The 249744-nt window shown below is 42.1% G+C and overlaps 6 protein-coding genes and 1 long non-coding RNA gene across 21 annotated transcripts in view; 4 read left to right on the top strand and 3 right to left on the bottom strand.

The window, feature by feature from the left end:
• Window positions 1–12918: 12918 nt before the first annotated feature.
• Window positions 12919–13470, bottom strand: LOC143443350 (uncharacterized). Of its 2 annotated transcripts, XR_013112260.1 has the most exons (3): window positions 13335–13463; window positions 13148–13254; window positions 12919–13055 (listed from the first exon to the last, which is right to left on the bottom strand). It is a non-coding gene; the product is annotated as an uncharacterized LOC143443350 (long non-coding RNA). The 2 variants fall into 2 exon arrangements; XR_013112259.1 differs by lacking the exon at window positions 13148–13254 and having other exon boundaries at window positions 12919–13070; window positions 13335–13470.
• On the top strand, window positions 12966–44259 carry Il15ra (interleukin 15 receptor subunit alpha). Of its 7 annotated transcripts, XM_034510379.2 has the most exons (7): window positions 13342–13475; window positions 26342–26536; window positions 29518–29610; window positions 33018–33215; window positions 33735–33767; window positions 41267–41342; window positions 43443–44259. In XM_034510379.2, exons 1-7 carry the CDS (start codon window positions 13373–13375, stop codon window positions 43540–43542), a joined length of 798 nt encoding a protein of 265 aa, XP_034366270.1. In that variant the 5' UTR covers window positions 13342–13372; the 3' UTR covers window positions 43543–44259. The 7 variants fall into 7 exon arrangements, with proteins under 7 accessions (XP_076795527.1, XP_034366270.1, XP_076795526.1 ...); XM_076939412.1 differs by lacking the exons at window positions 13342–13475; window positions 29518–29610 and adding an exon at window positions 12966–13108; XM_076939411.1 differs by lacking the exon at window positions 29518–29610.
• A 13266-nt stretch (window positions 44260–57525) lies between these two features.
• On the bottom strand, window positions 57526–90941 carry Fbh1 (F-box DNA helicase 1). Of its 2 annotated transcripts, none has more exons than XM_034509870.2 (21): window positions 90783–90941; window positions 84009–84164; window positions 80990–81579; window positions 77903–78033; window positions 77662–77797; window positions 76612–76802; window positions 74266–74358; window positions 73718–73812; window positions 72021–72189; window positions 71103–71325; window positions 70135–70222; window positions 69954–70040; window positions 69163–69299; window positions 67075–67174; window positions 66857–66978; window positions 66459–66534; window positions 65866–66063; window positions 65253–65378; window positions 63952–64058; window positions 58596–58727; window positions 57526–57968 (listed from the first exon to the last, which is right to left on the bottom strand). In XM_034509870.2, coding segments are annotated over exons 1-21 (3129 nt in total). In that variant the 5' UTR covers window positions 90784–90941; the 3' UTR covers window positions 57526–57797. The 2 variants fall into 2 exon arrangements, with proteins under 2 accessions (XP_034365761.1, XP_034365762.1); XM_034509871.2 differs by having other exon boundaries at window positions 90755–90924.
• Window positions 90942–91178: 237 nt separating this feature from the next.
• Ankrd16 (ankyrin repeat domain 16) lies at window positions 91179–149576 on the top strand. 4 transcript variants are annotated; one of them, XR_013112258.1, is made up of 8 exons: window positions 91179–92321; window positions 93270–93490; window positions 95188–95230; window positions 97737–97845; window positions 98626–98787; window positions 101018–101096; window positions 140603–140802; window positions 146972–149576. XR_013112258.1 is itself a non-coding variant. In XM_076939410.1 (8 exons), the coding sequence occupies exons 2-8, from the start codon at window positions 91981–91983 to the stop codon at window positions 103098–103100; spliced, it is 1113 nt and encodes a 370-aa protein (XP_076795525.1). In that variant the 5' UTR covers window positions 91180–91495; window positions 91582–91980; the 3' UTR covers window positions 103101–103468. The 4 variants fall into 4 exon arrangements, 3 of the variants coding, with proteins under 3 accessions (XP_076795525.1, XP_034366941.1, XP_034366943.1); XM_076939410.1 differs by lacking the exons at window positions 140603–140802; window positions 146972–149576 and adding an exon at window positions 102943–103468 and having other exon boundaries at window positions 91180–91495; window positions 91582–92321; XM_034511050.3 differs by lacking the exons at window positions 140603–140802; window positions 146972–149576 and adding an exon at window positions 102943–103468 and having other exon boundaries at window positions 91180–92321.
• A 6493-nt stretch (window positions 149577–156069) lies between these two features.
• On the top strand, window positions 156070–178008 carry Gdi2 (GDP dissociation inhibitor 2). The gene is made up of 11 exons (XM_034509579.1): window positions 156070–156330; window positions 164417–164524; window positions 166197–166296; window positions 168457–168591; window positions 169730–169928; window positions 170339–170470; window positions 172982–173081; window positions 175068–175239; window positions 176646–176790; window positions 176962–177016; window positions 177108–178008. The coding sequence occupies exons 1-11, from the start codon at window positions 156286–156288 to the stop codon at window positions 177252–177254; spliced, it is 1338 nt and encodes a 445-aa protein (XP_034365470.1). The 5' UTR covers window positions 156070–156285; the 3' UTR covers window positions 177255–178008.
• Window positions 178009–178517: 509 nt separating this feature from the next.
• Window positions 178518–222213, bottom strand: Tasor2 (transcription activation suppressor family member 2). Of its 3 annotated transcripts, XM_034509578.2 has the most exons (20): window positions 221800–222213; window positions 210151–210293; window positions 209898–210021; window positions 209797–209816; window positions 209605–209704; window positions 206606–206706; window positions 204873–204976; window positions 203653–203725; window positions 203458–203520; window positions 199320–200030; window positions 198105–198347; window positions 194354–195224; window positions 192423–192864; window positions 186595–190206; window positions 183662–183787; window positions 182799–182952; window positions 182037–182142; window positions 180504–180685; window positions 179507–179621; window positions 178518–179184 (listed from the first exon to the last, which is right to left on the bottom strand). In XM_034509578.2, the coding sequence occupies exons 3-20, from the start codon at window positions 209921–209923 to the stop codon at window positions 179181–179183; spliced, it is 7053 nt and encodes a 2350-aa protein (XP_034365469.1). In that variant the 5' UTR covers window positions 209924–210021; window positions 210151–210293; window positions 221800–222213; the 3' UTR covers window positions 178518–179180. The 3 variants fall into 3 exon arrangements, with proteins under 3 accessions (XP_034365469.1, XP_076795524.1, XP_076795523.1); XM_076939409.1 differs by lacking the exon at window positions 179507–179621 and having other exon boundaries at window positions 178938–179184; XM_076939408.1 differs by lacking the exon at window positions 178518–179184 and having other exon boundaries at window positions 179361–179621.
• Window positions 222214–236408: 14195 nt separating this feature from the next.
• The window catches only part of Asb13 (ankyrin repeat and SOCS box containing 13), a 16198-nt gene continuing 2862 nt past the window's right edge, over window positions 236409–249744 (top strand). Inside the window, exons 1-4 of one of the 2 annotated variants that reach the window (XM_034510916.2) lie at window positions 236409–236618; window positions 244700–244887; window positions 246111–246261; window positions 247199–247333. In XM_034510916.2, coding sequence (XP_034366807.1) covers window positions 236576–236618; window positions 244700–244887; window positions 246111–246261; window positions 247199–247333 — 517 coding nt within the window. In that variant the 5' untranslated portion in view covers window positions 236409–236575. The remainder of the gene's footprint in view (window positions 236619–244699; window positions 244888–246110; window positions 246262–247198; window positions 247334–249744) is intronic. The other variant, XM_034510917.2, reaches the window with a different exon arrangement.

The raw sequence follows: 249744 nt of genomic DNA, 5'->3' as shown, positions 1-249744 counted from the left end.
CTGACGACTGGAACCCACGTGTTTAGAAGTAGAGACCTGGCTCCATTAACTTATCCTATGAACTCCACGCACACACCATAGTACAGGTTTTTTTTTCCTAACACACACACACACACACACACACACACACGTCAGTTAATTTTTGACATGCTGTGACTTGCTCAAAATCTGGGCATTCCTAAACCTTCCCCTGCTACCTGAGCCCCAATGGGGAAGTGGCCAGAGGCTACTTACCTGAATTCTTACATGTCTGGTTGGTTTTCTCTCCTACAGTTTTACATCCCATCCTTCTCCCCCAAGGCATGGCAATTCTCTATCTTCCTTTCTCTGAATTCCTAGCCCACAAATCTAAAGGTCCCGCCTCAGTCTACCTGCCCAGCCATTGACCATTGGCTCTTTATTGATCAATCAAAACCCAACTGAGGACAAGGACTTTCAGCATTTGTACATGAAGATTTCTGATTTGGGGGCTGCATTAACTCAAAGCATTGGGACCAACCCCCAACACTTATATATTAGAGGCAGAACTTGGGGATACAGGCTTTGTGAATTGGTCTTTGGATAAACCTAACACTACTGGTGACATAGAAGAGGAAAAAAACCTACAAATATGGTTTTTGTTATCAAGACAGTGTCTCACTATGCAGCCCAAGCTAGCCTTGAACTCAAAACCCTCCTGTTTCAGCTTCCTGCCATTTCAGGTATGCATCATTTTACCCACCTATAAACTTGTTTTTGTTGGTCCTTGAACTTCCTGTGTATTGACAAATACCCTTGAACTTCTGGTCCTCCTGTCTCTACCTCCTGAGTGCTGGGATTATAGGCACATACCACCATGTTCCATTTACACAATGCTGGAAATAAATCACAGGGCCTAGTGCAGGTTAGGCAAGCACTCTGACAAACAAGACTTTAAAAAAGTCTGAGACAGATATCAGTATATTAGGATACTCTCGAATTCTCCTTTTTCTTCTCCTCCAAAATTGTAACTAGAATTGTTAAGTTCTGCCTCCTAAGCTTGTAGGAAGCCTCGGTTAGCGGTGATATATCCACCATTCCAAGATGGCGCGGACATCGTGTCCTCCCCACTAGTAAACAATTAACTGTGCAGGTGCAAAGGCAAAAAGGCGCGCCAAAAGTCACTGGCCAATCCTGAGGCGTAATATTGGGTGATGAGTGAACAGCCAATCAGAAGTGAACACACACCTCTCTAGGGCATAAATAGCAGTGCCATTCCCGAGGTTCGGCCCTTCCTTGGTCTTCACTTCTGCTGATACAAGATTAAAGCCTCGCTGTGGTAACCACCCGAATTCTGCCTCTCGCATCTCTCTTCCATGGGCGAAAGGGGACACGGGAGGTGCGCGGAACATAAGCAGAGCAAACAGCCCAGCTAAACCTGAACTCTAGTGGTAAATGTAGATGAGGGGAAACTCTGGTTCATGTACATCAAGATGGAGGTTTGGAAACACTACATGCAGAAACTCCCTAGCTGGAGTGCCAGGATGATGGGTGACAATCTGTATTCCAGCTAACAAGCTACAGAACTGGACTGTGTGCACATCCCTTGTAACCACCTACGCATGAACTGGGGAACTTAAAATCTCTAGATGTTAATCTGCTGGGCTGAAAAACATTCCATCTCCTGTGTGACCAGAAAAGTGGGGGAGCAAGAGACAACAGAACTGGTTTCCTTCCTACCCACCCATGGCCTCAGAGTGACGGGAAGGAAAACGATGCAGAATGTTTCAGGCCAAAGTTCCAGACTTCTTCACAAAGATGCTTTGTGAGTTATGGAGGAGAAGCAGTTCTAATCCCTAAGTCCCTATTAAACTGAAGTACCTGAGGACTTACAACTGTCTAGCTGTGTTTTGAGACCAACTGCTATGAATAAAAGCCCTGCAGACTGGTCTCGGGAAAACAAGGGAGAATTAGAGACATCCCTCTGAATTTTCCTTCAGTAAATGTGGTCTAAACAAGATCCAAGTGTTCCTACCTGCCCAGCTTGTGAGGAATGGTTAGCTGAGGATATGAGCAGGCATACCTCTCAGGAGAAAGTGCTCGGGGACCCTGCCACAGGTTCACAGCAAAGTGAGTCTCCAGGTGGGCACTGTCCCAGGAATCGAATGGACACCCACACACATGCAGGCTGCTGCCTGCTACACTCCCTCTCCATCATCCGACATCTTTGACCCAGAGGTCAAATTTTAAACCAAATTCTAATTGAGTTAATAATTAATCTAGGAAATTACTGCAGTGGATGAAGGAAATAAACTTTGGGTGAATAAAAAATGTTCAAAGGAGGACACCGAAGGCTTAGACTCGGATATTAACTACTCTGACTGTAAGCTATAGTTCTTACCCTAGGTTCTGAGGCCAATCTGTTCCCTCCTCTTAGGAAAAAACACATGGTATTTTTGCTCCACAAAGAACATATTTGGGAGTCGTGACCATTTCCTCTCCTCTCCAACAATTCCCATCTCTAAAGATGTCTTGGAGTTGACAAAAACATCTGCTACAATTCTGTATTCATTACTATGATCAAACACTCAACAGGAAGCAACTTAAGGGGGAAAGGGTTTTTTGCTGTTCTAGGGAATTCAGCCCATCCTGGCAGGAAAGGTATAACAAGAGATGTGGAAGGTGCAGGTCACGTCTAAAATCTAGAAGCAAAAATGATAGTGGTGGTCAATTTGCCCATGAAATGGTATCACCCACATTTGGTCAGGGTGGATCTTCCCTGCTAAGAAGCATCTTTATAGACCCACACAGAGGTGCGTTTCCACGGTGATCCTAAATCCATTCAAGTTGGCAATTGTGGTCAACAATTACAAATTCAAAGAAATTCTAAAAGACACATTATGAGATACACTGGCTACAAGGAGACCCCATTATGCTATCTCAAAGCAGGTGCAAATGTTTGTACATATTTGGTGGTCCACACAGGGGAAATACTCGTCATCACACTCTTAAGCTCAAGCCAGGCTATATGATTTGATTTAGCTAAAAAATATGATAGCATCATGCGTACCCATGCCCCAAGCTGAAGCTTAAAGAGACAGCAACTGCCTCACCAGCTACTCTTTTTCTTGCCTGATAAGTTTAAAGAAAGACAAAGGTTGGTTTTTTTTTTCTATCAGTGTATCATGATGTGAAGACCAATTAGAACATACTCTTAGTCAATTTTTGATACAATGTAGCTTAAATACAAAACACATTCGTGTGGTTACAAACCATAAATAAGTGAGAGGTCTTTGTTACTGAAGCCCACCTGGCTGGTTGTGATTGATGACAGACTTCTCTACCCACATGCAAATTGCAGCTGCACTAGCTGTCATAGTGTTAGAAGATACTATGTAGACTGTGAGGGAGAATTCTCAACAACAGTCTTACTCAGTTATGAATCTGTATGTTATACTACTGATCTGGCAGGCAAGATATGTCAACTGGTTCAACAGCTACATGATTACTATAGGATGACCAACTACTTTATGATTAGATTTGAGGCCTGTTCCATTCAACTCATGCCTGGTACAGTAAACTTGATCAAAAGTCAAAGGCCAGGAAAGTCATAGCCTCTACTGGAGAAACATCTGCTGTTGTTTTTGCTAAATGGACAAGATGTCGTGTCAAATTGTCTCCTGAATATTTATGTTTCTACTTACAGAATACTATTTGGTCAACTTTGGTCATAGAAGCTTCATTTTTGCAGTGACAAGTAGTTACTGTAGAGACTTATAATTAGTCAAGGCTCTGATAATAAGAGACTGTTGAGCTGGGTGGTGGTGGTGCATGTTTTTACTCCCAGCACTTGGGAGGCAGAGGTAGGAAAACCTCTGTGGGTTCAAGGCCAGCCTGGTCTATAGAACAAATTCCATGTCAGGGCTACACAGTGAAACCCAAAGAGAGAGACAGAGACAGAGACAGATAAACACAGAGAGAGACACAGAGAGAAACAGAGAGAGAGAGAGATCAGACAGAGAGATGAGATAGACAGAGACAGAGAGAGTCAGAGAGATGAGACAGAAAGAAACAGAGAGAGATGACATAAAGACAGACAGAGAAACAGAGAGACTGTTGAATGCTCAGCCATAAATGGGACATTTCTCCCACCTCTTCCAAGGCTCATTCATGTAAGATCAAAGAACAGAAAGATGAAGAAAGAATGTAAAGGCCAGAGGATGTAGTTGAGTGGAGTGTTGAGAAACATTTTCTTCTTACCAGTTACAACGCTGAAGAAAATGTCTCTCCCTCCCTCAGCAATCAATAGCTGTCTGTAAATGCTCAGGGAGCCTCTTACTTCTATGATGGAGTATTGATGGGCCCTATGCAGGTTGTGAACATGTAAGCACAGCTTCTGAGTGCAACACACACACATACACATGCATACACACACATACACACACATACACACATTCACACATACACACACACAGTGTGGAAATAGAAGGGGAACTATCTGTAATGAGAAAAGAAGTAGAGGACAAGAGGGCAATGGGCATGAGTATGACCCAGGTTCACCCTATGTACATTTATCTGTGATGAGAAAGCCACCATCAGCAGGAGGGAGGGGGACAAGAGGATAATGGGGGTGCATATGACCCAAGTGCATTATATATACATATATTACAATATATTACAATGCCATAATGAAACTCATCATTATGTACAATGAATATATATATATATATACATTAAATATTATATATATATATAAAAGGTTTAAGCTGATATATATATATCAACTTAAACCTTTTCAAAACAAGAAATTACAGCTTCCTCGTTGACTTTAGTAAATCTGGCCTCATCGACTAGTTGTTAGGAAAACAAAAAAGTCTTTTCTAGTTTAAACAATTCTAATAGACATTGCTGGCCTTCTAGTTGACAGAAATGCTTCTTCCAGATCAGCAAGGAAGGCACTTGCACCAAACTTGACAACTAGAATTTGATCCCTGGGATCCATGTGGCAGAGAGAGAGAAACAATTCCCACACATTGCTCTTTGACCTGCTTCTTCCAAGCAATATGGAGACAAGTGGGGAGGAAATTGGCTCCTTCCAACTTCACAGTGCTGTAAAGAATCAGGGTCCACAGAGGTGACAGTCCACAAAGGCAATGCTTCCCACCCCTTTGTCCAGATGCAGACACTGATTCACCAGCTGGAGAAGAAAGGGTTTATTCAGCCTTACAGCTTACAGTTCATTATGAAGAAGTCAGGGAAAGAGGCAAGAGATCAAGGCAGAAACTGGTGGAGAGGCCATGAAGAAGTACTGCGTCTTGGCTTCTCACCATGAATCCAGCAGCCTATCGCCTCTCTCTCTCTCTCTCTCTCTCTCTCTCTCTCTCTCTCTCTCTCTCTCTCTCTCTCTCTCTCTCTCTCTCTCTCAAAGCTTTATTGACTTATGTTATGTATATGAGTACACTGTAGCTGTCTTCAGACACACCAGAAAGAAGAGGGCATTGAATCCCATTACAGATGGTTGTGAGCCACCATGTAGTTGCTGGGAATCGCACTCAGGAACTCTGAAGAGCAGTCAAGTGCTCTTAACCACTAAGCCATCTCTGCAGTCCCCAGCCTACTCTCTTGCAGCACCCAGGCCTGCCTGTGTAGGAATGATATTGCCCACAGTGAGCTTAGCCCTCCCACACCAATCATCAACCAAGAAATGCTAAAGAGACTTGCACTTCCTCAGCTGAGGTTCTCTTCCCAGTGATTCCGGCTTTCCTCAAACTGACACAGAAAAGAATGAGCACAAATGCCATTCAGATGATTTAATCCTAAAACTGAGGAGAGAGTTGCTTCAGATAAAGGAAGTTGTGGCGGTTTGAATAAAAATGAACCTCATAGGCTTACATATTTGAAGGCTTAGTCATGGGAGTGGCACTATCTGATAGGAATGAAAGGATTAGAAGGTGTGGCTTTGTTGAAGTGGGTGTGGCCTTCTTAGAAGTGTGTCATTGGGGGCTGGGTTTTGAGATTTCAAAGCCCAAACCAGGCCCAGTGTCACTCTCTCTTGGCCTATGGATCAGTCTCAGCATCTCCTCCAGCCCTACACATACCATCATGCTCTCTGCCGTGATGATAGTGGACTAAGCCTCTGAAACTATAAGCAAGGCCCCAATTCAATGCTTTCCTTCTTGAGAGTTGCCTTGATCACGGTGCCTCTTCACAGCAATAGAACAGTGACGAAGACAAAAGCACGAGAAGATGAAGAGTAAAATCTGATGTGTCAGAGGAAGAAATGGCAAGAAGATATGAGACCTTGGTGGGAACCACAGAAAAATAGCTTGTTAGGCAGGTGACAGTGACAGTTATGAAGAATAAGAAAATGGAAACAAAACTAATTCAAGCAAGAACTTGAAAAACTTAAAGGCTCATGATTAAAAGAAATGCCTTAAAAGGTGATTCAAAGACACCTTCAAATACAGCAAAACTTTGAACTCATCCTGATAGTATCTCAATAGTAGTTTATACTCTTTATTTGTAAAGAAATGTATAATTAAAAAAAAAAAAAAACACTGGCTCATGGTTAGCCTCTCATGGTTTATAGCGCCTCAAACAAACAAACAAGAAGACAGTCTCTCTCTGTGTGTCTCTCTCTGTCTTTCTCTGTCTCTCTGTGTCTCTCTGTCTCTTTCTCTCCCCAAAACCCATAGGTGACCAATTGCTTCTCAGACAGCGGCGGAACTTCCTAAAATCCCCCTCCATCCATGCTGGTATTTTGGCTACCTTGATTTTGTGCAGAACTTGTGCACGCAATCCCTGCTATTGTGACTTCATGTGTGTAAGTGCACTGTCATGTTCATATCTGCAGATGTCTATTTCCTCTGGCTCTTAAAAAAATCCACCCCCCTCTTCTGTGATGATCCCTAAACCTTGGGGGAGAGGTATGATATAGATATCCCATTTAGAAGTTAATACTGCAGTTTTATTCTCTGCACATTGACCAGTTGTGAACTCTGTATTAATCTAATGCAAAAAAAAAAAAAAAAAAAAAAAAAAAAAAAAAAAACTTCTCTGATGAGGGTTGAAAATGCACTAATCTATGTGTAGAAAGATAAGTACTTAGAAGGTAGTTTCTTACCGTGTACATTTATCAGAATGAGAGTACCAAGCTTTCCCCTAGGACCTATGATCTAGTTAGCCCATGGAATTTTGGCCCATTTAATGGTACCAGGCATTAATTTCAACTTGTGGAGTACAGTTTAAATACAACCAGAAAGTAGTTGGTTGTTCCTATAACATTCATGCCATTGTTATACCAGTGAGCTTTGGGGCTATTATACCCAGCAAAACTATTGTTAAAATTAAAGGAGAAATAAAAACTTCCTATAATAAAAACACATTAAATAAATTTATGGCCACAAAGCCATCTCTACATAAAACACAGGAAGGAATACTTTTGGTCTGAAGATAATGAAAAACATAATCAAGAGATCACAGGAAATAAACAATTCCAGACAGTTAATCAAAAGCAGTTCAAGAAAACACCACAAAAATAACAAGATGAAGCTGGAGAGATGGTTAAGAGCAATGACTGCTCTTCCAGAGGTTCTGAGTTCAATTCCCAGGTCCAAAAACCATCTGTAATGAGATCTGATGCCCTCTTCTGGTGTGTCTGAAGACAGCTACAGTGTACTTACATACATCAAATAAATAAATCTTAAAAAAAAAAAACCAAGATGACACAAATTAGTGCACATCATTTGATCACTTAAAATTATTTAATTCACAGTCTATCCCTACCAATGGCCAACTATAGGACAAAAAGGGAAAGTTTTCAACTTTATTTTCTGACCCTCCCTTCTGTCCTATGACTATCCCATCTTGTTAGTGAACTATGAGCTTTGATTCTTACAAAGGCCACCTCTGTAGCTTTTCTCCCAAGTAAACCCCTGCCCAGCCTTAAGTCACTCATTTCTTTTTCTGATTTTCCTTCTCACTGACCTTTTACAAATATAAAATATCGTTATATATACATGTATTTAAAAGATCAGAAAATGAAGCTGGTTCCCATGAGGAATTTACACAAGCCAAGTTCAGGAGTCTTATAAACTGTTAATCCTGGAGCGCCATAACCTAACACCACACAACTGAAGCCCTAACCCTATTGACACATACCCCTCCACAGGGACTATCCTTACTATCCTGACTCACATCTGCATGTCAGAGAGTGTACAACTGAAAAGTATAGAGGTTCATGCCAACCTTCCAGAAGTGCACACCAGCCAACTAGGACTGTTCTCTACAGGTGTACTCTAACAAATGACTGTTGCCTGCCATTTCCTTACAATGTATTTAATAAACATTTTTTCCACTATGTTCTAAAGGGCAGACTCATATATTGCCTACCTACCACTCTCATAGACTTTTAAAAAATAATATATAGTTCTCCAGTTGATGACCTTGAATTGGAGCCTATAAATTAATTCTATTGCTTAATTGTTCTTATGTTTATATTATGTATATTCAAGTTATAAATCACATCAAGTCATGTTTGCTAAAATAACTTATGATATGATCTTAGCTAGAGTTTTAATTGCCGTGTAGAGACTCTGAGACCATAGCAACTCTTACAAAAGAAAACATTTAATTGGGACTGGCTTACAGTTCAATGGTTTGGTTCATTATTGTCATGGCAGGAAGCATGGTGGCACACAAACAGACACCATGCTGGGGAAGAAGCCAAGGGTTCTACATTCAGACCCCAGGCAACAGGAAGAGAGAGACTCTGAGCCTGGCTTGAGCACTTGAAACCTCAAGTGACATACTTTTTCCAACAAGACCACACCTACTCCAACAAGGCTACACCTCCTAATAGTGCCACTCCCTACAAGCCTATGGGAGCCAGTTTCATTGAAACCACCACAACGTGTAAATGAATAAGAAACAAACATGTCTTTGCAACCTGAGGTATTTACATGCCAGTTTACACTAACACAGAGTTTTTGTTTGTTTGTTTGTTTAAGGTGGCCAATTAATGTTTTCTTTTTAATGCTCTATAATAAACATTTGTTTTCACATAAAAAAAGAAGAATGATTGTAAATACACAAGTCCAAACACTGGTGCATCCAATCTTATAAAACCAACACTACCTGACATAAAGGGACAGACAGCTCCAGATGCTACAGCAGTAGTAGTAGATTTCAATACCCAACTCTTATTGACAGATTGCCATAGATCAAATGGACTCAACTGACATCTTCAGAACATTCTATCCAGAAGCTGTGGATACACACTCATCTTAGTGGCCTCTGGAACTTTCTCCAAGATAGATCACATTTTGGGCCATACAACAACTCAATAAATACACAAGGAAAACATAATGAACTAGTAACTTGCATCTCATCAGATCATAATGAACTAAAGTAAAAAACCAACAGCCAAAGATTATACAGGCATATTGAGCCAGCACAACATACTTTTGCGTGATTAGCAAGTACTTGAGGAAATCGGTGATGAAGTTATATGTTTGTTTGTTCTGGAAGTATTGTCGATAGAACAATCTTTCGGATGCCAGTCAAATGCTCTACCACTGGGCTATAGTCTCCAGCCCAAAGATGAAGTTCAAATAATATAAAAGCTGTCGCCTTGCTCACAAAAACATTCTGCCCACTGAGATCTACAGAAAAAAAAAAAAAAAAAACAAAAAACAAAACTAAGTCTAAAGAATCTTAAATTCACAAAGTGTGGTTTGTAAAAAGATACTTTTTAAGTGTGTGTGTGTGTGTGTGTGTGTGTGTGTGTGTGTGTGTATGTACATGTGTCTCCACTTTATTTGAGACAGGGCTCCTCATCGAACCAGAGCATACCTGCTCAGCTACACTAGCTGGTTAGCCAGCCCCAAGGATCCACCGACCTCTGTCTCCCAGAGGGGCAGTTATAAACTATGTTGGTTCAGTCACACTGACACTTTGATTTTGGACCACTAGCCTCTTGAACTGAGAAGATATTTCTCTTATTTTATGCCATACAATATCTCAAACTTGGGAACCCAATATATAGAGCATGGAGTTTACAAAGCATGTGTTACAATACTAAGTAAGGACTTAGGTCACACACTAGCAGGCTTCTAGCCATTGAGGGTGGACTTCTCTTTCACAATCATCATCTTGAAAACTAGGAAATGAAATTTCAGCCTCTTAACTACAGGTGGGGAGAACGGGATCTCAATCCCCTTTTTGGCCATGATTGGGAACATGATGTTTTAAACTGCCCAAGACGCCATAATATTATTACTTGTAAAGGACAAAAATATACCCTCATCCTCTCTTTTAAGAGTTAAGCCAAACGGGCTTAACTCTTAAATGACCCAGGCAGGAAACCACCCCTTTGTAAGTTATGTCTTCTAGGAAGTTTAAGAAGTGATATAAAGCCTACACATCATCAGCTTTGTCTCTGACCATTGCTTATAGTCACCCCATGAAGTCATTATATTTTTCTTATGCGTTCAATAATTTTATTAGTTTTATTGAAGATGCTTGGTGTTACTAAGACATATTGTTTCTTTTTTTCATTTTAATGTATCACCCCTACATACACGTTTGAGTATTTAGGGAAGACATAAAATGGCATCCAGGTTGGAGGGATTGTTTTGTTCCTGCTTGGATAAAATAGTAGACTTCTGTGGTCACTATCTGGATGGATGATGAGTAGGTGGGTTTAACTGTCTTGTTTCGTTTGTCTTCTTTTATTTTTGAGACAAGGTATCATGCAGATCAGGCTAGCCTCCAATTCTCTGTAGCTGAAGCTAACCTTGACCTCCTAATCCTCCCATCTCTAGCTCCCAGTGCTAAGATCATGGGCATGTGCCACCATGCCAGGTTTATGCAGTATGGAGGATAAGAATTCAGGGACCCATACAGGCTGGGCAAACATTCTGTCAACTAAGCTACAACCACAGCCCTTTTGGCTTTGCTTTAGATTTTTTGAGGCATGCTAGAAAAACAAGAAAAATTAAGGGAACACGAGAAGGAGAAGGAGCCTCTCACTCTGGAATCTTGATTAAAGCTTTATTGTCTAGGAAGCAAGAATTCCAACACAAATGACATTTCCTGTAAATGTCGCCATCATTGAAATGTCATTCCTCTCACAGATAGATACATTATATTAAAGTAACCATGGCCCTGGCTTAAGGCTTGAGTGTGTATGTGACCTGGAATGGGGCCTCATTTTTCCTCTGGACGTTGTAAGAGAATCTCAAAAGACTGTTAGCTTTGTGTAGTAAAGGTGTCTTCTTGCCTTCCTATGATCTAAACCGTAATTATCAATAGGGTCCTCAACCTCTCTTGGAAGAAAACAGCTTCAACACCCAACAAAGCTCTCTATGTGACTATTGTAAAGGCAGTGAAATGTGACTTCCTCTTAGAGAATCCCACACCTGCCCCTGTTCTAGGGTGTGCTTTAACTTTCTGAGCTCCTCCTTCTCTGAACCCCGAATTTTAAATACCTTTATTACACCCAACTTTGTACCACATTGTCCAGTCCTGGCACTTTTTCCACATTGAAGGCACGAATCCCAGTTTGGCTCCAAAAGATTAAGGACACTTACTGAGTTGCTGAGGGTGACGTTAGGGAACATTGTTATTGTCCCCAAACAGCACACACAGAACCTCATGTGACCCAAGCTGGTAATGAAGTTGCTGTGTAGTAAGTCTGGCTTCTGGTCCTCCCGTGTGCTGGGACTCCAGGTGGGTGTACCACCATGCCTGGCTACTTCTGGATTTTTGATATCTGAAAATGTCTATCATAAAAAGGAGTGTTTCTAAGTTTGAAGCATATAAAATGCTGGCATTCGTTATACTTTTTCTTAATGTGTGTGAATGCTGACTATAGATTTGTCTGTTCACCGTGTGTGTGCAATGCCCAAAGAAGAGGGAGCTGGATCCCCTAAAACCAGAATTACTGATAGTGATGAGCACCGTGTGAGTGTTGGAACCCAGCTCCTTCGGAAAAGCATCCAGTACTCTTAACCGCTGAGCCGTCTCTCCGGGTTTTCGCTGACTATAAGAGATTGGAATATGTGGGTTCTGATCCTCCCTCTGAATTTTTGTTGTGCGCATTTCATATTCATTGTGCCAATCTTAAAACTTTTTAGGGAAGAGGGGGCAAGTACAGTGCTCATCTTTTCCCACCGTGCCTAGGGGATGGGTGACCTCAGTCACATGTCACTATATTCTTTCCAACCAGAATCAGCAGGCCTTCTCTCTGTAAGCTTCATCGTGGTGCCAGACTGTATTTAAGGAGCTAGAGCCTGAAAGGCAGGTGTGTCTGTTTTCCTAATGCCACAGCTACATATTTACCGGCATTTCTGACTGAACACTCAATGTTTTCCGGAGCCAGATCGGGTCCTCCACAGCATGGGACTTAACTTTAAATTCCAATAAAGTTTCTTTTTCTTTCTTTTTTTTTTCTTTTCTTTCTTTTTTGGGGGGTTTGTTTGTTTGTTTGTTTTGTTTACCTTCCTTCCTGATTCTCTCCCTTCCCCTTCCCTCTTCCCCTCCCCCTCTCCTCCCTCCTCTTCCTCCTTTCCTCCTTTTCCTTCTCTATACCTTTTTTCTCCTCCCTCTTCCTCTTCCCCCGTCTTTCCTCCTCCTTTTTCTATCCTTTCTCCCCCCTCTCTCCCTTCACCCCTCTTCCATCTCAAACACTTAGCTTTTTTTTTTTTTTTTCTTGAGTTGGAAAAGTACAGCTGGAAAAAGACAAAGTGTCCTGGGCCTGGGCCACTACCAGCGCCACAGCAGGCAGGCAGCCAGGAGCAGCTGTGTAGAAGCCAGAAGCCAGGAGCAGCTACTTGGAGCCTGAGTGCACCAGGAAAGTGACCTGGGTGTAGAATCTACCATCCGCCCAGAACTGCCGGTTGGCTGCACTTGGCGACACCTACGCAGTAGCCCAGGGACGCAGAGCGCGGACAGTCAAGATCAGGGCTACCTAGAGGAAACTCTGAACGTTGCAATCCGAACTTCTGAAGGTCAGCAGCCAGGACAGGTGAAAAGTGAACGAGGCTGAAGTCAGGTGTGGGCGCGAAGCGGCAGAGTGGACCCAAAGGAGTTTGCCTCTGCAGTGAAGACAGCTTTAAGGAATGAAAAGGGAGATTGCCGGCTTGTACGGGTGAGGGCTCCGCGCTTCGGGGGGACAGGAACAGCTTACTGGGGAGGGGGCATCACTGCAGGCTGCTGGGGCTTCTTCCAAAGCAGGGGTGGGGATGCTGAGTCACGGATCTGTCACCACTTCGCACCTCTCTGCAATCCCGGGGGCTAAAGCAAAAGCGAAAGCGAATACTCCTGGAAGCCGGCTAGTCCCAGAGCTGAGCTCGCCACCTCCCAGGGACCCTAACCTTGCATCCCGGTGGGTCACTTTGAGGGACGGTCGGCCATGGTCTCGCCGCAGCTCCGGGGCTATGGAGTCCACGCCTTCCCGGTGTTGCTGCTGCTGCTGCTGCTGCTACTGCTGTTACTCCCGCTGCGGGTGACGCCGGGTAGGGAGCGTCATGCGCCGGAACAGGGGAGCAGAGGGGGACTCCAACGCCCAGCTGAATTTGATCCCTATTGGGAGGTCTCATCTTCCCAGAGCCGAGCCAGGAGTCCAGCTGGAAAGGATCGCGGCGGGTCTTGGGGGCAGAGGGGACTGATGGGGGGAGACACGTGGAGGGAGCCTGGGAGAGCGCAGATAAGAGAGTGGTCCCTTGCCCTGCTCTAGGCTGGCTCCCTAGTCACGCGTGCAAGGGGTCGAGCGACCCCACTGATGTTTCGGTGACTTAGGGAGAGCAGGTCTGACAAGCTCCGCAAGAGTTAGGGAACTTACAAAAATGAGTGTGTGTGCCTCTGCCAGCCCACCCGCACAGCTGTGTGGTGCTTGGGGTTCCCCTCATGACTTTCAGGTCAAAGTAAATTAGATGGAAGGCACTGGGCAAAGTACTGGGCTCCGCGGGAGGAAGAAAACGTGTGGGGCAGGCAGGTTGCGCATCTGAACTCTGGGAAACAAGTCCCAGGTTCTCAAGTGCGCTGGCAACTCGGAGCTGGGATGGTTGAAGAGGGGGTGTTGCATGTTCCAGATGTGTCGCCTAGATCTAATCCCGGGAAGAATGAGTGAGACTCCTAGTTTTGTTCTGATAGGTTTAGAAGGAAAGAGAAAGAACAGATAGGTCTAGCAACGTCCCAAACTCGGGACGTTGCATTTTTTTTTATAATCATGAAATTCTTCAGAGTCTGATAAAAATCTATGTACTCCCTGTACAGAAATGTGCGTGAAAGCACATGCTTGCAAATATGAACATGATTTGGGGATGAGGACAATGAAGTCATCCATGGACTTTCCTGTGACTTAACAATTCCTTAGTCCCGAGTGTGTTCTAAAACAAGATTTCCGGGTGATGGGCATCTGACCCAGTCTCCTTGGGACTTGGTCATAGTTATCCTACTCAGACTTGCGCCTGGGGTTGGCTCTGTAGGGATGTTATGGAGTTTCATTTTTCCAAGGCTGTGATTCTTGGGTCCCCACCCTCCATCTGTAAAGCTGGGTTTTGTTGGTAAATTCCTCTTAATTGGATAGCAGAGAATGGTCCTGGGATGCCAGAAATAGCCTGCAGATATTTCAAACAGTCTGAAAGTGAATGTAGTTTCAGTCCAGCTCAGCTTAGAGGAAGCACCTCCCTGTTGCCTGAAGAAGGTCTCTCTGCAGCTCTGTTTCATCTGGTGCCATCAGCTAGCACCCGAATCTTGGTTTTTAAGAACAGCCTTATTGGTTCATAACTGACTTCAGTAAAACTGCATATATTTAAGTTGTACAGTTCTTTGTGTCTCAGGATGAAAGTTACACTCTTGAAACTATTGCTATAACCAAGACAGGGATACACCCATCACTATGAAGTTCCCTGTGTCCTCCAAAACCCTTATCTCCTGCCTAACTCTGCAACAGTTTATCTTTTTCTCTTTGGATTTATTGCACTTTCTAGTATTTTATATAAATGGAGTTATTCAGCATGTTGCTCTTTCTTGTACGGCTTATTTAGCTCGGTCATTATTCTTTGTTCATGTTGTAACTGTGTCAACAGTAAACTAGCACCAAATGTAACAGAGTATTTTTATAATCCCAGCACTCTGAAGGCTGAAGCAGGAGGATCTCTAGTTCAAAGATAGTCTGGGCTACTTACTAAGACCTAAAAACATAAACAAACAAACAAATAGGTGGCTACTAAGAAGATGGCTCAGTGGGTAAAAATACTTGCCACCCAGATTTGAGGACCTGAACCCATGGGAGTGGATGCACAGCACAGAAGAATTCCAGGTGTGTGTGTGTGTGTGTGTGTGTGTGTGTGTGTGTGTATGAGAGAGAGAGAGACAGACAGACAGACAGACAGACAGACTCAAACAATATGGCAGGCAAAGAATGACTCTACTCCCTTACCTCAGCTTCCTCAGTGCTAGGATTGTGTGAATGTGTGTGCTATCATACCCAGCTAAACTATTATTTATTTTTAGAACTGTGAGTCAGCATTAGTTGCCTCCTGACTGTTGGGTATTTAAGTTGTCTCAGCGTAGTAGTATTTAAGAGGCAACATGTTAGGAAACTGTATTCATTCTCCTCCTCCTCTTCCTCCTCCCTCTCCTCTCCTTGAGACAGGGTCTTACTGTGTAGCACTGGCTGACCTAGAACTCTCTTTGTAGATCAGGCTGTCCATGATAGAGATCTGCTTCCCAAGTGTGCACCACTATGCCTGGCCCTGGTAATTCTCTTTCTTAGAGAATCCCTTCACATGTGTTCAAGAAATGACATTAGTGTCATTTGTCACATATGGTAGTAGATGTTACTAGAAGGCTTTCTCCTTGGGAGCCTTGATACTCTTTTAGGGGACTTTAGGGGTGGTGGAGGAAGTACATTGCTAGGCTGCACAGTGGACATATGATCCGGGCATGTAGGAAACAAACGAGTCAGGAGAGCCTGAGGGCTGCAAGTGAGATTGCAGCTTCTGCAATAGTTCAGTGAGTGACAAAGAAATCCTGAAGCGGAGCTGGTGTCTCTGGGAAACGGGAGCAAGTAAAATCCTCCTGAGTCCACACAGTACAGAACAGATTTTATTCTACAACATGTAGCCACCCAGCCTTCTGACCCTTGAAGCTTCTGACCCAGTTAAGGAACTTGAGGGCAAAGGAATGGATGAGTTCTTGGGGCAACAAGCTGAGTGAGTACAGCCTGTACTTATTGCACCATGAGGAAGTGTGATGGGTTGGCTGGAGCTTCAGCCAGGAAGAAAAATAGGTTACTGGAAACCTAGATGCCCTGACTGTTTGGGCATGTTGGGTTCAGAGTGAGATTCTGGTAGGCAAGGGCCACATTTTCTCTTCTCTGTGTCTTAGTACCTATCAGTTTTCAAATGGGAGACTCCAGGAAAGAAAATGCTGAGATGAATCCTGACTCCATGTAAAGAATGGGAGGGGCATGCTAACCTGACCACTCTGGAACTCCAGATATAAGAGTAGGCCAGGGATTCTTGCCCATCTTAGACTCTAAACCAACTTGATAAAGAAGCCTGATCCACAGGTTCTGGGAAACAGAAAGAGGTGTCACCTCATGCTTCATGCTAATGATTTCTAGGACCGGCTACATAAGAACTTTGAAAGTAGCAGAACTCTAAGTCCCAGCTTCCATAACTTTATCCGATATATGTCTTCATAAGCTCCCAACTTAGAAATACCTGTGGTATACGTATAAGGGGCTTAGAACTGGGTAAGGAGTTCTAGGGAACTGTGAAATACTCGTACCATCTTCATGGTACTTGAAATCTACCAGACAAGATGAGACTTGTTTACATTAGATATCTCCCATCCAAGTATCAACCAGACTCGACCTTGCTTAGCTTCCAAGACCAGACAAGCCCTATCGAGTTCAGCATGGTATGGCTGTAGACTTACATCAGATATCTAAGGATATATATATCCTTAGATTATAGTATTAAAAGGTATAATTAAGGCTGAAGGGAATGAAAAGTTATTATTGCAACAAAATATATTGCTTCTAATGTAACTGTGAAACCATCTAGCTTTGTAAATTAAATAACTCACCACCACTTGGCTGTTTGGGTTGGCTGCAGTATTTTGATAACCTCACGCATTCAAATATCAATGATTCCTATGTTTATCTTTGAGGACCATTCACTATTGAAAGACTTAATATAGGGTTTTTTTTTTTTTTTTTTTTAGCAGAAACTCAAAGTAGCTAATGCAAAGCCCTCTTAGTACAAAACACTCAGAAAATGATCAGAATAACATAAATATCTCTTTAAATTGAGGGCTGGTAAAAGATAATTTTACTGTTCAAAACAAACATAATAACAATACATTGGTGTATTATAGTGTATGTAAAAGGAAAATGGCTGATAGCAATAACAACACAAAGGCTGGGAAAGGATATATAGAGAATAGTCACTAAGGGTGTGTGTGTGTGTGTGTGTGTGTGTGTGTGTGTGTGTGTGTGTGTGTGTGTACTGCCCAAAGGAGAACGATTGATGTCCTGCTCAGTAACTCCCTGCCTCATTCCTTTGTCATATGGTCTCTTGCTGAACCTGGAGCTAGGCAGCCAGAGATCCTCTTGTCTCCCCACCCCCAGTTCTGGGGTTACACATGCACACAACCACACACAACCACACCTAACATTCTTACGTGAGTGCTGGGGATTTGAACTCAGATATTCACACTTGGGCAGCAAGAGCTCCTACTGGCTGAGCCATCTCTCCAGCCTTGTTTAGGTTCTTATGCTGTAGGTGTGAGGTAATATAATATCACTTGGTGGTAAACGGGGGTCCCTTAAAGCAACCTCTAAAATAATACAATAACAAAGCTGGGTATGGTGACTCATGCTTGTAATCATGCCGCTGGTGGCTGCAGAGTCACTTTTCTTTATTGGTGCAGCCACTGGTAAGTTGCCCATTCTCATGTAAATAACTCCACACCCATCCTCAAGTAAGCAACTGTACTAAAACTCTGTGTGTCAGCAGATAAAAGTACAGGTTACTCTTCCACAAGACTTAGGTTCACAACCATCTGTAACTCCAATTCCAAGGTGTCCAGCACCCTCTTCTGGCTCTACAGACACACTGGGCATGTATACAGTGAATAGACATCCATGTAGGCAAAAATACCATATACATTAAATATCTTGTCTTCGGTCACATATGTCTTAGTTGGGGGTTTTGATTGCTGTGATGAAATGCCACAAGCAAAAAGCAAGTCAAAGATGAACAAGTTTATTCAGCTTTCATTTCAACACCACAATTTATTATCAAACTAAGTCACGACAGGAACTCAAATGGGGCAGAAACCCAAAGGCAGGAACTGAGCAGAGGCCATGAAGGAGTGCAACCCTCTCTCCCAGCAACAGGTCAACCCCTGTGACACACAGTAACCCTCTTTCCCCTAGTTCCTGCTCAGATCTCTTAGCCAAGAGTTGGCTGTGCTTGCTGAAGAGGTCACCAAGGTCTGTTGTCCGATAGTTTCTGAACCACCACGTTTTCCACCTTGACCTTTTGTACTGCCCAGGAACTGACCTTGTGCACTACCGTGTGACCACTCCCTAACTGAGCTGTGCCTCCATGTGGGACAGACAGGCTGCAGCTTTTAGCACGGAGAGGGGACAGATGTGTGGGACTGTACAAGCTGTGGATCACCAGTGTGTGGGTCACAAGGGTGGGTTCAGATGCCCTCTACTCAGTAAAAGCAGTATATGGTTACACTCGTCAGGGTGTGCCTGGGCATCCTAATACCAGCTTCTGGGTGTGCCTGGACAGACCAGCTGCTGTCCCATTGGCAGAAAGATCTACACTGAGCTCACTGTGTGGGAATTGATTTGTTTTCCTCTAGCCTTGTTCATTTTTTACTCTGTTTTTTTTTTTTTTTTTTTTTAAGACTCCAAATCACGCAGGACTCATTAAATTGAGGGTAATAATTAGGTCTGTAAGGAGGGGAGGAAGAACCAAGGAGTTTGTGGACAGGGACTCTCTCATGTAGGGGCTTTTCTTACTGGGCACAGTAGGTACCTGGATGTTCACAATCTGCCTCATCGTGCACTTATAATTAACTTTTAAGACTGGCAGAGAGAAAGAGAGAGAGAGAGAGAGAGAGAGAGAGAGAGAGAGGAGGGGGGAAAGAAAGAAGGAAGGATAAGAGGAGAGGAGAGGAAAGGAGAGGAAAGGAAAAAGAAAATGCCTTACTGGTCTGCCTACTACCAATCTTATGGAGCCATTTTCTTAGTTGAGAGGTTCCCACTTCTCATCTAACTTTTGCATGTGTCGAGTTGACATAAAACACGTAGCACAGTATATATTTTAAAAAGACATGAAGTGAATGAAGGCCTTTTTTTAAAGGAAGAAGAGGATTGGAGTAAGTCTCCAGGTGAGAAGAGGAAGTCCTTGGAGAGTGAATAGTATCAAAACACGTTATATACATGCCTGAAACTATCCAAGAATAAATCAGAGTATTTTTAAAAATTAAACCCTTAGCACATCTGACAAAAGCTATACAAGACTAGTATGCTGGAAGCTCAAGGTGAGATGTCTCAGCTGGTAAAGTTGCTTGTTGGTAAGATGGAAGAATCCCGAAACAAGAGAACTCACTCCTGAAACTGTCCTCTGACTTACATACACACACACACACACACACACACACACACACTATATACAATACAAAAATTAAATAGTATAAAGTGCTTTTAATAGAAAACATGAAAGACTTAAATCAAAACAGATACTGTGTTCAGGTTTTGAGAAGACTTAATATTACTAAGGTATCAGTTTTTCCCCGAGCTGACCCTCAATGATAACATTGTTGCTGTGGGATTCAGCATGAAGTTGATGTTCTGCGTCTACAATTCAGTAAAAGGCACAGAATCAAAGAGTCAACTTTGAAAGCAATTAACAGAGGTTTACATGCAGGCACACACAAAACAAATAAATAAGTGTCAAAAAACTTTTAACAGAAGGGTTGGAAATGTCAATTTAGACTTAGGGAGAAATATGCTGAGAAATTAATATAGCACCTTCTTAGGAAACTACAGTAGTGAGTTTTGGGGGGTGGGGGGATTGAGATGGTCTCATGTAGCCCAGGCTAGACTCCAATTGTCTATGTAGCTCAAAATAGCCTTGGATTTCTAGTCCTCTTGTTTCTACCTCCTGAGTGCTGGGGTCACAGGCATGCATCACTGTACCTTTAATCTCCCAGCAGAGGTAGGCAGATCTCTGTGAGTTAGAGGCCAGCCTGGTCTACATAGTGAGTTCCAGGGTAGACAAAGCTACACAGAGAAACCTTGTCTCAAAAACAAAACAAAACGTACCTGGTTTTAATACAGCGTTGAAATCAAACCTAGGAGTTCATACACACTTGCCGAGCACTCTACCCACGAGGCAGAGAAAGAATGTGTGCTTAAAACCAATTACAGGAGGAGACTGGAGAGATGGATGCTTGGACGAAGTCTGGGGTAGCAAAGGGAAGAAGGACTGCAGAGAGGTGTTGGGCCGTGCTGAGGACAGAGGAGAGGATGGAGGAGGATCGACAGACCGCAGATGAGCAGACTCTAGGTCACGTTCACTTCTCTTTTTGTTAGCTCTTCTGTTTCCGTCATTCGCTCACTTCATTACTTTTTAAGATTTATTTATTTTATATTTTATTTGTGTGTAGGTATATGTCTGTGTGAGTGTCTGCTATGTGCTGTGTACATATCCAAGAGGGCCAGAAGATGGTATTAGGTCCTCTGGAGCTGGAGTTACAGGTAGTCATGAGCCCCCTGACGTGGATGCTGGAGACTATATTCAGGTCCTCTGGAAGAACAGCATTTGCTCTGAACCACTGAGCCATCTTTTCAGCTCCAACTTAAAAAAAAAAAAAAAAATCCCATCCTATCAGGCCGACTTCACAAGGTTCTGATGAGAGGAGCTCCCCTGCTTGCCAGCAATGAGCATGTCCTGCAGAGCCACAGTGACTGAGTCCTCTCACAGGAACATTCTGGAAATGTATCGACTCCTGTTGACCAGACTGGACTGCTTGTCCTGCTTTTCCTCGTATCCGTCTGGCTAATTCTTGCTCACCCTTGAGCTTTTTCACAACGGCACTTTTTCAGGCATTGCGGTTAGACCACAATATCTTATCGCTCCCAGCTGTGTCCGTCTGCTTCATTTTTACACCCTGTACAGCATGTTCCAGGGGCAGGAGATGTGTGGTCCAGATGTGTGGAAGGACCAAGCAGAATTTACAGCAGTGTCAGCCATCAGGAAAAGGATGTTCTGTGCAGAGCGTGTTACCTCTGCAGTTCCAAAGGCAGGAAATGCCCTGTTCGAGAAAGGGGTTCTTAGGTTCCTCTACCTCCAAGGTTTCAAAATGACCCATGGCAGGGCCTACCAGTTCTCAGGGAGAGGGGAAGCAAAACAAACTGTGATCTCATAGGATCCCTGCTGGCCCAAGAAAAGACAATAGCATTAAGAAACAGGCTTAGAGCAAAGAAGAAAAAGAGTAGATGTCTTCCTCTAGCCTTTTCCCTGGGGAGTTCACAAGTCTCTGGAGATAGTGATCTATAGCTGGAAAATGTCCAGCCACAAATAATGTAATAGCTCTCCCACAAGTCCAAAGGTCCAGGCATTCATAGTTCAGGGAACATTTTATAAAAGATCAGGCCTAGAATGTTTCATTGGATTCTCCATTCTGGTCTGCTGCCAAATGTTCTTAAGGTTATTTGAACTGGCCTTTATGATGGTTCCTTCCCACCCCACACCATTACCCCACCCCTAAGTATTTCCCAAGCAATGTAACATTCAGCTATGTACCCCAAATGCAGATTTAAAAGTTTGGAAACACGGAGCTAAACACATGGAACCGACAAGCTGCACACACATGCACGCACACCCTCTCCCCTCCCTATACACACACACTGTGGGGTGTAGATTTTAGAGAATTAGGTAGGAGAATAAGATCTACTTATTCTCAGCACAGCCACTGAGATGGGACAGTGGGTACAGGTACTTGCTGCCAAGCCTGATGACCTGAGTTCGACCACCTTAGCACCTGCATGATGGAAAGAGACAACTGACTCTCACAGCTTGCCCCCCCCCCACTTCCATATGTGTGCTGTGGTATGACTCCAACACATGAACACACACACACACACACACACACACACACACACACACACGTAAATAAATAAATGTATTTTTTAAGTTAAAGCCCTAGAATAGAAGTTTAGGAGATCATAAAGACAAATGTGTAGAAGAAATCTCCAATTATGGACTCAGTGCCATGGCCTGGAAGATAGTGTGACAGGCTGCTGCTGGTCACATTTTTGTGTCATAAACAACGCACCATTTGCTCCCCTGCACTTGTGGACAGCAGCAGTTCCCAAAGCACAGTTCCTGGACCTGCAGGGCCTACATCGTCTGGAACTTGGAAATACAGATTCTTGGGCTCTGCCTCAGAGGCCCCAGCTCAGTAGCTTTGGGTTAGAGCCAACTAGTTTTATCAAGCTCTACAGATGGATCCATACATAACTCCTGAGCATCATTGAAAAAGTGGACCTGAGGTGACAGGCAGAAGGCAGCAGAGCAAAGATTCCACGAGGCAGTGATGAGCTCGCCCTAGGAAACAAAGCTACGGCTAAGGCTCCGAATACAGACCAAGCAGAATTAACAGCACAGGGCCCTGGTCGAGGAAGAAGGAACTCTAAACACTGTGAATAGGTGGTTAATAAGAAGAGGGGGTGGCAAGTCAGCACTCGGAAACCACAACTAGAGGAGTAACTAAAGGAAAATGTCCTCACCAACTCACAGTCTTGGCTGAACTGTCGAGAAGGATCCTGGTAGAACACTTGAATAGCAAGTGCAAGGCCCTGAGTTTGATCCATAGCACTAAAGAAGAGAATGAGGAGGAGGAGGAGGAGGAGGAGGAAGAGGAGGAAGAAGAAGAGAAAAAGGAGGAGGAGAAAGAGAAGAAGGATGAAGAGGAGGAAAAAGAGGAGGAAGGAGGAGAATGAAGAGAAGGAGGAGAAAAAAGGAAGAAGAGGAGGAAAATGAAGAGAAGGAGGAAGAGGAAAAGGAAGATGAGTATGAAACGGAAGAGAAAAAAGAGGAAGAGGAAAAGGAGGAGGAAGAGGAAGAAGAGGAGGAGGAGTTCTTAGAACAGTTAATTTTCTGTTGCAATAATAGAATACCTGAGATTGTGGTTCATAGAGAGTCAAAATGTATTTAGCTTGTGCTGCTATAAACCGGGAAATCCTGGCATGGGACAGTCTCCACGCATTCTAAATTATATAATGCATTCTCGGCCACGGGTGGGTTAGTTATACAATGTTAAGTGGAATTATGACCTGGTTATTGTTTCCATTTAGAAAATAAGCATGACATAAGGGAATGTGAACTGTGTGTCAAGTTGACAAGATGTTAACTTGTGATAAGATATTCTAGATTGTCAACTTGATGTCATCTGAGATCAACTAAAACCCAAGCCACTGGGCACACCTGTGAGGGAGTTTCTTGGTTGGCTCTTCTGAGCCACACCTCTGGTGGCAACCCACATGAAAGAACATGAAAGGAAGAAGCATCTGCCTTTTGTCTGGTTGCCCGCACTCTGGCTGGCAAGTTCATCTGTTCAGTTTCTCAGACATTCCTTCGCTGGTATCTTCAGGGATCTATTGTAGACTGAGGACCAGCACCTCTCCAGCACTTCCCGGGGACTCTAGTACCAGATGGGTATGCTGATACGTTCAGTCTCGTGAACTGAACAACTACCTTTCTCTCAGGAGGCAGCCATTGGTGACTGTGTTATAATTATTGCTAACACGTTCTCCAGTTTAAAGCCTCTCCAGTGATAAGTCCTGGATCTTTTTTTTAAATCTTGATGTATGTAATGCTCAGAGTTGAAAGAATCCTGGAGGAGAATACTTCAAGACTTAGAAGATAAGACATGATAACTTAAATAAAAATGCTCTAAAAGGAAGTCAGGCAACCACTGTGTAACTGGAGACGAAGAGGAACGAAAGTCCAAGATGGGGCTGGAGAGATAGCTCAGCAGGTGACAGCCCTTGCTGCTCTTGCAGAAGACCCAGGCTCAGTTCCCAGCACCCACATGGTGGCTCACAACCATCTCTAATGTTAGATTCCAAGTGCCAGGGGATCTAACACCCTCTCTGACCTTCTCTGAGAATAATGCACACGCCACACACACACATGTTCAGGTAAAACACTTAAATACATCAAGTAAAATTTAAAAATCCAAAGCCGGGCAGTGGTGGCACACGCCTTTAATCCCAGCACTTGGGAGGCAGAGGTGGGTGGGTTTCTGAGTTCAAGGCCAGCCTGGTCTACAGAGTGAGTTCCAGGACAGCCAAAGCTATACAGAGAAACCCTGTCTTAAAAAAAAAAAAATTTAAAAATCCAAAAGGGGTTAAAAAGAAGTCAAACCAGCACCTGAGCTGAGAAATGGCTCGGTGGTTAAGAACACTGGCTGCTTGTCCGTAGGACCTGGGTTTGATTCCCAGCACCCACAAAGCAGTTAAAAATCATATGTAGCTCCAGCTCTAGGAGATCTGACAAACTCTTCCCTGGGCACATGTGGTTCACATATATTCAGGCAAAATACCCATACACAAAGGTTTGTTTTTTGTTTGTCTTGTGTTGCTGTTGTTGTTGTTGTTTTGAGACAGAATCTATGTAGTCCTGGCTGTCCTGGAACTTGCCGTGTAGACCAGGCTAGCTTCTTCTTTTTTTTTTGGTTTTTCGAGACAGGGTTTCTCTGTGTAGTCCTGGCTGTCCTGGAACTCACTTTGTAGACCAGGCTGGCCTCAAACTCAGAAATCCACCTGCCTCTGCCTCCCAAGTGCTGAGATTAAAGGCATGTGCCACCACCGCCCGGCTCAGGCTAGCTTCTAAATAAAAAAAAAAAAATCCTCCTGCCTCTGGCTCCTGAGTGCTGGGGTTAAAAAGAAGTCAAACCAGCTATGATGTAGAAGTAGCCAACTTTTTGGACCCCTCATCTATTTCTAGAGCCCTCGAACATCGAACATCGAACATCATGTTCTAAAACTCCTCACTTCTGAGCCACAGAGCTCTCCCGCCGCAGCTGGTCTTAGCTGGAGTTTTGCAGTGTGGGTCTGATTCTGGCTATCATGAGAGCTGACCTATCTGGGGCAGTTCGTCTTTGGGACAGTTCATCTTGTTCCTAGTTTCTTCTTGAAAACGTGAAATAATCAGAGAAACTGACTACATATAAGAAATAAAACAAACCAGACTAAATCACATGGCGGGGGTGGGTTCACACTCCAGCTTGTTACTGAGGAAAAGTGTTTATCATTCTTTCCATTGCTTGTTTTAAACAAGGCCTTAATTGTAGCCCTAGATGGCCTGGAACTCACTAAGTAGACCAGGCTGGCCTCAAACTTACAGAGCTCTGCCTGCCTCTGCCTGCCTCTTCCTGCCTCTGCCTGCCTCTGCCTGCCTCTGCCTGCCTCTGCCTGCCTCTGCCTCCTGAGTACTGAGATTAAAAGATTGAGCCTCCACACCAAGCCTAACTATAATTCTTCCCATATGTATCTGAACATTTAGTATTTCCAGATACTGTTCTACCATCAAGAATACAACGTTGATCAAAGTAGACTCAGCCAAATACAGAGAGGAAAGATCACAGAACTTTAGGACCCAGGTTACCAGCTAAGCAAATACAGGTTGTCCTAGAAGGTAAACATAGCAGTTTGCAAAGAAGGGTGGCGGGAGGTAGTCAGCTGAAAATGTGGTGGGTTCTGAGATCCCAATAACAGGGCCGGATCCTTTAATTATGGGGAACCAAAAGGGAAAGCATTTAGAAGAGCAGATTCTGACAAAAAACCTTGTAGCCTTCTTAATAAATTTGTTTTTTTTTTCCCCCTGTGAGAGTAGCAGTCTGCAAGGAAGTGTCAAGTCAAGTATACCTGGCTAACAATTATGGGGGTTTCTGGTGGTGGCACACAAGGACACCGATCTGGAGACTCTTGCCATTGATCAAAGTCAACAATGTGACATCCCTCAAACAAGCTTGATCCAAGTGGGGAAAGATAATAGCTTCAAGAGATATCATGAGCTTGGAAGGAACAGAGAGGGTTTGCTGATGGCTCTTGGGTATCCAGCTGGACTGAATGGATGGAATTTAAAGGAAACTCCTAGGAGACTTTCAGATAGTGGGTGTCCTTTCTCACCATATCCATGTGTTTGTGCCTGGCTTCTACACTATGGAGCCTGTGGGATACGCTCAACCCTAGCTACAGAGCTATTTCTTGGGCTCCCAGGAGGACACCCATGAGTAAACCCAGTCTTCTCTCTTTCCCCTCTCCTGTACTTTGTAGGCACCACATGTCCAACCCCCATATCTATTGAGCATGCAGACATCCGGGTCAAGAATTACAGTGTGAACTCCAGAGAGAGGTATGTCTGTAACTCTGGTTTCAAGCGGAAAGCTGGCACATCCACCCTGACTGAGTGTGTGATCAACAAGAACACAAACGTTGCCCACTGGACAACTCCCAACCTCAAGTGCATCAGTAAGTAGCCAGTCTCCACACTGTCCCCTGCTTCCAACCGAGGCTGGACAGAGAGCAGAGCCAACCTGTGGGAGCCAGAGAGATCTGTTCTAAGATCTGGAGCTAACTAAGCCAGTAGGGCATGAAGCAGCACCCCCACCCCCATGGGAATATGTCGCGGCCCGAGCTGCCTCACATTTGGGAGCCAAAATGTCTCGGACCGTTCTGTCAGTGTTCGAACCCGCACTGCCAAAAGCCTTGGGGACTAACTTGTTAGCCCACACTGCCCCAAGCTGCTCCAGTCGGCAGGTTGGGGTTCAACAAGAGAGAGAGTGAGGACGTACATGAAGAATGGAGACCAGACAGAGTGTGATTCAATCCCATTTATTCTTCAGTCTCTTTTTCTCCAAGTCCCAAGTCTTGAGTTCCTAGTCCCTAGTTCCTAGTCCCTACTTCCTCCAAGTTCCAAGTTCTTTTTCCAAGTGCCTAGTTCCTAATGTCTAATTCCAAGTTCTTCTGAGTTCTCTAGTCCAAGTGTCTTCTTCCTCAATGCCTAATTCCTACTCCAAGTTGTACTCCAAGTTGTACTCTAAATTGTTCTCTCTAGAGCCAAGTGTCTTCTACCTAATGTCAAATAATCTGTTCTTTTCTCTGTCTGCCTCTAGCCTTTTATATGTCTTACTTCTAAGCCACGCCTTCAGGTCACGCCTTTAATCACGCCCTTAGGTCTTGTCTCTAAATCTGATCTCTAAGTCACACCCTTACGTCACACACCTTTAAGTCTCACACACCCAAGGGAAGATCCTGGGTATCTAAAGCAAGATGTTATCAGAATGTGCTCAGCTGTTGTAGGCTGTTGTAAACAAGTCTCTTGTCATATGGCTCAAGATGGCTGCAAGGATGATAGCTGACTTCTGTCGGCTCCCCACAGGAATACATGGGCAATGGGTCCTGTTACCCAATCCTGGTTCATCTCCTATCTCTGCCATTTAGCCATTTTGTGTCCTTGGGAAAACCCTTGGAACTCTGACTGGTCACCCAGAAAATGAACCTGATGTCAACAGTGGCTTGTAGGATTAAGTGGAACCTGGTAAACACCATCAGTGTGTGTTTTGCCCTGACAGTAGCAGGAGGTTTGTCTATGGATGAGGCTGTGTGCTCAAACTCACCACCCTGAGAGTTTTATGGATCTCTAACAAGGCAGAAGTCTGTGGGAGAACACACACTGATCTTGTTTACTGGAACCTGGGAAATTGGGTAAACCTAACAAACAGAATAGCCCTTGATTACCCACCTCTAGTGTCCAATTAATGCTCAAAAACAATAATAAAAACAATCTAGGAGGTGATGGTGCATGCCTGTAATCCCAGCACGCTGGAGGCAGATGCATCTCTAAGGTCCAGTCCCAGCCTGAACAATAAAGAACAACAAAACAAGGAAGGCTGTGAGAATTGACTTAAAAAAAAAAAAAAAGTCACCCACAGTCGGATGAAGGCCAACATTCTTGGGATGGAAGCTACTTGGTGGTATGCTTACAGGAACACCAACCCCCATTCTGCTCCCTAGATAAAATAAAAAAAAGTGGCCCATAGTCTTCCAGGAGAGTACTGTTCAAGCAAGAATCCACTGTGCATTGCCTGGGAGAAGAAGCCTTTTTAGGCTCATGATTTGGTTCATGGTCCATCACCAAAAAGCCAAGAGGCTAAGTCTACAGTGGATGGGGTTGTGAGAAGCTGGGCCTAGCTACGACTTTCAAAGGCCCAGCCCTGATGACCTCCTTCCTCCAGCCGGACTCCACCTCCTGAAGGTTGCATAGCCTTTGAAGGAATGCTTCAGGCTAGGGACCCAGCCTTTAGAACCGGGGAATCATAGTCCAGATCCAAACGGTAACACTCAGGTTTCTTTAAACCCTTACATCTTTTGGTGATGAAATCCAGGATAGAAAGGTGCTGTAAATAAAGGCAAGAGGGAAAGGAGGAAAGAAAGGAGATGCAATCAGAATATTTTAAAATTACGTTTGTTTAGTTAATCTATCTGGGTAGGAGGCAGCACAGTTTGTAAGGGGGAGATCAAATCTGCAGGAGTTGTTTCTTTCCTGCCATGCTGGGCCCAGGAATTTGTATGCCTGTCTTCAGGCTTGATGGCAAGCATGCTGCCCACTGAGTCCTCTTGTTTTTTTCCTTTGTGTGTGTGTGTCCTTGTTTATATGTATGTGTTGTATCTGTATACACATATATATGTGGGGGGACAGTGTGCATGTATGTACATGCCCATGTATGTGAGGACCGGGGGTCTACCTTAGGATGTCCTTTGCTGTTCCTCTTTATCCTTTTTTTTTTTTTTTTTTTTGACACACCATATCTCACTGAACCCAGCACTTACTGACTGGCTGAGCAGCGAGCTGTGCAGAGCTGCCTGCCTCCACTCCCTGCCAACAGCAATAAGGATGCAGACCTGGGCCATCACGCTCAGAGTTTTACAAGTGTATTGGGGATCGGAACCCAGATCCGTATGCTTGTACCACAGCATCGATCCGGCCCTGTTATTGGGATCTCAGAACCCAAAGGCTGGTGAGATCTTTAAGTCAGCCTCATCTGATCCAAAGGTTTTGCTCCATGGTCATTTTACCACCACTGGCTCCCTTCACTGTTTTCCCCTAGCTCTTGTGGGCTGAATAGTTTCCCTAAATAAGTGAACTCTGCTGAGTGATACTTTGTTTTCCCCATGAAAGCTACTATTGATAAAATTGATGCCATGTGTTTCATTTCATACTAAAATATTTTCCGACTGACTTGTGGAAGATACTAGAAAAGCAGTTTAAAGACTCAAAAGTTTACATTTGAGTTGAAAAACCCATATCCACTTCCTGTGAATTGTCCCTGGAAGCCAGAAATGAATGTGCATTGATTCATTGATTTTTTTTTTTTTTGTAGCTAGTTCTGAAACTGCCCCAGATTCTGCCCTAAGCAATCATAAATGCCATGTGACTGTTCTTTCTCTAGGAGACCCCTCCCTGGCTCACTACAGCCCAGTGCCAACAGTAGTGACGCCAAAGGTGACCTCACAGTCAGAAAGCTCCTCCCCTCCTGAAAAAGGTAGGAACCCTGGGAAAATGTGAAGCACTAACACCTACCCTGCGCCCTTGACATAGATGCCATAGCCCACTGCTGATCGCTGCAAACCCAGGCAACAGAACTTTATAAGAGTCAGAACTTACAGCTGGTTACACCTGGATGGTAGTGGTGCACACCTTTAATTCCAGCACTTGGGAGGCAGAGGCAGGTGGATCTCTGAGTTTGAGGTCAGTCTGGTCTACAAAGCAAGTTCCAGAACAGCCAGAGCTACACAGAGAAACCCTGCCTCCAAAGCCCAAAACCAAATCAAAACAAAAAGATTCAGAACTTATAGTGGCTTAGGTTTTTTTTTTTAAGTCAGTTATTTGATATCCAGCATTCACATGTGCGTAATTCATAATGGCTTAGGATCAGCCATTACTACATCAGACCATAGTTATCTGTAGATACTCACCTTTATGGAGAACTGAGAAACATCTGAGGTTTGATCTCATGGTTGTTTCCCCAAGGTGGGGCTTTCCCACATGGCACAGGAAAGCCAAAGCAGGAGCATGTGTGTGTCAATTCACATCTCTCTGGCTCACCAGGCAGCAGGATGAGCCAGAATACAAGCCCTGTATGTGTAGCAAGCTAAACTGTACCAGAGAAGCCTGGGGCCATAGAACCTGCATGTCTTATAATTGGTGGCAAACACACAAATAAAGACAGTGTGAGGGACTCGCTGGAGAGCTTTTACTTTTTTAAGTGGCAGGGTTGGGAGTAGGTTGAGGCATGGTCTCTCTGTGTAGCTCTGGGTGTCCTAGAACTCACTCTGTAGATCAGGCTGGCCTCAAAAATTACAGAGATTCATATGCCTCTGCCTCTTGAGTACTGGGATTAAAGGTGTGTGCCACCAAGTCCAACTTCCCAATCTTCACCATTAACAAATTAATTTGGATGCTGGTCCTAGTGTCTTTTCTGTTGCTGGGTTAAAATATCCTGAGAGAATGCAACCTAAGGGAGAAAGGTTTTGTTTTACCTTACCTTTCCAGGTCAGAAGCTTGATGGGAAAGTCACAACAGGAGGAGCTTGAAGTAGTCAGTCACATCACCCCCACAGTCAAGAGCAGAAAGAAAGGAAAGCCTGCATGTTCATAAGCATAATTTTGCTCTGCTCAGTTTTTCTGCCCCCCCCTTTTTAAAAAATGTTTATTTATTTGTTTATTTTATGTATGTGAATACATTGTAGCTGTCTTCAGACACACCAGAAGAGAGCATCAGATTCCATTACAGATGGCTGTGAGCCGCCATGTGGTTGCTAGGAATTGAACTCAGGACCTCTGGAAAAGCAGTCAGTGCTCTTAACCCTGAGCCATCTCTCCAGCCCCAGTTTATCCACTCTTAAGAGAGCACAGGAGATCCTGCCTATGGAATGGAGCCACCAACGGTGGGATGGGTCTTCCCACATCAATTAACTTAGTCAAGACAATCCCCCACAGACATGCTCACACGCCAAACCAGTGTAGACAATTTAAGTGTCAAGTTAAAGCTAACCATCACATGGCTGTAATAAAGAAATATTGCATGAACGTCACCCCCTCTCAGTCCTGCCTTTCTTCTCTGCTTCCTTTCTGACAGGGTCTCACTATGGATCCCTGGCTAGCTACAAACTCATCCTCCAGAACGCTCAGACTATATGTGCCACTGAATCCAGCTCAATGTACTTCACTTGAGTGTTGTGTAGGCTAACTCAATGCCTTCAGCACTTGTCTCAATATTAACATTTGAAACCTGTGCCCTCCACCTTGTGATACTCTTATTTCCCACTAAGTGCTTTGTTCTTTTTGTTACATTATCCCGTTTGTGGCTTCTCGTTTCTTCCTTCTACTCCCAAATATGGAAACCTGTGTTCAATCATCCTAACTCACTCAACTGGTCAGACCTTCCCACACGCTGTGGCTCAGTCTTCAATACACAAGCAACTTACTGAAAAACTCTGGGCTAAGATTGGAGAATCAACAACACTGGAAGCTTCCCCTATTCTAAGGCATCCCAGGGTGAGGACTTTTGTTCTAAGGAGGATGGAGAGGTTTCTCAATTCCATGCCACTGAGCAGCATAGAAGGCTCCAGCTCAAAAATGAATAGTAATAAAATAGGACTGGCACTATAGGTCACTGGTAGTTTCCCCATGTTTCCCTAGCATGCATATGGCTCTAGGTTCAACTTCCAGTACTATTAGGAAAAATAATAATATAAAAATAAAACAGGATCTCTTCTGGTGAATATGTTACATGTAAACAGAAGTGGTAGAAACTTGACTTACTTAAGATGGAAGAGATCCCCAAGTTCCTTTGGTATGAATCACACCATGTTTATTCAAGAGACAAAAATGATCAACTTGTCTCCCTCGGCCTTTCCTCTGTGTCCCAAATATTTGGTCAGATGTTCTTCATTGAGACAAAAATGTACAATCCTAATCTTGGACACTAATGGGTACGGTCACGGGTACTTGGGTGTGAGCGCTCTGCAGGGTTGGTCGTTTAGGGAGGGAGAGATGCACAGGAGCAGCGCCAATGGACTGAAGGGTCTGAGCATTTCTGACATGGTGAATGGCTAAGAGAGGATGGGAGGGGAGCAGGACACACCATGCCTCTGGAGCACCAGAGTGCCTTCCACACTTTACTCAGACTGAATTTCCCAAGCTAGATTTTGCCACAGTGTAAGACCCATTTTCAATGGGAAGGGAATAGAGATCAGGGAAGTGGTAGGCCACTTTACAGTTTAGGGGCATCCATCTGCCAGTGATGAACAAGGAAGACAGGAACCTAAACCCAGGCACCCTCGGTGCCAACAGGAAATAAATCAGAATAGTCTTCTCAGATACTGCCTAGGGCATTCGGGGAAGCTGGACTAAAGCTTCTTATTTCAAAATGTCATGCCAATATGTAAATAGTCAGGTGCAATGGCATACACCTTTGATCTCAGCACTCAGGAGACAGAGAGGCATGTAGATCCCTATGAGTTTGAAGACATCCTGGTCTACACAACATGTTCCGAGTCATCCAGGGATACGTGATAGAACAACAGAAACAATGACAGAACTGGAAGGGGAAACCAGCATTCCAGCTGTCTTGTGTAAATACAGTTCCACTTGTGTCTTGACATCGAGTCTTTGAGAATACAACATACCATCTCCAAAGAACAAGCAAATCTGTTTCCCTCTCTCTCTCTCTCTCTCTCTCTCTCTCTTTCTCTCTCTCTCCACAAATAAATTACTATATTATTTAGAGTTATCACCAGTACTATTGTCCAGTGGATAGCTATGCCATCTACTTAGGAGACAGTTTTCTGAAAGGGTGCTGGTGGCCAGGACAAGCTCATTAAAGTGAGGCCTTGGGTCCCAGGCACTAGTCTAAATTTTTATGTCTCTGTCTTGGAATTTCCTGCAGAGCCAGAAGCTTTATCTCCCAAATCAGATACCACAGTGGCCACAGAGACAGCTATTATGCCTGGATCCAGGCTGACACCATTCCAACCAACTTCTGCAGGAACTACAGAGACAGGCAGTCACAAGTCCTCCCGAGCCCCATCTCTTGCAGCAACAATGACCTTGGAGCCTACAGCCTCCACCTCCCTCAGGATAACAGGTTAGCCTGAACTTTGTACAAGGACAGGCCAGTTTCCCACATACTGCTTCTGAGACCTGGGTTGGGATCTTGTAGAAAGATGTCTGCACTAGCTTTGGACTACTTACGCTTAATTTAGGACTGACTGACTGGTCCAGTAGCCTGTTGCCCGCCATCATAGTTAACTGGTTTTTGAAATCCCCACTGTAAGGATAGGCAGAAAGGAAACCCCTCCTCTCAGATATGACATGGCTTTATTGATGCGAATCCTAGACAGTGGCAAATGTATCTGCCAGTGTGGAGCTGTGGTCTGTGGAGTAGAAAAGCCACCATCAGTCGCTCCTTTCTAAGGCATGCCCAATGCTTAGATGTGACCAAACACCTCAGCAAATTAACCTATTTGTTTTGCTAAGACCAATTTGGTTATGTCAGCTCCATGTCTTTTTTGCTTCTATAATAGTAGCTAATATCTTCAGCTTCATGAGACCCTAATGATGTTGGGAGTCCAGCCCTGACTCATCTCTCCTCTCTCTTCTGCAGAGATTTCTCCACACAGTTCCAAAATGACAAAAGGTGAGTATTTTCTTTTGTTTGATGTGCTTCTGTCATACTAGTGGCATACAAAGCAGGGAGTTAGTACACCTCAAAGAGCTTGATGGTTCAGCTACTCACAGTTAAGCCCCACTAGGCTCCACTCACATCCAGGCATATAAGGAAACCACAGGAGCCTGCTGCTGCTAAGATAACACCATTCAGCCAGAAGCTGCATGGACCTCACCCAGGCTGAAGCACTGTGCACTGTACAGAGAGATAGCCCAGATGGCTCCATCTAAATGATTTCTGTTGAAAAGAAGACATGGAGCCTTACAGAAAGAGAGAGAGAGAGAGAGAGAGAGAGAGAGAGAGAGAGAGAGAGAGAGAGAGAGCGCCACATGGCCATGCAGGAAGAAAACAAACAGTGCTTGTGAAAAAGTGTATGAAGATCTTGGAGAAGAAAGAGAAGAGCAGGAGAGAAGGAAGGGCCGGGGTGCAGCTCATAGACAGCGAGCTTGCTCAACAAGTCCAAGGTTCAAGCTCTGTCTCCAGTGCCGTAAGAAAGGGTCTGGGGTGCAAAGAGTATGACGCTAATACTTTAGTCTGACAAGCTTAAAAAAGGAACAAAAGGCACTGCAGAGATGGTTCAGTGGTAAAGAGTAACTACTGCTCTGGCAGAGGACCAGAGTTCAGTTCCCACTGCTCTAGAGAGATCACTTACAACCACCTGTAACTCCAGCTCCAGGGGATACAATAGCCTTTTCTGGCCTCCGGGGGCACCTGCATACTCATGCGCGTGCGCAGACACACATACACACACACACCACAAGTAAATATTTTTTAAAGAGATAAAATAGCATGATTATAATTTAACATGGACAAACTTCTTTTTAGTTTTTTTTTTTTTTTTTTTTTTTTTTTTTTTGGTTTTTCGAGACTTCTTTTTACTTTCTGTTCATAAGTTTTCCTGCCTAAGAATGGCTCACTGGCTTTTGTGGTCCTGTTTTCACCTGCACTGAGTAACATCTGAAAATCAAATGTAGCTTTAGATATATTCGCAGTTTTGTTGGTTTTGTAAATGGTCAAATGCAAAGCCAGGTCTGGTGGTGAAGGTCTGTACTCTCAGCTACTCAGAAGGCTGAGGCAGGAGGATTGCAAGCCCAAGACCAGCCTGGACAACTTAGTGAAACCCTATATCAAAATTAAAATTATAAAGAGGACTGGAAGATGTAGCTCAGCTGTGGGGTAGTTGGTCAGTCCTCAGCACTGGGGGAAACAGTAACTAGACAGATAGGCAGGTGGATCACTAGATGTTAGATAGATAGATGGATAGATAGATAGATAGATAGATAGATAGATAGATAGATGGATGCATGGATGGACAGACAGACAGATGGGCAGATAGATGGATGGATAGATAGATAGATAGATAGATAGATAGAGATAGAGAGATAGGCAGGCAGATGGATAGTTGGATGGATGGATAGATAGATAGATAGATAGATAGATAGATAGATAGATAGATAGATAGATAGATGGATGGATGGACAGACAGACAGACAGACAGACAGAGGGCAGATGGATGGATAGATAGATAGATAGATAAGATGTATGGATAATGGATAAAAGCAAGACAATTTAGAAAGGCTCTTTGAAGAGTATTTTCATGGAAAAATTCACTTAATGACAAGGACATGTAAATAAAAACACATTCGTGATTTAAGAACACATACAAGAATTAACCAAACTAATTTCCCCCTATGACACATAGCTCATTACTCTTTCCATGTGGTTTTGAATTTTTAATTTGTTTTTCAAATTCTTAATAATTTGCACATGGTCTGAAAAAAATTAAGCTAAGTGTGGAAGCATATGTCTGTAACCCCAGCATGCAGAAGGACACAGCAGGAGAATTACTATGTATTTAAGATCCACCTGGTTACATAGTGAGTACCAGGACTATTGTGGCTACATAATACCATACCTCAAAAAATTTAAAATAAAAACAGTCAAAAATTGGCCCAGAATGAACAGTAAAAGCTCTTGCCTCTAACTCAAAGCATCCCGGGAGACAGGAGCAGGCTTCTGTGCCTCCTCCTAAACAGGCTGTGCAAAACCAAGCACATACAGCAAGAATGTCAGGACAGAGCGTTTGCCATTTCATGTCTCTTCACTTACTGACCGTCCTGATTTCCTTTTTGTTGTGGTGGTAAAACACTCTAACCAAAATTGGCTTGCATAGGAGAGGGCTTATCTGGCTTATGCTTCCAGGTCACCAAGTGTCACTGAGGCAGGTCAGAGCAGAAGCTCGGGCAGGAGCTTTAAGCAGAAGCCATAGAGGGCTGCTGCTTGCTCATTTACCTTCTGGCTCGTGCTTAGCTAACTTTCTTAAATTTTTTTTAATTAAAGATTAATTTTTATTATTTAAATATTATATTATTTTTATTACTTTATTGTTTGTTATTTCATTATTGTTTATTATTTTATTATTGTGCACACATGGAGCAAGTGCTCTGAAAGTCCAGAGGCATCAAAACCTCCTAGACCTAGAGTTGCAGGTGATAGTGAGCTGCCAATGTGGATGCTGGGAACCAAACTCAGATCCTCCACCAGAGCAGTATGTGCTCTTAATGATGAACTATCTCTCCTGTCCCATTAGCTAGCTTTCTTATATAGCCAGGACCACGGCCAGGAAGCAGTGCTTAATACAGTGGGCTGGACCTTCTACATCAATTAATGATCAAAGAAATCCTTCATAGACATGCACACATACCAACCTGACCTAGGCAGTTACTTAATTAAGGCTTCTCCTCTTGGATGACTCCAGGCTGTAACAAGTTGGCAATGAAGGTTCACCAGGATACTGGCATATCTTAGAAATCCTCTATATCCAAATGTAAAAAACATCTTACTCTCTTTAATGGCTACAGAACAGTGTGTAGCACAATTTGTCCAGTCACTCTCCTTTTTGGACATTTACTTATTTACTGTCTTGAGTTATATTACCAACAGTAATTCGAGACCTAGGTGGAGGTATATTTAGATGGAAGTACATTTGGATAAAAAAAAACTCTACATGTACAATTTTTTATAGTTTCAAGCAATTTATGAGCTAACACTTATTTTCCCAGTTCATGAAAAGATCAAAAATTATTCTCCTTTCCTCTGAAATGCAAATCGACAAACATTATCTAAAACCCCTACAAAGGACAAAGATAATATTCTGTGCAAGGAACTGTGGGCAATTGAAATATTTTCAAACTTTAAACATGGCTTTATTTATAAATAAGGTTTTCTTCCTTAAATATCATCATGAGATGCCTAACTATAAGAGGAGCCAAATTTTTAGCAAAGACATGAAAATGCGATATTGAGTTTTTAATTGTTCGCTAATAAAGCATATGTTGTAATTAAAGTCAGTCTAGTTTTGTAAAAGCATTTGCAATGGTGGTGCATTTAAAGTTTGCCATTTACACGCCATCCATCCCAGACAACCAAGATCTGCAAGTACCCCACCCTCGGCTACACACTGCAAATGCTCCTTAGGAACAGGGTGAGGAGCATTTTCTCCATGTTTAAACAACCAGCTGAGTATATCTCTATAAGGTAATAGCAACACGGATTGACTGTAGTCATTGCTTAATCAATTAACTGATTATCAGTATCCTGGTGTTTTGTTTTATTGTTTTTGTTGTTTTATGATAAAGATGGACCCAAAGGCATGCTAGACAAGTGCTCCACACTGAGGTATGTCCCCAGCCTTATAGTATTTAAAATGGGTTATACAGACAGTTCTCTCTGCTCTTCTAAAACTTTTATTTTTATGTTATGTGTATGTATCTGCATGAATGCATGAAAGTGAACCTTGTGCATACAGGGACCTGCAGAGTTCAGAAGAGGGCATCACATAGATGCCCTGGAACTGGAGTTACAGGCAGTTGTGAACTACTGTGGGTGCTAAGAACTGAACCTGGGTCCTCAGCAGGAGCAGTGTGTGCTCCTACCCACCCAACCACCTCTGCAGCCCCAGTTATTACTATTTTAAAAAGTTGTTCCTTTTAATCCAACAGAAAACAGCCAATAGCTGACACTAATTAAGTACTGGATGAATTAGCTAATGAATACCAGACCTTAAAAGACTTTAACATTTTAATAAATAGTAAGAAACCATGGTTTACATTTTTATTGTCTTAACTATCCACTGGTTCACCTGACAGCCTTTCTTGTCAAAAACTGTATTCAGTTATCCCAGTATCTCTGAGCTTCACCTATGTTGTTATTGAAGTGCCAGGGGCCAGCCCCGGCTTGGGGGAGAAGGGGAGAAAAAGATGCAGCTGCTTCTTCTTTCTTCTCCTCCTCCGTCTGTCCGGTTCTTCTTGATGCAGCCCCTATGCTACTGTAGCTGACCTGCAGTCAGCATCCTGGCCCTAAGACCAGCAAGGAGTTAAGTAAATAGCCTTGTGCTATCCTAAAAACAGGTTCACAGAAAGTTTGAAACTATAAATTAGTGAAGTTTTGTATAGATAAACCCAGGCAATATTTTCTCTTCTGTCCTGGTACCTATAATAAATTGTGGATTCCCTTGGTTAATTGTTTTACAACCTCTTGGAATGTGCTCTGAGCAGAAGAAGGTCCAGTTACTATCTCACTTGGGGCAATTAACTGATAACACTCGGGAGGCTGGCAGAGTTCTCTTTGCAGTTTTGACTATGCCTGAGGGACTTAATAGCAGTCCTGTTATAAAAGAGCTTAGTAATCATTGATATAATTTTAGGAATTCTTATGGGATCATCATTAAGACTTAAGAAGTCATCTATTTGCCTATATAGTATCACTACAGACAGTACATCTTCATGGATCTGCAGAGATCTGCTACAAAGGGGTGTGCTATTGCTTAGTGATAGTTGCATATGTGTAATAATAATAATGGGAAAAGCATATTAATAGCAAGAATCTTTCCTAAAATCACGTCCACCACAGCCTTGCTAATGGGGCACACTCATCACAGATTATATAATAATCCGAGGCAAGCATTTCAGGATGATCATCTGCCAGTTATTAGCTTGTCCCATTGTGGCTCCTGACATTGAAGACTCCTTATTTTATTTTAAAATTTTTATAATTACATAATTACATTTATGTATACACACACACACACACTCATACTCGCAGAGAGAGAGAGAGCAACACACACACACACAGAGAGAGAGAGAGAGAGAGCGCTCTCAGAAGACAGTTTTAAGAGAGTTGGTTCTCACCTTCCACCATGTAGTTCCAAGTTTTGAACTCAGAATGTCAGGATTGTTGACAGGTGTCTTTACCCACTGAGCTAGCTCACTAGCTTAAGACTCATGATTACAGAATGCAAGCCCAGCATGCCAAGTAAAATGGCTCTTCTGCTGCTCTCTTCAGCTCACTAGAAGTGAGAAGGTAATTCTTCAGAATGGTGCTGTATCTTGATATGAGTTTGCTGTAGTCAGCTTGCTCTGGATTTGATGGCAACTGCACCCGCCGTTCAGCTACTCATCCAGTGAATATTGAAGTCTTTACCAGGGATGGTCCTAAGTTGCTATGAAATACTGATTTTAAAACATATTGGGGTTGGGAGGACAGCTCAGTTGGTAAAAGCAGTCACCAATGCAAGTGTGAGGAGCTGAGTTCAACTCTCAGAAGCCAAGCAAAGCTGAGCAGGTAGCTCATGTGTGGAATTCCAGTGTTCCTAAGGAGAGCTAGAAAGCAGAGATGGGAGACCCCCTATAAGCTCTTGGGCCAGTCAGGCTGACATTCACAGTAGAGAATGGCAAAGAGTTCCTGTCTCACTGGTGGATAGTGAAGACTGACACCTGGGATTGCCCTCTAACCTCTTCATATCTGGCCTATATACATATAATCACTGTGGCGCAGGCATGCTCATACTCATAGAAAAGCACACACACACACCATCTTAAATTTACAAAAATTTAAAGGCTGATTTAAAGCAATCAATTTTGAGTGTCCAATTTGAATCTAACATCTCTAATTTATTTGTTTTTCAGTTCTAATGATAGAACCTAGTATCTCATTGCATGGTAGACAAGTATTCTAACTACATCCTCAAGTCCTGAGCTTACCTCTTCTTATGAATCTAGGACAGTAAGGGAGGAAAAAAAAAAAACAAAAAACAAAAACCCTCAGCCCATGATTAATGAGCAGTTGCTTTCCCTCCAGCACCTTCCTCGGATGCAGACTCACAGTCCCGTGTTCCTGCAAGACTGGCCTGGTTTGCCTGGGTCTGCTGAGAAATCTGTTCCCTCTGATTCACACACAGTGATTTCATTATCGTCCTGGAACACTGGCCCTGCTGTCTCTGCTGCCTTCTCCATCTTAATCCCAACCTATATAGTGGACTGCCGTGGAGGTGGGACAGTGGCTCTCAAGGTCCCCTGCACCTTAATCATCTGCTGTCCACCATCTCCTTCCTTCTCCTCTCTTATATCAAACTTCTATTTCTTCCTTTTCCCTCCAGAAACACAAAAGGGTGGAGAACTTGACATACGATCTGTTAATTCATTGTCTCCGGAAGTCTGCTTTCAATTTTTTGTCCAACACCGTGTGGATTAATTGAAAAGAGACTGGGGTTAAGTCTCGGAATTCAAACAGTTTTGTGACACCATTGGCCCAGGAGACGTCTTTCCTGATGATGACTCTGTAGCTGTTGATTCTTATTCGATAAACCACAGGGAAAAACCATTGTGAAAGTACAACTACTACTTACTGCCAGTAATTCCTCTTTTCCAATAAGTCACTCCCCAGCAGTAAAGGGGCGCTAAGCCTGACGGCCAGTGTGGAGACACTTTACATGCAACAAAGCTGAAAGAAAAAAAATCAATCTGAGACCTCAAAACATCTTTCATTAATGTATTGTTTCCTAATATTCTTGTAAGGACATTGTCATGGCCAGTTTATTGACTTTCTGAAACAATGTCTTCTTCCTGGGATTTTTTTTTTTTTTTTACTGGTTCTGATACAGTGTCATTACAAAACTCTGAGAGCAAATCCTCTTAGTGAAAGTAAAGAGTCTCTACAGTCTCATCATGACTTAATACTTTGTACCCAACACCCATTAGACTCAAGAATTTTCTGTGCATGTGGTTGTGACGTGTTGGAAATTTTTTAAGTGTGTTTTCAACCAGCTTTCATTTTGGGTTTATGACTTTTAGATTTATTTTTATTGTTTTAAATTACATGGGGGGGGGGGGAGGGGGATGCAGGGGTGGATGTGCTTGTGAGTGCAGGTACCCACAGAAGCCAGAAGAGGGTATCTGATTCCTGGGAGCTGGGATGACAGATGGTTGTAATCTGTGTGTGTGGTGGGAAACAGCACATGCTCTTAATTGATGAGTCTTTCTCCAGTCCCAAGAAATGTTAATAATGACAAGCTGGCTAGAAGAACATCTGTCCTGAGCAAGAATGGAAATTAACCAATAATTTACCAATTCTTGGCCATGAATGCCGTCATGGGAGTCAGGTGGTGCTAGCTTAGTTCTGTTCTTTTTCAGTGGCTGTGTCTACATCGGTCCTCTTGGTTGGCGCAGGGGTTGTGGTGGTTTTCCTGGCCTGGTACATCAAATCAAGGTGAGCTGCAAAGAAGAACTGCCGGACCTAATTCTTCCTTTCTACCAAACCAGCTTGATCATACAGATCCCAAGATGCTCTCTCGAATGAGGAGTCCCTCTCCTGACTATAAACTCTCGCACTCGGTCTCTTCTGTAGCAGCGAGGAAGAGCCCCATGAGACCGAGCTGATGGCCATTCACTTTCCACACAGGTTTCAGATCACGTGTTCAAAATGGGGTCAGCAGGAACTGAGCCCTGTGATACAGGGGGTCATACCAAAGGCAGTGTGCATCAGCTTCTTTTGTGACACACTCATGAATATACTCTTCGTGTCCTCATCACACATGGTACACCTGCTTACAGACATGTTCACGTCAGCCTTAATTCTGTATTTCTAATAGTGAAAATTACACCCGCAGTTCCGTCACGAGTTCCCTCCACTTCCTGACATTTCAGTTTATGCCTTTCATTTTTTCTGTAAGTATGCTTATCATTCCTTCCTTATAAAAATATTCCTTGCACAGCATATTGGCTTCAACCTTGCACTTTTATCATTTAGTAACGATCTGACATAGTTGTTAATTCCATACAGTATACATCCCTAGATCCTGCTTCTGGATTCTTGCATGAGTGACTATCACCATTCTTGAAACTGAGCATTCGGTCACTAGGAGTAAGGTGTTAACTAACATATCAATATAAAATTATAGGACTTCATTTGGAGATGTTATCAGTTGGCAAAACACTTGCCTAGCATGTACAAGGTCCTGGGTTTGTCCACCAGAACTTTAAAAAGAAAATTATATGACCATTTAGTCCGGTTTTGATAAAATGAAGATTCTCTGAAACACAGTGATGAATCCTGAAAGAAAGCTATTAAAACTCCCCATGAGAATTGACAACTATTAATGCAAGATCAATTGATACAAATACTGTAAGCCCCAGAAGTAATTAATGAATCACTAAACTAAGGTTAGTATATAGTCAAGAATTTTCTTAAAAATCAAAAAATGCTACATGCTGACAAACATACAGAGTGATTTTAAAGGATTTTCAAAATATTTTTGTAACAGTGGTTTTTAATCTAATATCCTGAATTTAGAGTTATAGTCTAAATTCAGATAATTACTTAATATATCCAGAAATATATATTCTATCTTCTTAATGAATAATATATTACATTCTTAAATTAATTGGTAAATTGGGCACATACAGCCAATAAACATCATAATAAAATATAAATGATTAATAATTAATAAATTATTATATAATTATCAACAATAATTAAAATATTGAAAATATTATAAAGTGTATCTCAGTGCGTTTTTAAACCAGTAATTGTAATGTCTTGATCATCAGTTGAATCAATTCTTTCCATTAACTGATTGATTTTTTTTTAAACAAGTTGGTTGACAGGTAGATTTGTCGTTTCACAGACTGGCTTTTGGTGCACTCACCTAGATTCCTGATTTCTGATTTCTGGTTTCTGTCTCACACAAAACTCTTTATTTAATCATGGCTTGAAAAATTATTTATCCTTAAGAAGACATATGAGCCATGGATAGATATCACTGACCAAGATACTTAGGGTCTAAAACCTGAGGGAACCCCAAGTCAGCTAGACACACAGACACAGCCAGAATACAGAGCCTCCCCTGCTCCTGCTACCCAGGAGCTTTTCACTGTATTAACACTAAATGCTGAGAACTGTTTGTAAGCCTTGTGAATACCCAGCAACCTTCATCCACATCATCAAGCCTGGTCTAGCCACGGTCCCCGGCTCCTCTCTCCATCCCTCGCTACCCATGCTGGTTTTTAGCAGAGGATTGGTAGAGTTGGGAAGGGAGGGGTGGCATGGTCTGTTCCAGCAACCTTGGTAAAGCCCTAGTGGATGGATAGCAAGGTTGAAGATACCTAAATAGGATTAAAACTCTTGCTCTCTGCACATTTGGGTAGTCTGGCTTTTCCTGATCTCTAAACAGCACAGATCTCTGAGAACAGGGTTGATGTTTGCTAATGTGACCCACTCAGTACTGGGCATACACATTAAGTAAGAGATACGTTGACTGAAGGGTAGTCCTGTCCTCCTTTCAAAACCTGTGAATGAACTGTTTTGTAGGCAAACTTCTCAGCCATCTCCTGTTCAGGTGGAAACCATGGAAACGGTACCGATGACTGTGAGGACCAGCACCAAGGAGAATGAAGACACTGGAGCCTAAACACACAACTTCAGAAACTCAGAGAGACCTGCCTGGCTGAGTCCAAAGGGAAGACTCAAGGGCAGTTAGTCCAGCTGCACCTTGACACAAGAAAAAGCCTAATGTAATAATAGAAGTCTCTGGTATGACCTGTTTTACTGAGCCTGGGTGCTTCCCATATGCAGGCCTGGATCCCAGTACCAGGAAGGACACCACCTTTCTTCCTTGTTCATGAACTCCCCGGAGTACAAGCAGCCTGAGCTCTCCTGGGAATCTCCATAAAAGCCTCTAACTCCACTCAGAGCAGCTTCTCAGCTAGACTCACTTTTCTATTCCTACTCTGATTTACAGTTTACAGAGATTGGCAAGGCTGCCATTGTCCTCCAAGGCTCCTCTGGCATAGGAGATGTCTATAAAGAAGACGGCAGCATTTGAGCTCTGAAGATTTGGCTGTTTGCTGCCTTGCACGTATTGGAAGAGAGCAGAAAAAGGCAGAAGAGATATTGAGCCAATGAACCTTTCTGTATAGGATTCATGACAAAAACTGAACTCAGTGACCGTGTGTGTATATGTGTGTGTGTGTGTGTGTGTGTGTGTGTGGTGTGTATGTAAAAGTGTATATTTACATATACATTTATATTTATACTTTCTTTTCTATTGTATCAACCTATTGTATACGATTTATATTTGAAAGTGTCATGTGTAGACAAAATAAAATATCTATTTTCAGTACAAAAAGCATTAATATTATCAACAAAGAAAACTGTTCCTCACAGGAAAAGAGGAGAAAGAGGAGTGATCAGGTGTCCACTGTGACTGAACTCAGCTAGCTTCTCTTTCAAACACAGAGGCGTGGGAAAGGCCCTTGCTTAGACATGGCACGAACCACAGTTTTGGCGGGATTTTTAACCAAATTTCCCAGTGAATAGAAGCAACATAAGGTAAACAATGGCAACTTTGGGCCTAGCTACCATGAGATACGTCTCTCTCTCTCTCTTTCTCTCTCTCTCTCTCTCTCTCTCTCTCTCTCTCTCTCTCTCTCTCTCCATTCTTTATCTCTCTCCTTCCTCCCCCTCTCCTGTTTATCACAACAATTTATAAAATCATAGGACAAATTCCACTTTTTTGTTCTATTTATTATAATTATATATCTGTTGGAGAGTCGTGGATAAAGAGAGGGCCTCGCCCCCCGTGGGCAAGCATTCCACCACTAAATCATATCCCCAGTCTCCTACTTCCTAAATTTACAGATAAAAAATTGGCAGTGGTGGCGCACACCTTTAATCCCAGCACTTGGGAGGCAGAGGCAGGCGGATTTCTGAGTTCGAGGCCAGCCTGGTCTACAGAGTGAGTTCCAGGACAGCCAGGCTTACACAGAGAAACCCTGTCTCGAAAAAAACAAAAACAACAAAAAAAATTGTGGCCTGGAGAAGCTGACCTGCCCAGTCACATAGCTCAACTAATGCTACCACTTGGACCAAACTGGGGTGGGAAGTTGGGTAGGAGAGGAGTCCTGGTTGTGAGTCAGCTGCCAACAGGCCTCCGGCATCCCTGGGTAAAGGGGTCACCATAAGAATTTGAGAGATGAGTTAAACCCCTGGTTCACAAGCTACCATTCCTCACTGACTTCTGCCAGTCATCAGTATACGTGGTTTCTTTCACCAAAACTAAAGAAAGCCTTTCCACATAGGTCATGATCTTCCTCACAACATGGTGGTCTCCATCTAGTTAAGTTGTTTACATGATGACCAAAGCAATACGGAGACTTTCAGTCCCCTTCAAGTAGCTGGGCCAGAAATGGGCCCATGTAACCTTTGCTATTTATTGATTGGTCAAAGCAGGCGTTGGGAGCAACCTTGCTTAAACATTAACTGCCCTGTCAGTCATATGTGCTCACTAGCTATACTAGCTCACGCTTGGCCTCTGTGGGAAAGTACTAACCAAGTTGAGAACAAATAACTATAGATTTTATGGAGAGGTAGCCCAGCTGAGAACAAGCAGCTATAGATCTTATGGACAGGCACCTACCAACCTGTTCTGCTCTGTTCTCTCTGCTGAACTTTTCACCTGGCCAATATCCTGTTCTTGAGAACACCTGCGCTCCCCAGAGACAAAGCGACCCTATGTCACCCCCCTACCCCATATCCTGCTTCTATGAGTATATAGCCAGAGTGGGAAAAATAAAAATTCAACAGCTTGAACAGACCTCTTGACTTGCTGTCCGTTCTTCGCATCTCTTGTCCCCCCATTCTCTTCCAGGTGGTCCTCCCTGTCCCCTGTTCATCGCTCTGCAGGCCCAGGCAGGTCACAAGGCAGACCAGATTCAAGGACAAGAGCATAACAAAAGGGAGAGAATGAATCCACAGAAGCTATCTTTGGTAATAAGCTGCTATATTTTTTAAGACAGCCATGGAAGTATAATATTTTTTTTTAATTCTCAGCTCTTAGTCAATGCCAATAGATATAAAATGAATGGATGAATATTATGATCTGGAAGTCAGAACCTGCTAGGTCTTAAGAGGTCCATTTTCAACATTTAGTTTGAAATGGAAAGGTACACAGAATTCTGAAGGACTCCAAAATTCTAAGGCTATTAAGCCTTCATCCAAGATGACCTTCAAGGACTACAGATCTAATTACAGTTCCCTTTTCCCACATTACTTTTCTCCCACCATATTAGCCATAGGGTTGGGGGACACATTGATGGCTCATTTTTTCTATTTTACCCTAATGTAGGAAACAAACTCTTTTGTGTCTTTTTTAGCTTTTTAGATGCTAAAGAGTACTGAGAATAGGAAACAAAAGATACAGTTTTAGATGTTTTTACTTCATGTGAATGAATATTTTTGTCTGCATGTATATCTGTGCACTACATGTGTAGCTGGTGACAGAGGCCAGAAGAGAGCATCAGATCCCTGAATTGGAGTTACTGACAGTTGCAAGCTGCCATATGTGTGCCAGGAACTTAATCCATATTTTCTGCAAGAGCATCTGGTGCTTTTACTGCTGAGCCACGTCACCAGTGCCACTGGGGGTGGGAGGAAGAACAATAAATAAATAAATAAATAAATAAATAAATAAAAACATATATCCCCAAGGTTTTAATTTCCCACTCTGCTTTTCCATTAAGGATCTTTTGCTTTTCCTCTTACCTAAGACTGCCCCATTCCTGAGGAATGCTGGTTTTTATCAAATAGCCAGAAACCTGCCTATAGTCCAGGTTGAACTCATTTCTCAATATCTGTACTGCCTTCTGGAGTTTGGAGAATTGGACTTTCCTTTGAACCTGACACTGGAACCTCCTTGTTGTTGGAGCACCTCACTGTTCACTAATGTGAAGGCCAGCTGCTCCCTGGCCTGCAGCCCCTGGAATAGACCTAACAGAGCATCTCTCCTAGTACTCTGGGTTACTCAATATGCAATGAATGAAATACAGCAGGCTGTGCCCAGCAATTGCCCTGCTACCAGTGAACTGGCTGGGGTTGTTTTTCTGTGCCAGATGTGGTGGTCTGAATGGCAGTGACCCCCATAAGGTTCTACATTTGAAGATAGTACCAAGAGTGGGGCATTGCTGTGACACAGCTGACCATGTTTCGTTTGTTGTTGTTTTTTTGTTTGTTTTGTTGAGGAATGTGAAAGACTTTAGGACTTTGGACTAAAAAAGTAGTTGAAAGGTATATGTGGGCTTAATGGGTCGTTCTAGTAGGATCTTGGAAGACAGCCGTGCTAGAAAGTGTTACCTGTGCAAGTTCAGGTCAAGAGGTTTCAGAGGGTAACAATATTAGCAACTGGGCTAGAAGCCATTCTTGTGGCATTGTGACAAAGAATGTAGCTGCTTTCTGCCCTTGTCCTATTCATCTGTTTGAGGCTGAATTGAAGTTTTGAATAATTTCATTGCCAGAGGAGATTTCAAGACAACCAAATACTGAGTTGTCGCTTGGTTCTTAGCAATCACTCTTAGGTCAATCTACAAGCAAAAGGAGAAAGCAGGGAGGAAAAACAAAATGTACAGTACAGCTTGAGGAGAAGAAAAAGGTGCCAGGGAATGTAACGTTGGAGTCATGACTTGTGCATAAAGAGATAAGGAAAAAACATGAGATAAAGGGAGGGGTGTCCTCAGGGTGAAAGTCCACTCAGCTAATCTTGCAATTTATGAAACGAAGAGGCCTAAGCGATTACTTGCTCTTAAAAGAGCAAAACCAAAGTTTATGTAAGTGTAATCAAGGGTAGGGCCATGCTCCATACCACACAGGCAGCAGAACTTGGCAATTTGGGCAGTGTTCTAGCTTTAGAGTCATGAAGGATACAGGAGGAAAGGGGTTGTGAAATTTTCTTCTGAGGTTAAGGAAAGCTACTGAGACAGGCATGGAAGCCCAGAGAGGCCTTTTCAGGAAACCGTGAAAGTGAAGTCTGAATTGTGTGAGAGACACTCAAGCTGTTGGAAGTGACAGGGCTGTGGAATGCCTGCGAAGGAGAACAGCAGACAGGAGTGGAACCAGCCCAGGAGAGAGAAGTGTGTTGTTGGTATCCAAGGTGGAAAGGTGGAGCCTTCTAAGCCCTTTAATATGAGAGAAGGCAGGACATGGAGTTTGCCCTGCTAGGTTTGGTCCTGCTTTTGTCCAGTATTTCATTACCATTCCCTTATTCCTCCCTTTTGGAATGGTAATGTATACCTGTGACATTGTATATTAGAAGAAAACAATTTGCTTTTTGATTTTACCAGGGATTACAATTGAGAGATTGGCCGGAGTCTCAGAAGGGACTCTGGACTTCGAAACTATGCTGAGTCCAAAAGGCTATGGGAACTTTTCAAGTTGGGCTCGGCACATTTTGCGTTATGACATGGTTACAAGCTAGCAGAGACTAAGAAGTGGAATTTGGTGGCTTGAATGAGAATGGCCTCCAAACGCTCCTGTATTTGAATGCTTGGTCCCCGGTGGTGGACCTACTTCAGGAGGATTAGGAGGTGTGGCTGTCTTAGGGTTTCTATTCCTGCACAAACATCATGACCAAAAAGCAAGTTGAGGAGAAAAGTGTTTATTCATAACTTTGAATGAACTTACACTTCCTCATTGCTGCTGATCACCAAAGGAAGTCAGGACTGAAAGTCAAACAGGTCAGGAAAGCAGAAGCAGGATGTAGAGGCCATGGAGGCATGTTACTTACTGGCTTGTTCCCCTTGGCTTGCTCAGCTTGCTTTCTTATAGAACCCAGGACTACCAACTGAGGGATGGTACCACCCACAATGAACCCTCCCACCTTAATGCGGAGGCATTTCCTCAAATGAGGCTCTTTTCTCTGTGATAACTGCAGCTTGTGTCAAGTTGGCACACAAAAACAGCCAGTACAATGGCCTTGTTGGAGGAGGTGTGTGTGTCACTAGGAGTGAGCTTTGAGATTTCAGATGCTCAAGCCAAGGTCAATGTCTCACATTCTTCCCACCATCTTCCCAATGGGGGTATAGAACTCTCAGCTACCTCTCCTGCACCATATCTACCTGTGTGCCATTATGTTTCCCACATGGTGATAATGGACTAAACCTCTGGGCTATACGTACACTCTAATTAAATGCTTTTCTAATTGCCATGGCTATGGTGTCTCCTCGTGGCACTGGAACGCTAAGACACCACTCTATTCCCAGTTAGTTCTCTGTCTCGTGTCTGTGGATCAGATGTGAGCTGTCAGCTACTGCTCCAGCACCATGCCAGCCTGCCTGCCGCCATGCTCCCCACCATGATAGTCGTGGACTCACTCTCTGAAACTGTAAGCTCCAATAAGCTCTTTATTCTACAAATTGCCTCAGTCAAGATAAGAGATTATGGGTAGATGAGGAGTAACTTCCAGAACTGGGAATCCTGAGCTCTTGAGTGTCCAAAGCCTAGGGAATGGTCCATGCATACAAGCTTACTGCTTGGAGCTCTCCAGAAGTCTCACGGTTTTAGTTCTCAAGATGGAAGCTTATTGCTCTGTGAGTTAACCACCAATGTCCTGCATGTGGCAGCTATTTAATCTTTGCCTTTCAACAGCAGTGGGTGGTGGCAGCAGACAGCAGGTGGTACCTTCTAGAGTTATAGCTTGTCCAGATCTCTGATGCTGTGACCCTCAGCCCTTCAGCAACAAATGTTAGAATTCTCAGGTCTATGGTGCCAGCATCCCAGCCTTTTGCAACATCTAGTCTTATAGCTCTCAGGATTAAAGTGTCTAAGGCCCTTAGCCCTTAAGGCCTCTGGACAGTGATAAAGTAAAAGCTAGTGTGAGATTAAGAAAGGCAGACGTCATGTTGGTAATTATGAGTATGATCTAATGAGTCGAAATCATTGATTTTAGTTAAACTAATTACCAATTACTCTGTTCATTCTAGTCCTTTTTGTATTCACTCATAGGCTAGTCCGAGGGATAGAATTATGACTAAAATGAAGGCTGTAGATATTATTGTTATGGTGCTGGTTGTTTAAATTGCTCACAGTAGGGGTAATAATAGAGCTATCTCTAAGTCAAACAATAAAAATGTAATGGCTACTAAGAAGAATTTTATTGAAAATGGTAATCGTGCAGAACTTGTTGGATCAAAGCCACGTTCATATGGGTTTGCTTTTCCTGAGTACATGTTTATGTGGGGTAATCAAAATGCTACTAAAATTAAGATTAGCGATAGTAAGGCGTTTGTTAAGATAATAATAAATAAGTTTATTATTCTCTTCTGAAGCTTTATCAGAGTCTACTAATTGGAAGTCAGTTATATTTATTATACTAAGAGAGCAGGCTCCGCATCAGCAGATAGAAACATATAGGAAAAGTCAGACATCTACAAAGTGTCAGTGTCATGCTGCTGCTTCAAATCCAAAATGATGTTTGGATGTAAAGTGAAATTTTAGTTGTCTTAGAAGACACACAATTAGGAATGTAGATCTGATAATTACATGGAGACCATGTAATCCTGTTGCTATAAAGAATGTAGATCTGTAGATACCATCTGAGATGGAGAATGAGGCTTTGAAGTATTCTGAGGCTTGTAGAACAGTAGAGGCCTAATATAATAGCGATGAATAGGGCTTGATTTATGTTATTTCATTTTCCTTCTATTAAGCTATGGTGAGCTCATGTAACTGAAACACCCGATGCTTGAAGAACTGATATATTGAGGAGTGGGACTTCAGGTGGGTTTAGTGGTGCAATTCCTGTTGGTGGTCAGCAACCCCCGAGATCATGTGTTGGTACTAGACTAGAGTGACAGAATGCTCAGGAGAAGCCGTCGAAGAAGAATACTTCAGAAACAATAAAGATTATTCCATATTGAAGCAGTGAAAGAGGTAAAGACAAACAGGAAAGAAATGATCACATTCAAGAGAGAAAGGACAACGTGGTTGGGATATGGGCTGTTAAGCATGATAGTCAAATTGGGTGGACGCAGTTAACTAGGGTCCAACCAGCAGGTTCAGAGCCTTGGACTTCAGTCACACACAAGTGAATTATCCACTAGTTACTACAAATTCATTCTGGGTTCTTGACTATATTTGAATATTCACCTTCAATATTGAAAACCTAACATATATTCCCTTGGATAAAAGTGCATGTTGGGAATCACCAATCAAAGAGAATGCATGGGCTGGACCTAGGTCCCCTGCACATATGTAGCAGATGTGCAGCTTGGTCTTCACAAGAGTCTCCCAACAATTCTTACCTGCCTGTGGATCCTGTCCCCCTGTGCTGCCTTATCTGGCCTCACTGGGAGAGGGTGTGCCTCGTCCTGCAGTGACTTGATGTGGCAGGGTAAGTTGGTATCCAGGGGGAACCTCTCCCTTCTCAGAGCAGGGGATGGAGGGTGGGCTGTGTGAGAGGGGACTGGGAGGAGAGAGAGGGAGGGCTGTGATGAAGATGTAAAGTGAGTATAAATGAGAAAACTGATCATTTGTGTGGCATACTAGCTCATACATCATTTGCTTCTTACCCTGCGCATCACTTATCTCATGAACTATCAGACTATAATAACCAATGCATGTGTGGTGGTTTGATTCGGAATGACCCCCATAGATTCCTGTGTTTGAATGCCTGCCCCATAAGGCGTGGCACTGTTAGGAGAGGTGGCCTTCTGGGAGTGGGTGTGGCCTTGTTGGAGGAAGTGGATCACTGTGGAGGAGGGCTTTGAGACGCTGTACATGCTCATCTATTCCCAGTGTTGCAGTCTCTCCTTGCTGCCTGTAGTTCAAGATGTGGAACTCTCAGCTCCATCCCCAGCACCCTGTCAGTGTGGATGCTGCCACGCTTTCTGCCATGACAACAGATTAAACCTCTGAAACTGCAAGCCACCCCCAATTAAATGCTTTCCTTTGTAAGAATTGCCTTGGTCATGGTCTCTTCACAGCAATAAAACCCTAACACACAATGTAAGGAAAAAAAATACTTTGAAATTATGCAAATGCTAGAATTAAAAACTTCTTAAAGAGTCTGGTGAATGTAGACTGGGATTAGATGCTACACCATCTAATATACCTGGAATTGTAACAAAGGAATGTGATGTGTAACACCAGAGGCATTTGTAAACTTACACATCACCCAGGTTTCAGATTCCCTTTGTATGGCCAGTCCATTTGTCACAATTTTCTGGTATTCTCCAGGAGATCAGAACATTCAATGTCAGAGTAGCAAGATTTTTTCTTAGGACTGTTGCTATTACTCTAAAGAGGAAACTGTCACACTGAGGTGAGGGCCTGGGCATCAACAACTACTCAGCCTGGAGCCAAAGCAATGCAATTGAAATTCACACAATCTAGATTTATGGATGTCAGTCACCTAATTAAAAAAAAAAAAAAACCTTCACTGTGCTACTGAGTTGTATTTAAAACGTTCCCATTTAGAGCTGGCCCCAATGGGGTAAGAATGGGTGAGTTGGCCCTGCCCCTCACCAGCTGCATCAGTAGGGAGAGCAGGCTCCACACCTCACCTGGGCAGCCAGGTAGAGCTGGCCCTGGTGGTGCAAGGTTGGGAGAGCCAGCTCCCAGGATTGTAAGAGTGGGAGAGCTGCCCCTGCCCCTAGTCGGGGCAGTGCTGGACAGCTGGACCTATTGCTGACGGTGCTCAAGAGCTGACAGGCTGAACAACTCAGCTACTAAGCAAGCCCAGATCCCAGCCCAACTCTGCTATCTATGACAGCAGGAGTGTTCTAAGGGGCTCAGTCCTACAAATCCAAAGCCGCAGGGTCTCCAGGACACAGGGCAACAACAAAATATCTGAGAGGAGTCCCAGTGAGAATCCAGTATTGATAGTGTAGCAGAAGCCAGAGGCCTTGAGCCAGACCAATGAATGATTCACTGCAATGCCAAGTAAAGGTGGGCAGAAGGGTAACTGTGTGACACAGTGACACACTGCAGCTTCCACGGTGACATGGAACTTTTGTTCTTTAATTTTTAATTTGAGTATGGGGGGAGGAGGTTGCAAGGGCAGAGGACAGATATGGAGGGATCTGGAGATGAGTGGGATTGGGGTATATGATGTAAAATTCACAAATAATAAAAAGTGAATTAAAAATCCCATTTAAAAATGGTCACATTCCTTAATTAAAACAATGTTAAATAAAATTTTGCAAGGGGGCAAAAAAGAGTGCTCAGTGTGTTACACACTTATGCTCCCAGCTCTGAGGACAAAGAGAGACAAAAGCTGAAGGCCAGTCTACAAAGGGAGACCTGTGTTACACATCCGCACAATCAGGACATCCTAAAGCAGAAGTCAGTCATGTGGCTCAACTGTGTCACACACACGCACAACATACGCACAATCAGGACATCGTAAAGCAGAAGTCGGCTGTGTGGCTTAAGCTTCTTTTTGTAGGTTACTATAAGGATTGCTCAATAACTGTTATATAAAACTGAAACAAAATCTCAGAGGGCAAAGGTTCTCTAAGAACTGTGTACAATCAGCGGAACCTTAGGCTCCCAGCTCCTCGTCTCTGGCCTCAATGACCAGCTGCTCCCTCTAGTAGAATGCTGTCTTAAGGTTTTGCTGCTGTGAGCAGACACCACGGCCAAGGCAACTCTTGTAAGGACAACATATATTTGGGACTGGCTTACAGGTTCAGTCCATTATCAACAAGGCAGGAACATGGCAGTATCCAGGCAGGCATGGTGCAGGAGGAACTGAGAGTTCTACATCTTCATCTGAAGGCTCCTAGTGGAAGACTGACTTCCAGGCAGCTAAGGTGAGGGTCTTAAAGTCCACGCCCACACTGACACACCTACTTCAACAAGACCACACCTCCTAATAGTGCCACTCCGTCACAATTGCCTTAATGAATGTGCCTGCTTCTGGGCCAGAGGCCAAAAGCACTAATTACAAGAATGTAATCTTCGAACTCTCCTTTAAAACGATCTCTGTAGATTCCCAGTTTTTCTAGGACAAAGTGGTTCCTGCACATGGCTGCTGCTGTTTTCAGTGTTCTATGAAGTCTTGGAGATTATAGAGGCAAAAATTCTGAGGGTCCTCCATACTGATTTCCATAGTGGCTACACTAGATTACATTCCCATCATCCAGATTGTGATGATTAATGTGAATTTGAAAGCATCTACAGCCAGGCAATGGTGGCGCACACCTTTAATCCCAGCACTTGGGAGGCAGAGGCAGGCGGATTTCTGAGTTCGAGGTTCGAGGCCAGCCTGGTCCACAGAGTGAGTTCCAGGACAGCCAGGGCTACACAGAGAAACCCTGTCTCGGAAAACAAAACAAAACAAAACAAAACAAAAATCTACAATCACCTAGGAGACCAGTCACCAGGCACATTTGTAAGGGATTATCTAATAGGTGAGATTCAGACCATTCCTGTGAGGGATTTTCTAGGTTAAGCTAGCCTCTGGTCCTGCCTGTGAAAGATTACCAAGATTAGGCTAGCCTCTACCCATTTCTAGCTTAAATTAGCCTCTGACCATGCCTGTAAAGGGTTATCTAGATTGGGCTAGCCTCTATTCCTACCTATGAGGAATTATTCAGTTAAGCTAGCCTCTGGCCATGCTTGTGATTATCTAGATTAGGTTAGCCTCTGGTCCAGTCTGTGAGAGATTATCTTGATTAAATTGAGATGGGAAGACTCACTACTCCCTGGTCTTGGAGCAAGCAAGCCCAGCATGACCAAGTATCCAGTGCCCTCTTCTTCCTGGCTGCCCGTGCAGCAGCTCCAGCTGCTTATAGGTCCTGCTACTCTTGAGTTCCCCTTCAAGATGGACTGCACCCTCAAATTGTTAGCCAGAATAAATCATTTATCACAGTAAGAGAGGCAATTAAGGGAAAAGGCACATAAGGGCTCTGCCCCTCCATTACCTGTATCCTCAGCAGTATTTATTCCACTCTCCATGACAGCAGCCATTCTCACTGGGATGAGATGGAAGTTTAATGTAGGTTTATTTTTTGTTTCCTGAAGAGCTAAAGATGTCGACAATTTGTACTTTAATAGCTGTCTATTCTATTTATTTGCCCATGCATTTCAGTGCATTGAAGATGTCTGAATTCACAAGCTCCAGAAAAGGTCATGAAACACCTTACTCGTGTTTGGCTCAGTAACTGGCAGGTGGCCTAGCTCTCAACAGTGAGATGCAAAGTCAGCTGAGAAAAGTTTCAGGTTTTATTTCTCTGATATGATCATGTCTGAAGACAGAGCCTCAAATGCTGCTGGGGTCACAGCCTGAAAGAAAGCAGACATGAATAGTGACAGGGGAACTCTCAGGACTTGGACCAGTGATGCTAACAGCCACATGTCCACCTGTGATGCTAACAGCAGATGTCCACCTGTGATGCTAACAGCCAGATGTCCACCTGTGATGCTAACGGCCAGATGTCCACCTGTGATGCTAACAGCCAGATGTCTACCTGTGATGCTAACAGCCAGATGTCCCCCCACTGCTACCCATTCTCCTCTGCACTCCCAAGCAAAACTCACCTTTCTGTCTGTTGAGCTTGCTTTTGGGTGAATCACAGCACACAATACCCTAATGCTGAATTTGGAACTGCAAAGTAGGGTTTTTAGAACAGATGCTAAAAGGTGGACCCATCTGAACAGGGGAGGCGGTACAGAAAGCTTCATGTTAGAGCCCTGTGTCAGCCTGTCAGGATCCAGAGTAGCAAAGTATACATTAGAAAACGATTTTTAAAAAAATCTAAAACCACTGAAATATATGTCTACAAAAGGCCAATGAAAAAGCCACGCATAGAGGCAGTTCTGAAATCCCAGCACTTACAGGATTTGCCTTTTTAAGTAATATTTCTACAAATTCCAGCAATCCCCTTCCTTTTACACTACTCGGGAGTATCTGGTATTACCTTGGTATCGTCCTCCTCCTGCACAGTGGTTTCCTCAGGGATTCCCTCCCCAACCCTGGCTTGTCCCCTCTCTCATGTCACTCACTTACAAACTCCAGTGCTATGGTTTTCAGTGTATAGGTGGTGGGTGAGGTACATAAATGGAAGGGCTTCGGTGGACTCATCTTACAGGGCTGTGAAGAGTAAGAAGAGCAGACGTTCACTGCAGCTCAGCCTCTAGCATGAAAGGGTCATCCCATGTAGTGCAGGCTGGCTTGGAACTTGTGCTTGTTTGGCTTCCACCGAAATGCTGGGATTACAGGGAGACGCGTGCCCCAGCCTCACTGGCCTGGCCAGCTGACATCACCACAGGCGCCCAGTCAGGGGCCCCTTTCCACTATTTCATGCGGTCTCTTGAAGATGCTGATGTCCACTTTTTCTCAAACTTCCTTGAGTGCAGTGACAAGCCCACAGTGGAGGCCATTCCTGAAATCTGCCATCACCCGCCTCTGTGGAACACTTCCGCCTTCCTTACTCTGAGTCCTCGTCCTCTACCTTGCTTTAGACTTGTGCTCTCCTCACTCCTCACTCCTGTCAGATGGGTTCACTGAAGCTCTCCGATTTGTCTACCTCACCTGCCTGCTGCCGACACACTGCAAACCCCAACCTGCATTCCTAGCTCAGGGCTCTTTAACAACGTAGAACCCTTCATACAAATGCCTTCTGGGTGATTCTTCTTGGATTCCTCTGTGAGCCCCACAATCCTACTCAGCACTGCTTTTACCTGTCTCCCATTTTCCCTTTATCAATGAAAACTGACGTCAGCTATCTGGAAAAACAGCCTGAGAACAGGGGTCATACCCAGATTCTATCTCAGTCCCCACATGCATCTAAGCACTAACAACTGGCTTTACTCTCTTAATACAAAAGAAGTTCTCAAAATCTACATCTCAGGGTCATTTGTGGGACTTGCTAATCACTGCCTGCTAGAACATGAGCTCAAATTTCTGACTCTGGAGATGCGGAGTGGCTTAAAAACTAGGTGATGCCAATGGTGGTCATCTGAGAACTATCTGTAATATGATAACTAGCCCACTATGTTTCCATGGGCTAGACCATCAGCTGTCAGACCCTGCTGACATTCTAACTCTAGCCTTTATCTTCTCTGACTTTCCAAACTATGACTGGAGTGACCCCTAAGATTTGATGCTGGAAGACCTTGGGCACTGCTTGGCCTGACTTGAGGCTAGCATGGTTAGTTCTTTGGGCGATGCCATGTGCTTTTACCCACCAGCTACTAGCATCGGGAATTGCTAACTAGTGAACATCTCCAACAGTGGGACGACGTACACGGCCATGCTCTGGTACATTTGCTGGTAGTTTCTGTAAGAAAGTGCCCTTCACACAGGAGCCACCCCGTCCCCCGGGTACAGTAAAGAAGGAACACTTTCCCATCCCCCTCAGTGACTCCCTATCCTCTTCTCACTGACTACTGACCATACCTTTCCTGCAAGTGTTTTCACTCTCCAGCTGTACCAGCAGGAAATTCAGAGCCAGCTATTGTCATGTTGTACATGTCTTCTGAATATGATGCCACTTTCCTGTTTATTCCATGAACACTAAGTAACAAAGACCCACTACAGCTTGCTCATGTGTCACTCCTCAGCATGAAAATCACACTAACAGAGACAGGAAGAAACAGCTTAGAATGACAGTACTGAAGCTAGACTTCATGGTGGCACGCCACTGGGCCATGCCTGTTTAATTGAAACCTTGTAATAAAAGTTTAAATACATAAAATGATTTTTTATCAAAAGAACTTCCACTTCCCTGACCTGATGCATGTGGAGTACAGGCAAGTGGGAACTGGCTATCTGTAAGGAACAGAGAAATGGCAGGTCCAACTCTGGTTGGTATCTTCCTCCTCAGAGATGCTGTGAGTCTCCTGAGGAGGAATGCAGCCAGAATGGCTGCTTCAGCACGTGGAATCACAGCCTCAGAAGACAAGGAAGAGCAGGGCTTCATGCCTGGGCAGCACTATGTCTTCCACAGTGCGTTCCATGGCGCGCACCTGCTCTGGGGAGGCAGTCAGGAATGCCAAAGGCCCAATCCGCTGTTCTGCACATGAGTGGCAGAGGTAGCCACCCTTGTTTTCCTTCCTGTTGCTCTGTAAGAATAGATAAGAAAAAGAGGTAAGGGGACAATCTAAGGATTAAGATTTTCCACCAAAAAGTGCTCGATTACAGTTGTGCCTGCCAACGTGCTGATGCACTGTGGCTGTGATGTCCGCACTCCTGTGCAAACCCACCAATGTTTCCTACACAGCACTGTCATCTAGACTCAACTCCAGCATGGTCCTGATGAGGAGACACGGTCATCCCGACAAGATACAGAACGAGGGATGGCGCGGCTGCTGAGTGCTGGAATACATGACTAGCAAGCTCAGTTTCTAGCACCAAATTTTAAGAAAGGGATATAAATAGCAAAGAAAGACTGAACCAGGCCCTCCAGGTAAATGGCTCCCCTCTGAAGTGCCCCCCCCCCCAAGTGTCTCATCATAGCTGCATCTTCCATGCTGTCAGTCTTTAGCACACCCAGGAAGTATCTGTCATTCAACCTGACTCCATCTTTGACAAAAAGGCAGGCCTCCCATCTGCCATGCTTCCATATAAAAAACTCTTAGGGAAACATTATACAAATTCCTCCATTGCCTTCCTCTCCAGAACCCAGACAGGTACAAAACTACCAAGCAATAAAATGGGTTTCAGTGAATTAAATCCTCTAGTGAACGTACATAAGTGATAGGCAGTTTCTTCATGGTAAGGATGGTGTCCACAGGGATGGTGTTATTGCACTGACCCACACAGCAGTGGACCACTCCTGTTTTCAGAACGTTACTTGTCAGCTCTGCTTGCAAAAAATACTCCTGTGAAGGAGAAAGACAGAAAGATGAACGACAATACTGATGTCTTCTACTTGAAACCTCCACCAGCCGAAGACCTTCCTCACCATCAGACAGCCAACAGAGAGCCACTGTCTTCTTTCCTCATTTTCTAATGCTCCCGACCCCAGTGCCATTGGCAAGAAACAACACTCAAGACAGTCTAATTGGCTTTTTGGTAACATTGCTAGGTTTTTATAAAACAGACTGATAAAACATGAAAAAGTAAATACCAGGACTATTTTTGGATTCACAGTCCCTATCCACAAATGCAACATTATTATTTTGAGATAGTCTCACTGTGCAGTCCAGGGTGGGGTTGAACTCTCAATCTCCCTGCCTCTCCCTTCCAAGGGCTAAAATTGTAGGCACACTTATGCTCGACCCAAAGATTTATCTACATAAATTAGAAACCAGGTGAGCTGAAACTCAGAACTATAAGAAACATCTGCCTCACTGAAGGAATAGTTCAGTTACAGCACTTTCCGACAACATCCAAGGCCTGGTCCAACCCCAGCACCAAAGTCCAAACCGACCCAGCCCACTCCTGTCCCTGCAGCTTGCAGCTTTTCTATCTGCACATTGTCTTCATAAAGAGGAAACACCACAGCACATGAGAGGGTTAGAGCCTGGCATATGGCGAGCAAGCACCCAAATAGAGCATTAACAATCTCAAGTGTAGGTGCCACCAGGCCAGGGCCCTTCATCTCAGGTTGGATGGCTCCAGAGGAGTTCTATACAGTATAGACATACTAGTAGACTGCACATGTGTTCTGACCACTAAAGTGTGACTCCACATCTGCTAGGTAACAACTAAATAACTTACTGAAATTTTCACTAACTGTGGCCCCTATTTTGACTCTCTCCCTCACAGGAGTTTTCTGCATATTACAGAAAAATAGAAGAAACAGAAACACTGTGACAGTCTTCACTGTCAGGTTGACTGATACAGAACCAAATCAGTACAAATTAGGGAAGCATGCTGTTGAGTTTGTCTGTGAGGGTAATTCTAGAGACAATCAGATTCTGCAGGCTCTAATCAAATAGATGGATCCATACAATGGCTTTCCTGGGGGTAGTTCAAAGTAAGAGGTGAGAACCAGCTGGAGCAAGCAGGTCATATATGGGTCTTGACCTTGCCCTGACCTTCTCTGCTGACCTCTGTAACAAGGTGTGAGCTATTCTGCAGCAATACACCTTTCCCACTGTGGTGAACCCTCTGAACTGTGAGCTGAAACACAACCACTTTTCTGTAAAAGTATACGTCAAGCATCCCATGAAGGCAACTGTTGGGAGCCAACTTTTAACAGAAAGCGGCTATCAGCTTTGCAGCCATCTTGAGCCATATACCCTGACATGAGACTTGAATTACAATAGCCTACAACAGCTGAGAACACTCCGATAATCTTGGTTTAGATACCTTGAGATTAAAGGCGCGTGAGATTAAAGGTGTGTGAGATTAAAGGTGTGTAACTTAAGAGTATGACTTAGAAGTATAGAGATCAGAGTTAGAGACAAGACCTAAGGGCATGATTAAAGGTGTAACTTAGAGGCGTGGCTTAGAATCAGACTATAGAAGACAGAACCAGACATCAGACCAGAGAGAGAGATTCATACACATCAGACATTAGGTAGAGTCTGCCCTCACCCTCGCTCTTGCTGAACCCCGACCTGCAGACCGGAGCGGCAGCTTGGGCCGGGATACAGTGGCCGCCCAAACGTGGGTCGGCCCAGGCCTCAACATTTTGCTTAGGCCGAGACATTTTTTGGCCACCCCAACGTGGGACTAGTGCGGTCCCCAACAGGCAACAACAAATCTGACACAAACACTCCAGTTCCAACTGAGTACTGGTAACTGACAGCCTAAACTCCTTAAGTTACAGATTCTTGTCAAGTCCTCCCAGAGCAGCTGCACAAATCCTTCATGTCTTTTTGACATAACAAGTCTATACACATACAAGAACACTAGGCAACATTATTAGTAGACATCTGCTGACAGGTTTGGTTCCCTTCTAAGCTACCTGTTCCTCACAGGGCCAAGCTCTCTTACCCACTGGGCTCCCTCTCTAGCCTTTCTCAACTATTCTTTTCTCAACTGTACTTACTGTCTCAAGATTTCCACAAGGTAAAATCCTATCTACCTCACAATGTAAAATGACTATTCTGCTCCGTAAGACTTCTATTGGGAAGTTATCATATGCCAGAATGGTCTGTTAAAGGTCCAGCCACTAATGTAACGGTAATTCTATGAGGAAAAGACACATGACAAGTTATAGAAGAGACTGAAGAGATGACTCGGTGGTTAAGAGAACTTGCTGTGTGATCATAGAACATTTAGGATCCCAGCAGCCACATAACAAGATGCGGATCCTGCAAACGCCTGTAACTCCAACACTGAGGGATGTAATGCCCTCTTTTGACCTCTGCACACGGACAGACACCTGGAGCCCCACACATGCACCTACACTAGCACACAGATAAAGAACTGTGGAACAGGAACTACTTGCAGATGAGACTGCTACTCTGCAATCGTGTGGGGAGCCAGAAAACTGCAAGTGGGCAAAATTCAGACCCAGGTCTGTTCTGTAAAGCAAGTTCACTAGAAGACAGACACACTCATGCAGAAAGTGGCTGACCCACGGCTGCTCTCCTGGCTCACAGTAGTGCTAAGTTGCTTCTCAAAGACCATGTGGCCAGCAAAACACAAACTACTGTCTGATACTTGACAGAAATGTGCTCAGGTGACCCGGGTGCCACAGGAAATGGGAATTAAGATTAAGAAAAAAGGCTTGGGTACTAAGTTCTGATGAGAGGGCTGTCACACGCAGTGAGAGACAGGTCATGGCTGGCTTTAGGAAATATACAGCTGATTCAAACTCCACAGAAAGACTCATGGCCAAATAGGCCCATCTCAGAGGCTTAAAGAAAAAGACAATGGGGAATAGAAGGTAAAAGTCTGTCTAAAATGCAAGTTAGCTGGTCCTGGGCCAAAGGCTTTTGCATACCTGTTCTATTGCTATTTTAGGGCAAGAACAAACTTTTTTTTTAAGATTTATTTATTTATTTTACGTACATGAGTGCCCGACCTGCATGTACACCTACATGCCAGAAGAGAGCATCAGATCACACTATAGATAGATCTGATCCACCATGTGGTTCCTGGGGATTGAACTCAGGAGCTCTGGAAAAGCAGTCAGTGCTCTTAACCACTGAGCCATCTCTCCAGCCCCTGTTATGTTGTTATTTAAGACAGGGTCTTACTATATTCAACAGGCTGGGGCCAAGCCATCCTCCTGCCTCAGTTTTCTGCATATAAGAACTACAGACACACATCACTATGTTAGCTTCTAACTGTGTTGTGATAAGTCATATAAAAGATGTACTTGTAAAGGCTCTCTCTTTCTAAGCTCTGACGTTATCTTTCCCCAAACATGTGAAAAGAAATTCTCTTTGTCCACCTTTTAATCTAGACACAACTTATATGACAGGGGTTTCTCCTTTCCACCAATGTAATTCTAGTATCTAGAAGGTGATTGGTGCACATAAGAAACCCAGTCAGTACTCAACAGTGAGTAACAAGAGTCTTTTCTACCACTATTAAGAAATCTGAGACTTTGAATATCCCTCAGTAAAAAATGGTAACTGGCGGGCGGCGGTGGCGCACGCCTTTAATCCCAGCACTTGGGAGGCAGAGGCAGGCGAATTTCTGAGTTCGAGGCCAGCCTGGTCTACAGAGTGAGTTCCAGGACAGCCAGGACCACACAGAGAAACCCTGTCTCGAAAAAAAACCAAAAAAAAAAAAAAAAAAAAAAAAAAAAAAAGGTAACTGTCTCATCTAAGTGTTGGTGAGGTTCAAAGCTGTAAGTACTTAGACTCTGGAGCATAAATTACATTGTCGCCTTGAAAGAAGGTATAGTACAGGTAAATGGCCCTTCTGTACAGTCTTACACTGTGGAATCAAAAAGTGTCTTGGCTAGTTTTATGTTTATTTGACACAATCTCGAGTCATTTTGGAAGACAGAAGCTCATTGAGAAAATGCCTTTACTAGCTGGGGCTATGGTACATTTACTTGATTGATGATTGGTGTACAAGACATAGTTCACTGTGGGTGTTGTCACCCTGGCCTGGTGGTTCTGGGTACTATAAGAAAGTAGACACAGGAAGCCTCATGGAAGAAGCCAGAAAGCAGCTCCTCCACAGCTTCTGCATTAGCTCCTGCTCCGTGTTCCTGCCCTGACTTTCCTCAATGATGGACTATGGTATGAAAGGATATGCTGAAATAAGCCCATAAGCTAAAATACACTGAAATTCCCCAAACTGATTTTGGGCATGGTGTTTTATAACCCTGACAAAGACACTAAAGGAGAAAGCACTTCTGATGGCTTTCACAATTACAATTACTTCCAACTTAAATATCTTTGGTTTAGGGAAAGATGCACACTAGTAACAATACAAATTCAAGGTTGGTAAGACTAAACTTGTTTATACGTATGCCTGTGAAAAGCAGGATAGAGAAGGAGATAAGGAGAACAAGGAGAGGAAGTTGTTTATGGAGGGTAAAGGTTGGGAATTACATAAAAGACAGTATGAACCAGCTCACTTTCTTCAGTCTCCACATGGGACTTGGCCCTAGTGCCTGAAGGCTCACGTTCCCCAGAAGGGTGAATTCTTTTTGGAAAACCTACTGCTAGAAGCAGCTGCCATTTCAGAAGAAGCAGAAGGGAGAAGTGTAATTACAGAAAACAAATTTGCCAGTTTTCCCACAGGATACGTGAATTAGCTGAGCAAATGCAGAGTTAAGAAATATATGAAAACCACTGACATTTTAAACAAACCTATACAGCCTGGCCCAAACTCACATTCTCATATCACTTGTTAGAACCTACCTACTCTAGTGACCTTGTCTCTGTACATTTAAGGAGCCATTCCTTTCCACCCAGCATTTTTTTTTCCCCAGCCAGCAGTTTTGTTTTTGTGAAACAGGGTTTCTTTTTCTAACAAGCCCTGGCTATCCTGGAACTCTCTATGTGGACCAGGCTGGCCTCAAATTCACAGAGATCAGTCTGCCTCTGCCCCAAGTGCCTGAGATTAAAGGTGTGCCCTACCATGGCAGACTGTCTTAGGGACTCTTTAGGCCTAATGTTGATCCCTCAAACCATGTGTGGCTCAAACACAAGGAAAGTAACTCCTGTTCCCCAGTCCTCTTACCCCAGCCAGAGTCAGGATGTTCTCCAGTGATTTGGTCATTATGAGCCGCTTCTTGGCACGAGTAACAGCAACATATAGTAAATTCCATTCATCCTCAGAAAACGACTCTAAAGTAAGGAGAACAATCAAAAGCCTGCCCGCAAAACTCATTTGTCATCCAAATGCTTGTATCTCTCCATTAGCTTCCTTACAAACCTCTCAACGTTTACTGGCTATGTATACAAAGTTTTCCTACAAACACCAAATTGAAAGAAAAAAAAAAGTAAAACCCTCAATAACTAATTGCACAAAATACTTGTTTCTTCTTAGACTTGCTACAGTAAATCTTAGACTTATGTTAACTACTCAAAATCTGCAATGAACCCACTAGACACTAACATGTGCAATGGAGCCAATGGATACTAATGTTTGTTGTCCCCCTTTCTTCTTGTCTGTGAGGCAGACGGTAAGTCTGAGGTTTACAGAGGATATGTCACTCACCATGACCCCACTACTAATCACAGGCTGGAGCTGAACTGAGGTCTGTGCTCCTCCCACTCTCCTACAGTGTCTGTCTGGATGAGTTCACTCTGATCGGGAACTGACTCACAGCATAGGAAGATAACACACTTATACGCCCACCTCACATCTATCACCTCCAAGTCTCAATCCCTAGCAAACTAGATGAGTCAATCTATGGACAGACTAGAAGCTACTGAGCTGTATGTACACTCTGAATGGATGGACTATGCCATATGTAAGCTATATTGCAACACAGCAGGTGTCCAAAAAAGTATGTAAATATTAAGAGAACTTTTTGGTTTATAAACTTCAGATGCTTTTATTCTGTGATTTAAAATCAAAACTGTACAGACTTTAACAATGAACCTCAAGAATTCACTGAAACCAGAAATTGATAAACAGGCACTCTGCAGGCACCAGAACGTGCAGGACTCTCCTTTCAACCCCTAGCACTGCAAACAGTAACAAACATACAGATTTTTGTATTGGGAAGTAAACTATTGTTTTGAGTTTGCATGAGGCTAGGACACCTAGTATATGATGATGCAAAGTCCAAAGCTGATGGGCAGTTGTGTTCACAGGGATGTCGTGACTTAATACCTATCAGCCACCTGAAAGAAAGACCCTGTGAAGGCCTGAAATTTCTAAAACCACAGTATTAAAAATCAGACATTTAGGGTTAGGCATTATATTTTGTTCTAGAACAGGAGACCACTCTATCCCATCTAAACCAAAGCGGTCACCTCCCAGCTACTAAGCAGGAGCATCCCAGGAGCTCTGTCCCATCCCAGTGTCCTTACCAACTCTGAAGTGAGGAAGCTGGGCAAGATTATGCCTGGCACAAGGCACTTTCACGAAATCATCCAACACATGCACAGTGTCAAACTCTAACCCTTTGGCTTTGTGCACAGTGCCCAAAATGTACTCTAAAAAACAAACACAGAAAGTTAGATGGGAGCCCCACAAGGAAAGAACCAAGAGGAGACAAAGCATCCTTGCAGGGTTGCCCCAGCACAGGAAAAGGGCACAGGGAGAAGGGCTGAGAAAGTAAAAACTTAGTCACGGAAATACCTAAAAGTATGCCACTCAAGTCTGCCCAAAGTAACTTTACCACACCCCATGCTCACTGTACACATAGAAGGTAAGATGGCTGTGCAGCTTATCCAGAGTTACACATGGCAGAGCTAGGTCTAGAAAATTCTATTCCAGTGGCTTGAAAGTAGAATAGAAATAAAAAGAACCAGTAGGAAAAGAACTGTTCTGCTTCCTTATTTACTTATTATGCAACATGGTGCTGGGGATGAAGATCAGGCCTTTCTCTTAGAGCACGGCCTGTCAGCCACAGATGCAGAGATACTTCAAGAGGTCATCTACTCCTCCTCTTGGAGGGAGGGCAAAAGCCACTTTCCTTACCTGCAAAATCCAAATCTTCTATGTGGCATCTCTCTATCCTTTCTACCAGTTCTGGAATCCTGATATTGTATTTTTCAACTACGGCGATCTTGGCTTCCAGCTCCTTGTCCTCTGCAGCAGTCACATACCTCTTGAAGCCACCGAAGCCTTCTTTATGCACCCATCTTCTGATGAACCTGTCTTTAATGATGAGGTCTCCTGAGGAGGACACACATCAGGTGAAATGATCACTCACTGTGTGTCCATGAGCAAGTCAGTAAAGTGGCCTCTTTGTCCTCAGTAGAGCATCACAAGGCAGATCCTTGAGAATCTCATCAATTTCACAGAGATTCAAAACAGTTCAGTCCAAGGAGGAAAAGTACCACAGCTGCCCAGACAGGCAGAAGAATGCAGGGAAAGTGGCTGAGAGGACCAACACTGGCAACTAATGAGACCACTGAGGAGGAGCTGGAGAAACCTGTCAGTACTTCTAAACACAGGCCCCAGAAGGGAGAAGAGCAAATCCAGTTCCCCAGAGGAAGAAGATCCTGACTCGGGCCCAGCCCCGCCCTCTGACCCCTGGCTGAGTGTTGCTTTTCCAAGCCAGTACTCACGCTTCCTCCGCTCTTCCTCTGGCTGAAGAAGGGTCCAAATGTCAATGATTCTGTCCAATCCAAACGATTTAATCCCCTGAAAAACATTTTCCAGTGGAATGTTTTGTTTGCTTTTCATTAAAATAAAAGAAGTCCAGAGATGAAATCTTGAAATGAAATGATTTCTAAGGCAAGCTCAATGTGCCTTTCATACTGTACAATGTCTAGAACACGAACACAAGTGGTAACAGAGCTGGCAGGCAAGCTACTCATCACTGTTTCTTATGATAAACAACTAGAGTGTCTGTTGGCCTGGTCTCTGCAGGAGACCCTAATGGAGCTAGCTCTTTCCTGGGCCTGGTCTCTGTACTCTTTATGTGTATGAAATTTATTTACATTATCAACAAATTTACTCTTACCCCGATCAAATGTATCCTTGCAGGTGACTCTCCTTCTGTTACCCGGACAGCCTCATCAAACACATTGGCATTGGTCCTGGACAGCAGAGCCACTTGTCCCTTTACATCACCTCTTATGCCACCTTGAGGAGAAAGCACAAAGTCAATGCAAATCAATATATAGACCACAAGCGGCTTTGGTGGGGAAAAAAAAGCAGAAGCGCAACAGGAAGCCTTACTCTGATGGTTCCCTCCAACCAACGTCTTTTTCCTGACTCTCTTGCAGACATCCAAAATGGTAGCTCCCACGTAGGCTATTTCCACACCAAATCTAAAACTCTGTTGGAGAAACAACACAACAAATGCCTTAGTCACCTGCCCAGAGATATGTGAGCTCACATCTGTCACTGTCAACCCGTCCTGGGAAAAGGACGCGGGACGTCTAAAGACACTTGGACACAAACAGGAGCCTGATGAGTGAAAACTGTTGTTCCTATAGCAGCAGCGTTTTCTCCTTTTAAAGACTCACTTTTATTATTTTTAATTAGTAGTGTGTGTGTGTGTGTGTGTGTGTGTGTGTGCGCACGCGCGTGTGCGTGCTAATACAGTGTCAACCACAGAAGACAAAGGCAGTAGGCCCTACTGGAGCTGGGGTTGTCGGTGGCTGTGACTTAACACAGGCTCTGGGATTGGAACTGGGCTTCCCTGCAGACTAGCAAGCACTCTTCACCTCTGAGCCATGTTTCTAGCCCCACTCTCACAGTTTTCTACTTTGGAACCCTGGAACGGCCTATCACCCAGGTCCCTCCACCACACACACACACACACACACACACACACACACACACACTCACCATTTCCCTTTCTTACCATTTGTCTCCAGCTTCACTTGACACTGAACTTCTTGTCTCATTTATGTGACCTCTGACTTCTGTTCTCACACTCAATTCTGTCTCCCTTTGCCAGATTAATCTTGCCTTCTCAAAGAAGGAAATGCCCTGCTCCAAGGACCCTCCACTCTCTGGACAGTGCTTCTCTGCAACAATCCTCTAACAGCAACTGCTAACTTCTTTTAAAAAAATCTCCCCTCACCCCTCCTCAAGTTCCATCTTGTGGGTTTTAAATCATGCAAAGGTGAAGAGAGGGCAGAGATTTTGCCCTTGCCTCTAAGACCTCTTCCAACATCAATTTATCACCTATTTGTTACATGTTGTTTTAGGCTGGGGATCCAGAGCACGCAGACAGTGCCTGTTTGACAAGCCCGGGCCTTGGTTTCAACCCCCTATGGAACAAAAGGCAAAACCAAAACACTTTAAGTGAGGTGTGATGGTGCATGCCCATAATTCTTAGCAGTCAAGAAGTTGAGGCTGGAGGGCTGTGGGTTCAAGGCCAGCCTGGGAGACACACATACAGAGTGAGTTCCTTTCTGAAAATATAAGCCACCATGGACAGTCGCCATGTTTCTCTGCCTCGGTCCATGCTGCCTCTATCAATCTCTCATCTACCTAAGTATATTCCTATCCTTCAACACTCAGCCCAAGACCATATTTTCTTGACCACCTCTGCTGGAGGATTCCAAATTTCCATTATTATTTCTTTTCCCAAGCATCCATAATATAATAAAGCAAGGTATACTGTAGTGAACAATAATGTTGCCTAGTTCATGAACGATGTCTATATCTACATCATGAACTATGTCACACAGCTGCAACCAATAGGAGGAAAACATGACTTTCAAACAGGACTTTGTTGCTATAACCTATTCAGAATGAACCATGATCAAATTATTTGTAAAATAAACATTCATACATGAGTGAAAATGCAGCTTTATGCTACTATGTAATGCAAGAGAAGAAAGGAATCTCTTTTACAGAACTCCAAATAACGTATACAGATGCTTCCAGCACTCCTCTCTCTGTGTGGGCCTCTGCAGCGGAGGAACCTGAGTGCATCCACTCTCACTGCATATTGATAATACACACCCTGGAAACCCTGAGACAGATGGCACTTCCGTACCTCTATCTAAAGTGAGAAAAAGCACTTGACAAGTCTCAACACACAGACATACTACAACTACTTGACCAGTACTTCTAAAATTGTCAGTGTCATTAAAATCAAGGTTAGATAATATACAATCCTAAGATGGCAAAAAATAAAAAAATAAAGAAATATGAATGACCTGTGGCTTTAGCTGTGACAGTATACTAACTTGGTTTTTGTGGAAAGTGAAATATACCTCCCACAGTGCTGGTACAGTAAAGCCTAGGAAGGGAAACAGAATGCTTGCTTATCCATCTTGGGGCCTGAGGAGCAGCACAAGCTCTTACCTGTGTGAGATAGAAGACGTGAGTGTGGGGGACTGTGAACAGAGCGTTCACTGCACCTCGGAAGGTATAGATCTGTTGGTGGGGGTCCCCTACAAAGATCTTTCCACATGGCTGAGACAGAACTATGTTCATGATAGCTGCAACCAAAAAGAGGGAAAGTATTTGAGAAATGGCAATAATCCACAGAACAAAAAGAAACCACATTTAATAAAGAAAATGAATATAAACTAAGCCAGCCCACAACAAACAATAAAAGTTTCCTTTCCTACAGGGCAGGCTTTTTATAAAAGGGCACAATTTTATCATGGGCATAGTAATGGTATCTGGCTCTAGGGATACAGATTACTTTTATTCCTGTGTGAATTGATTATAAGAAAATATATAAGCAAATAAAAATTTCCATTTTAATACTACATCTCCAAAATACCTAGAGGGTTAAATTGTTAATCCTGTCTATATTCTCTATCAGTCATGCAGCACAGACTTTCAGTCTAAGTTGACTACTCTCCTCACTCAGCATTAGGCGAGGTCCCTGTAACTGAGGAGCTAGCCGTTCAGCATCTTAAGAACCACTTCAGTTAAACATATGGAGGAAGAATATAAATGTACTTCAGGTGTGGGGAACAGACAGCTGTTGAAATTTTGGGCCTAATTTCTGAAAGACTAAGAATCATTTGCTCCTCTTCTTTATCACAAATAAGAATAACTTATTCCATGTATATGTCCTCTTACATAATCACGATGCTGTTTCTATGTATTTGAGACTACGGATGTCCTGAATAGTTTATCACCTGGGGTACAGTCCTGGGCCTCATCCACAAAGATGGCGTCAAAAGAGGCCAGCAAAGGTTTGCTCAGCTGCCAGAGTTTCAAATAGCCTAGAAGAAGTAGTAACCAAGAGTCACAACGCATAAGCAAAGCAGTTCCAGCAGACACAGGAAGTAACCTAATGGGCACAGGAAAGCTGCTTACCATCATGTGTCATTTGGTATGCCTCTTCTTTGCATTCCCCCAGCTTCCGCATGTTGTCCCAAAGTCGGCTTGCTTCAAGAACACCATTCTAAAAAGTAAGTGACACAGGAACCCAAAGTTTAAGACCCTGGAAGAGACAGTACCCTGAGATCACACTTCTGCTTCCACACAGTGAGGTGGGAGCAAAGACATCACCCTAGAACATAAAGGGATCCACCCCTTTCAGTGATCTCAAGTGCTCAAAGGGTGAGAGGCTGAGGCCCCAGCAGACACAGCAGAGCAAAGGTCAAAGAGCCAACTGGTTTTTTTGGTTTTTTCGAGACAGGGTTTCTCTGTGTATCTCTGGCTGTCCTGGAACTCACTCTGTAGACCAGGCTGGCCTCGAACTCAGAAATCCATCTGCCTCTGCCTCCCAAGTGCTAGGATTAAAGGCGTGCGCCACCACTGCCCAGCAAGCCAACTGTTTTTATAGACTTACTACTGACACTAAGTTAGTGAACATATTTTCTTTCACAAGTAAAAACTGTGTAAAACCATAACCAAAAAACTGAAAAGGGATTTCCAATCACTGCATGAGAGCTGAGCTCTTTCAACCTATGGGCAAGTCCTTTCGTGTCTGTTCCCACATCGTAATGGGAAAACTAAGATGTATGATACAATATGCACTTGTCTGTAATCAGAGCACAGGGAGGCTGACGCAGGAGAATCTTGAGTTTGTGGTTAGCCTGGATCACAGAGATCCTTTCCCACAAAATAAAGAGACACAAACAAAAACCCAGCAGGGCCATTATGAAAGTTAAGGGAGATGCCTGTGAGTACTCCTCACAGGAGCAGATACCACGTGACTCCCAGTTGTCATGACAGACACTTGTCTCGCCTACCCGGGTTCAACTTCTAGAAGTGGTTCTGAGGAAATAAAAGACAAAGATCACATCAGGTCCCTCCTTCTGAATACACTGGGGACTCACCAGCTTCTCACTCTGTTCAACCATGACTCTCTGTCCTTGGCTATTTTTGCACCAAATGGGCACATGATCAATAGTTAGCTCTTCATCAGCTGATGCAAAGAAGTTTTCTAAAGTCTTACACACTAACTTGGCCCTTATAAATCCACCTTTTCCTTCAGCAAGGACGGAGTTGACCATGAAGGGCGTTAACTTGAAGAGATTCAACTTCTTCTTCAGCTGGTACCTATAATAAACACATACCCCAAGTGAATGATGTTGGCCTTTGCAGGCATTGTGCTATAAACTATATCCCTCATTCCTTAACCAACAAGATAATTCCAGCTACCATACACAGGAAAGATGGTTTTAGAAACCACATCTGAACTGGGGTGGCCTGCCCTAAACCTTCCATACACTCATAAATGACAACCCAGAGTATACAACTAGTACACAATCAGTCACAACAGATGCTACTGGTTTTGGTATGGTTCATGCTCAAAACAGCCCTTCCTCGGCCCAATAAGATACACACAGTTCCTTCAGCCTTCATGTCCATAAAGGCTCACATACATGGGGGTTTTCCCATTTACTCTCCCCAGGAATGCCCAAAACTCTTCAGAATTTTGACTGAATTTCCATGCCTCAATTCCAGAGAAACAAGAAGGCCTTCTCAGTGCTAGCTATGTGTAAACAAAGTGTTTCGGTAGTGTAGAAGTGTGGATCATCTAAGCTCTTCCTCTAGCTCCTGCTTGTCCATGGAGAGAACAGCACGTTTTCTCAGTGTTGTGCAGTAAGTGTGATCATAACGACACCACATGAAAACAGTAACCATGTGACATGACACACATTTTCTCAGTGTTGTGCAGTAAGTGTGATCATAATGACCGTCACATGAAAACAGTAACCACATGACGTGACACCAGCACTTGCGATGCTCACTTCCGCCCAACATGACTGTAGGCCATGGAGTGGAAGGTTTTGCAGATGACGTTGCTGGGGAAGACAAGCTCTGCCTGCTTTGCGATGCTCTTGTTGAACGTGACATACAGAAACCTGCTCTGAGACCACTTCTCAGCATACTTGACCAGTGTAGAAGTCTTCCCGGTGCCTGTGGAAGCCAAGAAGAAAGAATGCGACCCTCTGATTAGGTAAATACGCACTAGGATCCCCATCCAGGTCTTTCTAGGGCATATCCTTCCTCTGACTGAAGATTAAGACTGATTTCAATATTGATTAAAGCCATGTCTTAAAAGGAGCGAGAGACCTCACAAAAGATTAAGGTGGGCTGGGATCTTGATCTCACTGGCTTGTTAAGGGTTTGTAAAGACAAAGTAACCATGGGTCCCAGGAGCAAGAACTTAGTAACAGCTAGCTGTTGCTGCACTCGTGGTCATCCATGTCTCTGAAGGAACATCATCACGTAGAGGGGACTCAAGGATTGCTATGATCCTGCTAATCAACTTGTATTTCTCTAACAAATTGTATTTCCTGAGTGCTTTACACATGGTTACCTATGTGCCAAGCATTGAGAAATAATAAAAAGATTACAATCTAGTTAGGAATAAACACCAATGCAAGGTAAAACCAGGCAACAAAATGACAGTATAAAGAAAGCACAAGGTATTTTAAAAAAGAGGAGGAGGAAGAAGAAAATAGTAGTAGTAACTAGAAACAAACCAATCTCGTGTAAATGAGCATCTGAAACCATGACTCCTCCTTCCCAGTCTAACAAGGCTGTTCTGAAGATTTTCATGGAATAGGTAGACACACAGGTATTACAAAAAAGTACATGTGCTGGCTACTTTTACTGTAATGTAAACAGGTACAATCAATTAACAGATTAGCTACATTAAATATTCAGCAATCTAGTTGGGATTCAAATGGCTAGAAAAGGCCTTCATCAGGAAGCGTCAGAAATGCTGAGAATCATCAACACAGAATGGCACAGAAAGAAAGAAGAAAAAATGGAGTGGGGGGGAGGGAAGAAGGCATCCTGGAGAGATAGCACCCAGCTGATTCTGGTCTGCCATCTGCTTATTTAACCTAAAGTAAACTTCTCTAAATGTCATCTAAGCAACCTCACAGAATGCTGTGGGGACTAACACTGCAGGCCACTGCAGGTGTCTAATAAATGGCACTACCAGGAAACCAGAGTAGAAAAACAGCAGGAAGGGATTATAGCTAAAGAAAACAACACAAGCAAAAGTTCAGGTAAGATGCTAAAGTCTTTCTGGACATTCTAAGATGCACAAGTGACTCCATGTTTAGGAAAGCAGGCTGAACCAAAGAGAGACCTTCAAGATATCACCCACAAACTAAGGAGCTACTGAACACAATTAAGCAGATTAATACAACCTGTCTCATCAGAAGACACTGCTGAATGTACAACGATAAATGAGAAACTCACCCTACCCTGACAGACTCCATAAAACAACTTGCCTAAATAGGAATCCAGTGCAGATAGGCAGTGGTAATGGCTGGCTGCTCTGGGGACTGATTAAAGTCATTTCATAATGGATCAAGGTCAGAGTGCTATGGTAGAGAGTGAGACGGGGACACACAGCTGAGCAGGCAGAAGCAACTACATCATGAACCTGATGATAGATACTCCAGGAACCTGACAGGAGCTCCCTTACCTGCAAATGCCATAATTTTTACCACCTGGAGAGGCTCCATCTTATGGTTCAAAATCAGCTGTTGTTCATGTGTTAGTTGGATAGATGTTTTCTTGCTATAATCATTACAGAAAAAAAATTAGAAAACAGAAAAGAATTCAAAAGCCCAAGGAATGCCCAGTCCAAACACCGAACAAGCAAACTGGATATACAACAGGTGACCCCGAATATGCCCTCCTATGTGGGGTGCATGTTCTGAAACTAGATTAAGATGCTACTGTACAGCTCAATACATCTACTAAAACCACCAAACTGCAAATGGTTGAAATTTGCACAACATAAATCATGCCTCAGTAAAGTGATCAAAGCAAATACTTCTTGTCCTCATACATGAGAAGAGTCAAGAAAGGAAGTCAAACCATGTGTTCATGTCTGTAATCCCAACACTCAGGAGGCTGAGGCAAGAGGAGTGTGAATTTTTTGAGTTCAAGACCAACTTGGGATGTACACTGAGACTCTGTCTCAAAAAGAAATAGAGCAAACACACACCCACATACATACATACGTACCCTGGCCAGACTGATGGCTCCTCTGTAACTTTGGTGGCCTGAGTACAGGAATTCTCCTGAAGATATAGGCAATAGAAAATGTTGTAGTGAATCCTAATGGGGGAAAAAAGTAGATTTAGAGACTTCCAAATTTAAATCATCGTCTATCTCATTTTTTCGTTGGATGCATTTCAACTCCTTACCATTTCCAACAAAGAATATTCCTATTACATTTCATTGAAAAAAAAAATGCAAAGAAAAGACTTCAGTCTCTGCAGCTGAGAAAAGCACTTCTGAAAATCCCTGTCCAGAGAAACATGCACTGTCTCTATGTGTAACATCACGCAAACACGACCAGGACACGCTTTTGAGGGAACAAGAGTATACACTATTTGTGACCATAAGAGACAAGCAATCAAAACAGCAGAAGCCTCTGGAAAGCAGGCATAAACATCATCCTGGTCATCTGAACTCGGCTTAAACAATACAACCTTACTCCTAAATTAAGTCATCTTTCTGAACCTCAGTAGCTCTACTGAGTTCTTATGTGGTAACATTGGTTTAGAAGCGTGAATAACATTCCCCTTTATAGTTTCCAAAGGAAACTGTGTCTATTAAGAAAAGAACACCAAAGATAAGATGTCAGAACAGCCAAAGGGAAACAAAAATGGCAAAATTCAGTCAACAGAGGCACAAGACATAAACTCAGTCCAGCACAGTCAACTGCAAAAGCACTCATGTGCATTCTGAACTCACACTCGGCACCTACAACACTAATGCCCCAAACAAGTGCTCTGCTCCACTCCAGACTGAGGAGGGCTCATCTTGGAGCATTGCTCTTTTTGATGAAAAAAAGAGGCATTTAGTAATATTCCAGGGGTTGGACAACCAAACAGATCAACACACCACACTACTATGAACTGAACTGGACCCCCTTAAAGTTCAAAAGCTGAATCCCTAATTCCAAACTTGACAGTTGGAAGAAAGGAAGGAAGGAGAGAATTAAGATTCAATGCAGCAACAAAGCTATGGCTGTGGTCCACTAGAACTACCAAGTGCTCTGCATCCCCTGCCCCCATCTCTCTTGTTGGGATAGAGAAGGTGACTCACCAGGAACCCAGATTCCCTACCATATTCCTGGCTCTCCAGCCTCCAAAAGAACAAGAACACAAACATCTGTAGCTTAAGCCACCCGGTCTGTGGTACTTTTATGGTGTATACATTTGCTTATGATAACACTGTTCTTTATTTGATCACTTGTCTTGGTGGAATCTTTCCTAGAGCCTCTTGCCCAGGGCGTCAATGCCATGCAGTGGGCTACAACATAAACCAGCTAAGAAACTGAACCCAGCTTGGGAATAAAGCAGTAGGACCCTGCTGGAGAACAATGCTCTGTACCACCTTACCAAGAATGACAGGATCACTGCTATGTTACTCTCCGGGGCTCACTAATCCCAGGGGCCAGTGTTTTCCTGGAGGAGAGGAAACTCTCTGGGTTTCTGCTTCTCTAGGACTGGCTGCAAGAAAACTGCCTACCACCCATACTTGGGATTTAAAGATATTCCCTCCTCTGGTCCCCAGACATCTTCATATCTTGCACTAGTCTCTCCCATATCCAATGAATGCCTGCCACACTGGGCTCTTTCCTGGTACTTATCAAATTCCTTACAACTCTTGGTCCTTATATTACCTATTCCTTCTCTTACAATGCTTCTTCCCATAACTCCAAATGGGGGCTCCTCCTTGACATTCAGACTTCTGCAAACTCTTTGCTCATGCCATCCAAAACACTGTCCCCACGTCCCGCTCAGCGCTTTGCTCCACTTCCACTACGGCACGTGTCATTCTCTAAAGTTTCCCTCTCATGTTTGCTTACATACTGCTTGTCTTCTTGCACTAGGTAAGTGCCTTGATTAGTAATTCCATAGTACACTCTTGTGCCTGGACAATTCCCAGATCACTAGGTGCTAAACATGTAACTCTCTGAAAACTGACCTCTGCATATGTTATCAATGTCGAGATAACTCTGAATTAGCAACCAACACTCTAGGCTTTCTCACATTAAGATAGTTGGTCAGATTCCTATAATCCTGAAGCCTACTCCAAAAGTAAGCAAGGGAGAAAGAAAATGCTAATGTTTTCCTAAGAAAATGTAGCCACGTGAGAATAAAGTGAAGCATTTCACTTTCACCTAGAGCTTCAATGCTGACTCAAGAACACAGAAACTAGGCGAAGAAATCTTAGTTGACTGGCATAATATTCACAAAGCACGTGGAAATGCATGTCCAGTTCCGTGGGAGAAAGGAGGTAGGACAAGTCTAGGCCTTGTCATGTTATCATCGCATCTCCCGTCCTCCAGGATGTTACCTATTGCTGATGTTAATCCCCTTCTCTCTCATGGCATAAAGGAGCACAGCGATGCAGTATAAGGTCTCGGTGATGTCTGGCATGGTCACTGTGGAGCTGGGTCTCCTGAGGCAGAAGAGCAGATGCTGGATGTCGTTCACACAGCTGGAGAGGAGCACCATGGCTGCCACCAAGGCCCAGACGTTAATGCCCTTCAAAGAGAGGTACAGGATAGGAGGGGAGCCCAGACCCAGCCACAGTCAGGACTAGGAAGGAAATGGATGAACATCCCCAGCTCATTTTACTGTATATCTGTAGTAAAACCTTCAATCTCTCTGCCCCTTTCAAATTACCCAGAATGTCAGCAAGGAGAGAGCCACTTTGAGGGCTAGAGAGATGGCTCAGTGGTTAAGAGCACTTGCTGTTCATGTAGAAGACCCCAGTTCCGTTCCCAGCACCAACATAGCAGCTCACAACTGCCTGTAACTTCAGTTCCACGGGATCTCTTCTGACTTTCACAAGCTCCTGCACACATGTGGTGTACAGATGGATTCTTAGATACACACCCACATTAAAATAATATATATACATTGGTTTTGGGATTGGGGTGGTGTTTTTGTTGCTGTTGAGACAGGGTTTCTCTGTGTAGCCCTTATTGTTCTAAAACTCAATCTGTGGGCTGGCCTTGAACTCAAGAGATCCATCTGCCTCTGCCTCTGCCTCTGCCTCTACCTCCTGAGTGCTGGGATTAAAGGTATGAACCACCACTGCCTGGTTTATATTGTTTTTAAAGGCCTATTTTATAAACTAACCCTATCACTCAAAGTGTTCAGAGGCTAGATAACTAGAAAAAATTTTTAGAGATTCCTCAACAGAATGAACTAAATGCTTCTTAAAATTCCTTCCAAATGGAAAAAGCTACAAATAAGACCTCTTATTTCTCCATAATGCTACTCAGAGATTCAATCAAAAAATTTGAAAATAATCTTCGACTAATCTTAATCGCTAACACAGTGAAAAATGATGTCACCATTTCCCAGAGTATCCCTCACAACCTCTCAGTCCACATACCCCAGCAGCTGCATAGAGGTCAGGTAGTTGTTGACGCATGCACGCCTCAGCCTCCAAAAGTAGAGGGTGATCCCTCAGGCTCCACAACACCCTCTCAGGGTCGACACTTGGGGAGCATTTGGTGGTGGCTGTGTATCTGTAAAATACTCAAGAGATGAGTCCAGAAGGAAGACAACTGTGAGCAAAGATTATGAGAAAGGACTTTGAAAATTGTTTCCCAGAGAAGAGAAACAACACTCACCGTATGAGGTTCAGCACACATAAGTCTGAATCCTTTTCTATGCCATGGCTCGAGAGAATGCCATCCACCTTGCTGACAGCCTGTTCTTCGTTGATCAAGTACCGATGATACAGCTTCTTCCAAGGAATGAACTATGTAGTTGAAAAACAAAATGAAATAACATACATGCCATGTTCTCAGAAAGACTGGACCACCAACACAGAAAACCTTCTACCAAGTGAAAAGCAGTACAGGAGTACTTAATCCTCCCAATCCAAAGCTGGACAGACCAAAGACAAACACTGTAGGAACCTCCAATGGAAAACAGGACAACCGGGCCTTGGCTCTAACACAAATGTCCCAGGAGCTGGAGAAAACTGCCACTTTAGTTGCTTTATCTAAAGCACCAGGTGAGCAAGTTCCAAAAGCTGTACTGACCTTAAGTCAACAAACGTCACATGACAAAAGGAAGGCATTATGGAATGATAATGCTACCCAGTGGTATTTTCACTAAGATGTGATAACAGAGCAAATAACACATGTAGTAACATCAAACACAGGTCGTTACAGAAAGCAAACACTGACAGAAATGAGGGAAGGAAGCACCAGCAGATGTGTAAGGAGATGCTGGATTTAAACAGCACTGCAAACTACTGAGCCTAACAGAGCCATACAGATGCTCCATCCAACAGCAGCAAAATCCATACTCATCCCAAGACACAATATGTTGGATCGTTTATTGGGTCACAAAGCCAGTTAATCAATTAAAATGGCTGAAGTTATATCATGAATCTTTTCAGTGACAACATGAAGACACTATAAACCAAGGCAGCAGGAAAGCTGACCTACCCACAACTTAAAGCAGGCATTCCTGCTCTAGAGATAAGGGGTCACCATGTAGCTGAGGCTGGTCTTGAACTCATAATCCTTCTACTACCACCTTCCTAGTACTGGGATACAGGCATCTATCAGTGCATCTGGCTATACAGTGCACCCTTATAATATCCATGGGTCAAAGAAGAAATCATAAAGCACCTTAAGACAAGTAAAAACAAAGACACAACATAATAAAACTTACAAGACACTGCAAAAACAGTGATCAGCAAGTTCACAGCTAAGATGCTTCTTTTTAAAACAGAGAGGGATAGAGCACTCAGTAGAGTATCTGTGGTCCATCATTTGCCTAGAATGTGCAAGGCATAGCTTCAATCCCTAGCATTAAAAGAAAAGATCTGAAAAGAACAGACTACCTTCACACCTCAAAGAAAAAAAAAGGAAAAAAGGAACTAAAGTCAGAATTAGCAGAAGAAAAGAAATTACAACGAGCAGAGCAGACATGGGCACAAAAGTGCTTCTCTGTAACCAGGCTGGACAGGCAGAAGCAGGAGGATGGACAATTTGAAGCTACCCTGGGATACAGAGTGAGACTGCATAAAAATCACAAATAACAGTAATATAATAATTAAAAACTCTCAGCTAGACCAACTAAGAAAAATGAACGGGACAGTAAAATGAATGCCACAGAAGTAAAAGAACTACAAGGGGCAAAAATGGATAAATTCCTAGAAACACACATCCTACCAAGCCTGAGTAACAGGAACAGAATGACAGAAAGATAATGAGTGAAGAAACAGAATCAAAAATCAAAACTTGCATCAGAGAGAAGCCCGGGACCAGATGGCTTCACTAGGGAATCCTACAGAACATTTAACGAACAATCAACACCAGCATGCCTCAGACTCTGCCAAAAGAGACTGAAGAGGAGGGAAAAGTGCCAAATTCCTTTGGTGAGGCCAGCACTGCCATAACATGAGATCGAGACACAGATGCTATGAGAACCTGTAGGCCACGGAATCATGGTGGACTACTGAAAATACCCTGCTGCTGCCGATAACCAGAATGACATCACTGTAACATTTTAGGAGAAAAAGACAAAACTGGATATGGTCACAAGAAATCTTTGTAACCAAACCCCTTCCTTATCTACACCCCTATAGAGCTCAGCCCATACAACAGTTTGCCATTTAGTTGACAGACACCAGACAATAAGGTAAGCAAGCAGGGCGCACATCTAAATTCATAAAGACACTGTTCTGAAACCAGGAACTAAGATGCCATAGTGGAAAGCTAGTGACATTTCTCCCGACCTCTTTTGTACTTAGAAGAAAAATTTAGCTTTCCTCTTTTGGGCTGTATGAAGGTCAGTGTATGGGTGGCTGGGTTCTAAGATAGAGAGATTTAGTGTGAAGGCTGTACTTAGCAGCTGGGCAGCTGTCAATATGCCACAAAATAACATACTAATTGTACCACAAATGCTACTGATAGTGTTTAGGTCACCACAAGGAAAAGAGAAAGAAAATTCAAGAGTCATAAATATGCTAAGAAAATGTCCAAAGGATGGTCTCAAGACCAAGCTAAACAGCATCATGCTGAGAAACACAAACTATAAAGATTATCAAAACCCAGACAAAATAAGAGAAAATGGTAATTCTACAGGAAGCAGATACCTGCCTCCCTGACACACAGAGAAGAGTCTGAGCAAAAACCCTTTCCTAGCACAATTAGGCAAAAAGGAGAGAAGGCAGAAACACAGGCAGTGGTTCTCTCTGCCCAGTCTGTGCACAGAAAATGAAGTATTAAGTTATCCAAAGAGGGAAATGAAAGAAGGCATGGAAGAGAACGGGTTACTAAAACCAAATATGGTGAGGTAATTACACTATCAGAAGTATAAGATGGCCAAGAGGAAGTAATGAAACTCAATGGGACAGGCATAGTTTGTACAGTAAGAAGTCTTCCAGAACAAGTAATGGACATACAATGACCATAAGCTAAGTGGGATGAGTGATTATACCACATTGGTGCCAAACATACGCAGTCTACGGTCAGGGCACAGCAAATCATGTGCTTTAGATAAAAGCAGTCATGTGAGAAGAAGGAAGGAAGGGTTGTGGAAGATTTGGTGAGGCAAGCCTGGATGGCCCCAGATGCCTGGGGAGTCTGTCCTTTATTCATGAAGCAAACAGAACCACTTTGAAAAGGTCCTCTCCTCAGCGATCTGCATTAAGTGAAGCTAATCTGTACCGTTTGAGGACTGAGCACTTAACTTACCAGCGGGTCACTGATTATTTCCCTCCACAGGTGGCACACCAGGCTGAGGTTCCAGTAGAGGTCCTCCACTGGCAGGAAAGCAAAGATATGCCTCAGGACTTCACTTGGCAGCCTGCAAATGTGGCTGGGCACTTCCTGGCAAGGCAACGTTCCAAGAAGCCCATAGTATGAATCAGGCAAGGGATCTGGACCAATGTCCTCAATGTCTCGGCCAGCTTCTCCAGGCACCGGAGAGCACTGTGACAAACCATCTTCTGCTTCTTGCCTGGCCTCCCTAAGCCTTGCACATGCTGGGTACAAACGATGGCGTGGTGTCTTTTTAGTAACTCCATCCCACTGACCGCTCTCTGTGGCTTCCTCAGAGGAGTGAGAGCGCTTCCTGGCCGGCTGAGCAGATCCTGATGAGCCCAGCCTCACTTCTCCATTATCGACCTGAGGCAGAGTACAACTGCTCTCTGCAGGAAAAATCATATCACCCTCAGAGTCCTGACAGCTGTCCTGGCCAACAGAATTGCTTTTGGCCATGTCATTGGTACAATGATGGTGGCCAGCTACGAAGAACTCAGAAATATATCTCTGACATCCTCCACCTGTAGAGAGAACCCAAAAAAGAACAGAAAGAAAAAAAATCAGCGGCTGCTGACCCACTGTAGACCCAAATAATACAATCTAATTATCTATGCTAACAGAGAAGAGACACCAGTGTGCTTATGGGTCAAGTGGTCATATAAATAGCTAATATAAAAATAATCAGACCCATATTTAGCAAGAGACAACTGCTGTGTATTGGTCAACACCCTAGCCTGTAAGCATGCATAGATATAGATAGAGATATAGAGATATAGATATATATAGATATATATAGATATATGGTCAGATGCTGCACACTGGACACCTGAGTGGGCAGACAGACAAGAAATGGCTGCTCGCCGGGCAGTGGTGGCACACACCTTTAATCCCAGCACTTGGGAGGCAAGGCAGGCGGATTTCTGAGTTCGAGGCCAGCCTGGTCTACAGAGTGAGTTCCAGGACAGCCAGGGTTACAAAGAGAAACCCTGTCTCAAAAAAAAGAAAAAAAAAAAAAAGAAAGAAAAGAAAAAATGAAATGGCTGCTCATATTCACATAGCAGGCACAGTGCAGCTCCCTGGCTTAATGCCACAACAGCAATTCTAAGTTTGCATGAGCAGAAAGAAACATGCTTTTCAGGTCCAGAAGTATCTATTCTTCATCTGACCATGAAAATAAGTTTATTTCCCATAGTGAATCTGTCATTTTTAAAACAAAGAGCTGAAATTTTCTCACTTTATTAGCATGATCCTGTCTCTTCTTCACATGTGCTCAGTCAGCGTTTTCTAAGGACATTTACTTATGAGAAGACTATGAAATGACACTCCCTGACCTTGAGGACAGAGCCCAAACAACAGTGATCTCAAACATCAGTATCAATATGTAACAATGTGCACAGTTCCTTTCTAAATGGTACTTTGAAAAGAAAGAATGGACAAAACCAGAACTAGCCTTTAAATGAATTAATGGACTTGAAAATAATGTCACACTGGGGAGAGGAAACATCAACTATAATTGCTCCCAGAGCAATTTCAGAGACCGGAGTTTCCTTTCAGTAAGGTCTGGATTAATCTGGATATTTCCTAGTTGACAAAGCCAGTCATACCAGCAGTGAAAACAGTGCCAACACACTCAGCCTCAGAGGCCGGAGGAACTAACGAGGCAGGTGAGAGGCTCACTTATCCACAGACAAGCTAAGCATCAGAACTTGTAAATAAGTCTGAAATGCCCTCACAGAATGGTTAAACAGTCTCAAAATTGAGAAATACGGATTTTTTTTTTTTTTTTTTTTTTTGGTTTTTCGAGACAGGGTTTCTCTGTGTAGTCCTGGCTGTCCTGGAACTCACTTTGTAGACCAGGCTGGCCTCAAACTCAGAAATCTGCCTGCCTCTGCCTCCGAAGTGCTGGGATTAAAGGCGTGCGACACCACTGCCTGGCAAAATACAGATTATTTAAACTAGACTGGATTCTGAAATTAGGTGTGTTAAGAGGAAAAAGGCAATCTAAAACATTTTAAAGTACGTATTTACACAAGAAATTTGTCTGATATAAAGAGGGGCGACAAGAAAAATCAAACTGCTAGAAGCTGACTTTCATGTATTAACAATATCGAAATTGAAGAAATTAATTAATAACCTGTATTTGATCATTACACATTGTACACTATAAAATTATCACACTATACTCCATCAATAAGGACAAATACTGTGTGCCAATCAACCCTTTACAGTAACAGGGAAACACTTTAATAGGCTCTGAGAAATAGCTGTGACAAGATAGAAGATCATCATGTTAAAGAATATTAGCTCAATAATACATATTCCAGATGATCTAGAAAACTAGACCAGCCTGGTTACAGAGAAGGCTTACTGAGACAGCCTAGGGACCAAGGAGCAAGGGGCGCAATTGATGAGGCACTAGGAGAAGCACAGGCTGTAATCACAAGACACTCTGGAGGCTGAGGCAGGAGGATCAGAGTTTATAGCCTACCTGAGAAGCTTCGTGAGAGCTCCATCTCAAAAGCAGAGAGCTGGGGTATAGCTTCCAGTACAGTGCTAGCCTAGCACACAGGCCCAGTACTCAATCCCCAGTACTCAGTACAACAACCAAAATAAGAGAGTACACTGCAGGAGGGAACATTTTAAAGGGAGATGATGCTGTGGATCTCCTGACAGATAGTAAGTCATGGTGCCTGAAGACTGGATAGCTGCAGAACACTGAGAGTGGTCCATGCCTTGTATTACTTTATAATTAGCTATGCTAACAGGCCTACTTGGGCTCTAACATTAGAGGAGGACAGAATTTCAATGGAAAACATACAAATAATGAATACAAGTGTCAACCTATTGTAACAGATCAGGAAAATCAAGTGGTGACATTTACAAATACTTATATGAAACCAGAAGACATTCAAAGGCACACTAACCACAGATTTTGAAACAGAAGCCGTACCTCTATTCCGTCCTTTTGTTCTGGGTCTAGGATAGAGACCATGGTTAGGGTCTCTGTTTGTCCATCTCTGACTGAAGGGCTGAGTCACAGCCAAATGACTCTGGGCCAAATGCTGGCAGTCAACCACTGTAAGATGCTTCCGCTTAAACCGTCTCACTGTTTTGGAACAGGAAAAAATGGAAGTGCTTGTTAGTTCTTTCCAAACACAGATGCTAGCCAGTGAGTTATACTAAAGTTGTAGAAAAATACTGAGGATTGATTTGAAGACCACCATAACCAGCCGTTCTTTTCCCTGTGAAACAACTGCATTAGTTCAATGTCTAAATATTTCTCTCTTAGAATCTAAGAACATTTATGGCCACCAACCCCTGAACACACCCAATTGTTAAGCTTGTTTAATACTTACATGGGAATTTTTGTTGTTGGGTACTTTTGTGGTTTGGGTTTTCTGAGACAGAGTTTCTCTGTATAGCCTTGACTGTCCTAGAACTCACTCTGTAGAGTAGGCCAGCCTCAAATTCACAGAGATCTACTTGTCTCTGCCTCCTGAGTACTAGGATTTAAAGTGTGTGCCACTACACCCCAGCTAGATAGGAGAGTTTAAAGCAGCCTTCCAAGATGACATTTTAAGATCCTAAAATTACTTCTTTTATTTATCCATTTAAAATGTTTAAAGTTATAGTTTATAGAAGCTTTGATTATGAAATATTCCAAAGTTGCCCAGCCTATAAAGAAAAACACTGCACATTGGCTCTCGTACATGGATCCTCGATTTGAACCTTCAGATCAGTGTCTCTAATTTAGAGTCTGGAGAGATCAGGAAGCTAGAAAGGGCCCAAGAGAAGGACCGGGGAAGAAACCTTAAGTGGTAACGCAATGTGCTACAAAAGAAATCACCATTATGGATAACAGACTTAGCGGCTTTCCCAGCCTTCATTTAAGCCATGTTTAGACAATAACCATAGGAAATTAAGAGTTGGCTATAATTTCACTCTAAGAATAAAAACTTATTTTTTGTTTTCTTGCTTTTTGTGTGGAGATAGGATCTTACCATGTTGCCTTGGCTGGCCTGAACTCAGACATGCTCCTGTCTGCCAAAATGAAAAATTTTACAGCTTACTTTCTATCAATGGAATGAATTAAACTACTTCTTTTATATCACAACTTTTAAAAAGACAAGCTTGAGGACCTGAGTTCCGATCCCCATAACCCACATTAAGGGAGGTGGGGTGGAGCACAGCAGCTTAAGTCTGTGGTCCCAACCTGCGGAAGCTAAGACAGAAAGATCCCTGGAGCTTACTGGGGAGCCTGTCTAGCCAAATCAACAAACTCTAGGTTCAGTGGAGACTGTATCACAAAGTAAGGTAGAGAGTGATGGTAATGAGTGAGATATCTGACATCAACATCTGGTTTATGTGAATACGTGTGTGAGACACACACACACACACATACACACACACACACACACACACATTGGCAGACAGTTACTTATCTGTTAAACAAGTAGTTCCTGACTATAATCACCAGTTAGGCTTTCATCTGCCTTGATTCATTTTTTACTTTTTATTAAAAGTCAACTTATAAAACAAGTCACAAAAAGTAAAACTCCAGGATTTTGTGGCACAGGCTATTATTACTCCTCCTTCTTAGCACAACCCTGCTGCACTTCTCGGTTCTGATGCAACTGGTCTCGCTTTAAGCCTGGGCCCTTACCAATGCTAAGCACCTAAACTATGTATCTTGTGTGCTCCCATTTTCCCCACACCAAACTAAAAAAGCAGCTGATTCCCTTGGATGCCAATAGAACATTCTAGACTATGATGTGGCTTTGTGTTCTAAGGACATCCTGGGGAAGAATTCTCCTAGCAGCCCGAGTACTTAAGATTACTGCTTTAAGAAGAACCTCCTCCACCAAACACCCATGTGCATACACAAACACCCATGAGCTACCACCACCTGGATCCTTTTTAGATTGTTATGTAATTAAAAATAAAATAAAATAAAATAAAATAAAATAAAGTTCTACCATGCGGTCACTCTATGTTTGGAGCTATTGGTTATTGCAACAAAAGTTATGCTAATGATTCCAGGATTACTTGAAATTGGCACCAAATAATCTCTTTGTCCCTGTATCTTTATTAAATAGAACTCATGCTAAAAAAAAATCATCTAGAACTTACAATTTATAGACCTACAGAGACAAGATGAAGACAGTAATTTCTTAGAACTCTTGGAGAAGTTGCTTATTATTAAATAACTGCTCTTAAAATCAGAAAACAAACAAACAAACAAACAAAAAAAAAAACCCCAAGCCAACTTCCTAGTGCAAGGTTCCTCACTGGAGAGAATACTGCTCCAAACCCAAATTTAATTTTGCTAATTAGATAATGTGCCACCCTACCTTTCCTTGTTAGCTTCCCTACAAGGTCCAAACAATTATCTGATAGATGGGCTTTGAAGATGCACAGGTAGACAGGTGAGGTACTGTGAGATAGAGTCTATTACTACTATGACTAGTATTTGAAAAGTCCAATGACAGCCAGTGAAACTGAGAGTCCAAATAAATATGGCCAACTGTGTTATCTCTCAACTCTAGTGTTCTAAGTTGCAACTCAAGCCAGGAAGTACTTAGCAGTGATACAACCATTCTGCACATTTCTGAGACACTTATAATGCTTTCATAAATGTCTATTAAAGGATACATTACATAGAGTATTGTTTTAATATATATTTGTTATATCAATAGCAATTATTTATAGAATGACAATTTGTTTTCGCTGAGGCTAAACATTTTCTGTAAGGTACATAGGAAAAAGAAATGAAGACCATATTTCTACCCAGCATCCTGTGTTTATAGCCTCATAAATAACTGCTAATTAAATGAAAAGCTGCCTTCTACAGTTGGGCTGTGGTGGCTTCAACTATCTCACAGCTCCTTAAGCTCCTTATAGTCCACGGACTACTTTACAGAGTTTGCAGTGCCTTCCCTGAGTTCTCATTTCATCTGCAAAATAGCCCCATGGTTCTTCAATTAAACTAGAGCTTAGAAAAGACCTGCTTCAAGTCACTATTTAGCTCCCAAGCAATAGCACCAGGGGCTGGAAAGATCAGTGGTAAGAACCCTTGCTGCTCCAGATGACCAGAATTCAGTTCCCAGCATCCATGTGTGGGCAACTCATGATGGCTTGTAATTCCAGCTCCAGGGGGATCAGTAATTCTTCCTAACGCTGCAGGCACCTGCACACTCTGCTATACACATATGCACATGAATCTCAATCTTTTTTTTTTTTTTTTAAACTAGTAACACCACCAGAAGAACTTGGCTTTTCTGACTACTTGGTCTGGTGTGTTTTTGACTCTAACATTCTGCCTTTCTAGGTCCGGAAAACTTTACAAGAAGCTGGAAAAATGGCAAGTTAGTGGAACAAAAAGATATATAACTAATCCCAGCACTCGGAGATTTTGGGCCAGCATGGATGGAAAACTTTACTAAAAACAAATACCTTCAAGTTGAATTCTTATAGCACTTTTAAAAAAACTGTTATATGTCACAATCAAAGATGGTTACTAGCAAATACTCAGAAAAAATGAACTGTAAGAGAAATGTCACTATACAATCTATAGTACAAACTCAAAATGGGAAAAAACTTCTAAATATTTTGTCCCCATTTAACTCTAAGGAAAACAGACAAACACCAAACACAGAAAGAGTGGATAGCTGGTTCTCATTCCTCTTTCTGTCATTCAGTCTTCATGGAAAGTGGTCTCCAGCCACTTCCTTTTTCTCTAAACCCAAAGGTCCACATCAGTTGGCCCAATCTTTGTTGTGAAGTGTGAGAGGGGAGGATGCTGGTATATATGCATCAGGAGGCCAGGTCTACCTCAGGTGTCATTTCTCAGAATCTGTCCTGTTTCTCTAACTGGGCCCCACAGCTCACCTGATTCAGTCACTCAGGTACCTGCCACACATTCTCATGCAGGTTTGTTTGTTTGTTTGTTTATGTGGTGCTAAGGAGCCAAGTCAGGTCCTAATGCTTGACTGGCAAGCACTTGACTAATTGAGCCATCTTTCCAGTCCAGCAGCCCCAATCTCTTGCAGTCATTTCATGCTCTGAAACACCGACTACTTTCCTAAGTGCAGCACCCATTTATTACTGCAAGAAAAGATAGGCTTGACTGTTCACTTTGTGTTCCTCAGAAGGAATGACAGAAAACAAACAAACAAATGAAAAATCACTATTTACTGTCCACAATGTATTTTTATATATTTGAAAACCATTTTCTATTATTTATTCACTCATTCCTCAACCTCGTCATTTTTCTACCGTATCCCAGATTTACTATGAACTCCATGAGGGCTTCCCTTATGGTATCCTTGTTGCTAATGCTATTTTAGACATTGGAGAGCATGCAAAAATAAGTAAGCCTGACCATAAGGCAGCTACCAAAACAAACACAAATTGCTAAACATACAGCAATCCAAGCACTACATAAATATACACAGGAGGGCCTATGGTAGTAAATATAATTAGGACTGCTGGAAGAATCTCCATAGAGAGATGAGCCTTAAGTGATGAACAGGATTCAGTTAGGCACAAGGAAACAGTCTGAATAAAACAAAGGACTGGCAGAATGTGTGACAGAAAAGCTTCCTTCCTTCAGAACAAATAGCTAAATGACAGGGAATGAAAACCAACAAGGCTGGGAAATGAACTTGAAGCCAGAGACTACAAGGGTCCCCTTACATACTGCTAAAGACATGGGCATTTATTGCATAGGCAATTCATAGTAACATGCTGTTTTTAAAAGCAAGGCCATTACACAACCAAGTTTAGACAGACATGAAGACTGTCAGCAAAACAAATCAGAAAGTCATGGTACCGAGCTAGGCAAGAATTGGAGAAGGCCTGAGAGCAGAAGTTGAGTAGTAAGGACAGGTGCGTATCAACCAGGTGTGAAGACCAAGAGAAAAACGGAGGATAACTGACTCCGCTTGTGGAACATGAAGAGAGCTGACATCATTAGCTATGTTAAAAAGCAAAGGAAGAAATGGCTGCTTTAATCATTTTTCACACACTAAAAGGCCTAGAAGTTTCAGTTTTAAAAATAACTTTTCAGGGTTTCTTCCTGTGGCTTTGTTGTTGTTTTGGTTGGTGGTTGGTCTGCTCTGCTTTGCTGAGGTAGCTGCTAGGCCAACTAAATGCTAGGCTGATCAAGTGTGTGCATCATGATTATTTTGTTTTAAGAGGTTCTGTTGGATACTCAGTTAAAGCTCCAGAGAGCTCTATGAAATGTAAAAAGTCTTCAAAGAACACACAAGTAACCATTGACAATGTAAGAGCTAGCTTTGGTGATAAATTTCTATAAGTTTTGTCAAAAACAAAACAGCAAAGACAGAATCTAAATTTGTCTAAAGTCAAGTCAGCCTGGGAGGAACAGAGAAATATAAGGGTGTGTGTGTGTAACACATTTGAAATTAGAATGCAAATAGTTTTATGTATTCACAAGTCAGGAAACATGTTAAAGAACTGATTCAACAACGATATCCAAGTACATGAAATACATGAAACACAGCAAAAGTTAGGTCAAAAATCCCAATTCCATTGACAGTTACAAGGAAATTGAGGCAGTAAAGGCCTCAAACTCCAAAGACCTTCACTTAAGATACAGGCAGCTCAACCAGAGAGAAAAGCAGTAGCCCTATGCAAAAACTTAAAGCATAAATACCCATCCCTCTCCAGAAAAATCACAAGGGGTATAGGGTAGGTTTACAAAAAAATATCTAGTTTCCCAAAGGAAAACACAGACCAAAGTAAATTTATAAAGCAGAAGAGAGACTGAATCTTATTTGAAATACCAATTAAATTACCAATATCATCCTTTTGTGAACCAGAGTTCTCGGTTTTGTGCAAAGGATGGGAAACGTAAGAGATATACAGCAAGACAACGTGAAATCATTTGTAAGGACGGAGTAGGCAGCCCAGACTAGCCTAGAACTCAAGGACCTCTTGCTTCATTCAGTCTCCCAAGCGTTAGAGACTTAAAACCATGCAAAGCAGCAAAAAGTTTGAAACTATCAGATGCGTCAACTTTCCAATTCGTGGTAAAAAATCACTAATTCATTAGGCCTTGTTGTCCTTCCTCTAAACCTAGGCTTAAAAACCTGAATGCTACCTATAGGCTGCTTATGGAATAGACAATGTCTCGCGTTTGGTGAACCAGAATGTAGTGCCAAAGGCAAAGAAACTATTTTAAGCCTGGCAGCAGCGACTTCCATTTTACTCCCCAAACAGAAACACCATTAGGTTAAATGTCTAGTTCCTCGAAAGGAAGCCAACAAAGCTTGCTAGGATCTCAAAGAGACCTTCAAATAGCCCCCAGGCTTTCTCGCGTCCCCTTAATCAACATCCCCTGTTGAGGTGAGGGGGTGGGAGACGATCAAGGCAAACACAAACATTAGGAGCAGCATACAATGACTCGCCCAAGGTCAAAAACATTACAGTGGAGACAAGCCAAGCTTGCCAGCAGCAGAGGCTACATCTTCTCAGGTGCTGCCCCTTCCGGAGCCTCAAGGAGCGGCGGAGGGATGGGGGTCTGCAGAGACCTTCCGGCCTCCTCCTGCAGGCCCACTCCTGACCACGGCGGGCGCGGCCAGCTCCTACACCCACCCTCAGCTAAGGGCCCCACCCCCGAGGCCAAGACCCCTACGCGGGGCCCGCACAATATGAAGTTTTCCCGGCTCGCACCCCACGCCAAGTCCACGGTCTCACGCACTATGGCGGCCCGGCCCAGGACCCCGGCGCCGACAGCACCCGGTCGATGCCGCTGGACATCCAGCCTTTCCCCGACCAGCAAGCCCCTCCTTCGGCCCAGACAGCGAGCAGAGACGATTGCAGACTTCCTCCGCGAGCTCCGCCTCTTCGCTGCCAAGACGCACCCACCACCGGAGACGACGGACGGACCCCTGAACCAATCGAAACTCCGAACTGGAAGGGTCGCGCGGACAGACAGACTCTAGAGCCAATGCGTATGCGAAGCGGGAGGGGGAGTGGCTCCGGTTTTTGAGCCACGCCCCACCTGTGCTTCCGCTACCGCGGAGGCGGCGAAGGAAACTTTCCCAGAGTTCCTTCGAGCTCCCTGGGTTCCCGCGGGGGCTGAGGAGGCAGCAGTGGGCGGGGAGGGGGCTGGGGTCGGCTGCGGATTGGGTGAGGATCGGGCGGAGCACAAGGACACGGTCCCAGCTGAGAGGCCCTAGAAACCCTTGCTGTCGGGAGCCTGGTCAGCCGAAGGATGCGGCTGTGCAGCCCGGCAAACATCCTCTCAGCAGAGGTGGGCCAGCTAGGCTCCAGCGTGGTGGGCAGCGTGCGCTCGGCTGCGGAGAGCTGGCCCCGCTCCAGCCCGGCTGCCTGCACAGCTACCACTGGAGCAGCTCAGCAAACATCCCCACAGGCTGTACGGTGGAGAGCAGACCACATCTGGGGTGCGAGGTCAGGCTGCAAAGAGTGGGTCTGTCCCACTCCAGGGCTTTGCGGTACACCAGCACACTCCATTCTGATAGGTCTTCCGCCCCCAGATCACTCGGGTGCAAGGGACAGCTCCAGGATGTCAGGTGCACACCCCCACCCCAAGCCCCGAGAGCCTGAGGCCCCACCCTGACGAGTCCGCATGTTTGGAGCGCGGTAACCAGAATGACCTACGAGTGTGCTTGTCGTCGCCCGAGGAGACACCATTCTACATTGGAGATTGTGACTTCCAAACCAGGGCAAGAGGCATAAAAAAGAAGCTGGCGGACAGAATCGGGCTGGGGGGCGGGATGGGGGTGGGGCGGAGAGTCAGGCGAGAACGGTCACGTGCAGGAAACGGAAGTGCCAGCCTTCTCTCTGCTTCTCCCAACACTTCGTAGCACGGGTCTGCATCTACAAAGACTGGACTTGGTTCTTCCTCTTATTTTTGTCCACCCTGGTCCAGGGCGATGGCTCCGCCTGGGGATCCACGGCGCCTCTGCAGGCTGGTGCAGGAGGGCCAGCTGCGTGCTCTGCAGGCGGAGCTGGAGTTAGCTGGAGGTTGCCCGGGGCCTGAGATGGCCCGAGGCAGCCAAGGGCCTGCCGGGGACACCCTTCTCCACTTTGCAGCACGCCACGGGCGCCAGGACATCCTAGCGTACCTAGTGGAGGCTTGCAGTATGGACATCGAGGCCGCCAACCGAGACTACAAGCGGCCTCTGCACGAAGCTGCCTCTATGGGCCACCGGGACTGCGTGCGCTACCTCCTGGGCCGAGGTGCAGTTGTGGACTCCTTGAAGAAGGCGGACTGGTAGGTGCCCAGCCCAGAGTCTAGAAAAGCTATATCGACACTCCACGAAGAGTTGCAGATTTTCAAGTATTTTTCAGTGTGTTCGTTAGATGTATAACTTTTTTTCACCTTCTAATCCTCTCTCTGACTTTCCTTGCTTGTGGGTTTGATTCTTTAGTTAGGACAATCACTTCCCATTGAAAGAGTGTAAAAATATAATCAAGTGGAGTGTAACAGATAATTGTACTACTTGTGTGCCCAAGATGCGTTTTCCTGGAGTCATCTTGCTAAATTACCTATTCACGATTACATATTTTAATGCACCGAATATTGAGTTCTTATGCAGTTTTGTCACGTCTAGACTTGCAGAGCCACCAGCAGGAATGTTGGTGATACTCTTCCACCACACAAAACAATTTTATTTCTTGCTAGATTGACATCTCTTTTAGTTCCATGTCTAATTCCTAAGAGCCTGTGAACTTCTTTAGGCTCATAACTTAATAAAGTTCCTGCCTTCAAGTTATTTCAAATCTGTCAAAACATAGGAGCTGGGATATATATCAGTATATCAGATGTGGTGCACCCTCCTAGTATCCGTGAGCCTCTTAAGTTTGATCTCAACACGTCAAGAACAGGAGAGAACCATGTAATTAAAAGTGTATCTTTTATAAAGATGTAGTTCCACTATATCTTGAGGGTTATTTGTGGATTTTATTAGTTGTCTGCTTGGTTCATAAATGGTTTTGCCCTCAGATAACCTACTACTGTGAATGTACATTCAGAATCAGTTTCCCTTTGTTATTTCTCCACAGTCCTCAGAGAAGTCAGAGGCTGACAGTCTAAGGTAGTTTTCTGCCATGCCCCCCACCAGACTTCTCTAGGTTTTCCATCTGTACCAAAGACATGCATAACATGAAGGCTTAGTTTCTTCCAAGTGCCTCAGCTCCTTTCCATCCTGGTTGCCCTTAGGACTCCTCTGATGATGGCTTGCACAAGGAAGAACCTTGAAGTGATCCAGGACCTTGTAGAACACGGTGCCAATCCACTCCTGAAGAACAAGGATGGCTGGAACAGTTTCCACATTGCCAGTAGAGAAGGCGACCCTGTGATCCTCCGGTACTTGCTCACTGTCTGCCCAGATGCTTGGAAAACAGAGAGCAAAATTAGAAGAACTCCTTTACACACTGCAGGTACACCCTGCAAGTACACATTGCAGGTACACCCTGCAGGTACACACTGCAGGTACACCCTGCAGGTACACCCTGCAGGTATACCCTGCAAGCTCTGTAGTCTGCAGTTGGCTCTGCCTAAGCACTGTCTACACTTCGTAGTTCAAGTCACCTGCAGGGCAATGGAGGATTTGGGAAATCAGAAGTCAAGGCATCAGAAAGTCTTCTGCTCCCTTGGCAAACTATAAGTTTCTAAAGTGACGGAACCTTCAGCTAATATGTTATTACGTTAGTCCACTTTTCCTCTGTCTTACCCGTCCTGGTTAGTTAGATGGTAAGCTGGTCTGTTCCTTCTAAAGTCGTGACCCTGGGTGAAGAACTTGGTCTGTATTTGAGCAAATGTCTATTTTAGCTTTTAATAGTAGTAATGATACCATGCTGTAGAGTCCTAGGGAAAAGCAAATTAGAGTGGAATGTGTGGATAATAGTCTCACGAGTCTAATAAAACAAGATAGTTAAACAATAAGCCAAGCAGCATGGTGCTTGCCTGTAATTTTTGCACTCGGGAAACTGAGGCAGCAGGATCCATGCAAGTTTAAGGCCAACAGGGCAGTGCTGGGAAACCCTGTCTCATATCCCCTAATATCCCACCTCCCAAAGAGAGAAAATTGGGAACTAATTCTTAGTCTAAGAGGTAGTTCATTGACTTGGGATCCTGAGCTCTTACTTTCTCTAGACCAATGCCTGAGATACGATACATTCTGGATAAAAGCAGCCGGTGGTTCTCTAGCCACAGCTGATCCTTAGGGATCAAGAAATTCTTTTTGAATAAGTAGAGAAAAAAAAATCTATACAGTTCATTAACTGCTTGGCCAGCTCTTCCATCACACCTTCCCACCCCCACCCCCCAAAAAAAGATTCCCTTGGAGAACCAGTCAACAACCTGTCACTCACCGAAATAAACGGAGGACAGGTAGTCAGAATCTTTCCTGTTGAGTGCCGGCGTCTCCAATAGAAGGAGTAACTTTCTGGGTAACTTTTATAGATTCCTACTCAGTACATTACAGTCAAAATGTTTTTGCAGTTTTCTGGCAACAGACCACACTGCCCTTTGAACCTTACAGTGCTAAAGTGAGGGAGGGGCTCAGTTTAAAATTAGAAGTTTACGTGAAAGTGCTCATAAAGATGAAATATCAGGTGCATAAAGTGAAAACATCATTCTCCACCATTTATGTAGTTGAATTTTTCCTTGCTGGGACAGTAATTGTACCTGCTTTAGGTTTTTCTCTGAGAGAAGACCAGGGCAGATATGGCTGAAGAGATGGCTCAGCAGTTAAGAGCACTTACCACTCTTGCAGAGGAACCGGGTTTAGTTCTCTGCACTCAAACGGTGGCTTGCAACCATCTCTAGCTCTAGATCCCAAGTTTCAAGGGATCCATCACCCTCTTCTGACCTCTGTGGGTATAATCCATACATGTGGTACTTATACAAACGTGTGGGCAAATTTGTTACATACAGAAAATAGAATTTAAAAAAGTTAAAAATAAGGGGCAGAGTAAGTAAGAGGAGTAAGAATTGTGCTTGCTTTTAATTATTTATTTGTTGTGCTGGGATAAAACCCAGGGTTTTGCACACGCTTGGCTGATGTCTAGACAGTGAGCTGCCTCCCTAGCCAAAGTTGCAAGTACGCACTAAAATGTTCCATTCTTGCCCCCAGCAATGCATGGCTGTTCTGAAGCAGTCCAGGAGCTTCTTGAGAGGTAAGCACAGAACTGTAAGTTGGTGGAAAGCATTTCTCAGTTATAACAAGGAACTAGTCTTTTATGTGGAGAGCTCAGAGTCCGCAAAGAACAAGGCCTGTGTACCAATGAGCGCTGCAGGAAATTCGGTGTCCCCATAGGAGCATGTGGTAGGAGGGCCCAGTATAAATTAATAAAGACTCTGAAAAAGTAAATATCTCAGCACCAGCCAAACCAAAGCTGTTCACCTGAGAGAAGCAGCTGCACATGAGGGGCAAGGGAGATTTTTTTTCACTAAGGAAAAGTAGAACACATCTGAGAGACTGGAAGTAGTTCACAGTGTGCTGAAGTCCAAACAGTAGAGAGAATACGGATGCTGTGGACCACGGTGAAAAGTTTGCAGTTTATTCTGAGCATGAGTTGAGTTGGTTGGTTGGTTGGTTGGTTGGTTGGTTGGTTGGTTGGTTTTGAGAAGGATCTTGCTATGTAGTCCCAGCTGGCCTGGAACACAAAATGTAGACTAGACTGGTCTCAAACATACAGAAATCCACCTGCTTCTGCCTCCCCAATTCTGATATTGAAAGTATGTCCCACCATGCCCAACCTTGCAGAAAGGTTGGGTTTTTCTTTTTGTAGTTGTTGTTGTTGGTTTTTGGGTTTTTTTGTTGTTGTTGTTTTGTTTTGGGGTGTTTTTTTTTTTTTTTTTTTTTTTTTTTTTTTTTTTTTTTTTTTTGGTTTTTAAGATTTATTTATTTTCATTTTCTGTTTATGAGTGTTTTACTTTCTTGAATGCATTCCTGGTGCCTGTGGAGGCCAGACGATGGTGTCAGAGGGGCTCAAACCTCAGTCCTCTGGAAGAGTAGCAGTACTGTCACTGCTGGGCCATCTCTCCTGCCCCTTGTTGAAGGGTTTTTAAGCCAAGGGTTGTAAGAAATCAGCAGTTTTCAAGGCTCGCCTGGTTGTAAAACATAAATGAACCTGGGTGGGAACAGGTTTCTGTGAGATTGTCTCTTAGGTTGATGAAGTGAAATAGAGAAATAATGGTAGCCAGGCTGAAGAGATGAGTATAGAATAGTGTGGTGGTGTGAATAAGAGTGGCCCCATTTAGCTGAATGCTTGGTCACCAGGGAGTAGCACTATTTGAAAGGATTAGAAAGATTAAGATCAGTGGTCTTGTGGGAGGAATTGTGTCACTAGGGGGTGGGTTTGAGGTTTTGAAAGCCCATGCCAAGCCTAGGTTCTCTTTGTCTGTGGATCAAGATGTAACCCTCAGCTACTGCCCCAGTGCTTGCCTGTGTGCCACCATGCTCTCTACCATGATGATAATGGATTAAGCCTCTGAAACTGTAAGTGATCTCCAAATTAAATGCTTTATTTCATAAAGAGTTACCTTTACACCAATAGAACAGTGACTAAGGCAAGAAAGAGGAGGTGGATTGAGGGTATCTTTTAGAAGTCGAATCAATGGCAAAAGGTGAATAATTTGATAGAGAGCCTGGGGAGGCAGCTCAGAGGTAGAGTGCTTGCCTAGCATATTTAAGGCCTTGGGCTCCATCCCTGGCATCATCGAAAAGAAAGAAAGGAGAGGCAAGGGAACAGTTAGGGTGACTTCTACAGTGTGGTACCTGTGCCACTTGAGACATGGCACACTGGAAGAGGAGCAGGTTGGGACAAGTGGAGTAGTTCTATCTCTGTGGGAGATCAAAGCTAAGAGTTCAAATAAGCAGAGACAAGATGGGCCAGATACAAATTCTAGGCTCTGCAACGAATGTATGCTGATGTGAGGTTAGACGTGGAAAAGATAGCTTGGTCAAAGCAAAGAGCACTCAACCCTGGGTCCTAAAAGCACAGATCTACTTTTTTTTTTTGCACATTTGTAAATACTCTTCACTGAAGTTAGTTAGGTCTGGGTAATGAGATAAACATAGATCCACTCCAGTGGCCTTCATAGGCTAATGAGGAAGACTGTAAATAAATAGTTCCATGGAGCCCCAGAATTAAAAAGCTACATGCAGTGGTGCACGTCTGTAATTCCAGCCCTCCGGAGACAGAGGCAAGAAATGCATGAGTCCCAGGCCAGGCTGGACTGCACAGCAGGATGACTCTGGTTGCTGTGGGGGGTGGGGATGTGGGGATGGGGGTGGGGAGTGAGGAGAGGGTGATGATGAGAAGAACATTGGGAAGCTGTTGTCAGTAAACTTGTGCAAAAGCAGAGATGGAGAGGAGGAGACATGTTTTAAATAGCCCGACTTCAGAGTTACATTATGTAATTGGTTGGGAGAGAAATGAGAAAGTCAGTAGTAACGGTGACTACAGAAGCACCAAGTGGAAAAGCTGAAGAAAAGAAGACTCTCACAGACATGGTAGAGGTTAAAGAGGAAGGTCCCCGGGTCCTGGAGCTTGGTTCAGAGGCGGTTATGGATCATCAAAGAGGCACACAGTCTACCCACAGACCATCATGTCACCTGTCTTGGGTTTGAAGTGGTGACTATTCACAGCTCTGTTGTTTTTTTGGATTTGGCCATAGGTGTCACTATGAACCAGACTGTAGAGACAACTGTGGTGTCACACCCTTCATGGATGCAATTCAGTGTGGCCATCTTAGCATAGCCAAGCTGCTCCTTGAAAAACACGAGGTATAAAGTGGTTTGTTTGTTTGTTTGTTTTTAAGATATTTATTTTATGTATGTGAGTACACTGTTGCTCTCTTCAGACACACCAGAAGTCATTGGATCTCATAACAGATAGTTGTGAGCCACCATGTAGTTGCTGGGAATTAACTTAGGACCTCTGGAAGAGCAGTCAGTGCTCTTAACCGCTGAGCCATCTCTCCAGCCCATAAAGTGGTTTTGATTATTGCTTTATTTCTTCTTTAGAAATTTTAGATCTGGGGATAAATAATGCATCATTATTCAGCTGCTGGCTTCAAATTCTGGCTCCTCTGAGTTTCCTGAGTGAGAAGACCTTTGGCTTTTGTAGGCATCCGTGCATTACTGTTCCCATCTCTAAAATGGTGACAAAATGTGCCTTTTTTCAGAAGGCCCCTACAAGGGTTAAATGCTGGGGATGGGGCTCAAAGTAAAGTGCTTGCATAGCGTAGCATGGCATGCTCAGGATCCTGGACAAGATCCAGGGAGGATCCGATAACCAACATACAAAATGCACTTGGCAAACTAAGGATTGAGTAAATGGTGTCATTGAATAGTGATAGCATCAGAGTATCATGACAGAGCTGAAGGCGCTGTAGCCAGGGCATTGACTTGATCACATCTCACTTCATGTCCTTTGAGAATCAGACAGAAATTATGTGCTCTACCCAGAAGAACCACAGAGGCAGCTGAGCCTCCCATCCATCTACAGGACCACGGGCCCAGATTCCTCTGCATTTGACACTGCTCCTCTCTCCTGCCCACTAGGCTTGCTCTTCAGCTACAGATAGCCTGGGGGCCCAGGCTCTACACCGAGCAGCAGTCACTGGGCAGGATGAAGCCATACGATTCCTGGTGTGCGGTCTAGGCATCGATGTAGATGTGAGAGCAAAGTCAAGCCAGCTCACAGCACTTCACTATGCAGCGAAGGTCGGTTGCTTCTCGTCTCGGCACTCCTTTAGGCATGCTTTGCTCCAGTGACTGACAGCTCTGTAAGCCTGGCATCTTTGGCTCATCTGTGTTCTATATTCCTGAGATGTCTGTGATTCTGAGTCTTTTATCTCTTTAAATAGAAACCTGATATTTTTTATTTAAAAAAAAAAAAAAACTGGGGAGAGAGGGGCTAGAGAGATGGCTCAGAGGTTAAGAGCAGTATCTGCTCTTCCAGAGGTCCTGAGTTCAAGTCCCAACAACCACATGGTGGCTCACAACCATCTGTAATGAAATATGGTGCCCTCTTCTGGTATGTTGATGTACATGCATATAAAATACTATATATTAAATAAATAAATTTTTTTTTTGGTTTTAAGTGGAGTGAGAACTTCTTTATTTGTTTGTTTTCAAGACAGGGTTTCTCTCTGTAGCTTTGGTGGTCCAAGAACTCTCTCTGTAGACCAGACTGGCCTCGAACTCAGAGATCCTGCCGGCTTCTGCCTCCCAAGGGAACTCTTAAGTCTATCTACCAAAAAAAAAAAAAAAAAAAAAAAAAAGAGCCGGGCCGTGGTGGCGCACGCCTTTAATCCTAGCACTTGGGAGGCAGAGGCAGGCAGATTTCTGAGTTCGAGGCCAGCCTGGTCTACAGAGTGAGTTCCAGGACAGCCAGGGCTACACAGAGAAACCCTGTCTCAAAAAAAAAAAAGTCTATCTACTACTTGTGCTTTATGTACCCTTCCCACTCTCATTTCCTGGAATAATGTTATTTAAAACCATAAAGACGTTGAAGGATGACGGAGTCCTTCTCGGTTGTCTCTAAGTGTTTGAAAGCAAATTGTGAAATTCTGTTTTAGTATAGTCATGCTGAAACTTTTCTATTAAAAATAAACAAGTAGCCGGCGGTGGTGGTGCACACCTTTAATCCCAGCACTTGGGAGGCAGAGGCAGGTGGATTTCTGAGTTCGAGGCCAGCCTGGTCTACAGAGTGAGTTCCAGGACAGCCAGGGCTACACAGAGAAACCCTGTCTCGAAAAACAAATAAAAATAAAAATAAAATAAATAAACAAGTAGGGCTTAGAGAGATAGCCTAGTGGTCATATGTGCTTGCTGCTCTTGCAGAGTTCCCAACACCCACATCAGGCAACTCACAACTTTGTGCAACTCCAGCTCCAGGGGATCTGTAGTGTCATGCCCTTCATGGATATAACTCAGTTCAGTCATGTTAGCATAGCCAAGCTGTTCCTCAGAAAACACGAGGTATAAAGTAGTTGTGTTTATTTCCTTATTTCTGTAGACATTTTAGATTTTCTAGCCTCAGTAGGCACCTGTGTTACTGTACACACACACACACACCTCAGCAGGCACCTGCGTTACTGTACACACACACACACACACACACACGTAAAAGTAAAATACTTTCTAAGAATTAGCAAATGAGCAAAGATTCAGTATATGAAATTTGTGGGTCTTTCTTGTATTGAATTCAGAAGTTAAAATCTCTTTAACTAGCACAAAGGAATTGCATCTACTGGTCTCTCCAGTGTGTAAAACACTAAGGATGTGTATAAACATTTCCCTAGAGAAAAAGCTATTTTAGGAGCCTTGCTTATTATACACGGTTGAGAAGCCACATGCCTTTTATTTAGCCTTTACTTAGAAGCAAAGGCACATATTTTCTGACCAACAACCCCCACCTCACACTTCTGAATACAAGGGCTAAGTACATGAATTGCCTGAGTCCCAGCCACAGATGGGAAGAGAAGCTAACATTTCCTCTGTAGAAAGGTTGAACCTGCAGTCTTGATTTTAGCCTCCCACTGACTGACTAGACGGGGTGTATACATTACTGTGTGAATGATGCTGGCTGTGGCAGGGGTCTCTTCTGAGAGCCTCAATCATTCAACTCCCCTCTGCCTTAACAATTTTAACAAAAAGTTCATACGATCGGGAAATTTCGGCATTGTGACTTCCTTGTAAACCACAAGGTTTCATACTGCTGACCTTGATGGAAATTTAATTGTATTATCTACCCTGATAACTGAACGTTACCATTGTTGAGTAATTCACGTTAGAATCACAGATGATTATAAACCTTCCTTAAAACAGGAAGATTCAGCATTTGCAGTTGGCTGTGTCAGAAAGAGTTTCTGGTACGCACTAGAGGTTGTTTTTAGAGGTTTGTTTTTTGTCTTCATCACAGTGGTAATGAATTTATTTCAACACTCAGGAAGGACAGACCAGCACAGTTCAAACTCTGTTGTCCTTGGGTGCCGATATCAACTCTACAGATGAAAGGAAACGCTCAGGTAGGAAATACAAGTGATTCACAGACATTTTAATTCAAAGCATTGATGTGGGCTACACACCTAATGTGCACACAGTCCTACGTTCAGTCCCTACCCCTGAAAAAATTCTCTTCCTTAAATATATATGTATGTGTGTGTGTGTGTATGTATATATGTATGTTTGGTTGATGTATATTGATGTTTTGCCTGCATGTATATAAGTGCATTGTGTGCATGCCTGGTGCCTGTGGAGGCCAGAAGAGGGTGCTGAGTTACTTTGAACTAGTTGTAGAGTATTGTAAATTCCCATGTGGCTGCTGGGAATTGGACTCCTGGGTCCTCTAGAAGAGCAGCCAATGCTCTCAACTGTTGAGCCCTCCCTCCCTTATTCTTTGTTTTTAAGACAAGATCTCAAAAGATCTCTAGCTGGCCTCAATGCCAGAACTTTGGTGTAGGTTACAACAACTGTTGGATATCATGATTATGGTCATGAACACTAACCACCATTCTGTGACTGTGGTTGATTGGTTTCTGTGGATTTTCCCCCCAGATTTATTTCTCTTATGTGTACTTGTTTTTATAAATGAGTGCCACATATGTGCAGATGTCCCAGAGGCCAGAAGAAGGCATCAGATCTGTTAGAACTGGAGGTGCTAAGAGCTGAACTCTGGTCCTCTGTAAGGGCAGCAGGTGTTCCTAACTGCTGAGACATCTCTCCAGCCCCTAAGATTATTATTTGAAGCCATAACAAAGTATGTGAGGTGAAAGCATTTTCTGTCTCCTCTATGAGGCCTTTATATAGATTTAGGGGATAGAGTCTGAGTGCTTTTCTTTCTGTGGGTACTGGGGACACAAGCCCAGGGCCTAGGTAGGCATGATCTAGCATTGAACTGCGTCCCAACTGCTGTGCAGAGCTGATCCTTTATAGCTGACTTTAGAAGAAATCGCTTAATTAGTAGGATTCTTCCAACCAAGGGCCATCTCGTAGGGTTCAGTGGGATCAGGCTTCAAAGACTCACGAACGACCCGGTCTCACTCACAGGTCATTCAGGAGAACTGCTGCTAGTTAGAGCAGGCACTGGGACTGGCTCCTCGAGACCAGGCAGCTTTTGGACTCTAAGCATGCCTGGGCCTTTCAGTGCTAATTTCTGCACATAGAGTAGAAAGATGGGTCAACAGAGTTTTGTCACTACCTCCTAATTCATGGTAATTTGGCAGAATATTAAGGAATTTTTATGTCCCGTTAAAACTATGATTAAATAGCACATAAGAGTGAGTGTAGGGAGAGACAGTCTCCTCGTGCTCTCCACTAACAGAAAAGCTTCTCACATCTTCTGATTGATTTCTGGGTTTGTTTTTTGGTTTTTTTGGGTTTCCCCCCAACACCCCCCCCCCCTGACAGATTTTCTCTGTGTAGCTCTGACTGTCCTGGAACTCACTACCTAAAACAGGTAAACACCTCAAACTCAGAAATCTGCCTCCCATTTGCTGGGATTAAAGGTGTGTACTACCACACCTGGCAGGTTTCTTTAGAAAAAAATTGTAACCAGCCAGGTTAAAATTGCCATCCAACATAGGCCACCATGGGTGGGTACTGAAGTGTAAATGTCTGTCACTGGAGAGCTGGCAAGATGATGCAGTCAGTGAGAGCACTTGCAGCCGAGCCTGGTGGCCTGCACAGTGGGAGAGAGGCAGCTCCTGCATGTCGTCCTCTGGCTCCTCTCTCCACAGGCAGTGTGACAAGTGCACATACGCACATGTTCACACTCAGAGTGCATACACATAAGCTCTGGAGAACCGAATAACCCACTGTTTGTTTCTGAGTGTGGTATATGTTCTCAGCGTAGACCACCCTGTCTCCCTTTAGCCCTGCATCTGGCCTGTGCAGGTCAGCACATGGCTTGCACCAGGTTCCTCTTACAGTCTGGACTGAAGGATTCTGCAGACCTAACAGGCACCTTGGCCCAGCAGCTTACGAGGAGCGTAGATATCCTTCAGGACTTTGACCACGACGTGAAATCATAAGGATGGCTGAAGAAGGGGGTGATGTTTCTTCAGGTGCCGACAGATCCCAGCCAGCGTTTCATCTCTTCCTGCCTTTCCTTCTGCATGCTCTTCGGCTGAGTGACCAGGAGTCTGGATTCCTGGAATGTTGTGCGATCTTGAACCATTTTGTTTTCTCTTTTAAACTGTAATGAGGAGTGAACCCAGAACCTTCACATGCCCAACAAGTGCCGTGCCACTAAAGCACATCACCAGCCCTATATCCTGCTTTTTTCTACCCTTCAAGGAGGATGAGATTAAACATAGAGGCTTAGGAAGTGAATGTAATGTATATGTCTTAGAATATGTGAAAATCTAATAAAACAAAATATAAACTGCTATTTACTCAAGCTATAAAATGTAGTTGGCCTATTCAATTTTTTCCTTTGTAGCTTTCTCCTGGCCCTTTAGTTTCATTGCCAGGAAGGACATGGTTTTTGCCATTTAAAACAACATTTATAAAGACACTTGATGAATACTTTTTTTTATATATGAATGGATAGTCTGCCTGCATGAATGTCTGAGTGTCACATGCATGCCTAATGCCTTTGGAGGCCAGAGAGGGCATCATATTCCCTGGGACTGGAGTTAAAGTTGAGAGCCTTCGCATGGATGCTGGGAATCAAACCCCAGGTCTCTGAGAGAACAGTCAGTTCTCTTAACCACTGAACTGAGCCATCTTTCCAACCCCAGGTAGAAGATTTTAAATGTGAAGAAGTTTTTGTCTGTTTCAGAAGACAAGTTCAATTATGAGCAGGAGTGACGCTCACTATTTTAATACTGTTACATACATCCCTCCCTCACTCTGTACTGTGCTTGCCTTGTCAAACAGCAAAGACCTCCAGCTTCTCTTAATTAGTCTCCTATGGAGTTGACAAACCCCTGTTTCTAATGACCAGATAAATGTTACTATAGAAACACCATCCTATCTGGTAATCTCTTTGTCATACACTGTACACCTACGCTCATCTCAGATGGGATTACTGTTCTCCCTTGTGTCAGAGATCTCCTTGTTCTGATGCCTTTTGGGTCTGAGGATGATACTGGTGTGTGATATTTCATATGTGCATGTTGGGACCAAAAGGTCATCCTTAGCATTCTCTCTGTTTCCATTCATGTTCTCTCTCCCCTCTCCCTCCTTCCCTCCCCAACACAAGCCTCTCTCTGTGTCTGACACGAGCCTCAGATTCGTAATATTTCCAAACTCTGAGTACTAAGATTTGAGGCTTGTGCTGTAACGCCTGCTATCTCTTTCTTGTTTGCAGCTCTTCACTCATAACTAATTCCCACGTGTCCCATTGCTTCTGCCCTTCCCAGTACTAGACTCTGTAAACGTTGACTACCACAGGCCACTGTTTAAATTACTCAGCAGCCAGAGATGATAGTGGTTATCACAACATTAATTGTAGCAGAGAAAGTAATGATAGGTGATAACAATATACTTTGGCTGTAATACTATATCAGAAATACTAATAGCAGTGCAGATGGTAATAATTATTCCCTTCTAATTATAAGTTACTTTCTTCATTTCCTTTGGGTCTCTCAATAAGTGACTTTCCCAGGACACCCTACCTGAAATGCTATCCCTTTTTGCAGCATTTGCTACAGCCTTCTTAATTGATATGGGAAGACCCAGCCCACTGTGGGCAGCACCATTCCCTACAGGGGGCGGGGACCCCTGAACTGTATGAGAGGGGAGAAACCGAGCTGAGCATCAGCAAGCAGACAAGTGGGCATGATACATTCTGCTTTTAACTCTGGATGTGTCGTGATAGCTGTTTGAAATCCCTGCCTGGACTTCTGTACAGTTATGTGCTGACTGTGACTTGGCATCTGTAAGTGAAATAAACCTTTCTCCCCTGAGTTGCTTTTTTTCAGAATATTTTCATAGCAACAAAATAGAATTAGACCACCCGCCCCTTGTTTTTTTCTTCTTGGTATTTACCTGCTTGGGTCAGGAGTGGGGCCTAGAGCAGTCATGTTACAGAGTAAGTTTGTTGTAGTGTGATTACTGAATACATGAGGGGGATGATTTATGCTTATTGGGTGCTTAATGTAGGCTAGCTGCTGTGCTGAACACCTTACCCACATCGGCTCATTTTGTTCTCTGGCTTTTACGCTTTGTAGATAGTCATTATTCTGTCTTAAGCAGCCTTTTCCACACACACTCCCTTGAAAAGAGTCTACATTTCAAACCTCAACTCACGGTCACCATCTTGCTACCCTGCAGTCTGGCTTTACTGCTGGTCCCCTGTGCAGACTGCTTTCTGTGAAGTTCCCCCGGATTTTCTAATTGCCAGGTTAATTAATTTATTTATTTATTTATTTATTTTTAAGACAGGCTCTCACTGTATCCCTGGCTGTCCTGAAACCCACTATATAGAAGACTGTCCTGAACTCACAGAGCCACCTACTTCTGCCTCCCGGGTGCTGGGATTAAAGGCATGCGCCAGCATGACAGGTTAAGAAATACACTCTTAACTCTAGGCTTACTGATGTCCTCAGTCCCTTCTGCTTTCTGGGCTCTGTACCCGAGATAACTCACTCCAGGGTTGTTCTTTTTGCTTCTCTTTGCTTTCCCCCGTCCCCTCTTTTTTCTTTTTTTTTCAAAGATAGGATCTCAGTGTGTGTCCTGAGCTGGCCTTTATTGTGTGGTCCTCCTGCCTTAGACTTCTGAGTGCTGGGATCAGAGGCATGTGCCCTCATGCCTTGCTTCTGAGTTTCCTTTCTGATGCTGATCTCTGTGTCCCTTACACACTTGTCTTAAGCTCTGCCCCTTGAATACCAGTGCACTGAGCTTCATGCCCAGTTCACGCTTCGTTGTTCTGCACCTGCTGCTGAGGTAACCTCATGCAGTTTTCTGGTCTTACCTGTCAGCCCCCGCTCTCTCCATCCTTCCTTTCATCTGCCTGCTGAGCATCTGTTTTGGCATGGCTTTCTGAGACTGTCACACCATGTATTTGACACTGACTTCCCTGGGTGCCGTCCACTCCTATCTTGTACTTGCTGCCTAGCCGAGGGCTCCTCAGTTCACCAGGTCAGTCCGGTTGGAAACCTGGGATAACTGAAGCTCAGTCGTCCTGACTGAGGATGCCGGGTCACTCCTCTCCAGGAAGCCCTGGACCGTTCCAGCTGTTGGATTGCTTTCTGTCTTCTCTCAGGCTGTCATACATCCTCACCTCAGACTGTCATTGCAGCAGCCCTGTATTCTCAACTCCACTCTCTGTGTGGCTGCCAGAGAGCCCTCACTAATTCAGTTAAGGACATTGATTGCCAAGGGTCATTTAGAGTGCCCATCCTGCCCGAAAGTAGACCAAAGACTTTGTTAAGAGGTCCCTTCTTGCAAGATGTGTTCATTACTATTGATTGTCACCTTGCAAGGACTTAGAATCACGTGAGACACACCTCTGGGCACATGTATGAGGGAATTTTTAGATTCAGGTAACTGAGGTGGAAGACCCACAACTGTGGTTGAATTTTAGAAGAACTATTGTACCTGGCATTTACTCTGGAGTGATAGCTACTTTGGCCTTGTGGTAATCTCTTAGGAATAATCGATGACTGTTATCTGAAATTTATGGGGTTGCTCTTTCTTGGGAATTTCAGAACCGTAGCATAACCTCAGTCATAAGACATTCCTGGCAAACCTGGAATTCTTATAATGACTGTGTTTGCTTAGATAATGGCTCTGTAAGACAACTCCTTGATCTGATAAGAGATTGGTATTCGGGAAATGACGTACAAAAGGGCCTTTTGAAACTGCTAGGTGGTCAGTTCATCAGAGCAGCTCCACTTGCTGCTAGGAAGCCTTAATACAGCCCACAGTGTCTGCCTCTGTCTTCAGTCGAATGGGCAGCAGCATTCCTTAGGTTGAAGTCCTGGACTGACTAGAAAGGAGAAAGTGAAAGATGGACAGCATTTGTCCTGTGTCCTGAGGATGCAGGGATGGATTACCTCCAGTTCCTGCTGCCTTGCTCTTCCTGCCATGACAGTTTGTACCCTCAGACTGTACCCTCATTACAGCAACAAGAAAAGTAGCTAACACACTGATGACACAAGGTCTCCCTACAGAACTGAGGCTAGCCTAACTTGCTGTATAGCCCAGGCTGGCCTCAAATTTGTCATACCCCTGCTTCACCTTCTTGAGTGCTGGGATTGCCACTTTGCCTGACTAACTGGGGCTTCTGACCCTTCCCCTAAGACCTACTTCCACATGGGCCGTGTGTCACCTGGAAAGCATACTCTCTCCCTGTCAAGCACATCTTAAGCTCATTCAGGACAGAAGTTGTCAGGGATAGAAATGGATAAAAACTGCAATCGCTTGAAAACAGATCTAATACATTGCTTCCCGTGCAAAAAGAAATCTATGAGCCAATATTTGCAAAACAAAAGGAAAAATCCACAGCGAGATGGGAAAGGAATTGAACTCTGGCTTAAGAAATGAGAGAAGCTTGCAAACAGACTGGGGCAAGCTGCCACTGGACAGAATTTACCCTGGAACATTGCTGCAGTTCACCAGCAGGTGGCAGACCAGAAAAAAAAATTCTCTTATTTTCACAAACCTTAAGGTATAGACTTTAAAACATAGAAAATGCTAAAGGGGGAAACCAAAATCACCAGTAATTCCTCTGCTCAGTTATAGCTGGTCTTAAAGTAAATCTTTTATTATTGTTGTTGTATGTATGAAGTGTGCATACTGGCACTCATGAGTGGAGGTCACACAAGAACTTTGAGGAGCCACAGTTTTCTCTTCCGTGGCGGGATGCAGGGAATCTGGCTCAGATCCTCAGCCATGCATAGTGTGTAGCTGTGAGAAATACCATGACCAAAGCCACATGGAAAGGAAAGGATTTAGTTCACCTTACATTTCACATCTTTCCCTCTTTGAGGCAAACCAAAGACAGAGAACTCAGGGCAGAAGCTTGATGAGAAACCATGGAGATTCACTGCTTGCTCCCAGGTTCACGTTGAGCTACAGCCCAGGCTCACCTGCCTCAGGATGACTCTCCCCACTGTGGGCTGGACCCCCCCCCCCCAATCAATCAGCAATCAGTAAAATGCTCCCACAGATATGGTCACAGGTTCATCGGACCTAGGCAGATCTTCACTTGAGGTTCCTTTTTCCCAGGTGACTGATGTTTGTATCAAGTTGACAACTGAAGCTACCTATGACATACCAAGTGCTTATCCCCACTGAACCGTCTCATGGGCACAGTATCCCTCTCTTATTCCTCCCAGCCTATCAATAAGTGTGGTTGAGATGGTGCCGTATATGCAGTTTGCCCCTAACTTTATACTGAGAACTTTGTGCACTCTGCTTTTAAATCTGTCAAGTACTTCATTTATCACTGCACTGTTTGCATTAATTATATTTTATAGATAGCTTTATCTGTTTGCTGTATTAAGGATCAAATTCAAGGCCTTGTGCATATTAGATAACCACTCTATCACTGAGATACATCCCAGGTATTGGTAAAGACTTGATAATCTATAAACTTTGTCCAATTCCACCAAAGGAATGAGATAAAGACTGGGAAAAAAATCCATTAGATTTGATCACCTGCAGGGTAGAGGCTGAGAAACCACAGAGGGCTTGAGCAAGCCTGTACTTCTTTGGATGTGGTGAGTGATAAGGCAAAGAAACAAAAAATGGACCGGAGAGGTGATGCAGTGAATGCTGTTCCAAAGGATCCAATTCCAAACATCCAAAGGTGGTCCACAACCAACCATCGCTAACTCCAATTCCAATAAATCTGATTTCCTCTTCTGGCCTCTTCTGGCACCAGGCACACATGTGGTGCACAGACATATATACAGGCAAAGCATTCATACATATAAAATAAAAATAAAATTTTAAAAAAGTTAAAAAAAAAAACTCTGGTATAGGGATGTAGATTATTAAGAGTATTTGTCTATCACATGCAATATCCTGGGTTTGCTCTTCAGCACACTGCAAGTAAATAAATAATGAAATGGTTGAATTAGACACAAGACAAACTATTTCCGAGACAAGCACAGCAAGTCTGTAAACAGAGAGACACAAAACAATGAGAGAATTAGGCTCACTGATGAGAGCAAGGACCTTCACTGGGTCATGAGAAACAGGGTTAGCGGCCATGGGGAGGCTCAACGTCAAACATAGTGGAAATGTTTGCTGCTTAGAGTCACTGAAAAAGAAAGGAAGGCCTGGGGAAGAGGAGAAAGTTTAACAAAATGTGTAGCTGTGGCTTATTGATATGTCAGTGTCTTGGGAGATGGGGGTGTGGGGGTGTGTGTAAGGAGTAGGAGTTATAGATAACCAGTGATGTTTATATATTCTAGAATACCAACGAATGTGAATTCAGATGTGATAGACTTTAGACTTTTAGAAGTTGCTTTTAGTCAGGCCTGGGAACACAGGGCTATAATCCCAACTACTTAAATCGCTGAGGCAGGAGGATTCCAAGTTCAAAATCTGCCAGGGCCACACTCAGGTCATTCAAGGTCTGAGGATGCAGCGTGTACCAGGACAGCCTGAGCAACATAGAGTCCATGTGATGGTTGGTTAGCCAACTTGATTTAGGTGTAGGAAGCCACCGTTAGCGATGGTATAATTCGCCATTCCAAGATGGCGCAGGCAACTTGTCCTCCCACTAGTAAACAATTAACTGCGCAGGTGCAAAGGCAGAAAGTCAGCCAAAGTCACTGGCCAATCCCGAGGCGTAATATTGGGTGGTGAGTGAACAGCCAATCAGAAGTGAACACGTCACTCTAGGGTATATTTAAGCTGTGCCTTTTCCTGTCTTTGGCCCTTCCGCGGTCTTCACTTCTGCTGATACAAGATTAAAGCCTCGCTGTGGTGATACCCAAATTCTGCCTCTCGTGTCTCTCTTCCACGGGCGAAAGGGGACACGGGAGGCGCGTGGAACATTTAGGCTTTCATGATTCTCTTCTATGAAGGTGTTTGCAGGCAGGTTGGACTAAGGGAAGACCCTCCAAGAATGTGGGTGGTCTCATCTTATGGGCCGAGGTCCTAAACTGAATAAAACGGAGACAAGATAAGCATCCTCTTCATTCCTGACAGCTGAGGCAATGTGATCAGCCTGCCTCCTGCCCCTCACCACACTGCTCCTGCTACCGTGCCTTCTCTGTCATAATGGACCCCTGAAATGTGAGCCAAGCAAACCCTTCCTTCCTTAAGTTGTATCTGATACTTTGTCACAGCAGTGAGAAGTAACTAATGCGGCTGGCTGGCGGTTCACAGTTCTTTTCAAAAAGCAAAACACAAAAGGGTGGGCTCAGAACGGAACTGGGGATAGAGCACTTGCTAACCGTGTGCAAGGCAATAGATTCCATCCCAACTCCCAAAACAACACTGCTTTCTTAACCCAGAACCGTGTCAGAGGTCAAAATCCAGTTGTAAAAGGTGAGGCTTCTACAGCAAAGAAAACAGGGCCTTTGTCCTTAGCTGGGGTAGATAGCAATGGGGCGGTGGGGGTTGGGTGGTGCATATAATTGAATTGCCTGCCACTGGCAGTTCCAGACTCCAGCGCCTTACACCAGTCCTAAGAAAGGTAATTAGCTGCCCCTAGGCATCCCTGAGAGAGCAGTAGGGAATAATTGCACTTATCAGTTCCTCAGCTTGGGCCTTTTGGGGCTTTCTTGCCTGAACACCTCAGCCTGCAGTCTTTGGCAACAATCCTTGCTGGGAGCTCCCTCCACCCCGTCTCCACCTACCTCAAGGCCTAGAACATCCTTGAGGTATTTGAAACAATGTTTTTAAAAAATAGCAACGATAATTCAGCTTAAACAGGGTTTTTACTGTTTGGGAGATTTTTAAGAGTTTCACAGCTTAGTTACCAGATTTAACCAAGTTACTGGATTTAAACCCTAGCTTGTTCACATGTTAATTATGTGGCCTTGAAAAAAATGTATTCTATGTTCCCAAGCCTCTGCTTTCCTAGCTCAAGAATAAAATGCAGTAAGAGGTCTCCTTGGCACACACCTGATCTCAGCGCTCAGGAGGGGCTCCATTAATAAGCCAGCCTGGGCTACATAACAAAAGCCCACAAACTACATGCCTAGAAATGTCTGCATAAGGACTGAAAGGGGTCATTAGAGTTCAGCTAGTCAGCAAGCATAGTGGGCACTTTACTTATTTATTGAGGGGTGGAGTTGTGGATCAGGCTGGACTTGAACTCACAAGGAATCTCCTGCCTCTGCCTCCCGAGTACTAGGATTAAAGGTGTGGACTGGCACTCCTGGCTGCTGTGAACAATTCAGTGTGTGCCAGGCATGTTCAGCACCACACAACCTAGATAAGCACTTCTGGTTGGTATTTTGTTTTGTTCTATTTTGTTTTGTTTTGTTTTTTCTTGCACTGCTGGGGATAAAACCTAGGACCTCAAACACTGCTAGGCAAGTACTCTATCAATGACTACGCCTCCCTCCCCCAGTCTGTGTGATGGGAGTTGGGGTGGGGGTGGGGGTGGGGGTAGGGTGGAGGGGATGGGCAGAGAGCAGGTGGCAGCAGAAGCGTGTGTGTGTGTGTGTGTGTGTGTGTGTGTGTGTGTGTAGACATGTGTGCTTGCCATCTCCCTACCCCTATGAACACCTTTTTCTTTTTAACATAGATTCTCACAGAGTTGCCCAGATGGGCCTTAAACTTGGTTACCCTGCTTTCTCAGCTATCCTAACAGGGAGGACTACAGGCCTGAGCACTAGGCCCAGCTACTCGATGAACATTTTAGACTCATTGTAGTTGGGGGAGACAGTCTGTTAACCAAAAGCTTGTGAAATCCAGAATATATCAGGTGGGTCCAAAGAAAATAAACTAGTGAAGGGGACAGGAAGTGTCAAGGGGTAGATTTGTCGATTAAATCCTTGACAACATTCTAGACAGAGCCTGCTGTGCCTGCCTAGGTCCCGAGGAAGCTGTGGGCTGCTGTGTCTGAGAACAGGGCAGGAAACCAGGGTGACAGAATGAGTAAGAAGTCAAAGAAAGAAGAAGATGAGGTCAGAGCTAGTCCCAGAGGTCCTGGTGGACCATCTCTGGTGAGGTGGAGGAAGCCACGGGGCTTCTTAGCAGAAGACTGATTAAATCTGACCTGATTTTTAGCAGGGTGATTCTGAACACTGGGCAGAAGGCCATGCAGTAACCCTTGAGAGAAGGGTTGTGATGTAGGCCATGATGATGGGTGAAGGATCAGAAGTTCTATGCCATGTCTTCAAAGCAGAAGCAGCTGGTTCAGCTGACAGCTGGGTGTGGAAAGGAAAGATAGAAGGGTTAAAATTTTGTACTGAACAGACGACAAGGCACAACTGCCACTCCTGCACAGGAAAGAATGGAGTGTGGGGAGGGGGTTGGATATATGTCCAATGTGCACTGTCCAAGTGGGGGAATCAAGCGGGCAGCTAAGGAGAAGGGGAGCCCAGGGATGGCCTGGGAGGAGGGGCAGCACACAGGTGCCATGGAATGATGAGAAAACATAAAGAGAAAGCAGCCCCAAAACTGAGCCCTGGGCACCAGAGGACACAGGCTGGAAGGCGAGAAAACCAGCAGAGACCTAGGAGCCAGCAGGCAACCAGGAGAAGCTGGAACTGGGCCTCATCCTAAAGGAGTATTCAGTGAGACTGATGCTGTACAACAGATCAGTGGTAGGCTTGAGGCCCAGTGAATGGGAAGACCCATGGGATGGTTTTAGTGAAATGATAACCAAAAATTGTGATTGGAACAGCTTCAAGAAAGGATGGTAGGGGCTGGGCAGATGCTCCAGGATGGGCATCAGAGAAAGCCCTGAGGTGGTCCTAATTGAAATGTGTAGTGTTGACATGGGAGTAGCCATGTCAAGGATTCCATAGCCTCAGACACATGGGAAAATGGTAACACACACACACACACACATACCAGGTGAGTCTCAGGGAAATGGCAAGGCCTTCCTGGGGTGGAGGGGTATCTGAGTGTGTATGTTGACAGTGTGTGCAGATAATATGTTCACCATAGCTTTCTCTGCCAAGACGTTTCCAGTCTAAAGACTGCTTCCCCACAGAGACTGTTCTACTGAGATTAGTTGAACCTGTCCCCTCCATCCAGCTATGCACCAGAAGCCAACCTTGCCTCCTTGTTGAGCTGTATGCAATAAATAACCCATCTCGCTGTTCAGGTCTATATAATAAACAGGCTACATTTCCCAAGTGCCAAGGCTTCCATCTGAGAAGCCTTGGCACCTCTCTGCATTTTCTCTCTGCCCTAGTCTGCTCCAAGTCCTTGGAGCTGTGCAGAATGGGGAAGTTCAGAAAGTAAGAGTACTTGCTCTGAATGTAAGAGAACCTGGGTTCAAATCTCCAGCACCCACATACTATCCAAGCACGCCTGTACATGCCTATAACCCCAGCATTGCGGGAAGAGGCCAGCAGATCCCAGCAGCTGCCTTAGCTGAAACGGTGAGCTTCAAGTTCAGTGAGAGACTCTGTCTCAAAAAAACAAGGTGGAGAGGAAAACAGATGTCCTCCCTCTAAATACACACTCATAGGCATGCACACCTGCACATATGTGCACACTGACGCATGCACATGCACACACACAGTGGAAAGGTGACCTGGGGTCAATAAATGAACAAATAAAACAAAGAACAGTGCAGGCACATTTTCTTTAATAGAGGAGCTTGCATTTACAGTTTGAATGGTGAGATAAAGATCTGCAAAAGTGGAAATATATTGGAAGAAACCAATGCAACAGATTATAACATGATTCTACAAGCCATGTGGATGATCTCAGATAGGCTGAGCCAGGGGCGACTTCAGTCAGCTGAGGTTATAAGATGGTGTTGCCTGGTCATACTTGACTCTGGTCCTGGGAGACTACTTAAGGCTTCGGCACACTTACCATTCATGACACTGCCTGAGACACAACACATAAAGGAGAGACTCAGATACTTCTTCCAGACCAGGCCAACAACAAAACTCTCATCTGGCATGTGTGTAGATGTATACACATACACATATATGCCACCTATAATCTCAGCATTTGGGAGGCAGAGGCAGGAGAATTGCCACAAGTCTGGGGCTAGCCTAGACTGTAGAGTTGTAGAGTGAAAAATTATAAAGACCATTTTGTGAAAAATATGCAGGCTTTTTCTTTGCCCTTAGACCTGAGCAGAAAGAGCGCAAGTTCCAGAACTGAACTGAGAATAAGATTTCAGGCCTTCACTATCCCGGGACACATTCCAGGTGGAGGACATTATCCCTGAATCAGAGGACACTTGCTGGATTACATTCCTCAAGCCTCAGGGAGTAGACCCACCTGTAGGTGGGAAAAGCCCAAAGCAGGAAGACACATTCCTGACTACAAAAAAGATACAAGTCATCTAGGTGGGGTTGTGACTGGAGAAAGTGAGAAATATTTAACCTGAAATAGTTGGTAATGACAGGGTAGGGCACAGTGACATGGTAAAACTACATTTTTGAGAAGAATGAGTATGCAGAGTAATTTTCACATGGCTCTAAATCATTTAGGGTGGATTCCTCTGAAATGTTCCACTGTTCTTGGTTACCCCCCACCCCTGAGGTTTTCCCAGTGTTACAGCCTGCTGATGTTCAAAATTTGTAAAACAACCAATCATGTGTAACGTCGAGAAAGTTCCTTCCTTTCCCCACCCCGTGCTATTAAAAAACCCCCTCAGCTTGCTGGACTTTTGTCAAAATTCTGTTCCTGCATGGACAAGCAGTTTTGACTGTTGGCTAGCCAACTCTCCCCAATAAACCTCTGCTGATTGCATCCAGGTATGGTTTCTTGTGATTTTTGGGTGGTCGTGATTTCCTGAGACTTGAGTAAGGGTCTCCTGAGTTTGGGGATCTTCAGAGTCAGACCCTATCTCAAGCAATACAAAAAGGGCTGGAGAGATAGTTAAGATAGTTAAGGTACTTGGTTCCCAGCACCTACATGATCGTTCACCACTGTCTGTAACTTCAGTTCCAGGGGATCCAAATCCTTCTGACCTCCCTGGAGACCAGACACACCCACCGTTGGTGAACATGTGTACTCGCAGGCTAAACACTCATCCACGTAAATAAATCTTAAAAACAAAACAACAGCTCAAGTAGATAACAGACATATACAGAAGCTAACTAAAGTGCTTGGAATAAGACAGCACAGATTTCTTAAATAACACATTTCTTAGGAGACATCTCTATTCTGATTACAATGAATGGCACCAAATACAACCATCAGCTTGTGGTATGGCCTGGTCTTAATTTTGACTAGTTTTGTGGAAGACTTATCAACCAGGATGTAAATGAACACAAAAATCAGAGGAATAAATTCCACTTGTGGGTCTCCTTGCCTGTGTTGGTTAATTTTCCTTGTCAACTTGATTGGCTTTAGAATCATCTAGGAGATGAGTGAGCCATTCTTCTGGTGTGTCTTTGGGACGATTAACTGGGGCAAGGGGAGGCCTACCCTGAATGTGGACGACAGCATCCCAGGAACTGGCTCAGACCCAATAGAGAAAGAAAAGGAGAACACCTGTGGGAGGCTCATAATTTTTTTCCTCTGAGGTGGTCTGAGTACGTTGCCTGCTTCGTAGAAAGAAATGGGAACATGAGCAAAGGAGCAGATGTGCAAATGGACCCCTTTGCACATCTGAAACATCCAAACAACACTTTCTACTGGCTGTAGCCATGTCACATGATCACCAGAAGAGAACTGGAATTTGGGCCATAATAGGAGTCTCTGACAACAAGCCTTTATCAGAGCTGCCTTAATTAGTATTATTTGGGTGAAAGTATCTTTGCTTCCCTTTCTTCTCTTCCCTCATAGCACTTTTTAAAGTCTAGAAGAGCAGAAAACAATCCATTTGTTTATAGACGTAGAAGGAATAGCAGAATTATTCTCTGAAGACAGTATCGGGGACTGAGAAAGATGTCATGAACCCATAAAGATGGTGTTGATCCCCACACCACTGCATAGGTTCCAGCTGGGGACCTGATGCAAGTTACACTCCCTGCCTCTGTTTCCTGCTTAACAACAGAATAACAATGGGGTTTCCTTCCTCAAGTCATTATAAAGATTAGCTGAGCTAACATGTGTGATGCTGGCCTGTAGCAAGTGCCCAACATGCATACCTGTTGCCCACAGTGGATCCTGGCAGCAACAGTAGAGACTCAATGGATAAGTTACATTTTCAAAGACCATGTGGTTAACAGCAGCCTCCAATCAAGAGCATGAATTTAACTACAGGAAGTGGCTAAGAAGATACCATTTCTACTTAGTGTCCTAATTTGCCTTTTTAAATTTCTCTTTTGAAGGATATGTCGTTAGCTTTTTTCGTTTCTCTTTGGGGGCAGGGACCAAACATGGGAACTTTAACTTTTTAAAAATGTATTTATTTTTTATTTCATGTGTATTGTTGTTTTGCCTGTATGTCTGTGTGAGAGTGTCAGATCCCTTGGAACTGGAGTTACAGACAGTTGTGAGCTGCCATGTGGGTGCTGGGAATCAAACCCCAGTCCTCTGGAAGAGCAACAGTACTCATCAACACTGAGCTCTCTCTCCAGGCCCCCTGTAGAAGGATGTCCCCTGTGACTGCTGTCTCAGGAGATCTGATGCCCTCTTCTGGCCTGCATAGGTATTGCACACAGGATGCACATAAACAATCAGGCATGTGCCTGCACATAAATTTAAAAACAAATTAAATTAAAAATACTTTATCCTTTGCTTCCCTGGCATCTTTATAATCAAGATGCTCTCTGTCCTTCCCATGACTACATCTTGTCCACACCAGCAACATCTCTAATAGGTCCAAGTGCACATCCATCATATCAAGTTCCTTGCTCCAGTCACAGTGGCTTTGTAGAAAATCAATCCCTCAGTCTGACAGCTTGAAACAGTTGTTTGTCATCATCTTGGATACCATCGATAGGGAATTCAGACAACAGGGATAGCCTTCCTCTGCTTCCCAGTGACTTTGACCTTAGCTGGATCTGAAAGCTGACTTCACACAGGCATCCTGACAAGTGACACTGGCAGTTGTTTGGCAAGCTCAGTTCCTTTTCAAGTGAGCGGCTTCCCAGAGCCTCTCCACAGTGCAAGGTGCAGAAGAAGCCAGGCAAAAGCCACATTGTCTTTCATAAGCTAGCTTTGACAGTAATGTAATGTCACTTCCTCAAATCTCAATTGTAAAAGCCATTGAGAACTTCACCCAAGTTCAAGGAAGGAGTGGGAAACACTCTGCCTCTTGATGAGACCCAAGTCCTCCAAACTGGTCTTGCTACTTCTGCTTCTGTGCTTCCCTTCAGGCAGCCTGAGAAATTTTATTTCACTTGTTTTAACGTTCTCTCTCTCTCTCTCTCTCTCTCTCTCTCTCTCTCTCTCTCTCTCTCTCTGTGTGTGTGTGTATGTGTGTGGTGTGTGTGGTGTGTGCATGCATCTGTACATCTTCATCTGTGAATGTTGGCATTCATATGGAGATGAGAGAACAGCCTTGGGTGTTGGTCCTTGCCTTCTACCTTGTTTGAGACAAGGTCTCTTGTTCTCCTCTGAGCACTTGAGTCTGGCTAGCTCTTGAGCCTAGAGAGGTGCTGTTTCCCCTTTCCATCCCACTGTAGGCAGGCTGGGATTACAGATGCATGCACTCTACCACAGTTTTGCATGGGTTCTGGGGATCCAAACTCTCATCCCTGCATTTGGGTGGCAATCATTTTTGCCCAGTGAGCCATCTGCTTGGCCCTAAGGAAGTTTCTAACAACAGGTCATGAATGTCCTTCCCTTACATGAACTCCTTCACTTGGGAAAAAGTGTTCCTGCAGTCTGTGCAGAAAATCCCCCACCTCTGACAGGGTGCTGTTGTGGCGCACGCCTTTAATCCCAGCACTCCGGAGGCAGAGGCAGGTGGATCTCTGAGTTTGAGGCCAGCCTGGTCTACAGAGCAAGTTCCAGGACAGCCAGGGCTTCACAGAGAAACCCTGTCTCAGAAGAAGGAGGAGGAGGAGGAAGAGGAAGAAGAGGAAGAAGAGGAAGAGGAGAGGAGGAGGAAGATGAGGAGGAGAAGAAAAAGAAAATCCCCCACCTCAAACCTCATTAACTCAGCCGAGGCTTTTCACTTCCTCAAACGGAACACACTAAATGTTCTTCCCCCTCAGCATCTTCCTGGAAATTTCTTCTCTTGACATGCCATGTGCTTTCTCTTGCCTTCTATTCCTAGCCTAATAAACATCACTCCTCAAGAGTCATTGTTCCTAATCTTTCTAAAAGCCCTTCCTTAAATTCTGTCCTTCATAACAACATGGACAAGCCATGAGGACATTGGACTAACTTTAATAAGCCAGGCAGGAAAACACAGGACATTCCAATGACATAGGACTTAACTTCCATAAGGTATGAAAGCACTCTCCCACTGACTTCTATCCCAGCCATTGCTTGTGGAATTTTTAAAGGTCAAATCCATAGTGGCAGAGGGTAAATGTTTACTTAGAAAGACTGAAGGGAATGTGGAGAAAGGGAGGATGCTGGTTAAAAAGTCCTGCACAGCATAGTGCCTGCAGTTATCACCAGGTATATATGTTTAACACTTGGCTAACTGGTGAGTCTGCTGTTAGGTGTTATGTGTTAGCTTGCTTGGATTGCTTTGGGGAAATACAATAAACAGAGTGGCTTTTAAACAACAAATCTTTCCCAGTTTTGGAGGTGAAGAAGTGCAAGAACAAGACCCTGCCCTGGCCCAGCCTATGCTGAGGCCCACTTTCTGGCTCACAAGTGGGATCTCATGAGAGGCTTTACATACACACTAATTCAGATTCTCAAAGGCTCCACTCTCATGTCCTAGGCAGCTCCCAAAGGCCCCAACTCTCAGGGACATCACCTTGGGGACAGTATCTAGACATTTAAACCAGAGCAGCATCACAGTTATGAACATAGTAAGAGGGCTATAGAAATGTTTGGAGGTGCTGGACATGTTTACCACTTAGATTCAAGGGGTGATTTTGTGAATTAGCCCCAAATTCACCGAATTGTGTCCACTAAACCTGTGCAGTTTCTATGTATCTGTCATACTCCAATAAAACAGTTTTAAAGAAATAGAAGTGGGTCAGCCAGTTCGTATTTGAGTCATTTAATTAGAATTTGAATTCAACAACTAATGATTTTTGTTTTGTTTTGTTTTTTAAGATTTTCTTTGTAGCCCTGGTTGTCCCAGAACTCACTCTGTAGACCAGGCTGGCATCAAATGTAGAAATACATTTACCTGTCTCCTGAGTGTTGGGATTAAAAATGTGTATCACCACCACCTGGCTTACAATAATGATTTTTGGTATAAGACTGTCCCAAACATTTTGCAGAAAATATATGTGCTATGTTTATTAAACAAATTCAAAGCCAAGTAATAATAATCTTTTATTTTTATTCACTGAATCTAATGACTTTTTATGAAATGTTAGCTCACATGGCAACTTAGGTTCTTTTGAAAATTTTGTTGGTTTGTTTGCATGTTTGTGCTATGTGTGTGTATGTGACGTGTGTGCAGATGTCCTCAGATGCAGAGGGGCAGGACATCAAATCTCACTGAAACTGGAATTCAAGCAATTGCAAGCTGCCCCATGTGGGTGCTGGCAACTGAACGTAGCTCCTCTGGAAGAGAGGCATACACTTTATCTCTGAGTCGTCTCCCCAGCCCTGTGAGTTCTTTTCAAAATGGCAGATATAAACTTGATTTCTTAACTAGTATGAAAAAAAACTTAATTGAATTTGGAGTCCATTATCTCAATAGCTGTTGAGATCCTCACTGTCAAAGTAAGGAACTTACTAGACCCTAGACCTGCTTCTCATTGATGAAACAGCTGGTGGGCGCTGAGCTGGTGGCTCTCCTGAACAGTTTGCTAAAGCAGTAAACTACAGGACACCTGTGGTGCCACCACCTCAGAATCCTTGGTCCCTACCATATAAAAAAGACAGTGGGAGAGGTCACGTGGCCCTTGTATGGGGCTAAGTCCACTCTAGCCACGTGCCATTAACAATAGACATGTGTCTCCACCTACATACAAGTAGGACCTGGAAATGGCATCTCACGGTGAACCCCAGAGTTCTCTGCTGTCAAGGACATGTTAGTAGAAGGACCCAGGCTCTGGTGCGGGAGTTCTGAATTTACACCATAGCCTAGCCTTTAGTTACCATGAGATTCTGGATAAAGTCAATTTCCTCTGTGAGCTACAGTTGTCCCGTTTGTAAATGGGTCTCAATGCTCACCCTGCAGGACTGTGAGAGCTCAGTGCTGATACACAGAAAGTAGTTAATAATCAGATGAGTATATTTTATTGGCTGCCCTCTAAAAAGCATTTTTTTATTTATTTATTTATTTATTTATTTATTTATTTATTGGTTTTTTGAGACAGGGTTTCTCTGTGTAGCCCTGGCTGTCCTGGAACTCACTCTGTAGACCAGGCTGACCTCAAACTCAGAAATCCGCCTGCCTCTGCCTCCCAAGTGCTGGGACTAAAGGTGTGCACCACCACTGCCCGGCAGCATTTTTTTTTTTTTAAATATTTAGTTGCATTATGTGTTTGGATGTCTGCATGTACGTGTGTGTGTGTGTGTGTGTGTGTGTGTGTGTGTACGTGTGTGTACAACAGATATGTGCAATGCCTATGGAGACTAGAGAAAGGGCTCAGATCTCCTGGAACTGGAGTGAGAGAAGCCACCACCTAGATGCTGGGAACCAATCCTGAATTGTCTGCAAGAGAAGCCAGTCATCTTAACTGCGGAGCCATCTCTGCCGCTACTATTAAAAGTATTTCTGTGACGTACTACCCGGTGATGGTTTATCTACTAGTAACTCAGACTGGTGGTGTCAATTATATACATATATATGAATATTCTTCATCCATTTTAGACAAGGTTCAGCTGAGTTCAGTTCCTCAGCTTGGATGAGATCACATAGCTAAGGTTCTCAGAATACATCTGGCTCTCTGACCACAGAGTAAATGGTGTAATTTTTGCCAAACATCCACACCCAGACACACTACACAAATATAGATCGCTGTATTTGCTACATTCTTCAAACACTTAAGAAACTATTTATTTCTAGTATAAATGACAGTTTGGCCCAGGCTGTAAGTTCTGGTTCCTTCATCCAGTTGTCGGACCACAACCCAGTAAAAGACAACTTGACAAGCCTACTACTTTCTCTCATTGGTTTCAGCTGTCTGCTTGTCTTAGTGGTTCTGAATTTCCCTGTGATGAGTCTTACAGCAGACATGGTACCAGTTATAACACTAAACTCTTTTTTTACTGTACTGATGTCAGTCAGGGCCAACTGTGAGTTGCTAATGGCAACAGACAAGACAGCTTCAACCACATCTTCTTCCTGCTTTGTTGCTTCGTTCACAACCTGGTTTCACTTTGCCATGCCAGCAGACCTTTCTCAGGAGGCTGATCATGTCGCCGTGCATCTGGAGTGCTGGCATGGATTTACCTTCTCTGCCTCTTTTTTAAAAGTTCAATGGAAAAGTCCAGCCAGGGAGAGAGAATAAGCTGACCTCAACATGAATTTACCAGACCTTCTTATGTTTGTGACCTATTGTAATGGGCTCAGCTGGTCTGCCAGCATCCAAACAAGCAGATACATTTAAGGGAAAAATGTATCCAAGATACTGAAGACAAATGGCAATTCCTGCTTTCCTTTGAACCCAAGGATGCGTGGGATACTTGCTTTGTGGTCCTTTCTGAGATCTCCTTGTAATAGATTAATCACAAACATCTACAACCAGCCCTTCTCAAAATATTTGTAGCAAGCAACAAAGTCCCGCTTGGGGCTGGGGATTTGGGACAGTGATGGAGCGCTTGCCTAGCAGGGTGAGACCTGGGTGTAGTCCCCAAAACACAAACCAAAATAACCATTCTCTGGACTAGTCATTTCAATAGGCAAATCCCAAGTTCTCTACATGGGTTGTTTTTCACATCACTGTGACAAGAGACTTGACAGAAGCAGCTGAAGGAAAGAAGGATGTGTTTTAGCTCATGGTTTAAGGAAGGACATAATTCTTGATAGCAGGAAGATACAGTGGCAACAGTTCTGTTGCATCGTATCCCCAGTTAGGAAACACAGGAAGATGAATGCTGGTCTTCAGTTGGCTTCCATTTTTATCTGCCAACCAGTCACCAACTCATGGGATGCTATTACCCATGTTCAGGGTGGGCCTTCCTCCCTCTGTTAAACCTCTCTGGTAATTCTCTCAAAGGCGCACTCTTAAGTGTGTCTCCTAGGTGAGCCCAAATCAAGTTGACAATGAAGGTTAACCATCACAATTCCTGCATTTACACAGATCGGGTTATAGCACAGACTATACTCCTGGGAAGATTGGCAAGTAAATATTTTCACTATTTCTACCTTGAAAAATGAAAGGCCTTGTTTTATACTAAGGCTCAGATATATCTTTGAATAAATTAAGATGAAGTTTATGGTTTATTAGCAAGTAGATCTAACCCATGGCCTGTAGGGTTAGATCCATTATGAATACTACCCAATACAAAACTGTAAGTTACTTAAAATAGTATGAGATTGGGTAGAGTTGTTTGTTTCTTTTTGTATTCAATTGTTTGGTTGTGAGGCATGAGCTTTGTAGAGGCTGTTTTGTTGCAATATCAAAAGGTTGGACACATCTGGTTAGAGTTGCATTTAAAGTTAATATTTGAAAGGGTGTTCTCTCCAAGAAAAAGAGGCCATGCTTACGTTTTGTTTTTTCTGTCTCCAAAGAGAAAGACTAAATATCCTATGATATGACTTCTCTCCAGTTAAGCTATACCCTACATAAGAAAGTCAAGGGAATCTACTTATTCAATTTCCAGGTTTCAAAATTAAAACTGTGCATTTAACTATTTTTTATGTTTTAAGAATTGCTCAGTCGGGCAGTAGTGGTGCATGCCCCAGCACTCAGCGGCAGAGGCAGGCAGATCTCTGAGTTTGAGGCCAGCCTGGTCTACAGAGTGAGTTCCAGGACAGCCCAGGCTACACAGAAAAACCCTGTTGTTTTTTTTTTTAAAACAAAACAAAACAAAACAAAAACAAAAAGAAACTCATAGGTAACTGTGTGTGTGTGTGTGTGTGTGTGTGTGTGTGTGTGCGCGCGCGCAAATGTGCACCTGTTGTTACAGCCTGATTGTAGAGGTCAGGGGACAGTTGTCAGGAGACATTTCTCACTTTCACCCTGTTGGAGACAGGGTTTCTCCTACTGCCCCTGCCCCTCTTGTGCTGTGACCTGCAGGCTAACTAGCCCACAAACTTCCTGCAGTTCCCTTGTCTCCCACCTCAGCCTAGGGGTGCTGAGATTACAGATGTGTGCTCCTGTGTTTGGCTGATGTCTTCTGTCTCAGCCGGTACCCAGGAGGGCTTCTGTTCCCACTCTTCCTGCCTAGTCTCCCCTCAGCATCCCTGGATCCATTTCTGCTTTGGTCTCAATGGTCATCCTCTTCACTGTTGCTCAATTCCTTCCTGGCCAGGCAGGAGGTAGATGGTTTGAGGACCATTTCTATCCTGGAGATACAGCAAGGATAGATGCTATAAGCACATCACTTCTCTTTGACACCAAAGACAGAGATAGAAGCAGAGCCCTGGGCTATTATGGGAGTGAGGTGTTAAGTCCTTGTGAGTGCTAAGAATCTTATTCTTTCCTGAGAGAAAAAAAATGTGTCTTATGTTGATATTAAATGGTTTCTATTTAAGGTACATAAACCATACTCATAAAACTCGAGAGACATTAAACATAATTTTAGTATTGATTAAAATGTTTATAAAGCATTAAAATATTGTATATCAGCCAAAATTCAAGTAATTAAATTTAATATGAATGAAGAGGAATTAGAGCAAGGGGTACAGGGCATTAATAAAACTTTTAAAAATATTTCTTATTTATTTTGTGTGTGTGTATGTGTGTGTGTGTATGTGTGTGTGTGTATTGTGTGTGTGTGTGTGTGGTGTGGTGTGTATGATGTGTATGACTGGGCATGTATAGAGTTTGTTTTCCTTCTACCATATGCATTCTGGGAGTGGAATTCAGGTCCTCAGGCTTAGCAGCAGGCACCTACCTGTACCCACTGAGCCATCCTACCAGCCCTGGTACTATCTTAAGCTTTCATGTTCTCATTACATTTTATTTTTGTTGGGAGAGGAGCCAATAAGTGTGTCGTAACATGCAGGTGGACATCAGAGGACAGCCTCTGGGAGTCAGTTCTCTTCTTCCATCAAGTGGGTCCAGGGATTGAACTCAGATCATCAGGCGGTGTGGCAAGCCCCTTTAGCTACAGAGCCATTTTGCCAGCCCTAAGATTTTAATTATTATTTCTGTGATTCTATGCATGATGCATGCATGCATGCCGCAGAGTCCACGTGGAGCCAAAGACATCTCTGTGAAGGAGTTGTTGCCTCCACCCACCATTACACAGGTTCTGGGGGTGGAACTGGGCCTGTCAGACTTGTGAGGCAAGCTCTTTACTGGCTGAGCTCTCTTACCAACCCCAAACTTCTGTTTAATAACAGCTTGATTGAGATGTAATTCATCTATCACATAGTTCATCTGATAAAGAATGAAATTGAGCTGGGTGGGCTGGTTCCTGCTTGTAACTCAGGCACAGGGGAGGTGGGGCAGGAAGGGTGGGTCCTCACCAGTCTAGACTACACAAAACTCCCAGGCCTGTGTGGCCTACCCAGTGAGGCCTTGTCTCAGAGGACAAAACAAAGCAATCTGTAAAGATACAAGTCAGGGGGGTATTTTTTAGTGTATTCAAAGATATATGTGACTTTCATCAAATCAATTTGAGAATTTCTCTCCATCTCAAAGAACCTTCCAATTCTTGTAGTTACTGCCCCTTCTAGGCCTGCCTCTTTACCTAGCTACAATTTCTATATTCTACCTAGATTTGCATTTCCTGAGCATTTCATATTAGTAGACTCCAAGTATGATCTTGTGAGCCTGGCTGTTTTATTTGAGCAAATTTTTGAGATCATGCTTCAGCCAGTTCTTGCTTCATCCTTTTTTTATCGACAGACTTATTGTATGGATGCATTGTGGTTTGTTTACCCATTTATCAGCTGGCTGGATGCGGATTCATTTGTTTTGTTTTGAGATGGGATCTTACTAAGTAGTCCTGGCTGTCTTGAAGTTACTATGTAGACCAACTGGCCTGAAAGTTAACAGTAACTTCTCTGCCTCTTGCTTCTCAGGCACTGAGATTCCAGGTGTGTAAATGTTTGGCAGTGGATTGTTTCTATTGTTAGATTATTTAAATGTTTTAATCTTTATCTTGATGTATGTTTTGCCTGAATCTATGTCTATGCCCCATGTATACACAATGCCTGTAGAGGAAGCCATTGTAAGCCATCCTGTGGTGCTGGGGCTTGAACTCAGATCCTCTAGAAGAATGGCCCATGCTCTTAATCACTGAGACATCTCTTGCTATGTAGCCCAAGGTCAAACTCATAATCCTCCTGCCTTAGCTTTTTAAGTGCTGGGACTGGGATTGTAGGTGCACACCACTACTCCAGCCTTATTTTTGGCTATTATGTTTCTATTGTTAAACATTCTTCAAGTGCTTGTTTAATCACTTGAGAATCTGTCAGCCTGTTCTCCGAAGCGATTACACCATTCTTCACTTCCACCAACACCAACAGTATGCAAGCGTTCCAGTTCCTCCACAGCCTCCCCGCTCTTACCTGACTTGGAAGTCTAGCCATCTTAGTGAAGCTACATCCCATGTGGGCTTCACTGATGTTTCTGTAAGGATGGGTGGGGCTACGCATCTTTTCATGTGCTCACTGCCCGTCTTTATGCTCTGCTTGGAGCCTTTGCCCAGGTTTGAGCTGAGTTACCTTTTTATTCCTTAGTTGTGTGTCTTCTGTTATAGTTCCTTCCCTCAGCTTTACATCTCTTACTTAACATTTTTATTTATTTGACTTATGTGTGTATGCATGTGTGCATGCATGTGTGTGTGTGCATGAATGTGTGTGCATGTGGGTGCACACACCACAGCACTTGTATGGTGCTCAGAAGATAACTTTTCCGACCTACCCCTACTACAGACTAGCTGGTCTGTGAGCTTCTGGTGGATTCCATTGTCTCTGTCTTGCCTTGCCACAGAGGTGTTAGGATTACAGTGGCCTACTATTGCATCTAGCTTTTTACCTGGGTTACCTGAACCATTAAGCAAGAACTGCTTCTCACTACTGAACCATTTCCCCAGCCCCTTTCCTCCCTTACTGACAAAGTCCTCCCTGGATGAGATAATCTGTTACTTACTTTTGCATTGTGGTGCCCACCAGGAACAACTCAGGGAAGGAAATAGCTTACTTTGCTCATGATTGCAGAGCTTCGGGTTGCCAGGCTTGTGTAGCAAGCTCCTTTTCCTGCTGAACTATTTTGATGGCTTCTAAGGTTTGTTTACCCTGGCCAAACCCCAATCTCTCTGAGTCAGTTTCCTTCTCGTGGTAATTACTAGGGTTAAATGAAGTGATATGTGTCAGATACCTAGCTAGAGCTGCCCAAGATAGAAGTACTGGCAGTAACCTATGCTAGAGGGCCTTATCAAAAAGCAATGGACCAAGGCAGTGGTGGCGCATGCCTTTAATCCCAGCACTTGGGAGGCAGAGGCAGGCGGATTTCTGAGTTTGAGACCAGCCTGGACAGAGTGAGTTCCAGGACAGCCAGGGCTACACAGAGAAGCCCTGTCTCGAAGAACAAAAAAAAAAAAAAGCAATGGACCATGTGTCTGTATTAATGAAAGATGCTAGGGGAGAGCTGGTGTTTGTTAAAGGACTTCAGAATGGGGAAGCAAATGCCAGAAATTAAGGGGTAGAGAAAGTTTGAGGGCTGAAGAGAAATGAGCCTGACTTCATAAGCCTAAGTGGCTCCCAATTATGGACAGTCATGAGTTGACAGCTCGCTATGCTAAGGTATTTCTAAGCCAATTGCAGTGGAGAAGATTTTCTGGGACCACATGGCATTGCCGCTGGGAAGGCCACATCCTATCAGGCCTTGTCTGAGTGTCTCTTCCAGTTACCATAGTGTTTCCAGGAGAGCAGCTGATGAGGCTTATATTTATTGGATAAGCCTACACAAGGGCCCTAGAGCATCCCCCATTTTTCCTGCTTTCTGTAGCGAGTAGCTTTGGGCTTAAATGGACACTGTTGCCTACAAACCCCTCAGACTTGATTTAAATGTACTGGAGAATGGGAATAGATTGTCCTGCTTCATAGGGCCAGCAAAGAAAAATCTACTTTCTAACTGCTTGGTACACACAACAATGGTACCTCTGTTCCCCACCAGTCTACTCGTAGCCTCCAGGGATGCTGTGCAAGCCTGTGGTGACCAGGCGGAGAACACGCAGTCTTTTGATAATGGCTCTTTATGCCAGTATCTCAATCAAAGTAACAAACACGCTGACCATGACTCCAGCAAACACAACTGGTGCTTTGAGGTTTGACCCTGAAATGAAGACCCACCTCCAGGGCAGACGCACGAGCCATCTTGGTGCATTTAAAGAAACAGATGCTTTGAGTCTTGTGAACAGCTGTACTTGCTCCAGGAGCTCGGACACAAATCTATTGGTGGGGAAAATCTGGGCTAGGCAGAAGGCTTTTTGTAAGTCCAGCAGTGGCTGATAAGTACTTCTTCCCTGGCCTGCCTATGCCTACACATGCCACAGCTCAAAATAGCTATAAAACCCTTTTTGCTTTTGTATTGGTGTGCAAGTCACATAACAAAAATAATCATCCAAACGAACCATTTGGAGGCACTGTGGAAAGCTGACTGAAGGGGGATGGGGGAGTTACCATCCAAGCAGGGGTGAGAGTTTTCAGTGATGTCGCTGTCTGGAGGTTGGGGTCGCCCTTGCCCCTATAAGTAACCACGCACCCACACTTCTGTAAGAAAACATAATAAAGTCATCAGTTCGCTAAGCTAGACGTGGGAGGGATGGTTCTTTGCTCTGTGGTTGATGCCTTATCTGGGATGAATAGACTTTTGTCCATGTCTCTCCAAGAAACACTCACACAGTAGGTTCCTTATCCCAGTATAGAATCCTGTACCTCTTAGCTATCCTTTTCCACTTTCTTCCCTGTCGGCTCTCACAACAGCCAATCTCCTTTTTGTGGTTTTCCTTATTCTGGATATTTCCTTTTTATCAAGTCACGTTGTATGTGTATCTTCATTCACTTGTTAATATTACATGTTGTGGCCTTATCAAGACTCAATTCCTTTTATGCTGAATAGGAGAGAGAGACAGGGACAAGGACAAGAACAGGGAGAGGGAGGGGGATAGAGGGAGGAGAGAAGGAAAGAGAGAGAGAGAGAGAGAGAGAGAGAGAGAGAGAGAGAGAGAGAGAGAGAGAAAATGTATGTAGCATATGTATACATGGAGGGTACCTTGCTAATGCACGGAGGCCAGAGAAAGATGGTGGGTGCCCCGTGCTGTCACTCTCTCTTATTCTTTAGAAACAGTCTCTCATAGGCCAATGCCAGCAAGTCCCAGCAATCCTTTCTTCTCTGTCCCCACCTTGCTGGAGTTACAGGCATGGGCAGCCACACCTTGCTTTTACATGGGTGCTGGAGTCTAGCACTCAGGTCTTCATGCTTGTGCAGCAAGTGCTCTTAGCCCCCTAAGCCCTCCAGCCTCAGATTTCAATGTCTTACATTTATACACAGCTCCTCATGAGCAGAACCTATGCACTACAAACAAAAGCTTCAGTTCCAGGACCTGGGATAGTCCCTGGGCAGGGCCAGGTGGGAGAGTGGGTAACTGAGTTAATCTGCATGAAACAATATGTAAAGAGAGTAAATTAGTTGTTAGGTGAGCTTGTGAAAATGGAATTCATCCTTAGCATCCACCATGTCTTAGTTAGGGTTTTACTGCTGTGAACAGACACCATGACCAAGGCAACTCTTATAAGGAGAACATTTAATTGGGGCTGCCTTACAGGTTCAGAGGTTCAGTCTATTATCATCAAGGCAGGAGCGTGGCAGCATCCAGGCAGACATGGTGCAGGAGGAGCTGAGAGTTTCACATCTTTATCTGAAGGCTGCTAGTGGAAGATTGACTTCCAGACAGTTAGGATGAAGGTCTTAAAGCCTGCACCCACAGTGACACACCTACTCCAACAAGGCCACACCTCTTAATAGTGCTACTCCCTGGGCTGAGCATATACAAACCACCAAACACAGCATTCCCTCCTGCACACACAAGGCATTGGACACTTTGAGTTCTGGAAAAGAATGCAGCCTAGATACACTGGAAAGGCAGTGGGGCGCGCTGTAGGATGGCTTCCAGCCACTGTGGGCCTGTTCCCTTGACTGCTCCCTTTTCTTCCCCTTCTGGAGATAGGATCATCTTTCTTGAGAAGACCCATTTCTCTTCCATGTAGTTGGGGATACTTCTGCTGCCCACCAGTCACAGGTTAGGCCTGTGTGAACTGAAGTTTCTAAAGATGTATCTGTGTCAAAGATCTCGCCTCCTGATTGATTGACTAGAACTTCGTGACTATGGGGTGATAGGATATTGCAAATCAAGACCGAAAAATGATGGCGAACTAACTTTAGTCTGTGATAACCATTTACTACCAACCTGTAAGTCTGAGCCCCATTGTTGACTAGGTAAGACTTTTGGAATTCACTGTTAATCTTAGCAGACCACTAGGTAAACCTAAAGCTAAGAATGTTACAACATCTGAAACCTATAGACGACAGCTCCTAACTCTGCCGATGTCTAACCCCTGCCTACCTGATGTCTCACCAATGTGTTTTTTTCACCGTCATTTTATGGCTTCCTTATATTCTGAAAATATAAAAAATTCATTATGACCTTTTCCATGGTAAAATATTTCATTCATGAATTAATCCTCCGAGCTACAGTCACTCATATTTAATTCAGACGAACTGCCTCTTACTCCTCTGGAGTAAGAATTGTGTTTTGCACTGGTAAATGATGGGCATATTACTCAAGGAGAAACTTGGAGTAGTAAAATTGGTGCTCTAAAGGATTTACTAACTAGCACTTGCTTAGGAAATGTTAAGTTACACCAAGTAGAATTTATGTAAGAGCACTGCTTCCAGCAGAACTGAGAGATAAGTAAGATCCTAGCCAGGCTTGTTAGTAACTGTCGGAGGGGAAATTTTGGTGCCATTATTGAAGTTTAGTATTGCTGAGAAAGTTCTTGTTAATATTTATTCACCAAACTTGGCTTCTAAAAGCTCTATTCCTATAACAAAAGAGATAAGCCTGTGTTACAACTGACCATTAGAGCATGCCTGGGGGAGGGGGTGGGGGGGAGGGGGTGGGCAGCTCAACGGGGCCTTGCAGGGTGACAACCATCGTTAAGTCCTGGTCTGTCACTAAGTCCTCTGTGTTCCTATCAGGAAAATGTAATTCTGCCAAGTGAGTAAGATGATCCTGGGTAACGAGTGTTTAAAAAGAACAACACAGATATACTTAAGGAATTCCGACGATACCTTTGCTATGATAAATTTCCCATATGCCCAAGTGCCCAGGCTTGTAGTGTTTTGTCTCTGTTTAAATTGTTCAAAGAATAACCTTGGGCCTGGAACTGGAAGAGATTTAAGGATGCCAGTGTCTGTGGAATGCATAAATCTAAGATGTTCATAAATTAGTAAAATCTTCTATTAGAGGCTAGCCCCTCTATGAGCATTAGCCTGGGCTGTCTCTGAGCTCTAATAAAGAGCTTTTTCCTTCATTAATCTCTTAGCTTTGTGTAGTGACTTATCACTGGGAAGACATACTAATGCTGTAACAATATAATCCAAGTGAGAACAGTGAAAGCCCTCAGCACGTTTCCGTGGAAGACACTTTGTGCTGGAGGGAGTAGCCTGCTCGGAAGTTGTGGGGATCGTGAAGAGCAGCACCCCTGAGAGGCTGAACAAGATCTGAAGAAGACAGAGCCGCATCCGTTATTTCAGCTGTTGGGTTTAGCCACGAACAGAGACTAAGCACTTGCAGTTCTGAGGCCTTCGAACTTCTCTTCCTAGTAAGATGGTTTGAGTTGAATTTCTTTAAGGAAAACGTTGACTTTGAGACGCAGTCTCGGCATATAAGCTGTACCTGGCTTTGAACTGGCTGCATAGGTAAACTAGCCTTTCACTCGGGATTCTCCTGCCTCCGCCTCCCAAATGCTGAGAATAGACATGTATCATCACACCTAGGCAGGATTTTTTTTTAAGTATAAATTTTAACAAAAAGAGAAAATAACTCACACTTTGGTGTCCAGTATACCCTTGCACCTCTACTCTGCCATTAATTGGCAGTACGGCTCTGGGCTGAGGTATCTAACAACACAAGACTCCAGTTTCTTCATCTGTGGGGTGGAGATGAAGTCTCCCTCCATTAGAGAATCATAGAGAACCAAGCTATCCACTAAAGCCGTTAGTGTGACTTCTCTCTTCTCCAGTAATCTGCCCTCCTCCCCTCTCTTCTCTTCCCTCCTCCTGAGGAACTTGTCTAACTCCGATTTTGAAGGCAGGAGCCATTATGCTGTCTTGTTAAATTTCTGTATACTGTAAGAGCTGAATAGATGCTTTTAAGTCTGTTTCCTGGAGCCTGACCTGCCCTAACCCGTGACCTTGACTTGTTTTTGAGAATACCCTTATGCTCCCTGAACTTCTGTGACCTTCCCTGAAGCCTTCCCTAATTACCTGGCAACCACGGTTTTTGAGATTTTTCTGTATTTCCTTTTTGCCCTATTGTCTTCCATAAACCCACTTTGCAAATACTTATACTTTTACTCCTTAAAGGGGGGGCCAAGAAATAGATTCTGGGCTGCTCTCTTTAACTCGATGCAGGAGGCAGTAGCTGGCCAGATTTTGGATGCACCCCAATCAAATCAAGCTTGCTCCAAATTGGCTCAAACTGTGGTAGTGATTTTATTCTTACCCAGGGGATTAGCACTCCCTTCTCCCTTCCTCTCCTTTCTCTTTCCCTCCCATCTCCTTCTTCTCCCAGTCTCCTCCCCTTCCTCTCCATCTCTTTCCTTTTCCCTCTCCCATTTCCACTCCTCTTCTCTTCTGTTTTGCCACACCCTATTCCCTACTTCTCCTGAGGAACATGGTTTTTTTCTGTTCAGAGAAGCAACATGAATCCTTAATAGCATTAAGACCCTTAGAAGAACAGGAACTGTGACTGCAGTGTTCACTACTTTGTGCCTGTCCTCATCATAGCTGTTGATGGATACTGTTGCCTTGTTGTATCTGCTGAGTGACTGACTTTGTCACTGATTGATTGGATGAGCATAGCAAATTACTTCCTCCCACCTGAATCTATTCCTGTCTGCCTATAAGCAAGAAGGCCAGGCTGACTCCATGACAGGATTAAACCTGGCAGTTTAGGATACTAGGCCTAAGAACTGGACAGGTCCAGGCAAGTCAATTGCTCATAGAAAAACCTCCAGCCTCCACGCCCCAATAATGGTTTCAGAATGCCTAGAGATAGGGTAAGATAAAGCTTATCTACCCTGGAACTCCAATGTGCTTCAGATGGAGCCTGTGAGCTCACATGGTCATCTATCTTGGTAATGGGAGACCCCAGCATGCTGGACTTCCGCAGAATAAAACACTTTGCTTTACATACTATTTGAGTTCTGGGCACCATTCTAAGGGGTATCTTAGAGTGTATTAAATACAGGAGCTCTGTTTTTTCTGCATCTTGCCCAATGAAAAACTACCAGCTGCCAATCCCAGAATAGACCTGATTTTCCCATTTTTTTTCCTGGAAGAACAAAAAACAAAACTGTCAGTCTTATTTTAGATTTGCATAATTTCTAAGTTTCTTCCTCTTAGAGAAGGGGGGAGGACAGAAATTTTTCCTTAGAGAGGTCCTCAAGGGTTGCTGGTCTGTTATCTAGTCAGCACTCATGTTTGTCAAGTGCCCACGGTGAGGCCAGTAACGGGGGTTTGGGGAGGCAGAGAGAGACTCTAATATAAATGTCTGCAGACATAAGTGACCTGGAAGCTCAGAGATCAGCCCTACATTTTGCAGATACTCAGTGCAGATTCTCACCCCTTAGTCTTCAGTGGAGGTCCACTGAAAGATAATGGCAGGTCCACTCGGGTTTCTGTTTGTTTTGTTTTTTGTTTTGTTTTTTCAAGACAGGGTTTCTCTGTATAGCCCTGGCTGTCCTGGAACTCACTTTGTAGACCAGGCTGGCCTCGAACTCAGAAATCAGCCTGCCCCTGTCTCCCAAGTGTTGGGATTAAAGACCTGCACCACCACTGCCCGGCCCACTCAGGTTTCTATAGTATTTGAAAAATGCAGGCCCACAGAAGTCTGGGATTCTTTCCTTAGAATTTAATTTTATGACTTAAGATACGGATTTCTATCCAGATGCCCGAGGAAATGTTTTACCTGTCAACCATGCATATTCAAAGATTAAAGGAGGATTCACTTGGATCCTGGCTGGAGGGTGCTTTTAACTTCATCTGATGCCATCAGCACAAAAATTGTAGGGACCAATTGCTCAGGGAAATGAGGCTCTGCATACCCCAGATTCACTGACATCTGTCCCAGAGGCCCCTGCTGCCTTGCCAGCCCTGCCTCTTCTCTTTTTGTACCTCGAGCTTTTGGCCCCTGGACTTTACAGTTAAATCCATCCATATACCACTACTCACCCAGCCAAGCATGTTGTTGAGGCCCACACTCGGCCTCAATGCTTTTCCTCAACGCTTTTGGGGCTAAGTGCTCTGGTCAAGAGAGAGTGTGGCTCTTGGGGCAAGAGACGAGAAGAATGGAGATAAGACAGGGTATGATTCAGTCTCTCTTCTATTTTCTCATGTCTCCCTCAAGTCTCTCTTATTGAAGGGAATTTTGAGGTATTTATATACACAAGCAGGAGAACACAGGTGAAAACACTTTACCACGTGCACCATACAGCTGAGGTCACTAAACAGCAAAACAAGCTATGTGGGATAAACAAGATATTTATCAGAGTGTGCTTCAGCTGTTATAGGCTTTTGAAAACCAAGTCTTTCATCAGGGTATATGGTTCCAGATGGCTGCAAAGTTGATCTAGCCGCTTTCTACTAAAGTCGGCTCCCAACAGCGTGTGATAGATCACTCCTTGACACTCGATTCCAAATCCGTTCCTTTGCTGTGGGTCAGCTCTTGGTCTTGGCTCTTGATGCAGGATAATGGGACAAGGAGGGGAGTGGAAGCTGATCCAGGAGCTCAAACGCCATCTGCCCTGCCCACATGGATATGCCTTTTTGACCTGACTTGGGCAGGAGATGGGAAGGAGGAACACCTAGATCTACTTTGGTTGTCTTTAGGCTTTCTGAATCATTTGATTCTTTGGCTTTTGTTTGTTTTGTTTTAAATTTGAGACAGGATCTCATTATGTAGCCTGTTGGGCCTGGAACTCACTCTGTAGACCAGGCTAGCCTCTAACTCATAGAGTTCTACTTGCCTGTGCCCCCCAAATGCTGGGAATTAAAGGCCTGTGCCACCATGTCTGCATGACATGATTCTTTTAGTTAACTAATTAATGAATTTTTATTTGCCTCAGTCTGAATTGGGAGGATGGGTTAGAAAGAATTTTTTGGTTTGGGTTGGGTTTTTGATGGAGGGTCTCAGATATCCTAAAGCTGACCTCAAACTCCTATGTAACTAAGGATGGCCTTGACTCCCAATCCTCTTCTCTACAGGTGTGTGTGGCCATGTCTAGTTTATGTGGTTCAGGGGATAGAACCCAAGGATTTAATGTAATTTAGGTAAACACTTGACCAACTGAACTATATCTATAGTCTGGGAAGGAAGTCCATGGAAGCCCTCCGGGAGCCCCTTCATTCACTGGTTCATCAGCCAGTGCTTACTAAATGCTCTTTGACCCAGTGTGGAGTGCAGTTTACACTGGATAGATGCTGACCTCAGGGAGCTTCATCCTTTGGAGGAATCAGGTGTTGGTACTACCTTGCAGCAGAATGGGTCGCTGGCTTCACCAGAGTTGAAACCTAACTCGAAGATGTTCAGGTTCTTCTGTTTATCCCTAGTGGCCTTAGGCTAGACTCTGGAGGAATGGGCTATCTGGATAGAAATGGAGTGATAAGAAAATGGTATGAGGCAGCTCACAGTCCCTACCACCCTGTTGTAATCCCTCCCACTTTCAAATAGCCACTAGATGGTATGAACACTGGTTACTCCATGACCTGGAACCAGGTCAGACCCAAACTAGACCAATCAGAGCCCTTCTTAGCATAATGCCCTGGGCACAGGGACAGAATGAAGTCTGGCTTGCCTGGTGGTGAAGCCCAAGGCCTGCAGCACAAGACACAGCTTAGGGTAGGCACTCTGGCTCCTGAGGCTGGCTCTGCTAGATCCCTTGTGCTTGGTTACAGAAGCCAATGGGTCTTGCCCCAGGATGAGAACAGCCATTGCGTTTAGCAGGTTCAGGAGACTATGCTGGCTAGTTTCTGTTGTTGTTCTTGCTGTTGCTATTGTTTTCCCCTAGAAACGGTTTCTTAGTGTAGCCTTGGTTGTCCTGAAACTAGCTCTTAGACCAGGCTGGCCCCAAACGCATAGAGATCTGCCTGCTTTTGCCTCCTGAGTGCTGGGATTAAAGACATGCACCACCACCACCTGGCTGCCGGCTAGTTTTTATGTCAATTTGACAGAAGCTGGAGTCATCTGAATGAAGAAACCTCAATTGAGAAATCGCCTCTATTAAGATCAAGCTGTGGGCAAGCTTGTAGGGCATCTTCTTAATTAGTAGTTGATGTTCAGACCATTATGGGAGATGCCACCTCTGCTAGGTTGGTGGTCCTGGGTATTCAGCACTCCTCTGTGGCCTCTGATCAGCTCCTGCCTCCAGGTTCCCACCTGGGTTTGAGTTCCTGTCTTAGCTTCGCTCGATGGACTGTGATTCAGGATATGTAAGCCAAATGAACCCTCTCCTCCTCAAGTGGCTTTGAGGCATGGTGTTTTATCACAGCGCTAACCCTAAGAGAGAGATCAGGGTTAGCCTGTCTAGCTCCATGGAAGCTTTACAAGAGAGCAAGAGCTCTGAGTAGTGGGGGCAAGAAATCTGGCTCTGTGCTCTGTGGCTATCAGTCACTGGACGCAGCCCTGGGAAGGACAGGGCCTTGGGCAAATGCCCCTCTTTAGCTGTGTCTCCATGACTGTTTAGGTAAAAAGTTTCTTATTAACAGATGGAGATCTGGGTGGTACATCCAACTTACCTTCCCTCTTCCTAAGCTATTCCATTTGGCACAATGGTAACAAAGGGTCTTGGTGCTTTTCGCATTGCTACTTGTACCCATGTTCATTTTAGTCCTCCATTCTGAAAAGGTAAATGGGTGACCTGAATTCATCTTCTAGGGCTGTTGTAAGGAATACAGCATCTATGTGGCTTTCATTATGCACTATGATAGGTGCACTCTCACAGTTCTAAGGATGAGGAATCTGGAGTCCAGGTGTCCGCAAGGCCACGGGCCCCAAGGCTATAGAGTCAGGTCACTCCTTGCCACTTCCAGCTTTTGCTGTTCCAACCCTTCTCTGCATAGAGTGACAACACCCCTGTTTCTTTTGCCATGGTGGCTTCTGCTGTGTGTCTCTCCTAAAACATCTCCCTCAGAGTCTATGTTATAATGGTTTACAGTAATTTAGGTCTGTGGACAGTTTTGCAAATATTGTTACTTTGCAGGTTTCAAGGGTCATAGATAGGACTCCCTAGGGTCTACCATTCAACACATGTTTCCTGAGCAAAACCTCAGCCCTGTGCTTTGCCAACGAAGTACAAGTTACAGTTCGAGCTGGGTTTTGCAGAGCAATTCCAAGTAGCTTGCCACCTTATGTCTTTTTGATGTTATTTGTTTATTTTAACGTGTATATGAGTGTTTTGCCCGCATGTATGTATACACACCAGGTTCATGAAGTACCTACAGAGTTCAGATCAGGATATCTTATCCCCTGAAGCTGGGCCAGCTACATGCATGCTGGGAATTGGACCTTGGTCTTCTGTGAGAGTAGCCAGTGTTCTTAACGACTGAGCAGTGTCACCAGCACAGCCACCTTACACATTAGTGTTATTATATGTGTTTTTAATATGTACTATAGCCATAGTTGCTGTACAGCTGTTAAAGAATAAGATCTTGAAGGCTAAATTCACAACCAAAAGTATATGGAGTGTGAGATCTACATGAGGATGAATGGAATGATCTGTTAAATATATTAAGGGAATAAAAAGTTATTCATACACACATGAATGACACAAGAAACTATGAAATTAATCGCAAAGAAAGATGCCAGAGGCCTCACTATAAGTAACAAACACACCCTGTGTGTCTGCTACAGTTTGAACATAAAATGACCCCCCACCCCAGACTCCTCTATGTTTCAGTACGTGGCCTCCAGGTGGTTGTGTTTGGGAAGACTGTGAAGCCTTTGGGCCCTGAGACCTAGCTAGCAGATGTGGGGCCAGGGTTAGTCAGAGCAGAGTATGGTTATGGCCTGAGCTCTTCCTGGATGCTCAGGTGCTCTCACTAACTAACGCCCTCATATTTCCTCTGCTCTTGACATTGGGCCTTCCTGCCTGATGTACCATATCTCCTGAACTCGTGTCAGAACAAATCCATCCTCTAGCTTCTGTTAGATAGTTTGTCTGGGCAACAAGAAAAGTAACTAGTATATTGTCATAAGCGTTTGATTTTTCTCAAAATACTGTATATAATTTTTAAACCAGAAGCAAAGCAAAAGAGGGCTGGAGAAATAGCCCAGTCAGTAAAGAGCTTGCCTTGCAAGCATGATGATGTGAACTCTATCCCCAGAGCGCATGTGAAAATGCCCAGGGTCATGGCATGTGCTTGGAATCCTGCCCCGGCAGAATCCCAGCAGTGGGGAGGCAGAGAAAGGAAGATCCCCGGGGCTCCCTTCCCTGGCCTGCCAAAGAAACCTAATCAGCAGGCTCAAGGCCAGTCTGAAGGGAGGTAGGTGGGGTTTCTGAGGATAATACCTGAGGTTGTCCTCTAGCCTCTCTGTCTCTCTGTCTCCCTCTGTCTCTGTCTCTGTCTCTGTCTCTGTCTCTCTCTCTGTTGTCTCTTTCACACACACACACACCAAAGTAATAGAAACATATGATATTGATATCTTAAACATCTTAAGGCTAAATTTACAATGTAAACTGTTTCAGCCCTGTGGCAATACTAGGGTGTAAGTCAGAGGAACCCTCTCCTGTCAGTCAGACTAAGCTCCAGAGTTACTCATGGCGGTTTCAGGTATCACACACAGGGCGAGAAAGTCCTGCAGTGTGGGATCCCAGGTACTTCCCATTGAACAGCAAACACCAAGCGACCCAAATATGCAAATAGAGCTGGTCAGCCGAGATTCTAATCGTTACTGAAGCTTTCCCAGGTAGCACTTGGATATAGAATTGAATGGAGGCCTGACTTCTATACAGGGAAGCAAGCCACTTAAAGCACATCTGAGACGCTTTTACTCTATACAGTAGTCAGATCTGTTAGCACTGAGTGTGCAGAACAATTGGTACTAGAGCCATGAGAAACCCGCCACTTGATGAACTGGGGCGGAACATACATTTGTATCAACTGGAGGGTGGGGCACCTTAGGACACACCGGGCTACTGGATGGTCAGCTACATCATCTTTCCAAAGAAATACCTTCTTGTGCCAGTGGGTTAGGAAGTGGAGAGAGTACAGTTGACAGGGTCTGTTGGAGGAAGACCTAAAGAAAAGGGGGAACAAAAAGACAAAGATGAGAACAAGGAGCGAAGAGAATAAATGGGGTTACCTTCATAATCCATGGCAATCTTCAGGAAATGGGGTGAGCTGTAGATAACTATCTGCCATGAACAAAGCCACCTCAAGACGATAAATAGTGTGTGTTTTCTCGTACAAGGATCCTAGGTTTTATTGCAGACATAAAATCATGTGTGTGTATATATAAAAGTAAAAGTAATGTGACTTTTAAATTTTGCAGTGTTTTTATAATAAAGCTTAAAATGAAATTTATCTTGAAAACTAAAGAAGTAAAAGTAAAACTTTCTAGGGAAACAAAGGGGACTAATAAAATGGGGAGATGAGGGGGGGAGGGGCCATTTCTGCTCCAGTTACTGCTGCTTACACACTGATGTTAGGAGGGCAGCCGGAGCAAGAGGGAGAAGGGAAGGGCAAAAAATAAATAAAAGAGTTAAAGAAAAAGAAAGAATACTGGGGGCTTGATGTGTAGCCAGGGGGCTCTTGAGCCCAGCACTAAAACAAACCAAACAAAAGCTGGTTCATGGAAGCATATTCTTGTTCAGTTTTTAAGACGGTCTCCATAGCCTGATAGCCCAGGCTGACCAAACATTCACAGTCATCCTCCTGCCTCAGCTTCCCAGTGCTAGGCTTATAGGTATGCACCACCACACCCTGCTTAAAGGCGAAGCTTTCATGTACGGATTTAAGTTCTGTCTCGGCTGCTCTTACTGTGCCAACTAATAAGATAATCAAGAAAGCACACCAGCCAGTCGGGCCATACCTGTCAGCATAGCTGCCTTCATACAGATAAAGTACAAGAACAGCTTCTCAGTGTAAATAGCTTCTTTGAATCCACAGGACTGAAAATTGAAGAATTCTCCTGACCTAAATTACATCCTTCAAAGCACAGCCAGCTCACTCCCCCTCCCTTTCCAGCTGGCTCTACCAGGAGATGATCTGCACTGACAAACCCTCTCCTAAATGGCGGAGTGAGACCCCCTAGAGAGCTCTCCTGGCCAGTCAGCTAATGGTTTAGGTCAGAAAAAAAATGTCAGTCATTTTGACTAATTATGGACTTTACATCCAACCTCAAACTTACAGATCTATGACCCCTTCCTTGTGTTTTGTGAATCTGATTGACTTTCCTGTACACCCACAACTACAACTACTGTCCCGGCAAGGATCCAAACTGTCACCTTCCCAGAACCCCCTCATTGGTTCATGTTTATCTACAGTTAGTCTTTGTACCATATCGAGATGGCCTTTTAGAAACTCAGTCTCAGCCAGGCAGTGGTGGCACATGTCTTTCCCTTGGAAGGCAGGGATGGGTGGATCACTGAGTTCGAGGTCAGTCTGGCCTACAGAGTGATTTCCAGGATGCCTTGAACCTGCTCCCTACCCCACCCCTAAAAAGAAAAGAAATAAACTCAGTCTCTATATTGCCTTAAAATAAATACAAGGACTTAACAAGAACCTGAAATACAGCTCAAGTCCAGGGCCTGAGATATAGCTCAGTTGGTAGAGTGCTTGTCTCATACTGGAGGCCCTGAGTTCAATCCCCAGTACCAAAAAAGTGGGACAGGATGGTGCATGACTGTAATCCCAGTCCTGGAGAGGTAGAGACAGAAAAGTCAGAAGTTCACTGCCAACCTTGGCTACATTAAGTTCAGGGTCAGCCTGAACTAGATTCGAGCCCATCTGAAAAACCACAATGACTACAAAAAAAAAAAAAAAAAACACTAATTCCATCTTTTCCCTCCCTATGCTTTTGCCATTCTTTATAGATCATGTAAGAACATTTCTAAGAAGCTGGGTGTGGTGACATGTCAAAATCCAGTCCAAGAATGCAGTCACGTGAGGAGATTTCTGAGTGCTTGGGCGAAAACTTCAAGAAAACAAGAGTCTTGTGACTTTAGTTTCTTCCAAAACAAGGAATTGTTCTTGGATTATGCTTTCATGCCCCGCCCAGGTGTAATGGATATGAGTGAGTTTACTTCAGATTATTCACTACAACTGGATATTGTTATTTGTTTATATGTCTCAATGGAAAACTTCTCTCTGCCATGATGGGTTTGTCTGCCATGTGCATTGTGATTTGTAGATGAATTTGTAGATGTAGTGTAGACACTGTAGATGAATTTTAATCCAGCAACATGGCTGCTCTGGCAAGGGATCACATCCCAAGATATAATCCAGCTAGAATGCAGACACACCACACACCTTTGACCCTCTGGCTGGAACACAGACATGCCTTTAATCTCAAACAATGACATCTAATTGAGGGTCAGAGAAAGTGATGAATCAGAGAAGGATTTGACAGAATGAGTCAGAGATAGGATACACCCAACTCTCATGAGAATAGACAGGAAAGAGGGGCTACGAGAAAAGCAGTAAGAGAAAGAGGAGGCAGTCTGGAGGAGTTCAGTTCCATCCGATGAAGTTCTGTTCAGTTAGATGCATTTCAGTTGAGTCCAGTTGAGCTCAGCTCAGAGCACAGAAGTTCAGTTTGTGGAGTCCAGAGACAGGTTTTTTGTTTTTGTTTTTTTTTTTTCATGCAGACCCCATTTGAATCGGTCAGCTTGGAGAGGAGTTTGAGCCAGAACCCCTGAGTTGAACCAACCAGCCAGTGTTCAGAAAGAGGCTAGAAAGGGGGAGTTTTTTCAGCATATGCTTCTCTTGGAGGCTGAGACAGTCTATGCCTAGGTTAGCAGACAGAGACTGGAAGCTGAAGTCCTCAAGGCCCCAAAAATCTTGCAGAAGATTTTGCCAGACGCTTCCAAGTCTAGGCCTAGGAACAGTTGGATAGACACACTCTGGGCTCAGCCGAAGCCGTGCATTCCTGAAGCTGGTTACGCTCTCATTGCGTCACTTTGAGGACTAAAAGTGACATTTACAATACACTTCACTCATGTGACGCTTTACCCTCAGAGTATAAATTATCAGATGCTCTGAATATAAGTTGGCTATTGCATGAGACTTTAGTTCACCTCATTTCTAGGCTCTGTTCTGCCAGGTCCCACTGTCTCTAGATCAGGGAAGTCAGAGCAACACAGGCCTTGTATGTTAGCACTGGGAAAGCCAGGGAAAGAAGATCTCTGAGGTTTAGGCTAGCTTGGTCTATAGTGAGTTCCAAGACTGCATAGAGAGACCCTATCTCCACAAACAAAACAAAGAAACAAAAATAACATTTCTATATTAATATGAATTTAAATTTTCTAAAATGTCTCATTTTTTTCTTGATGAATATTTATTTATTTAAGATTTATTTATTTATTTTATGTGAGTACACTGTCTCTGTCTTCAGACACACCAGAAGAAGACATCAGACCCCATTGTAGATGGTTGTGAGCCACCATATGGTTGCTGGGAATTGAACTCAGGACCTCTGGAAGAGCAGTCAGTACTCTTAACCACTGAGCCAACTCTTCAGCTTTTGAAGAATATTTAAAACTTAAAAAAAAAAAAAAAAAGCATAAAGCCAGGATTCCCAGATCATACATTTTGACAGGATTCCACCAGAAGAACTATTTAGATATAATTAACTAAGTGAAGAGAGCTAATGGCCAGAAGTTATTTAAAGTTTCTTAGCTATGGGAGCCTCCTACAAACAAGAAGAGTCTGTGCAGGAACTGTCTTTGCAAAAACCCAACTATCCTGGCTTACTAAGACCCAGCCCAAAACCTGGCAAAGAGGAGACAATCAATCAATACATGCGGAATAAATACAATTAAAACACAGCTATTTTTATGTCAAAAACCCTTGTAGTGAAGATTTTAGTGCTCTCTCTCTCTCTCTCTCTCTCTCTCTCCTTTTCTCAGCTCTAGGAATTAAAATCAGTATGCCAGGCAATTTTTTTTTTTAATGTAAAGCTATCTTAAATATATCTCTCTGGAAATTTCCCCTAAATTACTCAGGAGTCAGGGTACACATGTTGGGATTAAAAACCTAATGTCTGTGATTAAGGAAATGTAACTGACACCTACTAGAATATCTGCCACCCCTCTCTTCTGGGAACTGGCTAGTCCTCCCACAGATGTGGACTGCTGGCAGCCATATCTCTGCCATGGGATCCTATCCCCTTAAAGTTAGTTGGTCAAAGTGGACAAATTACTCCAGATAGTCTAGTTCTCATCCCAGGTGATTTTTGCCCCCTAGGAACACTGGCAGTATCTGTAGATGCTTTGTTAAAAGTCAGTGGGGTCAGAGGGGTGGCTGGTAGAGATGCCCCATGGCTATAAATCAAGGATACTGCTAAACACCCTGTAATGTACAGCACAGCCCCACAGCCAATGATCTAACCTAACACATCACAAAGTTTCAGTAATGTAAATCCGGCTGATGGCAGTTCCTGGTCTTCATCACACATGCAGGAGAAGCGGGCAAAGTCACCCACAGAGATGTGGAGAGAGGACCTGAAATTAGAGACAGTTTGGGACTCCTCCTCTGTTCCTCTACCTGGCCCCCAGGAAGTACAGAGAATTCCATCTAGGGCCTCAGGCATCTAAGAGGAGCACTCTACTAATGAGCTGCTGCCCCCAAAAGGTTCCTAAGTCCCAATTTCAGGTCTTTCTGCATGCTTGTTTTTTCTTCCTTTCAATAAAGAATAATGCTGCATTCTGCTCTTAAGAGGCACACAACCTAGAAATGATACAGAACAGAAAACACCCAGTTAGAACACAGGGTGTACCAGCCCTAGTACTCAGAAAGTAGAGGGAGGAGGGTCAGGAGTTCAAGGCCAGACTCAACTACAGAGAAAGTTTGAGGGCAGCTTAGGATACATGAGAGATCCTGTGAAAGGAAGGAAGGAAGGAAGGAAGGAAGGAAGGAAGGAGAGAAGGAGGGAGGGAAGGAAGAAAGAAAGAAGGGAGAGAGGGAGGGAAGGAGGGAAGAAAGAAAGAAAGAAAGAAAAGAAAGAAAGAAGGGGAGAGGGAGGGAAGGAGAGAAGAAAGAAAAAAAAGAAAGAAAGAAAGGAAGGAAGGAAGGAAGGAAGAAAGAAAGGAAGGAAGGAAGAAAGGAAGGGGGAGGGAAGAAAGAAATAAAGAAACAAAAGAAAGAAAGAAAGAAAATAATCCAAACCAAGCCAGGGTGCTAAGTACTAAGAGACAGCTAATACAGGGTATTTCGAGACCCCAGAATAGTAGAGTTTCACTGAGCTAGGAGAGGTAAGGAGACAGCCCTGTAAGATGTGACATCTACACTGAGAACTCAAGCAAGCAGAGAGAAAGCATGGCCAAGTAGGAAGACAAGTATGTGGTTTTTGTTTTTGTTTTTGTTTTTTTTTAAAAAGATCTCAATCATTTAATTTTACCAAATGAAGACTTGAGTCACATGCTGGGGTGAAAGCCTGCTAGCTCAGAGAGGCAGAGACAGCACCCAACTGACCTCCCTCCTCAACTGATGTCCCAGAAGGAAAAAGCTTTCTCCTTCTCCACGCTGTAAATACCCTTCAACTCAAAGCCCCTCCTTTCTGTTTACTTATGCTCACTCCCTGTCAGCAGGCCACTTGCTCCACCTCTTGACCTATGGTGACTTTATTTAGCTCTTGGATTAAAGGTGTGTGCTAGGGCTGAGAGCCACGCCACAGGTACTCATTTACAGTCAGCAAACAAAGGTTTGCTGTAGCAGTCTGTCTGTAGCCTCTCAGCTCCAGTTCTGGTGGCCTCTGCATTGCAGGGGACAAAAAGCCAGCAAGTTACATTTCCCACATCTTTTTGCCAACTGGCTATTGGCCAGGCTTTGCCAGTGGAAAGCTGTGGAGGAAGACGGCAGCGGGTAGCGCGAGTGCATGCATCTGTATGTGTGCCTGTATGTTTGTGTCTGTGTCTGTGAGTGTGTCTGTGTTTGTGTGTGTATCTGTCTGTGTTTGTGTGTGTCTGTGTTTGTGTGTGTGTTTGTGTGTGAGTGTGTGTCTGTATGTCTCTGTGTGTGTCTGTATGTCTGTGTGTGTGAATATGTCTGTGTGTGTGTGTCTGTGTGTGTCTATGTGTGTGTCTGTGAGTGTGTCCGTGTCTGTCTGTGTGTGTGAGTGTGTCTGTGTGTGTTTGTGTGTGTGTGTGTCTGTGAGTGTGAGTGTGTATGTGTGTGGGTACACACGCATGCGCCATGTTTCTCCACATTGCCAGCATCTCCGCTATTGACAGCAGCAGCCACTGAATGAGTCTTCCTGGGTTCACCAGCAGCCATGGCAGGCACCCTACATCAGCTTCACTGGCAGCAGTGGTAATGATAGAGGATACCTTTGCACTCCATTCAACAGCACAACACTCACAGACAGCAGTGTTTGCCAAGGCTGGAAAGCGTCATCTTCACACCTCTCCAGCCTAGCTTCATGCCGCTCTAAATCTCTGGGAGAAACATATATATTTTTAACACTTCCATTTATCATATTGTCTGTGTTTTAAATACCTTTTGACTGAACCCTAAAATAACAACTGAGTCAGAAAGTAAGATGGGGTGGAGGGGGCTGAGGTGAGAGATTTGGTTCAATAGGCAGCGGCAGATGGTTCAAGCTTGCATTCAGAAATGATCAGATGTTTGGATTTTGTCTTAAGAGCAGTGGAGCCCCACAGAAGATCTGAAAGACATCCTAAAGATCGAACACGGGGTCTTCCCCATGCTTTTGCACACAAGTGCTGGACCACTGAACTACATCCTCAGTGCAAGGTTTTAAATAGATGTATACTTTATAAATACCTATTTTCATGATCCTGTGAAATGGTAATTTTAGAATCCTTGTTTAGAAAACAAAACAAAAACAAAAACTCAGTTTTTAAAACATCCAGAGGAGCTGGGACTAAAACCTTGCCTTTTCGTTTTGTTTCTGAGACAGACTCTCACTATATATAGCCTTGGCTGGCCTCCAGCTGATAGAGATTCACTGTCCTTTGCATCCTGAGTACTGGGATTAGAGGTGGTTACTGCCATGCCTGGCCTTCATTTGTTTCTTCCCTTTCCTCTTCTTCCTCCCTTCCTCCCTTCCTCCCTTCCTTCCTTCTTTCCTTCCATACTAGTGATTGAATGCAGAGCACAGTGAATGCTAGGTAAACCCTTTACTACTGAACTACACCCCCACCACCCTTTCCAATTGCATTTAATCCTGTCTGATCCTGGCCACGTGCCCAAGTCTCCTGTTCATTCACCTCCCATGTGCTCAGCACTTTTCAGAGTGTTGGAAGCATAGTTGTAGGCAAGGCAGACGATATCTCTGCCTTCGTGGACTCTGACATTCTAGTTGGCAGGCAGAGAAGAAGTGAGAAAAATCATTTACAGCTTAATAAAGCAATGGAAAGCAAACAGGCAGAATACTGACAGAACATTGCTTGAGGGGAAGTGGGGCGAGCTAGCTGTGTGAAAACGCTCAGGGAGGAAGTGGAAGTTGCTAGTTACGGAACCCAAAGGAGTACACATGTCTTAGGTGGTTAAAGCGAGGTTCTAGGACCTGAAAAACTATGTGCTTGGACTGTACTTATTAAGAACCAAAGACACAGCACAAGATTGCTTGAAGTCTGCGGAGGCTAAGTGAAGCAACCCCTGTGAGCAGCATTATGCCTTGCTCTTTTTTTCTATCATGGAAATGATCAGACTCACTTTTCGGAAAACAGTGGATTTAGCATATAGAGAGGAAGAATGTGAGGAAAGCCCCCCGAGAAACTTTGGCAGTGGCCCAGGACCAGAGCCTGGATTAGATCTTGCTCAAGTTCTTTCCTTAAACTCAGTTTCCTCATTTGTAAGGTGAGGAAGGTTAGTAAAAACACATCAGCAAACAGTTCCTCCTAAGTGCTCAGATATGAGGCAGACTCCGATATGCTGCAGTGTGTCTACACTCGAGATATGTTTACGAGTGATGTATTTCTACTGTTCTCTACCAGCCTGCCTACTTCCCCTTCCTCAGGTTTCGCAGCAGCAGGAACTAAGAACATCTGTGGCCTTGCAAACCACTGAACCAATTAGTGGCTTTAAAGTTGCTTCACCATGGATAGCTTTTGTTGCTTACTTAGTTGTTTATCGACGGGGGTGGGGGGGGTGGGAGGTGGGGGGTAGGGGGGTAGGTATGGATGCAAGAACTGAAACCGGCTGCAGAGTTGTGGTCGGGCTCAGTCTGGAAAGGTTGGTTCAGTTCAGGTGTTTGATTTTGCTTCTTGTCCTTCCTGCAGGGCTGTTGGACCTGTACTGCCAACAACGTGAAACTTCCATCTAAAGGATCCTTGCTGGCCTTAAAGTCAGAGCTTGTGTCCCAGTGTCTTTACGTTTCTTGGTAACTGTCTCTTTGAGGAAATACTGTTCATTCAAAACAACAATGGTACAATTCAGCTGATACACGTAAAAGCTTCTTTAGTATTCAGAGTATAGTGGCAAACTAATACGGTTCACTTTAAAAATTTTTTATCATGTCAGTTCAAAAATATAAGCATCATGACTCGGATGCCTTAAAAACTGATAATTGGTACATTTTTCTTTCTTTTTTTCTCTTCCTCCTCTTCTTCTTCTTCTTCCTCCTCCTCCTCTTCATCTTCTTTTGAGAGAGAGTCTCTTTGTGTAGCCCTGGGTATCCTAGAACTCAATCTGTTGATCAGGTTGGCCCAGATATCCCCCTGCTTCTGCCTTGTGAATTCTGGGATTAAAGGTATGCATCACTACCACTGGGCTCAGTGGGACCTTCATTTTCATTTTTGTTTTATTTATTTATTTATTTGTTATGTATTCACTTGACATCCTGCTTGTTGCCCCCTTCCAGTCACCCTCTCTCACAATCCTTCTCCCATCCCCCGTCCCCTTCTTCTCTGAGCACTTGGGGCCTCCCTAGGTATCTCCGCACCTCACCCTGAAACATCCAGTCTTTGTGAGACTGACCTCATCCTCTCCCACTGAGGCCAGGCAAGACAGCCTAGCTAGGCTGTCAGAGACTGAACCACCAACCAAAGAGCACACACAGGCTGGACCTACCTAGGCCTCTCCGCACATATGTAGCAGAAGTGCTGCTTGGTCTTCATGTGGGTCCCATATAACTAGAGAGGGGGTTATCCCAAAAGCTGTTCCTGTACGTAGGATATGTTCTACAGTGGTACCTTCTTAAGGCAACAGCTGTTTTGCAAAGAAAAGGTCACTGAGGCTCACTATTGGATAATCAGGTTTCATATCCCATAGTTTTGGACTTAATTTTTTTCTTATAATAATTTATTTGGCCTTCAACGTGTCAACTTAAGGTTCTACGTAGCTTTATTCACTTAAACATATTCTTGTGTATATATGTACATTTACTTTATATGAGAAAGGGTCTCTCACCTGCCTGGAGCTTACCAAGTGAGTCCCACCTTCTTAGTGCTGGGATAACTAGCATGTGTCACTGTGCCTGGCCTCTTTGCATGTTTCCTAGAGATCAAACTTGGGTCCTTGTGGTTGATTGGTAAGTACTTTACCAACTGAACTATTTTAGCAGTCCTCTTTCATATAGCTTTAAATAGCTATCTTTTTCCTTCTGCTGTCCAGTAACATAACTCCTTAAACCCTTTGTGGTGTGAAGAAATGTTAAAAAAGAAAAAGTCGCAAGTGTCACAATTGCTGGACAGTTGCCTATGCTTGTAATTCTAGCCCTTGGGATGCTGAGGTTGGAAGGTAGAGAATTGGAGGCCAACCTTCATAGATCCTGACTCAGAAACAAAGCTAAAGCTAAATAAATAAATAAATAAATAAATAAATAACTTAAAAAATCTCTAAAAACACACATTCTTTAATCTGAATTCTTTAACTATGAAAAAAACCATTCTTCCAAGATTTGCTTTGAGAAGCGACTGTCCAGCTGTACTTGAGAGTAAAGCTGGAGTGAAATCATAAACCTTTATTAAATCCACCGGCTTTGAAGATCACAGGCAGGAAACACCGGTTCTTCATCAGTCAATAGCCAGAAGAAAATCATTTATTTAGGCCACAGGGTTGGATTCTGTGTGGGACTGCCTAACCAAATGAAGAAGTTGTAGAAAATTAAAAAAAAAAAAAATTCTGAATGTGAAAAGATCAAAAATCAGTTTAAAATAAGACACAGTTTGATGAAGGGAGGAGTTTCAGGCCGTGCTTGCCTGTGTTGAACCATAAAAATCCAACGTAGCTTGTTTGTTTATTTTGTTTGAGACAGAGTCTCTCTGTGTAGTTCTGGCTATGTGGATCAGGCTGGCCTCAAACTCACAGAAATCCTCCTACCTCTGCTATTGAGTGCTGGGATTGAAGCCTATATCACTATGCTTGGCCAGCCTTGTTTCTAAAGACATAGCATGTTCACACTTCCTAGTATATGCCAAATGAGGGCTGCCCCAAACACCTTAGCTGGGATGGGGGACCAGTGTACGTTACAAATTGCAGTGTCCTCAGTGTGCATTCAGAGTTATCTGCTGTTGTTGGAATCATGCTTTAATTGTGAAGAGAGTCTTTCAGCATTCTCTACCATTGTTCATCATCGTTGAGTATCAATTTAGTGTATCTTGGGATTGTATTGTTAGAATGCTTCATGTTAAAACTTGGGGACCAAAACATTGAGTCCATTTTAACATGAGATTAGGACAGAATTTTCAACCCTTTTGAGATGGTTCCAGATCTACACCAACCATGTACTATTATGTACTTTCAGAAGGCAGTACTTTCAGCAATGTTGATTATAAAATAAAAAACATCAATTGGCCCTGAAAATGTTGAAGATGCTCTCCAGACTGTAATATCAATATCAATTTCCAGCACACCCAAGTCATTAGTATGCAGGTTTGCTTTAATCTTTTAATAAATGGTAAATTTATATGTATACTAAAATTTGTCTTAAAATTCTATATATTTTATCTGTAAATGATTTGCAAATTTGTTTTATGTACCTATATACCTAGAGTTGCATAACATTTGTCAGGTTAAAAAAGGGCTACTAGTGGGAGAAGTTTAAAAAGCCCTTTGTCTAGTCAGGTGAGGTGGTAGGTCTGTATACTTTTGAGGCTAGCCTGGACTGTAGACCAAGTTTCAGGCCAGTTAGGGCTACATAGTGAGACCTTGTCTCAAAAAACGAAAACAAAACAAAACAGAACAGAACACCCCCCACCCCACCCCTCCAAAAAAACAGAGAAGCTGGGCTTCCTCAAACCCCCTTTGGCTTGGCATGCTTAGCTATCTTTTCAGGAGATTCTAGTAACAGCTGAAGGAAAGCAGACTTGGAGAAACAACGTGGGGAGTGCCATGAGAAGAGTCTCCTCCACTCAAGGCCTAATAAACCTTTCCCACTTTGGGCAGTTGTCATTTTTTGTTCCTGATTAGCTATATCCTACAGTGGGTGAAGAGCTGCTTCCAAACTGCCTCAGGTTTCCTTTTGCTTCCCGGTGATCTGCAGGCAGCATGTCTAAGACCAGCATCACCACATTCATCCTCCACTCCCAGAAACTGCAGGATGGAGACTGGGATCTCACCCCTATTCAGTAGTATCCTTCCTCAAGACTGAATGGGACACATTGTTTGGGGTTGCATTAGACACATTTGTAACAATAAGCAACACAAAACAAGTCCTGAAGACTTTAGATCCTATCTTAAGGACTCTGGCAGTTTGTTTGTGAGCCATTCATCCTATTATCACTTGGCTCAGCCAACTGTCACATATTAGACAACCTTATAGAATACAAGCTCCCAGTCTCCTGGGAAGGCTGACTGAGCAGATGCAGGCGGTCTCTAGCTAACATGTAGCACTGTGTGGTATTGTTTCAGACAATGCCTGGGTGATACAATTTCCCTTTATCCTGTTGCCAGTGAAATTTCTGCCTTCCTGAAGGCTTTGAAAATGCAAGATTAGGTCATTGGAGAGGAGCAATCCAACATTCTGTAGTTCCAGAGTTATGCTTTTGAAGGCCACATTTGTACAGGATATCCTCTTAGCCAAACAGCTGTACCCGCTGGTCAAAGATCATCCCATCTGGTTTTTTCCACTCTTTACATCCCTCCCACCCCCCTCCATAGAGGGTCACCTGACCCTTACCTGAGTATCTAGTAACTCCCAAATACCTGTTGATTGAAACTCTGACCTAACCGCTTATAGCCTGGGGGAGAGGAGGTGGGGCTAGAGAATACAGATCTGGGGGAAGATTAGGGGAGGGCTCTCCATCTGTATAGCCATCATCTCTGCCATGTGGCCTTGTGGGGAAAGAGCACTCACACAGCCCTATGGTAACACCTCACCTATGCCCAGTAAACTCATTGGCTCCTCAGAGTGAACTTTGGTGAACTCATGCCCCAGTTTGTTGCTGGGACCTTGGTGGGAGGGGTAGAAGTTGTTTATGCACCCTCCTGAGAAGGACAGAGCACTGGCTCCCAGACTTCATTGCAGCACACAACTGAATGAAAAAACACCCTTGTAAGTCCCTGTGGGTAATTGGCATGGGTTCATGTGATTAATGGCAAAAGGGGCTTGTGAATGGTTTGCAAACCTCTACTCCCTATAAATGTGAAGGTAATAAAAACTTTTGGTACACTGAATGAATCCTTTGGACACTTAGAGATGGACTGCAGTTGTAACCTTAAATAGGTTCCAGTGTGCACTTATATGTTTTCCTGATGGAGGATTTCTCAGGAGAGTGATGCTATAGTATGAGCTAAAAATTCCTAGAAAATGTCTCCTCTTCCTCCCTCCTCTTTCTCCTTCTCTTCTTATTCTTTTTCTCCTTCTTCTATGAGACATCCCTGAAACAATGTCCAGTGAGAAACAAATTTCAGTGAACAAATTAAAAGGCAATTTAGTCAGAGGTTGTGAGCACCATTGAATTGCCATTTCCCCTGTCACCTAATTCTTCTGGACTACTCAAGAAGATTTATGAGACTTAGAAATTGGAACTTGGCATGGTAGTGCCCTTGAGAGGCTGAGGCAGGAGAATTGCAGATTTGAGACCAGCCTTGACACCATAATGAGTTTGAGGTCAAACTCAGCTATATATAGTGAAACTGTGTTTCTAAATAATAAAATTGAAATTGACAGTTAGCTGAATGAATGTATGGTGTTGGTAATACTGTTGTTTTGAATGGCAAGCAGATCGGCTGGCTCCCACCAAACAGTTTGATCTCTGATAGTCCGGGAATGCCCGTATCTTGAATAGTAGCAACTCATGAGTTTTCTGCTCTCCCAGATTCTCATGTATAAGCATCATAAGGTTTTAGTTTTGGGTTTTGATTTTTTTTTTTTTTTTGAGACAGAGTTTTTTTGTGTAGCCTTGGCTGTCCTGGAACTCTGTAGACTAGGTTGTCCTGGAACTCGGAGATCCACCTACCTCTACCTCCCAAGCGCTTCTAGGAGATTAAAGGCGTGCCACCACCTGGCACATTATAAGGTTTTAGTACATTGTGACAGTCTATTTTCATCAAGTAAAAGTACTTCAGAATCTATCACGTCTTCAGGAAATGATATCAGAGAAAGCCTGTCTTTGTATCTGATTGGGAAGGAACCAGCCAAGTTGGTTTTAAAGACAGAGTTTCATGTAGCCCAGGCTTGCCTGGACCTAGCTTTGAAGCCGATGACCTTTAATTCCTAACTGTCTTGCCTCCACTCACCAAACACTAGGATTATAACACACAGCCTGGTTCCAAGATCTTATGTATGTACATGTTCTTCTATGTGACTGCATAAGCAGCGGGGAGGGTTGGGTGGGGGTGGGGGCACCTGTGGAAGCCAGAGGTCAACCTCAAGTGCTGTTTCTCAGGAGCAATCGATCTTATTCTCTAAGACACAGTCTCACTGGGACCTGTGGCTTAAGGATTTGAATAGTCAGGCAGGGCAAGCCCCAGACACCTGCCCATCTCCACTTCCCCAGTGCTGTGCCATCACAAGCCCATGCCCCCACACCAGGTTTTTTGATGTGTGTCATAGTACCAATTGCATCATCCCCTTGGTCCTCAACACCACCTTCTTACTATTTGCATTGTACCAAGTCTCAGAGCCTTAAACTTTGAGTTTATATCTCTCAACTCAAAGGGACGGAGACACTCAGAACTACATACCTGCTGAAGACTTTAAGTTGAGTCTAAACATAAATCTTTCGAAGCCGATAGGATCTAAACTACTGCTGTATAGGATCATCCACCAAGCTAAGTGGACACCATCTTCAGGAATTAAACTGTCCCTGATTGCCAAGGATCATTACTGATTGGCATTCCCTTTGGAGGAGCTGTTGGGAGGCCATAGGACCTTCATCTGAATGTCCAGCCACCCTTCCCAACCAGTTATGTGCAATTCAGCCCCAACTGAATGTGACGGGGGGGGGGGGATTGGGTTGGTGGTGGGAAGGACTAGGGCATATAGGTGGGGGAAGGATGAGAAAGGGGACTCCATCTATACAGTTAAGATGTGTGTGTCTTCATGAGTGCTGGGTATAGACTTTCAAGTGTTCCCAAACACCTCACCCACCACTGTAAGTGAGCCTAATAAAGTCAACAGTTCTCCAGTGAAATTGTGGCAGAATTATAATTGCTTTGTCCTGAGGACTGGAGATAGAATTTACAAGTCCTCATGGGAATGAATTTTAGCAATACTTGGTAAATTTTTAAAGGTTTTCTTTTAGATTTGGAAATTCTCCCATGATGGCTGGTCACAAGTTCTATGTCATAAGGCAGGTCTGCCTGTTTTTGACTGTCTTCAAATGGAGAGACAGCTGTATACAAGTGTTAGTCGAATCAGAGCATGGTCAGGTATAAAGTACTGGGTTTGCTGCTCAGATTTTTCATGGTCTCTCCAAGGAAGGGATTTTTGATTCCCTTTTCAGTTTGTGTTCATTACTATTGTAAGCATGCGTGTATAACCCTGCGTGCGTGCATGTGTGTGTGTGTTTGTGGAGGCTAGAGGACAACTGTGGAGTTGTTTTTCTTCTTTCCACTTTGGTGGGTTCTGGGAGTGGAGTTAGGTTGTTAGGCTTTTGTCACAAGCATTTTTACCATAGAGCCACTTTATCAGCTCTGATTCCTTTAGATTCTTCTTCATCCTAATTAAAAACAAGACTTATTTAGACAGGGAATTTGAAAAAAAAAAATACTTTTTTGTAGTGCTGGGCATGAAATCGGTATTCCAGCCAGGCAGGCCAGGGCCTTGTGCATGCTAGGTAAGTGCTCACTCAGCTACATCCCTTCCAGTTTTCAAGGTTGTCGACTTTTTTTTTTTCTTTTTATTCCAAGTATGCCTTGAAAACAAGTCTCGTGGGTCTAATAGGCACTGCTTTTCCAAGCTGTTTGTTTAAATTAACCTATGTCCTCATCAAATTATACATAGTTTTGGTTCATGATTTTAGCAAATGAACTTTAGCTGGTGTCCAAGAAAATAAAGACCTGGACTTCTTGAATTGGAAAGAACTTTTGTAAAATAATTCCTTCCCAAATTAAAAAGTATCTGCTCGAAGCCCTTACGTGGATTTATTCCTTTTAACGGTACTTTCCAGTTTGACTCTTAAATTGTTATGATTTTCACCCAGCTAACAAATGAGACTACATAACCAATCCAATTTAGTAAAAGTTGGGGGTAAAGGAAAGGCAATAAAAGTTGGCTGAGAATACAAATGGTGTGTTAATATAACTTTTATTGTCCTGTGTAATTGTCATCTGGAAGACTTTCCACCCCGGCTACTAACCTAGGCCTAGTCCTGGAAGCTTCTAGCCTCTGTACAATTTAATGTAGACCTAGTAATGTTTTCAGCCTGAGACTTACTGCTGAATAAATTCATTCTTTCTAGTTCTTTCTGAACTCTGACTGGCTGGTCAACTCAGCTGTTCTGGCTCAAACTCCTCTCCAAGCTGACTGATTCAATCTGGCTTCTCTCTGCTCCTCCTGAAATGATGTCTGACTTTTAACTGTAGCAATTGGTTTTGATCTTCTGACTCCTTCTTTGACTCTCATTCTGTTCTCACCTGTGTCTAACTTATCCTCTCTGTGCAACCTGTCCCTCTATAACTGTCACAGTAAAACTGCTTCCTCCTCCTCTTCTGTACTGCCTCTTAAGTAGCTTCCCGTTCGTCTCTCTTCTTGTGAGAGTTGAGCATAACCTGTCAAATCTTTCTCTGATTCATCACTTTGTCTGCCACTCAATTAGACATCACCATAAAAACACCGGTGCTTCCTTCTACAAACTAACTTTACTTATTGTTTGGAATCAAAGGTGTGTACTAAGGGCATGCCTGTATTCCAGCCAGATTAAAGGTGTGTGCTAAGGGCTGAGCCACACCACGGCTAGAAATAGTTTTGTTTTTCAGTAAATAACACAATCTCAGGGTTCACTGTGTGATCAAATATCCCCCAACAATGGTGAGTTCAAAGGGGCCTGTAAATATTTAATGGTAATATGTAATGTAAATATTTAACAAACAAACAAAAAACCCAACTCCTGAAATTAATTAGATTTAACAAAGTTTTAACAAGGAACAGGATTCAGATCCAGGCAGCACACCAAAGGTGGCTCAGAATGCCCCACCTCTAGTGTGGTTAACCATACGTAGAGGTTGAAACACAGCAAACACAAAATTACCTCAATAGTGCAAGTCAGCATTTGCCTTTTACGGACACACTTTGGCAGCCTTCAGCCTGGGACTGGCTAAGTCCCAGTTGCTTGGTTACCAGGGTACATACTCTTAAATTTATAACCTGCTTTGCATCTCAGAACATTATATAGGAAGGCCATTCTGGACCACATTTTACCTAAAGTATGGGTATCAGTTCAGAACACATTTATTTGTTTGAACAGAACCATACAAGTTTAAAACAGGGCATACAAGAATCTCGAGCTCTTCCCAGCCCCGCGGGCAGGGGCAGGAGCCAAGCTGCAGAGGCAACGAGGCTGCCAACCTTCCGGGAGGCTGCTGTTCTCAAGACTTGGCCCCGCTCGCACCGGGCGGTGCACACCCCACTCAAAGTCCCAAGGGCGGAGTTCGGGCTCCGGGGCCTGAGGACTAACCGAACTCCATCTCACGCAATGGCGCGGGAGTCAGGCACGTGGTAGCCCAGCCGCAGTTTCCGCCCTGCTCCTTCTATTCAACCCTACCCTGGGCTTCGCGTGTCACCGCCCAAACCACCTTAGCACAAGACGGGTGGAAAAAAAAAAAAAAAACAACAAAAAAAACCCGGAAGCCAAGATGGCAGCAGCCCTCTCTTCTCTCGCGAGAGGGGAAACAAGGGGGAGGTGGGACGAGCGGGAGATGCACCAATGAGGGAGTAGGTCTCCCGTGACTGACAGCGCAGGCGGCCTCTCGCACGCCCCGCCCCGGCTACGGCGCTCGCTCTACTCTCCCCGCGCTCTCCCCGCCTCCCCTCCCTCCCCTCCCGGCTCTTCTCTTCCCGTTGAGGTGGCGGCCGGCCTCGCCTCCTACTCAGCTCCGTTTTTCCTCTCCTCGCTTTTTCCCTTTCCCCCCCGGGGCCCAGAGCGGCCGGGCTTCTCACTCCCTTCTCTACAGTGGCCTTTGAGCCCCTGAGTGCGCTCCTTTCCCCGCCATGAATGAGGAATACGACGTGATCGTGCTGGGCACCGGCCTGACGGTGAGCTGCGGTGGACGGCGGGGAGACGTGTCCGGCCGGCCTGTGCCGGGCCTGGGGGCGAGGGCGGGTCCCGTCGGTGTACACTAGCCCCGCCCGCCCCCGAACTGCTGGTGTCTGCACCCCCGTTGGGGACCGTCCCCACTCGCCCGCCTTGGGTCTGGGGAGGGAGGTCGTGGCTTGTTGGGATGCAGTGATTTGAAGACGTCCTAGTGTGTTAGGAAAAACCGGGATGTGGAACCCGGGACGTGTATGTGGGAAGCCTGCCCATTGGGAAGTTGAGGACAGAATCGCCCAACAGCCGGAGAGGAACAGCCTCGTCCTCCTGCAGGAAGGAAGAGGAAAGGGAAAACAGCCTGTGCTCCCTGCACTTCCCTTTTGGGTGGATGACCTCTCCCGCTTGGAAGCAGGCAAGCCCTGAGCCGAGCGGGAGGGAGTCGCTGCTAGCGTTAGCATTGCCTATGTGGCGAGCAGCGGCAGCAGCTTGCTCAGCTAGTCACTGGGCGCAGAAAGCCAGGCAGAAGGATGATCGCTGGTGGGTTATTTGTCCTAGAGTTTGGCCAACTTAAGTTTCTAGAGAAAATAATGAAACGAGTTTCTTTAAAGAACACAAATCCTTTTTTTCTAATAAGCCTTAATTAAGCATTGCTTTACCGTCCTCTCCTCTCTCGCTTGGAATGGGAAATTAATTTTCTCAAAACTTGTCTATTAAATACTTTTCACGCCTGGCCCTTGCCATGTTTCCCTTTTGTTTGGTTTATTGCATGCCACCACTGTTTCTTGAGGAGGGGGAGGCTGAGTTCTCTGTACTGCATACACTTAAGGCAGGTTAGAAAATAAATGCGCAGTGTGAATGTACTTGTGTATTAAAATGTAAGGCAGTACCTAATGCTACAGTATGTTTTCGTTCAGTATCAATCTGCTTAGATCTGGAAACAAATATAGACAGGTTTTTATATCTTGTGCTCCCCCCACCCTGCACCCCTGCTGTAACAAAAGAGCTGATCATTTGCAAAAAGGAATTGGAAAGAGAACCAACCATTTTGACTATCAATTGCGGGGTATGTGTGTAGTTGAATGTGAAATTATGAGTAAATTACTTCATCAGGAACTCTGACGTGTGCATCCCATATGTATGTCCATCAAATGTCCAAGTCATTTAATAAGAGCCATGGCTTTCAAATTTATTGAAATGCATTGACATTTCTTAGGATCAAAGTATTATCTTTAAGATAAAACACTCGGAAATAACTGTTTTAGAGAAAACCTTCAAGATTTTTATTCTACTTTTTTTTTTTTAAATACTTTTAGGAAAAGCGTATTTTTCTCCTTACAGCGATGAATAATGATTGCGAGAAGAGATTATTGTATTCTGACAAGGTCTCACTTTGTAGCCCTGGTTGACCAGGAATGTAGAGCTCTGCCTGTCCCTGCCTCCTGGGTGTTGGGATGAAAGGCAAGGCCGAGATGTCCTGCTCTAGACTCAGTAAACATGTGACTTCCCAGAGACTAGACTGTCAGATAGACAGTGAAGTGATCATCTACAACTACTTTGAATGATTGATTGAATTTCTCCTTTTTCTTTTTTTTGGCAAGGTCTTTCTGTGTAGCCTAGCTATCCTGGAACTTCCTATGTAGATAAGGCTCCTGAATTCACAAGAGATATTTCTACCTTCTAGCTTTCCCAGGGGTCAGTGCTGGGATTAGAAGGCACATATTATCACACCCAACCGTTGGATTTTTTTTGGGGGGGGGGTCTTCGGTGGGAAGACTTGAATGCCTAAATTAATCACTCTACCCACGGCTCTCTGCAGATTGACCTTTTTAGTGCCTAATTGGGGTTCCAAGCATAGTAAGTCGTTTGTGGTGGCCTGTTAGTGCCCCTGTGGCTGCCAGCATATTGTGAGAACCAATTATTTCCCTTTTGTATTGTCATTGCTAATACTTCATATTTGCCCATTAATAAGATCGGTTGAGTGCAGATAAGTGAGTGCAGAGCCATCTTGCAAGCTTACACAGGCCTAGTTAGAAGCATCATTTTGTATCAAAGATAGCACAGTCTGTTTAACAAAGTAACACCCTTTATTTACATTTTCACTTGAATTGTGAATTTCTTAATGGGTAATGGATACACAGTAACTAGGATGTAGAACAGTTTCTGCTGTCTATAGCTATGCTAATTTTGTTCCTCACTGGGCCTTCCTAGATGTATACTGGGAAATGTTCTAGAGTTGTATCAGTGTAGGATTGTGGTCATCACAGGCCCATCACTGATAGAAGCAATGATGGTGGGACGATGTCCACAGTAAGAAATGATAGTGGTAGTAGGACCTGGGTGAAATCTTGAGTTAGGTTAAATCTTGAAGAGATTCTCAGTCAAAGTTTAAAACCACAAATTAGAAGTAACTTTGAATATCAGAGTGTACACACCATTAATGTTTGGCCTGTAGACATTTAGTGCTGGAGATTTAAGAACCTAATAAAAGGCTGTATACCAAATGTTGTATAATATTGGTGTGTCAAGGACTTTGAGTGAAGAAACCTTGTTACTTTAGTGTCGCTTGGTGTTGGCATTGTTTTCAATCAGTTAAATTCACATTAATTCACAAGCATTGAACATAACTTTAGTAAAGAAGACCTTTAATTTTCTATGAAAAATGGCAGATTCTGTGTAATTCTCTTAATATTGAGAATGATCACTTTAAAGGCTATGAGGTCATGGTACACACCTTTAATCCCAGCACTTGGGGGTGGAGGGTGGGCACAGACACAGATGGACCTCTGAATTGGAAGCTAGCCTGGTGGACAGAGCTTTGGGAAAGCCAGGGCTACACAGAGAAACCCTGTCTGCAAAAAGAAAAAGTAACACACCCCTCCCCCCTCCAAACCTGTAGCCTGCAGACAAGCCTTTCTACTGACAGCCCAGTAAGGAGAGTGACTGTCTTGGTAACTAGTGTTCTGTGAGGACTAATTTTTGTGCTGTGACATAATGAATGCATTAAGTCCTAGCGAGCTTTGTGGGGACTTCAGCCCCTTTAACTAGGCTCAGGCTGCTTTGCCTTTTGAATTATTCAGTCTCATTTTTGCTTCCTATCCCTTTGTTGGTTGGCTGGCAACTTCTGCATTTCTATGCTTTGAGCATGTGTAAGCAGACTTCTACCACATAATTGGCAGGCAACTCATATGGGCTTGGTACTAAATCACTGAGTTGTGCTAGAATTAGTTTATTTGAAAAGAACCTGCTCCACAGCCATTTGTGCTTCCCAAAGGCTTTGTTCTTGTTTTATTTTCTACACAGTAAGCCTACACATTAGGAACAGAAACATGTACTTTGACATACAAACAACTCATTTTCAGCATTATATGTTTAAAGATTATCTTATATCCCAGAATACGCTCCCTACCATTTCTCTTTATTAAAACATACTTAACAAATACTGGGTTTTGTGCTTGATTTGAGAATCCTAAGCTATAATTTAAATTTGCTCAGACTTAGACTTGATCTTGAAAACCTTTGCCATAGCTTGGAGAGGTATAGACAAAGGACTTTGTATTTCTTGTGGTAGTGGTCATAGGACCAAGGCTTTCAAATTCTAAAAAAAAAAAAAAAAAAAAAAAAAGGTTGAGTATTTCTAGCCTAAAGGTGTTTAATTTAGAGTGCTCCAAATGAATCTTTTGGGAGCTCCAGTGCCGTCCCACAGATGGAAATTCCACCATTGACATTATGTTGCTGGGTGGTTGTCAAGACGCAGGTTCATTAACATACTGTATTAAGGTATTTTCAGGCTAGCCTAAGTAAAATTTAGGTTTACGTTTGGATCCCATTCCCAAGAAACCTTGCTATAGTTTGGTGACACTTTAATCCCAGCATGTGGGTGGCTCAGGAGGTTGAATCAGACAGAATGGTCTTTCTACCTACAGAGTTCCAGGCCAGCCAAAGCTACATAGTGTGACCTTATCTAAAAAAATAAAAACAACAAAAATCCCATATGTATCAAATTTTTCTAAAATGAGAAAAGAAACAGACATTTAAAACCCCTGTTTTCAGGCATTTTAGATGGGGGAAGCAGCTTGTGTTCACCTTAAAAGATGTAAATGTTCCAAGCACTTGAGGTTCATGTAGGATTTTTAAGCATATATACAGGTCAAGTCGGGAATTTGATTCGGGTGTCTGATTTTGTCTAATTTTAAGTGGCATCTGATTTGAAAGGCCACTCTGGGTTAATGTGGGTTAATGTTTGAACTCACCTACACAACGAGCTGCCATTGTCTCTCCTCCTTAAGGAGAGTCTCCTGATTGAAGACTCAAATTGAAGTAATTATTTGTCCTGTTTCAGTTATTTAAACTATCTGTGACTGTTACATTCTGTTATGGTAAGTGAAAAGGTAAACTTAAAAGCTTCTTAAGGATGGTAAGGATGTGGTAAGTAACAGGAGTGTCTTGAAAACCTTTGCCATAGCTTGGAGAGGTATAGACAACAGACTTTGTACTCCTTGCATTAGTGATCGCAGGACCAATGCTTTCAAATTCTTAAAAAAAAAAAAAAAAAGTTGAGTATTCCTAGCTTAAAGATGTTTAATTTAGAGTCCTCCAAATGAATCAAGACACACAAATTACTGCTGTGGAGGAGTGACTAGAAGAGTAAATGTAGGCCCTGAGGGCTCTGTGCATATCATCTCAGTACTGAGGGGCCAGAGGCAGGAGATTGGCGTCTGTAGCCAGCCTAGGCTGCATAGTGAAACCCCATCTGACTAAAGAAAAAGGATGCATATAGAATCCCCAGAAACTCCAGGAAATGTGGTTAACTGACTTTAAAAGTATTGGTAAGACTGTTGTGATGGTACACCCCTTAATCCTAGCACTCAGGAAGGCCAAGCCTGGTCTATGTAGTGAGTTCCAGGATAGCCAGGGCTACATACATAGAGAGAGCCCATCTCAAAACAAACTAATAAAGTACTTGTAAGCTTTGTGTAGCAGGAGGAATGCTTTTCTGGTTAAAGAGAACACTGCACATTGGGATTTATAAAAGGATGTGGGATCCTTTTATCTACCAGAATAGATGGGTTAGTGGGAAAAGGTGCTTGCCGCCTTATGACTTGAATTTGATCACTGGGATCCATGAATTATGGGAGTCAGTTTTTTGCTTTCAAGTTTTTCTCTGACTTGCCCATTTGCCCCATGGTACCCATGTGCGTGCATACATACGTGTCAATTCATACGTGTGCAGGGCTAGGAAAATAGTGTCAGTATGCTGCCCGTGGAGAAACAAGGTCCTCCAGAACCCACATTAAAAACAAAAACAACCAAGCCAGTATTTGTTCTAAGTGATACCTTTGAATTGAAGGCAGTTACTGTCAGCTATTTGACACATTTTTAAATTATTAGGCCCTTTATTTTAATTCTTAGCCTTCATGTTTTAAGGCAATGGTTATGCATAGTTGTATGAGTGTTAAGAGTTAGATGTAGATGCTATTCAACAAAGTTTGCTATGATTTTTGTTTCAGAAACTGAGCCCTGAAGTCTGCTTTTAATAAGTGAGAATGTGACTTTTTGGTTATACTCTTTTTAAATGCAAGAGCCTGTTGTTATTCCACTTTCATATATGTGTGAACAATATATTCTAATATTGGACTAAAAGAAGCCAGGGAGCTGGATGGAGTGGCCCATACCTTTAGCCCTGCTGGGAGGCAGAGGCAGGCAGATCGGAGTTTGAGGCCAGCCTGGCCTACACGATGAGTTCCAGGACAGCCAGGGTACATAGACCCTGCCCTGAAAAAAAGGGGGAGACACACACACACACACACACACACACACACACACACACAGAGACACAAGGGAATTGCTTTTAAGTAATATTAGGACTGATTATTGTATTTGTAAAATACTTTCAGTTCTGTTTATCAATATGACACTAAGACAATGAATATGTAGACACAATGGAAAATGTTTTGCAGTATATATAACCTATAAAGGACTATATTTCTAAAATATATAAAGACCTTTTATAAAGTACAAAAAGGACGAAATCCCATTTAAGAAAATGAGTCAGGGCTTGAGAGGTGGCTCAGCAGTTATAAGCACTTGTTGCTCCTGCAAAGGACCTGGGTTTGATTCTTGGCGACTATATTGTGGCTCCAATTACATCTGTTGTAACCCCAGACCCAGGAGTGTACATGCACACATAACCCTAGGCCCAGGAGTGTACATACACACATAACCCTAGGCTCAGGAATGCATATACATACATGCTGGCACAACACTCATGCACATACAGTTAAAAAAATGAAACAAAAAATAAATTGAAAAGTGTTTTTTAAAAATGAGTTGGTGGCACCAGTGGCTCACCCAGAATGCTTCCTGCTTCCTCAGGCAGCTTACAGTGACCTGCCTCTTCAGCTACAGGTGTCTGATGCTCTCTTTGGTCTCTGGGCACATGCACACAGACACACGTAATAGTATGTGTAATTACATATGAAATATTTAAAAATTAAATGTTTCAAACAAGGGGGAAAAGGCTAAAAGTGTGATTAAATCCTAGCAGGTTCTGCCAATCATTAGTCAGTCATAAAGTGTTCTTAGCCTCATTCCATCAGGATCAGTGAGGAAACCACACCCTAGTAAGAGTGACTAATGGGCCTGAAATTATATGCTGTCAGAGCAGTGAGTTTGCCGTCATAATGGAAAGCTGATGGGCACAGTCTGCTTTCCATGATGCTGCTGTAACAAATGTGCCCAAAGTGGCCACATAACAATATTTAACTAGTGAAGAACTGGAAGTCTGGCCCAAGAGGAGAGTGGCTACGTAAAATCTGGCATGTTCCCACTGTGTGTATTCAGTTGAGTCCTCTGTTACTTTGTTATCAGAAGTGCAGTTCCCTAGACTAGCTGCTTCAGTAGCACTTGAGAACTTATCAGAAACACAGAAACTTTTCCCTCAGGCAGACACAGGAATCTGAATACACATTTTCACATGAGCCCCAGGTGACTGTCACTTGAGAAATACTACTCTGTAAGCTAGTCTTTGGAAATCTGTCCTGGACCAGCGTCATCACCATTACCTAGGAACCTTTTAGAAATGCAGGTTTTCATCCCCCTTCCTTCCCAAGCAGCCCAAGAGATGGATCTCAGTTTTAGTTTATTAAACCTTTGGGAGCTGTGGATTCAACCTGAGTTTCCAGAGCCTGCTTAGAGCACATTTTTCAGCAAGATGGTAGATGATGGCAAAACAGGAACCATACCGCCAGATCCTCCACTTGCAGGATTAGGCAGAATTTCAGATAGGACATAATACTTAAGGCTTTGCAGGCCATGTGGGCTCTGTCCCAACTGGTCTGTTATTGGGAAAATAGCCAGACAGGTTTAGGAAAGCTCAGTAGGAACAGCTTTTGTAGGGGAGTGATAGGTGGTGGTGCTGGAAGGTATGGCGGACATTTTCTGTACACAGTCAGCATTCACACTTGGACAAGGAGGGAATGCTTCGAAATTTTTCTGAGTCTGTCTGTGAGGGAAGTCTGCCATTGTCCTATTAGCATGGTCTTGTCAACAATGCACACCCACTCAGGAATCACTCAGGGCTTCCTCCTTTCCCATACCTAAGGTGTCCATTTTTAGGAGGTTTATTTTTTGAAAGAACTTGCCAAAGCCAAATAGTCGTAGTCTGTCAGTTCTTTCGAATAAAGATGTAACTCATGTAACAGGTTTTACATTCTATAAATGAATGGCACTAAAGATTTTCCATGAGCTGGATTTTACAGTGTAAAAAAGGTGGGTATTATGAGTGTGCCTTTAAGTTAAATTTCAATGCTTCATAAAGACCTTAGTGAATGCTTAGTAGAAAAGAATAGAGAAACAGGATGTAGATGAAAGCCCTGATTGTCTGCCCAGTAAAAAAACAGCTTATCTGTCCTGGTATTGGGAATCTCATTTTCACCTTGGAGCTCACTGGAGTCCAGGAGAAGCATTTTGTTATGGTGAGTGAGTGTTTTAATTAATAAGAGAATGCTTAGTGAGTTTACCTTTTAATAGAGAAGACATTTAAACATGTTATGTATGTCTTTTCTTCTTTTAAAAATACATGTTTACCTTTAGGAATGTATCCTGTCAGGGATAATGTCAGTGAATGGAAAGAAGGTTCTTCATATGGATCGGAACCCATACTATGGAGGAGAAAGTGCATCTATAACACCACTGGAAGATGTAAGTTTCTGGTCCACACATCTTTACATGCAGGATTATCTGTGAGTGTCCACTTTCGCTTTTGGACTTTTGGACGTGGTCTTTGTTTTGGCTTGAGACAAGGTGTCTTTCTCCCCAGTCCTGGCTATCCTGTACTCTGTACAGACCACACTGGTTCCACTTCTGAGTGCTGGTTAAAGGTGTGGAACACCTCGCCTGGCAGTTTTGGCTTATTAAATACTCTGTTTAATAAGTTGGCCGCTCTGATTTTTTAAGAGCTTCTAGTTTGGAGGTTGTAAAAATGTTAAGTGAGGATGAGGAAGCAAGGGTTGGGCTGTGCCCAGTGTGCTAGCAGATGCCATTGCTGATACCTGACCTGATTATGGCCTTAGTCTCTTACTGTCCTGTATTCTTCATCACTCTTTTAAGTCAGAGCTGTGATTCCAAGCTTACTACTGTTTGTTCTGCTGTCTTTTTTCCTTTTCCCTCCCCTTTTTGATTAAGACATGTGCGTCATAAATGAGTCATAAGGAGCGTGTAAACATTTACATACATGGGGAGTAACACTTTTTTTGTGAAAATAATATATACTTTTTCCATAAGTATTAAAATCACTGCCTGATTAACTTAACATATATCAAATAGTTTCTTCTTTCCTTTAGGAATATAGAAGAGTGGAAAGAACTTTATTACCAGTGTAGCAAAACCTTCCATCTGAATCTAGCAGTTCACATTTTGGTGCAGTTGGTTTGATTTGTGGGTTTGTTGTTGTTGTTAGTTACTTGTTACTATATTTTTTTAATTTACAAGGTTTATGGGCTGTGCCACTAGACATCGCTTTCTCGTGATTTGAAGTTGAAAGTAATAAAGACATTGTGACACTTGACCTAAATATTTCAGTTTCCATCTGTTAAGGATGACATTTTCTACATCATCACAGTGTCACTACATTTATGAAAATGAACACTGTTTAAGACTGGATTCACATTTCCAGTCATCCAGAGAGTGATATTTAGCTCTTCAGTAAACTTTTTTTTAAAACCAGGATTACCTAAGGGATTAAGCATTGTATGTGTGTTTCTTCTCTCTTCTCTGAATCCACAAGTCTCACCACCTTTCCTTTATCCTTTTTTCCTTTGGAGAAGTACAGGCTATGAGTCTGAAAAAACTTGTTGATAACTTCATACACTATTATACTGGGAAGCAGTCATTGGAGGTGAATGTGTGTGTAGTGTTCTTTGGCTGACATAATCACTGTTGTGTGCTTATGTTCACATTCATCAAAAGTGTATACATTAAGTGTGTGCAGTTTTATACAACAGTTGTGTTTCAGTAAAACCTCAGAACTACAAGTTAAGCGAAACTAGTTCTATCTTTTCTAGTTTTGAAATGTTTGACATTTATTTTTCAGCTTGTGTAGCTAGAGAATCAGAATTAGAGGGAATGAGTTTAAATGACCTATAGTAAGTGGGAGACAGACTTCTACAGTGCTGGTAATCTGTGTTTAATTACATAATATATTGAGACCTAAAAGCCTTCGCTGACTAAAGTTTTAACTGACTCAAACTAAACTGCCTTGTACTTTAACTCTTGGAGTTGTGTTATATCACACCTCTTGATCTAAAAATCATTGATAACTTTTAATGAAAATTACATTTTGTTACATTATTGGTATTTTTTGTTCTGCTTTTAGTTATACAAAAGATTTAAATTACCAGGACAACCACCAGCATCAATGGGGAGAGGAAGAGACTGGAATGTTGACTTAATTCCCAAGTTCCTTATGGCCAATGGTAAAGAATTCTACTATCATTTATGACAGTGTACTGAATCTGATTTGGAAGTAGGGACTATTACCCCGGATCTGATACCCTGGAGCTTGTTTATGTCAAAGTAGTTTAGTAATATGTTCCATTATAAGTGTCTAGAGTCACATTAAGGATGGAGGGAAGGGGGATAGTAAATAGCTCTGAAAAGAAACAAAATCATTATGTGGCATAGTGCATACCAAAATGGAAGATTTTGTAATACATATACTTTTTACAGGAAATTATAGACATTTCACACTTGGTGCAGGTCTGGTATAGTGCAGTGCAAGCCAAAATTGTAAATATAATAAAATTGTAAATATTTGTAACAGGCTCCCTTCTTAATGCTTACATCATAATCTACATGAAACCGAGTCTTACATGGTCATTTAAAGGTTTTCTAGTTTATAAGTTTTTGAGATTAAATTTCTCAGTATTTTAGGAGACTAAAATATTTTATAAAATTTCTGTGGTATCTTTGTTTTTTTTCTAAGATGGTATTGAGCAATGAGCCCGGAGTAGTGGTCTGTACCTGTGATCCCAGCACTCAGGAAGCAGAGACAGGATATTGCTAATAGTGTTATCCTAGCCTATGCTGCACTTAAATTTTAGGTCAACCAAGTCTCACAGTGGGAGGTCCTGTCTGGGGGGGGGTAATAAATAAAACAAGGAAAAACTAAATTTTTTGTTACAAATTTATTTCCCATGAAATAAAGTATGTGTTTCTTTTTCCTTTTTTTTTTTTGAGTTTATGTTTTATACTTTGTATTAGTAGAGACCTTATTTTTATTTGTCTCTTACATTTAAATAATAATGGAATTCTTGGGTAAATTATCAACAAGCTTGTATAATCTAGGTAACATTAACAGTAAGTAGAAAGGTAACAATTTACATAGTCAGTCTCATCCAGATGTGGTTTTACAGTGCTAGGGATTGAGCCACCATTTAGATTTAATTATGCTTAATATTTTGATATATAAGATAACATGTATGTGCATGTATGTGTGGTTCCAGTTAGCATGTAGTTTTCAGCCTGTGTATACAGTGGTATTTCATCAGCTCACACACATTCCCTTCCTCCCTGTATTGCACCCTCTACATACGTATTCATACATAGGAGAACATTGTGGATCTTTTCCAGAAAGCCTTTTCTGCTTATTGCCACATTTGGATTTGCCTTTCCCAGTACGTTTATTAACCTTTGATAGTATTCATTTTGTTTCTGCCACTTTGTTATTGAAAAGTGAAATTTGGGTTTTTAGTATAAATCTATTAGAGGGTGGGAGGAGTGTTAGTTAATTGCCAGTTTCCCTGTTTATTGGTGAATTGGCCAGTGTTGTAGTTGGCATGTTTATAAAGTTGTATTTGCCTTGCATTGAACCCTTTACAGATTATTGTTCATCTCAGGACACAGGAGCAGCCTTTTCAGCCAGCTTCTGCTGTATAGTCAGTTCTGCTGTCCAGCTCTACTCCATGTGTTCTGTACAGAGCACTTGCTGGGCTTTTCCATGGAGCTTTTGATTGTGATGCTTAATATACTCATATACTATGCTTAATATACTCATTATTTTCTTTTTAACACACGATTCTAAGAATACCAGTATTTACTGTTACTGGTCTCTTTTTTTTTTAACTGTCATTTTATTCCTATATAAAATTACTTGTTTACCATATATAAATACATGAATCTATTGTATGAAGTTCACCTACTTTTATCTTATTTGAAGATTTACTGTTTCAAAGAAGCCTGTCATTTGGCACTCAATACCATTTATTGTTACCATTTTGACTTTGTGAATTTGTATACTTTGTTGTGGTGGTTTTGAGATGTGGTCTTTGTTAGCCCAAGCAGCATGGAACACTGGGCCTTCTTCCTCAGCCTTCTGACTTGGGTTGCCTGGCGAGCCATGTTGAGCTATATTCAATTTGTAATTATGAGTCTTAATATTGGGGCCAAACAAGTGTTCCTGTACTTAAACTCTGCTGCCTGAGTATCTCCACTTTTTTATGTCTTCAGCCCTAACTTAAAAGAAGATGTGACCACCCTGTTATATTTATCTTTTCAGATTAGCATTAAAATGGTTTTGGTCTCATAAAAGCTTTTGATGGTTGGCACATGAGCTTACAGACATGTGGCTTTTCTAGGTCAGCTGGTGAAGATGCTGCTTTTCACAGAGGTCACTCGATATATGGACTTCAAAGTGATTGAAGGGAGTTTTGTCTATAAGGGAGGGAAAATCTACAAGGTTCCTTCCACTGAAGCAGAAGCCCTGGCATCTAGTAAGTAATTCTCATTTTATTTATCACAGTGATGAGATTTTTCTGGTGAAAAGGAGTCTAAGAAATCCATTTATCTAGTCACAGATACTCACTGATTATGTACCAGTTAACTTTAATGTCTGTTCCATTTAGAAGAGGACAGGAAAAGATATAAAACTAAGAGTTTTCTCATCTTTATCTTACTACCAGCTGTGTATTGGGAGTACTGACTCAGAGAGAAAGCTTAGGATTTGCATATACCTCCCTATTTCTCTCTGTGTATATCATACTTTTTTAAAACATTATTTTTTAGACAAGGTTTTACTGTGTAGCTCTGACTGCCCTTGATTGAATTAGAGCAGGTTGGCTTAGAACTCACTGAGATCCACCTGCCTTTATATTCAAGAGCGGAAATTAAAGGTACGTGTCACCATAGCCAGTGTATTCCTTTTAAAGATTTTTAAAAAATTTTTGTTTGGTTATTTGCCTGTATATATATGTGTGTGTACCACATGTGTGCCTAGTGCCCATGGAGGCCAGAAGGAGGCATTAGATCTCATGGGACTGGAGTTACAAATGGTTGTGAGTGACCATGTGGGTAATGTTAATTGAACCTGGATCCTCTGCAAAAGCATCAAGTGCTCCTAACTGCTGAGCCATCTCTCTAGCCTGTTTAGAGCAGAGCACTGATGTTTAGATTTCATTAAAGTGACCTACAGTGCAGTCACTATCTAAACTAAGTTGTGACTTATTCTTCCTTGGTGTCTTGGTCTTTTCCCATGAGGTCTAAGTGTGTCAAAGCATTCAGAAGAAAGAAGGCAACATTCATAATTTTGGGAACTGGCTGAGTTACAGATCAGCATTCTTAGAGGAAGAACATTGGTATAGATGCCTTTGGAGAATTTTTTTTTTTTTCAGTGTTACTTATTTTGTGCCTAATTAAGATACAGAATTCAACTTCTCTGAAAATATGTACCATTTACCTGAGGTTGTGCTGTGCAATTGAATACTGTGAATGACCTGTTTTAGAGTGTACAGCTAGAGTCTAGGTTATGGAAATTACGCATGTTGAGTCATAACATTGGTGTTTAAACGTGCCCTTGCATTCTTTCTTTCTCAGTGTCTTATTCTGTGTGCTTTTTGAAAAAAATATTTTCAGGCTTAATGGGACTGTTTGAGAAACGCCGCTTCAGGAAGTTCCTGGTTTATGTTGCCAACTTTGATGAAAAAGATCCTAGAACTTTTGAGGGTGTTGATCCTAAGAAGACCTCCATGAGAGATGTGTATAAGAAGTTTGATTTGGGCCAAGATGTTATAGACTTTACTGGCCATTCTCTTGCACTGTACAGAACAGATGAGTAAGTAGGCTAATGACTCTTGTGGTCAAAGGTTGTGGGCTATTTGCTACCTGTGCTAGGAATGTTTTACTGCAGGTAGGTTTAGGTAACATTACAGCTCCTTCCTGTATTGTATCAGACAATATTAGATTATTAGAGAATATCGACAGCAGGCAGAGGTGAGGATTCCAGTCAGAGGTTTGGTTTTCAGATCTAGATTTTTCTTGAAACTTTGAACTGTGAGACTCCAAGTGTGAGACTTGGGACGTGTGTGTTGCTGTCTGGCTCTGGGAAAGAGGTTCTAGTTGCAAATGAGTATAAGGGTGTTTTAAGAGAAATTTGGGGGCAGTAGTTTGAAATTACTGCAGGAAAAGAATTTAAAATCAAGAAAGAAGTATTCTTTTTCTAATGTTCATTTATTTTTTCCCCAGCTATTTAGATCAGCCATGTTGTGATACGATTAATAGAATTAAACTTTACAGCGAGTCTTTGGCAAGATATGGTAAAAGCCCATACCTCTATCCACTTTATGGTCTTGGAGAATTGCCACAAGGATTTGCAAGGTGAGTACCTGTTTTATCCATTAGCTATAGCCCTGAAGATCCTAGACTTCATCTTGACTCATGAAGGCGAAAAATGTCTCTGAATAATGAAATGCTATTTGCTTGTTTTCTGATTTTGAGATTTTTTATTCTTATTAAAATGAAATTTATACATAATAAACACAGAGCTTCAGTTAGATGAAATATAATTTGAAAAGTGTATAGACTTTATAGACATGTATCATTACAATTCTAATTACTACAAAAATGTTTTCTTCCCCCATAAAGTTTCCTTAGACCATAATTAGTACCCTCCACATAGAAAAATACATTCTATGCCCATTCACCTATGGTGGCTTCTTTTCTGCTTAACAGTGTTTATATGTATGGTCTGAAGACCCACCTATACTGAGAGTCACGATACTGTGTAAATACATGGTTATACCACACTCTTTTGGGATGTCTAGATTTTCAGTTTGGGGCTATTATGAATGAAGCTTTTATGAGAGTTTCGTGTACAGATAATATTGCTGACTGATGTTGAAAGTATAATTTTAAAAGTGATAAGCCACTGCTTTTCTGAGCACTTGTGCCATTTTTATACACACAGCACTGGGAGTTTTATTCATTCAGTATTTATTTGGTACTGTTATTGACATTAAAATTACATTCATTAGTGTGTGTTTGTGTAATTGTATGTGTGCGTGTATATGTGGGATGGACATGGGTTCCTATGTGGTGGGTCCTGTGAATTGAACTTGATGTCAGGTATAGTGTCTTTATCAAAATTTTTTTTAATTAAAAAGTTGGGGTTTTGTTTGTTTTTAATGTTTTGAAACAAAAGCCTTTCTACGTGGTCCTGGCTATAATGGAACTTACTTTGTTGACCAGGCTGTATTTGAGCTTAGAGATCCACCTCCCTCTGTCTGTCACGTTCTAGAGTTAAAGGCATGTGCAACAGTGCACAGTTTTATCTTTACTTTTGTTTTTTTCCAGCAGTGGAGATTGAACCTATGTTCAGTTTCCCAGCTGAGCCATCTCGATGGCCCTATAGCTTGGTTTTACATGTCTAGAAAATTAATCTTTACCACCTTTTCATGGTAATTTTGTAATTTTTGTATTGTAATTCTCCAAGTCTTGTCTAGGTTTAAAGATTTGGGTTTGTTTTTGGGTTTTGTTTTGTGGGTCATCTTGATGTATTCTAGTTCCAATCTTTTGTCAGACCTGTCTTACTAAAAATATTTTCTTCTATTGATGGCTTGCTTTTTATAAGAAGTTTTACATTTTGTTAAACTCACTATGTCAGACTTAATCTACATGTATTTAATGCATTTTGAGAACTATAAAATCTCTGCTTAGCCTAAGGGCACAAAGAGACACAGTTTTGACTTTCCATGAAACTGTTATCATTTACCTTGAAAGAATGTTGATGTGTAAGTGATGGAGGGCTTGAGCCTCTTGCCTTTACCTCATTGCCCTGATTATTATAATCTGGTAGTTAAGTCTTAAAAGTCAGGTGATACATAGCTTCAAAATTAATTTTGGCTATTGTATTGTATTGGTGGTACACAGGCAAGCACATAACTCTGCTTCATCTCCAGACTAGCTTTTGTCATTTTGGAAATATTTTATCTTCATTTTGAAGGACTTTGGTTCTAGCTTGTTTGCCTTAGCACATTGAAACTGTGTTCTCACAGCTGGTATTGGCTTGCATGAGAAGGAGGCTGTCTCTGAACCCAGGAATTCTTCCTTTGGGTAGTGTGGATTTTTCTCTTCTCTCAATGATCTTTCCGGTTTTCTTCAGTTTTTGATAGTCTTGTTTGAATATTTAGATTACTTCTAAAAGAGCCAAATTCAGAATTTTGGGTCATTATTTCTTCAGCTATTTGGTCACAGTTGCTTCTCTTTTGGAGCAGCAATCTCTGTGTGTGTTAACACTGTTTCCTGAGTTAAGGAGGCTCGGTTCATCTGTTTTTCTCTTGTAATTTTTTTTTTCTTTTGGAGGATGTATGTTCATTTGTCATAAATTTTCATCACTATGAAAGAAAAGAACAATTTTCCTCCTTGTGTCCCATTAATCTCCCCTGTGTTTCCTGTGCCCCTTCAGTCCTCCTCTTCCACATAGACCCCCTTCTACTTTTATGTCCTACATGTATGTGTGTGTATTTATCAATGTTACATTATGCATTAGAAATACATATAGAAATATGTGTTGTTCACAACTAAGTCCTGTGTTTGAGAAGACCTGTGATTTTGCTTAACATGATTTTCTTTTTATACTGATATACTTTCATTTTTATCTATACTAGACCACTCTTTTTTTTTTTTTTTTAACCTTTATTTTATCCCAATATCTCTTCTCCCGCCTCTCAAACCCTTTCTTCCCAACAATTCTCCCTCATGCTTTCATGTTGTATTTGTTTATGGCCCAATACCTTTCATTAGTAGATACTATAATTCATCTAGATTTAGGAAGGGAGATTTTAACAGTTCTTATAATTGTGAATATAATTGATTAAAAAACTTTTTTAGGTTAAGTGCTATATATGGAGGTACCTACATGTTGAATAAACCAATTGAAGAAATCATTGTGCAAAATGGAAAAGTGGTTGGTGTAAAATCTGAAGGAGAGGTAAGTAACTATTCTTGCGAAGAAAATGTGTTGTCTGCTAAACAGTGTGGTGTTGGACATTAATATTACATGTTAGATACACACATGCACACTCTGGGTCTGCCTAATTGTTTAAAATTCTTTTTTTTTACACTACAGTTTTTTGTTCTTCCCTCCTTTTTTTTATTTTTTTAAATCTTCCCCTAAGTGTCTTCAGAAAGCTTTAGGATTTTGAAATGAAACAGAAGTGGCTGTAATATTAAGTCTTAAGCCGGGCGGTGGTGGCGCACACCTTTAATCCCAGCACTCGGAGGCAGAGGCAGGAGGATTTCTGAGTTCGAGGCCAGCCTGGTCTATAGAGTGAGTTCCAGGACAGCCGGGACTACACAGAGAAACCCTGTCTTTCCAACCCCAACCCCCCCCTCCCCCCCCCAAAAAAAAGACCCAAAACTAAGTCTTAAGATGATGGCATCATCTGTTTATAGTGCTGTACCATATACTGATTACTTTCTGCTTGCACACGATAGTTTTAACAGTAATCTCTTGAAGTCAAAGTAGAGCTAGGATTTGAATTACTTCTGATTACCTTGCAACTGCCCAGGGAAAACTTTATTAGCAAAGTTAATTTAAATGTTTACCTGTAGTTCAATAATTATGAACTTTTAAGTTATGAAGATAATAAATATTTGGAGTAGCTTGGGGTGGAATCTAGGACCTTATACTTTGTAGGCTCAGCCCAGTATACTGTTTTAAAAGAAAAAATACTATAAACACTGATTATTAAATCATAAATTATTTACCCAAATAGATATTTTGAGTAATGCTCCAGTGAGTACTGGTGTACAAATGGCTATTTTTAAGACCTTGCCTTCAGTTCTTTTGGTTATATTTCAAGAGGTTGAACTGCTGGATTAAATAATTTTTTTTTTTTTTTTTTTGAGAAATTGCCATGCTGTGACATCAGCCATATTGTATCATGCTCTCATGAAGAGTGCACATACCCTGCTCTCACTTTCTGTTTGGGTAGTAGTCATCCTAATCGGGGTCTTGTGGTTTTGATTTGTACATTACTGGTTCTTTTAGTGATGTGCTACTTAGACAATTTGTAGAGTGTCTTTAGAGAAATACCTATTCAAATTCTTTGTTTTTGCTTGAGACAAGGTTTTTCTATATAGCTCTGGCTGTCTTAGGAACTGGCTCTCTACATCAGGTTAGCTTCCAACTCAGATCTACTTTTCTCTGCCTCCTGATTGCTGGCTGGGATTAAAGGCATGTGCCATCAATGCTTGTCTCTTTGCCCAGTTTTTAATCAGGTGTTTTTTTAAAAAATTGATAAATTTTAGCACTTCCTGATATACTTTGATTGTTACTTCCTATCAGATAAATATTATTTGCAAATATTTCTTGTCATGTTTCCTTTTAAATTAAAAATTTAATGCATGCTGATTGATACACACAAATTAGTCTTCAATGTGCTAAACACTCACTACCAAATTATAATAAATAAAGCTTTTCCCATACATCTTTTAAGAATTTTTGGAATTGTAGTTCTTTATAGTCTTGGGTAAGTTTTAGCTTTTTTCTTTAGTGTATTAATAGTTTTATAAGGATACCCAGGTAGCCCTAGCTGACCTAAAGTATAAACAGGTTGGCCTCAAAATTTCGATCCTACCTCTGTACCCAATTTCTGAGATTACAGTTGTGTGTCACAAATTAAGATTTGCCATGTCTCAAAATTGGTTTGTCAAAAATCACTTGAAAATATGCATAGTTATTTCTAGCTTCTCTTGTCTGTGGGCCAGCACCAGGTACCACACCATATTGACTGGCTGTAGTCTTTAAGGGAGTCCTCCTTAAAGTTCTTTTTCAAGATTGTTTTAGTTACTGATTTTAGTCTTTAGATTTCAATATACATTTCAGAGCTTAACTTTCTAATACATGAATTTGGGACATAGTGCCATGTTTTTACGTCTTCTTTATAATGACCCTTTAAATGCTTTGTTACAGATTGCTCGCTGTAAGCAGCTCATCTGTGATCCCAGCTATGTAAAAGATCGGGTTGAAAAGGTAGGCCAGGTAATCAGAGTGATCTGTATTCTTAGCCACCCTATCAAGAACACCAATGATGCTAACTCCTGCCAGATCATCATTCCACAGAACCAAGTCAACCGCAAGTCAGGTGAGTTTTGAAGGACAGATGAGGGTAGAATTTTGTGAGCTTTCTTAAGTGTTTTCACCCAGATTCCTGCCTTTACTTTGTACTAGAGTAGAGACTTTCCTGTGCCATGGGAAGCAGACCAGGGAAGCCAGATGTGGTCCTCCTAGCAGCAGTGCACTGAAATGATCTCAGCCTTGTAAATCCACTGCCTGGAATGTTGGCTTCTTGTCTAGAGTGCATGGATTACTCTTGTGGGCTTCCAGCTTTGTTAAGTTTCTTCCCCCACCCCCTTCCCTTCTCCCTCTATCTCTGGCCCCACTTACTCCAGCCCAAAGGTTTTATTTATTTATTGTGGGTTTATTTATTTATTATACGTAAGTACACTGTAGCTGTCTTCCGACACCCCATAAGAGGGCATTACAGATGATTGTGAGCCACCATGTGGTTGCTGGGATTTGAACTCATGACCTCCAGAAGCACAGTCAGTGCTCTTAACTGCTAAGCTGTCTCACCAACCCAGCTACTATGATTTTTTTATATTTGATGTGAGCCATACTTGGGGCAGAGTTCATTGCCAGGTTTAGCAGTTTATAGTCACATACATCCTCAGTCTCCTAAGGTTTTAGTGAGCTTTTCTATGGGAAAACCACCCCAGAGGAGGAAAGATTTTGGCTTATGTTTTTAGTCTGGTCAGTTGACTCAGCTGTCACTGGTCATTGGTCTCAGTGGTCACTGACTCATGTCAATATGAGTATATGGCAACAACTGCTTACCTCAAGGGAACTACGAATGCAAAGACAAGAAAGGGTCTTGGGCACAAGATTGTATCTTTCAAAGATATGATGCCCACAGTCACTTATTTCTTCCTGCTTGAATAGTTTTTAACTGCTTTGGGGGTTGAATGGCCCCTTTACAGGGGTCACATATCAGATAATCTACATATTAGAATTCGGAACAGTGGCAAAATTATCATTATGAAGTAGCAACAAAAATAATTTTCTGGTTGGGGTTGCCACAACATGAAGAACTCCATTAAAGGATCACAGCATTAGGAAGGTTGGGAACCACTGTGATAGACCCTGTTCTCTAACAGCACACTCAGCTCTGAACTCATCAATGGACCAGTGATATTAACACTTTGATGATCCAGTTATCTTTCAAGAGCACCACTAACAGAAGACCAATTCCTTCAGAGTATGAGTCTGTTTTAAGTGACATTTTACATCCAAACCATACCGTAGTCAAGAGAAATTTCATTAATATTTGTAATTTACCAAGATAATTAGTTTATCTTCATATATAACACATTGAGGTGACATTGCCCATTTCAAGTAATTTTAATTTATAATGAAGAAAAAGCATGTGATACTTGAGTGGCCTTATGCTCAGAGTTTACAAGTGTCAGTTATGTTATTCTTTGCTTCTAGATATCTATGTTTGCATGATCTCCTTTGCACATAACGTGGCAGCACAGGGCAAGTATATTGCCATTGTAAGTACAACTGTGGAGACCAAGGAACCAGAGAAAGAAATCAGACCAGCTTTGGAGCTCTTGGAACCAATTGAACAGAAGTAAGTATTGTACTCATTCATGTCAACTAAAATCAAAACTGAGATGGTATCTGTTGCATGGTCAGGTAATTCTGAGAACAAGACAGTAACTGGCTGCTGGGAATAATTAGAATGTTTCTGGCTTAAAAAATAAGGCAAAGCAGTGATGCTGATTTGTTTTTCCCCATATAGATTTGTCAGCATCAGTGACCTCTTTGTACCTAAAGATTTGGGAACAGATAGTCAGGTGAGTGTGATGATCTGAAAAAGATGTTACTAGTCTTTCTTGGGGAACATCCATCCTTAGTAGTCTGAGGCTGTTTAATTCTTACTTCCAGATCTTTATTTCCCGTGCCTATGATGCTACCACCCACTTTGAGACAACCTGTGATGACATTAAAGATATCTATAAGAGGATGACAGGATCTGAGTTTGACTTTGAAGAAATGAAGCGCAAGAAGAATGACATTTATGGAGAAGACTAACAGCAGTACACATATTATGTAATTAAGACAAACTTAAAATTTGGCAAATAATGTATATTGTATGAAATCAATATTGTAAGCCCTGCTTTTATGATCGAAATGGAGATTGAAGAGTGCTATACCAGTGAATACTCCTTCACTTTTCTAATATCATGTATTAACTTGTTTTCATGGAATGGCTAGTCAGAATTGGTTGGTTCTGTTCAGTTTAACCAGACTGCATTTTTCTTCTAGTGAAGGAGCTGCTAAACAAAATATCGAAACAGAGAACTCGATACAGTACTTGTATCTTTTAATCAGTGTAGCCTTTGCGATTGTGTGACGTTGCCCAAGAGCTGGATCCATACAATTTGTGCCATCCTGATATTGGGAGTCTAAATTGAAAATCCTTTGGTTTCTGAAAACGTTCAAAGTTTTCTCTATTTTGTTATGTCAAGTATTACAGCAGGGCACAAATAGGAGAGCCACATGTTTTGTTTATGTGGGTATAAACTTTTAACCAAACTTCAGACTTAGGGAATCGGAGGAAGCCAGTATGTGGTATTTCAACCTACAATTGCTGAGAAAGGGAAAGGAACCTTAAGGTAAAGCAGGTAAAAATATAGAAGCACCTTTTATCCCAGGTATGGCTTCTTCAATGGACCAAGCTGCAATGCAGTATTGATTTGACAGAGCCTCATTTTCAATGACGTCTGTTCCAAAGTGGCTCCAAATGATTTCTGTACTGCAAAATAAAGCCAAATTCTGGAAACCACTTTTGGTGTGTGTCTATGTCCTGCGTATGAAGACTACAGAACAATTGCTGTGCACAAAGATTTTGGATGGGCACCATTTCCTGGCTTCAGTTTATTAGTTGCATTTCATTAGCTACCATGCTCATCGGTGATCTTAGTAGTTGTGCTCCCCCCACCCTTCTATCACCAAATACTGTACAAGAAGCAACCTGTGTTTCATGGTTTGAGTGTAGTCCCCCACAGCAGGGAAGGGATAGTAGTCATAAGACGTGGAGGTTAACATGCTCAAATAGGTAGAGGTCAGAAAGTAAAGATCACTAAGATTGGCATTACCCTGGTGTTTTCCTTCCTTGTGACCTCAACTCTGCTGAGAGCAAGTTAATGCTTTCCTTTCTGCACCATGTATACCTTTAGGAACCAAAGACCAAGAGTTAGTTACTAAAGGGCAATAAGGTCTAGTAGGATTCTTCCTTAGAAGTATTCTGGTGATGGCCTAAACCTTGCTAAGACATTGTACACAGACTACAAATGATTGTATTTTCAGTGTCTTTATTTAAAAAAAAAAAAAAAAACACAAAACAACAAAATAAAAACCCCAAACTAGGTATAAAGCCTTTGTTTCAAATAGTATACAAATGGTTTTTTTCTTGTTTGTATTTTAAAGATTTAAGAAATATCATAAATAAAGGATTTCTTCCTCAATTGATTTTTTGTAGTGCAGCATTAAAAAACCCAAGTGTAAAAGTGTAAAAATTTGTCATTTATGAAAAAAATTTGTCTATGTAGTGTTTCTTATGTAACAGCAAACAACCATTACAGATTTATATTTTCTACAATGTGGTAAAACCTCTGAAACATGCACATGTTCATAAGCCTCTGACTACACGCAAAAACAGCTGTTTGTCAAAATAGACTTAGCTTTAGCCACATAAACGTGAGGGTCTCAAGTTTTAATATTTAGCTCAGTTAATAGTCTTGAATGCATTATGTTTAGGTTGAAAATAATTTACAATATTCAACATTATAACCCAAAGCTAACTATCCATGATGAAATCAGACATTACAGCAAAGTATGAGAAACAAAACATTGATTATTTAAATGAGAGTTGCCTGAATGTATTTGGAGTTTTTTAGACACAGGAAAACACGAATTTCTTGTTGGCACACTCCATGTCTAGTCTCAACTCCAAAATCACCTGTAGGAACACAAAATTGGTAAGAAAATGACCAAGAAATACAACTGGGACAACTCTACTTAGTGGGAAAGGCCTATGCATCAAACATTATACTGTTGACCATGTCAACCCAGACTGGCTGCAAGTGACATCACTGGAGGAAGTTAAAGCTGGCTAATTAATCTCAGCTGTGATAATCACAGAAGAGACAGGAATTCTACTCATAGGCAAAAGTGAAATCTTACAATTCAAAGAGCAGTTTTTGAACAGCATTCTTTCCCTCAGTGGCAGTGTGTGCTGCCAATAACTCATTTTCAAGGGGAGTTTTACAGAAAGTTCTTACCAATAGCTACTCCTAAATGGAGCTGCTATCTTTTGTATATTTTCAGTGAAGTAGTTTACATCTGTAACAAGGATTCCATTATTTTCAAAGATTTCTGTGGAGATTGTGGGCTTGTCTGTAAAGGAAGCGGGGGGGAAAAAAACCTATGACAAAAGGCCAGGATTTTTCATTTTCTTCAAGGTAGCAGAATTCATAAAAGTGAGCAGAGAAATGAAGATTTCAGGGCAGCAGTGTTGGGAGGAGACTCGTAGCAGAAAGCAGCTTTCAGCTTCACAGCCATCTCGAGCCATATACTCTGACAAGAGACTTGAATGGCCTACAACAGCTGAGCACACTGATAAATATCTTGTTTTGTTGTTAGTGCCCCCAGCTGTGAGGCACAAGTAGTATCCATGCCTGCAAGGCCTACAGTTGCACATGCTAACCACACTATATACGCCTGTAAGGCGCACGTGATATCCACACCTGCAAGGCACGTGGCAAAAGCCTATAAATACCCCGGACTTCCCTTAAAAGAGACAATAAGAGACTTGAGATTTGATCAGAACCTCTGTCTTGTCTCCATACTTCACATCCGCATCTCTTCCCCTTTATCCTCTCTCTCTCTCTCTCTTGCCAGACCCTGACCCGAAGACCGAAGCCGCAGAGCGGTCCGGGACACAGCAGCACGGGTGGAAGGAAGGGACATAACAACTGTACCAGCTTTAGAAAACCAGGCAGTCCAGCTAAGACTCGGCAGATGTGATGGAGTAGAACATGCATGTGTAGGACCCAATATGATAACGTTAATTAGAAGAGTGTTGACTAGAGAAACACTTTCTGGCAAGCATCCGCTGGACTTGCTAAGCATTTGTCAAAACACATGCTACCCTACTAGCTATGGGTGCCATTCACATGTATCTAAGGCGTTTAATAACTAATTAGGAAGGATACTTCTACAGCTGTCCTGGGTTAGCATTATCTGAGTAATGAAAATTAGAATTTAGCTTATATTTACCTGTTAGGAAGACAGCAAACCTGGCACTGATATGTTGAATTTGCAGGTTTAACAAGCATTTCAAAATTTCAGCTTTTGTTGATGACGGAGAATCACAGTTGTGATAATGAAGTAAATCGATGATACTTACACTCTGATAGGACTTTAGAATTAAATTCTTTTTACGTGCAATTGAATCTACCCTAAAATATACAAAGAAATGTTAGTAGCTTTTCTTGCTTAAAACAATTCATTTTAAATTGTGTATCCAAGGTCACAAGGTGCACATGGGAATGCAGGAGTTCTAAGAGTCCAGAAAGGGTGTCTGCTTCCCTGGATCTAGAGTTTGGGCCATCCAATGTGTTACATGCTGGGAACTGAATTTGGGTCATTTCTCTTAACTACAGAACCATTTCTATCTTTCATTTTAAGTAGTTGTGTTAAAACACTTGATCAATAAGCCTGTGCTTTTTTCTTGATGTTCTTGTATTCACTGTCCTGATTAGCTGCCTCTAAACAATATACAATAATGACACCTTTGAAAATACAGATTATAACCTTGGGTCTCATTTCAAGGCAGAGTCACAACCCATGTAGCTACTGCTACTTCAACTGTATGCTGGCAACTTCAAAGTTCTCAGGCAGTCACACAAACACAACCATTTTCGCATTAGTCTTAGTGGACTTTTCTACTAATTATATGTAAACCAACAAATCTTTCCTAAGAGTTGGGGAAAGAATGTCTTGCCCCACAGTTCAGGTTGGCCTTCAGTTTGAAATTTCCCTCTGTTTTGCCCATAGTGCTGAGATCACACTGCGTGCTGCCATACCCGATAGCAACAGTCAAAATTAATTTTCTTAAAAAAAAAAAAAAATCACTGCCTCAATGCTAGGGCTGTGTGGTGGAGTGAGCGAGACCCTGCTGGATGAGCATGGAAATGTGACTGTAGATCCCAGCACCCACAGGAGACGCCAGGTGTCAGCACACACCTGTAACTCCAACCCTGTGTGGTGAAGACAGGCTCACTAGCCAACCAACCAGCCTAGTCCAATAGATGAGTGCCATGGTCAATGTGACCCCTTAAAATATAAGTTGGACAGTGACAGAAGGCACCAGATGTAGACCAAGCTCCATGCACATGAGTCGGACACCTACACAAACATATGCACCACACATATACAATAAATCACTGCTTTAGATTAAGTTGAGTTGCCTCCTGTTTAAATCTGTTAAACCCTGACAACTCAATATATGAATAAGTATCCACAAAAAGCACTAGCACCAAGATCATTGTTCACCATATCTCTGCAGCTTATGGTAGCAAAGCCTGACTTAACCGTGGGTATCTTTAATCCTGACTCTAAATGTTGCTGTAAATACTTTTTACTGAATGCCCTACTATAAAAATCCAACTCCCTAAGCTAACCAGCAGACATAGACTTTAGGAACGTGACACCCATGCTAACACTACTTCATGGCTGTGGTGCTTGAGTTACACTAAGCACATCAAACATTGGGACCAGGGTTTCTGCACCTTCTTCGCACACACTTACCTGACATCTTCCTTGAGCTTTTTATTTTCTCTGTAGTGAAGCAGCCACTTCCATCTGCCATTTTCATTTAATTTTTCTAGAATTTTGAGAATTTCCTTCAGTTGAACTGTAGAGTAAAAGATGTGTCTTAGTTTTTGTTGGAAGGTCCATTGCCACTTACGAACAACCAGACCCTTTCATGGCTGGACAACATCAGTGACCCCACAAACTAGTTCTATCTGGTCATGCTATAAAGGCAAAGATAATTTTATAGCATGATGAATGCATGTAGCCATTAGGGAGTAGAGAGCGCCACCACTTTTTCAGATTCATGGCAGCACAGAACAGCAGTCATCAGGAAGACAAATGACCACAACGCTAGCATGTGAGGAAGGGAACTTTCACTCAATGTGGGAAGAAGTGGAATCTGAACGGACAATTTAATACTTACTTGGTCTAAATTTCTCTGCAAACTCTATAAATATAGTTCCCAAATGAACCAGCTATAATAAGCCTGGGTTATATATGCAAGGCCTTGGTATCTGGCTTGTGCATACATGTTTATGGGGCTCGGTTCACAATAGCTACAAACTAAAATTAACATAAATGTGCATCGACTGAATTACTATACATTAAAAGCATGTAGTGCAACAACTGGCACAAATTAAGCCCTCAATATATAGTAAATGATATATGTATATATATATATTTTTGATGAAACAGTGTTTGTATCACTGGGAGATGAGAAATTGACCTAACTAGATTTCAAAGTTAAAGACCAACCTAATGTTAAACTTTCTAGTATGACATCATCTGATACCACAAAGCCGCCTGATCGAAACAGTTCTTGGTAGGTGTCATTCAGAATGTCTTCAGGACTGTCCACTCCAGCAAAGATGACACTGGGAAAATGCTTTAGCTTCAGTAAAGAAGGAATCTGTTATGATATAAAAGGATTTCCATGAGGAAAGGCACATGCAGGCAACAATTAACATTCCCATGGATTTCAAGGACCATGAACAGCTGAAAATAAAATATCTTCAGCCAAGACCACTAACCGACATTTTGAAACACATATAAAAGTAGTTCTGACCTTTTCGTGAGTGGCCATTAGTTCATCAAAATTAATTAAAAAGAGAATGCTCATGAGAAACATGAGAAACAGTTCATGAGAGAACATGACTGAAGTCCAGAGGACCTATAAATAGCTAGGTCATACAATTTCATTCTGTTTCCAGTTCGCCTGTGGTGCCAAAACCACCAGGCTCAAGTCACTGCCTACTGACAATAGAAATCCACAACTATCCAGTGTCCACAAACTGCTTCTTGGGACAAGCAACTATTTGTCAACTAGCAGGTAAATATTACTTAAGTCCTTTTAAGCCATGACTTGCTTGTAGTCAGACATCAAGTACATCTTTTCATAGTTCTCCCTCAGTTAATACACATTATCAGCCTGTCCTACAAAGCCTGGGTGATTCTGTAGTATAGCACACTGTACTCTCACAGAGTATCTTCCCACTAAAGAATCAATGGAAATATGTCAGCTATACCCCTACACAGAATAGCAACAATGACTCATGATACTATAGAATAATGTCAGTATCTAGAACACATGTCTTCTTATTGTGAGATTACAAACTTACTTGATGCAAATGTGAAATCATGTCTTCATTTTTAATGATAACTAATAGTGTCTCATTTTCTCTGTGAAAAGCTTGACAGAAATCCAGCAGTTCAATTTCTGTATGACCTCCTTTCTTTAGAATGCTCTGAAAGATTTACAAACAGCTGTTACTTTAAAAAGGATACTTGTACAGAACTTTTTGTTTCTGTAGACAGAAAGTCTCTCTGTATAACCTTGGCGTCCCTGGAATGCACTATGTAGACCAGGCTGACCTCAAATTCAGAGATCCAGCTGATTCTGCCTCCCAAGTGCTGGGATTAAAGGTACGTGCCACTATGCCCAGGTACAACTATTTTTGTATTTTACTAAAATCAAGCCACCAGTTGGGCATGGTGATGCGTATATTCTTGGCACTTGAGCTACTTACCAACACATCTCAATATGAAGCAAACAAAAATATTTAACAATATGTAAAAAAAAAAAGCAAATCCTATTTCTAAGGCAACACAAATAGCTACTCGTCTTATTACTAAATAAACACACACATAATTATGAACTGAATTTCAGTTTTTAGTTAAAAATTATTAGTATATGTTTTTGTGTATATATATGTAAATGAGTGCACAGACAAACATGCCATGGACTACATGTAGAGATCAGGTGGTAACTTTCAGGATTTGGTTCTCTCCTACCATATGGGTCCTGGGGCTCAAACTCAGGTTGTCAGGTGTGGTGTCCAGTCCCTTTTCTTACTGAGCAATCTCAACAGCCCAAGCAAGAAGTTTATTTTAACGATAAAGCAGTTTATAAAATATCAAAGGCTGCTTTAAAGAAAAAAATCCAAACTAATACACATACATGAAATTTCACATTCAAGAGAGTGAGACTTGACAGGTTTGCTAGGTGTTTACATAATGCTGTTAATTTTAATATATAGCTAGAATTTTAGCAACATACCAGTGCATTCCTTTATTGCTAATGAGAACCCACTTCAAGAGTTAATTGTTCCTTGGTTGTTCATATTAGAATAAAAGGGTAATGCACTTAAGAGTACACGTTTATAAGGAACTACATGTTCTGACAGGTTAGCACTTTACCTCACAGAGCGCTCCTTGTGAAGCCTGATTGAGAAGGCTGAATGTGCAATATGAAAGAACCTGAACCCCATCCTCCCTTATGCCTCTTATGTTATGCTTTTGCATGAAGGATTATGGCTTGCCATTGGACACCGCAATTATACTTCACAAGCAGTCAGAACGTTTATTGTCTTTGTGATGTATTTGTCTGCCTTAGATCTCCAAACAGGTGAACATTTGACTGTTTTATTATCACTCAAAAGGGACAGTATAATTTTTGATCAAGTTCTTTTAATACTCTACTGACATACTTAAGATCGATCTGTTACTGTTTGCAGATCCTCATCTTACAAACAGTCCTGTATCCCACCACTAAAGAATAGTTCACAACTTGCCAGAATTATTCAGGATATGTTTCCAAAGCTTATAGAACTCTGCGCTGTGAGATAGGCTCACCCAGTAGCCAGGCTTCAAATCATCTGTGATTCTCCCATCTCAGCCATCCAACTGCTAGGATTTATAGGAGTCGGCCACCACACCCAACACACATTGTGCTCTTGAATGCATATTACATTATAATGTTAATTTAAGTATGTGTTCCTCACTTAAAAGTTGTACCTTTGTACAAACGCCGTTACTCTTTATTATAAACAGTGGCTTTGTGGTGAAATACTATCAGTATTTTCAAACCATTCAACTGCCCATGGACAATTATGAGTCACTGGGTTGGTGCTGGGAACCAACTCCAGGTCCTCTGCAAGAACAGCTAAGTATTATTAACTGCTGGGCCATCTGTACAATTCCTGCTAATATCTTTTAAAAATATTAGTGAGTCCCTTCCTAGCATGGCTCTTTCTTCGAGACAGGGTTTCTCTGTGTAGCCCTGGCTGTCCTGGAACTCACTCTGTACACCAGGCTGGCCTCGAACTCAGAAATCCGCCTGCCTCTGCCTCCCAAGTGCTGGGATTAAAGGCGTGCGCCACCACCGCCCGGCGAGCATGGCTCTTTCATGTGTCAAACTCATCTCCAGTGGTGCTGACCAGCCTGTTATCTACCCCTGCAAGCCGAGTTCTTGTTCCTTCTGATCCCTCTGTCCCATACCTTTTGTTCTTTGTTGTCCCATGTTTTTCTCTGCATCACTAAGCCCTTTGTAGGATATATCTGAATTAGTATAAAGACTACTTTTCATAAAATGTTATCATAGTAGACATGCTTTCATTTCAGAAGTTATTACCTATTTTCCTCCAGTGTATATCATCAACGAAAAAGTCATTTGGTGAATGAGTTCTGTGTATAAATGAATGTGGGTGCCAAAGTTGATACTCAGGTGTTTTCTATTGATCTCCACCATTTTGATATAGGGTTTTCCACCAAACCTAGAGTTAATCTATTTAACTAGAATGGCTGGCCAGCAAGGCCCAGGAATTCACAAGTGTTTGGATTACAGGCCATGTATGAACACTTTTTGTATGAACACTGATCAGGCCTTCATATGCTTGTATGGCCCACATTTTACTACTGACTGAGCCATCATCATAGTCCTTGAATATAATTTTTCTTTTAAAAAATTGAATGGTAAGGTAAGAATGTGGTCATTGAAAACTAATGTAACCATGGTCAAAGTCTGACATGAAGGAGGCCAACATTTGTCTTGATTCACCATTAGGCTTTTCACTTTTGCCCTGTTGGAATTTCTGTTCCATATGAGTTACTGACAATACTTGCTATGGAGTACACAATAAGAACAAAGATTAAAAACTAAACATCACATCACATCCCATACCATTTCTTTTTAAGCCCAAACTTCTAAGTTTATTACTTCTAAAATAAACTAAAATGAGAAGATAATATAGTATAGAGTAAGCTAGTACTTTACCTTTGTCCTTAAAAAGAATGACTTATCTTCTGTTTCAACGAGGTAGAACCAGAAAGGGCTCTTACAAGCCTCTCTCACAACTCCTTTTAGTTTGACATGCAGAGTGGCACACAAGTCTGTGATCACATCTTTGTAGGATGTCGACTGTTTTGGCTGGTATGTCTCCTGGGACACAGCTTCTGCAGAAGCTACATTTAACTCTTTATCTTGGGAAACAGTTTGGTTGCTATTCATCATTATCTTATTAAATTCAGCATATTCATTTAGAATAAGTGAAATATCATTTCTAGATTCTTTTAAAGTACTGTTGTATTTCAGTTTATTGAGGTGGAATGGAACAGTCTGAATTCCTTCAGAATTTTTAAGATTTGTACTTTGACTACATTTTTCCTTCCAAAAAGAGGAAGAGTCGTCTAGACTGCTGGGTGAGTAGCTTCTTCTATGATGACTCTGCTGTCTGGTGTCTGAGTGGACAACTGTCACCAGAATGGGGCTTCTGCTCTTGGGTGGAAGATGTAGACCTGAGGCCTCAGATGTTTGTGTGGAGGGGGATGTTCCAATCAAGATTTGGATGAGTGATTCCTTAGGTAAGATGTTGTTGGAAGGGGAAGATTGCTGAGAATCTTCATTCTTTATTATTTGTTTTAGCTTATGATCAAAACGCAAGTACTCTAGGTCTAATGTATTCTGAGTAAGGTCATCTGTCACATGCCAGGTGCTAGTCCAGGAGCTGAGGAGGTTGCAGTTTGCACTCCGATGCCTCTTCAGGTTATGCAACCTTCTTTTGGTATCTTTGAACTCTTTTGTTATAGTAAAGTTAGCATAAGTCTTGGGGATACCATGGGAATCTGGGATCTGGATGTAGCGTGGCATACACTTACTATTTGGTGAGATAGGACGTGGTTCCATTTCCTGGTTTCTGGGTGGGATGTGTGTCTCAAGTGCTGAAATTTTGCTAGAGCAGGCCCAGGTGTCATCACTGTTGTTTAAGCTTGTGAATGAGTCACAGATATCTTTTACAGCATCTTTTGTAGCTGTGTGATTACCTCTCAAATTCTCCACATCAAACTTGCAGTTTTTACAATCAAGAGACTCCTGAACACAGTCTCCAGAACATGGTCCACAGCACATGGAAGCATTTACACTCATCTCTGTATCCCTGCATATTGTTTCAGCATCTGCCTTAGTTTCATGTCCCATGCTAGGGCTTTCACTGAAAGTATGTTCTTTGTAGACATCACAAACAGAGTCAACAAATTCTGGGACTAAGGAAGCAGAAGGCGCTTCGCTGATACTTTCACTGAAGTCTACTGTATTTTGGCAAGAATGAGCATTCTGGGAGAAAACATCACCATTCAAGAACTCTTTTACTTCACATATTGTGTCCTGCAGCATATGAATTGTCTTTTGTTCATCTTTTGTAGACATGGAGTTAGACTGAAGGCCAGTAGCACCGAGATCCATCCTTTCTTCATGTAATTCAGTTCCAATATTCTTAAGTAAGCTGGCCATTCTTACTACTGGTATTTCCTGTGTTTGAAACCCTGGCTCTACACTTACTGGTTTTGTATAATAGGTGCACTGAGCACTGTCAGAGGAAGAAACGAACTTTGAGACGTCTGGATGAAAGTATGTCTGAACACCAGTATTGTCAATGGAGGCAGAGTCTACTGCCCCAGCCTGCATATTACTATCAGCTTCTGTTTTCACATCACTGTCACAGACATTTTTCTCAATGGTTTCAGTCAAAGATTTATTTTCAACAGCTTTTCTAGGACAACCTGAGGGTACACTGGACTCCAAGGCAAGGTGTTTTATGTCCATGTTTCTGTTCTCCATACAATCTGCCTCCAATAAATTTCCTGATTTTACAGGTTTCTCAAGAGGCTTAAAACTGGCAGGTGAGATAGGCTTATTTAACTCTGTATCATAGCACTGTACCTTTTCTAAGAAAGATAAATTCTCATTATGCTCACTGGGGACACTGACCTCAGTTACTTTACCAGGCACCGTAACTCTGCCTTCTACTTCTGTATCAGCTGAGAGCTGCACTTGTACTTGAGCTAACTTATCTTGTCCTTTTGGACTGTTAGGACCAACAAGACTTTCTTTTTCTGGTACATCTCCTGACTTAATCTTGGAGAACTTGTTAGTTTTCTCAGACTGTAAGCCACAGAGTTTTAAACAACATGGAGATGATTGTCTGTCTCCAGTCTGTACTATGGGATCAGGACTTGTGGCTGGTGACACTTCTATTAGCGGTCCAAACGAAAAGTCCGAGGTGACATTAACTTTCTCTGCAACCTCGGGGGAACAATTTTTTAATAGTTCTCTAGATTCCACAGGATACACTGACATACAGCTAGCTGTATTTGTTTCTTTTTTTATGAGTTTCTCCTGTTCTGGTTCAACCATTTCTTCAGATCTACTCTGTTGTCTTTCATTTGCTACTGGGGCCCCCTGCAATTGTTCAATTTCACCAGCTGCTCTCTCCTCACTGAGGCTTGTAGGTGGTAATATTGTTAGAGTTAGATCAATATCAGCATCTTCCCCTGACAACTCCATGCTAACTTCTTCCCTATTCAGTGAGAGGTCAGTTTGTTTGGGAAATACTGAACTAAATGTTTGCAAAATCTTTTCTTGGTTTAGACTACTGTTGTCACTATTGATTATTTCTGAAGAGCCACCTGCTACATCACTCATCTCTGGAATACAATTAGGGGACTGTTGTTCCCTCAAGGCGACAGAGGTTGATGAGACTACTTTAACTTGTGATGGTTCTAGAACCTCATCTAAAGACATGCTCAAGCCATTCTGAGACTTTAAAGAGGCATCTAGTGGGTACTTTGTTTTATCACTGGCTAACAAATAACTAGAACTTTTAACTAATGAGAATGCCTCCATTATTAATCCTTTATCAGCTGATGATGTCAGAGGAGAAATCTCTTTCTGTAATAGATACAGGCTCTCAGGAGGTGTTTCCTTTTTAATTGAAGAGGCTGAAAGGCACTTACTATCTTTATACTCTGACATAGCAAGAGAAGGAACATCTCTAGGACTTTGTGTTTGTACCTTTTCTAATGCAGACACAGGACACTGAATACTCAAGGCAGGGGATACTTGTTTAACCAACTCGGTATTAAAGTCTGTAGGTTTGTCAGTTGTATTTACTTCTGTACGTATTGGTACATTGGCATTTTTTTCAAAAGCAAGAGTAACTGGCTCAAGATTAACCATCATACATTCCACATTATCATCCCTCCTTTCCATGGAAGGCTGACATTTGTTATTTATGAGGCTGCTATGTTGGATAACATCCTGTACAGCACCTGTTTTTATCAGCAGTGATGGGTGACAAGTATCAACTTTGTTCTCAAGGTTGTCAAACACAGACTTCTGACACATTGACTCACTGCTGGCCCCATCGTAAGCTGTGGTCAAGGTGGCTTGTGTGACAGAGTCATTATAAGAAACCATCTTTGTGCTCTGACAGGTTTTATCTTCACTGGGAATACAAGTTCCATTACTTTGGGCACTTATAACACCAGAAAGCACAACATTAGAAGTCTCTATTTTATCTGATAATTCTTGTTTGACTTTACATCCAGTTACCTGAAATGACAAAATGTTTTTTTTAAAAAAGAGTTCAACAGATTAAGAAAAATTACATATATGAAAAATGGCAAGGGTTTTGTTTTTTGGGTCTTACTATCTAAGAAATCAGAGGGCAGAGATAAACAAATCCGTCCACTAGGAATGTGTTGTTTCCTTTTTTTGTGATACAAAGTTTGAACTTAGAACCTTGTATACATTAAGTAAGCACTCTACCACTCAGCTAGCTTGTGGGGGTAGTGGCATATCCCTGTAATTACAACATTCAGAGGGTAGAATCAGAAAAATATTGAGTTCAAGATGCCTGGCTATAAAGTAAAGTATGACTCAAACAAAGAAACAAACAAGCATTTAAAAACAAAAGAAAAAACAAATAAACATGAGAGACCAGAATTCTACACTTTATTAAAATGTCCCATCAGTCATTTAATAAATGGAGCATTAAGCCAAGTAGTGGTGGCACACACCTTTAATCCCAGCACTTGGGAGGCAGAGGCAGGTGGATTTCTGAATTTGAGGCCAGCCTGGTCTACAGAGTGAGTTCCAGGACAGCCAGGGCTATACAGAGAAACCCTGTCTCAAAAACAAAAAAAAATTTAATAATAATAATAATAATAATAATAATAATAATAATAATAATAATAAATAAAATAAAACAAAAAACAAAAACAAACAAAAGAAATGGAGCATTAGAAAAGAAGTAGTTTTTAAATTTGCTGTTAGTGAAAAGATAACATTTAAAGCCAAAACTAATATTTTCTTCTTAAACAGTAATTTCCAACTACACTGTACAACTTGACATCTGGAACTTTCCCACAACATAGTAAATAATTACTATCCCACGTACTCTAAATAACTGATTCTTTAAGGAAGGGTAAGGGCTCCTCTTCAATTCTTAAGTATCTTTGCTTAAAGCTGGAGAAAATTATTTTTCACTTCACTGCCTCTTATTCTACAAAACAATATAAAATTCATCAATATGACTTCATAAAAGGACTGAGTTAAACAGTATGACATGGAAATTAGATTAAGTATCAGCAAGACATCTCAGGACAATTCCAATGAGGAAGTTGTTTTGTTAAGTCTCCGCATGATCTTGTCTAGACCATGAAAGACAAGAACCGATACAATTTACTACAGGTGGCAATATTTGGAGCACCATGCTCACAGACTGCCATGTCTAGCAGCATATGGTGAAGATTTCTGTTTTAAATACCATAAAAACATTTCTGTCTCAACCAAAGAGATAGCAACCTGAGTAATCAGGAACTATTATGTCACTTTTAAAAGAAGAATGTGAAAGAAAAGTCTTGGTGACAAGAAACCTGAGAACTTTCTTGCAGTTCTCCCAATGACACCATGCCTGCAAGTATCCAACCAAAATTCTGAAATACACTATATCTCTTTAAAAAATGCTAGCTGCAACAATCTTGAAATATTATATTATTACATATATATCTAAATATAGATTTAATCAATATATATTTAACTATAGGTACAATGGAATATTTCTACAATAACATCTATTTGAAAATTGGCCAAGTATACACCTAACCACAAAAACATGCTATTGGCTTCTAGTGCCTTTTATCTTAAAATATTCTTTACACTACTATGTGTCCACTTATGGAACACATGCTTTTCATATGTAGGCATAATACCCAAGAAAGAGCACTACCCCACCTCACCCCCAAAATTCTTAGACGCTGTCATCTGAAAATCTGAAACCCAGAATGCTCTGATATGAAAGCCCTCTAAGTGCTGACATGATGATTAAGTTTTGCATACTGAACTATCCCAAGTTTGGGGTTTTCAGACAGTGATGGTCAATGAGTAAAGTCTGAGCAGTATTCTAAAACCTGAACTTTTCTCAATGTTTAACCAGTATATACTAAAGATTGGGAGGCAGAGACAGATGGATTTCTGAGTTTGAGGCTAGCCTAGTCTACAGAGTGAGTTCCAGGACAGCCAGGGCTACACAGAGAAACCCTGTCTCAAAAGCAAGGGGGGGTGTGTGTGTGTGTGTGAAGACACAACCTAGCTGTGGATGATGAGAGGAACACTTTATAAAGATTAAGTTTGGGGAATTAAAATACTTTACTTAGCTGGAGACCCATTTTTTTTTCCTGAAATAATACCTTGTTTTGAATAAGTTTACATATAAAATGAAAAAATCATCAAAAAAATTAATACTGGCAGTTAAAATAGCATCTCACCTCAGTATTACAAGAATAGATGAAATTCTGGTTTCCTGAAGTATCCAGGTGACACTCCTCTGTAAATACTTCTTTCTGGTCATTCTGTACACAGAGTTCCAAGTCTCTGGTAGTTGGTGGATTAATGAAAGGAAGCACGCAGTTAGGTCCAGGAAAGGTCATATTGGTGGCATGACCAATGTTTGTTTCCTTAGTCTCCAACAGAGGGTCTATAGACCCTCCAACAGAGGGTCTTTCCATATTGGAAAACTCCTCAATTTCACTGTGATCCAAAGATTCTAAAGACCTATTTATGCATACGTATTTTGCTGGGTTTTTGTGTTCTACTACCTTTCGAGGTGACCCGATGGCTTTGTTCTTTTTGCTGTAGAACAGAGCTACCCATATATGAAGTAAAAGCTTCACATCTTCCATATTTTCAGGTAAATCATTATTCCAGGGTCTGAGATGTTAAAGAAAATGCAAAAAATAATGCTATTTTTAGTTAATTATCATAAATAGGTTCCTCTATCGATGATTTTTGTGCTCATTTTTATTTTAAAAATTACAAATATGAAACAATAAGAGTTAATTTAACAAATAATTATGAAGTATAACCCATTCACTTTAAAGAGAAGAAAACCAAGGATCAAGAACATTAAGTAACTTATTTCAAATCACAAAACTTATATGGAAGAACAGTTGAGTCTCTTAATTCTCGGTCTAGCATTTGTCTTTCCTACCACCCAAACGTACTCTGGAGACAGCCTGTTTATTGTGGTACTAATGGTTCTTACAACTCTCCAGATTCTTATCACTTTAGTTTGGCTGAGAATGGCTAGTTCATTTAGTTTTCATTTTTGTCTCTTGTAATAGTTAGAAAAGTATGATGATTAGAATATTCTCTGAAAATATAGTAAAAAGGATATAATTTTCAGAGTTTAGTTCTAAATAGTGTTGTGAAACTATAAGAAAAGATACAAAACATTTCTGGCCTTAGGCAAAAGACAGCAGACAGCTGAAGTGGAGGAATGAGACTAATTAGGAAGTCAACTACCTGTGTGAACCCTTGCAAGGAAAGAAATCTGGTAATGTGGAATGTCATTTACTTAATATAAAATGATTCACAAATGCTGAATGACATTCTGTAGTGTTAATTCTTCTTGTTAACAATAATGGCTACCATTTATTATGGCAGGCAAGTCACTGTTAAAGCCTAGTAATATATTAATAACCCTCAGGACACAGCATCCACTAAACCCATACTCAAAAACCACTATCCAGACTAATCCAGCACTGACATCTTGACGCTTGTGATATAGACCCCAGAATGCACCAGAATCTGCAGCTTAATGAGATTTCTAAATGAGCTGTATATACAACGGATTGGGAATCACTGTGTAGAAGCACATACTTATTCCAGGTTACAAGAGGCAGTAACTAAGAAAGCCATTTTAATTAATTTAATTTCCAAAAGCCTGTAGTGCTAATAAGTCTATTATTGTTACCATGATTTGTCTTGTTTTGTTTTTTATGACAGGGTTTCTCTTGTCACCCTGGCTGTTCTGAAACTCACTCTGCACATGAGGCTGTCCTTGAACTCAAAAAGATCCACCTGCCTCTATCTCCAAGATGCTGGGATTAATGATGTGTGCTACCATTGCCTTCTTAGGAAAAACTTATAGAATCATTCATTCATTTGAAATAATTCACTCCTATCTATTTGATTAACAAACATTGTAAATGAAAATCCATTTACAAGGTTAAATTTATTTAAAAGTTCTCCATGTGATCATCAACAATGGCAAAATCTGTCATTGTCAACTCTCAGTAAACACGCACTTGACATTGTATTATGGCTTTATAGTATTTTATCCTTCCCCAAAGTCAGCCATTAGTCTTACATCTTATCACAGATGTCAACTAAAACCTGTATTCCTTGTAGTACTTACCCATGCAATGCTCTCACAACAGTTTTCTCCAATGGGTTGCTGGTGTATTTGCTATCTAAGCTGAATATATACTCTCCTTCACATTTGAAAGTAATCTTAAAGGAGCCATCACAACTAAGAACAGTATGAGAGCAAAAAAACTCTTTAAGGCTCGAAGATACAAACAGACTTTTGCGCTTAGTCAATGAATCTTCAGAATGCTTTTGTAGAGGGGAGGTGTTCTGTAGGTGCCGAAATGGCATGACCTTTCCTATAGGTGTTCCAGCTTCAGGGCCTTTTGTCCCATTCTTTACAAAAGCAGGGCTTGGTAGCTTTCTCTGATGCAGATGTTTCTTTGACTGCTCAGCAAGGAGCAAGGCATAGGAATGTTCCACAACAACAGAGTTTTGACTTGCATCTGAGAATTCTCGAGCTTCCTCATGGGATGCTGGCTGGGCAACAGCAAGGGGCTGAGCACAAGGTACCGAGTTTTCTTCTTGGCTATGAGTCAAGTCTGACTGTGAACTAATCTCATTAGAGTATGGTTTAGGTAGTAGTACAGCTTTTTGACTTTTAACTCCCTTATGATATTCATGGTCAGAGGCACCATGCAAGGAATTTTCTTTAGTGAGTAAAACATTGTTTTGTGGCAATTCAGAGAAGCAGGGAAGGTTCCTGAGCTTACAAGATGGTATAGAAGCAGCAGCAGAGCTTAATGCCAGATCAGCTAACATATTTAGGGCCTGGGAGTCACAGCTGATAATTGAGTGTTCAGGAGGACCTTTAGGAATCTTTGCAACACTTTCTTGTTGAGATGTATTTGGGTTAAGTTCATCTTTTTGACCATCTGATGAAATTTCTGATTGAAGATGTAAAGCAATTTCTTTTTCGGCTTCAGAATAAAACACAAAAGGACAGATGTAATATTTGTTCTTCTTAGAATAACCTGCATATTCCTATATCTTAAGTGAAAATTAACAGTCAATTCAACAGATTTATGAAAAGATAGAAAAACAAAACACCAGAGTCTGTCTACAGTGTGCTTATAACTAAATAGTTAAAATGTAATTTAGAGATCTGATGTAGTGTATAGTTTGCTAGCACAATTTCTCAGAATTACCAAAAACCAACTGTGTTCAAAATAGAGATGTTTAGCTTTATAATGATAGGTATAAAACATTACAAAAGTGGTGGGTAGTCAATCATCATTAATTTTACATTTAAAAACTTTACTTTTAGCAATAAAGGCACTATTAACTGCAAAAGAAGCACTCTCCTAATAGTTTTCTTTCTGTAATAAGATGTTTGCCCTTATCAGAAAAATTACATTCTCCAATTGTTTGCAAGACATCCTCTGTACACTGATCTTTCTTAAATGCTGTTATTATGAAAAAAAAGTCCACAACTATACTATGTAAGAATTCTGTTTGCAGACAAATGGATGTAGAGAAAAGCCAAATGAAGTCTTTATCATCAATCATAGGAGGTGTGAAATGAATCAACAACCTGCCTACATAAGGGCAGTTTATACATGTAATTAATTATTGCATTTAAGGAGTGAAAAACCTCTAGCCTATCATGTAGCATTTGGAATAAGAAGAGTATTGGAGAAAAAATTAATCAAACACAGCTTAGTTGTTTAAAATAAAAAAACCTGAGAGACCTAGGTCTGAAAAGGGTCCAAAGCAGAGAATTTTCTTGATAGCGCTCTAGATACATTGAATTTATTTTATGACCTAATGTACTTAACTGACATTGATTTTGGTCTACTTCTGTTAACATCATAGTTTCCAAACACTCATCCATTTCTTATATAGACTATCACTTGTAAGTTATGGCTAGTGTGATAATGACTACTGATGATAAGAAAAGTAGTATAAGAATGTATTATTTAAAACAATTATTGACTTGTTACAGATTCTCAATCAATTAAAAATATAATAACCAGGGTGAAAAAGATGGTTAAAGGGTAAGAAGAGATTATCTGTTCTTCCTAAAGGACATGGGTTCAAATATAAGCACCTATATGGTAGCTTATACTTGTATATAACTCCAGTACCAGGAGATCTGATGCCCTTTTCTATCCTCACTGAGTACCAGGCATGCATGTGATGCACACACATGTATGTAGGCAAAACACTTAAACTCATAAAAAATTTAAGAATGCAATGATAATCTGTCTTTAAGACAAAGATAATAATACTGCCAAGTGTTAACTTAGGAAGTAAAAAACTGTATCACAAACTTTCTTAAAAGGACAGAAAATGAATAGTCAAAGAAAAAAAACCTGACTCTGAGTTCAAGATCAGCTGGTCTATAGAGCGAGTCCCAGGATAGCCAGTGCTACATGGAAAAACTCAACCTCCCCATCCCCAAAATAATAAATAACCAAGACACACATGCATGGAGTAACAGGTGAGGAAGAAAGTAGGATCACTGAAATAAGACAGAATATTATATACAATATACAAAGATGACAGAATCAAGTTTTCTTGTTAAAACAGAGGACATACTAACAGGACTCAATATCAAAAATTGGGTGCTACTGGTAAGACTTTGGAGTTGCCAAAATGGCCAGTAGGGTAAAGGTGCTTGGCTGACAAACTGTTTACCTGGAACCCATACTGTGGAGAGAACTTGTCTGACTACTCTGACCTCTACAAGGGCACTGTGGCAGCTACACACACACACACACACACACACACACACACACACACACACACACACACACGGAAAACAACAAAGACTTTGCAACTTGGAAGAAGAAACACATTACATACAGAAGAGTAAAATTAAGAGAAATATTCCTAAGGGCAGGATGTTGTATGTTCAGTTGTTATCAAGGTTAAGCCCGAGGTGACAACTGTACTTTCTGATAAATAATTTCTAGGGCTGGAGAAATGGCGCTGCAGTTAAGAGTGCTGACTGCAATTCCAGAGGTCCTGAGTTCAATTCCCAGCAACCATATGGTGGCTCACAATCATCTGTAATGGATCTGATACCCTCTCCTGGTGTGTCTGAAGAGCTACAGTGTACTCATGTACATAAAATAAATCTTAAAAAAAGAAAAAAATAAAGTAATTTCTAGCAGGTGGAAATATAGGACTAATACAGTCAGCTTTTAGCTTATGTATATAAGTTTAACAAAAGTAAAATACCTTCTAAAGAAATAGTTTTGATTACTGCTTATTATTTTCAGATACCCTTACAGCCTTTTCTAACTGATTATAAAACACTAGCAGTTACTTGCAAGCATATTTAGTCATAAATAAGGATGTTTATACTTTAACTTAAAAACATTCATGTTCAGGCTTTAAAGTAGAGGCTACTGTCTGAATCTTAGTTTTCTAAATCACTTAAAGAGAATTTTATGTAGTTTGCTCAAAACTGTCAACAATCTAGAATAATGTATTTGGTGTAAAAGGCAGCAATTTAATTTTAAGTTATTTTACTTTTCTATTTTAAGTAAATAGTACAACTAAGAAACCGGGCTAGGGATAGCTTAGTGGTTCAAAGCACGTGTTGCTCTGGCAGAGAATTGGAGTTCAGTTTCTAGCACCCACATGATGGCTCACACATAGCACTAAGTCTAGTTCTAGGGGATCAGACCCCTTCTTCTGGCCGTCACAAGCAATACATGCACATGGTGCATAGACTTACATGCAGGTAAAACACTTATATGCATAAATCTAAAAAGTATAAGGAAAAAGAAACCAAATTTGTGTTATGATGTATTTTGATTGCTATTATATATTCCAAGAAGCTTTCTTACCAGGTTGGAGCTGCTTTCTGACTTTGGTATTCCGACGGCCTCTTGCTACATTTACCTTCCGTTTTTGTGGAGATTTTTTCACAGGTGGCTTAGGCCGTGACGCAACTCTACCTGGAGACTTTTCTTGCTTCTTTGCCCTTTTAGCATTTGTAGGCACTGAAACATCTTTAGATACAGAAGCTTCTTGTTTTTTTCTCTCTATTCTGGTTTTCTGTACAATTTGTGCAGTCAGCACTTCTGCACCTTATGCAGAAAAGACAAGAGAGTTTTAAGCGTATGTGTGTGGGTGACCCAGAAACTGATCAGTATAATCCTTCCCTTTATTTACTTGGTGGGTATGTGTGTGTGTGTGTGTGTGTGTGTGTGTAAATAATAATAGTAAACAGATTAGAGAGTTCTGGGATACCATTAAAAGACTTAAAAAATAAAGTACAAGGCAAGGAAATGACTAGTGGTTAAACTACTGGGTCTAACTTAACACTCAGATTTTGGTGAGTAGTATATTCTATACACTTCTTTTTTTAGGCATTAACATTTCCAAATTAAAAATAGAAAACCAACCAAAGGTTGGCAAACATTTTCCATCAAGGAGCAGAAAGTGCGCAGGAGGCAGAGGCAGCCTGTGTTTGAGGCTAGCCTGGTCTACAAAGAGAGTTCCAGGACAGCCAACCCTGTTTAAAGGGAGGGGGGGGGAACCCAAAACAAAACCCCAAAACAAACCAAAAAACAGCAGCAGCAGCAACAACAACAACAACAACAACAAAACCCCACAAAAACCAAAACAAAACCAAATCAAACTAAAACCGGATAACACAAAGGACTAGAAATTGGGTCCTGGACCATTTCAAGGTGATTAGGCTGCTGGTTACGAATGAGTGCTGCCATTGATACGTCTGTTTTTAGAAGAGCCCCTTTCTCCTACCACCTGCAAGAGCAAATCAGTCAGTCATCTTTCTAATATGTGAGAACCGTCTTTACTAGAGAATCGTTATTGGAATAGGCAGGCCTTTAAGATTTTTCTCCCTTTTTTTTTTTTTTTTTTTTGGTTTCCAGCTTTTATTTAGATCACACTGGTTTACTAGTTTTCATATACATACAAATCACTGGGGGTGGGGGGAGAGGGATGGCATTTCTAACAAACTTCTAACCCACTGCCTAAGCTCTAGTTCATATGGATACAGTTATAATGTTAATAATCACATACATTAGTCTTACCTCTTTTTCTCCTCTGAGGAAACTGCCCTTTAACTAGCTTTAGAGTTGGGTTGCATGACCTGTTGTCTGTTCTGGGTGCAGTTCTTTTAGAAGTGGGGCGGCCCAGGCTCACCCGCTTTCTTGGCAGTGTAACAGCTGATGTGCTAGCCTTCCTCTTTGGCTGAACTCTCTGACTGGAAGATGGAATCACAGCTTTTTTCTTCACTTTCAATGTTCTCCCAGACTTTTCTGCTGTTTCAGTTTCTTTTCTTATTCCCATCTCTGAGTCAAGAAATTCGGGATCTGGTGTCATAACTAAAGAAAATCCAGCATCACAAATCCCATCTGAAATGCTAGGCAACTGAGGATGTTCTGCCAACAAGTCCAAAGCAGCAGAGAGATCGAGAGTATAACCAGTAGGGTCTGAAAAATAACACTTCAGATGAGTCAAGGACTCTGAAGGGCATGTTTCAAGCGGGGGAGGCAAGTCAAAACCATGGGGCAGTTTCCCAGTAGATGCAGTATCTTTCACTCCATCTTGAGGAGGAGCCATCAAAGAAAGGCTTTTGTCCACCTTGTACAGCTCTTGGAAACTATGCTTTACTAAGATGTTTGGAGGAATTCCTTCTTCAGAAAGTGATTTCTTTGCTTCTAGAAGTGCATAACTAAGGGCAGGTAAAATAGGTATCACTTTCAAAGAGATGCCATCTTCAATTTTCAAGTCCTTTGTTCCTAAAATAAATACATACAAACATATCTTAAAAATTCAGTATTTCAAGACATACAAAAGAAAAAAATGCTATAGATTTCAAATTTATTACCAGGTTAAATATGCTACATTACTGAAAATGAAAACATAAAGGGGAACTAGCAAATTTACAAGCATCTATCTCCATGTATTTATATCACACACACACACCAAAAAATGATTTGATATGCAAATAATTGTTACAATGAGTAAAATAATCTTGCCTCCAGCTCCATCTCATCTACAGGATGTTCAGACAGAGTTCAGTGGGCATTCACAGTAGCAGCAATGCCCTAAGGACAGGCAGACTGTATTCTATTTCACTTATATTTTTTAAGATGCTATAATGCAAAGTGAACTGAAAGTGCAAAGGCTTTAAGCCTTAAATGCCACTGAAATAACAGCTGTTATTTTACTTCTCTATAAATTTATATTTTATACATATTTTAAAAATTAACTCTACTGTGTAATCTGTATTTTATTTCATTTCCCTTCTTATTCTTTGATTATTTTTTGTTTTTAAATCAAACAAATAACCTTATAAATGAGAAAAAGGAAAATGTCAGTTCTCTATGAACTAGTTAACAAAATACTAGAACATTTCAGTTACCAGTAATATAAACCTACAGAAACAACTCTAGTGCCTACTAAATGGAAATAGGAATTATGTTTACGACATCTTTTTAAAAGTATCTCCAGAACTGTGAAATAACAAATTAGTCCTAGTTAAATACAGTAACACTGTAGCAAATATTGGAAAGGGCAAAGGGGCAAAGAATAAAAAGGCAAATGTAATTAAGTAGTAAAATAAAGTTTATTTCTTCAAGGCTCATCACTCAGAATACAAAAAGGGAAAGAAAATATAAAAAAGGTCTACATATGAATGGAGCTGGTCCCCATATGGATGGCTTACCTGAGCTGTGGGAAGTGCACCCAGAACTTGGTTAGGGCTAGGGTAGGGTTAGGGTTACTGCTTCCTCTGGGCAGTGGTGGTGGCACACCTTTAATTCTAGTACTCAGAAAGCAGAGGCAGGAAGATCTCTGTGATTTCCAGGCCAGCCTGGTCTACAAAGCGAGTTCCAGAAGAGCCAGGACTACACAAAGAAACCCTGTTTGGTGGGGGGGGAGGTGTGTGTGTGTGTATGTGTGTGTATGAGAGAGAGAGAGAGAGAGAGAGAGAGAGAGAGAGAGAGCGCACGCGCACGTGAGCTATGTGGAAACAAGAGAAACAAGCAAACAAAAAACTGAAACTGTCTCAATGAGAAAGGTATGAAAAAGTAACCCAACACTTGTTTTTATTCATTCATACAGCATTCCTGTGTTTTTCCTAGGTACAAGTAATGGTTCTTATCCAACCCCACGAAGAAAAATGAAGACTGGAGATGTAACTCACTCGGACAGGGCTTAAGAAGCATAACGAGACCCTGGATTCAATCTCCAGAAGAAAGGAAAGAAACCAGGGGGAGATGACAAAAGTGAAGAATATAACCATAAAGCTTTTAAGATTTTTGTACTTTTTATTTGTGTGTGTGTGATTACATACAAATGTACAAGTGCTGGTATTAAACCCCTCTGGAGATAGAGTTGTGGGCTGAGCCACTTAATGTGGGCTCTGGGAACCAAAGTTGGATTTTCTAGAAGAGCAGCAAGTGCTCTTGCCCATTGGTTCAATTTCTGCAGTTCTAAAATAAAAAAATCTAACAAAAAGATAAAGTAGCATGGTATGGTAGTCAAGAGCCAGCCCTAGAACCAGGTTAATACTTTAAGGATTGCTAAATCAATTATCCTTAGACAAATACATAACACAATAAATGTGAATATCCTTTGTAAATCTGTTTGTATAATTGGTTGTTTTATTTGTTCCAAAATATCATAAAGTACTGTTCTCTTCTTTGATTACCAGAATATACATATATTGTTAAAAAAAAAATCAACTTTAAGGGGATGTAGAGATGGGCTCATGAGTTAAAAGCAGCAGTTGCTAACTCCAGAGAGTCTGAGTTCAGATCCCAGTACCAAAGAAGCTCATATCTACCCAAAACTCCTGAGTTTCTGAGGTCCCAATGCCTTCTTCTAGCCTTCAGGGTCACTGCACACATGTGGTGCATACATACATACATACATTCATATATACATACATGTCGGCGACACACTCATAAACAAACTAAATCTTTTAAAACAACTTTAAAACATTTTTGTGCTGACTATAAGTTTAAAGAAATACTAATTTTAGCATTATCCTTAAACACATACAGAATAATTTAAATCAAGTTTGCTTTGTTACAAATTTATTTGCTCAGCACTTATTTTTCTTCAGACGTCTGGCACATATATGCTCTGAGGATATATACAATGCAGCCAAGGTAGATATTATCCTGGGGATGTAGTCTAGTCGTAAACTGCATACTCAGAATCCCAGCAACACAAACCAAAAGCCAAACCAAACACACTAATATATTTGTATGTCAAGCACACCCAGATGTAGTAGCAAATACCTATACTATAATCCCAGATGATGTACTCCTCAGGACCAAATCCAGAGCTTTATGCTTATGAGACTAGCACTCTACCGACTGAGTAACATCTGCATCCTACAAGTATTTTAACTGCAACATCATACATTGTATAGCTGTTTAGGTACTATATGACTTGACTTGTGGTAGTTTGAATGAGAATGTCCTTCATAGGCTCAGGTGTCTCAATGTTAGTCCCCAGCTGATGACAGTTGTTTGAGAGGTTTGACGGTGGTCCTGCTGGATGAAGTATGTCACTGTGGTGAAACTTTGAGGTTTCAAAAACCCTGTGCTAGTATGTTTTCTTGGTTTACAGTTCCAGCATCCATGCCTGCTGCCTCCATTCAACCATTACAGAGCCTAGCTCTCTGGACCTGTAAGCCCAAAGAGACCCTTCTTTCTATGTTGCCTTAGTTATGGTGTTTTATCATAGCAACAGAAAAGTCACTAATAAGTGATTAATATAATTTTTTGCGTCTAAGAGCCACATGTTTGTCCTCAGGGTCAATACCATGTTGGGAATACATGGTCCAAACACAAAGACTTACAGTCTAGATAGCAAGAGTAGCCATGAAAATCCTGAGTCACAGCTTTTTGACAGACTGTGGGAAAGTATGTCCTAGCTTCTATTGAACAACAAATGGATTCAATTTTAGATATGCTGAATTTTAGGAAGTTTAGATATCATGCTAGATATGTCAGTATGTGGGCAGACAGGTCTGAAGCTTAGAGTCCACTTGCAAAGGAAGTCAAATAGGAAGGTTAAAGAAAGACAGTTGCTTAAGAGAAAAAACACAGTTAACAAGCGTTCTGTGCTAATAAGTCAGCGAGTAAGATAAAGACTGGAAAGTACCCAAACCCAAGAGGATGAGTGAACTGGGTACCACTGTAACCTTACCTGCTGATTGAGGTGCATGAAATAAATGTAAACCATGTAGACCCATCTGCTCATCTCCAAAATCTGTAAGGGTTAAGAATCAGGAGAAAAAAAAAAAAAAAAAAAAAAAAAAAAAAAAAAAAAAGTAAGTTGTTGATCTTATGAAACAAAAATACATATATTAAAATTTTTTCTCCCCAGAAAGCTTGTCCTTACCTGGTTCTGGAGTTAAGGCTGATGATGTAAGTAAAATGAAAAAACTCCTATTTTCCAAGCATTTGATGAGTGCCTTAAACATAAAAAATAAATAGGTGTCACTCATACCATTTCTAGCTACTGAGGGCTCTGCATATTATGCAAACTGTTCTAAAGAAATCAGAGTGATGGTCAGAAGGGGCTCTGTCTCTTCCCACTCAAGTGGGAATCCTGGCTGGAAGCCACAGGACAAACTATTATCCAGAAAAGGGCAAAGCTGGAAGAAAAGTGTCCTGAACAGCATTTAAATCCTATCTTACTACCTACACTGAGAAAGTAAGCTTATAAAACCTCTCACTGATTAAGGCCGGTTTAGATTAATGTTATTTGCAACTCAGAGTATTTTAATCAACACTACCATCAAGACAGGTCACTGTCACAAAACACACACATGCATGCCTGGTCTATTTTACTTTACTTATGTCTTATCTATCAGAGTAACAGACAAGAGCTGGCTTGCTTCATTACTGTCAACATTTGCATCATTTCCTTTGGAATATTCAGAAATCACAAAAGGTGGATGAAACTCTGAGTGCAGCATCTATCTACACACAAAGAACCCTAGCTATAACATGACAGTTTTTTTTCTTTTTTTTAAAAAAAGATGTTATTATTTATTTATTCTATGTATATAAGCACACTGTTGCTGTCTTCAGATTTGCCATAAGAAGACATTGGATCCAATTAGAAAGTTGTGAGCTACCATGTGGTTGCTGGGAATTGAACTCAGAACCTCCAAAAGAGCAATCAATGCTTTCAACCACTGAGCCATCTCTTCAGGCCCAACATAATTCTTTAAACAAGTAGCTATTCCTAAGTCTCATTTCTTCTATTATGAAAAAGAAGAAACAACTTGTATAAACCCCTGGATAATGGTTACAAGTGGATTTAAAAGAAGCATCCCAGAAGTGGTATTGTGACTAATATAAATGTACTAGATATATAATCAATGTATCAAGAAAACAGACTTGTTCTTTTAGTTAGGAATATAAGCTGACTAATGAGACATAAAGGTAGGCTGAGATATAAGGAAAATGAAAATGGCAGTTACAATAGTATGTCAGTTAACATTAACAGTGAAAACCCTTCTGGTAAGCTAAATAACGCAGTGAACACTTAGGTACCAACCTCCTAGTTTACGGAAAAAATTAATAATTATACTTGAAATTAGTGATTCTTACCAATTCCTTATTTTTAACATATTCCATTAGCTTATCTATGTTTTCTCCTTGTTTGTTTGTCAATTCAACTTCATATAAATCAAAGCATAAATCTTGACAACAGACTGTAGAGGGAATCAGAAATATAGGACATTTAAATTCTAATTAAAAACATTCCCTAGCTATATCATGTTTTGATCACATACACTCCCTCTACTGCCCTCTCTTCAGGACATGTACATAGTACGTACACAGAGTCTCACTATGTATTCTTGGCTGGCCTTGGAACTTGTCATATAGACTAGAGTGACTTTGAACTCACAGTGACCTGTCCACCTGTCTCCTTAGAGTTGGGATTAAAGCCACATGCCATCACATCTTGCCTTCGGAGGTTTTTTTTGTGTTTTTTTTTTTTTTTTTTTTTTTTAATTCTCTTTAACAATTTTTTTTCAAAATATTTGTTTAATTTTTTTTTTAAAAGATTTATTTTTATTTATATAAGCACATTATAGCTGTCTTCCAACACACACTAGAAGAGGGCATCGGATCCCATTCCAGATGATTGTGAACTACCATTTGGTTATGGGAATTGAACTCAGGACATCTGGAAGAGCAGTTAGTGCTCTTAACCACTGAGCCATCTCTCCAGCACATATTTATTGTTTAAACCTTTCTTAAAATGTACTTTAATTGTAACACTTAAGAGAGGCAGAGGCGGATTTCAAGTTCGAGGCCAACCTGGTCTACCGAGTTGAGTTCCAGGACAGCCAAGGCTATACAGAGAAACCCTGTCTCGAAAAACCAAAAAAAAAAAAAAAGAGAGGCAGAAGCAAGCAGATCTCTTGTGAGTTTGAGGCCAGCCTGGTCTACATAGTAAGTTCCAAGGCAGGCACAATTATGTAATTATGCAATGAGACCCTATCTCAAAAAAAAAAAAAAATGTTCTCTCTTATATTGCTACAAAATCAACAAAATAAATACTAGGCAAAATTATCAGTGTTTCATAAATTACATAACCCAAAATTTTCTCATGTTTTATTTTTGTTGTTGTTGTTGTTATTATTATTATTTATTTATTTTTTTGGAGAAAGGATCTCACAATGTTGCCCTAGTTGGCCTAGAACTTTCAATGTAGACCAGGCTGGTCTCAAACTCATAGAGATCCATCCATCTGCCTGCTTCTGCCTCCCAAATGCTGGTATCATATTTGTTGTGAACTTAACAGTACTTAAATTCAAAACAATAAAAAAAAAAACTGTTGTGCATAAGAGGAATGGTTCTGAGTTTTCAGCTATTTTTTATTATATCTGTTCAATTCCCTAAGCATTCTGTATTAAATAGACAAAGTTTTGTCATTTTTGATGAAATCTGCCAGTTTGTAACTGGCTTCCAAGGAGTGGACAACACAGTAACTCTACAACTTCCTCAAAAGACCATTTTAGCCAGTCAGTGGTAATGCATGCCTTTAATCCCAGCACTTGGGAAGCAGAGGCAGGTGGATTTCTGAGTTTGAGGCCAGCCTGGTCTACATAGAGTAAGTTCCAGGACAGCCAGGGCTACACTGAGAAACCCTGTCTTGAAAAACAAACAAACAAACAAACAAACAAAAAACCCCCCAAAACAACAAACAAACAAACCATTTTAATAAGTATTTAAGATGAAATTTAGACATGTTTGTGAATGTATAGACCACAGAATGGCCAATAATCCAAGAAAGCCCAGGATATAGAGTGTGCCATTACATTTCAACAGACCTTTCTGCTCCAAGTAATTCTGTCTTCTAAAGGCAGCTTCTGGTAGGCTTTCTTTCAGAGAAGACACTTTCATAACATACTTAAAATCTAATTCCCAGGGCCTAAAAAAAAAAAAAAAAAAACCAAAAACTCTTAAAGCAGTGTAATAAATACTGACATGAGCTTATCACTTTCTAACGCAAATGCAAACAGAAATATAATCATAAAAAAGTCCTTAAAGGGCTGGAGAAATAGCTATTAAGAGATTGCATGTACTGCTTCTCTCCTACAGAAAACATGACACTGGCTCCCACACCCACACTGGGGAGGTCTTTTGGCCTCTACTGGCACCTGCACATACATGCACATTCCCACACAATTACTTTTCAAGCCATTAATTTCTGGGTTAGATTATAAATATAATATATAACATATATTATATTTACATATATATTAATATATATAACATAGTAATATAATATACAACATATATTATAATATGTATTTATATTTATAAACAATATAGATTCTTACACATATGACCCACAGATGATATATACAAACATGTTCACATTTTCTGAATACATGTATTTTTAGAATGGCCAAAATATTTAGATGTGTTAAAAAATTATGTATTCTAAAACTGAAAAATTTCATAAATTATACTAAGTTAAGATTCTCTGCAATATTGGGTTATATCATAGAATGAGTCACATGCAGATCTTCATTCTATCATCTCCCAGGTACTTTTTCTTTATAATTTATTTTCAAATAGTATCAGACGTATGTAAAAGTTGTAAAAATAGCACAAGAAATTCCTACACTTTATTATGTTGCTCTCTACATGCTTTGGTTTTTCTTTCCTTCCTTTTTTTTTTTTTTTTTTTTTTTTTTTGTGATAAATTATCTGATGTCTTTTAATCCCCAAATAATTGGGGTTTCCCCAAAAAAGAAGACTTCGTTGCACAACAAATTACCAAAAATTAAGAAATTAACCATTGTAGACTACTATTACTTATCTAATACCTTATCCAAATTTTGCTAAGATTCTTCAAAAATGAAGAACATGAAACTACCAACAAAAACAAATTGAGCACATTGCATATATATTGCAGAATATTAGATCACACTGTAAATCCCTAATTGTGGTATTTATTTACTGGAAAAAAAACCAGTTTTTAGTTGTGGTGTGCTTCAGCCTTAGCCCATACTTTTATTTGCTTGAATATTGCAAACAGGATTAAATAAAGTCAACCGTAGGTCAAGGGGTGGAAAAAGCAACCAGTTGACAGAAAGTCAAAACAGGATTATTACGAGACAGTAAGTGGGAGTTGGGAGGATGGATAGACACACAGGAAGGAGAAGGGAGGGACAACTGAGTTTTAAGGAGAGTTTTGGAGATGATATGAGAGAGGGCATTCATTCTGGGATGCTGACTGAGGAGTCTGATCAGCCTCTCTGAGCTATCAGGCTTTCACCCCAGCATCTGGCTCCTGAGTTTTCATTAGTAAAAATAGAATAATGGAGATTTTGCTTAAAAACAATATATATATATACATATACATATATGTATATATATATACACACACACATATGTATATATATATATATACACACACACATGTATGTATGTATATATATACATACACACATACATACACACACATATGTACACACACATACATACATACACCTGCATGCACATGTATGTATACACGCATAACAGTAAGAATCAAAGAAAAGATGTTAAATAATAGTCAAGAGAAAAGATGCTCATCTAGTTAAGGAGGATGTGGAAGAAGCCTGAGGGATGAGAGCTGGGAGGGGCCAGAGGGAAGGGAGGGTGTAATGTGATAGAATTCTATTTCAATTAAAAGCACAAGTAAAAACTTAAAAAAAAAAAAAAAAAAGGTTGGGTGATGGTGATTTAGTCTTTAATCCCACCACTCCAGGAGGCAGAGGCCTGCCTGCACCCTGGTCTGCATAGCAAGTTCCAAGACAGCCAGGGCTATACAGAAAACCCTGTCTCAAAACACTGAAAAACCAGAACCAACCAACCAAAAAAACTTAAGAAAATAGATTTTTAAGTTGTCTCTTCGGTTAATATGCAAGTTGTAAGAAAATACTGAAAAATATGCAAATAACCAAAATTTCACCTGTTTTATTATCTACTTGAATACTATATGCTATCATTTTTCCTATATTTAGCAACTACACTGTATGGCAAGAAAGAGCTTTTCCTTCTTTTAAAATTATTTTTTCACAAAGTTCTTACTTTACTAACTATGAGCTATACTATCCCCACTCTCTGTTCTTATAAATAGCCAATGGAAAAGGAATTCTGACAGAAATCCAATTATCATATGTCAACTAAACTGTATCTATGCTTTAGTAGTAGGGAGTACAAAAGTATGAACAGACCAAACAAAAAGACTTCTTAAAGATATCCTTTGCAGTTCATCAGGAGAAAAACAAAACAAAACTTCATTATCATAATTCATCATACTACAGATAGATTTAACAGCTACTTTTAGTATTTTTTCAAATAAGGGAATCATGTGACTATTAGAACATCAGATACTATTAATTTTAATGAGTCAATAATAGAATTGAGGGGCTATAATTTGCTGTATTTCTCTGTGGACAAATCTGATTTGTTTTAGAGAAAAAGGAAACTTCTAATATAAAATAATCTAGTCAGGCACGGTAACAGATACAAGTAATCCCAAGTCCATCAGGAGACTGAAATTAGCCCTTGAGCCCTTACGTTCCAAACCAACCTGGGCAATATAACAAGACCTCATGTCAACTACAGCAATAGAAGTATCATTTTCTCTTTAGGGATTAGAATTTAGGTGGTCTGTGTACTTCGGACTCTACACAATCAAAGGCATCCTAGCGTAAAACCAAGTAAACTCACTGTATTTCACACCAATCCTACCCATTACAACATTGAAATGAGTACCCAGCAATGGAAAAACAAAACATGTATTAAGGATGACAGCCAACATAATACTTACAGTTGTACTGGAACCACTGTGCCATAAGTAGACCGAAGAGTTATATCACACAGCAAACAACCCTGAATAATTAACTGCCCTTTCCATGGAGAGACGAGAGCTTTAAGAAATGAGGACAAAAAGCAGCTGATTACGTTGTGAAACATTTACCAAAACAACAACAAAAACCACAAGAACTAATTAATTTCTTACCATTTGTATTAAGCTCAAGTCTAGAAAGAAACAAAAAGTTTATTAGGAAAAGAGAAACAAATCAAATAAAAATATGCATTTATTATTTTGTTATTACTTACATGCTTTTATAAGTGGGTGCTGCCATCTTTTAGGTTCCTTGTGCTGAGAAGCTACAATTATATAAGGACAGGTCTGTCTGGGTCATTTAATAACAGTGTCACCTGAACGTTCAAAGAGGTAATGCTGAAAGAAGGAAAATAAGTATTATTAGCACTATGGAACTGCTATGAATTAAGCTTATCCCAACCTCAGCCAAATCTGAAACTTAGGACATTAAATTAAGAAATATTTTTTTAGGTATAATTTACTCACAGTGACTTAGTTTGAAGGCACAAAAATGACTTCTTTTGTAAGAAACTTTGTAGGTATCTGCATCCACGTAGCAGTCATAGCCATAAGATGGCCAAGGATAGTTAGTTACCTGTATAATTCTCAGACACAAACCTGAGTTTTCCCTAGAATCAAAACATGAGAGTCATCAGAAGTATTCAAGCAGCAATAGTCTTAACAGTAAGGTTTATTTTAACAATAGCCTAATAGGGATATAGATGTGTTTTTTCACCAGTAACCAAAATAAAACTTATGCTTCTTAGAAAAATAATAATCTTAGAGCCATTAATGGTTTTAATCACCCACAGGTACTTTAAACTTAAAAAAAAAAAAAAAAAAAAAAAGCTGTGCTTGTGTATCTTTCTGAGGTTTTTCATCACACAAAGGAATACATGATCAGACCAATTATTGTTAATGAAACTTCACTGAATGGCTATGCAGTGATTGTAATACAAAATAAGACAAATTAAATCTAAATTATCAAAAGATGAGTTTCTAAACCAAAGTATTAATGAACTGTAAATTATTGCTGTGCCCTGAACATTTTCAAGGGGAAATTTTGCCTGCATGTATGAGAATGTCAGATCCCCTAAAACTGGAGTTACAGACTATTGTGAGCTGCCATGTGGGTGCTGGGACTTGAACATGGGTCTTCTGGAAGAGCAGCCAGTGCTCTTAACCACTGAGCCATTTCTCCAGCCCAAAAGTCAAGTTTTAACATATGATGAAATGTCAAGAATGATTAAGTGTGAAGGGGGAGAGGCTCATAAGCTTCCTTTACTTGCTGAGGAGCTACTGACATATGACAGCTTGTGGGATAGAAACCTTTCTCTTCAAGGGTATGGCCCTAATATGTCCACCAAACTCCATGGATGACTACACTCAAGATTATATATATAGGCAGCACAAATTGGACTTGGTGGGTTATTTTTTAAAAAGTATAGGAAGTTCAGAAGGGGCAGGGAAATGGAAGATGAATCTGAGAGGAGTTAAAAGGAGTAAATATCAAAATACATTATATGAAATTCTCAAAGAATTAATAAAAATATTACATTAAATAAAAAAGACCAGGTGCTGGCTCAACGATTAAGAACACTGGCTACTCTTCCAGAGGATCTGGGTTTAATTCCCAGCACGCAAATAATAGCTAGAAACTGACTGAAACTCTAGTTCCAGAGGATCTCCTCAGACACTAGGCACACACAACTATAAGATACAAATATATGTGTAAGCAAAACACTCATACACAAAATAAAGACAAAACTCTATACTGTACAGTCCTATTTACATAAATGTCTTGAATAGACAGATTGAAAAAAGTGGGAAATAGTCAACTAGACTATTTAGACTAGTGATGATTTCATAAATCTGAATACCTGAGAAAACACACACACACGAGAGAGAGAGAGAGAGAGAGAGAGAGAGAGAGAGAGAGAGAGAGAGAGACCATATCGTTTAAATGGGTGAATACTATCGCACAGGAAATCATCAGAAATCTGGCCATCATACATTATGATCCTTTTCAGTCCTCTAAGTTAATTTCCCCTGGTACTGCTAAGCACCCCTCTTCTTGAACTCCTGCTGCTTTGGGCTCATATGCTCCTCTACTTCCCCATTATCTAGTTCTATTAATGTCCCAAAGATTTTGGCCACCTATTCCTTCTAAACCATCCCATATGATATCTTGATTTCAACTGATAGCCCCAACCCTGGTTTAGGTGGATCCCTCCCTAAATTATTTTAATTGTCTGCAAGGCTGTAAAGGCTGAATGTTTCTCTAATTCAGAAAAGTAGTACCTGTCCACTTCCTGAGAAATTACTAAGTACAAGTTCCTTGGCTAAGGACTTAACTGTCATTTAATTCTCACAGTAATGCTACAAAGTTATCTATTTTCCAAACAAGAAACTGAAGCATAAAACTTTCATGTTAATCCTGTTTTTTAAACAAGTTAAAATTACCTATTTATAGCTAATATTACCTATTTATATCCTCAAATTTATCAGCGTCTCTTTCATTCTTTTCTTCCTGACTCCTTTCTACTCATAGTACCAGTGCAATCTGTTGAAAGCCTTATATTCTCTTACCCTAACATTCCACAGTTGTCAAGTTTGCTCAGGCCTACCTGTTCTCTATTCTTATGTCATAATGATGGTATAAAAGATCCTTATGAAAGTTATCTCTTGGCATTTAAAAATACCTTGGTTTTATATTCAAAACTCAATTATGTCTAAACTCCTAACTGAAAATTATGACCTGCTCAACACTAATGAATCTGGCTTTTATTATGGCCATCTCAAGGAATTAACTAAACCTCATTTTATTTTGTAGAGAAGAAATTCACTTTCCTCAGACCTACATCTGGCTGGATTGTTCAAAGGGCTAACAGCACAATAATAAAGCTATTTTGATTATAAATCTTAAAATGAAATATTTATTCTATGTTTATTATAAATCTTCAAATGAAAATTATAAATCTTAAAATTTCTATAATCTATAAAACAATATACAATTTGGTCGCTGTATTCACGGTTCAAAACAAGCTCATATAGAGCAACTATGTTTTAATTGATGATATAGAAATTTTCATAAAGTTTTATCATTTCTATTAACAAAGATATTACAAGCAAAGCCAAACTTTTTAAAAGAAAAATTAGTGCAGGTCCAATGTACATTTTATTCCTATTTAGATGATTAGTTTAAATAACCACAGGCTTTTCTGTTGTTATTTTACAGTCCTTATATGTTAGTTCTAATTATTTTTTAGGTAAACCTGTCTTTGCTCCTCATAACAGTTCTCTTCCAAAGGACCCAAACTCAATATTCAGCACCTACTTGGTAGCTCACAACAGTCTGTAACTTCAGAGGATCTGAACACCTATTCCGGCCTCTGTGGACACCAGGAACACATGCAGCACACACACATATATGCAAGCAAAACACTGAAACACATTAACACCCCCCCCCCCCGCAAAATCCAATTCAAAAACACATATTCAAAGCTGGATATGATACACTTGCCAGAGGAAGTAAGACCTTCAGTTTGATGTCAGACTCAAAAAACAGACCATCAACATTTGAAATACAAATATAGTAATATATCTCTTATGATGCAATTTGAACATTACTTATCTTAGACTAAAATTTAATAAGTTGTAACTATGGACATTGCAATTAAAAATTAAAAAAAAAAAAAAAGTTTTGCCGGGCGGTGGTGGTGCACGCCTTTAACCCCAGCACTTGGGAGGCAGAGGCAGGCGGATTTCTGAGTTCAAGGCCAGCCTGGTCTACAGAGTGAGTTCCAAGACAGCCAGGGCTACACAGAGAAACCCTGTCTCGAAAAACCAAAAAAAAATAAATAAATTTTTTTTTTTTTTGCTTTACACATCTAAATTATAACTGCAATTTAATTATTCTACTTTAGACTTGGCATAACGTTATTTTAACCTTGTATTACTCAAATGCTGATTTCTCTGCCCAATACAATATCTGGTTGTTATCAGGACACGGCATTGTAATGCTTATTCCAAGTATCTTTTGTCTCAGTGTTGTATAAACACTGCTCCCCATTCATTTTCTACTTTGGAGAGAGGAGAGAAGGGAGAGGGAGAGAGAGTGAGCATGCTGAGCAGCCAATGACTGAATGGAGGTGAGAATAGCGCTGAACTTCCAATTCCAGTGAGGAAAGGGGTAGAGAGAGGAGATCTGGTCATGAGGTGAGGGATCAGAAGCTACTATGAGAACACAAATGAAGCAGAGACAGGTGAACACTAAAATGCAAGTATCTCAGAGATGTTGGCTCAGAAGTAGATCTATTAGTTTAGAGGATTAGAAAAGATTAATAGTTGCTTAGTTATTATCTTTTAAAATTTAACAAAAATAGTCCCTGTCTTAATTATGTAGGAGGTAGTTGGGTTAGAAAAAAAAAGACTACCACTACTAAATTTCTTACAATATAGACTCAATCATAGCTTATAACACTTCTGATTTGAGCCCCATATCTCAATCATCTCTATGGAAAGCTAGAAAGACGGTCATAGTCTATTTCTATCTTCAATTCTTGACATAGTCCTGTTCCTTGCTAATGTCAAAAATTCTAAAGTGAAAAGGACAATGATAAAGTGAACAAAAGTTTACCAAGCATCTAATTTGCATTTGAATAAATCCGTAAAGTTTACATTTCTCCCAACTCTTAGGTATGGCTTAGCTTTTGCCAATGCCACAGAAGCTGACATCTATTCAGTTCATGCTGAGTGGTGGTGAGAAATGCCTTTAATCCCAGTACTTGGGAAGCAGAGGCAGGTGGATTTCTGCAAGTTCAAGACCAGCCTGGTCTACAGAGTGAGTTCCAGGACAGGCAGGGCTACACAGAGAAAAACTCTGCCAAAAAAAAACAAAAAACAAAAAAACAAACACCACACTTGGACAACTAAATTGAGTAATTCTTCCCCCCCCCCCCATCGTACTACATTTATGAATTTTATGTTTGCTTTACTCACAGTTTACTCTGGCTACACTGAGCCCATGGGTCAGAAAAGCTTGTTCCACAGCAAAATACTAATTTGTTCTAAAAGCAATAACACACTGAAATGCTTTTATTCCAAGTCTTTAACTGCTAACAACACAGAAATTATGCTTACAGGAATAATTTTCTCTCTGAAAAAAAATCTTTTGAGACAAAAAGCAGAGATCATATAGCTGAATATTCACTTTGATAGAATAAAAGTAAAATACAATAAAATCACTCAACACCCTAAATTAGTAATCCATTCATTATGCAAAATAGTCTCTATTGTAGAGAAACAAATTAAAGGAACTCGGATTAGAAATCAAAGACATGAGAAAAAAATATCAGTACTATAATTGTGAAGGAATATGTAGACCAGGAAGCATATTATGTTGTATTTACTATACAGAAGATAATTTGAACTCTCTAGCAAATTATTTAAATTCATACAGAATTATATAATTATGTGCTATTTCAAAATAGCAAACAGACTTAGATATTTCAATTTACCCAGTGGCAGCTGCTTTTTAAAAAAAAAAAAAAGGGAGGGGGGACTGGAAAGTATATTCACTGAATTAAAAAATTATATGTACAAACTATGACTTATTCATCTGACTGCAAGTTGGTTAGATTAGGTTGAATATTCAATGCTCAACATCCTCAGTCATCAGGGAAATGTAAATCAAAACAACCCTGAGATACCACCTCACACCAGTCAGAATGGCTAAAATAAAAAACTCAGGTGATAGTAGATGCTGTCGAGGATGTGGAGAAAGAGGAACACTCCTCCATTGTTGGTGGGATTGCAAGCTGGTACAACCACTCTGAAAATCAGTCTGATGGTTCCTCAGAAAATTGGACATAGCATTACCTGAGGATCCAGCTATAACACTCCTGGGCATATACCCAGAAGAAGCTACAACATAGAACAAGGACATATGCTCCACTATGTTCATAGCAGCCTTATTTATAATAGCCAGAAGCTGGAAAGAATCCAGATGTCCTTCAACAGAGGAATGGATACAAAAAATGTGGTACATTTACACAATGGAGTATTACTCAGCTCTTAAAAATAATAAATTCGAGAAGTTCTTAAGTAAATGGATGGAACTAGAAATTATCATCCTGAGTGAGATAATCCAATCACAAAAGAACACACATGGTATTTACTCATTGATAATCGGATACCAGCCCAAAATTTTGCTTGGAATAGCCAAGACTCAACACACAGACCACATAAAGCTAATGAAGAAGGAAGAACAAGTGTGGATGCCTAGGTCCTACTTAGAAGGAGTAACAAAAATACTCAAGGGAGCAAATATGGAAACAAAGTGTGGGACAGAAACTGAAGAAAGAGCCACCTGGAGACCATTCCACCTGGGTATCCATCCCAGGTACAGTCACCAAAGGTAGACACTGATGTGGATGGCAGGAGGTGCATGCTGACAAGAGCCTGATATAGCTGTCTCCTTAGAGGTCTGCCAAAGGCTGACACATTCAGAGGCCAATGCTCACAGCTAACCACTGATTTGATCAAGGGTTTCCCAATGGAGAAGTTAGAGAAAAGACTGAAGGAGCAGAAAGGATGTGTGGCCCCATGAGGAGAGCAACAATACCAACCAACCAGAGCTCCCCAATGTCTAAACCACCAGCCTGGGAGCACACAGGGAAGGACCCATGACTCCATCTGTACATGAAGGGGAGGATGGCCTTGTTGGGCATAGGTGGGAGAGGAGATTCTTGGTCCCATGAAGGATGTACACCAAGTAGGGGGGAATTCGAGGGTGGGGAAGTAAGAGTGGGGTGGTAGGTGGGGGCACATCCTCATAGAAGCATGAGGAAGGAGGATGGGATAGGAGGTTCCTGGGTGGTGGGGGAAGGGGTGCTAGGGGATAAAATCTGCAATGTAAATATAATATCCAATAAAAATAATAAAATAAGGAAAAAAAGAATATTCAACTTTAAAAATAAATGTAACTTACATTTTAGCCCCAGCTGGCCTTTGAACTTGCAGTGATCTGCCTGTCTTAGCCTCTTAAGTGCAATATTTAACTCCTGAAGATTGTTTTTAATATTCCCCAAATTTGTCCTTTGTAATACAAAGTTTCTGATCAGGGAGATACTTATAATTTTTAAGATTTTTTTTGTTTGTTTGACATGATGCCCAAAAGGTAAATTGTTAAAGATCATATAATTTTGATTAAAATTATTTTAAGATGTAAGTGGTTGTACGTATTCTTTCACCCTGTAGTGTGATACTGGGGATCCAACGTGCTAAACAAATGCTCTATTACTGAGCCACACCCACTAGTCCTTTATGGTAACTTTTTAAAGACATCCATATAAACTCTGTGACCAATGTTCTAACTTATCAAGTTGGGTTTATGAACTTATTCTTTAGCATTAAATTATTAATTTTCAATGAAGCAACAGTACCAAACTCATTGGTACATGGAGTACCCCCACAAAAAGATATTAAGTGGTTTTTCTCAGAAACTATCTTTTAAAAAACAAAACAAAAACAAACAAACAAAAAACCCATTTTTCAGGAACAACTACATTTTAAAGTCCATCTTTGATTCTTTCAGTAATTATCTCTTACAAAACAAGGGGCAGAAACAAGATCCTTTTTAAACTGCTTTCATCATTATACATATATTCTACCCCACATCCCCTGAACACAGAGGTCAAATAGATCCTGTAACCAAATGAACTAGAGCTGGTGTCAAACAGCTCTTCTCCTAAGAGGAAGTAGCTATACATTAAAGGGTGTATTTCATCAAGCAACAGTTTACTGACAATTAGCAAGAGATTTACTTTTCCAATTAAATATTATTGTATTTTATTAAATGAAAACAGAAATTATGTCCTAGGCACATTTCTTATGACAAAAGCAGTAATTAGATCAGAAACCAATTTTAAAAAGACAAAATGAAAAGCAGAAGACAGGAGAATATTGTCAAGAGCTTAGCACCAGACTGGATCACGACTTGGTCTAGCAAGTATTTTCTGTAACAAACTCTAAGTTACTCGGAGGCCAGAAGCTGCAGGCCTCTGGATCTACTGACACTTGTTGCTAACAGCTGAGTGATTAGGTAAAGGAGTTATTGCTATTGCTCCCTTCTCAGGCCAGGCAGCCAGAAGCCCTTCACTGGCCTGGCTGGTTAACTCTTTGTGAACCAGAGAGGAAGGAAAGGAAAAGAATTAAAATTCTTTATACAGACAAATATGCACAGACACATATATATTCATACACACATTTACATTTTTATTCACATTTTCATTTACATGTTAACACAGCTACATTCTTATGGGCCCAACCACCTGTCTCATACACTCCACAAGTATTTATGCATATTTACATACACACAGATACTTATACACTTACATGTAGACAAACAGACTTATACTTTTTTTAAAATTCCAGCTACTGGAGAGATGGTTAAGAACACATACTGCTTTTGAAGAATCCCAAGTTCAGTTCTTAGCACCCATGTTGGGTGTAGCTCCAGATCCATCCTCTTCTGCCCTTCACAGGTACCTGCCCTAGAGTGCACAAACCCTCACACAAATATATATATAACTTAAACATAAAATCTTAAAAAAAAATTCCAGCCAGGCATGGTGTAGCATACCTGTGATTCCAGAAACTCAAGAACCATGGCAGGGAAATCATAGGTACAGGGCAGTATGAGTGACATAAATTCTCAAAAAGAAAATATATTCTAACAGATCTCTTTAATCCAGGGTGGCACACATACTAGGCATATATCCTATTACTCAGCATTTGCAGCCCTTAAAACAGAAAAAGTACAGGGATGAGGATATGGCTCAGGGGTAGCTTGGTCTGCATTATGTATTAAACTTTGGATTCAATTCTTAGTACCACAAAATAAACACACAAAATACACAAGTGTATATATCATCTAGTTATATCAAAATAATTTAGTGAAAAATTAAAAATAAACATTTTTATTGGTAAGATTAATATAAATGATAAATTAGAGGTAAGATAAATCAAAACCAGTTGACAGTAATAAGAAATGGTTAATATTAAAATTAAAAGATGTAAAATAATAAGACATTTAAATAGTAAGAGGGCACCTGTAATAACTCTGATAAATACTAAGACAAAGTCCTAAAAAACATATGGCAGAGTCCTAGAAAAGTCTAATTTAACAAATGTGAAAGATATCTACATGTTACTATGTATTAGTATTAATATATTACATAGTTAAATATATGATATATTAAATATATAACATATATGCACGTGCATGCACACACACATTTGTTATTATTTGGAAGATCTATGAAATTTAGGGAACCGGTATTTTCCAAATGACTAATACAGGAATGAAAGCTCTCTGAAGTACAAGCTTGATAAAAGGAAACTATTATCAAAATCGATGAATACCAAAAAAACCCCATATCTATGAGAAATTAAAATGTCCCTCCCTTCTTTTCCAACCACTGAACTAGCCAATACCAGAACATTTTGCCATATACTTCAACTAAATCTGTACAACAAAGCGCAGAAATACCTGAGCAATTAAATAAAGCAATTAAAGGTGACATAATGTATTTGCAAACACACTGTACAATGTTACTCTTATCACTAATATATTTTGAAAGGTCAATAGCTGTTTTTCATCAAAAATGTTATTTAAGCCAAGATGTAATTGGTTTAGTTTTTAAACATTCTAATAAATATGTTTGAAAGTAATCAATTTAATATCTAATGTAGTAATTATCAATAGATATAACTGCAGTATGCAGTATTTTTACAAATGTAGAGGAACTGGCTGGGATGTAGACCAGTGCTTGTCTAGAATATACAAAACCCTGTCTCAGTCACTGACATGGCATAAATCCAGCATGGCAGTGTGTTTGTAATCCCAGCATTTTAGAGGACCCAGCAGGAGGATCAAGAGTTTAATTCCAGCCTTTGCTATATATATCAAGTTCAGGATAGCCTAGGCTATAATTAAAAAAAAAAAAAAATGTGTAAAGGAGCATGGACACATGCTGTAACATAAATTTTGGAATATAAGACAAAATATGAATATAAAGCATGACTCTCTAAGTTAAAAATAGGTCAAGATATGTTAGTTAATATAGTGAAAGTTCAAGGAATACTTTCCTTCTAGAAAAGACACACACAATCTAATTCTAGGTACCTGTAATGCTCTATTTAAACAAGGTGCAGAAACAGCCTGTTTGTTTTTGTTTTTGTTTTTTTTTTTTTTGTAAACACATTTTCACACACAATAAAAATATATTCTTAGAAGGAAAAAAATAACAATGTCTTTTCTTAAATGAATCTATAAATGCAATGAATAAGCTATACAATGCAAACACAAATATCCCAATGTGGTTTTCTATAGAGATTGAGATGATTTATCTGGAAGAAATAAAGAAGAATCCAGAGTTTCCCTGGTCCCCATTCCCCAAAAGAAAGTACCAATGTATATCATAAAGCTACCATAACTAAAACAGTATGGTAACTGTTAAATAGGGCAAAGCAGAGTGTTCAGACTGAATATCATAAACAAGGAATATTGGACTGTCTCAAATGTTTGACTTTCTTATTCACTAGCAAAGATTAAAAAGAGGTTTTTTTGTTTTTTTTTTTTCAATTATTAGATGGGTTAAAATGTTTAGAAAACATTGTTACCATCCAGTGCTGCATAACAGAGTAATGAAAATCATACCTAAGGGGAATGAAAACTTAAAAGTAAAATCATCCCAGGGTATTTAACAGACTGCCTAGCATTATCGTAAGAATTTGATTTTACAAGCAGTTAGCAGCAGCACCTAAACCCTGTTTATAACAGCTGCAGGGGAAAAAAATCCTAGCTCTGCAGAACTGTTATAAGAAAAATCTTAAAAATGTTCACTGACAAGACACGAAGGATAAACATGTCCAATAATATTTGTGCTAAACAGATATGCTACAGGTAACAAGTAGTATCAGGCAAGTTTCCTGGCAGTTTTCAAATTTCAATTTACTTAAGCAAATGTTTAGACCAGAAGAGATGCCATTTATCTTTATTTAAAAGAATGTAGGAAACGAATTGGCAACACACTTCAAAGATCATCTTCCTTAAAACAGTAACTACTGACAAATATTCGGTTATCTTTTTATTTTTTCTAACTTGGCTCGCTAGGTATTGATGTACACTGCTAACACTGGAGCTATCCTTTACCAAACAGTTTTCCAATACGGGAGAATTCGCTTACACTATCAGGTATATGTGCTTTGTCCTAAACCTTTTCGGTAGGATTTCCAACAACATCAGATTCTATACTATGACATATTCACCCCCGCCTTCCTTTTGCTCTTCTGAAGGGAAACACTGTGAGTCCTCAGGTCGTCTGTATTATACAGGTGTAGGAAAGACTTTCCTTAACTTCCCTGTTCTAAGTTTACCTTCAGAAAAAAAAAAAAATACAGTAGAGAGTAGCTTAAAGTAAGGCGCGTCAAACTGCTAAACGGAGATTAAGGGAGACCCGAGACCTTTGAAACCAGCTCCAGTTTTGAAAGTTAAGCCACGTTTGCTACCGAGTGCCGGTTGCTACTCCTCTCTAACCAACGTCGGGGGCATATTCCTTCAACGCTGCTGCAGCCGGCTGCTGTCTTCCATATGGGTAGGCCCATTTACACGTAATAAAGCAGTAAACCATGCCATGTGTTGCCTTGGATTCTACAGAATCCAGAAACCCGACCTGAGGGTTTCCCCCAAACCCCTCCGGAGGACGAGCTAGGCCAAGCCCAACCAAGGGAAAACGTCAGTGCAGAACTGATCACATCCCTTGGGGATGGAGCTGCCCCGTGACAGGTGACACAAACAAAACGCGCCCGGGTCTCTGCCTCAGGGTGCAGACACCCATTCCAGCGCCCCCCGTCACGGGCTTGGGAGAAACCCTGGCTAACCTCACTCTTCCCAAGTCGGAGAGAAGGAGCGTGGGGGGCCCCCGCATCCCGGGCGACCGAGGCGTCTGCCCAGTGGCCCCGCGCGCCCGCCCACCAGCCCTCAGTCACCACACGCGTCCCGCGAGCCCCGCTCTTCCCTCCGCACGAGGGTCCTCGCCCGGGACGCCCCGACACCTGAGGGAGCGTTACCTGTCCCCGGCGCGACAGCCTTCTCTGAGGAGTGGAGCTCACGGCTCAGTGTCCTTCCCATGCTTTTCCAGCTCGTCCCTTTCTCCTCCTGGCCCCTCGCCCTGCCGCCTCTCCCGAACCCAGGTGTCCCGGCCGCGCGCGCACGCTCCGGTCCCTCACTCAGCCTGACGGGCGGGAAGCAGCTTCGGGGACAAGGCAGGCGCTGGGAAGCTGTCCGCGCTCCAGCCCCCGGGTACCAGCAACCGGAAGTGAAACCTCGTGAACAAGGAGAAAGGGAGGGGGCTCAGAAGACAGAAAGTGAAAACTAAAGCGCCGTGGTCGCGTCACGGGGGCCAATCACAGGGAGCACGCCAAAGCGCAGGCGCGACCGCCGGCGGCGTCCACGTTGCTCTTGCTTTTTCTTTCTGCGCAGGCGTGCGAGAAGGGCCAGGCTAGCTCTAGATTGGACGAGCCAGTCTCCCCTGGCTTCTCGCGAGATTTAGGTGGCCGGATATAGAAGGCGTGCACAGGAAGTGAGCCTCTGCCGGAACCACCTCTAGTGTATTGTGGGTTTCTCATGGCCGCTTTCTGGCCTATTCTGTACCAGGTGGTATAATGGGTCAGGGCAAGATAGTACAGAGACGCTTCCATCTTGTATCCTTGCTGAGGCCATTTTAAGGTTAACTAAAAATGATTTCCTTGATGGAAAATTACCCAACTATTCTAGGACTTGAGGCCAAGATGGCACAGCTACCTTAGTTTCTGTCATACCGCTTGCTTGTCTAAACCTCCCCCTGCAACTACTGAGTGGGATACAGGATGTAGTTTTGCTTTTAAAAGCCCCTCAGTATAAGGAAGATGTAAATGCTCAGGGCTACACTTATGTCCGAAAACCTGAGTATAGTCCCAGCTGGCTGTAGTAAAGACAATCTACTAGCTACAAATTGAAGGTCGTCTCCAGTGACTCTGGTGATGCACATCTCAATGCTGTTTGAGTTTACTGAATGCTAAATCCATACAAAACTTAAGTTCACTGTGGGAGTTCCCCAGACTAAGTTGAAGTTTATTATTTACGTGAAGAGTGTTGAGGTAACCATAAGTAACAATTCAAGTCAATACTTACTACAGGTAAGCACCACTGAGAGAAATTAAGCAGTACCAAGAATCTTGTACCATGGGTTGAAATTCGTTTCGATGAGATTTAGTCATTCAATGGGCTAGTATATGTGTGGCAAATTCCGTATTAAAAACTGGGATTGTGGTCATGAGCAAGGTAAAGAAGGACCCTACTCATAACTGACTTCATTGTAGAGGTGAATTAAATTATAAGCTACCACAATTGTTTCAGGTAATAACATGGTGTGAAAATGAATGAAATGCTAGTAAATGGAGTTGGAGGCGGGAGACTGGGATAGAAGGAAAACACCAAAGATTTAACAAAAATGGGATGTTTGAAGTCAAAACCCAAAGAGGGTGACCAAATGAACCTTGGAGAGAGATATACGAGCAGAAAAGAAAACAAGTGTAAAGCACCCCACCAGTGAAAATGTGTTCAAGATTTCAATAAGACTGCTATGAAAGTGAAAACATTCACAATATCCAAGGGCTAAGAAGTCAAGAAAATGCCTACCACACAAGCATGAGGACTTGAGTTCTATCCCCATAACTAATGTAAGGGGGAAAGGTGGCCCAGTCTATAATGCCAGCATTGAGGAGGGGGAAGCAGGCAATCCCTGTCTAGTCTACTTGTGAATCCAAGGCCAATGAGAGACCCTGTCTTAAAAAAAATACTTTAGACAGGTCCTGAGAAATAACACCCAAGATTGGCCTCTGATCTCTACACACTTAGCACATAAGTACCCACACACTTACAAACATGCACCTGAACACATCTCTCTCTCTCACACACCATAATACCCTTTCTTATTCATTGTTCTATTGATGTGAAGAGACACTATATCTTAGGGTTTTACTGCTGTGAACAGACACCACGACCAAGGCAACTCTTATAAGGAGAACATTTAATTGGCCTGGCTGACAGGTTCAGAGGTTCAGTCCCTTATCATCAAGGAGGGAACATGGCAACATTCAGGCAGGTATGGTTCAGGCAGAGCTGAGAGTTCTACATCTTCATCTGAAGGCTGCTAGCAGAATACTGGCTTCCAGGCAGCTAGGGTGATGGTCTTAAAGCCCACACCCACAGTGACACACCTACTCCAACAGGGCCACACCTTCTAACAGTGCCACTCCATCAGTCAAGCATGTACAAACCATCACATTCCACTCCCTGGCCCCTATAGGCTTGTTCAAATTTGTGAGTCTATGGGAGCCATACTTAAACATACCATAATGCAAAATATATTTAGTCCAACTTCAAAACTCCTGATAGTCTATAGCAGTCTCACATGTTAAAAGTCCAAAGTTCAAAGTCTCTTCTGAGATTCATCCAATCACTTAACTGTAATCCTCAAAGCAAGATAGGAAACAAACTGGGCAAATTCCAAACTCTGCATCTTCATGGCTGATGTCAAAGCAGTCTTCAGATCTCCAATTTCTTTTTCATCTTTGTTGACTGCAAATGAAAGACCCCCAAGAGGGGAGACCCTCACTCTAATCTCGGGATATCACGGCCAGCCAATAACTTGTAAGACACCAATCTCGATGCAAACAGCAAGAGGCTTTATTTTGGGAATCAGCTAGCTGAGGTAGAGACTCAGAATGAGGAGTGTCAACCGCAAGTGCAGAATGTGAGGGGTATTTAAAAGAAAAAAAAACACAAAACCAGAGGTGTGAGGGGGAAATCAAAGAAAAATATCATAAAAATAATAGAAAGTCCCAACCAATTATTCAGTCAGTCATGTGGGGAACACCCTGTACATGTTTTTCTCAAGAATTTAATCTTGCTCAACTATCTACTTTGTGGTTAGCCAGTTCTTAGAACTTAGAGCTCATGAACCAGCTGACCTATATTCTTGGTTTGGCCTTTTTGTGGTCAGCTAAGTTCCTGGAACATAGCCAGCCTGGCTCCAATCTATCAGCTAGGGTTCTCAAGTTCCATTCTATGGGCTAGGGGTCTCAAAAAATTTCTATTCTTTTCAAACATACTTCTAAAGTTGCCCTCTGACTTCTACATACATCCTGTGGCACACAGTTGCCCACAAACACATATATTCACAAACATAATAAAGTGAAATTACAAAAGGAACAAATCTATATAACTCTAGATTCACATTTAGTTCTAAAGAAAGAAAGGAAGGAAGGAAGGGAGAAAGAAAGAAAAGAAGGAAGGAAGGAAGGAAGGGAGAAAGAAAGAAAGGAAGGAAGGAAGGAAGAAAGAAAGAAAGAAAGAAAGAAAGAAAGAAAGAAAGAAAGAAGAAAGCCTCTTGGGGGTAGAGGACCCAGGTTCTATTTCAAGAATCAACATGGTGAGTTACAACCTTCTATTACTCCAGTTCCAAGGGATCTGATGCCTTCCTCTGACCTCCAATGACACCAGGCACATACGTGGTGCCCAGCCATATGCGCAGGCAAAACGGATACATCATTTTTTTTCAACTAAAGCCTTCTATTGAGTCCTGTTTAGTCCAAGAAGTGACTACAAGAAAATAAAGGAGCATATCAATAAAGGAGCATATCAACAAAAAATTAGCTCAGTAGCAAAGATACGGTGGACATGCAATTATTACATCATTGGAAAGTAACAGAGAGGTGAAGTAGATGGGCAGAGTCTTAGTAAAAATCAGTCCTTCCAGGAAATGGATTGCTTATTTTTCCTATTAAGAAAGAACAGCTGGGGGGGGGGGGGCTGGAGAGATGACTCAGCAGTTAAGAGCACTGACTGCTCTTCCAGAGGTCCTGAGTTCAATTCCCAGCAACCACATGGTGGCTAACAACCATCTGTAATGGAATCTGACACCTTCTTCTGGTATGTTTGAAGACAGTGACAGTGTATTCACATATATAAAATAAAAAAAAATCTTTTAAAAAACAGCTTAGTATTGACTTAGTCAAGTGTTTAGTCATCAGTCTTATACAGAGCTATAACAAAAAGAAGCAAGCTAGACAAAGAAAAGTGCAAAATGTGTGGCTCAAGGAGAAAGGGGCAGCTGGAAATGTCTGGTTGGAGCCAAGCCTGGTGATCAAGGAGACAAAAGTTTAAAGAAAAGCCTAATTCTAAATGAAATAAAGGGAGTGGCGACTTAAGGGCAAAACCTCACCCAGCCAAGCTCCCAAACCCTGAAAGAAACAAAGGGAAGCTGCAGCAGTGATGGAAACCATCAAAAACAGAAAGCTCATGCAAATCAAACTGAAGGAGGGGCTCAGGCCCCATTAAGTAGTTTGGCAGCTTCAGGGAGAGAAGACCAGAGTTTTAGGAGATTCCGGGTTTATAGGGAAAAAATACAAGAAAGGGGTTGTGAACTTCCCTTTGCAGCTAAGGAAATCTGATGAGGGAGGTCTGTGTCAAGCCTGTGTCAAGCCTGTGTCAGGGGTGTCCCTTCATGGAGGCTCAGAGAGGCCATTGTGTGAAGCTGTGAAGTTGAGTATCGTGTTAGAGAGCCCAAGATGTTCGAGATGCCAGAGTCACAGGATACCTGTCACAGAAAGCTGAAGACTGGCTATGGAACCAGCTCAGAAGAGAGGTTGCAGTCAACAAAGCTGACAAAAGTTGGAGAGCTGAAGAGCCCTTTAAAATCAGACATGAAGACATAGAATTTGGGGTTTGCATAGTTGAGTTGATGTGACATCAATTCTTCATGCCCCCTTTTTACAAAACAAATAAGGTGAAATTTTCAAAATCACGAATCATTAGCACCTGATACCTCAAGGCAAGCAAACAATGACAGGAAAACTACAGACCATATTTCTTATAAATAAAGATGCAAAAACTTCTTAAAAAATAAAACCACGGCACCTTGTAGCCAGCATCACATGAAAAATTAAAAAGACCAGAGTAACAGGATAAATCAATTTTAGTGAAATGAAAGGGCATTTTAGTACCAATTGCAATCAACAGGATACCAATGAACAAAGTATGGTTATTACAACCAGTTTGAAATGATGTACTTGACAAAATATATCATTTCATGATTTAAAAAAAACTAATCAAACTAGGGAAACTAAGAAGCTTTTTTAAAAAATTGGATATTATATTTACATTTCAGATTTTATCCCCTTACCCGATTCCCCCCACCACCCAGGAACCTCCTATCCCATCCCCCCTCCTCCTGCTTTTATGAGGATGTGCCCCCACCTAACCCCCCTCCCACCTCCCCGCCCTCAAATCCCCCCCCCCCCAACTCAGTGTTCAGCCTTCATGGGACCAAGGATCTCCTCTCCCACCTATGCCTGACAAGGCCATTCTCCCTTACATATATAGCTGGAGCCATGGGTCCCTCCCTATGTGCTCCCAGGCTGGTGGTTTAGACCCTGGGGAGCTCTGGTTAGTTGTGAAAAAATTTGAAGGGGGATTCTCACTCAAGTCTCAGGACGGCACCCACCCAAAAACTCACGAGAGACCAACTTGCTGCAAACACATGAGGCAGTTTAATATCAGAGCTCTGGGCCAGCCCATATCTCCATATCTCACATAGGAGATAGAGGGACTGACACGGAGGCTCAAAGGATTAGGACTTTTAAAAGGCAAGGGGTGGGGGAAGTGGGAGATTTTTACGTGGGTACACATGATTGATTGTTTTATATTTTTGAACATCAGCAGGCTGGTATAGGCCGAGCGGGCCCAAAAGGGGGAAGGGTGGAAGAACACCAGATGGCCCATTATTCATTTGGACATGTCTCTCTTGTTCTAAGGATGTCCTTGCATACTTTTTATCTTCATGTCCAGCCAGGTCCTTGGAAAATTTAACAGGCCTTTGTCCTTCGTCTTATAACTCTACATTTTTAGTAACTAATTAACAGGCCTCCAGCTAGCAAACCCTGCAGGCAGTGGTTTCAGCTACTTAGGTTTGGGAGAAAGAATCTACAGGGCCCCGCTACTTTATTAGTTTGGGTCTATTTCAAAATTTTCTTTCAGTTGGTATTGTTGCTCTCCTCATGGGGCCATCAACCCTTTCAGCTCCTTCAGTCTTCTCTCTAACTCCACCACTGGGAAACCCTTGTTCAGCTCAGTGGTTAGCTGTGAGCATCTGCCTCTGAATATGTCTGACCCTGGCTGACCTCTAAGGAGACAGCTGTATCAGGCTCCTGTCAGCATGCACTTCCTGACATCCACATCAGTCTACCTTTGGTGACTGCACATGGGATGGATACCCAAGTGGAATGGTCTCCAGACGGCCCCTCCTTCAGTTTCTGTCTCACACTTTGTCTCCATATTTGCTCCCTTGAGTATTTTGTTACTCCTTCTAAGAAGCTTTTTTAACTAATAGAGATATGTCCAAAACACTCCTAACATGCTTACTGGAGAACCACTGAATGTCTTCCCACTCTGAACAAGACAAGATCTGTCTGTTCCCAAGAATTCTCTTCAACATTGTACTAGAACTTACAGCAAAGACAATTTGGTGAGAGAATATGAAATTCTCTTTTATATGAGAAAAGAAGTAAGTTTTTTGCCCTATTTGTATATGTCTAAAATCCTACAGAATGCATATGTGTGCAGCCACAATTAGAACTAGGAAGGGAATTCAGCAAGGTTGTAGAATACCATTTAAAAAAAAATCCATTACCAACCATGGTTTCTATATTTTATACTGGAGAACATTACATTTAAGAAAGGCATTTTAACAGTCTAAAAAACTAAGTTATTAAGAAATAGATTTCACAAAAGAATTGGAAGACATGTATACTGAAAGCTACAAAGCAATTTTGAAAGAAAGACAGAAATAATTAAGCAGTTATCTCATGTGTCAAAGGCCAACTATTACACCATGGGTCTAATCCAAAAAAAGGCACAAAGATGTGGAGTTGGTGACTGGGGTTGGAGCTAATAGCACTGACAGGGATCAGAACTAGAAGGGCTTATGATGGTCATTTCAGATAGCAACTGATGGAGGGCTGCTGCCTATGGCAACCATGGATTAGAGAAAAAGAGATTAGAGAAAATCTCTCTCTCTCTCTCTCTCTCTCTCTCTCTCTCTCTCTCTCTCTCTCTCTCTCACACACACACACACACAGACACTGAGTAGATTAAACAAAGCAATTTCCAATAACTAAACAGATACAAATACATATAGCCATATAGATTGATGGACAGACATATATACATTCACACTTTGAATGGATGGAACAAAGCTTCAACAAGCACAAACCACTTTACACACACACACACACACACACACACACACACACACACACACACATTTGGTGGATGGATGCACAGAGCAAAGCTCCAACAACTCTAGTTTTTCTCCCATAGCTTATGTATCCCAGCAAAATCTTTTAAGTAGTACAGAGATAGATTACATTCTATTTTTCTTCTAGTGAGTGACTGAAAGGACAGTATGTTCCCCAATACCTTTACATGAAAAAAATTACATAATAAAGGTAAAGAAAACAAACCATTTCCAAGAACCTACGAACATTCATAACTAAGCAGCTTGCTATAGATTAACAAAGGGTGAGCAATTAAGGTAATTTTCTCAACCAGTTTTTCTTATTGGCAGGCAGCAATTTGCACTAACTAAGAAAGGATTATTTTTTTCTTAAAAAGTAATCTTATAAAAATCTTAAAAGAATCACAAATCTGAACTTTTATTTAGAAACAGTCAATTATTGCTACTTTAAACCTTCAGAATGCCAGTCGGTGGTGGCACACGCCTTTAATCCCAACACTTGGGAGGCAGAGGCAGGTGGATTTCTGAGTTCGAGGCTAGCCTGGTCTACAGAGTGAGTTCCAGGACAGCCAGAGCTACACAGAGAAACCCTGTCTCAAAAAACCAATAAATAAATAAATAAATAAATAAATAAATAAATAAATAATAAACCTTCAGAATGTGCATTTATTCATCAGCAAACTTTATTAAATCATATCAAGAAGCTGAGAGCAAAATGGGTAGAAGAAAGCAATCATCACCAGTCCAGCCTCAGTGAGAGTCGCGTCAGCCAGTGCTAGTTAGACTGCTATTGTCCTTGTTCCCTAATCTCACAAAGTCCCTAGCTCAAGTAATAAGAGTATTTTTTTCTGAACTTCAAATTGTTCCCTAAGCTTTTCTACATTAGATCTAATAGCAAAAACATCTCAACCTAGCTTCACTAACAATTTTACTTTTCCAAATGCTTTCTTAGGGTGGTGGTCACTGCTGACACTCTACATCTGTAAATTCTTTCCTAGGGTGGTGACTGAATCATTACTCTGTTTCAGCAGCAATGTCTGAAAGAGATCAAACACTATTATTGTGAGTGCCAGAGATACTACCCAGTGAGTGGAAGCCCCCCTTAGAGTTTTTGTACACTTCTTAGATTAAGAGGGATGTGAAGGCAACAAGCAGAGCAGAACTCCACAACAGTCTTCATGAAGTCTTCAGGACATACCTGGCGTACCTGTCTGAGACATACCCATTCTGATTGAGCTGGGCTGCATTCCATGAATTGTTCATCCTGCATGGCCCTTGACACTCATACTTTGACTCAAAACATGAAATACTCTTAAGAAAAAAAGTCCCTCTCCACTGACTTGTAGGTTAAATGCATTCTTGAACAAAATCCTAACGTGTTTTTCTGTTGGTCAAAATAAGCCATTTTATCTTATAACTCAGGTGAATGCTATAGGTCTTTGTTTTTGTCCCCCTCCCTGCTGTCCCACCCCTCCCCCTGTTCCCAAAGGTTTATTTATTATATGTAAGTATACTGTAGCTGTCTTTAGTCACCTCATAAGAGGGCATCAGATCACAATACAGATAGTTGTGAGCCACCATGTGGTTGCTGGGATTTGAACTCAGGACCTCCGGAAGAGCAGTCAGTGCTCTTAACCACTGAGCCATCTCTCCAGCCCAGATACAGTTCTTAAATAGCTATAAAAACTTTATGAAAGGACGCAGTTGACTCATTTCTTGATTTCTGAACTTATTGCAAAGTTATGGTAGAGAAGGAAGTAAGAAAGGAAAGGAGGAAGACAGATGGAGGGAGGAAAGGAGGAAGGAAGGGAAAGAAGAAGGGAGGGAAAAGAGGGAAGGAGGGAAGGAACAAGGGAGGGAGGAAGAAGAAGAGAGGGAAGAAGGGAAGGAGGGGTAGAGGTAGGAAAGGAGGGAGGGGAGGATGGAGGGAGGGAAGGAAAAGAGAGAAGAAAGAAGGGGAGGGAGAGGAGAAGGGGGAGGGAAGGAGGGAGAGATGGGGAAGGGAAAGGGAAAGGGAAGGAGGGATGGAATAAGGGAGGGAGGGAAGGATGGAGGGAGGGAAAGTAGGAAATGAGGGAGACAGGAAACTAGATCAAGGATTATTACATCATTAAAGTGTACAAGTTAAAATATGAAATTTCATCAAAGATTTCTACCACTTTCATAAATGCATGACTAATGGACAGAAAGACAAGATTCCAAATTAGTTTAAAAGGGTTGGGGGTGTTTCAGGCTTGTACAACGTTTCTTGTGTCAATTTTGTTGAATGCAAAAGAAGCCCCTGAAGTTAGCAGAACAATTTTGGACATTTACATATTTCGAAGACCTTATGAGTCTACATTTGATGCCTGAGTTATGGGTATTTCCATTTTACAGAAGAAAAGTTTAGTAAGATAATTCTCTGATCATTAAAAAAGATACAGTATGGTCTCTTTTGCCTAAAGCCTACATTGAATGCATTAATGCATTAAAGCTCACATTATCTTCCATGGCAGTCGGAATAAAACACAACTTCTTTAGTTTTTTTTAAAATTACATTTCATACTTTTACCTCTGAGGAATGGTCCTGTCTACAGTGATACACAGGAATTTACCAGTACATTAGACGTGAGAACTGTCTCATTCTGAGTAGCCTTTCTGAAAGACCTTGTTAAATAAATATCAATTAGATGCTAGCTTCTTGTCACCTTTCCCCTTTCTGAAAGCAAGAAGTCAGCCACGATGTGATAAATACAGGACTTAAAGCTATGGGATGGGAGAGAAACTGGATCCTGGAAGCTCTCCTAAGATGGCCCCAGAATGGGGCCACTCTGGGAATGGATCTGATTCAGCTTTCTCAAAGTGCTTATACTCACTCTCCCTTGTGCCAGTCATATATAAGAATTAATTTTTTCTGTCCTTGCTATGCCCTGTTATTGTCAAACTTTAACATTGATGCCAAATAGACAGGCATAAAATGGTATCTCATTGGCCAACCGAATGTCATTTCTTTCTCTGTGAATGCCCATTCCTATGCATTGATTAACAGTCTCACTGCTGGTTTGTCAGAACAGTGAGGAACTGTTCTGGAGATTGTAGCTTACAGCAGGGCTCAGCCTGCTGCAGAATTCATGCCTGCAGGGGCCTTCTTTCTGTGGTTTCTGCTCGAGTTCTTTTTTTTTTAAAAAGGATTTATTTATTTTATGTGTGCGAGTACACTGCAGCTGTCTTCAGACACACCAGAAGAGGGCATCAGACCCCGTCACGGATGGTTGTGAGCCACCATGTGGTTGTTGGGGATTGAACACAAGACCTCTGGAAGAGCAGTCAGAGCTCTTACCCACTGAGCCATCTTTCCAGCCCTATGGGTACATTCTTGTCTTGTTTACTTGTGTCTTTTGTCCTTCAAACCCATCTGATTTGAGTGTAGTTAAAGTCACCAATAATTTCCCTTATGTCTTTGCATTTGTTTGTCTTGTATAAGAAATTCTTATTATGATGCCACAATGCTTCTCTTATCATTCTATTTTCCTTTTGTTCTTCACACCTGGTTTAACCCATCTGGAACTGATTTTGTGATGTGAGATAATTTTTTGTCTTCTTAAATACTTCTTAATCAGAAGTTATTGATTGAGCCCTCCTTTATTCTTTCCTTGTTAAACATCTTCTGTTAAACTACAAGTTCTTCTGTGTGAGTTGACCTATTTCTAGGGAGGTCTCTCCAGCATTCCATATTATCATACTGTTTCAGTTTCTGTGCTTCCGGGTAAGTTTTGAATTCCAATACACAACCTAGCCCTTCAAGATATCTCAGTTCTGGGCAGGCTAGTGTATGCCTGTAATCCTTTATACTTGTGAGGTGTGAGGAGTGTGTGTTTGAGGCTAGCCTGGCACAATGCGGTGATATAGTGCCTCACAGCAGAAAAACAAAACACCAACTATCCCCTCAAACACCAAACCTTAGTTCCTGATGTGTGGGAGTCTCTAAGTGTAACACTCTCCAATTAACTGTTATCATCTTTACAAAGTCTTACCACAGAGATATGATTTTGAAAATTTACATGTATCCAAAAATAACTTTGGTGTGCTGTGTTGTTTTAGCTTTCTATATCTTCGACAATACTTGAGAGGACAACTTAAATAAAGAAATTATTTGTTTTGGCTCATGGTTTCAGAGGTTTCAATCCATGGCTTGTTGGCTACATTCCCTTGAGTCCAAGGCCAAGACACAATGTAGAGGAAGAAGCTATTCACTTCATAGTGGACAGGAAGCACAGAGATGGAAAGTAGCAAGGTCCACGGCAAGATGGATCGCAAGGACAGTTCCAAGTGACTTATGTCTCTAGTTAAGCTCAGGCCCTTGTAGGCAAATCCAGCCCACAGCCCATAGGCTACATGAGGCCAAAGAGAAGTATAAATGTGGCCCAACACAAAATAATAAACTTATAGAAATCATTATGAATGTTTTGAGACTTGATTTCACAGTTCTGGGGCATGTGACCTTGCTATGTTACAGTGGGAAAAGGCTGGACATTTCCTTGAGTTTCCAGTGCTTCCCCCAAGTAATACCATCAGTTTGGGACTAGGGCTTCAGTACATAAGTATGTGGAATATATTTTATATTCAAACCTAACGAGTAGTTAATTTAAAAATGAGAAGTATCTTCTTTTTTTAAAAAAGATTTATTTATGGTATGTATGTAAGTACACAGTTGCTCTCTTCATACACACCAGAAGAGAACATCAGATCCCATTACAGATGGTTGTGAGCCACCATGTGGTTGCTGGGAATTGAACTCAGGACCTCTGGAAGAACTGTCAGTGTACTTAACCCCTGAGCCATCTCTCCAGCCCAAGTAGATAGTTTAAAAAATTCACTAACTTATTCAATCACAGACTATTGCTAAATGAACACTAGAATTTTTATTAATATTGTACCGATTCTTTTTTTTATTTACTTTTTATTTTTTATTTTTATTTTTTTTGGTTTTTCGAGACAGGGTTTCTCTGTGTAGCCCTGGCTGTCCTGGAACTCACTCTGTAGACCAGGCTGGCCTCGAACTCAGAAATCCGCCTGCCTCTGCCTCCCAAGTCCTGGGATTAAAGGCGTGTGCCACCACCGCCCGGCATACCGATTCTTTAATAGGTTAAAAAGATAATTGGAGTTTAACATGCAATTAAAGGAGATAACACAAACATGGATAAAGGGATTACTATTTAGTAAATATTTTGAGAATAATTCCCTTTTAACTTAGAGAACTGTTAACTTAAATCTTATATTGCCTTTCTCTATAGTGTAACAAATTTCAGTTCAGTCATTCAATCACTAACGAAAAAAACCAGAACAGCATGATATCCATAGTTTGGTCCTTGGTGAAAACATTTTGGCTATTGAAGAGAAAGGACTGTGGTAGTTTGAGTATCCCTAGCCCAGGGAGTGGCACTATTTGGAGGTGTGGCCTTGTTGGAGTAGGTGTGGCCTTGTTGGAGTAGGTGTGGCCTTGTTGGAGTAGGTGTGGCCTTGGAGTAGGTTTGCCCCTGGGGGGCTTGGGCTTTAAAACCCTCATCCTAGCTGCCTAAAAGCCAGTCTTCTCCTGTTTGCCTTTGAAACAAAATGATGAACTCTCAATTCCTCTTGTGCTATGCCTGCCTGGATGCTGCCATGCTCCCACCTTGATGATAATGGACTGGAGCTTTGAACCTATGAGCCAGCCCCAATTAAATGTTGTCCTTATAAGAGTTGCCTTGATCATGTCCTCAGCAGTAAAACCCTAACTAAGACAAGGAGAGCTAATTTTAGAGAATGTACTTTTGAATATGTAAACACTTTAAAAAGGGGGATTTCTGTAATAAATACTAAAGTCAAGCATCAGAATAGAGGAAAAACACTTCAAGCAAGTAATAAGCAAATGATTGCTTAAGCAACATGTAGCAAACATTTACATAACACATGTATAATATGCATGTATATATTCATATATGTTCAATGTAGCCTATATTCAGATTTGCAGAACACGTGTCAGGAAAAAAAATGCCAAAGAAAGTACAAACATGCAGATATACCACACTGACAAGAAGGAATACAGAATTCCATTGCAAATATGTGAAAATAAAAGCCTGTTATATCTACCTAAAAATGTAGAAAACTTGCAAAGATACATGCAAAAGAGCTGGGAGAGGGCTCAGTGGGTATCGGGCTTGCTGAGTCACCTGAGAGGACCTGAGCCTGGATCCTCAGAACTCAAGTTAAGGCAGTGTAAGCTGTCACTCATAATCTTAGCACTCCTGCACCTAGATGGAAGGCCGAGGTGGACGCCTCGCTGAAAGCTCACAGGCCTACCGTTTGCAGGGGTGAACAGGAGGCCCCGTCTCAAACAAGTCCTTAAGGACTAACAAGGACTGTATCCTCTGAACTGCAGCACACATGCACACATGCACACATACACTCACATAGACATCAAAACAGAGACCAAAACACAGGCCCTCCACCCTCTCAGCAAAACAAAACAAACAAACAAAACCAAAAACAAAACTACAAGAGCCAAAATTTGATAGACAAATGGCCAAGAAAGATATAATTACTTTTACTAAAAGACTTGGAATTTTTAACCAGGTTCCCCCAGGAGTTTGGGTTCCCAACATATACCATTCAAGGCCTCCTAAATACAGTATCTGGGGTCAAAGGTGCAGATACAGCTTCCTGTCATCTAAGCATCCTTACCTCAAAGGATGACTTCCAGTGTTGTTTCCAGTGATTCTGACGTTTTCATGTTCGAGTCACAATGTATTTCCACTCTGAGCCTCTGTACAGGTCAAGGTGAGAGTATCGCCCAAGTATCTCACGTTTTGGTTGACTTGGAACCCCCATGGGAACACTGGTTTCTCCTTTCTTCTAGGTCGCTCATGGCGCCCCAGCTTCCTTCTGCTAAACTGGTTAGTGAGACACGGGATTAAAACTGTCAACCGAGAAACGTGGTTTTCTTTAATGAATATTAACTGTTTGAAAGTTACGATTTTTTTTTAAATGGAAGAATCAGGCATTCTGATCACCATCTTCAGTGAAGCACTCTTCTTGAAAGTTCAAGGCATGAAGAAGAGACTGAATACTTTGCTCAGCGGTGGTATCAGTGTAAACCACAGGAGGAAGTTTTGGCAGCGAGGCACATTTTGCACACGAACGTATCTTTTAGATAGGACACCGGGATTTAAGCTTTTCTTTTAAACACAGGATTTGCTAATGGACATATATTCACACATGTCAACACGGACGCACATTTTGCACTCTTCTGTTTTGCGTGTGACCCTTCGGCGGTGACAGCGGAGTGGGGACGCTCAGGTGGCACGCGGCGGATACAGAAACTACAACTCCCAGCGGTGGCCATGGTAGCAGTCAGGCCCCGCCCAGCGGCCTGCGCTCCCGGGCAGGTCCCGGCTCAGGTCCCGGCTCAGGTCCCGGCTTAGGTCCGGGATCAGGTCCCAGCGCTCGGAGTCACAAGGCCGGTAGGCAGGGGCGCCCAGCGGGCGAGCCGCATGGAGCCGCGCGCCGGGGATGGCTGCTTCCTGGGAGATGTGGGTATGTGCTTCGAGCCGCAACGGCCAAGGGCACCACACCGGGGCTGGAGTCAGAACCAGCAGCCCAGCTCTTGGGGACAGAGCAAGCTCATGGGTGGCCTTTGTCCCGGAGATGGGCATCGCGCGCCGTTCCTAGTTGGTGATCAGAAGCGTTGGGGTGGGATGTAGTGATTCGAGTAGGGTTCGGGTGATCCTGGTCATCTCAGACCGGTGTTTTATGTCTGTCACCTTGTTTCTACCCGGTACAGTGGGGCTGGTCTTTTCTGTGATGCACCAGGTATGGGATTCAGGACCGCCAGTCTACCAAGAGCACTGTTCACTTTAGGGAGCATGCGGGGTCATTGCTCAATTCAGCGGTAGAGTCTGGGAAGTGTGCACTGGACGCACTGGTTGGCAGCCTCATCAGAAGCCCACTGTGGTCACTACACCACCTCCCGTGTGTATGGTACAGTGTATTGCTTGCGGGGGTTACAGCATCCTACACATACACCCAGCTGCAACCAGGGAGTCTGCTTCAGAATGAGGTCATGGCCCAACACTGGGACCTACCTGGTGCTAAAGAAGTGTTCTTTGTACCTTTGGGGCTGTCGTAATCCATAAAATGGATTCGAAGGCAAAGGAGAATTCTTTGGAGAAGTATATTTTTTTTTTTCTTACAAAATAATAATATGGTAAATAGAAAGAACAATGACATTGTACTTCGATAGCTTGAAAAGAAAAAGAAAGAAAGAAATCCAAAATGTTCCTTTACACGAGTTTAAAAAGTAGTGTAAAGAAAATCAAGTTAATTTAGCTGACTGGAAAATTACAGTCACAACAAGGCAGATATTTTAATTGATTTCTGCAAAACAAACACCTTCAGAATTATCAAAGACTCTTTAATAAGCACCTATTTTTCTTGGCATCCTAGGTTGGCACAAGACTTTGATCCTGACAGCCTGGTCGGTATTTGATTCTTGTGAATATGAAGTGGCATCAGAGCCAGGCATGGGGGGGGGGGGGGACCACTTACCTGTAATCCTAACTCTCAGAAAGCAGAGACAGTAGTGACATGAGTTCTAGGCCAACCAAGGCTGTATGTCACAATCTTGTCTCTAAATATTTTAAAACACACCACTCCCGAGTATATTTTCTGCATAGCTTGTGGAGAAGAAAATCATTCTTGATTAGCAGGTTCATACATATTAGGGTTCTTGGATATTTTTGACATTGTAATTTTAAAAATTTAATAGGCGTCTCCAAAATGTGCCCTGCTGGTATTTGTATTTCTGGCCTAAATGAATAAGCTGAAGGTGTTGGATCCAAAACAGTATCACTGTTCCAGTAAAAGTGGAACCTACCACAGGGAACTTTAACTGTGTAACATTCTGACTTATAATTCTATATTCCTGCGGTATGGTAACCGGAATATTTATGCATACCACTTTTAGATTGCTTTCGCTTGCTTATGTAGCTATATTCCTCTTCTCTCGATTTCATGAAGTCTTTGGAGAGAAAGGATGCAATAGATCTTCCATGTGTCATTAGGAACCTACTGGCTTTACCATTTTTTATCCCTGTGGCATGCTCAGTCTTAGCAAGGATTCAGGATGCTTTTCAAGGCTTAGAGTGATACTTTGAATGGTTAGAATGGAAAACTTACCCTAAAATAGGAATTCAAAGAGAAGTTGACAAACAAGCTCGAAAGCTTATGAGGCTGATGAAAAGTCTTTTCTGAAGTTCTTCAACAGGGACAAAGAAGATAAGCCAGGGCTGGAGGTTCTTACTGGTAATCTCAGCTGCTGGGTGGCCCAGATAGGAGGCTTGTGAATTTAAGGCCAGCTCAAGCTACTACCAAGAACCTCTCTCAGAAAAATAAAAAAACAAACAAGACAAGATAGGATGAGAGTGCAGGGCTTTGTGGTATGAAGCCCAGACTCACTGTGTTTTGTGGTTGGGCTGTGGGAACTAAGGGAGTGTACCCTCACTTAATAAACATTTTAGGGTGACTAAAGGCAGGCCTCAAATTACTGAGTGAGTGAGGGGACAGGAAGGAAAGGAAGAAGATCACCTGTTCTAAGTGAGCTCCTGTTTCAGCAGCGTCAGCAAGAGGACTCTGGGCCTGCGCCAGCTTCCTGGTTCTTTTAAGTAGTTGCAATCTGTTTCACTTTCCCTTACTCTCTTTCACTTTCTTTTCCTTACTTGGTCCTTTCAAGTTGCTGTTCCCTGTCCCTCTTTGAAGGCAAGCATTTCATTTTTTTTAAACCTCATTGTATGTTTTTTTTTTTTAAAATATTGATGGTAATTATTGTCTCCCCACCCCCTTTACATGAGTGCCTTTTAAAGTCACATCATAGGTCATTTGCATCATGTTTTATTTTGTTTTGTCAAAGACTATTTAGGAGATTCATAATTAAAACATTTTAAAAGATATGCTCGAGAACTATCTTACAAACTAACAAAAAGCAGCCCAAATTTAAAGTAAGGATTTCTACAAGTAAAGAGCCATTTTTCTCTTGGAAGTCAAAGTGCCTGTCAATTTAAGGTCTGTTAAAATTTAAATACAGACTGTACAATTAAAGCTGGGTGATAATGATCAATAACACCTGTTAAGTGTTTACTTGGGGCCATTCTGGGGCACACATTGTGTTTAGCCGTCCTAGGATTCTGAAGAACAGACACTGCCATCCGTACAGTGGGGAGGAGGATGAACCCCCAAGTGTATAGAGATAACCCCAGAAGACGAAGAGGGTGGGCTCCTACACCTATGCCAATGCTTGTATCCCTTTACTGCCTTTGTAAGGAGGTTTGGAAAGGTAAAGGGGTCACACACTTGGCTCTCCCTGCTGCTGTGTCAGTTGTGTAGTATCTCTGAAGTCCTCGGCTCCAGAATTCATTGTTAAGGGCACAGATCTTAGTTTTCCAAGACTCTGGGGATGCGTCACTCAGGACCTTGAACTTTTCCCCAAGAGCTAAGTAAAGATAAGTGTGCTTTGAAGCATTCCTTGCAGCATCTTGTTCCCATTCATAAGCATTCACAGTTCTTCCCTGGTGGTATCCCAGCATGTGTGGCTGGCCCCTCCTGTATTTATATTTATTTATCTTCATTTGTTTGATTGTTTTTCTAGATAGGGCTTGTCTGTGCAACAGCTCTGACTGTCCTGGGTACTAGCTCTGTAGACGAGGTTGGCCTCGAACTCACAGAGATCCACTTGCCTCTTCCTCTCAATTGTTGGGATTACAAGTGTGTGCTGGCAGCCCCTCTTTTAAATGCTTTTATTTTTAGTTATTATATGGTTTGTGTGTGTGTGTGTGTGTGTGTGTGTGTGTGTGTGTAAATGCAATGCCTACATCAGACCTCTTGGTGTTGCAGTTAAAGGCAGTTATCAGACACTTGGGAACCAGACTCAGGTCCTCTGGAAGAGGACTATGTTCTCTTAACCACTGAGGCATCTCTCCAGATCCAAGTACACTCTGTTTTATGCTGTGCTGGGGATCACACCCAGGCTTTGTGCATACAGTCAAGCTCTCTGCCAACTGAGCTTCATCTCTAACCTTCAGATCCCCTTCAATGACTTACTTGGAATAAGAATGCCGATTCATATCACATTGTAGAAGGCATCCCTGTGGTTTGACACCCCATTCACAGTCACAGTGATGGACCACTTTGCCCTGAATATGTCCTTGGTGAGTTTGAAGATTTTTTTTTTTTTTTTTTTTTTTTTTTTTTTTACTGGAGTGGGCCTGCTTACTACTGAGTGATGACTGGGCTGGAGAGAAGCAGCTTTAGTAGTCATAGCTACGATCCCTGTCAAAGTTAAGGTCTAGTCCAGCCCACCACTGGACATGTCTATAATATATTGTGGACGAGGGTCTCTGGGAAGTTGGCTTGCTCTGCACTGGGCAGGCTGGGGAAAGGCAGCCACAATCCTAGTTTTCTCAGAGAGTAGCTGGGCCTGGGCTATACACCTACTTCTTGAGCTCATGCAGCAGGTCTCTGCCCTCTGTAATTAAGTAAGGTGCTAATAAACCCTCAGGGAGGAAGCAGGTAAAGAAACTGTTTTGTTGCTTGTCCTGGTATGAATACTCACACTGTAGCTGCCAGGTCAGGAGAGTCTCTGCTGGAGGCTCTCTGCAGCTGGCACTGGCTCACCTTCTGTAAAGAGTGTGGGCTCCATCTCAGAGGACCAGGAACTGAGTAGATAAACAGGTTAGGAACTCAGTCTGCCAAGGACAGTGGGAGCCAGAGACATTGATGCCAACGGAGCACATCTGAGAGATTCCCCCACTAAGGTGAAGCAGGGATACTAGACTGTGTTGAAGAAAAGACTTTGAAGAGGAGTCAGTACGAAGTTTATTAAGTTGAGTTGGTTGAGGTTTATTAAGACATGATAGAATATTCTCTGGGTCTTGTTGGCCAGTTGGTCTGGCCTGGTTGGTGAACTCCAGGTTCAGTGAGAAGACTCCATCTCATAAGGCAATAGAAAACGCAGTTAAGGAAGACACAGGGAATTGACCTCTGGCCTGACATACATGTGCACATATGTATACGTGAACCAGCAAACAGCACACATACACAAGATAGAAATCACTGGAAGACTGTGACTGAGGTCCCATATGGCCATCTTATTATTTGGCTATGTGAGGAGGAAGGGAGATGGGAGCTAGCTGGTAATGAGAGAGCAATTATATAACAAAGATTGAAGATTGAGCCCCAGCCCCAGAGGGAGCTTGCTAAAACAGTGCAGGGGCTCAGGTTTCCAATGCAGCACTACCCTCAAGGACATAATGTTGAGATTCAGAAATGGAACAATTTATCATAACTGGGCTCTTGGCACTGGTTTGGACCAGGCTGAAGTGAAGCCTGACCAGCCAGTTTCACAATTGACTGTATTTTCTGTGCGTACTCTTCAGGAATCTATTTAAGGTTCATATCCACATGTTATCTCCTTCCTTTTCCATTATCCTTTTTACTAGTTGCTACTGTTCTTTATGAAGAGATTGTCTCATTCCTCCCCGATTTATAACTTTAGAGGAGACATCCAGTGGTTAGGAGTATCAGACACAGCCTAGGTGACTAATGCCCTTCCTTGCCATAAAGCTATCTTTCTTTCTGATGTCAGTTGATCATGTTCTTCTCTGGCTTCTTTGTTACTGAGGGGCTATTATTTCTTAATTAGACTTGAAATAACCTGGGCGATACTCCTCTGGGTATTTCTGGGAGAGCCTTTCCAGAAAGGTACAACTACGGAGGGAAGACCCAAAGGAATGTGGGTGACTCCAGTCCACAAGCTGTGGTCCCAGACGGAAGAAAAAAAGAAAAAAAAAAAAGCAGAAAGTGATCGGAACCTTGGTGTTCCTCTCTCTCTGCTTCCTGACTGTGAACTCAGTGTGTGAGCTGCCTCCTGCTCCCAATTCATGCCTTCCCTGCCATGATGGATTTCATCTCTTGCTCTGAGCCCAATTAAAGTCTTCCCTCCTTAAGTAGCATCTGTTGTGTGTTTTGTTGTAGCAGCGAGAAAAGGAACCAATACAGTTACTTTTCAAAAAAATTAAAAATATTTTATGCCTATGGGTGTTTGGCCTGCATACATGTTTGTGTGTACCACACGTCTTCAGCAGCATCAGAGGCCAGAAGAGGGACTTGGACCCTTCAGGGCTGGAGTTAGCAAATGGTTATGAATGGAATGTCATGTGGGTGCTAGGAATTGAGCCCAGGTCTCCTGGAAGAGCAGCCAACACTCAACAGCTGATCCATCTCTCTAACTCTCTTCTAAACACTTGAATAAAGAACATAGAAGTTACCATCTTAATGTTTTCAGCTGTAGAGTTCAGTGTCATTACATTACATTGCACACTGAGCACATCAGTCATCACCCTTCACTCATAGAACTCTTCACCCTGCAAAACTGACCTCATAGACCCATTAGACGATAACTCTCCATTCTCCTCAGTCCCATCACCTTGCTTTCTGTCCCTACAGTTGTGTTTGCTTTATGTGCCTTGTGTGAATGAAATCATATAGCATATGGCCTTTAGTGACTGGCTTATTTCATTTAACATGTTTTCAAGGTTTATTCACGTTGTAGTGCCTGCTCCCATTTTCTCCCTGCATAAAGCTAGTGTTTATATATCACATTTTGCTTATCCACTCATTTCTTGATGAACACTTGCTTGTATTGTCTCTATATTTGTTGTGTTTACTTACAGGAGTATGGGTGAAGGTTTACTTACAGAATCAGAGACAACTCAAAGACAGCTTCATGTCCACCCTAGCATGGGTGATAGCACTGGAAAGCTGGAGTTCACTGTACAACTTGTAAGGAGCTGCACACAGGAGAGTGTGCTTTATAGGCAGCTCAGTTGGTCTGAGCCTCTTCTAGGCTTGGTTTATTTGAGAGTGTCTTTCATTAGCCCTTAATATTTATGTATGTATGAAGAGTGAGAGACCTTATGAATCTGATCAGTTTCAGGGACTTCCTGATGCTATTGAGTTGTTTCCTGGTTTTTATCCTTGGAGAATGGAATGTTTCACCTCCCCTTAGAACATCCAGAACTTGCAGAATCTTAATGAGTTTCCCTCCAAGAATGAATGTTTTATCTCAGAGAAAACTGTTATACAACATATAGGTATGAAGAAGCATCTCATTGCAATTTGAATTTGCATTTCTTTAATGATTAGTGATGTTGACAATCTTCTCATATGTTAACCATTAGTATGTCTCCTTCTGTTAAAACCCTTTGCCCATTTTAAACTTTGATTGTTTTTTATGTTGTTGAATTGTAGAAGTTCTTTATATATTCTTGATATTAATCTTTTATCAGATATGTAACTTGTAAATATTTTTATCCATTTTATGGATTATCTTTTAACTCTGTTGATTGTGTCCTTTGATGGACTGAAGCCTCTCCCCCCTCTCCGCCTGTTCCTCCTCTGCTTCCTTTGCCTCTACTTTTGGCTATCACATTTACTGCTTCTGATTTCAGTCTTTTCACAGTCAAGACTATTGCAGCCGATACTTGTTCTGCTGGAAAATGTGGTTACTGGTAATTGTATTTCTTCTAAAGATAGATCATATAAAGGAAAAAGAGTTGCTTGTCTTTTTCAAATTGTATATTTTATACAATTATAATTCATTTTAGCATTTCTATCCATTTATCCATTCATCCATTCATCCAATCATCCACCTTTTAGGTGAACACAAGCAACTTTGTTCAGCCATAAACTATGCGTGTGTACTAGGTGCTGGGAACACAGTACTGAATTAGCCAAGCTTGACCTGCGACCTCTGTGATACTTCCATGTGCTTGCCAGGGTATTTGGGAGGTTTTGCTTCTGAATTCTCATCACTGGCAATGTTTTTCCATTGCTGCCATTGTGGTGTTTTGAATTGTTGTGGTGTTCACCTTGCTCCTGACTAGGAGCTGCCTGTCATTGCGTCTTACACATCTTCGTATATGGAAGTGGAGCATGCTGACTCCATGTAGATAAGCTGTGGAGTGGCTGTGTGGCAGGAACTGCACATGACACATTAGCTCCACCTCAGGGACTGTTCTGGTTCTAGTGGACGACTCTCCTCCCCTCTCCCCTTCTCTCCTCCGTTTCTCTCCCCACCACCCCAATACAAACCTAAGATTTACCTTATCTCCTTTTTAAAAGTTTCATGAAACTTCTCTTACTTGGGGTTTTTCACTTCTATTGACTTTAAACTGTTAATTTGCTACTTCTCACCATCCCCTCAAACTGTATATTGCTACTTATGGGGCACATCCCTCTTGGTAAGGTAGAGCATACAGAGGTACACTTGTGGAACTGCTGTGCTATAGGGCATATGGCTGTAAGGGATCAGAGGCGAGCAAGAGATGGGCTCACAGTAAGAACCAGATTCATAGCGCAGACACCCTTATATGCCCTGGCAAGAACCTTGAGCTCCACCCTCTAGCTAGTGTGGATTGCTTATGGATTTTAATAGGTAGCACTGGGACCAATTACATGGTCACATATGGTGTCTTGGCTGCCAGTGGGCCCCGGAACCTCATTTGGATTCCTTTGTTTTGATGGAAGCAGAAGGGTCTTAGTAAGGGTTCTGTTTCCTCTTTTAGGTTTCTGGGTGGAGCGCACCCCTGTGCACGAGGCGGCTCAGCGGGGTGAGAGCCTACAGCTCCAGCAGCTGATTGCCAGTGGAGCATGCGTTAACCAGGTCACTGTGGACTCCATCACACCCCTTCATGCAGCGAGTCTGCAGGGCCAGGCCCAGTGTGTGCAGCTGCTACTGGCAGCTGGTGCCCAGGTGGGTGACCATTCAGCATTGACAGCCACCTACTGGCAGCCATGGGGGTTGGTGGGACAGGCTCAGGAAAATACTAGAGAAAAGACTCTAAAAAGTGCAAGGATATAGATAGACAGGCTGCTTAGGGTGCTGAAAGCCACAGGAGGGAGGCGGGATGGTTGCTGTGGACCAGAGCGGGTTCGTGGACGGGGCACTGTTATCAAAGCGGTTTAGCATAGCTCTGCTCTGAGATGACCAGGTAGACTCTTCTGTGAGCAGCTGGGCCCTGGCGCTGAACAGCTGCTGTGTAGGTTTGGATTTTTTTTTTTAAGGAGATCAATCAGTTGTCCTTTTTTATTAAAAGATGAGTAAGTGGAAGGTGGTCTGTTACTTTAAGAAGTGCCGATGGACGGAATCGCTGTGTAGGTTTCACAGAGTTCTTAACTCTAGGATATACAGTGCGAGGTGCTGGCAAAACCGCTGAAATGCGGTGGAGAAAAAAGGTAACAAAACAAACTTGTGACCTGGCTGCCGTCGCCAGTGTGCGCGTTCACTGCACAATTAGTTTTCGCTGCTGGTGGTTTCCATTCTGCAGACTATCTGCGTGCTTGGCAGAGCTGGTGGCATCTGCGCTGCCCTCTGTGCCCGTGGAGAATAGAGGACTCTGGTCTTGGAACTCACCATGCGAGTGCAGAACGAACACAGCACACCATCTACCTTTCCCCAAAGTTTGGGATGGTACAAATTTCACAGTTTTCCGTGTGTACCCACTTAGAAGCCTAACTTGGATTAGTTCTAAGTGCGTTTTTCCCGGTCTAGGGCGTTGGCTTCTTCCTGGCCTGTGATTTTCCATGAGGCATGCTAAGCAGCCTGGAGCATTTCTTTTTAGTCAAAGCTCAACTTAAAATCCATCTTGAAACTTGCTTCCCCAGCCTCAGGCGCTCCTTTTCTGCCCTATGTTTATTATTTGCTTGGGGGTGGTAGTGAGGGTGAGGCTGAGTTTTATCCTGCTCTGGGTGGGAAGAGACCCTCCAATGAGAGATTTCTATATTTAGGAGGCTTCTACATTCCCACCCCAATCCATGCATCTTGTTCTTTGAACTCCCTCTCATGGCTTGGTGCGGACCAGCGAACTGGTAATTTTAAGACATCATCTTTGCAAAGATGGACCCGCATGAAGATTAAAAAGGGTCATCACATTCATTTGCCTCACCCTTTGACATCTGCTTCTTCTGTCATTTGAGGTGGACGCACGCAACATTGACGGCAGCACCCCTCTTTGCGATGCTTGCGCCTCAGGCAGCATCGAGTGTGTGAAGCTCTTGCTGTCCTATGGGGCAAAAGTCAACCCTCCTTTGTACACCGCATCCCCGCTACATGAGGCCTGCATGAGTGGTGAGTCCATGTGTTAAGGACCAAAAGTGCCCAAGTACAAAGCACTTAGTACCCAAGAAGGAGGTTGGCCTATTTGGATTCAGGGAGTCACCAGGAGGATCTCTCTAGAGACAAATAGTTTAAGCAGAAGTTCATTTATCAAAGCTAATCAAAAACAAATACTCTACAGAGAGATTAGAACAGGCCACCCCAAAGTATGGGCAGCCCAGAGAATTCTCAGTTGTGGATGTTAAAGAAGTTTTTATGAATATTTGTGAGGTAGGTGGCATATCCTCCTCCTAAACTATGGTGGGCCAGACTTTTCATTTTAGGATACTTCTCCTTATGATCCCCTAAGGGTGAAAAAACCCCAAAAGGAGAGATTTGGGTCAAAAACCCCAATGCCAGCAATGGTATAATGGCATCAGGTTGCTTGGGCATGTGGACCCTCCATTAGAAGAGAAGAGGGCCCAAGCCTTGATCCAAATGTGCCCTGACAGGAGGAGAAACAGGAAAAAGCAGAAGAAGTGCTTGGAGGGGGGCAACTTGAATAGTGAGAATGCCAGAAAAAGGTTCCTTCATCCAGCAGACTGGCTGGGATGCAGCCTAGATGCTCCCAGATATGGCACAGGGGGACTTGGAGATGAGGGTCAGGATGCTCTTTGCTCCCTGTGTCCAAGTGGTTTCTCACATCTTCTGTCCTCAGCAGGAACGTGGACGTGAGCCTTTTCTATCACGACCAAGTGTGCTAAGAGTTCCTGAGGGGAGAAGGGAGATGCCTTTGGAGTCTCTTAGGACCATGCAGAGTTACCAACCAGCTGCTTTGTATATTGAGATACAGGCTCCTGTCCCTCAGTTTCTTGTAGGGCCACCTTTTCAACTGCTGTTTGTCACGGCTACCATTTCCAGTGTGTGTATTCATGAACATCTCCATCTTTTCCCCCCGACTTATTTCAAGGGAGTTCTGAATGCGTGAGGCTTCTTATTGACGTTGGGGCCAACCTGGAAGCCCACGATTGTCATTTCGGAACGCCTCTACATGTCGCCTGTGCACGGGAGCATTTGGACTGTGTCAAAGTGTTGCTCAATGCAGGTATGCTGCTGTTTTCCCAAGCTACTATTTACCTGAGTGGATAACTTAAGCTGAGCCATGCTAGTAGCCGGCTGGGTAGCAGAAGCAGATAGACTGGTTCTTCCACTAAGCAGAGAGACCTTGGCCTAGGCCTCTGTATCTATAAAACTGAAGAAATAAAACCTGTTGTCCCATATGTTGGGAATATTCTCAATACTGTTTTATAATGCCTGGCAAACAGTTACCGTTTAATCTAATATTCTCTCTCTCTCTCTCTCTCTCTCTCTCTCTCTCTCTCTCTCTGTTTGCGTGTATGTGTGTGTGTGTGTGTGTGTGTGTGTGTGTGTGTGTGTGTGTGTACACATGTATATAGGTGCCTGCAGAAGCCAGAAAAGGGTATCAGGTACCTGGAGCTGGAGTTATAGGTAGTTGTGAGAACAGCATTTCTCAGTCCATCAGCACTTGACAATTTAAGGCTTTTTCACAGCTTTTCCAGAAGAGCAAAGTGTCCTTTGCAAGTGTCACCAATGTACCTCCTCTGATGATCCATTGGTTTAAACTAGGTCTTATTCCTGTAGTCCAGCTTTGTCAAATTTAGAAGGAAAGGGACTGTACCACCCTGGAGCTATGGGTGGGTCTGTCTTCTCACCCCACCCCAACTTTCTATAGTTTTAAAGGGAGATTTCCATATATCTAGGAATTAGTAGAATTTGGGGAAAGGGTGTGTGTCTCCTTCCTCTGTGTCGGCAACTAAGCATTGAGAATAGATGTAGTCTGGGGCAGAATGTACCAGAAAGGAGAAAAGAGGGTCCTGAGCCTTGATCTAAACCAGAGTTGAAGCAAGGCATCAGGAAGAGGTAGACCAGATGCCACTTTAATTTTTGATGAACTCCTTTAACAAGATTGTCTTTTATATTTTCTCCTGTGAAGTACTTTTTCATTGTGAAATAGTTCCATCCTATATAGAAGCAGAGAGAAGTAGCATAGGCCTATGGACTCACATAAGCTTTACAAAATCAATGAGATTCTATACTACTGAGGCTGAGCCATAAGCTTGTTGGAGAACCTAAGAGAGCCACATTCCACGTCTCCTGGGAAATGTGCGGCAGTTGCTTGTACAGTGACATCAAAGGTCCTGGCTCTGCCGGCAGGTCTGAGGCCATATATGAAGTGGTCATATGGTACTTCACAGGTGGACAAAGAGGTGGCTGCTCCTTTTCTTTTTGCAGGTAGAGAGGCAGAGTTAAGGAATTAGACCGTGTTTGCAGAGGAAAGATGGTGAGGATCAAAGTCCACTTGTTATGCTTAAGTAATTTTTCACCTGATCACTAACAGTAAATATTTAACTCTTCTGGAAGCGTCCAGAGGTAGTAGATGAGAATTATTTACACTTCCACCTCCTTGGCAGAGACCGTGTTCCTGGGCACGGAGTCATTTGTTCTGATGGTCCAGGATTATGGCCGTTTTCAGCTATGTGCTAGGGTGTTGGGGCAGCCCGAAACTCGCTGGCTTCTGTTTCACTCCAAATCACATTAATCCTATTTTGTTTTGAAGTGAAGATCTTGGTAATGAGCCAGTTTTGACTTCTTTCTCTGAAGCATGGAATTGACAGTTCTCAATGGTCAGAAGGAGTTGGTTGTCTTACTATCTCCCTGCTTGACCAAGACACAAAATGGCCATTGTGCCACAAAGTCCCTCCCTCCTTCCTTCCCTTTCCTTCTGTTACTGCTCCAGCTTTCTAATAAAATGTCTGTTGGTGTTGGCCATCTCTCAATATTCCCACTTTCATTCAGCACTAGTTGAGCCTAGACGTATTGCTGTGTGCACACTCGGTCTATGTTTACAGTCAACTTCTCTCCTCATTGACCCTCCTTTCTATCCATGCAAAGAATGCTAAGTGCACAGTAGGGAGAATATTATTGTCTACTTTGGGAAGGCCGCTTTGGAATAGTCATTCAAAATCCAGACTTATTGGATAAGTCAACAGCATGGCAGGTGGAGGACAGTGTGGCGTTTGTTCTTTTCTTTCCTCTCTTTGTGGGTTCTGGGGATCCAGCTCAGTTCACTGCACTTGTGCTAGGCCATCTCGACAGCCTCAATGTTTTTTTTTTTTTAATGTATTTTAAAATGCTGAATTTAGCCATCTTGGCCTGAACGTGCCCACTCTGGTTTAATATCAGAAACTAAACCAGGTCAAACCTGGTTAAACTTGGATGGGAGACCTAGGAATACCAGAGGCCATAGGCTTAGATTGCTGTGTCTAGCTTCTAATTCCTTGACACTTTCTGTATGCCTCCAGAAAGACGAGGAGAGTGGAGCTTAGTTCACAGCTAACCTTTCATTATCTCTTTCTTCTTTATCTCTCCCAGTGTGTAAAAGAATATATTTAAGGGATATTCATTTATCCAACCAGTTAGTTTTTGAACCCAACA

This window comes from Arvicanthis niloticus, chromosome 8, assembly GCF_011762505.2.
Source record: "Arvicanthis niloticus isolate mArvNil1 chromosome 8, mArvNil1.pat.X, whole genome shotgun sequence".
NCBI classification, from domain to species: domain Eukaryota; kingdom Metazoa; phylum Chordata; class Mammalia; order Rodentia; family Muridae; genus Arvicanthis; species Arvicanthis niloticus.
This window is presented reverse-complemented; position numbering and strand designations above follow the sequence as displayed.

Excerpts from the sequence above, each read along its gene's own strand:
- Fbh1 (XM_034509870.2), bottom strand. Across the intron at positions 74,359-76,611 it reads GGGATTAACATCAGCAATAG|GATTCACTACAACATTTTCT; the intron begins GTAACATCCTGG and ends TTCCCCCATTAG. Across the intron at positions 70,223-71,102 it reads TTGAACAGAGTGAGAAGCTG|AATGGTGTTCTTGAAGCAAG; the intron begins GTGAGTCCCCAG and ends CTTACTTTTTAG.
- Ankrd16 (XM_076939410.1), top strand. The coding sequence starts at position 91,981 with ATGGCTCCGCCTGGGGATCCACGGCGCCTCTGCAGGCTGGTGCAGGAG. Across the intron at positions 92,322-93,269 it reads TCCTTGAAGAAGGCGGACTG|GACTCCTCTGATGATGGCTT; the intron begins GTAGGTGCCCAG and ends GGTTGCCCTTAG. Across the intron at positions 101,097-102,942 it reads AGATGAAAGGAAACGCTCAG|CCCTGCATCTGGCCTGTGCA; the intron begins GTAGGAAATACA and ends GTCTCCCTTTAG.
- Il15ra (XM_034510379.2), top strand. The coding sequence starts at position 13,373 with ATGGTCTCGCCGCAGCTCCGGGGCTATGGAGTCCACGCCTTCCCGGTG. Across the intron at positions 29,611-33,017 it reads CTCCTCCCCTCCTGAAAAAG|AGCCAGAAGCTTTATCTCCC; the intron begins GTAGGAACCCTG and ends AATTTCCTGCAG. Across the intron at positions 33,216-33,734 it reads CACCTCCCTCAGGATAACAG|AGATTTCTCCACACAGTTCC; the intron begins GTTAGCCTGAAC and ends TCTCTTCTGCAG.
- Tasor2 (XM_034509578.2), bottom strand. The coding sequence starts at position 209,923 with ATGGCAGCACCCACTTATAAAAGCAT. Across the intron at positions 206,707-209,604 it reads ACAGTGGTTCCAGTACAACT|GCCCTGGGAATTAGATTTTA; the intron begins GTAAGTATTATG and ends TTTTTTTTTTAG. Across the intron at positions 180,686-182,036 it reads AAGCTCAAGGAAGATGTCAG|GGTAGATTCAATTGCACGTA; the intron begins GTAAGTGTGTGC and ends TGTATATTTTAG.
- Gdi2 (XM_034509579.1), top strand. The coding sequence starts at position 156,286 with ATGAATGAGGAATACGACGTGATCGTGCTGGGCACCGGCCTGACG. Across the intron at positions 169,929-170,338 it reads GCACTGTACAGAACAGATGA|CTATTTAGATCAGCCATGTT; the intron begins GTAAGTAGGCTA and ends TTTTTTCCCCAG. Across the intron at positions 176,791-176,961 it reads TTGGAACCAATTGAACAGAA|ATTTGTCAGCATCAGTGACC; the intron begins GTAAGTATTGTA and ends TTCCCCATATAG.